The 285,404-nt window shown below is 51.0% G+C and overlaps 5 protein-coding genes and 1 long non-coding RNA gene across 14 annotated transcripts; 2 read left to right on the forward strand and 4 right to left on the reverse strand.

Moving 5' to 3' along the window:
* Positions 1 to 1,871: 1,871 nt before the first annotated feature.
* On the reverse strand, positions 1,872 to 4,925 carry LOC125631108 (cyclin-dependent kinase 5 activator 1-like). Its single transcript, XM_048837310.2, has one exon. The coding sequence runs from the start codon at positions 3,779 to 3,781 to the stop codon at positions 2,846 to 2,848; it is 936 nt and encodes a 311-aa protein (XP_048693267.1). The 5' UTR covers positions 3,782 to 4,925; the 3' UTR covers positions 1,872 to 2,845.
* A 14,761-nt stretch (positions 4,926 to 19,686) lies between these two features.
* On the forward strand, positions 19,687 to 63,168 carry PTPN23 (protein tyrosine phosphatase non-receptor type 23). The gene is made up of 25 exons (XM_048837309.2): positions 19,687 to 19,866; positions 34,519 to 34,593; positions 38,160 to 38,287; positions 40,071 to 40,147; positions 41,823 to 41,872; positions 42,794 to 42,925; positions 44,493 to 44,573; positions 45,968 to 46,099; positions 46,398 to 46,445; positions 47,339 to 47,395; positions 48,867 to 48,925; positions 49,429 to 49,508; positions 49,976 to 50,090; positions 50,692 to 50,757; positions 51,541 to 51,686; positions 52,021 to 52,329; positions 53,629 to 53,783; positions 54,206 to 54,357; positions 55,013 to 55,192; positions 55,742 to 58,118; positions 58,746 to 58,930; positions 59,381 to 59,485; positions 59,938 to 60,076; positions 60,230 to 60,343; positions 60,564 to 63,168. The coding sequence occupies exons 1-25, from the start codon at positions 19,783 to 19,785 to the stop codon at positions 61,116 to 61,118; spliced, it is 5,601 nt and encodes a 1,866-aa protein (XP_048693266.2). The 5' UTR covers positions 19,687 to 19,782; the 3' UTR covers positions 61,119 to 63,168.
* Positions 63,169 to 65,109: 1,941 nt separating this feature from the next.
* On the reverse strand, positions 65,110 to 174,232 carry SCAP (SREBF chaperone). Of its 8 annotated transcripts, none has more exons than XM_075126084.1 (25): positions 174,135 to 174,231; positions 173,246 to 173,523; positions 171,019 to 171,159; positions 145,225 to 145,451; positions 109,519 to 109,648; positions 107,308 to 107,465; positions 102,544 to 102,764; positions 101,214 to 101,319; positions 100,024 to 100,196; positions 99,190 to 99,316; positions 91,996 to 92,108; positions 90,919 to 91,013; positions 81,998 to 82,096; positions 81,338 to 81,556; positions 80,111 to 80,547; positions 79,113 to 79,307; positions 77,712 to 77,913; positions 76,664 to 76,779; positions 74,805 to 75,375; positions 73,710 to 73,795; positions 72,792 to 72,874; positions 71,785 to 71,951; positions 70,490 to 70,570; positions 69,338 to 69,544; positions 65,110 to 68,398 (listed from the first exon to the last, which is right to left on the reverse strand). In XM_075126084.1, exons 4-25 carry the CDS (start codon positions 145,344 to 145,346, stop codon positions 68,153 to 68,155), a joined length of 3,954 nt encoding a protein of 1,317 aa, XP_074982185.1. In that variant the 5' UTR covers positions 145,347 to 145,451; positions 171,019 to 171,159; positions 173,246 to 173,523; positions 174,135 to 174,231; the 3' UTR covers positions 65,110 to 68,152. The 8 variants fall into 8 exon arrangements, with proteins under 8 accessions (XP_074982185.1, XP_048693256.2, XP_048693254.2 ...); XM_048837299.2 differs by having other exon boundaries at positions 173,235 to 173,523; XM_048837297.2 differs by lacking the exon at positions 171,019 to 171,159.
* On the forward strand, positions 112,850 to 142,001 carry LOC142071239 (uncharacterized). The gene is made up of 2 exons (XR_012667327.1): positions 112,850 to 113,134; positions 140,277 to 142,001. It is a non-coding gene; the product is annotated as an uncharacterized LOC142071239 (long non-coding RNA).
* Positions 174,233 to 175,537: 1,305 nt separating the features above from the next.
* ELP6 (elongator acetyltransferase complex subunit 6) lies at positions 175,538 to 221,827 on the reverse strand. Of its 2 annotated transcripts, XM_048837306.2 has the most exons (8): positions 221,641 to 221,823; positions 220,745 to 220,880; positions 213,023 to 213,101; positions 210,944 to 211,014; positions 187,615 to 187,742; positions 185,594 to 185,786; positions 182,940 to 183,086; positions 175,538 to 181,969 (listed from the first exon to the last, which is right to left on the reverse strand). In XM_048837306.2, the coding sequence occupies exons 2-8, from the start codon at positions 220,787 to 220,789 to the stop codon at positions 181,841 to 181,843; spliced, it is 792 nt and encodes a 263-aa protein (XP_048693263.2). In that variant the 5' UTR covers positions 220,790 to 220,880; positions 221,641 to 221,823; the 3' UTR covers positions 175,538 to 181,840. The 2 variants fall into 2 exon arrangements, with proteins under 2 accessions (XP_048693263.2, XP_048693262.2); XM_048837305.2 differs by lacking the exon at positions 220,745 to 220,880 and having other exon boundaries at positions 221,641 to 221,827.
* A 22,559-nt stretch (positions 221,828 to 244,386) lies between these two features.
* CSPG5 (chondroitin sulfate proteoglycan 5) lies at positions 244,387 to 280,010 on the reverse strand. Its single transcript, XM_048837296.2, has 5 exons — positions 279,822 to 280,010; positions 276,474 to 278,139; positions 260,295 to 260,483; positions 251,818 to 251,890; positions 244,387 to 244,908 (listed from the first exon to the last, which is right to left on the reverse strand). The coding sequence occupies exons 1-5, from the start codon at positions 279,919 to 279,921 to the stop codon at positions 244,747 to 244,749; spliced, it is 2,190 nt and encodes a 729-aa protein (XP_048693253.2). The 5' UTR covers positions 279,922 to 280,010; the 3' UTR covers positions 244,387 to 244,746.
* Between the last annotated feature and the right edge of the window lie 5,394 nt (positions 280,011 to 285,404).

A 285,404-nucleotide genomic window follows, 5' to 3' on the forward strand; every position in this document is an offset into this window, starting at 1 on the left:
ACCAGGCTGTGACCCAGCTGAGCCCTGGTCGGTCCTAGCACAGGGCACCCAGGAAAGGTTTCCGATGAGCCATAGTAGAAGAACTAGGTGCAGTCTCCCCGCGGGCTTATCGCTGCACCGAGAACTCCCCAGCCAGGCTGGTTATAAAACCTGACCGTGGCTGCAGCTACCATGGTGCTGAGCCCGGTGCCTGGGCATCAATTAACCAATCGGCACCGCCCCAGGCACTGATATACCACGGCAAAGCCACCTGTGCGCACCTGCAGGCCCCCGAGCTCCCGCGAGAGAGCACCATGGCCTCCCCACCCAACGCGAGGCTGGGTGGGATGAGCCACCGGACCTCTGGAGGCGCCTGACAGTTTTCACCAGCAGGGCAGCGCCTCCACGGGAAATCCTGATGCGCGTGGTCTGGTAGCACCCCCGCGGTTTCCCTGCCCACTCTCTGCTCTGCGTGCGTTTGTCAGCTACCTCGTTCCGTGTCCTGAGCACGGCCTCCAGCCTGGCACCAGCTCTTGTGCCCTCCCAACCACCCGCTCGTGGAGGAGAGACGTGAACGCTCGTCCCTTGGGAATCTCTCGTGGCTTCAGGCGCCAATAGGAGCCAAGCCGCGGGCAGGTAAAGCTGCAACCTCAGGTGCTGGAGATGGAGGAGACCTATCAGACCTCCCAGCCTGCGCCCTGCCACGCAGGATTGTCCCCCGCACTCCAGTCCAGCTCCAAGTGACCCAAGTAACGGCTGCCTGGTCGCTGCAGTATCGGAGTGCCTAGCCTCAGGCCAGGCCTGGAGGTCAGTCCTCTGCCTGCAGGATGAAAAGCCTCCCAGTTCTGACAGTAATTCCCTCCGTGGCCTCAGGCAAGTGGCTTGCCTGCTCCCTGCCTCAGTTTCCCAATCTATAAAGTGGGGTGGTAATACTGCCCTACTTCCTGGGCAGGGAGGGGCTGGGAATAGTCATGGGTGCTGGTACAGCATGCGAAGTGCGAATTTTGTAATGGTGACCCACAATCCACCGTGCCTTGCAGGAAGAGTGTCCCCAATGGGAGGAGGGATAGCTCAGTGGTTTGAGCATTGGCCTGCTAAACCCAGGGTTGTGAGCTCAATCCTTGAGGGGGCCATTTAGGGATCCAGGGCAAAAATTGGGGATTGGTCCTGCTTTGAGCAGGGGGTTGGACTAGATGACCCCCTGAGGTCCCTTCCAACCCTGATAGTCTATGATTCTATGAATATCCATGCCCCTCCGCAGCCCATTCCAGTTACACCCCCCTGCTTATGGGGACACTCTCCTCTGGAACAGCCCAGAGCCATCAATCCTCCAGCCATTCTACTCCCCCAGCATCATCCCTGCGGCAGATCCTGCGCACCCCCTCCCTAGATCCTAGCTGCAAACCCTCTTCAGAGTGGGTACGCGGCAAGGGCGCTGCGAGGTAGGGCTGAATTAGCCAGGCTGGGGGCAAAGGAAGGGGCTGGACCCAAGGCTGGTGAAGCACCAGACAGCAAGAGAGTGGGTTAGCACATCCCCCAATCCTGCAGCCAGACTAGCAAAGGGACAGGCAAGCAAAGAGAGACACCAGGTGCCGAACCCACCCCTCATGCTTGGTGGGGTACAGGAGACTTTTCAAATGAGATTTAGTCAACGTAACGCTGGGGAGCAACACTCACAGGGACCCAGCGGGGATCAGGGAGTAAAGGAGTCCAGGGCTCACTCTCACCCTGCCAGATGAAGGGGGCAGGGAACTCACAAACGAAACCAGTAATGAGCAGGCTTGCAGCACCTCCGCTGGTCAGCCCTGCCCCTCTCCCCGCAGCCCGCCAGCCAGCCCTGCCCCTCCCTCCGTCCCCTCCCAGCCAGCCAGCCAGCCCTGCCCCTCCCGCCCTCTCTCAGCTCCTCCATCCTCTCCCTTCCCCTGCTTACACCACACAACACCTAGGGGACCTGGCTACTTTAAAAGACACCGGCCTGTTCGAACCCTTCTAGCCATGGCTCCTCGGTTCCCAAGGCCACGCCCAGGCCAATCAAAGCATGCAGAGGCCAGTCATGCTATTGCTACCCTCCATCTACAGCCTGGGCCCAATTCCTCCACCCCCCCACGCACCTGGAAAGTCCTTAGGAGGGGACATCAGCTACTTGTCCTCATCCTGGGACAGAGGCCCCAGCCAGCGCCAAGTCCAGGCTGCAGAGATCAGACAGGTACAAAAAGGAAGGATCCGGCGGGACTGGTACTATCAGACAGTGCAACGCACCAGCTGGCCCAGTGTCTGGCAAGGAGGGGGCGGGAGGTTTTCTAAGCAAGACAGAGCTAGTTCGAAGGGAAGAACACACCTGTACAAATACATCACCGACCGAAGCTAAAGCGCGTGTCCGAGCGTCTGTGTATATTTGAGATCCTCCCCATCGCTTTGGAATGCATCCCAAGCAGACCCGAAAGAAGAAGACATTAACAAGCCACAAACATGGCACTGGGGGGGGGGGGGGAGAGCGGGGGGCAGGGAGGGGGAGGAGGGAACCTACAGGCACTTATTGGCCTATGAAAAGGGAATCAAACTATTGGCCTTTGGCTGCTCCTCTTCTGTCTCTGACACAGACACCGGAGCTGAAGGCTGCCTCCCCCACGCTGTACACAGACACCCCTTGTTGTTGGCTCATGGGGCGGGGGGACAGCCAAGCCAGATTCCTTGTAAGTGGTTGGAGGCGTCTGGCCTGGCCTGGGGGAGAGCTGGCCCAGGCGAGTCAGAGGAAAATCCCTGGCTCGCTGCAAGCTGGTTTTCAAAGGTCACAGCAGGGAGAGGGCTGCGCTGCACACGAGGTTGGCGGGGAGGGGCGCAGCTGGTCCTTGGGGCGCCGAGCCAGTCACCGGTCCAGGACGCGAGCGAAGTCCTCGCGGGCGCTGCCTTCGTTTTTGAGGTCGGCGAAGACCTGGGTGAAGTAGTGGGGGTCGGCGTTGATCCGGAGCATCTTGCCGCTCAGGGCGTCGATGATGCGCAGGCACCGGTCCCAGAAGGCGTCCTTCGCCGCCTCCACCAGGAAGGGCTTGAGCGGGTAGGAGATCTCGTTGCCCATGTAGGAGTAGGACAGATAGAGGCAGGTGAGCAGCGCCGCCTGCAGGCCGTGCTCGCTGGAGACCGAGTCCCCGTCGATCACCTCCCGGCACAGCAGGTAGACGAAGACCACGTTGACCGGGGTGATGAAGGCCTGGTCCTGCCAGCCCTGCAGCAGCAGCGAGCGGTCCACGCTGCGCAGCCACAGGATGGGCTCCGTGGGCGACAGGTGCTTGAGGCGGTAACACCGGCGGCAGAGGAATTCGCCCAGGCACTTGAGCAGCTCGCTGGTGGAGGCCTGGACGACCACGCGCCGCGGGGAGGCCGAGCTGCCCCCGCCCGGGCAGGCGCCCGGCTTGAGGGAGGAGACGGAGGTGGTGGAGATGCGCTGGGCGCTGAGCGGCGCCCCGCCCCCCTCGTAGCTGGCGAGGTTGGCGCAGGACAGCGACTTCTTGACGTTCTCGTGGTTGAGCAGGGCCACGTCCTTGGCGTGGGGCGGGGGGTGGTTGTGATTGTGGGCGGGCCCCTTCCCCCCGCCCCGGGAGCCTTTCCTCTTGGTGGAGGCCACCAGCCGCTTCCAGGTCAAGGCCGGGATGAACATGGAGTGGCGCTTGAGGGGCTTGTCCCCCTTCTGCCCCCCGCCCTTGGCGCTCGGCAGGGCCGGGTAGTGCGCCGGCGAGCCGGAGGAGCCCTCTTCGTACAGGCTGGCCTTCCGGGAGCCCGGCGAGACGGACAGCACGGTGCCCATGCTGGGGGAGGCAGGCGGAGGGATGAGCCAACAGGGCGGGAGCCAGGCAGCGAAAGCAAGGGGGCTGCGAGTGCAAATCCCCGCATGCAGCTAATTAGCAAGCCGGCAGGGCTGCAAGCGACGCGCCGTCCGGCAGGGAGGCCATTCCCCAGCAGCCTGGCCGGGCAGCGGGCTGCCTGCGATGTGGCAGCGGCGGACGCAGCGTTAATTAGCAGCGTTGCATGGCGGTCCTGTCCTGTGCCTGCAATTAACAGCCTGGCACGCGTGCACGTAACTAGCCGTCTTGCGGAGCGCTTCCGTGCAGGCAATTAAGGCTCAGTCTTGCGTGGCCAGCCCGGGCAGGCGAGGCAGCAGCAGGCTCGAGCCCAGCCGGCAGGAGGATGCTGCCAGCCGCGCCGAGCTCCATCTAATCCAATCGCCGGCCAGGCCCGCTGGCGGGGGGCGGGCTCCTGCGCAGGTTCGCGTCCCGCCGCCGGGAGCCAGGCAGGGAGCCGGGCGAGCCCCTGGGCCGGGGGGCTCAGGGCTGCTCCCGGATCGCCGGCGGCTGCAGCCCCCGGGCCATGGGCTGGGACGAGGACAGATCCGGGCTGGCACCGGCCGCAGGGAGCCGGCGGCTGCTGCTGGCGATGGCGCTTCCTCGCCTGGCTACCTGGGCGGCAGCCGCGCCCCCCACCCCGGGATCTAGAGGCTCCGGGCGGGGCCCCCCCTCTCTGCACTCAGAGCCCCCCCGCGGCGGAGATGGCTGGAGGGGGGGGCGGGCGGCGGCCCCCCTCCCGCCGCGATCTCGGGTCCCCCCTACGGGGAGATGCTGGGGAGCCGGCCCAGGGAAGATGCGCCAGCGGATCTCCTGCCGTGGGGGGGTCACGGGTCCGCCCGGAGCAGCGGCCCCCGGCCGGGCGCCGCAGCAAAGCCCGATCCCGGGGCGGGGTGAATCCGGCCCGCTCGGCTCTCCCGGGGGTCCAGCAGCAAACCTCTTCCTGCCCCCCCAGGCGCGGCTCTCTGCGGGGCCCGGCCCGGTGCGGCGCTGCCTGGGGAGACCTGCCGCATCTGAGCCGCCGGGATCGCAGGAGCAGGAGGAGGAGGGACCGAGGGATGGTCCTTAGCAGCCACGTCCCCCCGCAGGCATCCTCGCCCCGTGGGGCAGGCAGGGAGCCGGGCTGTGTGGGGCTCGTGCTCCCCCTATGGCTGGGCCGCTGGAATAGACTTCACCGGGCGGACAGACAGACAGGCAGGGGCCCCTCTCCCCCCGACACGCCAAGGCCCCCGCCCCAGGAGATGGGCTGAGCTGAATCCAGGCTGGGTAGAATGGCTTCTGGCAGGGGCAATTAGGGTACCCGCCAATATGCCCCCCTTGCCAGCAGCCCTAGGCAATCTCCCCCTTTCCCAGGCTGCACCCCCAAGCGGGCTCTACCAGGCACGGGGGGGAGGGTGCGAATACCTGCAGCCTGGGGGCGGGGGGCAAGTGGCAATGGAGTGAGGGGGCCATGGGGGTGGCGTTCCCCACAGGGTTTGACGGGCTGCCGGATCTGCGGGCACCTGCTCGATGGGGGATGCTGCTGCTGGCAGCAAGGGGATATCAGGTCTGCAGGGCATGAGGGGGTGAGGCCGGGACCGGGCCAGGAGTGAGGGGTGCAAATGAGCAGGCAGGGCCCGGTGTTGAGCCACTGCCCCTTGTGTGTCCTCTCAACCCCCCGACCCCCCCCCCCCCAGGCTTGGAGGGGACCAGCGCTGCCAGCGTCACAGGAGAGGGGGGTCTTTTGCCTTCCCTGCTTGGCCAGATTGCCCCCCACACACAAAGTTTTGGAGGAATGCAGCTTTCCCTGGGCTGGGCTAACCCAGCCCCCTGTGCCCTGGGAAGTGGTTGGGGTGGGGAAGGAGCTTAAAGGCCAGAGGATTAGCCATCGCAGATTGGGCAAGCTAGGCCCGGGATCCTGTCTCTGTCCAAGGGTCGGAGGATTGGCCGCCGCGAGTGCTTCTTGGGGGAGGGACGCACCCCTGCAGCGAACGGACACTCTGAGTCATGAGCCCCAGTTGCTGCTTCCAAGGAGCCAAGAGGAGTTTTAGGGGAGGGGAAGAGGAAGCAGAAAGAGTCCAGAAGCTCACAGCAACTCTGCTCCCTCTGCCCGTCCTGTGAGAGATGGTCTGTCTGCTCCTCCCCACCTTCCTCCATCCCTGCAAGGCCAGGCCTGGGAAGGGAGAGGGGAGTGAAGAACCCTGAGAGATGCTGGAGGAGCAGGAGCACATGGAGGGGGAGGGCAGAGGGCAGATTGGGGGGCTGGGAATGCATAATTAGTTGCTGGGCTCTGGGGGCACAGATGTGGGGTAGAACTGGTGTGGGGCTTGCAGGTTGGGACAAAGTAGGAATGTTCTTAATGTTTTCTCTGAACACTGTGTGCACCTCAGTTTAGCTGTGTATTACTCAAGTATCTAGGCAGTGTATCTAGGCAGTGGGATAAGGGTGGCTGATTCTTGCAGAGGAGGGGGCCCGGCCATCAGTTGCCAGGCTACAGAGTGTTGGTGGTTCTCTGCAGCCAGTCAGCAATCACACCTGCCCTCTAGGGGTCACTGCAACAATCACACACCTTTATCCCACCACCTAGATACTTGAGTACCACACAGGGGAAACTGAGGCATACACAGTATGCAGAGAAAACATTAACAACATTCCCACTTCGTCACATGGGTGCATAATGAATTGATTGGCTGTGGGGTGGGCAGATGGGGCACAAATAAATTAATTAGAAGGGGGGAGGACTCTGCAACATCAGGCATTCCCTGAGAGAGCGAATGCTGAGTGGGGCCAGAACTGCCCTGCTCTGTATGTGTGGGAGTGTTGGCAGCCCTGGTGGCTTCCTGCCCCCAGCAATGCACCATGGTGTGTGGGTAGTTCCAAAATCAAGAGATCAAAAAACAGCACCATGATCTTTAAACAGCTCTCTTCATTGGGGGGCCAGGCTCCTGAGTTCTGGGTCTGACTCCTGATATTTGAATTGTGAAGTGGGCCTTAATACACTCTATGGTTAATAGCATCGAAGGGAATCTCAGTTTCTCCCCCGCCCTCACCCCAAGCACTGATCCATGTGTGAGCTTCCTTCTCAATCAGGCAGGAGGGCTTTGCATCTTCTTCACGGTAGAGGAGGTGAGGGAGATTCCCACACCTGAGCCGTTCTATTTAGGTGACAAATCTGATTATTGTCCCCGACTGAGGTGTCAACAGAGAAGGTTTTGGAACAAATTGAGAAATTAAACAATAATAAGTCCCCAGGACCAGCTGGTATTCACCCGAGTTCTGAAGGAATTCAAATGTGAAATTGCCAAACTACTAACTCTGTACCAGATGATTGGCGGGTAGCTAATGTGACGCCAATTTTTTTAAAAGGTTCTAGAGGCGATCCTGGCAATTACAGGCTGGTAAACCTAACTTCAGTGCCAGGCAAACTGGTTGAAACTACAGTAAAGAACAGAATTATCAGACACATAGGTGAACGTGATTTGTTGGGGAAGAGTCAACACATCTTTTGTAAAGGGAACTCACGCCTCACCAATCTATTAGAATTCTTTTAGGGTGTCAACAAACATGTAGACAAGGGTGATCCAGATGATACAGTGTACTTGAACTTTCAAAAAGCCTTTGACAAGTCCCTCACCAAAGGCTCTTAGGCAAAGTAAGCAGTCATCGAATAAGAGGGAAGGTCCTCTCCTGGATCAGTAACTGGTTAAAAGTCAGGGAACAAAGGGCAGGAGTAAATGGTCAGTTTTCACAGAAGAGAGCGATAAATAGCAGGTTCCCCCAGGGGTCTGTGCTGGAACCAGGGCTGTTCAACATAGTCATAAATGGTCCGGGAAAAGGGGTAAACAGTGAGGTGGCAAAGTTTGCAGATAACATAAAATTATTCAAGATAGTTAAGTCCAAAGCAGGCTGCAGAGAGTCAGAAAAGGTTCTCAAAAGACTGGGAGACTAGGCAAGAAAATGGCAGATGAAAATCAATGTTGATAAAGGCAAAGTAATGCACCCTGGAAAACATAATCCCAACTCTACATATAAAATGATGGGGCCTAAATTAGCTGTTACCACACAAGAAAGAGAACTTGGAGTCATTGTGCGTAGTTCTCTGAAAACATCTATTCAGTGTGCTGTGGTAGTCAAAACAGAGAACAGAATGTTAGGAACCATTAGGACAGGGATAGATAATAAGACAGTAAATATCATAATGCCTCTATATAAATGCATGGTACACCCACAGCTTGAATACAGCGTGCAGTTCTGGTCACCCCATCTCAGAAAAGATCTATTGGATTTGGAAAAAGTACAGAGAAAGGCAGCAAAAATGCTTAAAGGTATAGAACAGCTTCTGTATGAGGAGAGACTGAAAAGAGTGGGACTGTTCTGCTTAGAAAGGAGCCGACTAAGAGGGGATCTGACAGAGGTCTATGCAGTCATGACTGATGCAGAGACAGTTAATAAAGAAGTTTCAGAGTAGCAGCCGTGTTAGTCTGTATTTGCAAAAAGAAAAGGAGTACTTATGGCACCTTAGAGACTAACAAATTTATTTGAGCATAAGCTTTCGTGAGCTACAGCTCACTTCATTGGATCCAGTGAAGTGAGCAGTAGCTCACGAAAGCTCATGCTCAAATAAATTTGTTAGTCTCTAAGGTGCCACAAGTCCTCCTTTTCTTTTTGTGAATAAGGAAGTGTTATTTACCCGTTCACATAACACAAGAACCAGGAGTCACCCAATGAATGAATAGGGAGCAGGTTTAAAACAACATAAGGAAGTATTTCTTCACACAATGCACAGTCACCCTGTGGATCTCGTCACCAGGGCATGTTGTGAAGGCCAAGACTACAACAGGGTTAAAAAAAGAATTAGGTAAGTTCACACAGAGGACAGGTCCATCAATGGCTATTAGCTAAGATGGTCACGGACTGCTAGAAGCTGGAACTGGATGACAGGGGATAGATCACTCAATAAATTGCCGTGTTCTGTTCATTCCCTCTGAAGCCCCTGACACTGGCCACTGTCAGAGATAGGGCATTGGGGCTAGAGGAACCACTGGTCTGACCCAGTCTGGCTGTTCTTATGTGGCTCACTGAGCAAACTGATCCAGTGTGGGACCTGCCAAGCTCACTGCTGGAGCCAGTATCCCCGCAGGGCCGCTTTCCCACTCTGCCCCCACCCCCAAAAGCAGGGAGCCGGGGAAACTGCCTAGCGGGGGCGCTGAGCAGGGGACCCATTGTGGAGTGCTGGGGTCCCTCAACGAAAGCTGCTGCTGGAAGATGATCGTCCTTAGGGCAGGAGCAGCCAGGTGGACTGTGGGCGGGGCTAGGGTGGAATGCTGGAAAAGGGGTGTGGCCTGAAACTGCCTGGTCCCTGCCCCCAGGTTTGGGGCCTCTGTTAAGATCCAGTGTGAAGATGAGTACAGGGCATTCTGCTCAGGTTACTCCCTGCAGCTCCCTCTCGGGTAGGGGCCCATCCACCGGTGTACAGCAGGGGTGCCCTGTCAAGGGCCACGTCCACACCGTGCCAGAAGCCTGCGCCCGGTTTGCATGAAATGGGGCAGGTCGTGGCCTCCAGCCCCAGGACACCCCTGTGCACGCCATGCTGCCATGTGAGCCTCGCATCTGGTGAACTTCAGTGGGAGAGTCCCTTGCGTCAGGGCAGAGTCAGCTCTGAGTCAGATTTGCCGAAGCAGGAGCGCTTCACCAAGGCAGCTCTAGGTGGGCACCGCTGATTCATCCACACAACGCCCTTTAACCTGCTGCTGTCTGTTGGTGCTGGACACACACTTCACTGGTCAGTTCCAGAGGCCGCCAGACTCGGGGCTGGAGGGACAAGCCACTGGGGAGGGGCTAAAGGGTGGGGGGGTTGATGGGGAAAAAAACAAGCAATTAACATTTTTGTCTCAACCTCAGTAAGAATAGGCTCCTGCCTGCTGCTGGCTTTCTATTCTGGGGCAGCCTTTGTGGAAATGAAGGAGAGGAGGGGAGGCTGCCGGCACAAACACCAGAATAAACTTCTTACAGAGCACAGAAATAGATCCCCGAGCAAAACGGGGGGACGGAACCCGGGGCTTAGCGCTCGGAGTGAGCGGTACCTGGTATCTAGTGAGAGCCATGCAAGGAGGAGAAGTGGAGGGGGCTAATTCTTTATTCTCTGACCCCCAGGGTTGCATCTGGGACTCCCATGAAGTCAATGGTGGGATGCGGATGTATCAGAATGGAGAATCGGGCCCCGACGCAGCAGCCCATTCTGCACTGATCAGCAGGGCTACCATCCTCTTTTCAGACCTGCCACCAGGGGAGGACATACTCCCTGACACTTGAGCAGTGGGTCTGATCCTATCCAGCAGGGGGCAGCGGTAGACGCACACACGTATGTTGTACAGGTGGTACGCTACACGCAGCCCCACGCAGCTCCGGCTGGAACAAGAAACCCCAGGCTGGAGGGTGCAGTTCTAACTTGTGCTGACTTCATGGGGGTGACTCGCCGACTTACAGACAGACAGGTTCAGCCTCGTCAGAGCCAGCCAGCCGGTGGCACTGCACAATCAATTCCCAAGGGCTGGGGTGTGCACCAATAACCCTGCCTCGAGCAGTGAACACTCATTACCCAATGGGAGGCAAGCAGTGGTGACATACTAGGGCCCAGCACCCAGGCTCACCATGTGTGCCAGTCACTAATCCATGAAATACCAGAGGGGATTTGGCCTAGTGGATAGAGCACTGACATGGGACTTGGGAGACCTGGGTTCTATGCCCTGCTCTGCCCTGGGCCTGCTGCAAGTGACAGTTCCGCTCTCTGCCTCAGTTTCCCTATCTGTAAAGAGAGGCTAACAATGCTTCTCTTCTCAGTCACCCAACCTGCCTCACGCTCTGCAGTGTCCAGGCCAAGCCCCCACAGTCCTGCCTGGCTGTAGGGTTTCTCTGTACATGTGCTCCATGGAAACAGGGTGGTTTCTTGCCCCTCATTTGCACGGTGGGGCAGGGTTCAGAATGGTCCAAGTTTGGCTGGGTTGGGGAATGGATCGGTCCTGAGCTGCAGAACCCTCCCAGCTCCCATCAGCACAGAGAAGCCTGGATCTGAGCCCTGGAGAACCATGGTCCAAACTGTGCAGCTCGGGGTCTGGTCCCTTCCCCCTCCCCGTGTTAGCTGGTCAGGGGTGGCTGGCCCAGGCTTGGCTTGGCTCACTGGAAGCTGATGGCTGGTAAGAGGAGAGAGCCGGCTTTGCCTCCCTGTGTGGAAACAAGCCCTGAGGACCTCCCTCTCCTCTCAAAGATGGCGGGCCCTGTTCTGTTCCCTCCCATGCGGGTGCGTGGAGATCAAGGCGCAGAGGCGCCCACCGGCGGCGTGACTGGCCAAGGGCATGTGCTAGGCGGAGATGGCCCCGTGCAGATGGGTGCGCGCTCGGGGCACCCTCGTGCAGCAAGGAGGTGGCACAGCTGGAGCCGCAGGCCGGCTGGCTGGAGCGATGAGCTGTGGGGGGAGAAGCCTCCTTGGGGAGGGGAGAAGGGGCAGCCACCGACTGGGGGAAATCTCAGGCCATAGCAGCACCTTCCAGAGGAATAAGGGAAATTCCAGTGCTGGGGGAGCAGCCCAGGAACAAAGAGAGACAGAGCAGGGATCGTGCAGAATCCCGGGAGAAAATCTCTGCTTCGGAGATGGGTTAACAACAACCACGGGACCGGCCCAGCTGGGCCGGGCAAGTCTCTGGCTTGCTCTTTGCTTCACCCTCTGGCGCCTCTCACTGAGCACGTTGCCAGCTCCCCTCGGGGACGGGCAAATGCTTTGGCAAAGAGGGTGGGGCGTGAAGGTGACACGGTCACCCGGTGGGTGAGGCAATATCAGTAACAGATGTTGGGCCAATAAAAGCTAGGAGCTCACCCCGCGTATGTGTCTAATATCCTGGGACTGGCTACACCAACGCTGCCTGGTGACATCGGGGGTCGGGGTCCCAGAGTCCCTGCCTTGGGCTCTGCCATTCAGCCCTGGCCCCTGGGCACGGGACAGCCAAGCAGAGCTGAAGGGCTGGGTCCCCGACAGAGTGGCGCTCCCCGAGGTTGCACGACCCTGACAGCAGAGCCAGGGGATGGAGGCGAACAGCTCCGAGATCCAGGGCGTTGGTCCGGCCGTGACTGGGGAGTCAGCGGTGGTTGCAGACTGCGAGCCCTGGTATAATGCGCTCTCGGCGGCTCATCCCAACCACGGAGACTCGTCCCTCCTCTGCGCCCTTCCCGGTACCAGAGGCCAGCCAGCACAGGGGCCCAGCGTGGCCCCACGGGAGGTGAGTCCTTGCAAGCAGTGTCACTCCCAGCAGCTCTTCCTGCAGCCTCCTCAAGGCTGGGAGGCAGCTGGGAGACATGAGGCTGCAAGAAGGGGGTGGCCCTAGGAGGCCCTGAGGAAGGAGAAGCCTGCCTGGGCAACAATCGGAGCCTGGAGCCAAGGGGAAAAGGGGAATTTGGGGTGGTTGATACTCCTCAGGCTGGGGACGACGCCAGTGTCTCCCAGGGAGAACGTGCCCCTTCCAAGGGTGGGAGATTGATAAACCCACCAGAACTAGGAGAACAAGAGAATCCTGCCTGCTCCCATCAGGCCTGCCCAGGAGAGACACACACACACACACACCCCGCACCGTCACTCCCTCCCGGGACATCTAGCAGGAGTGACCGGCCCCTCTAGTGCAAATTTGTCCGGAGGCTGGCTTGGTGTCCCCTCGATCGCAGCTTTTTGTCCCTCTCTTCCTTCTGCTCTGAGCTCCAGGCTGCTGCTTCCAGGCCTGGGGGGGCTGAGCACAAGGAGAGAGCGTCATGGCAGGAGCACCCAAGTCATGGAGCACCCCATAATGCCTGCTGCTGCCAAGAGAGATGCTCCTACCCCCCCATGGCCATCCCAGTGATGCTGTTGGCTGGGGCCCCATGGGACGGCATCCTGAACTTGGGGCCTCTGTGCTACACACTCACCCCCAGCCCCCAGGGCAAAGCACAGCTGGCGGGTGTTTGCTCATAGCCTAGGGTAAGGCTGTTTGTGGTGCTGGGTGCCATAAAAAACAGTCCTCCTCCCACCCCCCAAAAAAACACCCCTGCCCTGTGCAATGTGTCTGAGCAGGGCTGGAGCCAAAAATCTTGGCGCCACCTGCTGATCACTTGAGTTTAGTGCATAGCAGACCGCCGAACTCATAAAAGCCATTTGCAAATGGGGCACGATAGGGGGCGCTGCGGCTACTTCTCGTGTAGGTTGTCGGGATGGGGTGGGGGAGTCGGCTTGTGTTCACATGTAAAGTATCTGCTTCCCTGTGGTGACTGAGGAACGATCAGGATCTATAGGAAGCTGAAACCCCGAGGAAGGGATTGTGAGTCAAAGCTCTGGCGTTGGGTTGGTTTTTGGTGCCCATTTAATTCAAACACCCAACAACCGCTTGGGAGAGAAGTCCTCTTTGTGAAAGATGGCCCCTCGCTGAGCCGGACCCAGTTGAGGCTTGCAGTTCTCTAAGGAGTCCTCCAGCAGAAACAGATGCAAAGGCCTCAGAGCTCTACTAGCTGTGGGGTTAAAAGAAAAAAATATGTTTTTTGAGAGGCCCCCAGAGGCACAAATCTTTATGGTTTGGGTTTCCCTTTGCAGGTCACTTTAGAGATGAGCAGAGTTAGGAACCTTTATGCACCCAGATAAATCCCCATCCCTGCCCCCCATAAATCAGGGCATCGGGTCACACAGGGCTAGTGAGCATAAGCCACCAGACACACACACGCAAATGCGGGCACACATAGGCATGCACACATGTTGCATACAGGCTGCCACACCCCCATGTGTATACAGGGATACGGACAGGAATGCCCCACAAACTGAGATCTGCCTTTCCAGCTGTGCTTGTGGCCACATGCAAGCACATCTGCGAGGGGTGAAGGCACACAACTGCAAGCACACTTACACACACATACACAACTACAGAGTCACACACATGTACGTGCATGCACACCATGCTCCTAAGCACCAACAGGCCTCCTGCCACAGTGAGGTGAGTGCCGAAACCCACCCATGGGCCTGCACAAACTCACACGAGTGGCTGGAACAGAGAAAGAGGCCTGGTTTCCCACCTGCAAACGCTTCAATGCTTTGGTTCCTCCACTCTCCCTCTCTCCTCTTGGATTCCACTTTCTTATTCTCCATCTCCAACCCTTCCCTCTACTCCCCTGCCCTTTCCCTGTTCTGTTCATCTCTCATCTCCTCTTCCTTCCCTCCTCCTCCACTACACTCCAGTCTCTTTCCTCAGGCCTGGTCCCTTGTCACAGGGAAATCAAGGCTGATCTACAGCACATTGGGCTAATGTAGGCGGTGGTACTCTGCCAAGCTCCTCCCACCATCAAAGCTCCTCCCACTTGACACCAACATGCTCCAATACTATGGCAATGGGCAGATGCCATCATGGGCACAGGGTAACCCCCCATCGCCGAGTGACCCCAGATCTCAGAGAGGGCATCACCCAGGTGCCAACCCCAGCCTAAGCCAGGAGAGAGAGACTATGATTAAAACCATTCTCTGCCCTCTCCATTTCTGTCCCCAACCATCCTCTGAGACTCTCGTCCTTCTCACACTCCCCTCCCACCATCTCCCAGCCATCCTCTTGGGACTGGGGTTGGAGCATACAGCCCCTCTGGCTGCAGGTGATCAGTGCCCACCTGGGCAGATGGAGAAGTGAATCATGTCCAGGTGTTACCCTCCAAACACGGCTGAGCTGACACCCCCACCCCTCCTTGCCCCCCCCCCCACTCCCAGTCTCTATCTTCTATCCGGGGCCACCACTGCCATGCTTGGGTTCATCTCCAATGGGACAGGGTCCTTGGGCGTCCAGAAGAAGTGGGATCCATAATGGAATCATGGTTGGGCTTGGAAAACCCAGATCCCAACCAATCCTACCTCTGGATGGTGCTATGTCCCTCACCCCCCCCCCCTTCCTTCAGGCTCATGTCCATCTACTCAAGCACCTATCCCCAGCTCCCTAAGTCAGATGTGCCCGGCACCCTGGCCTCAGTCCCTGTAGAGATGAAAGGGTTAATCTCAGGAGGGACTTCCCAAGCTGCTCCTCTTCCTAGGCAGGGTACCCTCTCCTCCGCCTCCTCTTTGGTTGCCATGGAAACAGAGTGGGGAGCCAGGCGGCGGGGGGGGGCGGCACTGAGTTCTGTCCTCCCCCGGCATGTTCATGTTCCGCAGCGAGGAGATCAATAATTCACAAACGCCGCTGCGCCAGGGAAGCCTCAGATACCTCCGGCCTCCACATCTGGCCCCCAGCTCTGGGAGCCCATTGTCTGAGGGTAGAGAGCAAAGGAGAAAGGGAGCGGAGGGGAGGGGGCTGACAGATGCAGGGGGCATGGGATCAAGCCCGCAGGGGGTCGGATGGGCCAGGGGACAGGCATGGGTTGCAGATCTCCCCAGCACTGGCTCAGAACCATGCTAGGTCCGAGGTGACTGGAAATTAGGACTGGTTGATGGCTTCTGTGAAATGGGTCTTAGCCCATCGCCAGGGGACATGCTCACATGTGCAATGGATGAGCCCTCCTGTCAGCAGTCTTAGCAGGGAGGCCAAGGACTGAATGGGCTACCATGACTGACCTCTCCGACCACCCATCCAGATGGTCCCTGTGGGTCTGCAGTGAGGCAGGCACATTGTGGGAGCAGCCCTCTCCCCACCTATATCTCCTCTGAGGTCTCACACCCTTCCTGGGGTGGTGTCACGGCATCCCCGAGCGTTGCTCTGGAACTACTCCATATGAAACCAGTCAGGACTCTGGGGGAGCCTCCTCTCCAGGGCAAAAAGCTTACACAGCTTCCACCTTCCTGGGTCTGACCTCGGAGCATTCAGCATCCTCTTCTACCATGCGCTTCCCACAGCCAGTCCGCACAGGCGGGGCTCCTGGGGAAGCCAGAGGGTCCTGCACCCCAGTTCCACAGTCAGACATGACTCTCAGCCAGCCAGTAAAACAGAAGGTTTATTAGATGACAGCAACACAGTCTAAAACAGAGCTTGTAGGTACAGAGACCAGGACCCCTCCGTCAGGTCCATCTTCGGGGCGGGCAGGGAGGCCAGAGCCCCATCTGGCCCTCCCTCCATTTCCCCAGCCAGCTCCAAACTGAAACTCTCCAGCCCCTCCTCTCCCCTTTGTCTCTTTCCCAGGCCAGGAGGTCGCCTGATCTCTTTGTTCTCCAACACCTTCAGTCCGCACCTTTGCAGAGGAGGGGCCCAGGCCATCAGTTGCTAGGAGACAGAGTGTTGGCCATTCTCTGTGTAGACACCATCACACTGGCCCTCTTGGGCTCTGCAACAATTACACACCTTTATCCCCTGTGACGAAGTGGGACTGTTCTTAATGTTTCCTCTGAATCGTGTGGGGATGCCTCAGTTTCCCCTATGCAGTTCTTAAGTATCTAGGGGGTGGGATAAGGGTGTATGATCGTTGCAGAGCCCTAGAGGGCAGGTGTGTGCAGGGGTCTGGACACAGAGAATGGCCGACACCCTGTTTCCTGGCAACTGATGGCCTGGCCCTTCCCCCCTGCAAGGTGAGAGCTAAAGGGTTGGAGAACAAAGGACTCAGGTGACCACCTGGCCCGGGAAAGGAACAAAGCCCAGAGGAGGAGGGACTGGAGGGAGTTTCAGTTTGGGGCTGGCCGGGACATGGAGTGAAGAGCAGACGTGGTTGTCTGGCTCACTGCCCCCAAAATGGACCCAGCTGAGGGGTCCGGTTCTCTGCAACTACAAGCTCCGTTTTAGACCATGTTCCTGTCATCTAATAAACCTTCTGTGTTACTGGCTGGCTGAGAGTCACGTCTGACTGCGAAGTTGGGGTGCAGGACCCTCTGGCTTCCCCAGGAGCCCTGCCTGAGCAGACTCGCTGTGGGAAGCGCACGGAGGGGCAGAGGATGCTGAATGCTCCGAGGTCAGACCCAGGAAGGTGGAAGCTGTGTGCGTTGTGTGTCCTGAAGACAGGCTGCTCCCAGAGAGGAGACTTCCCCAGAGTCCTGACTGGCTTCATGGGGAGCAGTTCCAGAGCATCGCCCAGGGACTCTGTGACATCCCCCCCACCTAGATACTTAAGAAATGCAGAGGGGAAACTGAGGCACCCACACAGTATTCGGAGAAAGCATAAAGAACATTCCCACTTCATTCACAGGTGGGCTGACTCCAACTAATTGAGGGGATGCACTAGAGAGGTATCAAACAAGGCAGGATGCGGAGAGAGTAGGCCAGAAGCTGAACCTCAGCTGGTCAGACAGGACAGCTTGATCCTCTCCTGCTAGAAGCTCAAGGGGACACAAAGCAATCAATAGGTGTCACAGCTAAAGCTGGGATTAGCCACTGGAACTCATGGCCACAAGATATCATGGAGGTTAAGAGCATAGAAGCATTCCCAAAAGGCCTTTCTCTATATCATGGGCCCCGTGCTTCAGGGCACAAGTCTGGGGATAGGAAGAGATCTCCCCCAGGGGTATTTTACTGTATGTCTGTCCAAGCTGGGAGTTCCCAGCTCTTGCCTCCAGAGCAGCTGGTATCATTCACGGCCAGAGACTGGCTACTGGACCAGCTGGATCAGCATGGTGATTTCTACATTCCCCCTCTTCCACTGCTGCTCACATGTCTCTCTTCCTTTGCAGGGGCAGCTGCCCCAGGGCCTGCACATTTGGGACCCCCAGGCTAGATGATCCCCCTTAACCCCTCACTATCCAAGGGCATCCTCCCACACATATAGGGTCTCCCCTGCATTTGGGTTGGAGTCACACCTGTTCTGGTGTGGGAGGGAATTGAGGTGCGGAGACGGGATGCAGCCAGGAGTGGGGGGTGTCGGGAGAAGTTGTTTTTTTCACATGAGCCCCCCATGAAATCTAGGGTCAGCTCAGCCCTCTCTGGGTCTGGAGGATGTGGCCGCTACCAGTGTGTGCTGTCTGCAGGCTCCGGGCTGGGCCTGGCCTGGGAATGTTCACTAATGGATAAGACTCTCTGCTTGGAACAGAAGGGCAGAGCACACCGATTTACCGGCCAGCGGCTGAATGGAGCTGTCCCTCCAACCCTCTCCCACCTCTCCCGCTGCTCTCAGCCCCTGGCTTATTGGCAGCAGGCAAAGAAATGCTTTGGTTTAGCTAAGATCTTTTAGCTCAGTACAGGGGAGTCTGCAAGAAACTCTCTGGTCTCATCAGGTCCCAGTCCCAGCCCCAATGTTATCCAGCCATCTTTACCCAGGTGCTTCCTATGCACCCTCTCCATTAGGTGCTGGTGTGAGCCACGGGCGTGCCATGTCCTGCACTCAGTGGGTCAAGGGATCAGATGGGCCAGACCTCACCACAGCCACGTTTGCCAGTTGCATTTATTGGAAAGCAACAGATCCAGTATTTGAGCAGCAGTGTGATGGGTTTTTTCCCCACTCTGTCCTTCTTTGTCGGTTGCTTTTTACTGGAGGATTAATGGGGGCCTGGATTCCAATGCAGAATGTGTCTGTGAAATTATCATAAAGGTGATTCTTGTTGAGTGAATTTCGACGCTGGTTAAAAGAGACAGCTGGACAGTCCTGGAGTCTGACATCTGCCATTATCCACTGAGCTGCTACAGCACGGGCAGTAGTCGGGCGATCTTCCCATACCCCCTGAGCCCTGCCAGTGTGTCTCAGCTGGGCCCTGCAGCGCCTGCCTGCCTGGCCAACAGAGCCCCCTGTCTCCAGACGCATTCAGTCCGGGGCCTCCCAGTTGCAGTGGGTTTTGTTACATGGAGACCTGCCCGCTCGGATTGGGTGTGAGATCCGCTGCCCTTGTGTCACACGGGACACCTAATATGGCAGAGCTTCCGCTCACAGCTGATCTTGGCTGGGTCTGAGCCCAGGGTGGAAGGCTGCGGGGGTCTTTTCCGATCCCGGATCATTTCAGACCTCAGCGCTGAGAGGGGCTCCAGCCCATGCGCCACTGTGACGTGCTACAGTTTAACAGGGGAATGGCACTGGCTGAATGCCGGGCCCCAGAGCCTAGCTGGACCCACTGCAGGCGGCTCTTGGCCACAGCACTGAGGAATGCAGCAGTGCAAGGCGGGGAGCAAGGGACGGAGAATGTGGGGGTGGGGGGGGTTCTGTAGTGACACCCTTAGGGATGGAAGGAGCCCGTTTGTGTACCACCCACCCCACAGGAGCAGGGGAGGAGCCTGTGTCCTGAACCCCAGCAGTGAGGGAGCATCCCTAGGGGAGGAGCCTGTGCCCTGCCCCGCCCAGCAATGAGGGAGGGTCTCTAGGGGAGGAGCCTGTGCCCTGCCCCGCCCAGCAGTGAGGGCGGGGCCCTAGGGGAGGAGCCTGTGTCCTGCCCCGCCCAGCAATGAGGGAGGGTCCCTAGGGGAGGAGCCTGTGTCCTGCCCCGCCCAGCAATGAGGGAGGGTCCCTAGGGGAGGAGCCTGTGTCCTGTCCCGCCCAGCAGTGAGGGCGGGGCCCTAGGGGAGGAGCCTGTGCCCTGTCCCGCCCAGCAGTGAGGGTGGGGCCCTAGGGGAGGAGCCTGTGTCCTGCCCCACCCAGCAGTGAGGGAGGGTCCCTAGGGGAGGAGCCTGTGCCCTGCCCCGCCCAGCAATGAGGGAGGGTCCCTAGGGGAGGAGCCTGTGCCCTGTCCCGCCCAGCAGTGAGGGCGGGGCCCTAGGGGAGGAGCCTGTGCCCTGCCCCACCCAGCAATGAGGGAGGGTCCCTAGGGGAGGAGCCTGTGTCCTGCCCCACCCAGCAGTGAGGGCGGGGCCCTAGGGGAGGAGCCTGTGCCCTGTCCCGCCCAGCAGTGAGGGCGGGGCCCTAGGGGAGGAGCCTGTGCCCCGCCCGCCAGCAGCAGGGGAGAGGGGGAGTCCGCGTCAGGACTACATTTCCCATCAGGCGCCGCGGCGGCTTCCGGAGGGCGGTTTCCGGTGAGGCCGGTGAGGCCCCGCGGCGGGCCGGGGGCGGGGACTCGGGAGGCTCCGGGCCTGCTGCGTTCCGGGTGCGGAGCGGCGCCGGCGGAGCGGCCGGGATGGAGGCCGTGCCCCGCATGCCCATGATCTGGCTGGACCTCAAGGAGGCCGGGGAGTTCGGGTTCAACCCGGCCGTGAAGAAGGTGAGGGGGGGGAGCCCCCAGGGGCCAGACTGGGGAGGAGGGGCACGTGTGGGGAGGGGAAGCTGTGGGGGGGGGGCCGTTGGGGCGGGAGGGGAAGGTGTGGGGGGTGTTGGGGCGGGGGCGGGTGTGGGTGGCCGTTGGGTGTAGGGGGGGCCGTTGGGGCGGGAGGGGGCGGGTGTGGGGGGCCGTTGGGTGTGTCGGGGGGGTGTTGGGGCGGGAGGGTGTTGGGGCGGGGGAGGGCGAGACTTGTTGACGGGGAGGGCAGGGGGTTGTAGCTGGGGGGGCCTTGTTCCAGCGGATAATCCTGGGGGTGGTCACTGTGGGGTAAGTGTGGGGGGGCTGGGCCTGAGGCCCGAGTCTGCCCCTGCCATCCCCACAGTGACACATCGGTCCATATTCCCCACTCCTCCCCCCAGCCTGAAGATGCCCCCCATGCCCAGGGCGGCTGGCCTGGCCGTGTTAGCGAGTGCTCCGGGCCCACCGGCTCTCATTACCCCCTAGCCCCCCCCGTGACTGGAAGCTGCACCCCTTGCGAGCCCTGATGCAGCTCAGATGCTCCTGAGGAGGTGGCAGGTGGGGCTGCATTTGCTGGTACCCCCACCCCTCCATGCTCCAAGGCTGAGAGCTGGGAGAGTTTTAAAGGAGTGAAGTGTTTCGTGTCTCATTGAGCCACCCTTTGTCATGAGAGGGAGAGATTTAAAAATCTCTTGTTCTGAGTGAGCAAGACTTGGCCATGGCAAGTAATGTCCTTACCGTGACTTTCCTCGGACCCCACCCATCCCATCACCACATCCTCCCTCTTCTCTCTCCCTCCTCTGGCCTCTGCACCTCAGGATCCGTCCGGTGACACAGCGTACCCCATTGCTGCACATGCTGGGAGAGACAACAGTTGTGAGAGGAGGCCTGGGAAGCTGCCAAGTCCAGCTTGGAGTGGGCTCTGTTCTATGGCTTGTTATTTCTGGTGGGAGTAATTCTCACTGGCAGTGAGATAGCACCAGGGCCTTATGGGATGCTGGTAAATCTGGATCTAAAGCCCGGTTTGGTACCCCTGCTAGATTGAGTGTCTGTCTTGGGTATTTGCTTCCCCTGGGTTTTAAAATGAGGAAGAGACAGTTTCCATCATTCCCATGTGTCTGGACCCAGTGACTTTCTAAGAGAGCAGTATTAATTTAACCCATTTGTAAGTTGCTTTTCATTGGGATAGCTCCGCCCTGTTCAATAAAGCCAAAGTACCAGATATCAATGGTCAAGAGCCCCAACCAGATCAAATGTACTGTCAGAGAGAGACAAATGGGAGACATAATGACCTTCAAGGGGAACTGCTCCACCAGCAAATGGGATAAAGTCCCAGGTGATGCAAAGAGATGATTCTAAAGGAGGTAGGAGGGGCAGAAATCCCCTAGGAGGGAGCCCCAAATGGTTATGGAAAAGCCTGTCAAAACAGGGTCGCTCCTGCTGTGTGCCCTAAAGGGGCTCGAGCAGACCTCCTGTGGGAGGATTTCATAACACGGACCCTCGATTGCTAGAGTTCGATGCCCAGTTCGTCCAAACTATAGGTGTGTCTACATAGCCTGTGTCAGCATAGCCCTTTAGGGTGTAGACAGACTACACCAACGGGAGTTTTTCTGCCAGTGTAGGAACATCACCATTCCAAACGACATTAGCTACCTCGACAAAGCCCTCTTCTTTTGGCATAGTTGCATCTACACTGCAGGTTTTGTTGGCAGAGCTATGTCACGGGGGTGTGTTTTCATATCCCTGACTGACACAGCTATGACAACATAACTTTGAAGTGTAGACAAGTGGGAGCCATCCTGCCCCATGTCACTGTAATCAATAATGTATTTAATCTAGGCATTTTGAGATTGTCTCAATAATGTTTATTTAATAAGGACACAATCCAGTGTCTGTTAAAGCCAGTGATAACCACAGTGGGAGGCTTCCATTGGCTTTAAGGGAGTTTGAATCAGGTCCTAAGAAAGTAGATAAAAGAGCAAAGGGGCAGCTGTACTCTCAATCTCACATCTTTAGAAACTAGAAGCTTAACTGAGAACTCTTTGCTGCTGTAAAATACTGTGCTATGATAAAGGAGAGGCAGTGTTATAAAGCAGGGACTTGCAGATAGGAGACTTGATCACTGAATTCCTCTGTGTTAGGTCACAGAGAAAGAGACCAGCTTAAATATTGCTCTTCTGTCTGGGGATGTTTTACTTACCATTGTTACCAACAATGCCTAAAATTTCTAGAATTGAAAGATTGGTCTCTGTGACTTTGACAGCAGTTTGTTCAGGGTCAGTTTCATTGTTTCCCTGATAGTGCGGGTCAATTTCTCTGTTGACCTTTCACACAGCAAAAAGGGCGGGTGGGGGAAGTGATTGTAAAACAAAAATTGGCCCTGGGGAGTCGGGGCAAGGGTAGTGTCTGAAACTGTCTTAACTTGTTCTTAAATTAACTAGATTTCAAGTGGGCTGTGTCCCTGGGACCCCTCTGTATCTCTATCAATGAGTATGATACTTGCCCATTTTGTATTAACTTTTGTAAAAGAAAATACTTGCCCATCTTTGAGATTTGTTTGAGAAATGTTCGGTTAGTATTAATTCATATTATTTTTGTACAATGTGCAAAAATTCTTGTTGCTTTTTGGGGAGGAAGGGCACCTGTCCTTCTATACAGCTTTCAGAGTAGCAGCCGTGTTAGTCTGTATTCGCAAAAAGAAAAGGAGTACTTGTGGCACCTTAGAGACTAACCAATTTATTTGAGCATAAGCTTTCGTGAGCTACAGCTCACTTCATCGGATGCAACGATGTAGCTCACGAAAGCTTATGCTCAAATAAATTTGTTAGTCTCTAAGGTGCCACAAGTCCTCCTTTTCTTTTTATGGGATCTTTGATGACCATAAGTAGTTGGGCCTTCCTCAGCTTTTTCTAATGCAGTCCAGAGAGCTGAGTCATGCTTTGCAGGGTGCTGACATGGTAGTGATAGTAAGTTAGAAACAGTCCTTGCCATTCCAGTTTGTCTGCTAGTGCTGGAAAGGAGACTAGCCATCAGTATAACTTCTGCTGCAGTGGATGGAGTGATAGGTGCCTACCTAGAGGAGGGTGGCCTCCAAAACAAGGCATTTTAAAATCACATGGCTGTCTGGCAGGCGTGGCTGCATGTGAGGGGATGCTCTTACCACTTGGTCAGAGCAAGTGCTGTCTCTTTCAGCATGTTTAAACCTTGAGTTTATTCTTTATTTAAAAAAGCAAATCCTGAAAACCTGATATTAATAGAAATACTTTTGTGCAACTCTTCTCTTTAGATGTAAAGATTTCCCTGCAGTGTTCACAACCCAGATTTCTCTGCATTTTGCTGGTTGGTACATTAAACAGGAAGTGAAACCAACTAGAAATCAGACAAACTGACTCATCCAATTTTATTACTGAGCGGAGAGATGCAGAAGTGGTGAAAAGTACATTTTTTTTTAAGTGCCTTCAGTTTTAATAATCTAGGCAATAGTGAGGTATAGCATATTATTTTTAAAACAAATCTGATATTTTTTAATCTGACAAACTTCAGAGTGTTTACCTTCAGCACTTCTCTTCTTCCCTGTATTTACCTAGAGTGGTGAAGCAGATTGGACTTGCAGTGTATCATCTGGGATCTCAGATTCCTCCCCCTTTTCTGGTTGTGGTTGGGAGGTTGGATAACAGGTCTCAGTTTAAACTCCTGGAGGTTTAGGAGACGCTGCTGGTGAGCGCAGTGGTAGCATCTGTCTGATATCAGTAAGTTCTAAGCCTGGCAAAAGCACTTTTAAAAATCCAACGGTCTCCAAGCCCTTGATGAACACGTGTTCATTTAGTCCTGTTCCCCCCACATACACACACATACGTGCACCCTGTGAGGTAGGGGAAACTAAGTAATGGACAAGCTCAGTGGCCTGCTGAGGGCCCCCCTGTGGCTGAGTAGCAGAGTCAGGACTCTTGAGTTCTAGTCCTTGCTCTGCTGCCAAATTGCTGTGCGACCTTGGGGAGTTCTTTGTCTCCCCTTCTGCACCTGGGAAATGGGGATAATACCCACTTACATGGGGCTGAGAGGCTTAGCTGAGTATTGTGACATGCTAGAGCAGAGATGAGCAAACTATGGCCTGTGGGACCATCCTGCCCGGCCCCTGACCTGCTGGAGCCCCTGGCCCCTCTCCCACTTCCTCCCCTCCCTCGCAGCGCAGCTTGGCCCCGCCCACCTCACAGCCTGTCCTGCTGCTCTGAGCGGCCTGGTAAGGGCAGGGGGAGGAGAGGGTTGGATAAGGGGCAGGAGGTCCCTGGGGGCAGTCAGGGGACAGGGGGTGGTTGGATGGGGCGGAGGCAGTCAGAAGACAGGGAGCGGGGAGGGGTGGGGTTGGATAGGGGGTGGGGTCTCGGGGGGTTGGGGGGGTCCTGAGGGGGATGACAGGGAGCGAGGGGGTTGGATAGGGGGTGGAGTCCTGGGAGGGGGGACAGTTAAGGAGGGGACGGTCAGGGGACAAGGAGCAGGGGGTTTTGGATGGGTGGGGGGGGGTCTAAGGGGGGCAGTCAGGGGGTGGGAAGTGGGAGGGGTCGGATGGGGGTGGGGGCCAGGCTGTTTGGGGAGGCACAGTCTTCCCTACCTGGCCCTCCATACCGTTTTGCAACCCCGATGTGGCCCTCCTGCCAAAAAGTTTGCCCACCCTTGTGCTCGAGCCTCAGATGGGAAATGCTAGGGAAGTTGATTAATCAGTGAGTACCTGCTTTCCAGCCCCGGGTCCAGTTCTTCTCTACACTGGCTTGCTACTACTTAGAGCCCCACGTAGGCTGGAGGAGCTGGGCTTGTGCAGTTAACAGAGGAGATCCCATTTAATTTTCCTTTTATATTAGTCCCTGGGATTATAAACCTCCTGGTTGGGTGGGTGCCAGCTACGTATTCAGTCTCTTTTAGTCAGCAATTTGTTTGGATTAAGGACAAGCTTGACACTCATTGGCAGAAGCCATCAGTTCAGAGAGTGACCTTTTTTGGCTTGTGCTCAAACCGGCTCTTCCACATTAGCTTGTAACCCTTCAGGTCCAGGTGGCTGGGTGCTCTGGCTGCTGTGGGTGTTCTTGAGCACGGCTTTATTGGAAGATCATAGGGCAGGTCCTCACTGCAGAATTAACTCCACTTCTAACAAGAGTGTTGCCCCTAATTCCAACCCCATCCCCACACATGAATCCTGGCCTTTGATGTGGCGATGCTTTTAACTCCAGTTGGGTGGCCTCAGGGGGACATACACTAAAACGTGAGTGAGCGCAAGTCGTCACTGCTAACACGAGTATGGATACAGGTGTAGCCCCACTTGCGTGCCATTAGTCCTCCAGTGCCTTCCCACAGTTCCACCCCTTGTGCCCAGAAAGGACAGACAAGTTCTCCCATAGTTCACTGGGAAAATGCAAAGCGAGGCTTGGCTTGCTGCAGTGCTAAGAATGCTGGGATGTGCTCCCAGAAGCCTTAGCGCCACACGAAGCGAGCACAGCTCCCATGTGGCATGGCGATCTGAGTGTTGTATTGCCACATGGCCACTCTACTGGCCGCCAGCACTGCCTGGCCACTCCTGCACTAGAACGTCAGTCTCCATGGCCTTCTGCTGCACCTGTTATGAGGGGGCTGCTTGTGGTGGGGACAGCTCTTGAGGTGGATTGATTTATATCAAGGTGGTGATGGCACAGACTGGTGGGACCGCATAGTGTTGCAGGTATGGGATGATTCACAGTGGCTGCAAAACTTTTGCATACATAAGGCCACTTTCCTTGAACTTTGAGTTGCTTTCCCCCGCCCTGAAGTGCAGGAATACCAAGATGAGAGCTGCCCTGACAGTTGAAAAGTGAGTGGCGGTAGCCCTGTGGAAACTTGCAATGCCTGACTGCTACTGGTCAGTTGGGAATCAGTTTGGAGCGGCAAGTCTACTGTGGGGGCTGCTGTGATCCAAGTAACCAATGCAATCACTAATGTTCTGCTATCAAGGGTAGTGACTCTGGGAAATGTGTAGGTCATATTGGATGACTTTGTGGAATGGGGTTTCCTAACTGGTGGGGCGATAGACAGAACATACATCCTTATCTTGGCACCGGACCACCTTGCCAACCAGTACGTAAACCGCAAGGAGGACTTCTCAATGGTGCTGCAAGCACTGGTGGATCACAAGGGATGTTTCACTGACATAAACGTGGGATGGCCGAGAAAGGTGCATGACGCTCGCATCTTTAGGGCTGTTTGAGCAGTTGCAAGAAGGGACTTACTTCCCAGACCAGAAAATTACCATTGGGGATGTTGAAATGCCAATAGTTATCCTTGGGGACCCAGCCTACTCCCATGGCTCAGGAAGCCGTACACAGGCAGCCTGGATAGTAATAAGGAGCAGTTCAGCTACAGGCTGAGCAAGTGCAGACTGGTGGTAGAATGTGCCTTTGGACGTTTAAAAGCTCGCTGGCACTGTTTGCTGACTAGGTCAGACCTCAGCGCAACCAACATTCCCATTGTTATTGCTGCTTGCTGTGTGCTCTATAATATCTGTGAGAGTAAGGGGGAGACATTTATGGTGGGGTGGGAGGTTGAGGCAAATCACCTGGTGGCCGATTTTGAACAGCCAGACACCAAGGCGGTTAGAAGAGCACAGCAAGGTGTGCTGCACATCAGAGAGGCTTTGAAAACCAGTTTCATGACTGGCCAAGCTACGGTGTGACAGTTGTGTGTGTTTCTACTAGCTGCAAACCTGTCCCGTTTGTTGATTTTAATTCCGTGTAAGCCAACCACCCTCCCCCCTTCGATCACAGCTGGCAAAGGAAATAAAGTCACTATTATTTTGAAACCATGCATTCCTTCTTTATTAATTTTAAAAAAAAAAGAGATAACTGACAGGGTAACCTGGGGGCGGGAGGAGGGAAGGACAAGGCCACATTGCTTATCGTAGCCACACTACAAATCAAACTGTTTGAATGACAGCCTTCTGTTGCTTGGGCCATCCTCTGGAGTGGAGTGGCTGGGTGCCCGGAGCCTCCCCCCGCCCACGTTCTTGGGCGTCTGGGTGAGGAGGCTATGGAACTTGGGGAGGAGGGCAGGCGATTATACAGTGGATGCAGTGGGGGTCTGTGCTCTTGTTGGCTTTCCTGCAGCTCCAACAGACGCTTCATCATGTCCGCTTGCTCCCCCATTAGCCTCAGCATTGCCTCCTGCCTCTGCTCTTCGCGCTCACTTAATGCTTTCCTGGCCTCTGCCACTGAATGGCTCCATGCATTAAGTTGTGCCCTATCAGTGCGGGAAGACGGCATGAGCTCGGAAAACATGTCATCGCGAGTGCGTTTTTTTCCGCCTTCTAATCTGCGATAACCTCAGGGACGGAGATGATGGGGGAGCATAGAAACATTTGCACCTGGGGGGAGATAAAAAGGGAGAGTAAAATTTAAGCTGCTATGTTTCTGAGAACAAAAGGGAGACTCTTTCACAGTGAATCAAGCAATTCACAGCAGACAGCACGTGTGCTTTAGGTACGAGGTCACATTTTGCCTTTTATATTGAGCGCCTGCCGGTATGGTGGCACATCACAAACCACTGGGCAACAGAATTTGGTTTTTAGGCAGCCATGGTAAGCCTTTTGGTATGTGGGGTTGGCTTCTTCCGCCTTCATAACATGCGGGAATGGTTTCAAACTGCAGCGCCCTCCTTTCCCAGAGCAAGCAATGCTGGTTGGGCTTCACATTTAAAAGGAGAGGCTACGGTTTTTGGGTGGATGTGCAGCACACACCTCCCCCCACCCCACTGCGTGGCTATTCTCTGGGATGATCCCTTCACCCCTTCCCCTGTGGTGTGGCTATTCTCTGGAATGATCCCTTTTAGCCAAGCGCAAACAACCCAGCATGAACGGGGTCCTTTTACTGTTCCCTTACAAAAATTCCCCTATTTCAACCAGGTGACCATGAATGATATCACTCTCCTGAGGCTAAGATATAAAGATACAGAAAGATACAACCAAATGTTGCTTGAATGCGACCAAAACCCAGGACCATTCGCTGCCATGCTTTGTGCTGCAATGATTCCAGACTACTTGCTACTGGCTTGGCATGGTAAAGTGTCCTACCATGGAGGATGAAATAAGGCAGCCCTCCCCAGAAACCTTCTGCAAAGGCTTTCAGAGTACCTTCAGGAGAGCTTCATGGAGATGTCCCTGGAGGATTCCTGCTCCATCCACGGACACATTAACAGACTTTTCCAGTAGCTGTACTGTCCGTGAATGCATCCCAATTCTACAGGGGAAATCAAACATTAAACACTGTTGTGTTTAAACCCTGTACCGTAGTTACAAATGTGTACTCACCAGAGCTGCCTTCTCTGGCTTCAGGGTCGGGGATCCCGACTTGGGAGGGTATTGGCTCCAGGGTGATGAAAAGGTCCTGGCTGCCGGGGAGAACGGATTCACTGCTTGCCTGCTGCGCATTCTGCTCCTCCTCCTCTTCCTCTTCCTCATCCACAAAATCCTCCTCCCTGTTGCGTGAGACTCCCCCCTTGCAGGTGTCCACAGACAGTGGTGGGGTAGTGGTAGGGTCCCCCCCCTAGAATGCCATGCAGCTGATCATAGAAGTGGGATGTATGGGGCTCTGACCCGGAGCGACCATTTGCCTCCTTTGTCTTTTGGTAGGCTTGCCTGAGCTCCTTGACTTTCACGCGGCGCAGCTGTGTGTCCCTGTTGTAGCCTCTCTCCACCATGCCCTGTGCGATTTTGGCATATATATTTACATTTCTTCTTTTTGATCGGAGTTCGGCCTGCTCAGATTCTTCTCCCCATACAGCAATCAGATCCAGCGTCTCCTGTTCACTCCATGCTGGAGCTCGTTTGCGATTCTGGGGGGACTGCATGGTCAGCTGTGCTGCTGAGCTCCCCATGCTGACCAAACAGAAAATGAAATTCAAAATTTCCTGGGGCTTTTCCTGCGTACCTGGCTAGTGCATCGGAGTTCAAAGTGGTGTCCAGAGCAGTCACATTGGAGCACTCTGGGATAGCTCCCGGAGGCCAATACCGTAGATTTGCGTCTGCGCTACCCCAAATTCGACCCAGCAAGGTTGATTTTAGCGCTACTCCCCTCACCGGGGAGGAGTACAGAAGTCGATTTTAAGAGCCCTTTATGTCGACGGAACGGGGTTGGTTGGATAGACACATTCATTTTAAAATCGACCTAATGCGGCTAAATTCAACCTAACCCCAGGGCTTAAAACTGACCTAATGCAGCTTAAATTCGACCTAACCCCTGGTGTAGACCAGGGCTAAGTCTCTGGAAAATGAGTCTCCTAAATTACTTAGGCTGACCTGTTCTGCTATATTTATAAAGTCTACCTCAAAGTTTTTCCCCTGGTTCTTCTTCTTCTAGAAAAGCAGCCTTTAACTCAGTTTTTGACAGAGGCTCATGGATTCAGCATAATTATTTTTTTTTATTTAAATGTATTGAGATTATAATTTTAGGCCTTCACATGTTTTTTATTAGATTCAGATTCATTTTAAGCAGGTGTACTTTAAGAGGTGTACACTCTCACAAGTCTTGGGAGACAGGCCAGTCCTTGCCTACAGACAGCCCCGCAACCTGAAGCAAATACTCACCAACAACCACATACCACACAACAGAACCACTAACCCAGGAACTTATCCTTGCAACAAAGCCCGTTGCCAATTGTGCCCACATATCTATTCAGGGGACACCATCACAGGGCCTAATAACATCAGCCACACTATCAGAGGCTCGTTCACCTGCACATCCACCAATGTGATATATGCCATCATGTGCCAGCAATGCCCCTCTGCCATGTACATTGGTCAAACTGGACAGTCTCTACGTAAAAGAATAAATGGACACAAATCAGATGTCAAGAATTATAACATTCATAAACCAGTCGGAGAACACTTCAATCTCTCTGGTCACGCAATCACAGACATGAAGGTCGCTATCTTAAAACAAAAAAACTTCAAATCCAGACTCCAGCGAGAAACTGCTGAATTGGAATTCATTTGCAAATTGGATACTATTAATTTAGGCTTAAATAGAGACTGGGAGTGGCTAAGTCATTATGCAGGGTAGCCTGTTTCCTCTTGATTTTTCCTACCCCCCCCCCCCCCCAGATGTTCTGGTTTAACTTGGATTTAAACTTGGAGAGTGGTCAGTTTAGATGAGCTATTACCAGCAGGAGAGTGAGTTTGTGTGTGTATGGGGGTGGGGGGGATGTGAGAAAACCTGGATTTGTGCAGGAAATAGCCCGACTTGATTATGTAAAGAGTTGTCACTTTGGATGGGCTAGCACCAGCAGGAGAGTGAATTTGTGTGTGTGTGGGGGGGTGGAGGGTGAGAAAACCTGGATTTGTGCTGGAAATGGCCCACCTGTTGATCACTTTAGATAAGCTATTACCAGCAGGACAGTGGGGTGGGAGGAGGTATTGTTTCATATTCTCTGTGTATATATAAAGTCTGCTGCAGTTTCCACGGTATGCATCTGATGAAGTGAGCTGTAGCTCACGAAAGCTCATGCTCAAATAAATTGGTTAGTCTCTAAGGTGCCACAAGTACTCCTTTTCTTTTTGCGAATACAGACTAACACGGCTGTTACTCTGAAACCTGTCTTTAAAAAGAAAAATGAATGATAATTTAAATAACAAAATCAAAATATCCAATTTAAATCAAAATCCCATATTTAAAAATTGTTTTGTTTTCAAATAAATTGTTTTGTTTTTATCCACCCTTAAGAAAAGAACTGAAGCCACCAACTCATGACATCCCTGTCAGTGAGCAGTTGGGGATAATGATAGCTGTGAGTCATGGCTTGGCTGGGCTGGGCTAGATTTGAACGCAGTGACCTAGAGGACAGGTTTCTCTCACTCTGACTAGATCTACCCATAAACTCTGCTCTGCCCGTGGGTGGGGACGGCCTGCAGTCTGGGGTTAGTTGCTTTCCTCTTCATCCTGCTGACCTTGTGGCACATACTTAGGAGCCTTTGCTGTGACTCATCCCACCAGATGTCACAGGAAGCAGTGTAATATAATGGTTATAGTAGGGCCACTGGGCATTGGACTCCTGCTGTCTATTCCTGCCTCTGTTGTGTGGCTTTGGGGCAAGCTGCTCATCCTTTGGGTCTGTGCAATGTGATTGACTTGCCCACCCTGGGAGGGTGTGCAGCTTAGGTGTTTGTGAAAGCCCTCTGGGATCCTAGGGGCTGGGTAAGTGTGCAGGGTATTGCCAGGTACATTGTGTTCCACGCTGGTTTTTCAGGCTGTTCTGTCTCTCTCAGAAATCCTTTCTCCCCTCCAGAGTCTGGGAAGGCTGCCGAATCTTCAGTTCCCCTCCAGAGAGCTATTGACCTCTCTCAGTTAGTGCCCCTGTGTGTTATTCATTCGGACCCTAGGTTTGCCAAGACAGTTGGACCCCCACAGATCTCTAGCTGGTGTCAGTCCCTTCCCCCAAACCACAGCAGGCAGCTTGATTTCTTGCCAGTGTGGAGCTATGTCCCTTCAGTCAAGGGTAGTACGTGTCTGCAATCACCAGCCTCAGTCTCTCTAACACTGGACAAGGACAGTCTTTCTCCAGCTGGTTTGCTGCCAGCTGGGCATGGCTGGGTCCTCTTCCCTTGAGCGTTACTCTCACAATCCTTTGCCCTCCTGTAGCACTGGCTGGGGATCTCTGAGAGCTCAGAGCCTTCATTAAGCACCACGACCCTGCTACCCCCTCTGCGTGCTGAGCCTCCCTATGTAACAGGGGACTGGCTTGCCCAAAGCCCCATGACACGTCAGTGCCAGAGCCCCAAATTAGACTCCCTGTGCCCTGGCTTCTAGTCCCCTATGCTGGGCACTAGACTGGACTCCAGTGGAGTCCTCGCTCTACCCAGGCCAGGCAGCTGTGTGCTCGTAGCTCCGAAGGGTCTAGCTCGCTGCTCTAGTCACAGTCTGCGTGACGCAGTCAGCATCGCTACGTTCTGTGGGGCCCGGACGGCCAGCCCCGTCCTGTGCGTGAGCCACGCTGGTCCTTAAGCAGCTGCTCCAGCTGCGGGAGTGCAATGCACGCCCCTAATGGGAGCATGCCGCGTCCAGCACCTGAGGGCACCCAAGAAATGGACGATCCCTCAGGCGCTCTGCACAGTGAACAGCGGATCGGTTACCCGCTGCAGGCATCTCTCGTGGAGAAGTCACCTGCAGTGCCCAGGACCCACGTGGCGCTGCGCAGACAAGCTAAGTGAGGTTGGAGAGGGTCGGGGGGGAATCTCCAAGGTTCTACGGGCGATGCCTCGATGGCTCTCCTCACTCTCGAGTCAGGACCGCTTCCGCACCTCGGCGGGGTCGTGGGGGCACTGTGCTGCAGGAGGCACCATCTTTCCCGTCAGACGCAGAACCATCGTGCTGGCCTCGTGTGGTCCCTCGAGATCCCAGGGGCTGTATTACCTCCAGTGTTTTGGATGGATTTCAGTCCTGAGGACTACCTTTGTCATAAAAATAAAGGGAAGGGTAACCACCTGTCTGTATACAGTGCTATAAAATCCCTCCTAGCCAGAGGCAAAACCCTTTCACCTGTAAAGTGTTAAGAAGCTAAGATAACCTCACTGACACCTGACCAAAATGACCAATGAGGAGACAAGATACTTTCAAAGCTGGAAGGGGGGGAAGCAAAGGGTCGGTCTGTCTGTCTGTGTGATGCTTTTGCCGGGAATAGATCAGGAATGCAGTCTCAGAACTTCAGTCAGTTAGTAAGTAATCTAACTAGAAATGCGTTCGATTTCCATCTGTTTAATGGTTGGTAAAATAAGCTGTGTTGAATGGAATGTATATTCCTACTTTTGTGTCTTTTTGTAACATAAGGTTTTGCCTAGAGGGATTCTCTGTTTTGAATGTTTACCCTGTAAGATATTTACTATCCTGATTTTACGGAGGTGATTCTTTTACCTTTTCTTTAATTAAAATTCTCCTTATAAGAACCTGATTGATTTTTCATTGTTCTTAAGATCCAAGGGTTTGGGTCTATGTTCATCTGTACAAATTGGTGAGGATTTTTCTCAAGCCTTCCCCAGGAAAGGAGGTGTAGGGCTTGGGGGGATATTTTGGGGGAAGACGTCTCCAAGTGGGCTCTTTCCCTGTTCTTTGTTAACACGCTTGGTGGTGGCAGCATGTGGTTCAAGGACAAGGCAAAGTTTGTACTTTGGGGAAGTTTTTAACCTAAGATGGTAAGAATAAGCTTAGAGGGTCTTTCATGCAAGTCCCCACATCTGTACCTCAGAGTGGGGAAGGAACCTTGACAACCTTTGTCTCCCGAATCTTCCCTGCAGATTCTCTTTGAATCTGGATTCTCATGTTGCTGTGTGCTGGTAAACAGCTGCTGGGTTTCATCCCAGAGGTAGCTGCATTTCAGAGCTGAGCGGTGTTGGGGCTGAAAGCTGAGGAAAGGCATTCGTTATTTAAGCTTGGGCTGGGTAAAGCACTGGAGGCTGCACAGGAAGGAACAATCCAAGCCTGGCTGCTCAGGGGGAAATCAGAGAATGAGTGCCATCAGACATGGGCGGTGGGGATGCTTTACTGGGCCCCGTGGAGAAGAGAGCCAGGATCGGTTTTGATTTGCACAGTGCATGGTACTTTACAGGCACATCGGAGACAAGGTCCCAGCCCTGAGGATCTTGCCATCTGACCTAGACTGATGCCTCCAGAGGCTCTACCATGGTGGGGAGGGGAGAAGGGGAATGTGACGGGAAAGCTGAGTCGTAGAAGGGAGCTGGAGGAGCATGCAAAGGTTGATAGTTACATGTGGGCCTGTCTTACATACAGGACACTTAACAGGGTATCTGGGAGCCTGGCTCAAGCGTGCAGCTTCCAGTAGCCATGGCAAATCTGTGCGATGAAAGGTTGGCAGCCCACTGGACAAGAAGCTGTGCCGAAACCTTTCCCCTGTCCAGCCCCTTGCTGGACAAGTGAAGATGCGGCATGTGTTGCTGCTTGAGCAGGCCTGTCACCTGGGCAGTGGTGGCCGATTGCTGCAGATTCACGTTGGCAGCATGCTCTTCTTGGCTGCTCATGCTGAATATGGCTGCTTAAGTCAAAGATCAGCCATGGTCCCTGTTAAGCCTTTGCCACAGGAGGGAACAAGTCTGCAGGCTGGGTCCGAAATTCCATTGACTTCTGTGGGCTGAGGGGTGTCTGACCAGGGCTGGGGGTGGCCAGCTGAGCTCAGGCTGCGGAGCTCCTTCTGCAAAAGGCCTGGCTCTGGCTTGTAGACTGCGGGGAAATAGGGGCACCTGCTGTCTGAGGAAATACATGGGCTCCTTCAAAGTGGAGGTGGCTGCCATGTGCTGTTGGCTGACTGGCTGTGTGGGGGCAGCACAGGGAACTGGTGACACGTTCCTGGCCTTGCAGGGGGGCTTTCATTCTCCTGCTCTGAGCTCCTCTCCCTCAGCAAAGACAGAAAGAGCCTGGCCTGTGCAACACCCCGAAAGCCCAACCCCGAGTGTCCCTGCCACCCTTCGTGCAGAGCTCTTTCTTGGGGCTTCTGCCGCCCCTCTTGCTGCCTGGCTTCTCCAGCAATGCCCGGGCAGCTCTGCTCCGGGGAGTGGTGTTTGATTTCTCCTCTACGCACCAGTCCTAGACACAAGCTCTGATTAGTTTTTTCTCCCTCCAGTTTGTTCTGAAGAACTATGGCGAGAATCCCGAGAGCTACAATGAAGAGCTGAAGAAACTTGAACTGCTCCGGCAGGTAAGTGTGCCCTGGCGCTGTGTAACGGCGCTGCGAGGCGGGGCAGTCACGTGGGGAGACAGTCCCTGCCCAGAGCGCACCGTCAAGCTGGGGCTGACAAAGGTTGGCAGGGAAAGTGACTTGCCCAAGGGCAGGCCAGTGGCTGAGCCAGGAACTCCTGATCTCCTGGCCACAGTCCACGAGATAGAGCCCCTGGTTCTCTTGTGTGTGTGCTGGTATCTGCTCCCCCACCCGGGACCCTCCAGGGGAAGCTTTCTGTATGTGAAACCTCCACTGCCTTGCTGGGAGGGGACCCAGGCACAGTGTGAACTGAATACAGGTGAGGGAGCCCCAGCCCTGGACCCCTCCGGTGGGGAAGGCGTTTGAGGCCCCCCTAGAGCTACTTACACCGCAGCTCTTTCGACAGCCCCTGCAGTTACTGTGGTTGGGCCCTGGCAGCACAAAGATCAGCGCTAGGGGTCTCACGAGATTGGGGGGAGAGGAGGTTCCTTAGTGGGGGCAGGGAGGCTGGTTCCTTCTGCAAGGGCAAGTGGCCTTATAGAGGAGATCTCGGGGGGAGGGGCAGTGGGGGGGGGCTACCCCTGCAGTGGGGAATTGCAACAAGGCCCCTCCGTGCCCCCACCCTCATGATGCCCCTGTCAGGCACATCGTAGGCAGGGCTGAAGGAGAGGCAGGTAAATGATGGTGGGAACAGGAGGGCTGGGCAGGGCTCCTGGCTGGCAGAGTAGAGATGCTCCCACCCTCTGTGGCCCTGGGGTTTGCAGGGCCGCCCGGCACAGCCAACAGTGGTCACTGCTGGCCCCCTCTGGAGTCGAACCAGGGACCTAGGGGAAGGAGCTGCCTGCCGTGGTGGCTGTGATGTGAATCCCCGAGCTGAGCTGTTGTGGGTGGCTGACGCGAGTTCCCAGAGACGGGAAGGTCAGCGCCACTCACAACAGCTGAGCTCATCAGCGGGAGAAGGACCCTGGGGCGGGGGGGGCGTTTCCAGCCAAGCCGGACACTGCAGCTCGTGCACCTGCTTCAGCTGAGCCTGAAACGCAGGCAGCCAACGCCGGAGCGGGCTGTCTGGCCCGGGGGATTGGTAATAGGGCGTTCCCATCTCGAGGGCCAGGTCAGCTCCCAGCCAGTCTTCTCCATCACGTGGCGAAGTGACATTGCCCCCAGCTGGTAAGTGTCTGTGTGATCAGCGGCGCTTCCCGCAGACGGGCCCGGGGCTGAATGGGCCATGGAAACCCAACTGCCCCGTAGGGAGGCAGCGCAGGGGAGGCGACCCACTCGTTGCCGTGGATAAACGGAGACTCTCGTTGCAAGGCACCTTTCAGCGTAACCACGCAGCACTGCCGTCGTGCCCGCTTTCCGCAGCAGCAGTGTGGTGACCCCAGCCGGGGTGACCGGAGTTACCTGAGCCATAATGACCAGCCTGAAAACCCAGAGGGAGAAACGTCAGGGTTGTGCCATTGGCTTTCTCCTGTTCTGTGTGCGCGGAGCCCTGAGGTGGGGCCTGCTTATGGAGGGGTATTAAGGAGCAGCTTGGCCTGGCGCAGAAATAAACTTCTGCATCCAGCCAGGCCAAGCCAAGCGTGTCACTAAGGTGCAGCACCACTGGATCCTAGCACCTGGCTGCCCAGATGATGGAGCACTGCAGTTAGCACTCACTGGGAGAGGTTTGCTCTCTTCCGTTCTTGTGGCCATGCTGCGAAGGAGAGAGTGCCAGCCGTTTCCCACAAGGCTGTGGCTGAGCTCTGACGCTGTTGAGTGATTGCTTCGGCACTCCACCGGGGAGTGATGAGTGAGCACATTCCTCTCTGCTGGAAAAAGTTACGCTTTTCCTGCCCAGCTCCCAGGACAGGGTCTCTGCTTTCCCAAAGTCACTCCCTTACTGGGAGGGGAATCTCTCATTCATTTGTGCTCCAGTGGTGCTTTGAGGCTCAGCTGAGATCGGAGTCCCACTGTTCTGGGCACTGTTCAGAGAGAGATGGTCCCTGCCCTGAAGGGCTGGCAGCCGAAATGGATCAGACTGAGAGGGTGGAAGGGGTCACAGAGGCACAAAGGGGGAAAGTGACTTGCCTGTGGTCACCCAGCAGGTCAGTGGCAGAGCCAGGAAGAGCCCCCAGCTTTCCTGAGTCCCAGTCCAGTGCTCTGTCCACTACACCGCACTGTCTCTAAAATTCTATAGTAAAAGATCCGTGACAAAACCGCTCCTGAGGGAGTGTGGCCTAGTGGTTGGAGCTGGGACACGTGCAATCCAGAGCTCTGTGATATCTTAGGAAAGTCCCTTCACATCTGTTTCTTCCTAATCTGTAAAACGCAGTTCATCACCTTACCTCCCGTGACACAGGAACATAGGAGCGGCCAGGCTGGATCAGACCCACAGTCCGTCTAGTCCGCTAGCGCCTCTCTGGCAGGAGCCAGCACTAGCTGTGTTGGTGGAAGGATCCCACACCTGCTTACTGTGGGTTGTCTGGTCTCCTGATCTCTGACAGAGATCGGCTTAAGCCCTGAAGCCTGGTTTTTAAAACCCCTTCCAGAATTCTGCTGTTAATGCTGAGAGCACTAAGTGATCCAGCTGGCCATATGTAGCGAGTGACCCAGCTCCGTTAGCTCTCTCCGAAGCTCCTTGCAGCCCTCCCTGGTTCCCACTAACCTGACTGTCATTTGTCAGCTTTGTAACTCTCAACTCATGCGCCCCCCAACCCCCCCTTCCAGATCACGAATTAATCCATTAGACAACACGGGACTTCGTGAGGAACCTGCAGCGCTTGCTGTTAACCGTTCGCTGTGCTGAAATTGACCATTGAATCCTACTTTTCCTGTCTCCGCCCATTTCTGGTCCATGATAACACTTTGCCTCTTCCCCATGATGACTTAGCGTCTTTGACAGCCTTTTGTGTGGGACCTCGTCAGAGGCCTTTTGGCTGTCTAAGCATATCATCGCTGGTTCTCCTGTCTCCCGCCCTTTCCTGACGTGCTCAGAAAATTCCAGGAGATCAGCAAGTCCGTTTTCCTTTGCAGAATCGGTGCTGGTTAGTCCTCCTCAGTCATGAACGGCCAGGTGGTTTGTTTTTAGTGATCGTTTCACCCAGTATGCCCAGGACGGATGTCAGCCTGACACCTGGCGTTTAATGGAGCAAAGTACTTTGAAAGCCTTGGGCTGAAGGCGTTGTGGGGCGGTGGGTGCCTCCTGAGTTTGTGACATACTTGGCTGCCTTCAGCTCCGGAACTGAGAGGCCCGAGGCCTCTCCCGAGCCTCGCGTAAGAAGCACTTTGTTGCAGTTGTACCACTGGATTGGCAAACTGCCTGCCCCATGTGTGTGAAAGGAGTGGGGAGTCTACAGCAGCTCCCCACTCCAGCCCAACCCAGAGGACTCTCTCTGAGAGTGGCTAATACCCTGGCTTCTGTGACTGGGCCCCGGAAAGTCCCTCTGAGGAGTTATTTCAGGGTGATCTCCTGCCCATGATCAGGTAAGTGGATTTTGCTGCCAGCCAAATACAGCCCAGGCCTCTGTCTGTAAGCGTGGCACTGCCTGTTGCCTTGAAGCGCTGCTCCTTCCTCTCTCCTCCTCCAGAACGCCGTGAGCGTGCCCAGGGACTTCGAGGGCTGCAGCATCCTGCGGAAGTACTTCGGCCAGCTTCACTACCTGCAGAGCCGCGTCCCCATGGGCCCGGAGCACGAGGCGGCTGTCCCCATCACGTGGTAAGCTCAGCAGTTTGGTGGCGTTTGTGTGGTGGCAGGGGAGGGAGCAGGTTTCTCCACATCCAGCTATCTGCCCCTGCTAGGGCACCCTCGGCTGACGCTGGGGGCTTGGCTATGATCCATTGGGAGATTCTTTGAGCAACAGGAGGAGAGGAGCTGAAGCTGGGGCTCGCCTGTGGACTCACTGTACTACCTGGCTTCGTCTCTTGCCTCAATTTCCCCATCCAGGTGGGTAGCTTCCTTGGCCCTGGTAATCTGCTGCCTAGACTCCTGTGATGTCCTATTCTTGTAAGCCACCAGCTGTGCTATTCTGGATGGACTGAAGGCATATCCCCCTTCCTCTGCCATGACCCAGTTCCCTCCACTGGCTCACATACTGCTGAGCTCTACCCCACCTACATCTCCCCTCCTGTCCCTGTGCTCCGCCAGTGCCCCTCCCTGCAGCCCCCTCTCTAGGTATCTCCTCCTTGATCCTGCATCCAGCCACCAATGACTGACTCCCTCCCTCTGCCAGCCTTCCCAATGATCTGTACAATGGAACAAACCCAGACCAAGCTCCGCCAGCCTCACTGTGTCCTTCCCCTGCACCCAGTGTGATCTCGCCCAGCAGCGTGCCTCTGTTCTGAGCCTGCCTGGAACGCCCTGCGGGCAGAGCCACGTCTCTAGTCTCTCCACCAAAGGCCATGCGCATCTGACTCTGGAGAGAGATCTAATACTGTAAGCTGGGGAGAAGAGTATTTCCCTACCCGGGGACGTGAGGATTAGTGGAGGTTTGTGGAGTACTGGGAGAGCCTGGGATGGAAGAAGCTATTAGAAGTGCAGTGTAGTAACTGAGAGTTTTTTATAGCACCTTTCAGCCAGCGATTGCACTTCCTGCCGCAGCTGGGATTTCAGTGCGTTAGGGTGCAGCGATGGCCCTAGGGGGCACAGGACTGACCAAGAGGGATGGTTTTACGCCGCCTGGTGGCAGTGGTGGAGGCTGGGCTTTGGGGCTTGTGGCTCGAGAGTGAATTTCAGCCCCTGGGGCTGCTTGCTGGCTGCTCTCCGTTGATGTGTAGAAACACACCTTCCTGGACAGAGCAGCACGTGTTCTCTGTCCCTGCCTGGTGTTCAAAGGCATGGCCAAGCCAGGGGAGGGAGATCGGTCGCTCGTCTCTGCCAAGGGACACCCCAGTTAGTAGAGCCCCTCAGGTTAAAATCCAGTCTGCGGCTTTGGCGTGTGAAACTGAAAACACGTTCAAACAGCACGAACTCGCTTTTGGTGCGTGTAAGATCAGGCTGTCCCCTCCCGGAGTGCCATGGCAAATCTAATGCCCACAGGTGGGCAGGACTGAAACATGACAGAGCCATCGGTCAAGTGCCCCCTCGCAGGGAGGAGTGCTGCGTACTGAACAAGTGACACCTTTCCCAGCTGTGCTCCTTGGAGGTCTCCCACCCATGTGCCTGACCCTGCTTTGGATGAGATCTGATGCCAGCCCCTCCTCCTAACCACTAGATAACACTTCCCTAGTAGGCTAAGAAGACTGGTCCTGGCACCACTCAAACATTATAGGGGCTTGCTGGTTTATGTACCTAGCAGCTTCCCATCTCCCACTCGGTTTGGAGTGGACCATATGCCAGCTAGATAAGAAAGTGAGTCTAAATCATTTGGATCACCCCTGCCTGCTCTGAGCCATTAGTTGTGAGCCATCTGCCTTCCCTGGAAATGTGGCTGTGGGCTGTGCATCTGGCCATCTCGCTAGCTCACTAGTGTAGGGGCTAACCCTGGGCTTCTCGTTCACAGGACGGAGATCTTCTCTGGCAAGGCAGTTACCCATGAGGACATCAAGTATGAGCAGGCGTGTATCCTCTATAACCTCGGTAAGGCCCTGGAGCCCACCTGCTGGCTTGGCTTGGCAATGTGTGTTGCCCAGAGTGCCCTGGGGTTTGCTTAGCACCAGAGAATGCCCTCCTCCCTGGCTAGCCCTCATTCCCTTCTCCACAGGGTCCATCGTCCAGCCTGGTCCTGCTGTTCAATTGGGGGAGGGGTGTCAGCTGCAGGGGCATTCAGCCGATCTGCCCGCAGCCAGTGGTGACGGTCGGCATGAAGCTGCCCACAGCTGGAAGTGCTGGCCCTTGGGAGAGAAGACCCATGACATCTTGAAGTGTTACTGTGGTCACTGAGGACAATTGAGCCACTGTTTCCTTGGCTCTGGCGGATTCTGCTGGCCATGAGGACACCAGCCAGATCTGAACCCTGGCTGTGTTGTGTGTGCCAGGCACGAGACCCTCAAGTGAGGCTTCAGTCCGGGCATCTGCGGTGCGGGTGAGGCTGATATTCAGGGTCAGCTCCGAAGGGCTCTTCCCGTCATTCTGATCGATGAACGACAAGCCAGAGCATTACTATGCATCACCCTCCCCCGCAGGCCAATCAGGCCTTGTCTAGGAGAAAAGTTGCATCCGTTTAATTAAATCAATTTGAAATTGATCCAATTCAGCTGGTGCAAACCCAGCTGGTTGTACTTAAACCGGTTTATCCCTCATGTAAATAGGTGTAGTTTAGTTCAGTGAGCTGTCAACAATCAAAATGAGCAAGGATTAAAATGGTGTAGGTCAGCATTTCTCAAACTGGGCTCCGCAGACCCCCGGGGGTCCCCCTCCCTCCCAGTGCCTCCTGCACACTGGGGGAACAGCTGTTTAGCAGCATGTGGGAGGTAGAGGGAGGAGCAGGGACAGGGCATGCTTGGGGAGGGGGTGGAAAGAGGCAGGGAAGAGGAGGGGCAGGAGGTAGGGCCTGGGGGGATGGGGTGAAGTGGGGGCGGGGCCTGGGGCTGAGCAGGGGGCTTGGGTGTCTGCAAAAAAAGTAAATCAAAATGGGGGTTCTCGGATTGCTAAAGTTTGAGAACGGCTGGTGTAGATGCATCGATAAAGGGGTCTGTACTAGTGGATAGATCGGCCCTTTAAAGTTGCTAGACTTGCACTAGCTTAAACCAGGGTTGAGTCTGGCCCCTTAGGCTTTGAGCCAGAGCCTCAGCTTGGAGCTCAAAGAGAGGCTGAGCCAGAGAAGATGGAGAATGGAGTCACGTGCTGGGCACTCTTTCCTCTGAGTCAGTGCGGATCCAATGCTCCAGGGTGGCGCTTGGGGTGCTGCTAATTTTACCATGAGACATGCAATAGAGATCCGGATCACTGGGTTTTAGAGCCCTGGTACAAGAGTAAGAAAGGTAGTCCCAAGTGTTTGTGACAAAGCCCAGCTCCAGGTGGATGTTCCTGCTTCCCCAAATTGCCATAGCCCTTGTAACTGCAGGGGGAAATCTTCATTTCTTGTTCTGAACTGTTTTACGGTGCTGTGCATGGTTGCAGCGCTCCACCCCAGAAGTGGCTGCCTCTCGGTAGCTGAACTGATCAGTATTATTTGTATGTTTTATGTGGCTCGGGAGCCTTTGGAACAAAATGTGCAGTGTAAATGTAGCTGTGTCAGTCGTAGACTGGCAGAGGGGCTTTAATGCTGCAGGAATGCGCCAATGGCCTGATCTGAGCTTCCTGTTCCCAACAGGGGCGTTGCATTCCATGCTGGGCGCCATGGACAAGAGAGTCTCCGAGGAGGTAAAGATGCTAAACACCTCGTGGTTCCCCCCTTTATCATGGGTGGTCTCTTTCAAACCGATGAGAGCACAAAGGTCGGCGATAGCTAATCTCTGGTGGGGACTTGTCACATTTACTGAAGTCTGAAGATTTTTGTGTCGCTCATGCCAGGTGCTGGGATTCCCGGGACTGGGGGAGAGGAATGAATACAGGATTTTTTTTCACGTTGTGTATAGTTATAGAAACCCTGTAGCAGTGTCTGTGGCAAGCTCTGGGCACCCTGACATAATTTAACACCCCAATGTAACCCCACATGCAGTCTTCCCTCCAGCCAATAACAGAACCTCCCCCACTCTCCAAGCAGATGCTCGGAAAAGACGGGCCTGACCACGTGCCCTGATGGCAAGGACCCCTCCTGGAGAGTCCTGCCAGCCACTCCCTCCTCTCCCAACCTGGGGAGCTCCCAGCTGACCTGGCTCATGGAAGCATCACCTGGGAAGAGAGTCCCTCTGCTGACCAGCTCCCAAGCCATGTAGGAATTCACAGCTGAAAATTAGCACCAGCCCCGTCTGGGAACCCGACGGCAGCCAGAGCAAGGGGGTAACTTGCTTCTGGCAGTAATAAGCAGTAGGTGCTTTTGGCAACCTCTCGGGTCTGAGTGGTCTCATGGGGTCACCCCATGTAGAGCATCATGGTTATCCAGTCTCCAGGTGATGAAAGCCTGGATAACTGGGGCAGGAGAAGGTTTAACTCCCCTTAAGATGGTAACATTTGGGGTTTCGTGAAGGCAAAAGGTAATTAAAAGAAATCCTGCTGCATCTCTCGGCTGTTGGTAAATTTCGGTAATCAAGGCAGGATGGCGTCTGTGCAGCGCCCTCTGCTTTGGCTTGGGTGCATTAGAGCCTTACGTGTTTCTTCTCCCTCTGCGGCGGCCCTGGCCAGGGCATGAAGGTTTCCTGCACCCATTTCCAGTGTGCGGCCGGGGCTTTCACCTACCTGCGGGATCACTTCCCTCACTCATACAGCGTGGACATGAGTCACCAGATCCTTAACCTCAACATCAACCTCATGCTGGTAAGGGTGGGTGCTGGCTTTGCTGCTCACCATTCGTGCTGGGATCCAGTGGCTGGGCTCGTTAGATGCAGTTCATTTAAAGGGATCTCACCAAAGCTGACGAGGCGAGGGGAGAAGGAGACGTGCTCAGTATTGGACCTGGCATTGTCTCATTTTTCAAAGGCCAGATGGAGTGGGAGCCACCCTTGGACAGAGCTGGATAAAGATGGAGTTGTCCCAGTACTTTGGAACGTACAGATTGTAAGCCTGCTGTCTGCTTAGAGGGAAATTGTCTGCAAAAAGTAGCCAAGAGAGGCTTCCGGTGTCTGTCCTTCTTTAGGAGAGATCTCAGAGTGCTGACGTAGGGGAGGAATTGCAAGTCCGGCTCCAGAACATCAGCTGATTCTCTTCCCCCACCCCCCTTCTTCCCCCCCCCCACAGGAACAAGAGGAATATTTTCCTCTCCATCTGCAGGGTTGCATGGGTGGCTGCATGCGTTGTGGGTCTGCTCACTTTCTGAGGAAAGTGGCCAGTCCCCAGTCTGTCAGGCTGGGATACTGAGCTCTCGAGCCTAATGGCCTGAACAGCAAAGGGAGTTTTAAATGTCAAATCGGGGAGAATAAAAGTGGTAAGGAAACAAGTTGGTTCCCGTTTCCAAGGGGTCGGGGGTGGGGCTATTGACAGAGCAGGTGGAAATACCTTGACGTTGTTGTCCTCGCTGTAGAGGAGAAAGGTAGAAGTGGGTGCGAAGGAAGCTGACCTGGCTTACTGCGTCAGTGGATCCCATTATAACGGCACCTGCCTCTTGCATGCTCTTTGCTTTATTCATTCTCGTGTGCAGCTCTGGGAGGCGTCAGACTGATAGCCATTGTCTGGTCAGCACTTTGGCCTTGAAAGGGAGGAAGGGTTTGGATTTTGACTCTCCAAATGAGGTGGCTTTATTGGCTCAGCCGCACTGCCGCTGTACTGGAGCTAAGCTGAGCGTAGGTGAAGTCCAGCCTCCGTGGCCAGCTCACTTTAGCTAGGAGAAAGAAGTGGTGGAAGTGTTTGACTTGATTGACAGCCCTAGGGATTGAGCAGACAGAGCCCTGCGCTGGCAGGGGCTGACCTGTGTTTTTCAGCTCTGATCTCCAGAGCCAGTGCAGCCCTGTCCCCTAAATGGGCCCACCAATGTACCTCAGTCCTAGGGTCGCCCCTGGAAGTTAGAGGGGAGATCGGTCTCCAAGGCCATTCAGTCCGTGCTTGGCCTCGCACCTGAGCCCTCCAACGCGGCGGTGGGGTGAATCTGTACGCTCACTTCACAGTGATTTAGGGTTCCCATGGATGGGCTGGCTTTGAAGTGGCAATGGAGGGGAGAGGCTTTCTATGCGTGGCTAGTCCCATGAGCTGTTCTGGCTCCTTCGGCTTTGTTCTGCATTGTAGCTGGTCGGTGTCGGCATCTCTAGCATGGTAGACTGGAGCCACTGCTGAGTGACTCTTTTGGGGCAGGGGAGAGGGGGCTGGCTGAGTTTGGTTGGGGTGACTTTGAGGAGCCCTGGAATGCGGAGCCCTGGGGAGAGCTGAGTGTCTCCATTGCTTTTCCTGGAAGGGTCAAGCTCAGGAGTGTCTCCTGGAGAAGTCGATGCTGGACAACAGGAAGAGTTTCCTCGTGGCCAGGATCAGCGCCCAGGTGAGTTACCTGGGGAGCTCTGCTGCTCCAGCGCCTTTCCCTCTGCTGCGCTACGCTCTGTGGGCACCTGAACCGTGATTGAGACGGATCCCCTCCTGCTGCCCTGCCATGTACAAGAACAACTCCACGGGAATCTCTGAAACCCGGGAACCAGCTGAGGTGGTTTGCAAGCAGAGAAGGAAATCCTATACACAGTCACTGCTGTGCGGGCGGCAGGGTGGGGGACATTCGCTCTCTGCTAGAGCGTGAGGGCCAGCGAGTAATGGTTTAAAGACCAAGCCTTTTAAAGTCAAATCATTTGAGTTAGTCAGTGTCTGAACTTGACACGATCTAGTCCGAATCAGGACGCTGGCTCAGGCATTCCTGCGGCCGAGGGAGAGCCCTGTAAGCTGCAATACCTGGGCGCTGTGTGGCAGCCAGAACTCCAGCCTGCCGTTACTTCCCTGCAAAGGAATGCACATTGGAAAACATCCCAAATATACATATAAAGTGATGGGGTCTAAATGAGCTGTTACCACTCGAGAGAGAGACCTTGGAGTCATTGTGGATAGTTCTCTGAAAACATCCACTCAATGTGCAGCGGCAGTCAAAAAAGCAAACAGAATGTTGCAAATCATTAAGAAAGGGACAGATAATCAGACGGAAAAATATCCTATTGCCTCTATATAAATCCATGGTATGCCCTGATGGTGAATACTGCTTGCAGATGTCGTTGCCCCATATCAAAAAGGATATATTAGGATTGGAAAAGGTTCAGAAAAGGCAACAAAAATGATTAGAGGTATGGAACAGCTTCTGTATTAGGAGAGAGTAATAAGACTGGGACTTTTCATCTTGGAAAAAAGGGGAGATATGATAGAGATCTATAAAATCATGACTGATATGGAGAAAGTAAATAAGAAAGTGTTATTTACTTCTTCTCATAACAAGAACTAGGGGGTCACGAAATGAAGAGGCAGCAGGTTTAAAACAAACAAACAGGAAGTATTTTTTCACACAACGTACAGTCAACCTGTGGAACTCCTTGCCAGAGGATGTCATGAAGGCCAAGACCATAACAGGGTTCAAAAAAGAACTAGATAAGTTAATGGAGGATAGGTCCATCAATGGCTATTAGCCAGGCTGGGCAGGGATGGTGTCCCTAGCCTGTGTTTGCCAGAAGCTGGGAATGAGTGTCAGGGGATGGATCACTTGATGATTCCCTGTTCTGTTCACTCCCTCCGCGGCACCTGGCACTGGCCACTGTCGGCAGACAGGACACTGGGCTAGGTGGACCCTTGGCCTGACCCAGTCTGGCCTCTTTTATGTTCTTAACTGGCGCTAGGGCTTTCTTTTGGGATTCTGATGCTGTGAATCCACCCTGAGATGCCTCTTGACCAGCTCTCTCCATGTAGGTGGTGGACTACTACAAGGAGGCCTGCCGGGCTTTGGAGGACTCGGGCACAGCCTCGCTGCTGGGGAAGATTCAGAAGGGCTGGAAGAAGCTGGTGCAGATGAAGATCTACTACTTTGCTGCCGTCGCCCATGTGAGTGGGAAGAATGAGGCTGCGCCCCGGGGGAGACCCACCCTGGCCACCCCAGAGCAGCAGCAGCAGCCCCCCTTGCATCCCTCCGCTTGCGGGTGGCTGTGGCTGCGTAAACCCGCCGGGGGGAGGTGGTGGTGTGGTCCCCATGGGCGTGGAGTTCCTGAGTGTACCTGGAGACTGGCGAAATGCAGTCTCCTGTAGAGCGTCCCCTGGCTGGCTTTGTAGGGCTTCAGTCAGTTCCTCTTGAGCCCGTCCCTGAATGAGGGCCCCTGCCATCAGCGGCTGTGTTTCCTTGCAGTTGCATATGGGGAAACAGGCTGAGGAGCAGCAGAAGTTTGGAGAACGAGTAAGTAAAACTTTTTCTGCTTTGGGTTGGTTAATCCTCCTGCAGTCCAGCTGTAAACCAAGTCCCATCTTGTGTGGGCTTGGCCTTTACCCTTTGAAGAGGTTGGGCTACACGGGGGGAACTCAACTATCCATGATACGGTGGACACATTGAAAGCTTTGGTGTCTATTAAACTGTAACTTGGAAGCCCCTGCTGCTTCTGCACCAATCCATGAGGCAAATAGCGGATCGGCCTCCCGTACTCCACATGAACTCGGGCACCATCTTTCTTGTTACTGTGTACATTTCCAGCGAGGCTTGTTCTTTTGTTCTAAAACTCCACGCAGGTGTGCTGCCCACGGAGGGAGCTGTCCCCCAGCAGGGGTAGAGTTAAGGCTGAAAGCTTGCGTATGCCGGTGGATGTGACTTTCCGACCCTGTTCTCAGAAGAGAATCCACACTTGCATGATTGCCATTTTCCATGTGATTCCCATTGGGTGCAGTGCAGGCACCTCCAGAGATCTCCAACGCAGGATGAGAGACTCGTCTACTCGTGGGAACACCCGCTCTGGAACCTGGCCTGGAGGGACAGCAGCGTGTGATGGCAATAGCTGGATTGCTGACGTGGCTGTGTGGGGCACTGCATTTCTCACGTACCGTCCTTCTCTAGAAAATGGCCCCTGGGTGTCTCACGGGCAGAGTACCTTCATCTGGGTTGCTTGATTGTGCTATTAATTTGTTCCTTCTTCTTAGAAGTCCCCACTGTATTTAATGGCGTTGGATTGTCCTAGGTATCTTTACACAGGGTTCGCTGGCCTGTTTGGCTGCATGTGGCACAGCAAGTGTGTGTGCTCTTGTGACTCCTTCCCAGCTTGCAGAGGAGTTTGGCAGAACTTATCTCTGCTTTCTCTGCAGGTTGTCTACTTCCAGAGCGCTCTGGATAAACTCAATGAAGCTATCAAACTGGCAAAGGTAAGCAGCTTTCTTGTCCATGGTACCGATGGTCTTTAAAAAACCCTCTGGGATCAGTGCTCAACATACAGGTTTTGAGAGTGCTGGTAGTGAGCAACCAGCTGTGCACTTTCTCCAAAGATTGTAGCAGCCTCGCGCACTTTCAGAAGGAGACATCTGCTCGGTGCCATCGGAGCAGGGCTGGCTAGCTTTCAGATGGTGCAAAACGTTGGTTTCCAGCAGCTCTCAAGGAAACTTTCCAAGCACCAGCTCTGTGGAAGAACTTCCCAAGGGAGGTGGTGGAAGCCCCGTTGCTTGACGATAGGGAGCAGTTGTGCACTGTTAGGGAGAAAGACCTCTTGGTACCAGGTTCCACGTAGCCTATCTCTTGGCACCAAGAAGACTGGTCACTAGAATAGGTGACAATTTGTGGGGGCGGTGGTAATCAGAATGATGTGACTTTTAAAGCCGGCCTTACAGTCATCCAGGGTTTGAAATGAATCCTCTGCCATTGGAAAACTCAAGGTCCTGCTTTTCCAGTACACTAGGGGGTCTGTCTCCTGCCCTGGGGATTTGTGAATGCTGAGACCTAAGACTGGTGCCTCCTGGTTTCTAGGTCTAATGGGAGTTTTGGCTCTTGCACTAAGACTGAGTAAAGCCCATTCTGGATCTTCAACAAGGTGTCCTCTCCTTCCCTGGCCCCTAGGAGCCTACGTGCCTCTCACATGTTGGACCATGGGGGGAGCGTGGGGCTTAACTGACATCCTCCATTGCAAAGAAGGAACTTGCTGGTTTAACACAGCCCTGGTCCATATGGTAAAGCCCTAAGTTTTTACTGGAGGCTGCGTCTGACCCCCACTCACTGTAGTACTGACTCCAGATGTGTTCTACAGCTCGGGGGGGGCCGGACTCCTTCATGATTTTACTACAGTGTCTTGAACCCGCTGCCCAGCTGGTGAATTTGGCCCATTTACATCACGTGATGCAGACAAGAAGTAGGTGGTGTTTCTGTTGCACGGAGACCTGGAGAGGCTGTTGAAAGCTCTTGGCATTGGCCTGTCTCTGCCCCCACCGAAGTCGGGGGTAAAACTCCCTTTGGGGCATGGGATGCAAGTTTGGCACAGGATCGACCCGCCTTGTGTTTGTGGTGCTCCGAATCCCAGCTGTCCGTTGTGAATAACAAGTCAGCCCGCAGAATGCGACCAGAATGCACCCAAGGGCTGGTGCCTGCCAGAGTCTGCAGGGAGCCTGCAACTGCAGCTCTGAGCTGTTCACTGCTCCTTTCGTCTCCGCCGGCTGCTCATTCTGGAAGTAGGAAGGGGGAAATGGGGGGGCAGTGAGGGGCTGCCAGGCTGCTTCTGCCTTCAGATCATGGCTTGGTGTGTGGAGGGCAGCAGGATGCAGCATTCAGAAGGGCGGCTCAGCGTGTTACATAGACTGCAGTGATGTGGCAGGACTGCCTGTGTTAACTCATGTTTTTTGCCTCTTCTAGGGTCAGCCTGAAACGGTGCAGGAAGCCCTGCGATTCACCCTGGATGTGATTGGGGGAAAGTGAGTCTGCAGCCAGAATTGCTTCTGGGACTGGAGTCTGTCTCTAGGCTCTCTGGGGTCAAACCTCTTTGCTGAATCTCCCTCCCCGCCCCCGCCACTCACTGTGGGGAGCTTTGGCACATGCTTTTCTCTGTGTAGGGTCTCCGTATCTAGGGCCAAATTCACATGTGCTGCTGGTGAGTGTAGATCTGTACAGGGTCTTCTCACGCTGTCCGCACCGTAGCATCTCAGTGCTGTGAGCAGCTTGTTAAGTGACTAGCTAATGTCTGTCACATGTGGTCCATCCTCTCCCCAGAGGGAACTGGGTGGGGTTGTACCCACTGAATGGCAGGTGAGGATCAGCCTGTAGAATAGAGATGGCAGATAGTGTCTTCTGGGGGCGTCAGGTGGGCAGCAAAACACCCCTCGTGAGGCTCCTGCCCACCTAACCCAGCAAGCTCACTCCTTGAGTCCCAGCTGGTCCACCTTTCCCCTCCCTGGACTTACACTTCAACTGTTTGTAGGTACAATTCGGCCAAGAAGGACAATGACTTCATCTATCATGAAGCTGTCCCTGCGCTGGACACCCTGCAGTCAGTGAAAGGTAAGGCAGGCCAGACCCGGGCACGTCCATCCCTCTGCTGCTGCCCGCAGCTCTGCAAAACCATGCCGTGGTTGGTGCATAAAGCTTCAGCCCTGCGCAATCCGGGCTCCGGGCTGGAGTGAGGGGGTGGTGGTCCGAGTGGGGAAGAAGCCTCTCCGAAAGGGAAGCACTTCGCGCTTTGCTCAGGTATCTTGGTAATGGGCAGCGATGAGAACACGCTGCCCCAGCAGCACAGGGGGGGTTGGTACCGGTCTCCAACCCCTTGGCACCACTGATGGCACTCACGCCAGGGACTTCCTGCTCCCAGGGTCTCCACAGCACCTGCTGGAGGCGAACAGCTGTTGGCCGCTTTGATCTGCGTTTGGTGGCAGGCGCAGCCCGAAAAACAGCTTTGGGCACGAAGGGAAATCCTGTGTCCTTGAATCATTCGCAGGCATCGGTGTCAGGCTGTTCTCTTCTATACTCAGGTGCCACCCTGGTGAAGGCCCTTCCCGTCAACCCCACCGACCCAGCTGTCACGGGCCCGGATATCTTTGCCAAGCTGGTGCCAATGGCCGCCCATGAGGCATCTTCGCTGTACAGGTGAGTGGAGAGGATCTCCATAGCAAGTACTTCCTGAGGCAGCCCCGGGGCATCTGTGTGCTCAGTAACGGGAGGGTATGGATCCTGCCTCGGGGGCCAGGAAGCTGGGTCCAGTGATTCCCTGCCAGAAATGTGGCGATCTCTCTCGAGCAGGGGCTTGTGGCTCTGGTGAGGACGTGTCCGGCACTCAGCACGCCGAGGTGAATGGGAACTGCAGGAGGCTGAACTCACCAGAGACCTCCCCAAACAAATCAGAACCCCCCCACCCCCTCCCCACCAGGGGCTGGGTCCCCAGCACCTTGTAGGGGAGCAGCCGAAACTGGACACTCGGCTGTGCCTGCCTGAAAGGGCCCTTCCAGTGTCTCCAGTCCTGAGCGTTTCTCCCTCGGCTCTCACCTGCTCGCTTCTTCCAGCCTGGCTCTCCGGGAGCTGCTGGAACAGGGCAGTGCTAGCCCCTGGCTAGCCATAGGGCCGGCTCAGCCTGCTCCTGGAGTGCCTGAGGAAGGTTCGAGTCCTGAACAGGGTACCCAGCATAGGGCCCAGTGATTGTAAGTACCTTGGTTGGTCTGGGTGCTGAGGGGTTTTCTCTCGTCTGTCCTAGTGAGGAGAAGGCCAAGCTGCTGAGAGAAGTGATGGCGAAGATCGAGGCCAAGAATGAAGTCCTGGAGTATGTGCGCTCTGAGACTGCGCTAGCGTGTGGGGTTTTCCTCGCTGGTGTGGATGGAGTTGGTCCCTGGCCAGTGCACACCCGACAGTGCGGGGGTCCCCCATTGCCTCGCTGTTCTGCGTTTCCCCATCCCAGCTGATGGGAAGTGAGCTCTGCTCCCTTCAGCCATGGCCCAGTGCGAGGTCACCTCTCAGCAATAGTGCCTCCCCCTGACCTGGCGTGGTGGGATGGCAGGTCTCCAAGGGTGACCCAAGGCACTGAAGGAAATGGGGCAGGCAATTCGGTACATGCTGCCCTTTCCTGAGTCAGTACTGAGCCAGTGCCCTAGAGGGCGCTGTGCTGCTGGAGCTCTCCTTTGGGAAGATCTGGAAACCAAGGCACTGGTGGACCCCACAGTTCCCATGGCCCATTCCCAATAGCTGGGGTATTAACCCTGGGTTCAGGCCCGGTTCCAATTTGGGTTATTACATTTTGTCTCCCTGGATTCACCCTGAAGTTTTGTTTGTCTGTGTGGTGCTCACCTTCCCTTCCTGTCCTGCACTGTGTCATGCAGTGTGTGCTGTCGTGCTCCTCCCCAGAGGTGGCTGTGTTTCCGTGCTGGCGGAGGTGACCATGGGTGTGCGTTCTGTAAAGCCCTTTGGGATCCTTCCAGTTTCTCATTTCTGAGACCCATGATCCCACTGCCAAGAAACTGGCTGCAGCGTCTGCAAATGCTCCCATCCCCAGGGCTGTGTCTGGGAAGGGTTCTCCTGCTGCTCAGAGGGCTCTGTTTTCTGTCTACAGCCAGTTCATGGACTCCATGCAGCTGGACCCTGAGACGGTGGATAACCTGGAAATGTACAACCACATTCCCCCCATCCTGATGGAGAAATGCGCCGCACTCAGTGTGCGGCCAGACACAGTGAAGAACCTGGTTCAGTCCATGCAGGGTAAGATCCGATGGCATGTGTCTAGGGGAATCCCCACGGAGGAAAGGCCAGTGAGTCATGGCAAAGGGGTCTTCCTGGAGGCTGGGGATCTGACTCCTGGGCTCTATTCTCTGCCCTGATTGACCAGCCACCTCCTGTCTCTGCCTCTGCCACCCCCGGTATGCTGGTGAAGCTCGCTAATTTCACTGGGACAAACGAGACCATTCGCTGCACCTGTCCTAGCACTGGGCCCTAGGTGGAGCCGGCTCAGTCTCCAGTCGTGCTCCGGGGCCTTGCCCAGCCTCGCTGGAAACACCTCCAGTGTCCTAATGCCTCTGGGTCTCTGCTCCTCCAGTGCTTTCGGGAGTCTTCACCGACGTGGAGGCCTCTCTGAAGGAGATCAGGGACCTCCTGGATGATGATGAGCTGCAGGACCAGAAGCTGCAGGAGTTGCTTGGCAAGCCGGGTTCTCCTCCTAGCCCTTCCCCGGGGCTGGCTGAGGTCAGCAAAGAGTGGGCCAAGTACATGGAGGTGCACGAGAAGGCCAGTTTCACCAACACGGAGCTGCACAAAGCCATGAACCTGCACATCAGCAACCTGCGACTGCTGAGCGGGCCCTTGGAGCAGGTGCGGACTGCCTTGCCTGCGCCGGCCTTGACGGAAGGTGAGCAACCAGCGCCATGGCACCCTGAACCTCGCTCCTCCCTTGGAGAGCTCTGGCTGGGGCTGAGCTGTGCCGGCTCGCTGGCCTGGAGGCATTAATGCTGAGATCCAGGCTATTCTCCTTCCTTGGTCTTCCCTGTCTCTCGCTGCCCCAGAAGAATGAATCTGCTCCTGCTGTGGGCCCCAAGCTAGTGCCTTCCCTCTTGGCCTTGTCCCTCCCATGCTTTGGGCTCCAGCTGGGTCCCTCTGCAGTGCTCTGCTGGTTCCCAGCCTGTGGGGTCAGATAAAGTATCATAGAATCATAGAATATCAGGGTTGGAAGGGACCCCAGAAGGTCATCTAGTCCAACCCCCTGCTCAAAGCAGGACCAATTCCCAGTTAAATCATCCCAGCCAGGGCTTTGTCAAGCCTGACCTTAAAAACCTCTAAGGAAGGAGATTCTACCACCTCCCTAGGTAACGCATTCCAGTGTTTCACCACCCTCTTAGTGAAAAAGTTTTTCCTAATATCCAATCTAAACCTCCCCCACTGCAACTTGAGCTAGTGATGGGGACACAGGCTGGATCAGGAGGCAGGTTGGGTCTAGACTCCAGGTGAAATTTCTGACCTACCGAGGCTCCGAGCTCTGGAACATAGACAGACAGATGCACCCCAGCTCCCAGGTGGTTAGAGAGACAGCTGAGACTTGCAGTGCTGCGAGAACCTCCAGGCAACTCGGTTAAATGGTTGCAGGGGCCGAATATTAACTGGCCAATCAGCACTGCTGAGCATGCTGCCTGCTGCATGGCTTAGATTAATAGTGACAGGGCAGAGGATCAGATCTGTGGGTGATGGGTGGAGTGTAAAGGGCAGAATGCCTCCAGCTAATGTCACACCCTTGCTCTGGCTGAGACCCCGGAGCTGCTCCCCAGGGCGGAGTCTGATCTGACACCAGCAGCTTGCTCATCCTGTCTTGCTTCAGGGCTGGGTGAGCAGGCTAGGTTCGGTGGTGCCTCTCCATCGCCAGTCCTCTGAATGTCAGCTGGAGACTTCCTGGGGGGGCTGTAGGAGGCAGGAGGCCTGCTTGGCTTCTGGACCCACAGCGTGTCTTGAGCAAGGGCCAAATTTAGCCCTGGAGCAGGGGGTCAGGTTCCACTGGCACCAACAGGAGCGGTACCTGCCTGTCCGAGGGATCGTTTTCCCGGGGGGTGGCTGTAGCTAGGTGAGCTGGGTGACCACAGTATGGAACCTGTACAGAGCAGGCTCCTCAGTGGCTTGCGGAGCGCCCCCAGTGGTGATGGCTTTCTCCTTCCTCCCTCAGACGACAAGCAGGTGCTGCAGAACTTGAAGCGGATCCTGTCCAAAGTGCAGGAGATGAAGGACCAGCGGATGTCCTTGGAGCAGCAGCTCCGTGAGATGATCCAGAAGGACGACATCACCACCTCCTTAGTGACGACCGACCACTCGGAGATGAGGGTGAGGCCCGGGGCAGAGTGCCGAGCTGCTGCCTCGCCTGGGACTGAGCTGAGCCTGTTACGTTCCACACAGACTGCCCCCCCCCCCCCCCGCTGTTCCTCCCTGTCCCTGCCTGCCGGCCGTGGTCACATCCCCTTTGGAGAGGAGTGATCTCCTGGGCCATTTCCGCTGCTCTCCGCACTCCTAGTGCACTAGTATCTCTGGTCAGAGCTGATGATGGCGCCTGCGGTCCCCCCAGTCATACAAAGGGCCTTGCTCCGCCCTGCTAGGTATCATGCTCCTATCGCGGCCTCTTCCTGCCACTCTCAGTTGGCCCCAGCCCTCCCCGCACTCAGCTTGTGGGGTTCCCCGCTGAGCTCCCCAGCCTCGCACTCAGCCCGGCTCTCCCGCTGACCCTAGCTTGCTCCTCTCGCCCCTGACAGAAGCTCTTCGACGAGCAGCTGAAGAAGTACGACCAGATCAAGGTGTATCTGGAGCAGAACCTGGCGGCCCAGGAGAACGTCCTGAAGGCCTTGACGGACGCCAATGTCAAGTATGCGGCAGTGCGGAAGGTCCTGGCTGAGGTGGAGCACAAGTGAGTGGGTGGGAAGCATGGCGTCGCCCGCAGGGGGCAGTGGCGGTCGCTGCAGCAGAGTCCGCTCCTCGCATGCAGCGCTGGCCCTGTGCTGTGTAAAATGAGCCCAGGCCTCGGCCAGGGTCTGCCATCTCCCGTTCTCCGGTGGGGAATGCCCCCCCGCGAGCCCGAAGCCAGCCGCTCGCTCTGTGTGCCCCAGCACCTCTTGGCTGGCGCGGCCAGAGGGGTGGGGTCTGCGGGCCTCGCCAGCCCCTCCGCTCTTCTTGTGCAGAGATCCACATCCCAGCTGGGCCCGTGGTGGTTGCTGCTGACTTTGCCTGCCGTGCCCCATGGCGCTAACCCCAAGGCACCCATAGGCTGCCCCCCTGCAGGCCCTAGTGTTTGACTGCTTTGAGGCTGGTTCAGCTATAAACCAGAGGAGTGGTCCCCCGGGGCTGTCAGTGGAGGAGAGGAAACCTGGGCCCCCCACGGGCCGGGTCCCTGATTTGGAATGTGCTGGTGCCATGGCTGGGGTGTAAACAAACCAACTCCAGGGGTGGGGCGCATAGAGGCCAGTGAGCCTTGCTCTCAACCCCCACCCCCACAATCACCCAGGTTTCCAGGACTGCTCTGTTAATATCGCCCCCCACTGCATGCCCTGCATTGACTCTCCCAGGTGGAACACCACGCTGCAGACACTGGTGGCCTCCTATGAAGCTTATGAAGACCTGATGAAGAAGTCTCAGGAAGGGAAAGATTTCTATGCGGATCTGGAGAGCAAAGCAGCCAAGCTCCTGGAGAAGGCCCGAGTGGCCTGCCAAGCATCTGAAGCAAGCCGGCAGCAGGTCCTGGAAAGGTAGGTCACTGCCCCACATCCGGCCCACCTTGCGGGGTGGGTTCTGCTACTCCTTGCGTCTGCAGTGGTCAGCTCGTTCACCATGTTCATGTTTCTCTGTGTGGGGGCTGGGCATGCCGTAGCGCTGAGAACCCGAACGTTGGGGTGTTTCAGGCTCCCCCAAGTCCCCTAGCGTGGGAGGGTGACTAGGAGCGGTGCAGAGACCGAGTGGCACAAGAGAGCCCCTAACAGCGACACGACGGCGCCTGGGGATGAAATGGGACGTGCAGGATGGAAGCCTCAGCCCATTCCTTAGGGCCGCAGCTGGGTGTCAAGGGCGCAGAATCCACCACTGCTGTTGGCTGACTCAGCAATAGAGCCCAAACCCCTCTCCCCTCCCCGCTCCCACGGGGGGTCCCTGCAGGAGAGGCTGGAGGTACCTTCTGCCAGCGCCCATGACGCCGGCCCTTAGAGCTGGGCTGGTGGGTCAGGGAGCGCAAAGCCTCTCCGTTCAAGGCACCGGCGCCAGGGAGCTGGGTTTTCCTCACGTGCCTGCTCTTGCTTTGGCAGAGAAATGAAGAAGAAGCCGCCTCCAAGGCCCACTGCTCCCAAACCGGCCCTGCAGAAGAAGGCCTCTGAGCGGGACCTGGACCTCGCGGCCGGTCTGGACGGGGCAGACCTGCAGCAGCTGGGCTCCCTCTCGCTGGCCGACCTGCCGGAAGAGCTCCGGAGCTTGCCCCCCGACGTGCTGGCAGCGCATCTCACCAGGCTGCCTGCGGACGCCATGGCTGCCTTCTCCATCAACCCGGCCTTCAGCAGTGGTGGCGTGAGGCCCCCAGGCCCGGAGGCTTTCCCGGCCGGCGCCCGGACAGCCAACGCTCCGCTACAGCGGCCAATGGCAGCCCAGCCTGGCATTCCCTTTAACCCTGCTCAGTTCAGTGCTTTGGCACCTCTGCCGGGACACTACTTCCCCGGCAGGCTGGCGACCCCCCCGCAAGGTGCCCCTGGGAGCCCTCTGCAAGGCCCCTTCCCCCCACAGACCTACAGCGGGCCCCCTGTGCTGCCATCCCAGGCGATGCAGCCCCACAGACCTCCAAGTTCTGCCCCGTCGCCTAGCCCTCAGCTTTACCCGGCTGGCACCCTGAGGAGAGGCCCTGGGCACCCCAGCCCCGCCCCTGCCCCCATTCAGCCCGGCTACGCAGGCCCCCAGGTGCCTCCCCAGAGATCCTCCCCCCAGCATGTGCCCATGCCTGGCTCTGCTCCAGCTCCTATTGCCCCCAATGCCACCTACAGGATGGGGCAGCCTGTCTCCTCCTCTGGGGCTCTGCCAGGCGGCCTCCCCACAGCCATGGGCCCACCCCAGCCCCCCCGGTTCAGTGGCCAGGCCCCAGGAGGCAGCGATGGCCCTCCTCACCCCCTTGTGGTCCGCCCGGCCACCACAACTGTCGACAGCATCCAGGCGCCCATTTCCAGCTACACTGCGCCCAGGGCCGTGGGCGGGCCCATGCCCCCGCGGCTCACCAACCAGCCGCCAGGGCTCCCTCCTCAGGGCGGCTTCCTCGGCCTGCCCGCCCAGTTCCCCTACACCCAAGGCGGCGTCCAGCCATTCGGCCAGCAGCCCCAGTCCCCATTCCCAGCGGGGCCGCCCCCTCCGAGCTTCCAACAGCAGCAGTACCTGCCTCAGGCCCAGGTCCAGCCCCTGCCCATGTACCAGCCGCAGGCCCAGTTCCCGGCCCAGTTCCCTGGCCAGCATTCGGGGCTGGTGCACGTTTCTCCCCAGCCTCCCAGCCCTGCCCAGATCCATGGCCAGCTGAGAACACAGCTCTATCCGCTTCCTTCTCAGGACAACCCCCCTCACTCCTTCCCTGCAGCTATGCCCCGCGGGCCTCCCCCACGGGCTCAAAGCCTCCCAGCCGCTATGCTGGCCCCGGCTCAGCAGCTCCACCCTCACCCCTCGCTGGCAGGCATGCAGCCCATGCCAGCCGGCTCCTCAGCTCAAGTGGTCTCTGCAATGCCCTACTGTCCTGCCCCTTCTGCCTGCCATCCAGGGCCCCCTACAAACCAGATGCCGCCTGGCTCCGCCATGCCACTGGCTGGTCCCCAGCCCCCGTCTTCGAGTCAGTCCGGCCCTCACCATGTCCCATCTTCACCCAGTCCTGTTCTGAGCCAGATGCAAGGCGGCGTTATTGTCCCGGGTCCTGCCATCCCTTCACCGGCGCCATCCCCCCAGCCATCCCTAGCTATCCAGCCTCCAGCCATCTTGCCTTCCTCTGTGCCTGGCGCCCCTTCCCTGCCACAGCGACCCCCCCCATCACTCACCCCCGGCGCGGCCCCGCTGGCACAGGGCCCTGCTGAGGTCCAGTTCCACCGGCAGAGCTCTTCCACAGATGATCTCCTGTCTTCAAGCCCCGAGAGCCAGCACGGGGGCTCCAAGACGGCGGTGAACCAGCCGCTGCTGCAGCCCACCAAGGCAGATGCCAAGGAGGGGCAGAAACCCAAGGCCGTTCAGCTAATCGAGAACGACCCGTACGAGAAGCCTGAGCATATCATGAGGCTGCTTTCCGAGCTGGATCGGTTCCGGGGCGTGGTGGCCAGTCTGGAGAGGCCTGTCCCTGGGAGCGTCCCCGAGCTGGATGGCATCTGGAAGGAGCTCCAGGATGCCCAGGAGAGGGATGCCCGGCAGCTGTCCATCGCCATCGCCCGCTGCTACTCCATGAAAAACCGCCACCAGGACATCATGCCCTACGACAAGAACCGCATCGTTCTGCAGTCGGGCAAGGACGACTACATCAATGCCAGCAAGGTGGAGGACCTGTCCTCCTACTGCCCCACCATCATCGCCACCCAGGCCCCATTGGTGGGGACGGCCTCTGACTTTTGGCTGATGATCTACGAACAGAAGGTCTCCCTCCTAGTCATGCTGGTCTCTGAGCAGGAACTAGAGAAGGTAGGATCTCCAGGAGCTCCTCAGGGCAGGACATTCTCACCTGGCAGCTTCCATGAAGGGAGGCAGGGGGGTAAAGTGGACGGTGATCAATAGTTCTCTGTGCCCACTTGCTTGAGACAAGGGAGCTGTAGGCTGGGTCTTAAGGAAAGCTTTTGAATGAACAGGGTCGTTACGCTCTGGATCAGGCTTCCCAGGGAGGTGGTGGGTCCCCGGCAGGGATGGTCCAGGTTTACTTGGTCCTGCCTCAGCATGGTGGGGTGGGCTTGATGACTTCTGGAGGTCCTTCCGGCCAGCCAGGGTGCCAGCCAAGGTAGGGACGGTCTCACTTGAAAGCTGAGCTCCTGGCCAGTTCTGGCTGGGTGTTGGCATGGAGCCTGCTGGTGGGCCCTCTGCGTTGCCAGGTCCTCTGAGCAATTTGTTGGTCTGTGCCCCGGAGCCTGGGGCAGGAGTTGTGTTCTGGGCTGGGGCCGGGGGGGCAGGGCCAGTGGCTCAGGCCCTGGCGTTGTGTTCTGGGCTGGGGCCAGGAGGTGGGGCGGTGGCTCTGGGCTGGGGGACAGGGCTCCACTCCTTGTGTTGTGCTCCTGGGCTCTGTTCGCCGCGTGTTGAGCCCGGTCTCTCGCCCCGCAGCAGAAGGTGGTGCGGTACTTCCCGCTGGAGCGGGGCCAGCCCATGGTGCAGGGCCCCATCACCTTGATCCTCACCAGCCTGAAGGTCGCCCCGACGCACGTGGAGAGGATGATCACCCTCCAGTTCCGCGACCAGAGCCTGAAGCGCACTGTCATCCACCTGCAGTTCACGGCCTGGCCAGAGCTGTATGTGCCACGGGGCGGGGGACCTGTCTGGGGGGCTGGAGAAGGGGGTCAGGGCCCTGGGGGCTCCTGGTACACTTGTGCCGGGGGAAGAACCCAGCCGACTGGATCAGAACTTCCCACCCCGGGGGGCTGGGCTGGGCTGCAGGCGCTCTCTTAGGGCAGAGCTTCTGTTCCCTCCCAGCCTGGCTGTGGAGCCCTGGGAGCCCAGCTGGTGCCCCCCAGGGCCCTGTGTGGTGGCACTGAGGGGAGATCTCCTCACTAGCAGCACTGTATGCCCTACCAGGCCCCTAGGGGGGAGGGGAAATCAGGCCCTGTGCCACTGGGAGGAGCGTGGCACCTCCCAGGATGGGGGTGGAAGCCCTCCCCCGCATGGCTTGGCGGGCCAGGTTCTGGCACTGGGCACGGCAGGTCCTTGCCCACTCGCCAGCAGCTCCTCCCTTCCTCCTGCAGGGGCCTGCCCGACAGCAAGGGGAACCTGCTGCGGTTCATCCAGGACGTACACGGGCACTACCTACACCAGCGCCCCCTGCACACCCCCATCGTGGTCCACTGCAGGTAAGGCAGCCCTCCCGGGGCCGGGTTCGCCGCTCAGCCCCAGCTAGCGAGTCAGTCGCTGCAGCTGCCTGGGCCCAGCGTAAGGCCCAAAGCAGCGACCCACGCGGGCATCAGGTCTCCCCCAACAGGCGGCTCCCCTCCTGCCGGGGCATGGGAGCAGGGCGGGCGCCCTGCTCATTTGGAGCAAGCCTCCCTCCCGGGCCAGAGGAAGAGCCCAGCGTAGAAAGCTAGCGCGTTGCTGGGAGACCGCAGGGCTGGCCCTTTCCCCAGGAGTTCCCAAGCCAGACTGCAGCCCTGCTGTGCGGGGCAGAGGACTCCCAGAGCCCCTGGCCCCTGGGGAGAGGGACCATCTACCCACGATGCAGTGCTGGGTAAGGGGCCAGGGACTTCCGGCTTGCCCGGGCTTCGGCAGGGTCCCCGGTCATGGCCCCTGGGCACTCTCTTCCCACCAGCTCTGGGGTGGGGCGCACCGGCGCCTTCTGCCTGATGTACGCGGCCGTGCAGGAGGTGGAGGCCGGGAACAGCATCCCCGACCTGGCCCGGCTGGTGAAGAGGATGCGCCAGCAGAGGAAGCATATGCTGCAGGAGAAGGTAACGAGCTGGGAGGGCGGGGGGGGGGCCAGGCAGCGGGCACGGCAGTGCCCTGACGCACTTCGAAGGGCAGAGTCGGCTCTGGCCGTTCCTGGCGCCTGGGCCTTCGTCAGCTTTTGGCTCAAGGGCCCTCACCGGCTGCTTCTCTTCCAGCTGCATCTCAAGTTCTGCTATGAAGCTGTCCTCAAGCACGCCGAGCAGGTGCTGCAGAGACACGGGGTCACCACGCCGGCCCCCAGCAAAGCCCCCAGCAGTGCCGCCCAGAAGGTGGGTACCCGCGCTCCCAGGCGGTGGCAGAGCGGGGCTCTGGAGACACCCCCCCCGCAGGCTCCGCTTGTCTGGCGCCAGGCTCAGCAGCCTCTGCTATGGCTCCGGGGCTGGCTCTGGCGGCTGATCCACGCTGAGAGGAGTGGGGCAGGGGCGGCGGGCGGCGGGCTGGGCCTGTCTGAAGGAAGTGCCTGGGCCCACCTTCTCACTTCTCTTCCAGCTGTACCTGCATCAGGACCCGCAGGACCTGGTGCTGGGCGGGGACATGCCCATCAGCTCCATCCAGGCCACTATCGCCAAGCTGAGCATCAAGCCCCCTGGTGGCAGCCCGGAGCCTCCCCCAAACTGGCAGCTGCCCGAGCCGGCAGCAGCGCCCGAAGCTGCGAGCCCAGGGGCGGTTCCTGCAGCACCCGACAGTGTCGCCCAGCCCAGCCTGACGGAGCCCGTACCCCCAACCAGTGCTGAGCTGCCCCCTGCCCACTCCGCCCCCACCATGCCTGTGCCACTCCCTGAAGCCGAAAGCAGCAACCATGTAGAGGAGAGACCCAGCAGGGAGCCTTCAGCCACAAGCCTGGCTCCTTCCTCTTCCTCGCTGGAGCTCCTGGCGTCGCTGACCCCTGAGGCCTTCTCCTTGGACAGCTCCCTGAAGGGCAAGCCACGGATGAGCAAGCAGAGCTTCCTGCAGCCCCAGAATGGGGAGGGGCTGCGGGGGCCCCGGCCTAGCGACGACCCCCTCAGCATGCTGGACCCACTGTGGACACTCAATAAAACCTGAGCCAGGGGGCCGGGCCTGGCCTGGCTCTGGGGACATGGCACGCACAGCCCCTCCCTGGCCATGCCAGCATGCCCCTTCTGTTGCCCCAAGAGGACTGGGGGGGAGCCCCCGCAGTGTGGTGGCTGGAATCTGGGGTGTTGGACCACAGCCCTTGTCCCCACTCAGTCCTGGGCTTCTGGGAGGGCTGCGAAATGCGCACACAGCACTACAAGCCTGCGCCACACTCAGTGCCTGGGCCCCCCGGCAGCTAGCCCAGGGTGACCCCCGCAGCATGGAGAGCCAGCCTTCCCTTCCCTTCCGCTACAGCCCCTCCAGCCCAGCTGTTCTGCGGGCTAAGCCAGGGCTGCTGCTTGTCCCCAAGCACCTCCTGGCAGAGACCTGGCCTTGGTCCAGCAGAGAGAGAAGGCCCCCCTGCTGCTGCTCCTGCCTGGGGGTTTGGGGGGGCCCTGCAATACCCCCGGCTCTTCCGTTCACAGCCCCCAGGGGAAGGAGCCTCCGCCCCTGCGGCGTGGAGAACGCTGGCCGCTCTCCAGGCAGGACCCCTCAGCTCGCAGCCCTTGGAAGCTCCTGCAGGAGACCCCATGGAGGGCTGCTGGCTGAGAGCCCCCCGGGAAGCCCCCACCCCCGCGGGTCCTGGGGCAGCCTTTGGCAGGGAGGGCAAGTGCTGAGGGGTGGCCGTGGTGAAGCCCTAAATCTGTCCCAGGCGCCTGCCTGGAGACACACCTGGCTCGCTGGCTGCAGCGTGGCTCCCTGCCCCTCACGGGGCCCAATTGCCCCCCTCCCTTCTTGCTCTGGCGCTGGGGAAGAGTGAGCAATTCCAGCCCCCCTTGGCCTCAGTCGTTCTCTCCTCCCCCCCCCCCCCCCACATGTGGCAGCAGTTTACATGAGGGTTTTAGTGTCTGGGGGGCCTTGAAACCCCCTGGACCAGCCTAAAGCCTTAATGCCCCTGCCCAGCACCGCACGGCTGGGGGCAGCTGCTGGCGGATGTGCTTACGGCACTGCGTGTGCCCAGCTGGCCCCGGGCACCGCGGCCAGCCCTGCCCGAACCATGCGGTGACCCCTCCCTCAGTGCTTCTCCTGGGACTGGGTGCCTCGGGTGCCCCCTCGGCCTGAGCCGAGCTGGGGCCTGTCGCCTGGCCTGGTCGGACAGCTGTGAGGGGCAGGGGGTTGGTACAGCGAGAGCAGGGGCTGGGCCTTGCGCTCTCAGCCCAGGGTAACCTGCAGGCCGAGGGCACCTAGAGCCGGGTAACCCCAGCCAGGGGTGGCACAAGCCCTGGGCTTGGGGTGGGCGGCTGAGGCAGGCTTACTCAGCAGGGCCCTGTGTTCCAGGGGGCTTGATTTGCTGGCAGCAGGGCCGGGGAGGGTGAAAAGCCCCAAGGCCCCTGTCCCAGGGGGAGGAGGGAGTACGCGGCGCACGACAGTAGAGCGGTGATGGGTCGTTCCTTGTGTCTGTAGTCGCTTTGATTCTCTGCACCTTGCCCCGAGCTCTCCAGCCGCTGGGCGCGGAGGGGCGCAGGCCGCGCATGGAAGTGGAGTCGGTGTCCACCCCCTGGGGCTGTCCTACAGAGCCAGCGACTGTCTCGGGGGGGCAGGCAACATCCCAGCCGCTGGGTTGGCCTCTCCTGGGCCTAGGAGCGGGTGGCCCGCTGCTGCCTGGGGAGAAGGGCTTGTTCTGTGTTAAGCTGTGGGGCTGACAGAAGCAGACCTGGTCAGCCATATCCTTAGCAAGCCCTGGGAGCACCCATTGCTGCGGGGGTTGGGCTGGGACCTCGATTGCTTCGGTAACTAGTTTCCCCCTGGGTCTGGCCTGCATCTCATACTGTACAGCCCCCCCCGGGCTTCAGCGCTGGGCCCTGGCTGGGTGCTGCTGCGTCTGCCTCCGGCGGCCTGGGCAGAAATGGCCACGGCGCACGGCCCCCGCTGGCGCGCTCGGTTCCTCTGCTTTTGTACAAATGTAACATTGTCCGTCTCCATGTTCTGATCTGACTCTGTAATTAGAACTGACTTTTTCAGCTCTTTGCTACTCCAATAAATGGATGATTTGCTCTGGGCCGCAGGGGCGTTGTGGACCTGACTTAAACCCTGCTGGAGATGGGGGGTGGGGGAATCCTGTGCCATGGCCAAGCTGGGAAATGGCTGTGGCATGGAACCCCTCCCCCCTGTCCTGTTGGACTGCCTGCGTGGGCTTTTCTAGCCCAATGGGGCTGGAGTCTGAGCTCACCTTTCCCGGGCCTTCCCCCAGGGACCTGGCAGGGAAGCTGCCACAGCGTGTGCTGGGCTTGTTCTGGGAGCAGCCTGCTGGGGGGCTGGCAGGCTTTCGGAAGTGCTAAATCACCCGCTCCCCAGAGCCCAGCTGCAGACGGACTGAAGCAATGGGTCTAGTCCATGTGCAGTGCAGTCCTGCAGCTGGGTCTTGGGTCTCCCAGAGCTGCCGTGCTGAGGGGAGAGCCTCTGGGGATTGGAATCCCAGCGCCTTTATTTCCTGCTCATGGTTCACGCGAGGTACTTAGCCCCCATCCAGCCCCACTTGCCCAGCTAGACGTGGTGGGAACTAGGTAAAGCATCTGGTTGGGGTGCACCAGAGCCCTCCGGCTCACGCCAGCGTGACTGTGTTTTCTGCAGGGCTAGCAGGTGTGTGGTAAATAGCAGGGGCTCGTCAGCGTATTCAACAAGAACTGGAAAAGGGGGGCGCCCAGTGAGGTGGCAAAATTTGCAGTGGATACAAGATTATTCAAGCTAAAGTCCAAAGCTGGCGGGAGCGGTACAAAGAGCTGGCATGGGCTTGGGTGACAAAATGGCAGCTGAAATTCCACGCTGATAGAGGCAAAGTAGTGCACATCGGCAAACAGTCCCAACGATGGCTGGAACAGATGGGCTCTAAATCAGCCGTTACCGCTCCAGAAAAGGCCGGTGGTGTCAGCAGGGATCGTTCTTGGAGAACAATGTGGAAAGAGCTAATAAAGCCAGACAATATACTACCCCACTATAACTCCGTGGTACGCCCACCCCTTGAATACTGGGTGCCGCGCTGGTTGCCACAGCTCAGATCCCGTAGCATTCAAAAGGGGCCAGCGCAACAAAGCTGACTAGGGGCATGGACCAGCTCCCTTAGCAGGTGCGATTACAAAACCTGGGCTCGGTCCGCTTATAGACGTGCCCCCTAAGGAGAGACATGACAGAGGTCTATAAAGTCATGATGGGTGTGGAGAAAGTGGTTAGGGACGTGTTATTTACCCCTTCACGTAAATCAAGCAGCAGGGGGGTCCCCCAATTAAATTAATAGGCAGCAGGTTTAAAACAAACAAAAGGAAGAACTTCATGCAACAGGCAGGGAACCTGTGGAACTCCTTGCCAGGGGATGGTGTGAAGGCCAAAACAACACTAATGCTTAAGAAAGAATGAGCAGGCCATGGAGGCTAGGTCCATTGACGGCTATGAACCACAGTGATCAGGGATACAAGCCCAGGGTCTGGGTGTTCTAAGGCTCTGCCTGCCAGAAGTAGCTGGCCCCTTGGGCTGCCCCAGGATGACTGTTCTTTTGAGTAAAAGCCTATGTCAAAAGGGACTCTGTTAATCTGTAGTGATGGGGCCGTTGTCTGGTCACCTGGGAGGTGCCATCACAGCAGGGGCGGTGGGGGGGGCCATGCAGCAGCACAGGGCACAAGGCCAGGCACTCATCCAGCACCCCCGGGTCCTACCCCAGTCTCTCTGCCGTGTTGGCAGGGTGGTGGCACTGAGCTAGTGCAATGCAGGAACTCATGGGACCCATTGCAGTGGCGATTCCCTGCGTGTTGGGCTGCCCATGGCGTGGGCTGGTGCCTCAGAGCCAGCCTCTGGCCATGCTTTGCGCACGGGCAAAGCTGTAGCTACGTTTCACCAGCAGAGAGCGGCTCCCTACCAGGCCCCAGGCAGCATGGTGCTGCGTGTGCCCCGGCACAGTGCAGAAGCCGGCGCTGCCAGCTGGCCGCAGGGAGCAGGCAGAGCCACAGGGTTTTGGTTAGTTCGGTTTAATGTGTCTTTGTACAGGTTATAAAACACAATCTGGTACAAAAAAGCTTCCACTGTACAGTACAAAGCGTACAGCAGGGCTAAGGCCACCCGAGGCAGGACAGACACAGCCAGGGCATCAGCAAGTGAGCACACGCCCCAGGGGCAGGACACCCCCACCCCACAAGCTGCTTGCAGCAGTGGCTGGACTTTCAGGGGCCAGCCCACTCCCATACTGCAGGTCCCACCAGAGCCACAGCCTTGTCTGGGCCCTCAGCTCACCTGCCCCACTGCTGAGGCAGGCGAGAGATTAGTTCTCAGCAGGACTCAGCCTTGGGGCTCATAAGGTCTGGGCCATCCAGTGGGTTTCTGCAGGCACAGAATTACATCACACATGAACAGGCACTCGAGCAGCACGTCCTGCTGTCAGTGAAACATACAGATTGAAATAAACCCTTTGGGCTCCTCACCTCTAGGGCTTCCCCCAGCTACTGGCCAATGGCCTCACAAGGACTGGCCACATGGCTTGCCAAGCCTGGTTCCCCCCCCCCCACAGCTTCCCATTCCCTTCCTCCAGCGCAAGGTGTTCACACACTGTGGTCACCACAGGCCAGGCTTTCACCAGAGCAGACGCTAGGCTGGCGAGCAAGTCAGGAGACGGCCCTGGGGAACCCCTCTGCCACCCCAACACTGGTATTGAGGATGGAAGTGGTGCCTGTTCCCCTGCACTTGGCTCCGTGGCCTGGGCAGGTGCCTTCTCCCATGCCCAGGGAAACCAGCTCGGGTGCTGGAGACTCCTATATTCATGCCTGAGGTAGGTTCAGGCTCCCTGGGGCTGGTGCTTTTTCCAGGGCTCGAGGTGCGCGCGGGGGGGGATGGGAACACGGACGACGACAATACAGACCTCAGCTTGTGCCATAGGCTCATTTCCTCAATGACATGATCAGGCCAGAGCTGGGCTCCCAGCACCACGGGTCCCATGCGGGAAACTGCCCCAACAGCAGCGATGGAAAAGCCCTGCTTGGTCCCACTGCACATGCTGGCTGTTGGACCTGCAGCCATGCTCCCGGTGTCATCTTCCCTGGAGAGGGCTTCACAGCCCGTCTGGTGTCTGCATGGAGGGGCCCTGCCTGTGGGGTCAGGAAATCTCAATGGCTGGCCCCCAAGCAGGTGGCAATGGTGCAGCCTCCCTCCTCCAACAAAGCCAACCACTTACTTGGGGGGTGAGTGGGGGCAGAGGGTTCCAAGAGCCAGTTCCCAGCCTCTGTGTGCATATCCTGCCCTACGTACACTCCTTTATTGTGCCAGCAGCCAGAGGGTTCAGCTGCCCCCCTGCTCATGCCGGGGCTCTGCTCTGGGCTGCCCTGGAACCAGGCTCCTGGTGCCCCAGAGCAGCAGGGAGCTGCCGGCATTTGCTGCAGTTGAGGCAGCACTGGCCACGGGCTACAGGCTGCCCGCAGCTCATCCACCATAATAAATAAGTATATACAGCATAGCAATAAATAGGGCACGTGATGTGGGCGTACAGGGCTCTCTGGGGCAGGGCTGAGGGCAGATCCGAATACACCCTTCTCGTTCTGAGGCAGGGAGACGGAGCCCAGTGCTAACGCAGGGGGGCTGGTGGTCAGCTTCTGCTTTCGCCCGCTGCCCCAGCCCCCCTTCTGTGACCAAGTGAGGGCAGGAGCTGGTTAATGGTGCCTGACTGAGCTACAGCAACCAGTAAATTAACACACACACCCCTCCTGCCCACAGCCGGTTCTGCACGCTGTCACAGCCCAAGCCAGCTGAGCAGGGGATCCCCCCAGGGGATCCCCCCAGCGAGCCCCTGCCCACGGATGGTGGCTCTGGCCCAAGCCCCCCTCCCTGGGCAGGACCTGCACCTGCAAGCAGAGCTGGAGAAGCACAAGGGCGGTGGGCATTGAATGCCAGCCAGGACACAAGGGGTGGGCTGAGGCTCATCCCCTCTAGGATCTAGGCTGCCCTTATTCACTGCAGGGAAATGCCTGTTGGCCATGGGCAGGATTTCATTTGAACGAGGGCCCGCCTTACGGGGACACGCTGTAACAGACGCGGCCCCTGCCCTGCCCTTCATGGCACAGGCCTTGCCGGTAGAGGGGAACCAGGGCCTGGCACCTGTCTCTGTACAGCACCTCGCACAGTGGGGCTGTGGCCACCCTAATAGCAATGCCGGCACGGACTCCCTCTCCTCACACTGGAGGGCCTGGGCAACGCCCCCCACCAAGCACTGGGCTACACTCTCCAGGCTTTCCAGTCTCCAGGGGGCAGGGCAGGGTTAACCTGCTTCACAGCTACAGAAACATCCCACAGAGAGCCCCAGGCCCCTGCTGGAGGCAGCAGCCAAGCCAGGTGTTGGACGCAGCAGGGCCAGGCTCCCCGTCCTGCAATCAGACCACTAGGCTCCCCCCCCCAGCCCGCAGCCCCCTCCCCAGCTGTAGCAGGAGTTCCCCTCTCTACCGTCTCAGCCCCATGGGTACTGGGCCCCCATGCTCCCCAAGCCCATAGCACTGCACGTACCAGGCTCTGTTAAGCCCCATCCCACAGACTGCTCCTCGGTTTTCTGGCCACCTGCAGTGCAACGCAGCCAAGGATGTGCCGGGGCTGCCGGCACTCAGCACCGAGCACCAGACACACATTCCCCATTGCGGCAGCTGGTAGCTCCCCCAGGGTATCCCTCCAGCTGGTGACAGCACCAGCTTCCTGCCCCACGGGGGACTGCAGATCCATGAGCTGGGTCCCATCCCCACTGAGCTCAGCCGCAGCCCCAAGGGAAGAACTGACCTGCTGAGCAAGAGCAGGGCAGGAGGATGCCTCGGGTGGGGGGACACAGGCAGAGCAGGGCTCTGCCCCACCCAGGCAGCTGCAGGGGGGAGCGCCTGGGATCCAAGGAGCTGGGGAGGGGGAGGAAGGGATGGAGAAGCAGGCTCTCTCCTGGGAACCACCCTGGAGCTCCTGCCCTGTCCTCCCACCCTAGGCGCCAACCAATCAGAACTCAGATACGGTGGCCCGCAGGGCTCAGCTCCACCCCCTCAGTCCAGTTTCTCCAGCACCGAGGGCACGTAGACCAGGCTGAGTTCGCTGCCGAAGTTGCAGACGATGGCGGCGTTCTCCAGCACCAGGATCTGCCGGGCCGGCTGTGACTCGTTGCTCTTCCCCAAGTAGACGGTCTGCAGCAGGTCGCCGTAGCCGATGTCCCAGAAGGAGACGCAGCCCTGGCCTCCCGTCACCAGCAGGTTATCGGAGATCACCCCCAGGCTAGCCCCGCACCCCAGGTCCTGTGCCGGGAACAGAGGGGAGAGCCTCAGAGACAGCGCCTGGCAGCCAGGGACAGCTGGTCTCAGCGTGGGAAAGGTGCTGGATTGAGCCCTGGGGCCACGGGTCCAGGACAGGCCCAGCTAGCCCCATCAGTGCGTCCCCCTGCGCTGGAGGGGCCACCTCCAGGGATGAGTGTCCACGTGCCCATGGCCTCTCGGCTGCCACTGCCGGACACATCTTTGTCAGTCCCAGGGCTGGGCCCAGCTGTCCCGTCCTACAGGCTAAGTGCTGGAGCAGTAGGGGGCGCTGCAGGCAGGGCTGAAGGGCAGTGGGGGAGCTGGGGGAGCCTGGTCTGGAATTCAGCAACTGGCCTGAGACCCGACCTCAGTGTTCTGCCCTGCTGGCCTCCCCATGGAGCCTTGAGCAGGTCCCTTGGTCTAGCTCCACAAGGTTGATTTCCATCTGTTCATCCCAGTCTGGTCTTAGATCTCCTCTGCCCGATGGGGGGAACTGCCCTGCCTCGGGGGGGGGGGGGGGGAGGGGGGCAACGGGGGAGGGGATATGACTCATTTCAGCACCTGGGATTCTGCTGCCGACGGCAGGGTCCAAGCTCTCCATAGCCGACTCCATGCACCTCCACTCCCCGCCTTGGGGCAGGTCCTGCCCTGCCCTGCCCTGCCCGCACAGCTCCTCAGCCCCTACCTCCCGCACCCTGCTGGCTGGCAAACGCTGTCGGAGCTGGGGCAGTGAGGGGCCTGAGCCAGGCTAGGCAGGCGCGGCTGGCCTGGATACTCCCAGCTCCTGTCAGAGCTTGCGCACCCTCTGCCCTTGGAACAAGGAAGCCCCCACAGCGATCTGACCACGGAACTAACCCCGCCCCCAGCAGACACACGCCCCACAAAGCTCCCCACGGATCGGGGTGTCTGCAGCTCCCGGCTGGGCCTGGGCCCTGCACCTGCCTGCTGAATGGAATAGAGTTTGATCCCGGAGCTTCGGTCCCAGATGCTGATCACGTCATCCAAGCCACTGCTGATCACGCAGGAGGTGGTGCAGGTCAGCGAGGTGACATCCCCGCGGTGGGCGTACATGTGACTGACCCTGCTTCCTGTCAGCACATCCCAAAGGCAGATAGCGCCATCCTGGCCCCCGCTCGCTAGCCCCATTGTCTGCAAGGACATGGGCCAAGAGACTGAGCAGTGATCCCTGCGGTGGCCCTCCCCTTCGTCTGTCCCCTGGAAGGGCGCACTGCAGCACGGCTCGCACACAGGCCTACCCGGAACAATGGGGTTCCCATCCAAGCGCCTCCCAGTGCTCAGAGCAACACCCTCCCCTAGGCTTTAAAGAGCCATGGTCTCTGTGGCTAGGCCCGTAACGCATACTGCTGGGGCAAGGCTGGCGTCTGGCACATTCCCCTTACTGCCTACAGGTCAGAGGAGGACCGGTCCAGCAGAGGGGGACAGAGGGGCTCCTGTTTGTTACTGTGGGGTTGCAAAGCACACAGTCTGTTGTTAAAGCCAGGTTTGCAGCAAGTCACCGTGCCAGGCCTCCAGCAAACAGCTCCGGCCCGGACAGGCTGCAGAGGGCCTGGCACGGTGTCCAGCCTGTGCCCATCCCCACACACGGCAGCCCTGGGGGTGCTCCCAGGGAGATGAGCCCAGCTAAACAGTCTGCCCCCTTTGGTGAAGGCCAACTCCCGTCGGGGCGGAACTTCCCGCAGCGGGGTAGAAAAGGCACCACTGGGCCAAACTCATCTTGATGTGACTCTCTGATGTCAGAGCCGCTGCCTTTGTTAGCGTTACGCCAGGGATTTGGTCCCCCGCCCAGGACCCCCTCAGAGCTGCACCCCCATCACACCTGCCAGCCTGCCAGGGCCAAGCCAGCTCCCAACGGGAAGGGCAAACAACCGAGAAAGTGCCACCTGTAGGAACAGGGATCCCCTGCCTGAAGCAAGCAGTGCTCTGGCTGGGAGGGTGAGCCTGACCCTCATCTCCTAGCGCGCCAGCTGGCTGCTTGCCGTAACGTAGCCCACTGAGGGGAGGCCCTGAACCCTGCCCATGCCCCGAGCTAGGCGCACAGCACTGGTCTCCCCATTCAAGGCCTCAGGGTCGTACCTGGTCTATATACACAGCTGTAATTGCTCCTGAGTGACCCTGCAGTGTAAACAAGCAGCACGAATCTTCCAGCCGATACACCTGCAGGGGAGTGAGAACACAGCCTGAGCCCTATTGCTCTAGTGGGGTGGGTGGTTCAGAGACATGTATGGGGAGTGTACGTGTGCGGGCAGTGCACCGATCAAGTTGGCTTGGCAGAATGAGTCCAATCCACTGCCCTCCAGATTCCGCAGGTGGACGCTGGCATTGCCCTTCTGCCCATGGCCCCGGTCCAGGGGGGTTTGCAGGCCAGAGCACCTCGCTGACCCCCTGGGTCATGGCTCCTGCTGCGTCTATCTAGAAATGTGGCCTGGGCCATGAGAGCTGCCAGCTGCGGCTCTGCCTCTGGCCTCCCCTGGCACCCAGGTGCTGCCTGGAGAACGCTCTGCCCTTGGGGGTCACTGAGGGCGAGGGGGGACGCCAGGCTGACATCACCGCCAGACCCTGGAGCTCCCTCCGCTGGGCGATCTCCGTGAAGACACTAGTGCACCAAGGGAGTAAGCCAAACCGGCGTGTTAACACCACGCTGCCGGTGAAACAGAGGGGGGAGATGGGGAAGGGACCTGGTGGTGAGGAAGGGGCTCCACACACGGACATGCCCTGTACACATGTACTCCATTCAGACACGCCCCCTACACGTGTACTCTGCTATGCAGACATGCCCCTAACATGTGTACTCCGCTCCGCACACAGACATGCCCCATACACATGTATGCCACTCTGCACATGGACACGCCTCGTGCACCTGCACTCCACTCCGCACACAGACATGCCCTGTATGTGTGTACTCTGCTACTGACATGCCCCCATACACATGTACTCCCCTCCGCACATGAACACACCCTGTACACGTGTACTCCGCTCCACACAGAAACGTCCCCCTGCACGTGTACGCCGATCTGCACATGAATATGCCTTGTACACGTGTACTCCACTCCGCACAGACACGACCCATACATGTGTACTCTGCTCCACAAATGGACACGCCCCCCCCATGTGTACTCTGTGTCACACATGGACATGCCCCCTCATGTGTACTGTGCTCCGCACACTGACACACCCTTATGTGTACTCCTCTCCACACAAGGACATGCCCCCACATGTGTACTCCTCTCCACACACGTGTGCCTACCAACCCATCACCCCCATGACAGACGCCCATGTGCTAACAGCCCCGCCCCATACTAACAGCCTACCCACACCTGCCCCGCCAGCCCATGGCCTGCTGGGGAGAGCCACGGCAGTGGGGCACTTACTTTCAGAGTATGGTCCTGGCTGCCTGTCACCAGCCGCCCGGCCGCAGCCTTCAGTGCCGTGATTGGCTTCTGATGGGCGCAGGGCACTGTGTGGGTCAGCTGGCAGATGATGAGGTCATTGCTGCTGCACATGGGGGAGGATGGGATGCTGCTCCTGCTCGGGGTTCCTGGGGGAACACACACACAGCGGGGGTGGTGGGCACTGCGGCCTTCCATGCATGGACCAGCACGCCCAAGAGTGGCCACGGAGGGTGGCTGCCCCCATTTTGGAGGCCCAACCTGAGACGCCTGGTGTCTGATTTTCAGCACAGCCGGGCACCCATTGCTCCAGTGGTGGCCATTGGAAGCTGCAGTGCTCAGCACCTCAGAAAGGTAGGCCTGGAGAGCTCCAGGTGGGCCCCCAAATCAGTGGCCACTTCTGAGTAAATCTGCTGCTGGAGACCAGTGCCCTGGGATTACCCAGCAGGCAGGTCCAGCACAGGGACCTGCCTGCGGGAAGGAAGGGCTGTGCCCATGACCTGTTCAGATCTTCACCTCTCTGCACGGACTGTGCAGTATCCAGCCCCCAACGGCTACGGTTCAGAGGCCATCCACCCCACCACAGCTCCCCTCCCCACCAGCCCACTCCCAAGTGAAGGGAACTATCGTGCACTGGCAGGGGGCTGGGCTGGCTCGTCATCCCAGAGCAGTGACACCTCCAGGCTCCAGCTGAGATCAGGGCCCCTGAACAAACTCCCAGGGACAGACAGGCTCTAGTCCGAAAAGCTCACAGTCTAACTGGACAAGACAGACAAAGGGTCGGAAGGGCCACAGAGGCACATGGCAGAGCTGGGAGCAGAACTCGTGTCTCTCGAGTCCCGCTCCAGTGCTCTGTCTGTTGGATCAGTGCCACAGACCCAGATCCTTGAAGGTACTGAGGTATCTCAGTGCCATTGAAATCAGTGGGAGTTTGGCACCTGAATTCTTTTACAGATCTGGGCCGTTTTCCCTCCCAGGCGCTCGCTCACCTCGGAACTGCAGGTGGTTGTAGGATGAATGGGTTTCTAAAGAGAAGAAATCCAAGGAGCCGTTCAGCCTGGCAGCTACAATCCTGGGAGAGAGAAATAGACAGAGGTGAGGAGAGGCCTCTTCTCTGTCCCCACAGGTGCTGGGGTGGCAGCCCTGGAGGCTGGACGACTCCAGCTGCAGATAAGGACAACACCCAGATTTCCCTGGCTCCCAGCACTCATGTGACCCAGCCACCACTTGAAGAGGGGCAGTGGGGGAGTCAGTCTCCAGGCCCCAGTCTGCCAGCATGGGGACATAGTCCTGGGTGGTGGCTTTTGTGATGAGGACACTTGTCCCCTGGAAACCAGACTGAGACCAGGCCACCGAACAGCTGACAGATGGGAACAGCTCGACTGGCACCCGGCTGGGCTGGATGGGAGCTGGGGACCTGGGGAAAGGCTCTTTATACCTGTCTCCTGAACCATTCAGCACCCGGTGGAGAGGTTAAATAAGTGGTGGAGAAGAGGCTACTGGGCACATGGGTACCAAGAGCTTTAGGATTGCCAACACTGCATTTCAAAAAGAAGGGAGTGTTTTCTTAGCACCCCGCGCTACCCCATCTCCTGCTATTATTAACACCACTAAGCAGGACTCAGCTGCATTCGCCAGGGGTATTTCTTGCTGCTTTTTGCAGCACTCAGCTGCTCCCGATCTTGTTGTATGGAGGCATCCATACAATAAGACCCTGTTGGCAACCCACCGCTCTCAGCTAGAGCTTCAGGGGTACAGGCCAGAAAGGGGAGCTCACAGCTCTGTCCACCACGACCTGGAGCTGCCTGCATCACCTCCCCTGGACCCAGACAGCTGGGCTCCTGCCTTCCCAGCCTCCTCCCGGGTGAGATCCCTGGGGAGGGAGCGTCAGAGGCTCAGTCCGTTACCTGTTGTTCAGAAAGACAAGTGCTGTGATTCCGGACTGACCCTCCTCGTTACTGAACCGTAAGGTCCCCTCGATGGCATCCCACACCTGGAAGAGAGGCGGAGTTACAGGGAGCCGAGGCAGAGCAGCTGGCCAGGGAGAATTTAAGCGGTTTGGAATTTAAAATGATAGTAACAATAATGCTGGCTGTGGCCAGGCCCCCTGAGAGCTGGGCCCGTGAAATCACAATAGTTGGATCCCCCAACCCATCTCAGTCCTGCCCTGCAGCACTCCCTGCTAGTCCAGTCCTGGGGCCCGGCCCCACTGCTGTTCCTGTTCGCAGCAGAGACTGATTTGTACCAGATTTTGAAGCAATCTTGTGAGGCGGCCCGGAGACAAGGTTTAGAAGTGAGTTCAGGGCACGGCTGTGCTATGCAGACTACACCAGCCCGACTACGGAGTGCAGCTGAGCTGCCGTCACCCTGCAGCATAGTTGCAGGCATGCCGATGAGCGGGTTCTTCTGTCGCTGTGGGAACACCGCCTCCCGGAGCGATGGCAGCTGCACTGACGACCGACCCGCGGCTCCACGGGGGCCAGGGCGGCCCAGCTCTGCCAGTCCGTGGTGGGGATTTTTCACACCCCGAGCGATGTAGCTTTTTGACCTAACTTTAAGGGGAGGCCCGGCTGCAGTCAGTCCTTCCCAGCTCCAGTGTGGCAGAGTGGCCTGAGCTCAGAAGCATGGACGGGAAATGGAAACTCATGTAATGAGCTGTCTAGTGTGTCTGTCACCAGCCCCGCCCTGCTGCCCTCGGCTGCCAGTGCGTGTCCTAGGCCCTGTGCGGGTGACAGCAGTCCCTCCAGGAGCCCCGTAGCTGCGGCCCTGGTGCTGGCGCCAGAAGAGTTGGGCACGCAGATGGCGTACCTGACTGCAGATCTGTTACCACCTGGCTCTGCAGGAGTTCTAGGGACACCCCAGTACAGCTGCCTTGTGCTCTCACTCGCAGGGGCGGCACGGCAGGACCAGCGCTCCGGGACCACCAACGGGTGAATGTGGAGTGCACCCTGCTATGGCTTTCTCAGTGCCCATTCCAGGGGCAGCGAGCTCCCCACTCTTACCTCCAGCTTCCCATTGCTCCGGCCAGCCACAATGAGGTTGCCCCGCAGGTCCAGGCTCCAGACAGAGCTTTCCAAGTCACCGGCCCAGGCAGAGACTGGGGAGGACTTTTCAAATCCGGCCAAAGGCTCGTCCCCTAGGCTCTTCCTGCGGGCGCTGTACCCTCCCTCCCCGGTCCCGCAGCTCAGGGCCCTGGCGCTGCCTGTCCTAGTGCAGGAAGCAGCCTGCCCATGGGGGGTCGGGAAGCCGGTGAAGTTCATGCAGTTCGAAGCGCTTTGCTCCTCGTAGACCTTCTCTACCAGTCTGTCGAAGTCGTAGCCAGTGTCCTTGTGCCGGCTGCAGACTGCGCGGTGCCTGGGCTCTGGCTCCACCACCTTGGCCTGCTCCGAGAAGTTGGTGTCGATGAGTGAGGTGAGGTCCGGCTGGTCGCAGAACAGAGGGGGCTGCGGGGGGCTCAGCATCCTCTTGAGCTGGTGGCTGTTGTCGAAGGGATCCTCCAGCCCGTTCTTGAGGTCTGGGCTCTGATCCCAGCTCTCCTGGTAATCAAAGATGCCGCTGCTGTCTCTACGCAACCTGAAATGCAACAGCTGCAGGTTAGTGCTCCCTTCCGTACAGGCTGGAAACAACAGGCAACAGGTGAACTGTGACTGTGGAGGGGTGAAAATCACCCCTTTCCTAACAGCTGGGGCAGTGGGGTGTCCTACCAAAAACCATGAGAGTTAATTTCTTCCACCATGCGTTTACGTGGGTTAGTGAGCAGTGATCGTATAAGGACGGGGGAGTGTTTACATGAGGTAGTGAGCACTGATTGTGTAAATAAGGTGTGTGTTTCCACAGGTTAGTGAACACTGATTTGTAAGTACAGGGGTATGTTTGCAAGGTTTAGTGAGCAGTCATTGTGTAAGAACTGGGGTGTGCTTGCACGGGTTAGCAAGCAGAGACTATTTAAGGACAGGGCATATTTGCACAGGTCAGTGAGGAGTGAGAGTGTAAAAACAGGGGTGTGCTTGCATGGGTTAGTGATCAGTGTCTGTGTAAGGACAGGGATGTGTTTGCACGAATCAGTGAGCAGTGGCCATGTAAGAAGAGGGGTGTGTTTGCACAGGTTAGTGATCAGTGTCTGTGTAAAGACAGGGCATGTTTGCACAGGTTAGTGATCAGTGTCTGTGTAAAGACAGGGCATGCTTGCACAGGTTAGTGAACAGTGATTGTTTAAGAACAAGGGTGTGTTTTCACGGGTTAGTGAGCAGTTACTGTACAAGGACAGGGGCGTCTGCACAGGTTAGCGAGCGGTGACTGTGTAAGGACAGGGGCGTTTGCATGAGTTAGCGAGCGGTGACTGTGTAAGGATAGGGGCGTTTGCAGGGTTAGCGAGCAGTGATTGTATAAGGTCAGGGGTATTTACACAGGTTAGCGAGCAGTGACTGTATAAGGACAGGGGTGTTTTCACGGGTTAGCGAGCGGTGACTGTGTAAGGACAGGGGTGTTTTCACGGGTTAGCGAGCGGTGACTGTGTAAGGACAGGGGAGTTTTCACGGGTTAGCGAGCGGTGACTGTGTAAGGACAGGGGTGTTTGCACGGGTTAGCGAGTGGCAACTGTGTAAGGACAGGGACGTTTGCACGGGTTAGCAAGCAGCGATTGTATAAAGAGGGGTATTTGCACAGGTCAGTGAGCAGTGACTATGTAAGGACAGGGGTGTTTTCACGGGTTAGCGAGCAGTTACTGTGTAAGGACAGGGGTGTTAGCACGGGTTAGCGAGCCGTGAATGTATAAGAACAAGGGTGTGTTTGCATGGGTTTGCGAGCAGCGATTGTATAAGGACAGGGCGTGCTTGTGCTACTCACACAGTAGAGAACATACCCTTGTTTGGGGATGACAGTGAGGCAGTCTCCAGTCTGAGCATCCCACACTCGGATCTGACCCACCAGGCAGCAGCTGACGAGCAGCATCCCGTCGCTGGCCAGGCACTCAATGTCCTGAGGGGGGAAGAGCAGCCTAGGCTGAGTCCATGGAACCAGCAAACCCCAGAATACCTGGGAGTGCCCTGCACCCTCCCTCTGCCCTGGCAGAAGCCCCTAGCCAATGAAGCTCAGGTAGAACCAATTCGCTGGCTCAGGATCCCGAGAGCAATAGGCTCGGAGCCCAAGGACTGCGGCAGACACCAGCTGCCTTCACTTTGAATGCAGAGGTGTGGCCTGAGGAGACAACAAGCCCCAGCATGCAATGCGGGCTGGCTGCTTGGCTCAAGACAGAGCACTGCATGCTGGGACTTGTAGTCTCAGCTCCGTACTCAAGATGAAGGCAGCTGCAGGGTAAAACTCTGGAGTCTGTGTGTAGAGGGGGGGAGGCTGTAGTCTCCATGGGCCCCATCTGGCACCCAGGCCACATGCTGGCCTGCTGTGCTCTATGGGGCATGGCTTCCCGTGGGAAAGGTATGGAGGAAGGAGCCCTGCCGGGCTGTCCCAGCCTGGAAGTCAGCGTGCTGGGAATCTAGCACATTTCTATGAAGCCCATCTGGAACATACCCACCTCCTCATACTACTGAGAACAAACCAGGACGCACTCTGCAAGCTACTGCCAGGGGAGAGGGGCTGAACAGCCCGGCTAGTGAAGGGTGCCAGCTGTGTCAGTAAGTAGTGGAGCAGCAGCAGCCGAGGGCCCAGAGCATATCACAGACCGTGGGGGCCAAAGACATGGGGGCACATCATGCTCCATCACCCCATGGGCGGCCTGCACCGTGCCCCTGGCCCCCGTTAGCCCCACTGAGCCACATGGCTCCGTGCTACATTACATGCCCACCAGTTCTGATGTCTGCGACTTCAAGGTGGCAAAGGGGGTAAGAGGTGGGTTGTGTGGGCCCCCTGCAGTGAGGTGCACTGGACACTGCATATGCCCCAGGCCAACCTACCATGAGGTGACCCCTGAGGACCAGGGGGACGATCTCGGTCTCAGGTGGGGAATAGCCGTAGTCGTCACAGGGCAGGTCCCCTCTCTTCCTCCGGCTGTGCGAGAGCCCGTTCTGCCCGTAGTTTTTGGGGCAGAACACTCTGTACAGGCAGAAGAGCAGAAGAACCAGAAGGATGCCAGAGGCCAGGCCCAGAGCAGCTACCCTGATGGGAGAGAGGGATGTTAGCTGTGCCACACCACCACCTCTGGCACACAATACTCCCAACACAGCGCTTCAGTGTGCCTCCGAGGAAGCAGCTGGTCTGACCTGGACTGTTGCTTACACAGGGAGCCGGTTTAGGGCTCCCAATTTAGCTTCTTAACAAAGAGGAGAACTTCAGTGAGTCCAGCCACCTGCGGGTAGTCAGCTGGGGCAGCCGAGGGCGAAAAGCACCTGCAGCTTTTAGGAGCCGCTGCACATGCGGTCTGGGAGGCCTTTTACACACCTGTTTACAATGTTAAAAAGGCAGACGGAATGGGGGGGGAGGGTTAAAAAAAAATCTTTCTCTATTGATCAAATTGTTTTAAATCCAATCAAGTGACATCCCCGAGCCTGAAAGCGTCAAGCAAATGGCTGGTATCAGTTGGTCGACTGAAATTTCTCCAAGACAAAATAGGAGGTTTGCCTGAAATTGACATTTTTCCTGGGGGGAAAGTCAGTGTTGGCAGCATTTTTCAATGGGAAAATTCAGAGTGAAAAGTTTCAATCGAAAACATTAAAAAACACGTCTTTTCAACAGTTCTGAATGGAAATCTTTCAGAAACTTTACACAAAATTGTTTGCTATTCTGACCTTTTGTCCATTTTGGAATGAAAACAAACGTCGAAGCGTAAGAATTCCCTGCAGGATCCAAATTCCGATTTCCAGACAGACACGTTCTGGCCCTCCTGCCCCGAGCTGCTGCACCATATTGGACCTTGTGGCTTCATCATTCTGACAGCTGCCCCGCCAGCCATAGCTCTGAACGAGCAAAGCTGGCTCTTCAAAGTGCCTGGCTAACTGCACGTGATTATCTCACGCACATGCAGTGAACGCTTACGCACGCATGGAGTTTTACCGTCAGCCCCTCAGGTGTCTATGACAAGCAGCCCCACTTTTCTTGGGGCTCAGCGCACTAGCTAACAGCTTAGGCTGCTCACTGAATCTCCCACTTGGAAGCCCTCAGCCTCTGAAGACCACAATATGGGGCATGATTAAAGTAACACTGCCCTAGCAGAATGGAAGCACCAGGGACTTTGCAGGGCTCTTTTTGGGCCCTGACCGTAGTCTCTCCCCAAGGAGACTCTGAGCCCCCAGGCAACTAGCTGGGTGACAGAGGCAGGGCCAAAGGGGTGGATCACGGGGGACTGTCGGCTCTCTTACTTGTAGAGTGTGACGTCCCGGTGCCCTTGCAGTTTGGGCAAGGCCTCGCCAGGCTGATCCACCGCCTCCAATTTCCCAAGGCTCGAAGGGAAGAAAGAGTGGTAGCGATCAGCCTCCTGAGGGTGGCGCACTTCTAAGGCTTCTCGTGGATTCAGGTACAAGGTGACAGGGATGGCTGGGAGGATGCTGATGTACCTGGGGAGAGTGGGGAAAGACGAGGGACCGGCTTAGGAACGGCAGGATGCAGAGATGGCAAAATCCCATAAGATCATCTAAGTCATCCCTCCCATGGGGCCACGCCAGGGCAGGGCCACTCCGAGTATTCTCTAGGGCTTCATCCAGGCCAGATTTAGCTATCCCAACCCCCGGGGCTTTGTTACGTGCCTGGAAGAGCATTCCAAAGTCTAATGGGGCTCAGCTTCCTCCCTGAGCTCCCCGAAGAGGGGGACAAACAGCCAGCACTGGAGCTGCTCACTGGGGACTGCCTGGATTTCAGGGATTTTAAGGCCAGAAGGGACCAATGTGATGATCTAGTGACTGTCTGTATGGCTCAGGTCAGAGAACCTCACCCCGGGAGCCTTGCACGGAGCCCAGTGAGCTGGCTGCACTGCAGCATGTCTGTCATTCACCCTTAATTTGGCCTTTAATTCCAGATGGCCACAAGCGGCTCTCCGAACGTGTGCATATGGCCCCACTGCAGAGCAGCCACCTCTGGGGTGGAGGGAAGTCACCAGGCACACAGCACGCCCAACACCAGTGGGAAGGAAAGGGCATGTTTTGGACAAAGACAAAGCCCCATGCCACGTGCTCAGTGATGTCAGCATCCATGCAAGGCAGACTCAGCCTGTTTGAAAGGGCTGCCCAGAAGACCCACCCGAAGTGAGCTGCGTGGAGTTTGGTTTATCTGCTCCAAGGGCGAACGGCTGAGCCAAACCTGATGGGATTCTGTTCTGTGTGGACTCCAAGGGCTCTGGGCACCTGGTCTGCGACCCACTTGCCTTTTGGCCAGGGTGATGTTGTAGTAGCTGAAGAGGGATGGCCAGTGTCGGAAGGAGAGCTTCCTCCAGATCTCCTCATCCTCCACTCCCCACGTCACCTCCGCCTTGGTGCCAGGCTCCGGCTGCCCATTGCCGTGGCTCTCCGCTCCCTGCGCCCACGGCTGCTGATTTGCCTCCAGCCCATTCCGGGACTCTAGCCCTTCCTTCTGCTCGCGCTGCTGCTGCGTCTGGTTCTCTGACAGCTGCACGGGCTCCGAGGGGAAGACCGAGAGGGCGAGCTTGGCATCCCCAGCCGGAAGGACCCCTCCAGGAACTGGCATGGGAGGCAGTCCCGCTTCTCCCAGCGGGCTCTGCTCTGCGACCTGCGACGTGAGGTAGGTGCGGAGGCCAGCTGGATCCGTGTACACCAGGATTCCAATCCAAATCACCGTTCCAGCCTGCACCGTACAAGCGAAGAGACAAGGCTGTTTAGTACACGGCACCCTCCCCCCACCACCATAACTGTGCAGACACCAGGGCATCGGTATGGCCAAACTTCAGCCACATCCCGCAAAGGGTACACCCCACCCTGAGATACAGCCCTGCTTCCTGGGACTGATGCCCATAGGCCTGGGCAGAGACTCACCCTTCAAAGAGGGACTGCAAAGATCTGCAAACCACCCACAAAAACCAGACACTTGGGCTCCACCTAACACCCCCCCACCCATACATGCACAAGTGCACTCTGGGAAACCGGCTCCGTACTGACAACAGGGCCCCCATGACGTGCTGCAGAAAATACTTTAACTGCTAACGTAGTAAAATGCTGCTGTGCCAGCTTCCACGCTGCCCCCAGGACCTGAACTCTCCTTGGCTGGTCTGCCAGGGTTTCCGCCCTCCCCTCGCCCAACCATGACTGAAGAGCCACCTCTGCAGAGCACCCCTCAGGTTGCAGGGTAAGTGGGAATTGTCAGTCACTATCCATGTGCTATTTAGACAAACAAGAGACCACACGGCAGCTGGTCACTCCATTAAGCAGAGCCCGAGAGCAGACATGTGCAGGTCGAACATTTTCCTGGAAGATCAATTCTCTGACAGCAGCCACCCCTCTCAGGGGAGTGCAAGGACTGCCGAGAAACGAGGAGGCATGAGCATCTTTTGGGTGTCTGCTCCGTGGTTGTACAGCCAGGGCAGGGCATGCACGGCCAGAGGGGAGGTGAATCAGACAACAAACAGCACAGGGTGTACCATAATGAGCCGCTGGGCCAGCCGGGTCCTGGCAAAAAAGTAGATGACCCGCAGCCTCTTGGGCAGGCGCAGATTCCTGAAGGACGACGGCTGCAGGGTGATGGTGTGGGGGGTGGCTGGTTGCATGGCAGGCTGGCGCTCGTACCTCTGGGAGCGGCTCACTGGCTTTGCCGGGGGCATGCAGGCTTCTGCCGGCAGCCGTTTGTTCAGGTCAGCGAGCTGCCAACAGGAGAGCACATGGAGTAGAGCCGCAGAGACTAGGCCCTTCCTCGAGAGAAACTAACACAATTAGCTGCACACACATCCGAGCCCAGGCACCGGCTGTTCTCACACACAGCTGTGCGGTCCACAGGTGCATGCCTTCATCTGAGCGCACAGTCTCACAGATACACCCATGACCACGCCTGTCCTTGGTCTCGCTATACTCATGTGATTGGAGCTGCTTACTTTCACACCCAACCGCCCTTGCTGCTGTTCCCCTGCCCTACCCACTCACCCCCACATCCGGATGCCTGGCATGCACTCCTGTCCATCCAAACCAGCCTGCTCACGCTCAGTCACGCCATGAAAAGCACAGGAATAAGCTGTCCTGGTCTCGCTGCCTGGCACAGCCGCAGAAAGGTCAAGCGTGAAAACCTACCTCCCGTGCCCGTCACCTACCTCCATCCGGCGAATGTCAATGGACAACACGGTGGTGAAGAAAAACATCTGTAGGAAGAAGTCAGACACTAGGCCAACCACAGCAAAGAGGCAAAACTCCTGCAGGACACAACATGTCCATGGGTCAGCAGAGGGCTCTCTGAGCTCACGGCAAGTCTTCTAACCCCAGAGTAAGCAGCACAGCAAAGGCCTGTCTATGGCACAGCCATGAGTGTATTCTACTGGCAATCCCTGTTATCAGTACTCTGGTTACCTTGGTGTGTGTGATGTTCGTTCTGGCGGAAGGTGCCCAGCTGATAACTCTGGAGACTGTGCAGTCATGGGACAGGCCTAACATTCTTTGCACTGATCATCCAAAAGTCTCGAAGTACTTTGGGTAAACTGAGGCAAAATTATTTGAGTCCACAGAGCAAGGCAGTGGCAGAGCTGGGACCTAAACTCATGACCCCCGATTCCCAGTCACGTGAACTAACCACTAGATCACAATGCCCCCCAGTCAGCAGCAGTGCCAGCTTTCTTGGCACCACTCCATCAATTAGCCTCACCCCTGACCTGAAGGTACCTCCTAGAGCAGTGATACTCAGACCTCAGTGCTTCAGGAGCCAAATTAGCCATCATCGTTCCCCAAAACAGCCACCTGAGTGTGACTCATTGTCTCATTTACTCTAGCACTCTGTATTCAGTCACACCATGATTTAATATCACATGCTGCAAAGAGCTGCAGGAGACACATTAAAGAGCTGCTTGCCGCTCCCGAGCCTCAGTCTGAGGATCGGTGTCCTACAGGGATGCAGGGAGTTCTGAGGCTAGTCAATTACTTCTACAACCAGGCCAGTTTATGCCAGCAGTGCTGGTGGTTTTGTGAGGTGACCTGGCCTTAGACCTCCAACAATCATTTCACACTGTCCACCAAACACACAATTTGCCGTCCCCAAACTCTTTCCATGGAGGTGGATGGATTCCATGAGCTAACAGGTCTTTTCAATTTCTAACCACTATGAACCTGTCAGGATAGTGATGAAGCTGGTTTCTCAGACCCCATGCAATGCTCAGCTCTCACCAGCAGGTGTCACTGCAGGCACAAGGATTACACAAAAATTCCAACCTTTCTGATGAACGGGAAATGAACTGAGCCCTAAACCACAACAAAACAAATGTAATCAGTCACCCCAAACCCAGCACCAAGTGTCCCGCAAAGGGCTCCAAACCAAACTTTCTCCCCATAGGAAGGCATTTCGGTGGGTGACTCTTCTACCATCTGAGAACCAGACTCCTGTCAGCGTTTTCTACCACTGACAAGGGCCAGGGGACAAGGCAGGAGCGTGAGTTATAGATAAAAGCCCCTGGAGACGCAGCAGAAATCCCTTGTAGAGCCTGCTGACCGCAGCCCCTGGGAACTGCAATTTCACCCATTGCGAAGCCAGTCAGGCTGCAGCCACTCAAATGGGGGTCACCAAGAGCCACTCGTTATGGGTCCTCGGCCTGATTGGCCTCCCCGCCTCACATGCAGTGCTGGTCACGCACTGCCTCAGTCCAGGCACATTGGGACGGAAAGCGCCTAGTGGTAACAGGGAGAGACCGGCTCCTCCAGGCCGTCCAATCTAACCGAGAGGCTTCCCCAGCCTGCCAGGGCTGTTCTCAAACCCAAGCAACACAAACAACTGCTTGGAGCCACAGGTGGAATTGGCAATTTACAGGCCTAGCAGGCCATATGGGGGGGCGTAATTCATCACTGGATCAGCTGCCCCCTCGGACAACAAAGCCACAAGGAAAGGCATCTCCTGGCTAGATATTTCCTTCTGCTCCTTCCCCAGCAGCTGGGCTGGAGATTTTGGGAGGGGCGGGACACAGGAGCACAAGGCCAAATCCACCCTCTAGACAAGGGTCCAGAAGGGAACAAAAGCCCGCCACAACCAGGGACTCCACAAAGGCTGGGCCAGCTCTGCTCTGTACAGAATTCCACATGGCACTTGGGAGCCAAGACACACCTGATCCTGGGAATGCCAGTAGTGAAAGGCTACGAACCAGGCAGACCCAGATCCTGTTCCGTCTGCAGCAAAGCTCTCGTGGATTTCAGTGAGAGCAAGACTGGGCCCTCAGTCTGTGACTGTCAGATGTTTCACATGAGCAAGATAGGCAGGGCATTGGCAGGAGCAGGAGGACACGGGACTACTCCCCAAAGCACCAAGGTGCATACAATGTCTCAGGGCCTGGGGTTTCTCCACAAGGCCTTCATTGGGCCGCCAGCCCCGGAGAATGGGCGTCCTGTACGTCTGCAATTCCTGGGAAGAGGCTCCCATCATTATAACTTGTACCAGAGTGCTTGCAAAATGGCTCCCTGCTTTAGGCATGGGGAGAGCAGCAGCTGGGGGGGCAAATTCTCCTCCCCCAACTCGGATGGGCTGCCTGGGTGTGATTGAGAGGAGGCGGCCTGTCCAAATGTTTGGAGCTGATCCCAGGCCTTGGACAGTGGGAATTCCTCTTCCCTCTGCTGCTCCTCTCTGTACCATGCGGTGCCTAGATGACTTCAGCACTGCACTGCTCCCTTGGGCAACCATGAGCAAAGGTCCCTGCCAGATTTATGCAGCCCAGCTCCCTATTGCCAGGGCTCCTTGGACTCTGTGACACAAGGGCAGCATGTTATCTCCGCTGTGTCCTTCGCTCCCAGAGACAAAGATAAGGGAGACACACACACCAGACTCCCGCAGAGCAGCAGCCACTCTTAGACAGCATCGCTGTGGGGCTCTGCCTAGGGAAGCCAGAGTATGCAAGTCTGCACCCCAAGAAAGACAAAACCATGTACAAAGCACAGAATGAGTGTGACCACATACCTCGTGCCCCAACCTGGCACAAGCAAAAGCCATGCTGGCAACCTGCTGGCCAAGGACACACATGGGTGTGGGGCATAGTGGTACCTTCTTCCACAACCCCACTGACATGCCCCATCTCCCACTCGTCCCATTCGTCTCTTCTTTCCTTCTGTACAGAATTCCCTTGGATTCACCAAGGGAAGGTCATGCCTGACTAATCTAATCGCCTTTTATGATGAGATTACTGGTTCTGTGGATGAAGGGAAAGCAGTGGATGTATTGTTTCTTGACTTTAGCAAAGCTTTTGACACGGTCTCCCACAGTATTCTTGTCAGCAAGTTAAGGAAGTATGGGCTGGAAGAATGCACTATAAGGTGGGTAGAAAGCTGGCTAGATTGTCGGGCTCAACGGGTAGTGATCAATGGTTCCATGTCTAGTTGGCAGCCGGTATCAAGTGGAGTGCCCCAAGGGTCGGTCCTGGGGCCGGTTTTGTTCAATATCTTCATAAATGATCTGGAGGATGGTGTGGATTGCACTCTCAGCAAATTTGCGGATGATACTAAACTGGGAGGAGTGGTAGATACGTTGGAGGGGAGGGATAGGATACAGAAGGACCTAGACAAATTGGAGGATTGGGCCAAAAGAAATCTGATGAGGTTCAATAAGGATAAGTGCAGGGTCCTGCACTTAGGACGGAAGAACCCAATGCACAGCTACAGACTAGGGACCGAATGGCTAGGCAGCAGTTCTGCGGAAAAGGACCTAGGGGTGACAGTGGACGAGAAGCTGGATATGAGTCAGCAGTGTGCCCTTGTTGCCAAGAAGGCCAATGGCATTTTGGGATGTATAAGTAGGGGCATAGCGAGCAGATCGAGGGACGTGATCGTTCCCCTCTATTCGACATTGGTGAGGCCTCATCTGGAGTACTGTGTCCAGTTTTGGGCCCCACACTTCAAGAAGGATGTGGATAAATTGGAGAGAGTCCAGCGAAGGGCAACAAAAATGATTAGGGGTCTGGAACACATGAGTTATGAGGAGAGGCTGAGGGAGCTGGGATTGTTTAGCCTGCAGAAGAGAAGAATGAGGGGGGATTTGATAGCTGCTTTCAACTACCTGAAAGGGGGTTCCAAAGAGGATGGCTCTAGACTGTTCTCAATGGTAGCAGATGACAGAACGAGGAGTAATGGTCTCAAGTTGCAGTGGGGGAGGTTTAGATTGGATATTAGGAAAAAAATTTTCACTAAGAGGGTGGTGAAACACTGGAATGCGTTACCTAGGGAGGTGGTAGAATCTCCTTCCTTAGAGGTTTTTAAGATCAGGCTTGACAAAGCCCTGGCTGGGATGATTTAACTGGGATTTGGTCCTGCTTCGAGCAGGGGGTTGGACTAGATGACCTTCTGGGGTCCCTTCCAACCCTGATATTCTATGATTCTATTGTAAGAGGAGAGAAGAATGAGACGAGTGGGAGTCTAAGTGAGTCACTGGATGCTGCTAGATGGGCATGATGGGAAGAGATGACTTGGAGTCTAGATGGCATTCGCTCAAGCCAGAAATGTTGGAATTCGATTCACTGTCTCGCTGCAGCTCAGCAACCACCAGCCCTAAGCGGACCACCTGTCACGTCAAACCAAGCAAACACCCACCTGCTGAATGCGTCAAAGGCCCCAAATGAGAAGCAGGTCCGACAACAAGTCCATGACTAATGGCATCAGTTCTATCGGAGGAATGCCACTCAACAACACAGAGAGCCGTTCACAGCCACAGCGTTAGACAAAATTCTGAGTGATACTAGGATTGGCATTGCTGCTGGCTATGACAACATATCGCTAGAGTTTCTGAAGCACCTTAGGATTTGTGCTCATCAGTGGCTAGTGCAGTTCTTCATGCGAGTAGTCAACATAGAGTGATTTCAGAAGACCTGGCCAATGTCAAACACCATTTGCTCTACTGCAACCAGGGAAAGAGCCACATAATGTTGCAAGCTATCCAACATCGGGGGAGGGATAGCTCAGTGAAACTCAGGGTTGTGAGTTCAATCCTTGAGGGGGCCATTTAGGGATCTGGGGCAAAAATTGAGGATTGGCCCTGCTTTGAGCAGGAGGTTGGACAAGATGACCTCCTGAGGTCCCTTCGAACCCTGATTCTCTATGATATCCCTGTTGGTCTGTGCCTTTCAAAGTGCGGGGGCATCTCGTTCTCCAGTGTATCTCCCCAGAAGTGGAGTCAATATTCAGCATCGAGCAAACAGGCTTTCAGAGAGGTTGAAGCACCTGTCATCAAGTGCTAGCTTTGACAACATTAATCAAAGACAGTTTTTAGAAGAACCTGAACACAGGAGCATTTCTGGACGTGACAACAGCATATATGATATGGTCTGGCACACGGGGCTCCTAGTCAAACTGTTGAGAGCACTCCCAGCATGGATAGTCAATGTCGTTGACCTCCTCCTCCACAACAAACATTTCTGAGTACACATGGGAGAGGGCGTTAGCACGTGAAAAAGACAAACCACTGGTCTACCCCAAGGCTCTGTGCTGCCATTGACACTTTTCAATCTGTACACAAATGACCTTCTTGACCAGTTCTGCAAGTTCACATACACAGATGAGATTTGCTCAGGCATCCAAGCATAGTCATTCCCAGTACTCGAAAGCACCCAAAACACTGACTTGACTAAGATGGCTGAATACTGTAATCAGTGGCATTTACAACTATTTGTGACCATGACAGTTTCAAGTGTGTTCCAAATCTTCACAACGCCAGAGCCCTCAAGAACTGAATATCTTTCTCAATGGTCATTACTTGAACTATGAATCTCACCCACACTACTTAGAGTAACCCTAGAGAGAGCTCTCACGTTTTAACCAGCTGAGGAAAACTGCAGCTACAGTGAGGTCACATAATGTTCTAAGCAAATTGGCTGGGACTTCATGAAGAGCAAATGCTCAAACTCCACGCTCATCCAGTCTAGCCCTCTGTTACTCTGCAGCAGAATACTGTGCTCCGGTCTGGCTCCATCCGTCTCATGTCAAGTTAGTAGACACACAGCTACACTCAATCATGTGCATTGTCACTAGGATGGTTCGACTGACACCAGCACCGTGCTCCCTGTGTTAAGCCACATCATTCCTCCACACGTCCGTTGGGAGGAAGCTACAGTCAGAATGGTTGAGAAGATCCAGGCAAACCTGAGCCTACCACGACACACAGACCTCTTCAACCACCCAAGAACGTGCTTGTTGTGGAGGTGCCTGTTGTGCGCCCATATTTCTCTGCAATGTCAATATGGAGTGAAATATGGTCTGTAGCTGATGTCAGAAACTAGTCTCATAACTGACCCCACTATGCGTGCACCCAACTTTGCTTTGCCATGCCACTCATAAGCCCTTCAAATTTCAAATGGGCCAGGGTCAATGTGCAACCAGCCTTCACAGCTGGGCCAATGAGAAGATCCCACGTGCGGCTGGGGCCAAAGACAGACAGCGCCACACATCCCTGATGACTGCCCTCTGCCCAGACTGGATGGTGGTCAGAGGGCTCTGCATTTCACTGATGAAGCTGGCACAAACTGGTTTGACAAACTCCGCATTCAATAATAACAAGAACACCAGAGAAACAAAGGCAGGATAAATGGAACTCCAATCGTCCCTCTGGGTTCTGTTTCCATCACTTAATCATAGTCATGTGATGTTTTCATACCGTGATCATGAGGGACCAGGTTCTCACTGCATATGCTGTGCTGTGATCTGGTCAGCTCTCTTTGAGAAGACTTGGTCTGGGCTTGCATGACAGGGCTGGAGCATGGCCAGGACCCTGCAAGACCCTCTACCTCTTGAAAAAAGTGATTCGGGGACTTATATACCATGAATGCTCTACATCAGTGGTTCTCAAACTTATTTCATCAGGCCCCCCTTTTTTGTGTCTGCACTCATTTACGGCTCCCCACCCCCAAACAAGTACATATACCACTACCCAGCTCTGAAGGCAGAGCAGAGAGCAGCGGCTGCTGGCCAGGCACCCAGCTCTGACGGCAGAGCGGAGAGCAGAGGCTGCTGGCCAGGCACCCAGCTCTGACGGCAGAGCGGAGAGCAGCGGCTGCTGGCCAGGCACCCAGCTCTGACGGCAGAGCGGAGAGCAGCGGCTGCTGGCCAGGCACCCAGCTCTGACGGCAGAGCGGAGAGCAGCGGCTGCTGGCCAGGCACCCAGCTCTGACGGCAGAGCGGAGAGCAGCGGCTGCTGGCCAGGCACCCAGCTCTGACGGCAGAGCGGAGAGCAGCGGCTGCTGGCCAGGCACCCAGCTCTGACGGCAGAGCGGAGAGCAGAGGCTGCTGGCCAGGCACCCACCTCTGACGGCAGAGCGGAGAGCAGCGGCTGCTGGCCAGGCACCCAGCTCTGACGGCAGAGCGGAGAGCAGCGGCTGCTGGCCAGGCACCCAGCTCTGACGGCAGAGCGGAGAGCAGCGGCTGCTGGCCAGGCACCCAGCTCTGACGGCAGAGCGGAGAGCAGCGGCTGCTGGCCAGGCACCCAGCTCTGACGGCAGAGCGGAGAGCAGCGGCTGCTGGCCAGGCACCCAGCTCTGACGGCAGAGCGGAGAGCAGAGGCTGCTGGCCAGGCACCCACCTCTGACGGCAGAGCGGAGAGCAGCGGCTGCTGGCCAGGCACCCAGCTCTGACGGCAGAGCGGAGAGCAGCGGCTGCTGGCCAGGCACCCAGCTCTGACGGCAGAGCGGAGAGCAGCGGCTGCTGGCCAGGCACCCAGCTCTGACGGCAGAGCGGAGAGCAGCGGCTGCTGGCCAGGCACCCAGCTCTGACGGCAGAGCGGAGAGCAGCGGCTGCTGGCCAGGCACCCAGCTCTGACGGCAGAGCGGAGAGCAGAGGCTGCTGGCCAGGCACCCAGCTCTGACGGCAGAGCGGAGAGCAGAGGCTGCTGGCCAGGCACCCAGCTCTGGCGGCAGAGCGGAGAGCAGCACTGCACCAGCAGCAGCACAGAAGTGAGGGCGGCAATGTGAAAAGTGGTATTTGTCTCTCTCTCTTCTCAGCAGACTTAGCGCCCCACTGCCACCCTTACTTCCACACCGCTGCCACCCCGGGGCTGACAGCTGCCTCCCAGGGAGGGATTGAGGGCAGAGGAAGGAGAGCCCATGCCCAGGCTGCCTCCCAGTGAGGGACTGGGGTGGGGAAGGACCGCCCGAGCCTGGGTTGCCTCCTGGTGAGAGATGAGGTGGGGGGAGAAGAGCCTGAGCCTGGGTGCCAGGACTCCGGCTGTCCCCTTTATCCCTGCCTCCTGGGTGGGCACGGTCTTCTGCATGAGTCCCAGCCATCCAGGGCTGACAGCCAGAGCTCTTAAATAAAAAAACAGAACCACACAGCTCGTGCCTCCCTTGACACATTCCTGTGCCTCCCTTGTGAGGCCCACCTCATAGTTTGAGAACTGCTGCTCTAGATCTTTGTTTTCCATCTCATCTGAAAGACAGCTCCATCCACCAGTGCAGAGACCCCCAACATCACACTGCGGCACGGGTTCAATACGGATTTCAATAGCCAACGGAAGTCTTACTGCTTCACTCTGGTAATACAATTCTGCCTCCTCAAAAGGGAGGCAGCATTACCTAGGGGTTAGAACAAACAACTGGGGGCCTGCGTTCTATATCTAGTGCTGTCACTACATTGTTGTACAACATCAGGCATGTCACTTCACCACTCCCTGCCTCAGTTTCCCCAACAGTTAAATGAGGATGTTACATACCCCAAAGTGGCACTGTGAAATTTGATGTTTGTAAAGTGCTTTGAGAAGGCACTGGAGAAGGGCAAAACACTATACATTCTCCTGTAGTTGCAAACGGAGATAGGACTCTTCATTTCCTGTCCTAAAGTGTGGCGTGGTGCAGCTGTACACTGTAAAACTGCTGTTGGGTTTAACCCCAGAGGTGGCTGCATTTCAATAGGGAGTGACGTGATCCTTGTGTATTGAATGCATAAAGCCCCTTGAGATCCTCTGGGAGGTGCCAAGCTTGTTACTGAAAATCAGCTACTGCCATTGTGCTTGTAGCTGAGGTTACACACCTCTTCTCCACAAAATCCTTAACCGTTCATATTGATCAACCACACACACCTGGATGGCCGGGACGAGCGTGAAATAACCAATCAGGATGATCCCAAGCTCTGTGGCCATGTTCTTCATAATAGACCAGCTCTCATTGCTCAAGCCTAGAAAACAAAACATGCTAGTGATTAGAACAGGGGACTGGTGCTCAGGACTCCTGGGTTCTAGTCTGCCTCTGCGAGTGAACTTAGAAAAGGCTCTGTCCCTCAGATTCCCTACCTGTAAAAGGGGGATAATACTCTGAGATCGTGACAGAAGGCAGCAAAGCCTTATTATTATTACCGGAGACAGGAAGTTTCTGAGATTAGAAAAAATTAATTTCCTTTACTCAGCTACCCAGAGAGACCAACCCTTGTAGTCTAGGGAACAGCCAATCCACCAAAATATGGACGAGCCCCTTGTTTTTGTCCATCCCTCTATAAAGGGAGCACAACACTTTGAATAATGTGCAAGGGATCATGCTAAATTCTTCACATGGTTTTTGGCTGGTAACATGCTCAACCGTGAGTCATTCTGACTGCCTGCCAGGAGCCCAACAGCCAGCCTGAACATGTATGGAGCAGCCAGCACAGACTTTTGGACTATCTCAGCATGCAATGCTCCACCTTGAGCTAAGCAGCCTGCATGAGTGGACTGCATGATGAGCTATGCCACCCCCAGGGGGCGTAGCACCATAGTAAAGACATGACCCTGTCCCCCGTGGGGCTGCATGCAGCCTGTAGGCAGCACTTTGGCCATTCGTGCTCTGAGAAGACATGGCACCAAAGGTCCATACTAGGGGATGTTGCAGCCATCCCTGTGCCAGTGATTATTTCACAGCAGGTTATGTAGCATGGAGGAACCACGGCTGTGTTCCAGGCTCCCAGTGACTAGGGGACCCCTTGATGGGCTTACAGGAACTCCTGGGCTTGACAAGCAACAAGCTGAAATGGACATTAGACCCAGAGTGCAGAACACACAGCTCCCACATAACAGCATCTCGGTCCAAGGCTGTTTCACGCCCTCTCGCAGGCCAAGAATTACAATCACTCCCCTTTGGGGCTGGAGCGAATAGGAATTTCCCCCTTGCCAGAGCCAGACGGGTACCTTGTGCAATCCTCAGTTTTACTTCCAGGTCAACGGGCGTGGAGACGACCGATTTGGTGAGAACCAGCACATTCTCCAGGCCAATCACCACCACCAGGTACGGAAAAATCTCCCTAGGAAAACAAAGCCAAGCGTGAGAACCAAGGGAGCAGCCAGGCGCCCTTCAGCTTAGTCCGGGGCAGGGCTGGTTACAAGCTCTCATTTGCTACTTCAGCAAGCTGCAGTAAGGGGCCCTCTCGCACCGTGCTATTCTGCGACCAGGCGAGAGGTTGTGCAGTGTCTGGTTCAGACAAGAGGTAACATTTCAGCAATGCTGACTGTGTTACTACAGACTGGCCATCACGTGCCATCCTTACGTTAGATTTAAGCTTGCCAGGGCAGGGACAGTGCCCTTCTGGGTGTCTGTACACGCTAGCACAGGGGGCCCTCGGCCAGGGTCCAAGCTTTGAGCACTGCAGCAAAAGCTAACCATAAACAGCCAGTAAACGAAAACTAGCAAGTTGGGGAGGAGTCAGAGCCAGGCGCCAACACAAACTCCACTGATGAACCCCAGGCAATCCTTACACTATCCAAACCAAACCACTGCAGAGAGAGTCAGGGGATGTGTGTGTGTATGGGGGGGGGAGGGAGGGAGGATGGAGAAGGGGCAGGCGCCCATGGGTAGCGGGTTCCTCACCGTACAGCTGCTACTACAAAGACTCAGCTCTGCTACAATCGTAGACACTGGGGGGGAACTCCCCCAAAGGATGCCTGATGCCTGGAGCAAGCCTGTGCTGAGAGCGCAGGGGGAAGCCTTGTCTGTGCAGGACACTGCAATGCAGATGGAGGCCAACGGAAAAGGACAGCTGCCTGGCCTTTTGTACAGTAGGGAGGGTCAAAGGAGGGGCGTGCCAGCTGGACGGGCACTGAAGGCCCAGCAGTGGGGTTTCCTAACACTGACCTTCCTGCCACTGAAACGAAATCCCTTCTGCCTGTCTGAGGTCAGGCTGCAGTGATCAGCAAGTGCTGCTGACTCCTGTGGCCCTGGAGACTGAAGCCCTCTGATCACAGACCAGCTGGAACCTGCGCTGCCCCGACTTGCTCTGCCCTGCCCCTGCACTGGAGGGGTCATGTCATACCTGGGCCTCCTGAGCCCGTCAGCTAGCCCGATGGGGGGATAGGTTTGCAGTGACATGGACACCCAGAGCTCCCCACTCCTTCCCCACAGTGAGTGCTGGCCTTTGGTCACCGGCCAGGTGTGGAACTAGTCACCTGGATTGAAAAGCTCCATGGCCCATGAGCCCATCAGTCCCTTGCAGCCTTTCTAAAGGCCAGTAACATCATGAAACTCCAGTGCCCTGACCCAGCTCCAGCGTGAGCCATTACAATCTGCCTGTCTAGTGAGGAGAGACATCAGCCTCTGGGAAGATTTCCCTCTTCCCCTCCGCGTCAGGGTACCTAAACAGCTACCACCGTGGGCTGGGATCAGATGAGGCAGCGCAAGGAACCAGTGAGACAAGACTGATCACCATGAGTGTTGCTACACAACTGCAGCCTATCCACTCTCAAGTCGCATCCTGGCAGAGGAGAGTTCTGAGGCCTGGCTTGAAGGAGGACAATGAGTTCGTTTTTCCAAAACAACAAGACTTTCCCTGGCCCCTGCTGGGGCTCCCATCACCCCTCCCTCCTACTGCCACTATTCTCTGGGCTGCTCACAGCAGCCGGGCTGGCTCTGTTCAGGGGAAGCAAACAGCTGCTCCAAGCATAGGGCCAGTACCCAGGATTTGCTGAGCATGGCAGGTTCCAGCTACCTCTCTGCCACCACCAGCCAGAGTCATTCACAGACATCGACCTCTCCCGTGGGGGCGCCGAAATCCGTGCCCCAAAGGTGACCACTGCACTACAAGCACTGGGCTTGTGTGGCACGGAAAGGGGTGGGCAGGAGAGGGAGCCAAGACGGAAACTCTTCTCCGTGGCGATGCAGCAGCAGGCAGGATGGCTAAGCGATGGGGCTGGAGGCAAAGCAATCCGGGTGGCTGCCTTTGCTGCTGCCTGTGTTGAGCCCTAAGGACCAAGCGCTGCCCTCGGTTACCCGCAAGCAGCTGCCACTGGCTTCAGCAGGAGCCACACACGTGTAACTGAGGGCAGAACAGCTTTCTCCTGTCCTCATCCTCTCCCCTGCAAGGTCAAACGCTGCGTTTAGGGAACCGACGAGTCTGGCACCAACGGCAGCTCTGCTTTCTCACCCGAACTGATCCATTAAACAAACATGGCAAGATGAAGCCGCACTGGCTCCTTTTCCAAACAAGAGCAAAGCCACAACCCTCTCCCCGGGCTGCCGGCGGCGCTAGCTGCTCTCGCTCAAGCTGCCAGCGAATGGGAGTGGGCAAGTGTGGCGACTGAGCTCCCAAGTAGCAGTGGCGTGATCCAAAAGGCCCCAGCCCACTGGCCAATGTGTTCTGCCAGGGGAGGGGGACATTGCACTCACACCAGATCAGCTGAGAGAGCCGCAGGGGCATGTCTGTAGCGTGAAGGTCACGCTGTGGGAATCACACAGGCACTGGCTAATGCCCTCTCAATGGTTGCATAAGAAAGTGATGCAAGTACTAAATGGGGGGGAGGGGGAGGGAGAAGGGTGCAGGGTTCTCTAGAACCCGCTATCTATTGTGACATAGCTACCTAGAGAGAGAGAGAGAGAGAGAGTGGGGCGGGGTGATTGTATAACACATTTCCTCTAGTGCGTTCTCCCCTCCCCCTTTGTCCACACCCTCAATGCAGAACCACAGCCCCCACTGCAAGCTGCACCTCCATTCTGCAGCCATGCCCCCTTGATTCCTTGACTTTAGCAAAGCTTTTGACACGGTCTTCCACAGTATTCTTGTCAGCAAGTTAAAGAAGTATGGGCTGGATGAATGGACTACAAGGTGGACAGAAAGTTGGCTAGATTGTCGGGCTCAATGGGCAGTGATCAATGGCTCCATGTCTAGTTGGCAGCCGGCATCAAGTGGAGTGCCCCAAGGGTCGGTCCTGGGGCCAATTTTGTTCAATATCTTCATAAATGATCTGGAGGATGGTGTGGATTGCACCCTCAGCAAGTTTGCACAGGACACTAAACTGGGAGGAGTGGTAGATACGCTGGAGGGGAGGGATAGGATACAGAGGGACCTAGACAAATTAGAGGATTGGGCCAAAAGAAACCTGATGAGGTTCAACAAGGAATCCCATGCACCGCTACAGACTAGGGACCGAATGGCTCGGCAGCAGTTCTGCGGAAAAGGACCTGGGGTTACAGTGGACGAGAAGCTGGATATGAGTCAACAGTGTGCCCTTGTTGCCAAGAAGGCCAATGGCATTTTGAGATGTATAAGTAGGGGCATTGCCAGCAGATCGAGGGACGTGATCGTTCCCCTCTATTCGACATTGGTGAGGCCTCATCTGGAGTACTGTGTCCAGTTTGGGCCCCACGCTACAAGAAGGATGTGGAAAAATTGGAAAGTGTCCAGTGGAGGGCAACAAAAATGATTAGGGGACTGGAACACATGACTTATAAGGAGAGGCTGAGGGAACTGGGATTGTTTAGTCTGCCGAAGAGAAGAATGAGGGGGGATTTGATAGCTGCTTTCAACTACCTGAAAGGGGGTTCCAAAGAGGATGGCTCTAGACTGTTCTCAGTGGTCACTGATGACAGAACAAGGAGTAATGGTCTCAAGTTGCAGTGAGGGAGATTTAGGTTGGATATTAAGAAAAACTTTTTCACTAGGAGGGTGGTGAAACACTGGAATGCGTTACCTAGGGAGGTGGTGGAATCTCCTTCCTTAGAAGTTTTTAAGGTCAGGCTTGACAAAGCCCTGGCTGGGATGATTTAAGTGGGGATCGGTTCTGCTTTGAGCAGGGGTTTGGACTAGATGACCTCCTGAGGTCCCTTCCAACCCTGATCTCCTATGATTCTGTGGCACCCCAGGCTGGAAACTGGGGGGTAGCTCCCTTTGAAACAGGAAAGTGCAGGTTTTATTGCATTCTTTAGGAAAGCGGAGTAGGCACTCAACTCCTGCGTTATTGAGCTCCCAGGGAATCCCATTCACTCTATGCTGGCCCCACTTTTGCCATTTCTCAGTGTGCTGCCGCATTTTGCATCATCACCAAGTAACTCCGTCACAGAAGCTACCAAGGGGAAGCAGAAGGTTGTAGCAGTTGAGTAGGGATAGCTGGGACTTCGCCCACCTGGAAAGCCTTGGGAAGCAGTATAGTATGATGGGAGAAACACATCAGCTGGGTGTTTCTGCTAAAAGGATCAGCAGTCAAACAGCAAACACTGGCAATATTTAACAGTTACCATCTTTCAGCATGTCAGAGTCAACAACGAATTGAAATGAACTGGGCACTTCACAGCTCTCAGAGCCTTGTTCCAGGCTGCCTGCAGATTTCCCTGCCTCAGTTCAATTCAGGTCATGCTTTTCTGGTTATCTTCACACCATGAGGGCTAGAACTATCTTTTGTTTAATCAAAGCTCTGATTCTAGAGCAGACACTGTGGCTGGAGGTGGATTCTGGGGCAAATTCCATGTCTGAAGAATCACAAACTATAAGGGAGAGGGAAAAGGGCAGGAAAACAGCTGTGTTATCACCTTCTCTGTTAATGTTTGTAACATGACCAGGGGAAAAGTTAATCTGAATTGTCACAGATCCCTAAAACATCTCCTCAAGCCTGCTATATAGCCTCCTCTGGATGCCCTGGGAGGCTAGAGACGGCTGTCTCTTTAGAAGTCTGCAGTCACACCACCTCGGGCTGTGGTCTTGACAGATCTCACAAGCTAAGGTGGGCCAGTACTGGGACAGGAGACTTCCCAGGAGGACACCGACTGGAAATGCTGCTGGGGATTCAGTAGGGGGCGCTCATTCCTCAGACGCTGGACTAGACAGTTACCCCAGCCTGTTGTTACTGATACTGGTTTCAGATAAGCCCCAGGCCCTCGCCATTCATGGTTTGTCTTAAAGATCTCAGAGCATTATTTTTCTTTCCAACAAACACGTTAGCCCTGGTACCCTGGCCTAATGCAAACTCAAGCAATTCTATTTCGCCTGCCTGCAGTCCCTTTGTCATTTCAGCTGGACATAGTACTCTCTTCACTTTCTGGCCACAACTGCCATGTAGAAACTGCATTTCACTGGGGAAACAAATACACATACCCAGAGATCACTTCTGGGCAACTTCCTGTTGAAAGAGACCACCTCAAGAATCCTCCAGTCCAGCAAGTACGGCTCGGCTCCATCTTTATTAAAAGACCCTGCTATTAACCAACCAAATTTTGTCAGTCTCTGGCACTGGCCACTGTCGGAAGACAGGATACTGGGCTAGATGGACCTTTGGTCTGACTCAGTATGGCCGTTCTTATGTAATCCTAGGATCTACGTACTGCCCTCCAAACAGCATGCTTAATGATGGTACCGTACAAAACCAAAGCGCGAGAGACCTGACATAAGAAAAGGCTCTACTAAAACCCTCCCCTCCAGTAACCTTGCTGCAGAAACAGGTCAAATGAAAGCTTGAGCAAACAGACAGGGCTGACATGGCATCCTAAAGCTGGCCAAACACAAGCTCCGGCACACTGCCAGAGGGTGCAGGTTCCATCGAGGACACCTCGCCACCAGGCCTGGAAAGCTACCCCTCATAATCGGCAGGAAGAGAACCCCAGCAGATGGTAAGGTTGCAAAGGGACACAGGGAGAGAGGTGATCTCTCAGGTAGCTGGCTCTCAACCCTCCCCTGGCCTATCAGCACCACTTCCATCTCACCCAGACCAAGCTACCTGGCTCCCACCACGTCCCCACCTCTGACAGGTGCTGGGAAAGGAGAGACCAGAGTGTCAGCGTTTGATGAAAGGAAGAGAGATCCTACTGCCTTTCAAATACTGAAGGGTCTAAATGCCTCACGATCTCCCCTTGCAGCCCTATGCACATGGGAGACAAGATGCATCCCCGTGGGACCCCTCCCTGTGAGAGCCTTTATAGAGAGAGGGAGCTGCCACCAGACCTAACAAAATGGGTTACATGTGTCCCACACAGGAAGACCCCATCCTCCATCCCTCGCAGTCAGGTCTCTGTGGTAAGCCTACCTATGAAACCAGACTGTGGGGGCCAGGGGTAGGCAGGGAGTCAAGAGGTGCCGGCAGCTGCTCCAGCATGAAGAGAGGATTCGAGAATGGACCACAACGTACCAGGTTGCTCTCATCACGAGCGAAGCAAAAGAAATGAGTTCTAAGTGCAGTGAAACCTGTGAGCCTTCTTAGCGCTTGTGGGAGGGAATTCCCCAGGCTAGAGCTGGCTCCTGAGACAGTTCTGGCTCCTGCGCTCACCAGCCTCCCCCGTTGGCTGGTAGCATCGCTGTCCCAGGGGAACGTAGATAGCAAGGGGGGTGGCTGTGCTGTAGGGAGAGGCAATCTCTCAAGTGGGCTTCGACAGAGATCTTGACCTGGGCGCTGTATTCAGTGGGAAGCCTACGGAGAGCAAGCACCAGGGTGATGTGCTCACAGGGCCCCGTGTTACTTAGCAGGAAGGCTGCTGAGCTTTGTGCCTGGTAGAGCCTTTCCAGAGCATGCAGTTTCCCACCTCGGTACAGCCAAGTGCAGTAACCCAACCTGGAGGTCACCCAATGCATGGATCGCAATACACATGGACACCGCCGCCCAAGGGAAGAGTCAATAATCCCCACCAGTAACAGCCCCAAAGCCTCCCTGCTAGTCCCCATCAGCCCTGAGCACCAGGTTCGTCCAACCTCACTGAGCAAAACACAGAGAACCTCGGCCAGGAAAGGCAAAGACACACAACCTCCTGCCCTGGACATCGGTCTGATTCAGAGCAGGCTTCCTGCCACTGGCATGCCAGCCATGGTGACTGGAACAGGAAGAGGCTGTCTACGTGCCAAGCTGCTGATGTTTAGGGAGAAAAGATGGACACAATATTTCATTAATCTGTCAGCAGCCAAGTGTGACAGATGTGCAGCAAAATGTCCCCAGGAGGCCAGGAGCCGTCCAGTCCATCAGTATCCTGGGGAAGGAGGGCCAGGCAATGTGGAAAGTGATCAGGCAATGAAAGTGGGTATGGTTAGAAAATCCTCAATCCTGGACACAAAGGGGTAAGTAGCCGGCATCAGACAGGTTAGCACCCACCCTCCCTTTGTCCCTTCTTTTAGCAGGAGACTCTTATTTCTGGAAACCTACCCTCCGTTGAGAGTAGGCGTCAGGCCAAACAGCGTACACAGACCCACCGACATGAGCAGAGAACTGAGCACCGTCACAACTGCTGCCAGGGCCAAGCCCCATTTCGACTTCACCATGTCAATCTTCCCTGTGAGAGAGAACACGAAGCCCACATCACTGGGGGAAAGCCAGTGCCAACTCCCCCATCATGGGGAGCAGGATCCGCGTGCTCATTCACTTCGAGAGGCAGCGCGCTAGCCAGGGATGGTAGTGCTGGGTTCAAGGCCTCGGGCGCCTAGCTGGTGTTGACATAGCAACACAGTACCAGAGAGGCATGCTCCAGCCAAAGGACACAGCAGAAGAGAGCAACTCAGGGATGGGCCACAGACTCTCATTCCAGCTACAGGATGGTCCAGGGCACGTGTGAAAGGAGCATACGTAACCTCAGATCAGTGGCAGGTCCTGACGGCACAAACACAGACTATTTGTGGGATCTTTCTGGCTGTGGGCTGGTCCCCCAGGAGAAGCGGGACATGTGCCATCATGTGGGGCATTTAGAACTGAATAGGTCAGAGCCCTGTAGGATATACCACAGGGAACAACCCTGCACTGGCTCAGGGAACGGAACAGCTGAAACTAATAGGGCCTCTTCCCCTCTAAATCCTAGTTCTATGTCCCAGTGGAAATTTAGCTTCACCTGGCTGCGGGAGTGATAGGAGACTCAAGCACTGAAGATAGGTGCTTTACCCCCCCTACACGTGGGGCAGGGTGTACTGTGCCATCAGGCCCCTGTGCCCCCTCTGCTGTGAAGCCCATGGGTGGGGCACTCGCCCTCCCTGCTGCCCACAAACCTACGTGTGGAGAAGTAGATGTAAGCGAAGAGGATGATGTACGTGGTGACGAGGGGGATCAGCTCAGCAATGCCAATCTCTTCCTTGAAGTGGACGTGAATGATGTGCTCCTCCCGCAGGGTGCAGTTGGGGCTAGGGTGCAGCAGCTTCAGCCGGGAGCGGAGGCTGGTGAGGAACCTGACACGTGAGAAAGGCAGAAGGACGTGACCCTGGTGCTATGACGTACACCTAACACATCCCTCAGAGGAGGGCCCCAGGGCTGCAGCCAGCTGGGAACATGGCTCTATAGATTTATGCAATACTTGGCAACCAAGAGCAAGGTCAGCTCTGCCTGTCTAGGTTTTGCACCTCATTCGTCACCAGGTACCACCAAGTTCCCCTGAAATCTACAGCGTTCCTGCGGAGGATTCAAAGAGGGGAGCTGCAAGACCTCAATAAAGGTGTTTAGAGAAGGGTGTTGGGGTTTACCAAGAACTCTGACTCTGGGGGATGGCGTGTGCTCTCGGTTCAAACACGTTTACTGTTGCCAGTGTTTGGTAAGTAGTGCTGATGAATGATGCTAATAGACAGTCCTGGAGACAGGAGGCTTCTCTCCCCAATGCACAGCATGGTCAGCAGCAGGGCAAACTTCCACCGGCCAGCCTGCCAGGCTGCCTTGAAGGCACCACCCGGAGGAGGGAGAGGAGCATTCATTCTCCAGTCCCATTCAGTCTGTGCCCTCTCTGCTGAGACGGCCAACAAGAGAGCCAGTTAGTGCCAACCAGCATGGCGCTCACTGGGATGTAGAAGCCCATCCACCAGGAGCTGGACTGAAGCCAACTCCCTGGACCAACCAGCTGCCACCAGGAGGGCCACGACTCCACTCACTACAAATATGAGCTGAAAAGAGGACTGTGATTGTGGGCAGGGGCAGCCATCAGCAGAGGAATGCTGGGGTGGCTCCTGGGTGTGCTGGTTTCTTTTTAAAGCGACAGTGCTATGCGTCCAGTGGTGGCAGACAGCTTTATATTGACGATGATAATACTCTGTGCTTCTATAGTGCCTTCCCTCTGAGGATCTGACCGTGTTCTGCACGGCTCTATCCAGAACAGCGAAAGGACAAATAAAGAGAACCAACAAGCTTCCCAGGAGACAAAGAAGGGAGCCCAACAGGCAGGTGATCTGACATGGGAGCAGCAGAGCCAAAGCACTTACCTGGAATCATATCGCTGGAGAGCTAGTGTGACAGTGTAGGACACCACCCGCTTCCTGTTGTACAGGTTCACGCCGCTGTACTTCCCCGGGACTCCAAACAAGAGATCTGCAAACACAATGGGAGCCTAACACCATGAGCCTGGCCAGAGGTCACTGAGGGACAATGCATGAGTGTTCATCACCAGATGGGAAAGGATGCTGGACAACCACGGCCCACCTTATTGCAAGGGCTGCCAAGTCCCCACAGAGCAGCAGGGCCTTTGCCTTCCAGGGCTCCCCCAACCCCATGTCCCCACCGCCACACACAGTAAAATGGAACTTCAGTCACCTGCCTTTGGAGAGAGCAACGACTGAGTGAGGTTTTCAGCTGTGGTTTCAAGAAGACATGGTGTTTTGAGGTTTTGCTCAGACTGTTAAGCCCGGCCTCCTCTACTTAATCTCACTAGTACAATGCTGACCCCATGCCATTTCTGTGCACACTTATACATCCACACGCTACATCAGCACATTCTCTGAGAGTGAGTGTTTGTGTGTGTATTCGTTTTCTGCTTGGGAGAAGGTAAGGTCCCCGGAGATGTAGCCCTGTCTTCCTTTGGGGTGGTATAGTGCTGAACACATTCTGGGTACTGAACTGGGAAACTTTTTAATCAATAAGTCTTAAGGCTCCAATGCACCTCTTTAGGCAGAAGGGATTACAGGGGTCCTGACCTCAACTGGATCCCCTTATACAGAAAGAAGTGAACAATCCTCTAACTCGGTGGAACCAGGGAACAGCATGACTTCAGACGTGGCCAGATTGCTTATTCTAATTAATGCAAGAGACTTTCAGTGGCACCAGTAGCCCACTTGAGGACAAACCCCGTGGGTCACTCCAGGCAACGATCAATAAAAGGACAAGAGGGAGCACTATGAACATTCACTCCTCACCTATGGCAATCTGCCCCACCTTTGGGCAGCGCACTCAGTGCTGTTCTCAGAGCAACCGGAAATAGACAGGGTGGGAGAAAGCAGCATGGTTAGAATAATTCAGATCAAAAGGCATGGGGCGGGTGGGGGGTTGTTGGCTATACACAGATGTTCTCTCTATACCCACAGGCAGCAGGCTGATGGGGTTAGAACACCCACTTTTCACCTCTGGAGGGCTGGGTCAAAATCCAACTTAAAACCCTAGGTGGAATGAGTCCAGTGACCTCATCCCAGACTCTGCGCAAGGTAAAAACCACTGCCCGATTTGGCACTGCTGGCAATCGGCTCACGAGAGACCTGGGACTGGAACAGCAGAGCAGGGATAAGGCACTTCTCCCAGCACCTGTACCACTCAGCCTCCTACCTTTGAGGGTAGCTGATGTCTGCAGTGTCTTTGGTTCGTGCTGGTGGATGGTTTTGATGATATTAGGGTCGGAGTTAAAGCGCTCTCGGTCATTCTGCCAGAAGTTCCCTGGAGACAGCAGGAGGCAGCCATGTTCAGGTAGCAGGTCTCGCAGCTTCTTTAAGCTGGGCAGGAGGTCTGTCACCTGAAGGCAGACTTCCTCCAAACTTCTGATCCCAGAACTGAAAGACAGGTAGAGACCAGAAGCTTCAGCGTGTTAGGGTATTCACAGGCAGCTCATCTCAGAAAGGCAACACATCCATGCACTCCTGAGCTCTAATTCTCACTCACTACTTGGCTTGTGACCACACAATTTCAAAAGCCTCCACCAATTCTGGGGGCCTCAGTTCTCAGCACCCAATTTAAGACTCTCAGGGCCTCATTGTCAGAAGCACTGGGCACCTGTAGCTAACTAGCTTTAGCTGGAGTTATGCATCTTCAGCGTTTCTAAAATCAGACCCAAGGAGTGGGAACTTTTGAAAACTTGGGCCGTAACCTCTCTGCCTCCTTCTTTCCCCATTTGCTAATGTGGGATGATAATACAAACCTCCCTCAGTATTTCTGGCATGGATTAGTTAGGGGTCACACGGCTCTGAAGTGCGTGAAAGATATAGCAGGAGTAAAACTGCTCAGCACAAGCAACTCAGCAAAATCTTCTCCAAACTCCTCTGCGGTGCACAACGAAGGGAATGCCCCAAGCCAGGTGAACTCATGGGGCTGCAGCACCACCCTGCAAGTCATATATGGCTTGGATGGGTTGGCATTTCCAAACGGTAGGCACAAGCCTGCAGCCCTTGCTCAGGGACTCTCCTCACATGAGTACAGACTGCAAGATCAGGCCTCCATTTCAGAGCACCTGTCACAGCACTGCAAAGTGATGCTTTCCCAGTGGGTAAAGCTGTGTGAACTCGTGTTAACGTTGGGCTTACACTAACATTCACAATAAAGTGATCTTGTTATAAAAGTTCAAGCCTTGCTTTATATGCTTACACAATCCTTACATACCCACTAACAAATCAGATACGCATCCGACTTGACCCAGCCTGGGTCTACACTAGCACTTGTCCGAGTGTGCAAGGCTCAGTGGCAGACTGGCTGCCAGGGCCAGGGTTGGCTAGCATTGCTCAAAAAGAGAGCAGTACTTCCTTGTGAGTGGGCACAGCCAAGGCAACTGGCAGGATCTACCCTAAAATCCATGTCCAGCCACAGAGCCACCCAGCAAAATCGAGGCTTTCACTTCAGAAAAAACAACATTTCTAGTCCTCCTGGAGGCAAAGACAACCTTCTGCATGGGAACTGACGTAGTGAGGCCTGCCTGAGTCTGCAGAGAGCTTGGAACAGCTCTGGAAGATGTCAGAACTCTGCTCTGTCCCCTCAGTCAGGCAGTGACTCTGAAACCTAATGGTGACAAAGTTCTTGTCAACAGTATTCACTATGACATCCCGGATCAGTTTAGCAGGTATATATGGCTCATGCACTTCTCCCTAATGCCGGATGCAGTGACAGAGACTGGGACAGGATGCAATGGAATGGCTAGCTGCCCTCAAGGCTGCTGGGATCTGGAATTAGGTGTTCAAACCACTCCAAAAATTTCAGGTCATCCCTGTCCCTGCCAGAAGGGACAACTGCCCAAAGCCTTAACTGTCTCCAGGGCAAAAAATGCAAACTGCCTCCCATATCATTTGGCTGGAAAAAGCCCTGGCTGTCCCGTACCCAGACGCCCAACCCCCCACTGACAGCTTCAACATGCGGATATGCTTTTTCCTATACAGTTTTTTTGCAGCACTTTAACAATTGTGGAGCAGACTAAAATAAAAGGAATTTGACGTCAAAATGAGTCTCAAGCCCCAGGAATATGCCACTGACTGTGTTACTAATTTCAGATTTAATTCAAGAACATCCGGTTTGGAAATTATTTCTCTGCCACAGAAATGGGAGGCTTGTCCCAGAGCTGAGGTCTAGCTGGGCACAGAGCACATGGAGCCTTGTTTCATTTCCATGCAGAGTGGCTACCCATCAAGGACACTGTCACAGTGATCTGAGACACCGTGCACACCAGGAGGAGAGGGCTTATAACTTGCCACTGACGAATGTGCGGCATCACCAGATAGCGATCCACACATATGTGATAAAACGGCAGCTGAACTGAAGACAAACACTGTGTAGCAAGGACTTAGCCCAAAGTTGTGACTAGAAGGGTATCGAAAGCTCTTTCTGAACACAGCACAGGCAGCTTCTCTGGCACATAAGAATATAAGAACAGCCATACTGGGTCAGATCCAAGATCCATCTAGTCCAGTATCCTGTCTTCTGATAGTGACCAATGCCAGGTGCCCCAGAGAGAATGAAAGAACAGGTATCAAGATCATCAAGTGATCCACTTCCTGTCGCCCATTCCCAGCTTCCAGCAAACAGAGGCTACGGACACCATCCCTGCCCATCCCAGCTAATAGCCATTGATGGACCTATCCTCCATGAATTTATCTAGTTCTTTTTCGAACCCTGTTATAGTCTTGGCCTTCAAAACATCCTCTGGCAAGGAGTTCCACAGGTTGACTGTGCGTTGTGTGAAGAAATACTTCCTTTTCTTTGTTTTAAATCTGCTGCCTATTAATTTCATTTGGTGGCCCCTAGTTCGTATGTTATGAGAAGGAGTAAATAACACTCCTTATTTACTTTCTCCATATCAGTCATGATTTTATAGACCTCTATCATATCCCCCCTTAGTCGTCTCTTTTCCAAGCTGAAAAGTCCCTGTCTCATTAACCTTTCCTCATATGGAAGCTGTTCCAGACCCCTAATCATTTTTGTGGCCCTTTTCTGTACCTTTTCCAATTCCAATATATCTTTTTTGAGATGGGGTGATCACATCTGCACACAATATTCAAGATGTGGGTGTACCATGGATTTATATAGAAGCAATATGGTATTTTCTGTCTAATTATCTATCCCTTTCTTAATGATTCCCAACATTCTGTTTGCTTTTTTGCTTCATATTAAGTGGATGTTTTCAGAGAACTATCCACAATGACTCCAAGATCTCTTTCTTGAGTGGTAACTCCTAATTTAGACCTCATCATTTTATATGTAGAGTTGGGATTATGTTTTCCAATGTGCATTACTTTGCATTTATCAACATTGAATTTCATCTGCCATTTTGTTGCCCAGTTACTCAGTTTTGTGAGATTCCTTTGTAACTCTTCGCAATCTGCTTTGAAATTAACTATCTTGAGTAGTTTTGTATCATCTGCAAATTTTGCCACCTCGCTGTTTATCCCTTTTTCCAGATCACTTATGAATATGTTGAACAGCCCTGGTCCCAGCACAGACTTCTGGGGGACACCACTATTTGCCTCTCTGTATTCTGAAAACTGACCATTTATTCCTATCATTTGTTTTCTGTCAATTAACCAGTTACTGATCCTTGAGAGGACCTTCCCTCCTATCCCACAACTGCTTGCTTTGCCTAAAAGCCTTTGGTGAAGGATCTTGTCAAAGGCTTTCTGAACATCCAAGTACACTATATCCACTGGATCACTCATGTCCACGTGTTTGCTGACTCCCCTCAAAGAATTCCAATACATTGGTGAGGCGTGATTTCCCTTTACAAAAACCATGTTGACTCTTCCCCAACAAATCATGTTCATTTATGTGTCTGATAATTCTGTTCTTCACTATAGTTTCAACCAGTTTGCCTGGTACTGAAGTCAGGCTTACCAGCCTGTAATTGCCGGGATCACCTCTGGAGCCTTTTTAAAAAATTGGCATCACGTTAGCTACCCTCCAGTCATCTGGTACAGAAGCTGATGTAAATGATAGGTTACATACCACAGTTAGTAGTTCTGCAATTTCACATTTGAGTTCCTTCAGAACTCTTGGGTAAGTACCATCTGGTTCTGGTGGCTTATTAGTGTATCAGTTTGTTCCAAAACCTTCTCTAATGACACCTCAATCTGGGACAGTTCCTCAGATTTGTCACCTAAAAAGAATGGCTCAAGTTTGGGAATCTCCCTCCCATCCTCAGCTGTGAAGAGCAATGCAAAGAATAAATTTAGCTTCTCTGCAATGGCCTTATCGTCCTTGAGTGCTCCTTTAGCATCTCTATCATCTAGTGGCCCCACTGGTTGTTCAGCAGGCTTCCTGCTTCTGATATACTTAAAAATTTTTTTTTGCTATTACTTTTGGAGTAATATGAGCTTATCTACACCGGGGTGTGGAAAGGATGTGACACCATTTGCCACAAAGCCCACCTAGTTTCTTGCTTTCCTTATTTCCAGGAGTCTAAGGATTTCAATCTTGATGGCTAGACCTAGAGAGCACTAGGTCAGAAGGGGGGTCAGTGTGACACTGGCAGGCCCAGTTCCGTATCCCTGCTCTCTAGAGTCTCTAATCCAGGGGTAGGCAACCTAGGGCACGCGTGCCAAAGGCGGCACGCGAGCTGAGTTTCAGTGGCACACACACTGCCCGGGTCCTGGCCACCGGTCTGGGGGGCTCTGCATTTTAATTTAACTTTAAATGAAGCTTCTTAAACATTTTAAAAACCTTATTTACTTTACATGCAACAATAGTTTAGTTATATATTATAGACTTATAGAAAGAGACTTTCTAAAAACGTTAAAAATGTATTACTGGCACACAAAACCTTAAATTAGATTGAATAAATGAAGACTTGGCACACCGCTTCTGAAAGTTTGCCGACCCCTGCTCTAATCAATGGGAGTTTACCTGTCTCTCAGGGCGTGGTTTCTGATCTCCTCCACTAGCTGGAAGACGCGGGAGAGCGGTGAGCGGAACACGTCCACAGCGAGGAAGTTCTTGTGCCATGGCGAGACAGTAGCTTTCACCAAGATCTGCTGGACGTAGGCCACAGGAGCGCCCAGGTACTGGGGGAAAATGGGGGTAGAGAGAAAGGTGACCTTCTGGAGACAGTGAGTTGGCAAGCCTGCAGAGTGAGCGTGGATCTCTCCTGCAAATCGTACAGCATCAACTCCTAACCCTTCCTTCTTGCAGTCCCCTCTCTTGTGATGGATGGGTGCCCCCTCCCCCCCACATGCCCCCTTGTGCCACACCCAACCATGGCCTGTTTTCCTCCTCTGATTTTCTGGTTTCTTTCTAGCTTCATAGTTTTTTTTCCCTCGTGTTTCCCCTCATTTGGTAGCTCTCCCATTCCTTCCCAGGTGGCTGCATGCTGCTTTGGAGTAGGTGTGGCCTCTGGTGGCCACACCCTTCATGCTCTAGCAGCTGACCTGAGTGCCATGGCTGAAGAGAAGCTTTCCTCAGCCAGCTGCAGCCTGAGCCTTCAGCCCTGCACACCCGAGCTGCTTCTGGGGCTGGCTGTACTGGAGCGACTGCAGGAGCCTGGAGGAAGGCAAGTGTCTTCAGCCACAGTCAGAAGAGCCCGGGGAGACCTCGATTTACCAAAAATGTTCATGCCTTGGAAGCCTCTGCTGAAGAGAGGCCTCAGAATGTAAAAGCAGGGGGCTTGCAGGTCAGGCTTGAGGTGCCCTGACAGAGCTGTGATGCACCAAGAACTAGGATACCCAGGGATCCCGCAGATCAGGAAGGAAGGGCATTGACAGAGCTATGCTGAGCAGGGGGGGAGGTTTTGAATTGTCCCCAGCCTCCAGGAGAAGGGCTGCGGATACAGGCTGCTCATGCCAAAGAAAAGTCAAACTCTTATCCGGTACATTCGGACACAAGCAGCATTGATTTGCATGATCCTCCCCAATACAAGAAACCTTTGGCTTCTACCCACGTCAGTGTTAACCCTTTGTTCATGCCTCTACTGCCAGAGCACAATGGGCTCAATACGCTGGGACAGTCACCCAGCTCGGAGTGTGGCTGCTTAACCTCAAAGGGAAAACACTTGGTTTTGCCCTTAAGAAGCAGGCGTAAATGTTGGAGATGAGACTCGAACTGGCAGCAAATGGCTCCTAGTTACCGCGGACACTTCAGGCAGCTAGCCAAGCCAAAGGAGCGAACACACACGACGTACTGAAGAGCTCAAGGCACAGGGATCCACAGCCTTTCATCTCCAGGCCAGCAGTCTGATCCCAGCTCAGCTTGGCAGTGATGGACCAGTCATTCTGTTCTGATGGCTGGTCAGTGGAGTAGGAGTTGTGAGCTAGTTGGTAGGTCAGAGACCAAATCTCCACAGACAGGGGTACAGCAGTAAGTGACCCCCGGATTGGTAGCATCTCTATGGATGATAGCAGCAATATGGACTGGCTGAGCTCTATTCTCACCCTTATGGGGGGGGAGTGTCCCATGGCAGGGTTGAGCCATGCCAGCAGAGTGGTGACGGGGAGCTTGCCCTGTTGCTGCCCGTGTTGTCCCTGTTGGAGGGGAAGAACTGAGACCTTTTGTCTCCTGGGCTGTCAGTCCAGCCCTGGGGGCATGGATCAACGTTCATGTCATGCTCCCCGTCAGTCCCCGGCCCAGGCTGGGGAAGCGAAGGATGCAACCAGTGGACCAAATTCGGTGCTGAATCCTGGTCATGTGCCACCCGTGGCACATTGCACACAGGCTAAGAAGAATCCAGCATCTACCACTAGCACTAAATTGACTTAAAACAACTGAATAACAATTGTGAAAAAATGCAGCAAACAAAATGCAATACTTGACTCAGGATACAGTTCTCTGTCTCCCCTTGGACAGCAGGCTCCTGCTGAACAGCGTTTGAAAGCTTTTACCCACCCACTCTGAAGGCCCAGAATTGGGTCTCCTGACAGCATTCAAGTCTGACGACAGGAGCACATTAGCTCGAATTTAACAGCCAGGCGAGGTGCAGAAATTACAAGGCACTTCTTCAGTTCACTACATTAAGGTGCAAATAACACCAGAGTGAACTCCCCCCTGCTCTCTCTCTCGGGTGCACACACACACACACACACTAGTCAGCAGGGGGCAGCACACACACACATGCAAAAGACCTACCCAATCAGGTCGCTCACTAGGATCTCCTTGCTGGTGGCCTGGCTCTGAAGAAGGTGGCGAGTAATCCTTCACGGGGGTGCTGTACTCCACAGGGCCTGTTCCAGGTAAGGGGAGTTTAAGCAGCGGGTAGCTAAGATTAAGACACAAGCAGGAAGAATTATACATTTAAACAAGCCCACGTTTTACTGCATGTCACATGCTGAAATGCGCTGGGCCCATCAGCCAACCTTGCAAGGACTGGGAGCTGTATGGGGAACTTTTTCCAGGTTACCAGTCTGAATCTGACCCAGCACAGTAATATCCCAAAGCTGACACCCTCTGTTGGCCTCTCTCTCTGTGTCTACATGGGGATAACAAATATGCAGCTGGCTCACAGGTCTTGAGCTCTGGGGCTGAAAATTACTGTGTAGACACTCGGGCAGGGTCCCAGAGGTTGGGCTCCAGCCCAAGCCTGAATAGCCATTTTTAGTCCTGCAAGCCTGACGCAGCTGACCTGGGCCGGCCATGCCGTGGGGCTTTTATCCCCATGTAGACATACCCTCCGAGTTGGTGGCTTCACTAGAGTTCCTGTCAGACGGATTTATGCATCACAGCCAGCCCTTTAGTTGGCAGCCTTGGGGAGAACTCAAAGAATGAACGAGCCATGCAGTTCAACCACCCTCTGAGCCACCACGCCATCTCCCCCCAGGCGGGTGGGACAGCTAGAACATAGTGACAGGTTTCAGAGTAGCAGCCGTGTTAGTCTGTATTCGCAAAAAGAAAAGGAGGACTTGTGGCACCTTAGAGACTAACAAATTTATTTCAGCATAAGATTTTGTGAGCTACAGCTCACTTCATCGGATGCATCTGATGAAGTGAGCTGTAGTTCACGAAAGCTTATGCTCAAATAAATTTGTTAGTCTCCAAGGTGCCACAAGTACTCCTTTTCTTTTTTCTAGAACATAGTGAGGATGTGGAGCTAGTGGAAGCAGATTTGTGTTTTTCCTTGAGGGAACGGTTAGTCACGTGTGCTGCAGTTTTGCAGTTTGGGAGAGGACCGTTGAGCAGCTCAGCATAGAGACAGCAGAAAAACTAAATTGCTTTTAAAGTCCTGAAAGTTAGCAGTGTCAGAGACAGATTAGGGTGCTCAGGCAGCCGGCTCTGGCTGGCTACTCCACAGTCTGTGAACTCTGAAAGCAGACACCTCTCACAGAGTTAGGCTCCACCAAACACACTCTGCATGGGCCACATTCTTGAATAACCAAGAGATGGTAACTACTTTTGATCACTCCTGATCCAAGCTGGATTTGAAAGGCCCCAGGTCTTTCCAAATCCTTGACATCCAGCACCACCCCTATAATTTTCCAGGACTGGCACTCAAAGGCCTGTCTCCAGTGTGTTTTGAACCATTTCTGACACTTGCCACAAATTTCACTGGCCTTGAAGGCACTGTTAATGGTGGGTTCTGAGACACCAGACCATAAAGTCATGTCATTCTTATTACCTTCTTGCCCCCTTGCAGCTGCAATTTCAGTGCGATTGTAGCAGCTGGTAACCTATTAACCGTTCATATTAGAGATTAATGCTTTATAACACTTGAAAGCTGAGAGGCCCAGCTTTCAGACAGTAGCAGAGCATTTTCTTTTTTAGCTCTAGACATCCTTTTGGTTCTAAAATCATGTTAGACTTGAACTGGGGGGAAACAATTCAGCCAATGTCATTAAGCCAACCCACCAATGCTAGAACTATTAAGACAGGATTCCTGGTTTTCCAGCAGCATACAGCGTAGCTCTGTAGCCTTGTTGGTTCACAATATATCAGATCTGGAATTTGTCACTGGTCCTTCAACCTCGCAAAGCTTTTTATGGCCGTGATCCCAAGCAAACTATAAAGGTCCTGGACCAATGCCATTTTCAATACCTGAAACGATTAGTGACACCGTAATAAATGCACTACCCACTTGGTTTATCCGTGGATCTGTTAAAGAGTCTGGCAACACAGGAGATTTCTAAGGCTTAAAGTTTCAGAGGGCAGGGTGCAGACAAGCAACAGATAGAAGATGAGGTTTGAAAAAAGCCAGCAAATCAGAAGAGGACAAAGAGTGATGTGACTGGTTAAAGAGGGTCACTTTTCTGTTTTAATATTCCATACATTTTCACTTGACAAAACCCACTGGCCAGGCCATGAAAAGATTTGACCCAGACGATGGCAAGTGGATCGGGGAGGAAGATGACAGTGCATCGGGATGAGAACCCCCAGTACGGGCCACAATCTTGGAGGCACAGTTGCAGCAACTGTTTTTTTCTGGGCTGTGATTACCTGCTTTTGTCCTTTTTCTACATAATTCAGTGGTCCCCAAACTTTTTACCTCGTGCCTCCCTTACCCCTGTTCCCCCCCCCGCCACCCCCCAGAGCTGGGGTCGGGAGCAGGACTGTGACTCCAGGAGGCGGGGATACGCACGGGGTAAGGGGGCTGAGGCAGGGGCCACAGCTAGAGGTGGGGTGGAGCTGGAAGTGGAGCCCAGGGCATGGGCTGCCAGCCGGGACCCCGGGCACAGGGCCGGCAGCTGAGCTGGGTGGCACTCCCTCCCCACCCCCTATGGGGGCTGGCCTGGGCCCCAGCCATGCCCCCTCCCTGAATGTTCCTCCGCACCCCGCGGCCCACAGTTTGGGGACCTCTGACATAACGTCTAATAACTTGAACATTAAACCACCTGCACAGCACACAAGATCTGGTGAAATCACAGCCCAAGGGGGTATGGTTTTATTTCACAGAGTAACCTGGTTGGCTCTGAAATGGGTGTGACATTGCACCCCATAATGCTTTATGGAAATATGCTTATGAAAGTAAATATGACATAACTGGAATATGTTTTATGCTAGATATGCCATGTAACGTATCTCTGTAAAGGTTATGATCTACTGGATATATTCATCCTATTTGTATGCATGTATCATTTTTGTATTCGAAGTTATGAATATTGCCTAGGTACTTGTTTAATTTTAAGCAGCCTCAGTGAAGCAGTTGGTCAGCTTCCTGAGAAAGGACTATTCTCAGTAATCACAGGTTTCAGAGTAACAGCCGTGTTAGTCTGTATTTGCAAAAAGAAAAGGAGGACTTGTGGCACCTTAGAGACTAACCAATTTATTTGAGCATAAGCTTTCGTGAGCTACAGCTCACTTCAGCTGTAGCTCATGAAAGCTTATGCTCAAATAAATTGGTTAGTCTCTAAGGTGCCACAAGTACTCCTTTTCTATTCTCAGTAAGTGCCCAATCAAGAAACACTTAAATTAACAATTAACTTGGAGACGCCAATCCACATCTGAGCTTTCCCAGGAATGTGGCCTGGCTGGTAAGGAACTCAGTCATGCATGGACATGTGACTTGACCATGTGACTCCAAAACTCTGGCTAGGAGGGAGGAGGGGATCTCCACCGACAAGAGAAGTCTATATAAGCCCCTCGGAAACCCCTTCATTTTGTCTTCAGCTGGCTCAAGAGATAGCCTCTCCACCCCCAAAGAATACCTGAAAGAAACTGGAACAAAGGACAGTAACCACAGGGGTGTCAGTGATTGCTGGACCAAGACTAGAAGGAGGTTAGTCTGTAAAAGAGGCTTATTGGAACATCTCTGAGGGTGAGATTTCATCTGTAATCACTTTCTTACTGTATTAGGTTTAGACTTGCATGTTTTATTTTATTTTGCTTGCTAATTCACTTTGTTCTGTCTGTTACTACTTGGAACCACTTAAATCCTACTTTTTGTATTTAATAAAATCATTTTTTACTTATTAATTAACCCAGAATATGTATTAATACCTGGGGGGGTGGGGGGAACAGCTGTGCATATCTCTCTCTCAGTGTTACAGAGGGCGAACAATTAATGAATTTATCCTGTATATGCTTTATACAGGGTAAAACGGATTTATTTGGGGTTTGGACCCCATTGGGAGCTGGGCATCTGAGTGTTGGAGACAGGAACACTTCTTAAGCTGTTTTCAGTTAAGCCTGCAGCTTTTAGGGGATGCGGTTCAGACCTGCATCTGTGTTTGCAGCAGGCAAGCGTGTCTGGCTCAAACAAGGCAGTAGCCCACCTACAGGGGCACCTCCCCACGTAGCCACCTGGGAAGTTTAAAAGCCAGATATATGTTCATTCATATATCTTAGCTCATTTAAAATTAGGTGCACTGAACGCAGAAAGCGAGTGTGTTAATGAGAAGGACATTGCTTATGACTGATGAACAGCTGTTCAGCAGTGCACACTTTGAAGCCCATCTCATCCCTTCCCTGGTTAAAACTCTACTGCCCAGGACTGTGATCTTAACAGATAAAGCTAAGCAAGGTCCAGGCCGGCCAGTGCTTGGATAGGAGATACAAGTGCCACAGGAAATGATGATGGTGATTCACGGGGTGACTTTCCTAAAGAGTCCATAGCACTGTGCCCTGACTCAGGGTGTTTACCCCTGCTGTCTCGGACAAATGCCTGGTTAGGGCATTGATTCCATAGATAAATCTTACCCCGCTGCTGCTTCTGCTGGTCAGAAGGTTCTTCCTCACTTCCTGTCCTACAGCACTGTGGGCAGTTCCCTAGACAGTGAAAGAAGTTCCTACATTCCAAGTTGTGGGGTGAATTCTGTACAGTGTGTAAAACACTTTGGGAGTCTTGGCCATGAGAAGTAGCGCTATCATTATAAATATACAAATAAGGACATGTACAGTCCACACAGGTTGGTTGGTTTTATCCTCTCCCCTTCAGTACCGCAAGACGCAGCTCCTCCTCCACCCCCTGCACATGACCCCCATCTCCCAGAATCCTTTGAGCTACTGCTTTTAGTCCTTCAAGAGATTCCTAGTGGAGCTCTTGATTGTGGCATATGTGGAGAGGATGCTTCACTCTCCCTGCTCCCTTAGGACCTGTTTGGAAGGAGACCTTCTCCTTCCCTCATTGCTAGGGAGGGGCAGGCTCCGCTCTCACTGGCCAGAGGAGAGCACTAGTGTTGTTCAGTGCCTCCCCACTACTGGATGTTTTGCCATACCAGGTCAGACCATGGTCCATCTTGCCCAGTAGCCTGTCTACAACAGTGGCCAATACCAGAGCTTCAGGTGGAGGGTACAGAACAGAGCAATTATGGAGCGATCCACCCGCCTTCCACTCCCAGCTTCTGGTAGTCACAGGTTTAAGGTCACTTCAAGCATGGGGTGCTGTCCCTGAGCATCATGATTAACAGCCATGGATGGACCTATCCCCCATGAACTTATCCCGTTCTTTTTTTAACCCAGTTATAGTTTTGGCCATCACAACATCCCATGACAATGAATTCCAGAGGTTGACTGTGCGTTGTGTGAAAAAGTACTTCCTCTTGTTTGAATTAAACCTGCTGCCTATTAATTTCATCGGGTGACTCCTGGTTTTTGTATTGTGGGAAAGTGTAAAATAACACTTTTCTATTCACTTTCTCCACACTAATGATTTAATAGATCTCTTAGTTGTCTCTTTTCTAAGCTGAACTTCTCTGATTATTTTACTCTCTCCTGGATCAGAAACTGTGATACCCATATCCTAGAATCACAGGACTGGAAGGGACCTTGTGAGGTCATCTAGTCCAGTCCCATGCACTCAAGGCAGGACTAAGTATTATCTTCTAGACCATTCCTGAGAGGTGTTTGTCTAATATAATTGTTAAAATCTTCAATGACAGAGATCCCACAACCTCCCCAGGAAATTTATTCCAGTGCTTAACTACCCTGACAGTTAGGAAGTTTTTCCTAATATCCAACCTAAACCACCCCTGCTGCAATTTAAGCCCATTTCTTCTGGTCCTATCCTCAGTTAACAAGGACAATTTTTCTTCCTCCGCCTTGTAACAACACTTTATGTACTTGAAAACTATCATCATGTTCCCTCTCAGTCTTCTCTTCACCAGACTTAACAAACCCAGTTTTTTCAATCATCCCTCACAGGTCATGTTTTCTAGACCTTTAATAATTTTTGTTGCTCTTCTCTGGACTTTCTCCAATTCGTCCACATCTTTCCTGAAACGTGGTGCCCAGAACTGGATACAATACTCCAGCTGAGGCCTTATCAGTCCGTGTCTTGCTTACAACACTCCTGTTAACACATCCCAAAATGTTTGCAAAAAAAAAAAAAAAGCAATGGTGTTACACTGTTGAATCATATTTAGCTTCTGATCCACTATACCCCCAAATCCCTTTCTACAGTATTCTTTCCTAGGCAGTCATTTCCCCTTTTGTATGTGCACAGCTGACTCTTACTTCCTCAGTGGATCATCTTTGTTGTCCTTCTCTGAAGCTATGACATGGAGGAACTAGGACATGCACAGTATGCAAGGTGCAGTAGTAGCAGATTTTCTGTCTTATGTTCTGTCCCTTTCCTAATAGCTCCTAAAATACAGTTAGCCTTTTTGACCACTGCTGCACCTGAGGCAGAAATTTCGGAGAACTATCCACTGTGAGTTTAAGCTCTCTTACTTGGGTGGTAACAGCTAATTTAGAACCTACCACTGTATATGTATAGTTGAGATTATTTTTTTCCAATATGCATTATTGTACTTATCAACACTGAATTTCATTTGCCATTTTGCTGCCCAGTCACCCAGTTTTGTGAGATCCCTTTGTAAATCCTCACAGTCTTCTTTGGACTTAACTATCTTGAATAATTTTGTATCATCTGCAATCTTTGCCTCATCTCTGTTCACCACCTCTTTCAGCTTATTAATGATTATATTTGAACAGTACTAGTCCATCTTTTAACCAGTTAGTGATCCATAAGAGGACCTGCCCTCCTATCCCATGGCTACTTTGTTTGCTTAAGAGCCTTTGGTGAGGAACCTTGTCAAAGGTTTTTTGAAAATCCAACTACACTATCAACTGGATCATCCTTACCCACCTTGTGTTGACTCCCTCAGAGAATTCTAGTAGATTGGTGATGCATGACTTCCCTTTACAAAAGCCCTGTTTACTCTTCCCTACCAAATAATGTTTATCTAGATATCTGAGTCTATTCTTTACTATAAAAAGAAAAGGAGTACTTGTGGCACCTTGGTTACACAGACACTGACACATTGTAAGGAGAGCGATCACTTTGATAAGCTATTACCAGCAGGAGAGTGGGGTGGGGGAAGGTATTTTTTCATGCTTTGTGTGTATAAAAAGATCTTCTACACTTTCCACAGTATGCATCCGATGAAGTGAGCTGTATGTAGCTCACGAAAGCTTATGCTCAAATAAATTAGAGACTAACCAAGGTGCCACAAGTACTCCTTTTCTTTTTGCGAATACAGACTAACACAGCTGTTACTCTGAAACCATTCTTCTTTACTATAGTTTCTTCAAATTTGCCAGGTATCAAAGTTAGGCACGCCAGTCTGTAATTACCAGGATCTTCTCCAGAACACTTTTAAAAACTGGCACTATATTACCTATCCTCCAGTCATCTGCTACAGAGTCTGATTTCTGAGATAGATTACATACTCCAGTTAGCAGTTCTGTAGTTTTATATCTGAATTCCTGAAGAACTCCTGTGTGGATGCCAACTGGTCCTAGTGACTTATTACTGCGATGAGAGTTAAAACCCTTTAATTAGGTGCTTAAATATGGATTTGGGGTGCTTCCTGTAAGCACTTTTGAAAGTGTTTGCTTCAGATTTTATTTTAAAAGCAGAGAGGAAGATAAACTATGCTTAAGTCTAGAAGAAAGAAATAGGACAGTAGATATAGCATTACAATGTGCAGTGATATTAAAACTAGCTTTCCTGGGCATTTTATCCATTTGACAGCATGTCATTAGAGAAGCAGTTACAGGCCCTACTCAGGGTCAGGGTTTATTGTGTTGTACAAACACAGTAAGAGACAGTACCCATCTCAAAGAGCTTACCCGCTAAGTAAACAAGACAGGCAAGCAACAGTGCATGGATACAACATGCAAGCTGTAACCAGGCACAGGGAACCCTTCTCCAGACAGCAATGTGAAATGCAGCCAACCTCAGAACTAACCAATGTTAGCAATCCCTCAGGCAGCTGCTCAGGGTCAATGTAAGGTGATAACTTCTGAACATGTGACCAGTCTGTAGGCCTAAGAGCTGGCGGATGGCTGCCCTTAACACCTTCTGGCATAACTACCTCCCGCATCTCCGTTCTGCCCAGAATCCCAAGGGAGTTTAACATGCTGACATATGAGGGATTTCTCTCTCCTTGGCCTTACACTGTTCAGGGAGGTGGTGTGACTGCATCCATGTACCAGCGTGGCAGCATCAGTGGGAGACAAATTTAGCTCTGGATGAATGCAAAACTACCCCAAAACAAGTTGACATCAATCAACATAATTTTGCAGCATAGCCCAAACCACAAAGAAAAGAACTCATTTAACAAATTACCAATTATACAAACTGACCTATTTGCATCTCTTCCTGAACTTGTGGGGGCCAGGAGGGTGGCACATAAGGAGCTTAAGGGGATGGGGGGGGGGAGAGAAGGGTGCAATGAGCCCCTGATGTGTGCAGTGAGCTTGGCCTTCAAAAGCTACAAAGTGTGTGTCCTTCTAGACACAGGTAGGCCAAGACAGGAGTAGTCACAAGGGAAACAGGGGCACAGAGAGCCCCTGGCATAGGGCGGGGAAGGGGGGGCACACAGAGCCCCTGGCATAGGGCAGAGAAGGGGAAGCGGGGGCACACAGAGCCCCTGGAATGGGGAGGAAAATAGGGGACCCCAGAATGTAGGACACAGAGTCCTTATCATGAGGGAGCGCATGTGCGGGATAGGGGTTGTGAGACCTTGAACTAGAGGGGGATGGGAGGGTGGCACACAGGGAGATTTTGGGGGGAATGGAGGGATGCAAAGAGCTGCATTGTGTGCAGTGAGCTCAGCCTACAGTAGCTATGAACTATGTGACCCTCTAGTTATTTTTTCCCATAGGACCCCTGCCTCATTCACTGAATGCACAGTTATTCAACTTCTTTTTATCTCCCTCATTCAGTGTGTAACCCTAGCCTTTATTTAACACTCAGCAGAGATCTCAACCACTTGAGCTAACAAAGTAACTGGCAGCAGTAGTGGGTTGTTACCCTCTAAGGGAACCAGCCCCTAGAAGGTGGTAATACACACAATGACACACTCATTATGTCACCTTGGTCAAGTCACTTAGTTTCTCTCGGTCTTATTTTCCTGAGCTGTAGAAAAGGGATCCTGGTACACAAAATCGTGGGGAACATCTACTGCTGTCTCCAGGTACATTAGCACAATGATTGTAACCTGGAACAGTTGAGTATGCCCCCTTCAGGAGTTTGATTTGTCTTGTGTACTCCCAAGTTTCACCTCACTTAAAAACTACTTGCTTACAAAACCAGCACACTATAACTGAAAAATTGCTGACTTTCCGATTTTTACCATATAATTATAAAATCAATCAACTGGAATATAAATATTGTGCTTACATTTCAGTGTATAGTATACAGAGCAGTATAAACAAGTAATTGTCTGTATGAAATTTTAGTTTGTACTGACTTTGCTAATGATTTTTATGTAGCCTGTTGTAAAACTAGGCAAATATCTAGATGAGTTGATGTACCCCCTGGAAGATCTCTGCATACCTCTGTACATTTTCCCCTGGTTGAGAACCACTGCACTAACACAAAGGGTGCACGGGGAGGGTGGAGTTAACTCAACAGAGCTCTGAAGAAGAGGGGCTAAGGATCAATATTATTACAAGACATACCAAAGAAAGAAAGGGGCTGGGCTTGCTGTACACAGATGAGACATTGCTTACCACCTGCAGAAGATGCCTAGGACAGGACAGGACACCAAAATTTAGTTTTAATTAAAAATTATACAGCCAATAGGGAAGTGAGGGTTTTTATGGCAGTGGTGCGGGAGCTTGTGATAGGATTTGAACACTCCTTCTAAGTCAACAGGACGCTAGAGAAGGGGAGCTAGGCTAAAAGTGTGTCACCCAAGGGAGAGGCAAGCATGCACATGGCTTTCCACACCTATCATTTCAGCTTCATGCTCACCCTCTGGCAAAATTAACACAGCCCAAGGAAGTGTTGCTAAGGAACAGGTATCTCCCAGATCAGATCCACCTTAGCGGTGCAAGATGCAGGCTCCAGAGCCAATCCCCAGCTCTTGGTTGTTTTATAACACTGTTCTGAAGTGATAGCTGCATTTTGATCATACATGGAAAAAGGACTTTGTAGGCTAATAAATATGGATACACTTTTACCAGGAAGGTGACCAATTCGTGCTTCTAGGTGGTGGGAAAAGGCAGATACTAATGCCAGCCCAACAGAGTAGGCAGATAGACCCCGCACCAGATTGCAAATCAGATGAATTGTATTTCAACTGCCTTCAGCCATGGCTAGTGCCTCTGTTACCCCAGAATCTGACATTCCTGCATACACCCAAGAATTTGACAATTCTGCAGCCAACAATTTTGTATGTTCAGCCACTGCTAGCTGAAAACCAAACATCACATAGCTAGGAAAATCTTAGGCGTTTGTGAAGCAAGACGACTTCAGGCTTGCAGTTTCTTAATCGGAAGGGGAAGATAGGACAGAAAGTTAACAAGTATGAATGAGAGTGAGTTGATAGGGGCATTTGAAACCAAGGTCACTAATACATTATTGGTATACCCTAGAAATGTTTTTATAAATAAGTAGTTTATAAATGTTTTTATAATAAGTAGTTTTATTGAAATTAGGAAAATGAGTGACACATTAGGAGTCACAACAGGTTATGTTTTGTTTAAAGTTACCTATATAAAATTAGGCAAAAGAATGTGCTTTGGAACAATGTGATTGGGCAAGGATCCAGCCTCTAAGCTCTCCAGCAGTCAGACAGGAGGCAGGGCCCCACTCAAACCTGGCTGCTGATTCCTTAAAACCATTTCTTGACCTTAGGTAAATGTAAGTGTTTTAAAATTCTGTAACCCTACTGTGATGGCATGTTTGCGTGTGTGCTTGAAATCTAATGAAAACATAATTTTAGGTGAAAGCAGTCTGCTTTGTATCAATTATTTATCAGACAGAAGCACAGTGTTCCCACTGATTAATTCTTGACACGGCCCAAAGAGAAACAATGAAGGCAGTGGTTCTCAACCAGGGGCACATGTACATCTGGGGGGTACGCAGAGGTTTTCCAGGGGGTACATCAACTCATCGAGAGATTTGCCTAGTTTTTCAACAGGATACATAATAAGCACTAGCAAAGTCAGCACAAATTAAGATTTCATACAATGACTTGTATATACTGCTCTACATAGGACACACTGAAAGTAAGTATATTTATATTGCAATTGATTTTTTTTATAATTATATGGTAAAAATGAGACAGTCAGCAACCTTTCAGTAATAGTGTGCTGGAACTCTTGTATCTTTGTCTGATTTTGTAAGCAAATAGTTTAAGTGAGGTAAAACTTGGGGGTACGCAAGACAAAGACTCCTGAAAAGGGTACTGTAATCTGGAAAGGTTGAAAGCCACTGAGTTAAGTTACCATTGCTTTGAGTTCTGAGAAACCCCACTAACACCCAAGCAGAAGTCACCAATAGCAACCGTGGAGAACGTAAAGGTCTTTAGCGTATAGGATTGTAAGAGTAGTTGTCATGTTGGAGCAGTTCAAAAAACAAGCCAAGAATTTCTTTGGGGATGGGGGGGGAGAATTTTATTTTTCAGTCTTTTCTCACTCCATGGTTGAGCTGATTTTACTCAAACTTACACACAGAGACCGAGCATGGAAAATTTCAGCATGAAAAAGTAAAGGTTTTAAACAGCTATGAGCAACCGGGCAAAAAAAAAAAAAGGGGGGGGGGAGGGGGGGTTAGAAGTGAAATAGTTCTGGATTCTTAACAAGAGAAGGAGCTACGGTCTTTGCTCTCCTATAACACTTTGCCCTGTCACAGCATACAGGAGATGATCTCAAAGCACTTTACATATATCATGAATGAAGCTTCACGCTAGTCATATCAGGGCGCGTAAAAGTGAGGTACTGAGAAATTAAGGACATCTTTAAGATTAGCTACTACTTGTGTATCTCAATTGCTAGAGGCCTACTCTGACACAGTGTGCCTGATTTCCATTGGTAATACACACCTACCACTCAAACTGAAATAAGCCCATAGGAGGCTTTCTTCCGGCAACTTGCAGATCATCCCAGCCAGGGCTTTGTCAAGCCTGACCTTAAAAACTTCTAAGGAAGGAGATTCCACCACCTCCCTAGGTAACACATTCCAGTGTTTCACCACCCTCCTAGTGAAAAAGTTTTTCCTAATATCCAACCTAAACCTCCCTCACTGCAACTTGAGACCATTACTCCTTGTTCTGTCATCAGTGACCACTGAGAACAGTCTAGAGCCATCCTCTTTGGAACCCCCTCTCAGGTAGTTGAAAGCAGCTATCAAATCCCCCCTCATTCTTCTCTTCCGCAGACTAAACAATCCCAGTTCCCTCAGCCTCTCCTCATAAGTCATGTGTTCCAGTCCCCTAAGCATTTTTGTTGCCCTCCGCTGGACTCTTTCCAATTTTTCCACATCCTTCTTGTAGCATGGGGCCCAAAACTGGACACAGTACTCCAGATGAGGCCTCACCAATGTCGAATAGAGGGGAACGATCACGTACCTCGATCTGCTGGCGATGCCCCTACTTATACAGCCCAAAATGCCATTGGCTTTCTTGGCAACAACGGCACACTGTTGACTCATATCCAGCTTCTCATCCACTGTAACCCCAGGTCCTTTTCTGCCGAACTGCTGCCTAGCCATTCGGTCCCTAGTCTGTAGCGGTGCATTGGATTCTTCCGTCTCAAGTGCAGGACTCTGCACTTGTCCTTGTTGAACCTCATCAGATTTCTTTTGGCCCAATCCTCTAATTTGTCTAGGTCCCTCTCTATCCTATCCCTACCTTCTAGCGTATTTACCTCTCCTCCCAGTGTAGTGTCCTCTGCAAACTTGCTGAGGGTACAATCCACACCATCCTCCAGATCATTTATGAAGATACTGAATAAAAACAGCCCGAGGACCGACCCTTGGGGCACTCCACTTGATACCGGCTGCCAACTAGACATGGAGCCATTGATCACTACCCATTGAGCCCGACAATTAGCCAACTTTCTATCTTCCTTTAGTCCATTCATCCAGCCCATACTTCTTTAACTTGCTGGCAAGAATACTGTGGGAGACAGTGTCAAAAGCTTTGCTAAAGTCAAGGAACAACACATGCACTGCTTTCCCCTCATCCACAGAGCCAGTAATCTCATCATAGAAGGCAATTAGATTAGTCAGGCATGACTTGCCCTTGGTGAATCCATGCTGACTGTTCCTGATCACTTTCCTCTCCTCTAAGTGCTTCAGAATTGATTCCTTAAGGACCTGCTCCATGATTTTTCCAGGGACTGAAGTGAAGCTGATTGGCCTGTAGTTCCCAGGATCCTCCTCCTTCCCTTTTTTAAAGATGGGCACTACATTAGCCTGTTTCCAGTCGTCCGGGACTTCCCCCGATTGCCATGAGTTTTCAAAGATAATGGCCAATGGCTCTGCAATCACAGCCGCCAACTCCTTTAGCACTCTCGGATGCAGCGCATCTGGCCCCATGGACTTGTGCTTGTCCAGCTTTTCTAAGTAGTCCCGAACCACTTTTTTCCTCCACAGAGGGCTGGTCACCTCCTCCCCATGCTGAGCTGCCCAGTGTAGTAGTCTGGGAGCTGACCTTGTTTGTGAAGACAGAGGCAAAAAAAGCATTGAGTACATTAGCTTTTTCCACATCCTCTGTCACTAGGTTGCCTCCCTCATTCAGTAAGGGAGCCACACTTTCCTTGACTTTCTTCTTGTTGCTAACATACCTGGAGAAACCCTTCTTGCTACTCTTAACATCTCTTGCTAGCTACAACTCCAGGTGTGATTTGGCCTTCCTGATTTCACTCCTGCATGCCCGAGCAATATTTTTATACTCTTCCCTGGTCATTTGTCCAGTCTTCCACTTCTTGTAAGTTTCTTTTTTGTGTTTAAGATCAGCAAGGATTTCACTGTTAAGCCAAGCTGGTCGCCTGCCATATTTACTATTCTCTCCACACATCAGGATCGTTTGTCCCTGTAACCTCAATAAGGATTCTTTAAAATACAGCCAGCTCTCCTGGACTCCTTTCCCCCTCATGTTATTCTCCCAGGGGATCCTGCCCATCAATTCCCTGAGGGAGTCAAAGTCTACTTTTCTGAAGTCCAGGGTCCGTATTCTGCTGCTCTCCTTTCTTCCCTGTGTCAGGATCCTGAACTCGACCATCTCATGGTCACTGCCTCCCAGGTTCCCATCCACTTTTGCTTCCCCTACTAATTCTTCCCGGTTTGTGAGCAGTAGGTCAAGAGCTCTGTCCCTAGTTGGTTCCTTCAGCACTTGCACCAGGAAATTGTCCCCTACACTTTCCAAAAACTTCCTGGATTGTCTGTGCACTGCTGTATTGCTCTCCCAGCAGATATCAGGGTGACTGAAGTCTCCCATGAGAACTAGGGCCTGCGAACAGGGGGTTGGACTAGATGACCTCCTGAGGTCCCTTCCAACCCTGATATTCTATGATTCTATTCAGGGGACAGAGGACAAAATGTGATACAGCAAATGCAGACTGTCTGATCTGGCCCAAGAGAAATACCTACGGAAGTTAGAGGTCTGTGTTTGCACTACACGTTGAGTGCCTTCACACGGGGACACTACCTAGGAAAAGAAAGGTGCTGCTTTACTACGTATTAAAGCAGAGTGCTCCCCATTTTACAGGGCACCAAGAGCAAATTAGAACTGAGGCAATCCCAAGGAACATAGGCCCAGATTCTCAAAGGTATTTAGGCTCCTAAGTTGCACTGAAATCACTGGTCACTAGGAGCCTAAATCCATTTGAGGATCTGGGCCCTACATCTAACAATTTGAGCCCGCAAGTACTGCGGAATCTACAGTCTCTGCTGGATCTTTATGAGACTGTCTGCTCAACTGCTGCAGGTTTAGAGAAAGACACACTTTGGAGAAGTGACCTGAAAACAAAAGATCACCCCCTTTAAATGAGGACACACGTCAGTCATCCCCACAACTTACACACACGCACCCCCACCCACTACGCAAACACAGCTGGGTTTTCAGGATTAATTAGGGTGTGCTGGCACCCTTCTCAATCCTCTCCTAGAACGTAAGTCACAGAAATACCTTCACCTGCAATTCCATGTGCTCCATATAGTATATGCCCATTGCCATGGATTCTGATGGCCAACAGCGGGAGAGAAAGGTAATGCAGTATTGAGAACAGGAAAATGGGAGTCAGGGACTCCTGGGGTCTATTCCCAGCTGTGACAGTAACTCACTCCACAGGCCATGTCCAGGGCCCAGCCTCTATTTGTTTCTTCTGTACAGTGAGCTAATGTTGACCTACCTCCGAGAGATGCTAAGAGAATCTGTGTCACAATTTCAAGCACAGTGAAGTGCGCTAACATTAATACACAGCAGCATGAATCTTAAAATGCACAAGGAAGGAGAGATGCTCTCTCCTGCTGTTCTGCATGTCATACCAGGCTATCACCATTAATCCTTTCAGTGCTTCAGAGCTTGGGGGAGAGGACTTCACAGGGCAGCTAACATACCAGAGATCTATTGGGGGGGCAAAAGAGAGAATTTTATGAAAAACAAATCAACTCTTGGTATCTCTCAGCGTCCCCACAACTGCCCAGCCAGTGGCAGATTTACATCTGAATAAGACTGTTCGCTCCTGCTGCCAGATCCAAGGGGTGGGTGTGTGTGTGTGTGGGGGGAAACGACTGACACGACTTATTTCTGTTTAGTGACAAATTCCCTCTCCCGTTCATATCTGCATTTCAGGGCAGCACAGACTGTTGCTATGGAAGCAGCTGCAGTATCACACGCCCTGCAATATGCAGTGGTGGTGCAGCCAGTGTCAGTCCCAGGACAGGAGAGAGACAAGGTGGCTTTGATAATAGCTTTTATTGGACCAACGTCTATGATAATTACCTCACCCACCTTGTCTCTCTGAAGTCCTGCAATGTGACTTCGTTCCAGGACAAGCAAGGAGGCAGCTGCTAAAAAGCACAAATATGGCATGGGAGAAGAGAGAGGAAGTGGATTTAAAATTTTAAGTGTAAAGAATGACAGAAGTGTTCCTTGCTGTGGGTGGATGCAGCAATAAGCTGCTGCCACTCACGATACCTACCTACTACACAGGCCCATTAATGGTCATCAAGAACCTGTCTACATGGGAAGTTTAAACTGAATTAAATTGAGTTAGTCTGGTTTCAAAAATCTTGCATACACAACGTAATTCATTGTAGTACACTGACTCTTCATTCATCAGGAACTCTGCAGTCTCTTTCAGAGTGAACTAGCTTTGCTGAAAATCAAATTAGTCTGGTCTATTGTTTGCACGCATACAATGCTACTGCAAACTACTTTAGCTGCTATCCCAACACCGCTTTGCAGATGACTGTTACTGACTCGTCTGTTTACCTGTGTACTTCTGCTGCTCGGAGGCCAAGATGACCGGATATCCCCAGCCCTGTTTATAGGCTGCCGCAGTGCCAGATTTTGCTCATTTGCTCCTAGAGATGAGTATATCCACATTGCTGCGATAATACTCCAGAAACCCCAAGTGCCTCAAGCAACCACTTTGAGCCATGCGGACACCCTGGATCTCATCGTCATCTGGGGAAAGGGCAGGAAAGTGCTTTGGTGCAGGAAACTAGTCAGCCAGTCACCAAAATAAGGATCCGGTTGAGGACACTGCGAAGAGGATGCATGGGAGAGGCTACCACCAGAATAGAAACAGCGTCATACAAAGAGCAAGCAGCTTCCGAGGACCTATATTAAAATGAGGGATGACAGGGGAAAAAAATCTGGCAGGGGACATGTAACCTGTACATATTTGAGGAGCTGGACAGGATTTTCCAAGGTTACACAACCACCCAACCGAGGAAAGCAGTGGAGCCTGCTGCCTGTTTCCTTCTCCCCCGACCCCTTTATTAACAGCTGAGTGGCTGGCGAGCCTGAGGGGCAGAAAACGAACGCTGAAATGTTCAGACATTATTACAGAGTCATCCCCCTGCCCCCGTAACAACCACAAAAAAAAAAAAAAAAAAAAAAAAAGAAAGTCAAGTCACAGAGAGATGGAGGTAATACTGGAGGACAGAGAGGGAAACAAAGAGCTGCAGTGGCCAGGGACAGCATTGCCATGGCCAAAAACTATATGGAAAGACAGGGAGATGCAAAGGCAATTCCTGGAGGCAATATAACACCAAAGGGCCCTGTTGCAGCATGTTACTTTTAGGACAGCAAGCAACGCAGTACTGCAAACCACCACCCAGACTCGGGAGGCAGACCCTGGACAATGATGTGATGGAGTGGGAATTTTCTATAAATGTTTTGTAGGAGTACCGAGGTGTGCCTCGGTTTCCCCATATACTGCATTGTCCCCTAGGAAGCGGAGGAGGGTTGCTGACTCTCTGCGGAGGCCTAGAGGTACAGGTGTGACTGACACCTAGCTGTCTCGGGTTTGGGGCACAGGTCAGTGGAGAGTCCCTGAAAACAACAGCAAATCTAGTCACGGAGACATTTTGTTTTAACCCCGTCACATCTCTGGGGCTTCGATTTCCAAGGTGAGGCAGGGATGCAGGGTGCTCCTGCACACTGGCAGGCGCCCCCTGGAGTCGGGTCCCAACCAGAGAGCTGTGCACACGCCAGGAACCTATCTCCCCTCATGGGGTCAACCTATTGCCCTCACCCCCAGGACAGAGTCCTCTCTCAGCCCCTTCTCCTGGGGGCTGTGTTTTGCACCTCTTGGTGGGCCCACCATGCCCATGGCCACCTTCTGAGCAGGTGTCTCTGTAACCAGCAATCACTTTCCAGCTGCTTTCCCTTTCTCTCCCCCTTAAAAAAGGCAAGCATAGTTTGGCAGTCGTCCTTCCTTGCTGGCCTTCCCACCCTGCTCAGCTCTGCCTTTGCTTTCCCAGTGATGGCAGGGCAAGAGCTTGCTGCCTTAGGCACAGCATCAGAGTCAGTGAGACTCACATCTCCCCTTAGAGATAGGCGGGGACCATCCTTCTGCCCACTCAGCTACAGACAGAAAGATATCTTGAGCTTAGCAGCTCTTCCTTTGTGTTACCAAAGGGAAAAACCCCTCCTCCCTGCCAGACACGCTATGTGCTGTTCACTGACACCTTCACTCCCGCTTGGCACGATTCAAATCTTTGGTTGTTACAAAAGCAGGGACTGGAACCTGAAGAAGAGCTCTGTGTGGCTGGAAAGCTTGCCTCTCTCACCAACAGAAGTTGGTCCAATAGAAGATATCACCTCCCTCACCTGGTCTCTCTAACATCCTGGGCCCAACATGGCTACACTACACCACATTAAAGCGATAGTCACTTCCCAAAAGGACATCAACACTGATATCCTGGAGAACCCCAACCACCCCAATCCTTCCAGTGGCTGCACAGGGATCTGAGCCATAGGTAGGGGAAATGGCTTCACATGTGAGACTTTCACCCAGGTTATGCAGCTTTTCAACATTTTATGGGGTTATACAGACTACTGGGAACAACTCCTCCTCCTTCACTGTACCACTGCAGCCATTCCTTTCACAGACCCAAGCTCAGGGCTCTGAGCACAGCAGCCCCCTGGGAACCCAGTGCTTTTGAGCCCTCTGTCATGCCTGGGAACTTGGAGTCTTGGCACTGCACGCCAACAGGCCCAGGAACAAAAGGCAGAGCCAAGACAAATGCTTGCCTGTGACTTTAAGCCCCCCAAGCCTGTGTTGTGCCCTGCACTGCACTCTTGCCAGATGCAGTTTTGTTTCACTCCTGTGTTAATGAAACGGCGCTTTGAGGACGGATTCTTCCGAAACAGTCTATTTTTTCATTTCATTAATTCATTCATTCCTAATTAATCATAGTTACATTAAGGTTCATTTCTGTTTGTAACAGACTGTTGAATAATCAAAACCTTGAAAGCGTCATTCACAGGACTTACCAGCTCATTTTACAGAGAAAATCATTACGTTTGCACTAATTCATAAGGTTGTAAAAACCATGTAGGCAAAGACAAGGTCAAACAGCGATTGCTACAATGGTGCACTTCCACCGCCCATCAGCAACACTAACCCCCTCAAAAAACCGCTCCGCCTCCCACGGGTTAACAGCTGGATGTACAGCTGCATGATTTCAGGACTGAGATTCTCACGAAAAGCAATAGGCATGCCCAGGGCTGGATTAAACTTTTGTGGGCCCGGCACCAAACATATTTGTGGGGCCCTATGGGGGCAATGGAGCATGGTGCGGGGAGGTCAGTCCCCAGAGCGAGGGGCCAGCCAGGGGCAATGGGGCATGGCATGGCAGGAGTGGCCCCGCTCCACCCAGCCCAATGCGAAGGCACTACTTACAAACCAGCAGTTGCCAGACACACAGTGACCCGCCTCAGGGGTAGGCCCATGCCGTACCACACAGCCCTCCCACCCAACCACCCACCCACCTCCCGGCTCCCTATGGCCAGAGCCCCTCTGGATCCACTATGCCCAGTGCCCACCCCCCTCCCCTCCACAAATGCACAGCACCAGGCACACCACCACCCCTACCCAGTACCCCCCTGCCCACAGCCCCACCGCAACTACCCAGCACCCCCACAGAACCCCTACTCCTTAGTGCTCCAACACACACATCTTCCCTGCCCCCCTCACAGTCCAGCACCCCAGGCCTCCCAGAGACCCACTCCCCCACTCCCTGCCTCACACACCAACCCTTCTGGGAGGCAACTGCGTTTGCCAGGCTGAGCCGGTAGTGCAGCCAGGGCTGATCCCACAGCCGAGAATTGCTCCAGCCCCTCAGGAGTGGTGTGATCAGCCAGGCCAGGGTCTGCCCCAGCCAAGCTCCCTCAGGACCCACCTGCCTGGAGGGGCTCAGCCACTTCTCCTCACCTGCCCAAACCCCAACTGGCCGAGACTGGCCAGGCTTCTGCACCAGTCCCAGGAGGCTCAGCTCTGGGGAGACAGGTGGGGCCCCACAGATGGTGGGAAGCAGACACTGCCTGGAGCCAGAGGTGCACTGGGGTCCGGCCGGGGGGCAGAAAGGAGCAGGGGAGTGGAAGCAGGGAATAGAGAGGAGCAAGTAGTGGGCGGGGAGAGCCAACGGGGTCTCGGGGCGCAGTGCAAGCAGAGCAGGCCGGGGCCCTTTCTGAGCATGGGCCCGGCTCCATGGAGCCGCTGGCACCATTGTAAACCCAGCACTGACAATATCACCCTGGCTGTTTGCATTTTGCACTGAACATCTCACTGGCTTCTCAAACTGCCGAGCAAATCCCTGCACCTCAGCCTCGCACCCACGGCTAAGGCCTTCTCCTTTCCTCTCACAAATACTGTGCAAAATACATCTTTGGGACTTTTTTCCTGCTGCTTCCAACCTATTCCACAACCAGCACTACCTTCTTTACAAAGGACCAAATGCACCCTCTGCTGCCATTCTGCAATGACTGAGGCAACAGTTCCATAGTTCCTTCCTTCCGTCCAAGCGGCCTGGGAACGGCTTCCTTAGCCAGGAAAGCAGAGAATAAGCAACATCCGCACCACTAATGTCCATCACGTTCCTGGGGGCACAGTCCTTTCTCCACTAAGGTACATACAGCAGAGTTCCAAGACCTTATCACCATGGATGCTTTCAGCCTTTACGTCTAAATCTGCCACAGGGGTCAAAGAGCCCTTGGAGCACCCTGAAGGAACACCCCTTCAGTTCATGAATTCTGAGCTTTGCTGCGGGGCACAAATAATCGGGATATGGATCCCATCAATTACCCCAATTATGTTTGGGAACCCCCGCACTAACCTCCTGAGCACAACCGAGCTTTAGAACCTGGTGCAACAGTACCTTTGCCATGGAATCACACACCTGCATGACAATGGCCCCAGTGGCTGATCACCCCACACCAAAAGAGGTCACTACAGACCGGCAACATTCAGGGGCAGCCAGCTTCCAGATGGCAATGGTGACCCTCTTCTCCACTGGTATAGGTTGTCTCATGTTGGCACACTGCAGTTCTGGAGTTAGTTCAGCACGTATCTCCAGAAAGTTTGCATTCCCCCGTCCTGAAATTCTCTTACCATTGCTCGTCACTCCATGTCTGCAGAATGATCCTTTCCCACCAATCCGAGCTGGTTTCCCAAGCTTAGAGCAGCATTGAATGCTATGAAGCTGCTGCAAGAATCAGTCCTGTAATATCGCTTGCTCGGTGTCTTCCTCATCCCGGTTCCCCCACTGCTGAAGACCCTCCTGCTGTTGCCGCCACATTGTCTGCTCAGTGGGATGGCACTCAGATGGCCCTGCTCCAAAAGCACAAGCCCTTACAACTAGAGCTTTTAGAGTTTAATTTTATCTTGCTCCTTCCCTGGAGGTGCATCCAAGCCCTACTAATATTGCCTCAAATTGGGTCAGTGCTGCATATTGCCTTGGAGAAACTATCAAGAATTAGTTAGGGAAGTGGATTGGACTGAAGAACTTACAGATCTAAAGGGAGAGGAGGCCTGGGATTACTTCAAGTCAAAGCTGCAGAAGCTATCGGAAGCCTGCATCCCAAGAAAGGGGAAAAAATTCATAGGCAGGAGTTGTAGACTGTAATCATCTCAGAGAGGTGATTAAGAAAAAGCAGAAAGCATACAGGGAGTGAAAGATGGGAGGGATCAGCAAGGAAAGCTAGCTTATTGAGGTCAGAACATGTAGGGGTAAAGTGAGAAAGGCTAAAAGTCAAGTAGAGTTGGACCTTGCAAAGGGAATTAAAACCAACAGTAAAAGGTTCTATAGCCATATAAATAAGAAGAAAACATAGAAAGAAGAAGTGGGACCGCTAAACACTGAGGATGGAGTGGAGGTTAAGGATAATCTAGGCATGGCCCAATATCTAAACAAATACTTTGCCTCAGTCTTTAATGAGGCTAACAAGGAGCTTAGGGATAATGGTTGCATGACAAATGGGAATGAGGATATGGAGGTAGATATTACCATATCTGAGGTAGAAACGAAACTCAAACAGCTTAATGGGACTAAATCGGGGGGTCCCAGATGGAATGGGACCAGGATGAATAATCTTCACCCAAGAATATTAAAGAAATTGGCACATGAAATTGCAAGCCCATTAGCAAGAATTTTTAATGAATCTGTAAACTCAGGGGTTGTACCGTATGACTGGAGAATTGCTAACATAGTTCCTATTTTTAAGAAAGGAAAAAAAAGTGATTTGGGTAACTACAGGCCTGTTAGTTTGACATCTGTAGTATGCAAGGTCTTGGAAAAAATATTGAAGGAGAAAGTAGTTAAGGACATTGAGGTCAATGGTAAATGGGACAAAATACAACATGGTTTTACAAAAGGTAGATCGTGCCAAACTAACCTGATCTCCTCCTTTGAGAAGTAACAAATTTTTTAGACAAAGGGAACGCAGTGGATCTAATTTACCTAGATTTTCAGTAAGGCATTTGATACGGTGTCACTTGGGGAATTATTAGTTAAATTGGAAAAGATGGGGATCAATATGAAAACTGAAAGGTGGATAAGGAATTGGTTAAAGGGGAGACTACAGCGGGTCACACTGAAAGGTGAACTGTCAGATTGGAGGGAAGTTACCAGTGAAGTTCCTCAGGGATCGATTTGGGGACCAATCTTTTTATTACTGACCTCAGCACAAAAAGTGGGAGTGTGCTAATAAAGTTTGCAGAGGATACAAAGCTGGGAGGTATTGCCAATTTAGAGAAGGACAGGGATATCATACAGGAGGATCTGGATGACCTTGTAAACTGGAATAATAGTAATAGGATGAAATTTAATTATGAGAAGTGTAAGGTCATGCATTTAGGGATTAACAACAAGAATTTTAGTTATAAGCTGGGGACGCATCAATTAGAAGTAACAGAGGAGGAGAAGGACCTTGGAGTATTGGTTGACCACAGGTTGACTATGAGCCAGTGATATGGCTGTGAAAAAAGCTAATGTGGTCTTGGGATGCCTCAAGCGAGGTATTTCCAGTAGAGATAAGGAGGTGTTAGTACCGTTATACAAGGCACTAGTGAGACCTCACCTAGAATACTGTGTGCAGTTCTGGTCTCCCATGTTTAAGAAGGACAAATTCAAACTGGAAGAGGTGCAGAGAAGGGCTACTAGGATGATCCGAGGAATGGAAAACCTGTCTTATGAAAGAAAAGGAGTACTTGTGGCACCTTAAAGACTAACCAATTTATTTGAGCATGAGCTTTCGTGAGCTACAGCTCACTTCATCGGATGCATGTGAGCTGTAGCTCACGAAAGCTCATGCTCAAATAAATTGGTTAGTCTCTAAGGTGCCACAAGTACTCTTTTTCTTTTTGCGAATACAGACTAACACGGCTGTTACTCTGAAACCTGTCTTATGAAAGGAGACTCAAGGAACTTGGCTTGTTTAGCCTAACCAAAAGAAGGTTGAGGGGAGATATGATTGGTATTTATCCCTCTGATATATTTAGAGAGAGCAGAGAGGGAGAGGAATTATTTAAACTCAGTGCCAATGTGGACACAAGAACAAATGGATATAAACTGACCATCGGGAAGTTTAGACTTGAAATTAGATGAAGGTTTCTAACCACCAGAGTGAAGTTCTGGAATAGTCTTCCAAGGGAAGCAGTGGGGGCAAAAGACCTATCTGGCTTCAAGATTAAACTCTATATCCCATCATTCCATCTCCTCCATAAACTTAAAGATCAATTAATTGCCAAAATCATGTTAACTATTCATGGTAAATAGGCCCAATGGCCAGTGGTGGGATGTTAGATGGGGTGGGATCTGAGTTACTACAGAGAATTCTTTCCTGGGTATCTGGCTGGTGAATCTTGCCCACATGCTCTGGGTTCAGCTGATTGCCATATTTGGAGTTGGGAAGGAATTTTCCTCCAGGGCAGATTGGAAGAGGCCCTGGGGCTTTTTCGCCTTCCTCTGTAGCATGGGGCACGGGTCACTTGCTGGAGGATTCTCTGCACCTTGAAGTCTTTAATCTATGATTTGAGGACTTCAGTAGCTCAGACATAGGTGAAAGGTTTATTGCAGGAGTCAGTGGGTGAGATTCTGTGGCCTGCATTGTGCAGGAGGTCAGACTAGATGATCATACTGGTCCCTTCTAACCTTCATATCTACGAGTCTATGAGAAGAAAGAAGCCAAGGCATTCAGGTGGCTCTCTCTCATTGATTTCAATGGGAGTTAGATACCTAAATACCTCGGAGGATCTGGCCCCAGGTTACTTCAGTGTGGGCACAGGTTAATTTGTCTGGAAACCGGTATTGTTTTCTACCTTACAGCAGGACCAGCCTGAGTTTGATTTTCTCTTGGGGGTGGGAGGAGGGAAGAGAAGGAACAGCCACCCTAAAAAGAGAGGACAAACATAAGTGAAACATTCACTCTCTCCCAAAACATTACTGAATATTCTAGCACCCTGAAGTTTGGTTCCCTCATTTTACGGTCAATGGTTTTTGCCCAGTGTTTTAAATCCAAATGCAAGTTAAAAAACCATTTACAAAATATTTACAAAATGGCACCTTGGTGGAGCAATGGAAGATAAAAGGATTGGGGATCAGGGATGGGAGAGAAAAATCTAAGATTCCGTACACAGGTTTGCCAAAGGTGTTACGACAGCCACAGCAGGAACGTAACCAAGACAACAAGGAGTCCCCTACGCCCCACTATCCTCTTCACCTTCGCACTAACTCCCCACACATCAAAATCTACATCACAGTTTTAAATTCCTTTCCAATCCTATTGCTAGGTCATAAATACAGAAGAGGTAAGTGCAGCATGATAGATCCTATGTCCCCCAGCCACACACTGCAAGCTTTCACTGTGTTAGATGAGGAAGAAGAGAGGCGGCATCTACCGGCACTTGGTCATTAGATGACCTGCCTCTCTCTTTCTCATGGTGGTGCAAATTCATTGATAGTTGTAGCCAGGAAAACCAAATCTTTCTGGAAGCTGTCCCTTCAATCTGCTCATGCTTCCAAGGCTGCTAATTCAGCACCTGCAATCATGCCAAGCACATCTGTGAGTTTCTCTGATTTTCCCCAGACACTTAAAAATAAAGAAAGATTTAACACCGAAGACCCAGGTCATTTTTTCTGACAATGTCATCAGACAACGAACAGTGTTAGATTTCAATCTCCGAGGTTGTCAGTCTTGTTCATAAAGCCAGTACAGCAGTACAAACATCCCCCAAACTGCCCTACCCACTCAGTTCTTTGCTGACCTGAAGAGGCCCCTTCAGGAGTGAGAAGTCCAGGCTCTGGACCCATTCACCTTTTGGCCTTTGCAAAGACTGCAAATATTTGTATTACCATAGATCCTAAAAGTCCTAGTGGTAAAGCAGGACCTGAATGCCCTAGGCGCTGTACAAACAGAACAAAAAGAAGACCCTTACCCCCATAGAGCTTATAATCGAAGTATAAGACAGTAGACGGGAGAAGTATAAGGAAACAATGACAGTATTGATCACCATGACAAGGACTGGTCTAAGCGCACCAGCAGCCCAATGACTGTCAGTTTTTTGTACGCATCACAGCAAAGGAGAGCTCTGAGGAAGGTTTGGAAGGAGGATAATGTGGTAGTTTTGTGGATGTTCATGAAGAGTTCCTCCCAGGCATGAGGGGCAGCACAGGAGAAAGCATGAAGAAGGTGCATGTTAGAAAATCAGGGGAAAGGTAGGTAACTGGTGGGTGGATATTATGTTGATATTTGCCCACTGGGTACAGAGCCAAGACCCAGGTACTTCTCTGCCACAGGGCAGAGAACCTTTAGATGGTAACCACTTTTGGTTACTACAAACCTGTTCAGATTTCACCAGCAGCCTGCAGGTGACAGGCTCCATATCCCACCACCACCCCATGCAGGACATCATCTTTTACAGACCATGGTGTACAGCAGTTTGTGGGCAGACTTCCATTTTTAAAGCAAACGGCATGCGACCACCTCACTGAGGTGCAGCACTGCACCAACACAACAGGTGCTATCCTCCCTAACTCAGACTGGCTTTTTACTGTAGTCATTCACCTCATGGCTGTCTGTTCATTATCTGCTGAGACTGTAAGCCCTGCTAGGCAAGGACCTTTGGCTCCCTTACCTAGAGAGCGCCCTGCACATGTTTATATATATTTCGCAGTAATGGACAGCCCCAGTGACAGCGTTCCAAAGAGAGCTCAGCTGGAAAAGGAAGGTTTGTTTTCAGAGAGCAAGGGTACCCGCGTACCCTGAGCGGGAGAAAGGGAGCGCACCAAGGCTACGTGCCCGTTGCCGAGCCTATGCAAGTACAGCTGTGCCCATACAGCCCCCCATGGACGCAGCGTACGCCAACAGAAGGTTTTCTGCCACGGTCGGGACACCACCTCCTGAGATGATGTTAGCTATGCCAACACAAGCATTCTTGTCTCAGCGTAGCTGTCTCTACGCCAGGCGTTTTGTAAGCATAGCCTTGTCGCTAGGGGTTGTGGTGTTTCCACAGCCCGGACTGACATAGCTCTGCCAGTCTACATTTTAAATGCAGATTCGCTTGGTGCCTCCCCATACTGGGGGGCACAAGCTAAAGGGGAGGACACATGAAGGCTCCACGTGTCTCCCCTGCCCAGTGACCCCTCCTGCCCTGCACCCAGCCCGGGGCAGAGATCTCCCCACACCACTTACCTGCATGGGGGAGGGGGCTCCTTCTCTCTGTCCTTCCTTCTCTCCCTGCGCCTCCCCCTGCCCCACGTTTGGCTACTCTCCCTGGCAACTGGGTGGGGAGCAGGACGGAGCCGTTTCCACCTGAGAGAGTCTAACACGCCTGTGTCAGTGACATGCGCCTGAAAAGGGGTCAGTGGAGGGGTGTAGAGGAGGAGAGAGAGATTTCCCTGCATCATCCCCTAGCAACTTCCAGTTTAGAACCAGCTCTGCCTCCCAGCCAGGCTTTCTCATGCAGAAGCAGCTCCGTCCAGCTCCCTGCCCAGCTGCACCAAAATCATTGGTGGCAAAGCACAACAGATAGGCACCAAAGCCCAGACTCAGGTGACAAGGCAAAGTGCCTCATACTTCCAATATTGGTTTTAGTGGACCCAACAGCTTCAAAGTGATGCAGAAGAAGAGATGAAGCAGCAACTGATAGGGATGCAGCTACTACAGGGAGTTCTGCTGCTAACTGACTGGAAGGCTTCAAAGGCTGTAGTTAAGCTGTGCAGGTGGCCCACAACAGCCAGTGGTGATCCTGGCTCTTGCTCCACCTGTCCCTAAGGAGTTCTACCAGTCTCATGCTCGGGGGCTGACACCCAAAAGATGATGGTATCTTTAAGGAGAAAATGCACAGTATAATGCAACCAGATAATGGTTAGGCAGGTGGAGAGCTGCAATGGTTACAAAGTTGCACATCCTATTATATATTTATTATCCTGTCTCTTCCATCCCACCCGGGACATCTCGTCTATCTCACCCATCTGTTGTGTTATCTTTTCGTTGTAAAACTTTTGGGGAAAGTTTAATCCTTATTATGTATCTTCACAGCATCAAGCACAACACGAGGGATGCGAGCAGCAGCAGCAACAAACCAAACCATTACAGTGAGTCAGATGCAGAGCAGGGATTAGAATGCAGGAATGGCTCCTCTTCTAGTGTTTAGTCCACTAGACCACACTACCCCCTGCCTAGCTAGATGACACATCTAAAACCATATGCTGATATGTATAGCTGGATAATTGCCTAGGCCAGGGTTCTCAAACACGTGGAGCTATTTCCTGCAGGCCGCCATAGACGCCGTCTCTCCCACTCCCGTCCCTCCCTCCTCCCAGCGTGCAGCGTCCCCACTCCTCCGCCTACCTCCCAGCGCTTCCTGCCGCCAAACAGTTGTTTGGCAGTGCTTCGGACTTTCTAGGAGGGAGGAGCGGGGACACGGCGCACTCAGGGGAGGAGGCGGAGAAGAGGCAGGGCTGGGACAGGGATTTGGGGATGGGGTTGGAATAGGGGCAGGGAAGGGGAGCATGAGCCGTATGCTATTCTAGTTTAATGCATCATCAACAGAACTTTTGACTATGAGTCTAATCCTACCCCCATTGAAGTCAATGACATTCTTTCCATTGGATTTCAATGGGAGTTAGACAAGATCCTAAATTCCAGCTGCAGAATAAAGTATTGGTGAAGAAGCATAAGTGAGAAAGAACATTGCTGGACTAAAGTTACAAGGTACATTTGCAGACCTGTGTAAAGGGGTCCACTCACCGCAGGAGCACCTTCTTGTGGGTTCTCCACCATTTTAGGCCTCTTGTAAGAATCCCTAACCCAGGACAGAACCATGGGGTTTACTCTCCTCCTGCCCTCCTCCTTGTCTCTAGCCAACTCCCCTTCCCTCTAGCGAGTGGCTGCAGACCTCCACCCTGCAGCCTCCTTCCTACTGTCACTTCCTGGCTTTATCATCCTAGCCCAGGTCTTCCCCCTGCTGGGCTTCATCTTCCATTAGTTCTTATCAATCCCTGGCTTCCCTCCAGGTGCAACATATAAGGTTAATTGGCCCTTTCTGGCCCACATTTACCCATTCAGAGCTTGTGTGGGATGGATACCCTATCACAGGCTGACAGAAAAATTTTTTAACTCATACAATTAACACTGCCACCTAAGTGTCCAAAAATGAAATGACTTGTCAAAATTAGCACTGACTTTTCGCATTACAGTTTAAAAAAAGTTAATACATTGATTTTTAATAGCATACTATATTATTCTCATTTTTACTATACTTTTGTATCGTTGTACGGAAAAAGTTTCAGTGATGCGGCCCTCAGGCCAATGTACTGGTCCTCATGTGGCCCTCGTGGTGATTTGAGTTTGAGACTCCCGGCCTAGGCAGATTATGGCCCTGCAGTTATCTGAACTGAATATTCATGCATTCAATTCAAACAACCACAGCTATTTAAATTTTAATGTGTAACCATAACAATCTCCACATTTGCTCAAGCCTTGCCCATAGGAACAAGCTGCTACCTTATTGGTACCTTGTGTGCATTCAGAAACCGCCTTGGAGAATGGACTGCTGCAAAAAACCGTTCAGGGTTACACTTGCCTTAGACTAACAAAGTGTAAAAGGAAAAGAGCATTCTCTAGCAGGCAAAGCTGGGGAATGGGAGTTAGACTCCTGGATTCTATTCCCAGCCCTGCCTCAGACTCTCTGATCTTGGGGTGGTTGCAACTTGCATCAGTTTCCAGGGGAGATAATACTTACCTATATCACAGGGGTATTGTGAGGATTAAAGGCTGTGAGATCAGACAAAAGCCATAGAATCTGAGTGTTCTTTTATGGCCCTGTTCAAGGCTACCCCAATAACAGGCATCAAAGAAGATGCTAACAAGACTAGGTGGGTTTCAGCATTAATATGGACAGGCCTAATACAGAAACAGCTCTGGTGACTGCCGATAGCAGAAGTAAGTTGGCAGCGGGAAGAGAAGAAAGGAATTGGGAGACAGCAGGGCAGTGACACTGAGAAATTCACCAGAGCTACTACTTCAGAAGCAAACAGAGCGCCTATGGAAACAAAAGAGGTGTTTAAAATAAACCAAAGCGCTGCAGCGGAGATGCCCAAGGGATTCCAGCTTTCCCCAAGTGGCCAGGCACAGTGAGAACTCGGAAACCTAACGAGACGAGCTCATTGTTAAGATGGTGTGCACCACACGACTCCAAATGGCTCTAAAAGGAGTGAGAAGAGATGGCAGGAAATGGATCTCCGGTGAGAAGGAAAGACTGAGGAAAACAAAGCTGAAACGTAGAGAGCAATAAGGTTCCAGTGCATTCCTGAATACTAGCTGCAAGGCAGGAATGGAAAGGATGACGGTGGGGAGGAAGAGAGTAGGGTTCTGAATCAATGACAACTCTAGAAAACAGGAAGCTCTAAGAAGCAGCCATGGTTCTGAGAAAGGTCCTTTCTAGACACCGAGTGCCCAAAACACAGCTTGCGGGCTTTCTGTAACCACAGCACAGAGACAAGCCATCGTCAACTGCAGGCAGGGCCAGCTCTAGGCACCAGCAAAACAAGCAGGTGCTTGGGGTGGCACATTTCTTGGGGCGGCATTCCAGTGCCGGCCATGCCACCCCTAGAACAGTACCCCCGCCGCCCCAGCTCGCCTCCACCTGCTCCCCTGAGCACGCCGCCACTGCTCCACTTCTCCCCCCTCCCCCTTGCCATGTGAAAACTCACCTGTTTCACATGGCAAGCCTGGGAGGGAGGGAGAAGCTGAGTGGTGGCATGCTCGGGGGAGGTGGTGGAGCGGAGGCGAGCTGTGGCAGGGAGCGGTTCTTCTACCCCCCCTTACTTCCTGTGCTCCCCCCCACCCTCACTCCCCTCCGCTACACCTGCTCCCCTGAATGCGCTGCCTCTCCCTCACCTGAAGGGGGGGGGGAGAAGTAGAGCAGTGGCATGGTCAGGGGAGCAGGCGGAGCAGAGGTAAGCTAGGGTGGGGGTTTGTGGGGGGTGGCGGGGGGAGCCGCAGAAAGCAATGTGGGGGTGGAAAATGCAGCACGCCCTGGGGAGGAGGCTGGGCTGGGGATTTGGGGAAGGGGTTGCAAAGGGGGGCACAAAAAAAAAAAGCAGGGGCAGCCAAAAATTTTTTTGCTTGGGGCGTCAAAAATCCTAGAGCCGGCCCTGACTGCAGGTTTCTATTACTGTTGAACTTAAGTAATTAAGATACAGCATGATGCAGTCCAACCAAATATATTTATGCCCCATTTGCTTTTACATCTTTTCAACACAGCATAAAGAGGAAGGCTGGAGAACCGCCAGCTGAGCTAAGAGCAGCTGAGGAGCCAGCAGAACTGCCAACCCCACTGTTGCAAGCCTTCTTCAAAACACTGAATCAGAAGAGCCTCCACCATCTACTCCTGAGGTTTCCTCAACCCAGCAGCACCACCTCCACATTATCCCAGAGGGACCCTCTGCTAATGAACCAGCCAAACAAGGATGGAGAACTGCCAGCCCTTACAGGAGGGAACCTACCAACCACCACCACCCTGTGCATCACACAGGTACCAGGATAATATATGCTTTAGAAGAGCTCTCATCCAATCCTCAGTGTGGCTGAGACAGGGAAAATAGCGCAACCTCACCACCTGGGTCCAGTGAGATTCCACTGGCTGAACTGTTCTTGGTGCCTGTCACCCAAGAGGAACAAGGCTGAGGGACCCTCTACATTCAATTCATTCCCACTTGTGGTTCTAAAAGAGCTTGACAAGATTTAGGGAGCAGCACAAGATGTATGTGATCTATTTGGTTTTCGGTTAACCAGGTTTTCATTTTCTAGGCCAGTAATGATCCGTGGGCAGGGGTGGCAATGGCAAGGGATGGTCTGGTTCACAGCCAGCTGCTGGCAACAGTGGCTCACTGTTTAACTCTGGTAAATGCACAAACCTAAGCTAATAATGGAGAGATGCCAGTTTCTGAACGATGAATGAGTACTGTCTGCATTCCACTGAGGACTGCTCTCAGGACTCCCAAAAAACAAATGTGCATCGTGGGGCAAAGATTTTCATATTTTTATCTTCGTGCCACCAGTTTGGTTTATTTTGGAAACAGACTGGGGAAGTCCCATTCCGCAGCATATTTGCTTCTGATTTTATCAGTCACTTCCCCAAGAGACTGCAGTCCCTTTGGGTATTGGGAACATAAAGTAGTTTAGTTCCAAGGGTTAAAAACATCTGAAGTCAGATTAGCAATTGAGTAAAATACAAAAATTTCTCAATTCACCTGAAAACGTTCTCTTTTCTAGCGGGAAAGTCCACAGATCCATTACAATGGGTCTTAACCTTGCTTTGGAGTTCCGTGGAGGCAGAACCGGACCTACCAATCAATTCAGGCTAGAAACAGCTACAACCTATGAAGCCCCAGCCAGTTCAAGATACTTCCAAACTTTTTTCATAGAGCTAATTCCCTTAAACTTTAGTCCTTGTGCCAAATTGGGTTTGGTTTGCAGACTTTCCCACTAGAAGAAAGGATATTTTCAGGCCAGTTAAGGAATTTTGCGATTCTTTGCAGGGAAAGTCTCCAGATCCACCAGACTGGCATGTCCAACAGCAAATGTCTCACCAGAGAGGGAAACAAAAGATTACAAACCCTCCAAAACTACATCTATCTATATATCAGTTACTGGGTGAGAATAGTAGGCAGAGCCCTCCTCCACAGCAGGGACTGAGGAGGCGTGCACGTTTAATTTGTAACATTTGGTGAAGATGTGGAAACATGTTTCCATGATTAGATGGCCACCCTACATCTCTTTATATGTTTCATATGGTCCTTCAGGACAGGAGGCTTCCATGGCTCTGCACAAACGTTTGAGGAGAAAGATGGCTTCAACCTTGGAAAGCTTCTTGAAAGCAACAATTTAGCCATCTAATAACTGAAGCCTTGGTAGCTTTGTTTAGTTTATGATGGGTGTTCTAGACCAACAAAGCTAGAGACTGATTAAATTTAGTTCTGCATTCAATGTTTTGGTTTGTTTTTTTGTTTTGTTTTTTTTTAAAGAGCTGACACAGAGCATGCCAGAGGGGTGCTCATTCTTGTTTGGTTGTTTAAATTTATTAAGTTTTTTGTGTGTAAGTCAAGAAGGCTGGAAGAAAACACTTTATTGTAACCAGGTTTATTTGGGGAATGAAGGCTGTGTTAACTCTTAGCAAAATTTGTCTTCATGAGATATGCAGGATTGCAGCTCCCCATAGACCTTAAGTTTAAAAAACAAAAACAAAAAACACCACACCTTGCCCAATAGATTGCAGTCAGGATGACCACCTTTGAAGCTAGAAAATCTAATGGCACTTCTTATAAGGGATCAAAGGGTTCCCTAGTCAGGATATTTGATACAAGATTTAGTTCCCAGAAGAGAATTTTCCTCACTGATGTAGAGCTGAGAAGTAAGGCAGCTCTAAAAAATTATGTCTGAGTGAGAGGACAATCCCATGCCCCTTTGCAGTCTCTAGTGAGCTGGCAATGCCTACCAAATGGCCTTGAGTATGAGGTCTTAGGACTATATTAAAAAACTTTACTGTAAGAATTCCAAAAAGATATGCTTTGCCCTTGCCTTGAGTAGATTGATCCATGCTAATGACTTAGCACTATGTCTTCCCCATAGACCAGGCCCTTAAAGATGCCCAGTTTATGGCATACTTTCTCAAGGCTAAAGGTATGATAAAATAGGTTATTTGGATGTGTTTGTAACTGGTACCTCTTAAATATCCTGTAGCTACATTACTCTGGGCTTGGCTGTGGAATTTGGATTTTGAGACTAGATCCTTCTTGAAGAGAAAGCATATCTGAGCAGTGTTTGCCATCCAAATTGGAGGCGAGAACCTAGACACTCCTAGACAATATGGGGCCAACTCAGCTCACTTTGGTTAAACTGTCCCGGAAAACATTATGAACAGAAATTTACTCATGATTTTGCCCACAGAAGAAATGCGTGATCATAGCTGCAGCCTGTTGATCTCCATCTGGAATAAGTCTCCAGGATCTTTGCTGGATCCTGGATGCACATAGGTCCATTGATGGGGATGCAACACTCAAAGATCTTGGGATGTAGACTCCACTCTCCTGGATTTACCCTATTCCTGCTTAACCAGATGCTTTGATGTTTATATGTAGTGCTTGAAAATGCAGAAGACTTTTTTCTCCTTCCCTGCCCCCCACTACTTCTTCCCTTCACCCAGAACGGAGAATATTAGAGACACACCAGGGCTAAGGATGCGTTACTCCTTTCTTGTTGATGAAAGCCACTGAAAAAGTGTTGTAAGACATCACCAGTACGTCTTGGCTGACTAGGACTGAGTTACAGCTCTTACATCAGACTCAGAGCACTTAGGCTGTAAGTGGTAGTGTGAGAGAGGCCCGTTCTTTCATTAACCTTGGATGACACTGCTACCTAAATGAGCATCCCTGCTACTGAAGCTGGTTGGTGGAGAAAATTAATCCCATCTCCAATTCTGACATACTGTGCCCTTCCGGGTACCTTTCGACAATGGGACAAGGGAAGGGGTGATGATGGCTTCTGTAGGCTGAAGAAGTTAGGAAATTTCTGGAGAGGACCCAGAGGGAATCTCACTCTCAATAGTACATTGGTGTAAGATATCATCGTTCTGATTTGAGACTTAAGAGCCCTGACAGATATGACTAGAAAACAAATATCTTTGTGCCTTGTGGCCACCAGTTTCTGAGTCCTATCCTCTGATAGAAATACATTTCTGTAGCAGTTGATATCTATGACTCCCATAAGTAATATTTACTGCACAGAGTCATTCAACTCTCAGTGTCGACAAATCTATGTTACTCTACAATATAATCTTGGCTCTGTGATGGCTGCTCCATGGGTCTTTCCCAGGCTAGGTGCTCAGGTGAGCAGGTAGTTTTAAAATGGACCCCTTTTTACCCGAGGAAATTATGTTAAGGGTGCTGTTTAAAGCACAAATCAGAGAGGAAAGTAGGCCAAAAGGTGAAGCATTGTACTGGTAATGCCTATTGCTCGTGAAGTGGAGATATCCAGTATGGGATACTCAGATGGATGTTCAGCTCAACTGACAACAGAGAAACAAATCCCTTTTGGAAATTGCTACTATGGTGGAATTTACAGTCAACTCTATTCAGATCCACAAGATATGAGGCAACTTCCTCTTCTTCCAGAGCATGCCTCAGTGCTATTAAGAGTAATTCTGTGTTCTCAAATGGAGACCCAGACCTATTAGTAATGGATACATCAGTAACATCCATTAGGAGGTTTTTAATCCTAGGACCAACATTCCCATGCCTGGGGACACTGCAAAACACGGATAAAGGCCCCTTTTATTCCACACTCTTCAGCAGCTGTCCAATGCATTTTTGGAAATTTCTCTTTAAAAAAGAAGGTATCAGGAACTACAGAAATAGTTATTAACAATCACTTCCTTGTAGTGTTATGGATATGGAGGAAGCTGCCCTACAGCAAGTAGAAAACGAGCTCTCAAGGGGAATTTCTTTATCATCTATTTTAACACAGATTGAAGGCCCCCTAAAAGAAGGGATTTGGAGAGGAGGAGAGACAGGTCAACAGATCAACTTCCACTCTTCAGTTAATGTTGATCATTTTAGGCAGATACTTCGAGTGCAAGCTCTTCAAAGCAGAAACTATTCATGTGTTTGCACAGTGATTAGCACAACTGGGTCCCCAGTCTCAACTGCCATAGTCCCCAAGAGCCCAGTCTAAATAATAATGGCCTCTTACGAACCAGCCCAACATCCCTGATTATCCAACAATAGTAAGTGCACCCTACACCCCATCTGAGTTCCTATTTTCAGAGAAGAACCAAGCAGTCAGGAGTTACAAGAACAAGAACTGGGCAGATGAGCTAGGGTTGAGCTGGATAAGGATAAGACGATGAAGTTCCAGGAACAGTAGTTTAGGCTGAATATTGTGTGGGTAGGTAGGTGGGGGAAGACCATCATTTCCCCTTCCCCACCTCCTATTTCTGGTTCCAGAGTTGACCATTAGTTGGTCTGCTTTTACACATCAAGGTATTTTGTCCCTGGCTTTCCATTTTGCTCCTCAGCATGACAATGACTGGAAGCTCCCAAACACTTCAGGGACAGCACGTACCGAAGTGCTCATGCTCAGAGAAAGAACCTCACAGACCAGTAGCAAGGAACCGAGCAATGACCTGTGCAGACAAGTATTTTGCAGCACTTACCAGCAGGCCAGGATGCAGAGGCCAGTGAAGAGGATGATAGGAATGGGGTATGAAGCACACAGCAGCCCGTGGTTGTAGAATGCCCGCGATATCTTCTCGCGCAGCTTTTCAGTCAGGGTCATCCTCAGCTGTCGTCACCTAGCTGCCATCCCGGAATGTGTCCTGCGGGTTTCTCAGGTTCACCATGTGCAGCACTTCAGCAAAGGCACCGTATGCAGGATAGGAAGCTGGAAAGGGGAAAGAGAGTGAATCAGAGGAGCAACAGGAGCATTGTCAGCTTGGCTTCACAGCCATCCAGCTGCACATCTCCTCGGGAGCAAGCTGGAAAAACAACTTGTCCTGGGCTTCTGAGCAATAAGTTGTGCCATCAGTCTCCCTGACCACCAGACGAAGACAACAGGAGAGGAGGAGAGCAGGTTGCGTGTCATTAGGCACAGCAAGTGAGCAGCCAGTCCTAGGGGCAGAGCGGGAACAGAACCAAGAGAATGTAGGTGCCTCAGGGGCAGAGAGAGATGGGGATGAACAGAGAACAGAATAAAGTTGTCAGTCAGAAGAGGGGGAGCAGAAGGCGAGATGAGATACCAGCTAGAGGGGAAGATATACAGAAGGGCTGAGTGGGAATGGAACTGGGGTGCCTGATGGGTAGGGAGAAGAAGGGGCTGGGCAGAGCAACATAACTGAGCTACCACTCAAAAGAGGTGGCAGAATGCCCTATGCTGGCATGTCACTTAGAGGAAGGGTTTGGGCCTAGTTGTCAGCAATACAAATACTGTCTTAGGAGAAGGGGGACCACAGAGAAGCACACTGCTGAGCGTACTTGAGGTTGAGCCTCAGTATGAGCATCCTGGCAGTTAGCGATCCAATTGTGGTGATGGGGGGAGGCAGAGGAAGAGATTGGGCCTAGACTTTACAGCTACAGACAGACAATTTCAAGGCACTTACTTTTGCTGGGGAAAGCAAGCAATGGTTCAATTTGCCAATCAAGCCAGAGTAGACTGTGCAGTAAAATAAAACACAGCTTGAGTGCTTGCTATTGGCAAAAGACATTTTGCCTTGATTGTAGGACAGGACCTAATGCTTTGTTACTGCCTCACAAATGCAGACCTAGAAGCTGCTCCAGAATCAGGCAGTTCAAACTGTTCTATAAAAATCTACTAGTATACGCAGACATTCAGGAGAATTTAAAAAAATATTTGAAAGGGACACAAACCAGCCTTTTGGAAAGAAATTGAGTTTTTAAAAAGACTTAGTTTGAATCAGCAAGGGATAATAATGAAGACAAGCCAACAAACAGAAGCAGGAAACAGTGGAGGTTAGAGAGGGAGTGTGAGAGGAAAAAACATCTAACAAACATTCTAAATTTAGTCCAATAATATCCCCATAACCTAACCAAACCAAACCACACCACCCACGCAAGAGAAAAAATAACACAGGCAAAGTCCAGCAGCAGAGAGGGCGGAATCCAGTTTATTGCACTGAATGCAGCATGACCGGTTACCTGTCTTGTGGGCAGGTGGTGAATGTGTGCATTCAGTGCAAGCAGCTCATGGTCCTCAGAGACATAGTATGGGCTCTTGAGACCAGAGTGGCTGAACTAGAAGAGCTAAGGGAGACAGAGAAGTACATAGAGAAAACTTTCAGGGATACAGAAGAGCAGTTCCACCCTAGTCTGACAGCCTCTGTGCTGTTAAGGAGAATTAGTGTTTTGGGGAAGAAGATAATCAAGCTAGAGAAGAGAGAAACAATCCCATAGTTGGGACCCTTCTTCCAGATGATGTCATGGTATCCTCTCACACTGAGGATACTCTCCAGGGGAGGGGAACCCAGTTATTAGCTTGAGAAAGGTAACAGAGATTCGATTATTAGAAACAGAGTTGGGTTTGTAATGACTGGGTTTGGAAGAACTGCACGGTGAACTGCCTGCCAGGTGCCAAAGTTGCAGATCTCACAAGACATCTAGACCGATTTATGTGCAGTGCTGGGGAGAAGCCGGTGGTTGTGGTACATGTAGGCACCAATGACATAGGGAGGGATACGAGAGAGGTCCTGGAAGCCAAATTTAGGCTGCTAGGTAAGAGATCAAAGACTATGACCTCCATGGTAGCATTCTCTAAAATGCTTCCAGTTCCAGGTGTAGGGCCAGGAAGACAGGCAGAACTGCAGGGTCTCAATGAATACATGAGGCAATAGTGTAGGGAGGAGGGCTTTAGATTTATTAGGAACTGGGGCACCTTTAGAGAAAGGAGAAGCACATGCAGGAAGGATGGGCTCCACCTAAAACAAAACGGAACCAGGCTACTGGCATGTAAAATTAAAAAACTCCTCTACGGCCGTTTTAAACTCAGGTCTGGAGGAAAGCCAATAGGAGCTCATGGTTCGGAGGAGACATCCCTTAGGGATGACTTTATTAAAGGGGGAACTCTATATCCTAATAAAGAGGATACCAAAGCAGTGGTAAATTACAGGTAGGAGATAGTGATGAACAGTCAGATGTAAAGGAGTACTTTTAAATATTACTAGAGCCCTACCAAATTCACAGCTGTGAAAAATATGTCAAAGACCATGAAATCTGGTCTCCACCGAGAATTTAAACACACCAAAACACAGGCTCAAACTAAATGCTATTTTTGATTTGGAATTAGGGCTGTCAACTAATCACAGTTAACTCATGCAATTAACTCAAAAAAATTACTTACGATTAAAAAAATTAATCGCGATTAATCGCACTGTTAAACAATACGAATTGAAATTTATTAATTTTGGGATGTTTCTCTTCATTTTCAGATATATCGATTTCAATGACAGTGCAGAATACAAAATGTATAATGCTCACTTTATATTATTTTTATTACAAATATTTGCACTGTAAAACTGATAAAAGAAATAGCATTTTCAATTCACCTCATACGAGTACTGCAATGCAATCTCTATCATGAAAATGCAACTTTCAAATGTAGATTTTTTGTGTTACATAACTGCACTCAAAAACAAAACAGTGTAAAACTTTAGAGCCTACAAGTCCACTCAATCCTACTTCTTGTTCAGCCAATCATTAAGAGAAACAAGTTTGTTAACATTTATGGAAGATAATGCTGCCCATTTCTTAATTACAGTGTTACGTGAAAGTGAGAACAGGCATTTGCATGGCACTGTGGTAGCCAGCGTCGCAAGATATTTACGTGCCAGATGCGCTAAAAATTCATATGCCTCTTCAAGCTTCAGTCATAGTTCCGGAGGATATGTTTCCATGCTGATGACGCTCATTAAAAAAAATGCATTAATTAAATTTGTGACTGGACTCCTTGGAAGAGAATGGTACATCTCCTGCTCTGTTTTTCCCACATTCTCCCATATATCTCATGTTATAGCAGTCTCAGATGACGACCCAGCATATGTTGTTCGTTTTAAGAATACTTCCCCTGCAAATCTGACAAAATGCAAAGAAGATAGCAATGTGAAATTTCTAAAGATAGCTACAGCACTCGACCCAAGATCTAAGAATCTGAAGTGCCTTCCCAAATCTGAGAGGGATGAGGTGCGGAGCATGCTTTCAGAAGTCTTAAAAGAGCAACACTGATGCAGAAACTACAGAACCCAAATCACCAAAAAAGAAAAATCAACCTTCTGCTGGTGGCATCTGACTCAGATTATGAAAATGAACATGTGTCGGACCGCACTGCTTTGGATCATTATCATGCAGAAACTGTTGTCAGCATGGATGCACGACCACTGGAATGATAGCTGAAGTATCAAGGGACATGAGGATCTTTAGCATAAGAATCTTTAGTGCATCTGGCATGTAAATATCTTGCAATGCCAGTTACAACAGTGCCACGCAAATGTCTGTTCTCACTTTCAGGTGAGATTATAAACAAGAAGCAGGCAGCATCATCTTCTGCAAATGTAAACAAATTTGTTTGTCTGAGCGACTGGCTGAACAAGAAGTAGGACTGATTGGATTTGTAGGCTCTAAACGAAAGTTTTAGATTGTTTTATTTTTGAATGCAGGGTATTTTTTTACATAATTCTATATCTGTAAATTCAACTTTCATGATAAAGAGATTGCACAACAGTACTTGTATTAGGTGAACTGAAAAACACTTTTACAGTGCAAATATTTGTAATAAAAAATAAAGTGAGCACTGAACACTGTATTCTGTGTTGTAATTGAAATCAATATATCTGAAAATGTAGAAAACATCCACAAATATTTAAATAAATGGTATTCAATTATTTAACAGCGCGGTTTATTTTTTTAAAAATCGCTTGACAACCCTATTTAGACTATACAAGACCAAAAAATGCCACCATGGCTAAAAACAGAGTAAACGAGGCAGTTAGAGGGAAAAGGGCATCCTTTAAAAATTGGAAGTCAAATCCTACTGAGGAAAATAGAAAGGAGCATAAACTCTGGCAAGACAAGTGTAAAAGTATAAGAAGGCAGACAAGAAAGTATTTGAAGAGCAGCTAACTAAAGACAAAAACTAACAGCAAAACAATGTAGTACTTCAGAAGCAGGAAGCCTGCCAAACAATCAGTGGGGCCCCTGGACAATCGAGGTGCTAAAACAACGAGGAGTCCTTGTGGCACCTTAGAGACTAACAAATTTATTTGGGCATAAGCTTTCATGGGCTAAAACCCACTTCATCAGATGCATGGAGTGAAAAATAAGGGAGGATATGATAGAGATCTAGAAGATCATGAATGGTACAGAGAAAATGAATGAGGAAGTGTTATTTACCCCTTTGCATAACAAAGAACCAAAGAAATTCACAGGCAGCAGGTTTAAAACAAAAGGAAGTACTTCTTCATACAATGCACATTCAACTTTTGGAACCAGAAGATGTTACGAAGGCCAAAAGTACAACTGGGTTAAAAAAAAAAATTAAGAGAAATGCATGGAGGATAGGCCCATCAGTGGTTATTAGCCAAGATTGTCAGGGATGCAAACCCATGCTCCAGGTGTGCCTAAACCACTGACTACCAGAAGCTGGGACTGGAGGACAGGGGATGGATCACTCAATGTTGCCCTGTTCTGTTTATTCCTTCTGAATGAGCATCTCGCACAGGCCACTGGGCTAGATTCACCATTGCTCTGACCCAGTATGGCCATTCTTATATTCCAAGACCCTGAGCAAAACCAGCGTAAAGCACATGGTATAGAACAGAGGTGGGCAAACTATAGCCCGTGGGCTGCATCCGGCCCACCAGCCGTTTTAATCCGGTCCTCAAGCTCCCGCTGGGGAGCAAGATCTGGGGCTTGTCCCGCTCCAGCCAGGGAGCAGAGTCAGGGCCTGCTCCGTGCGGCTCCCAGTAGCAGCAGCATGTCCCCCCTCTGGCTCCTTCGCATGGGGCAGCCAGGGAGCTCCACTTCGCATGCTGCCCCCATCGCAAGCACCGCCCCTGTAGCTCCCATTGGCTGGGAACTGCAGGGGTGGGAACTGCAGACAGGGCAGTGCACAGCAGAGCCACCTGGCCGTGCCTCTGCTTAGGAGCCGGAGAAGGGACATACCACTGCTTCTGGGAGCCGCTTGAGGTAAGCGCAGCCCAAGCCTGCACCCGAGTCACGCCCCTGATCCCACTACTGCCCTCCAAACCCCTCAGTCCCAGCCCAGAGCACCCTCCTACACCACAAACCCACATCCACAGCTGGCCCCACCCGGGAGCCCGCACCCCCAGCCACAGCCCTTACCCCCTCCCACACACCAATCCCAATTTCATGAGCATTCATGGCCAACCACACAATTTCCATATTCATATGTGGCCCAAGGGCCACAAAGTTTGCCCACCCCAGTAGAGAACAATAAGATACAAAATGAGACACTTAGATGTAAATACTTTCCACAATTCACAGAAAGCAAAGGTTACCCACAAGTTGTGTGTTGGAAAGATGAAATGTGTAATTTGCAGAAAGCATGAGATGTTTCCTTGATAAGGGCAATCTTCTTGTAAACGGGAAAAAATTCCTTTATTCAGGACTATACTGCTGCTCATGTCAAATTCAGGGAAGCAGAAAGTGTGTCACTTTGTCCACAAGAAGTGCCCATTATTGGCTGCTCTATCAAGTCCACCTGGAGGTGACCCAAAGTTGACCACCCTGTTTTAAACCAGTTACAGAGCTGTTAAATTGGACTTCATCTTGAGATTTTGAAACACTCTGCAACCTGCACGACAAATACGGCCTTAATCTCAAACTATTTAATACCCACAGAGGGAAACTTTACAGAGGTAATTGCAGAGTCAGGAAAGTTTCTCAAAAATGCATATGAAATCTTGGTTTGATGAGTCTTTGTTAACAGATCCACTTTTACTGGTCTATAGCTCAGCCGTGAGACTGTATGTCAGGTTTGTGCAAGATGGTTAACCTTTCATTCTCTTTGCTGACACAGTAGGCTGGAATCTGGAGGGAATAAGGGAAGAGCTAACAGTTGTGGGGGATTCTCTCAGCAGAGAGTTTTCAAAACTGATTTGCCTGAGTTTAGTGCAGCAGTAAATACAGGCTGCTCAAATATTGAGCAAGCCAAGTGTAAACCTCATGATACTGTGCTCTGAAGCCAGCACAACCTTCAGCTTGCTATTTGAGATCTCAAAAAAACCTCTAAACGTTTGAATTGAGAATAGTGAATTTCAAGATCTCAAAAGGCAACAGCATCTTCAAGCCCTCATTAATACACTGGAGTGAACGGTGAGCTTATTTAGAAATAGCCAACATGTATGCTGGGTGTTTAGTCAGGCCAGATCACTGAAAACAATTATTAAAAACCATCAGTTGGAACATAGGCCAGAAACTGAATCAGAACTGATGCAGCCTGAGTTAGGGAAATTGTTTAGTACATTAAGACAGGCAAGTTTGTGGACACATTATATCCCACAATGGACTTAATCACAGTTGAGACTCTCACTTTTCAAGGAGAGGTTCTCTTGATGGCTGAGGATTTGCAAGAACTAGAAAGCACTATGTTGGAATTCACAAGAATGAAAGATATCCCTGACATAAAACTTACTTTTATGGATGACAAAATTGAAAAGAGAAATATTTCTGGATCTTTAAAGGCAAAGCTGCAGAAAAAAGTGAAATCTATACCCTTGAGGCTGCCAGTGACCCTTCTGCAACAAACATTTACCCAGTGTCAATGGTGACTCCACAAAATGGTCTAATTATAAAAAGATTTGACTGCATGACCCAGGTCTCTCCTGGGTTCAGGAGAACCCGCTGTCTGAGTCCTTGGTTGGGTGTACAGAAACAAAAAGGTGATTTTATTTGGCTGGCAGCTGCTTGTTCCCAACCAAAGGCAAGTCACCAGCAGCAAATCAAGAGAATGACGGTCCCAGCCTACCTTCCCCTCAGGGAGGCTCTGACAGGCAGCTGACACTTAGAATATGTTTACATTACAAAATTAGGTTGAATTTATAGAAGTCGATTTTTAGAAAGCGATTTTATATAATTCTGGGTGCAGGAACAGCTCTCAGGGTGAGAGCTGGAAGTCTGGTCTCCTTCCCTTGATGAAAATGAGCTCTGCTCTTTCCTTTTAATCCCTCCCTCCAAGCCTGACACCTACTGCAGGTGTATAGGTGGGCCCTGACTGAGCCCACTGTAGGTCACTGACCCTTTCCTGGCCAGTATGAGATATGCATACCCTATCGAAGACTCAGATTCATTATGGCAAGGTATAAGTCACTCTGATAAGCCAGTTAAGCAGATACAGCGTGATGAGAAAGGAATATGCCCCATGACAGTGATTGCCTTAATCAGATATAAATCCCATCACATTCCTAACAAGAGACAGGGAACATGGATATTTAACAAAAGCTTTTAACCACCGTAAATAAATTCCATATTGCTTGGCTAAAAGGCTACTCAGGTAATAACTGCCTACAAGTTTTTGAAAGGCAAACAGCAAAGAGGGAAAGTAGTTGTTTAGGCTTGTTCAAGGTGGTCTAACTAGGAGTAATGTGATAAAATCCAGCACTGGACAGTATAGTCTCAAGAGGAGGGAAAAGCTTCCTGACAGTAAGACCTAAGGTCACCTCTGCCTTTCTGCTCTTAGATGCACTCTGGCTAAACCTGCCATCTGTGATAGGAATATGCAGTTTTAACTGCTTTGAGAACCCAACGCAGTACAACAACACAGCTGTGAGATGTGAGCCGAGCCCACATTACAGCAAACACGCATCAACTTACTCAGCATTGGAGCAGTCTGATTTTGGTAGCTTCTTTTTTCTGACAAGGTGACAATTGAGAATCCACTGTCATTACGGTATTGACCCTGAGAAACCAAGCACAGTCAAAGCAATATGCAAACCTGTTTAAGTTACAGTTGTCAGTTTAAAACTGAGCTCCCGATACTAACCTTCCTACAAAAGAGACCAAATGTCATTGTCCCAAACAGGGAGTCCACTAGGTCATTTACCCACTATACCTGTACACCCACTATTGCCTGTTTGTTTTGGCAAATCTGTGCAAACAGAAGCCAAGTTTACTGAAGAACAGTTGCAATCTCACCCTTTGAGAAGAGCTGCCACTTAAAATTTCCCTTTGGCTTCTCAGCCTGCTGCTTTCTGGGGACAGCTGGCATTTTTGGCATGTTAATCAGACATCTAGAACTAGTCTCCTAGTACTTGATGCAGGAAAAGAAACAGTTTATTTCCCAAAGCTCAAGCATCTGCTGCTTTCCTTACATTCTATTAAGCCAGAGATGTAGAATCAGTCATTGTATCTGATGGGCACGGAATTTCTAACGGGCACTGGCTCGCTGTATCACTGACCTGTTGAATCCCACATGGCTTAGAACAAACACCTCAGTGTTTTTCAGCCAAGAGAGGAGCAACTTAGGAGCACTGAGTATATCCTACTTAAGTTATAGAACATCTTGCTCACAGAAGTTACTTTTTTTGGGACTAAAATTAACTTATATCAGTAACTTTTGTTACTAACATTAATAGTATTTTGTTGGGAGGGAGCATTTTCTAAACAGTAGAGCACCGGCTGGTGGTCAGAAGATCTGGGCTTTACTTTCACCTCCACCAGATTCACTTCATGACCTTGAGTAAGTCATGTAATTTCACTGTGCCTTTGCTTTCTCTGCTTGTTAAATTCAGGTAATACTGTCCTCACAGAAAGAAACTTACATTTGTTAATTCTTGAAAATTTGAAGTCTTCAGACAGTAGGGGCTAGAGAAGTTCTTTACAGTAAACACCAGCCCAGCAACCAGTAGTCTGTCTTGAAAAATTTACAGGACACTAGCTAAAGATAGAGGGGAGGGGGCTTTTTTTTTTTTTTGGTCAGTTTCACTCTGCTCCAATTCTTGAAAGTGTTAGGAGCACATGCATTAGAACGGTCAGTGTGCAGACTCAAGATACTGTTGCATCAGTTCACATTCACAAACTATAATGGCTAGACTTCTTTAAAAGACCCCCACAAGCTTTGAGTCTGAAATTATTGTTGACTTAGAACCCACTTATTCAGAGAACGTTTCCTACTCTCCACTAACAAAAGGATTTGTCAAGTCTTGCATAACCAACCCAACAAAAATGAAAGGTTACATGGAAATAGAAAGGCCATTAAAGAATTCTTTCATAAGCTCATAAAACAGTATTTTGCATTTCTGGAGCACTTTACATCCAAAGATCTCACTGCACTTTCCAGACATGTAATGAAACTACCACCACCCCCATGTGAGGTACCCCTTCCATTTTACTAATGGTAAAAAATGGAGGTGCACTGAAGTTAGACAACGTGCCCTAGAATAGGGGATCCCACTCTGTGGTATGTGAACCACCATACATAAGCTTCATGCTCCATCCATTCACTTCACAGCAGTTTGGTGTGGTGTTTTTGTTTTGTTTTTTTTTTAAATCAATGACTGGGACCCACAGCCCTAGCACACACAAAGCATGTAACAGAGCCAGGAACAGAAGCCAGGTTTGGGCTTTTTAAGCACCTCGAGATCTTCAGATAAAAAGGTGCTTAAACAATAATTCTGTACATCTTTTATCCATTCCTGTCTTAAGTGCAGAGCATTATTACTGTTAGAGGATTACAAAAATTCCAGTATCTGCCTCAAGTGTGATTTAAATTAAGATGCTTTTCTCTCGGTAAAAGGAAAAGGAGTACTTGTGGCACGTTAGAGACGAACAAATTTATTTGAGCATAAGCTTTCATGAGCTACAGCTCACTTATAGATTCATAGATTCATAGATATTTAGGCCAGAAGGGACCATTATGATCATCTAGTCTGACCTCCTGCACAATGCAGGCCACAGAATTTCACCCACCACTCCTAAAAAAGACCTCACATCTATATCTGTGCTATTGAAGTCCCCAAATTGTAGTTTGAAGACCTCAAGGAGCAGAGAATCCTCCAGCAAGTGACCCGTGCCCCATGCTACAGAGGAAGGCGAAAAACCTCCAGGGCCTTCCAATCTGCCCTGGAGGAAAATTCCTTCCCGACCCCAAATATGGCGATCAGCTAAACCCTGAGCATATGGGCAAGATTGGATGCATGCAGTGGAAAATACAGTAGGGGGATTTTATATACACAGAGAACATGAAACAATGGGTGTTACCATACACACTGTAGGAGAGTGATCAGGTAAGATGAGCTATTACCAGCAGGAGAGAAAAATACCTTTTGTAGTGATAATCGAGGTAGGCCAATTCTCGGTGCAATTACAATGCTTTATTAACTACCAATCCTTACACCCAGCAAACAATAGTTAATGTAACTACTTAAGAGCCCTGAGGGTGGGATGAAGCTTATCAATACCTGTAAGCTGCCTAAGGACAGCACCGCATTATATTTTCACCAGCTAACACGGCTGTTACTCTGAAACCTGTCATTAAGAAATGATGGCACAACACAACATTACTCCACTATTGCTTGAGAAACATTTCTCAAAGCAGTCTTGCTACACAGTCTATCAAAGACATTGTGCGGCATCCGCAGCCTCACCACAAAGTGCCAGTCCAATGCTGCAACAGCTTCACAGAAGAGGAGAATTCAGGTTATAACCAGTTCATGCTACAAATAGGATAGAAGAAGATTCAAACAAGCTGGAGCCAGAAACTACATTGTTACCTCAGCCTGGTCTCCCCTCTCCCAGGTACAGTAAGAGATGGCAATAGCACTTCTGAACCACTGCAGAGAAATACAGCACAGCAAGCCACATCACCTGAAGGGAAGCAAAGCTTGACTGCAAATATGTAAGTAAGTTTTACACTGGTGAACTGCACTCTTTGGACAGCTGTGGAGATATGAGTCTTCCATTCACCAACAGGCAGCAGCGGGGCTAGCTTCCCCACTAGTGTGCCTCACTCGTAAGGATGGACCTTCCCTCGGGAAGAGAGCTGAACCTCTGTGGGACATTCTGCTACTGGTTTCTCTAGGGAGAGCACCTTTCAATCAGCTCTGCCATCTAGACAGTCCAGGAGACTTCAGTAGGCGTACAAGGGAACACAGTTCACTAATGTAAGATTTACTTTACCACAAAGGTTTGAGATGGAAGGTGATGGTCCCTATCCCACAACTTTTCATCCCTTCCTTCCATATGCAGGAAGTGAAATATGGCCAGAGCCAATGGGATGGAGAGCTATTTGGATAGTTGGTCTTGTGCGGGTTGCTGGAGACCCGATGACATCACAATGCCTAAGCGTGAAGTCATTACACATCATAAATGCTTACAAGATTATATTAAAAAGGAGTTTTCCCGCTGGCTGACAAGCAGTATCTAACACAACAGAGTACCTCAAGACAGACGAGGTCACAGAAGTCTCATGTGGATGCAGTGAAATCATTTCTTGCTGTTCTTCCATAATGCAACAGCCAGCACTCACACTCCATTCACCCCAGGGCCCAACCAGGGCCCAACCTCTCTTCCAGCGGATCATGACCTGTTCTTACACTTCTGTGGTCAGGTAATCACCCCATTAAGTCACATTCTACTGTATTCTGCTACTAGTAACCAAAAGAACTTTGTCAGTATATACCAGCTGCCTAAGGACAGCCCTTTCATTACATGTCCCCCACTCCCTTCCCTGTGCCCTTTTCCATACTGGAGCAGTACACCAGACACTATTTCCTCATTCATCTCTCTTCTAAAAACACCACGGCTTGCCCTGACTATCCAGCTGGCAGTAGCTCGTTCTCTTGCGTTATCCATCTATCAGGAACTCTCACTCAGACAAGAGTCACTTTCCTCTCTTTAAAGCCCTTTTACAGGAGTTTAATGTTATAAAGTATTTTGAGAAACAATGGACCAAATTCAGTATGCAATGGAATTGGAGCTGAACCTGGTCCATTTGACTGAAGACAACCTATCCAGATCAGTTGTATGCTACCATACTGTGTGTTAGGGGATCTGGTAATGTCACTGTGAAATAAATGCTACAACAGCATAATTGAGTTATGCAAAAATATCTGTGGGAAACTGATGGCTTTCATCTCCAGCCAATTAATTCAAACTCAGACTAAGTCAGCAGTGGCCAAAATAGCTCCTATATGTGAAAGCATCTCTGTGTTGGTATGAACGGTCTATGGAGAGAACAGAGAGAGATCAGGGAATTGGTAATGGGACCTTGACCCCCTAGGTCACCAGCGACAAATATTTCACACGTCCATTGGCTGTTCAGGGACCAATATGAAATGAATCTTGGGATTTCAGATCAATTCCTCGTAGATATGTCCACACCACAAAAATCTACCATCAGAGCTGACACCTTCATTTTGGCAGTAGACTTATCACTCGAGGTTGGTCCGTCTGTGGTGGGGTTGAGACTTGGGATGGAAAAGCTTGCACTGCCACTGCATGCATTGTACACGTTCTGAAGGCACAGGCTACAGCCTAGAGGGATGCCACTTTGTCAAACTGATAAAAATCACCAGACATGGCAATACCCTGCAATATTCTTGGGAGACCTAACTGAATTCAGATTAAGAATCTTTGGGGTCAATTGTATTAAATGAATGGTTTATGTATTGTTGTGGGCTGGAATTGTATGTACTCTCTCAATGGGGGGAGATTTGACAAATACAAGGCTTGGAGTTACAAGGACTATACTGAACAATCTGCCAGAAAAGAATGGACTTTCGGAACAAAAAATGTTAAATGGTTTTTCTGGGGAATAACTTTGAGGAGGTGAATGCAAATTCCCCACCTCCATTTATGCAGAAACCCAGTCTTTGGAAACTATGCTCTGAGGATAGGGCCATTGTCAGCTGACATTATGAGACCAAGACCAAACTCAAGCTGGATAAAGGAAAGACGGAACTATTCATGGTTGGTCTGGTTCTGCATCTGAGACAGTAAAGAATTTGTAACCCAGCTGTAGGTTGTGAAGGATCGACAACTACCAGAGCCTGAGGGGGAATTGGGGTGACCTTGGATAAGCTTTTTAGCATGCATATGGGTTCTTTTCTTGATTCTAATATGATCTCTCTGTAATGCATTCACCTTAAGAAGAATTGTGCTTGCTTTGAAAGAGGGGTATAGTAACTTGTAACTGCAGGCAATACACTGTTCATAACTTCTGGAGAGAAAGCAAAGCGCAGATGCTGGCCTTTTGGGAAGTCTGGCCTGCTGGACATATCATAACATAGGCAGGAGAACTGTGCAGTCTAGACAAACCCCAGTCAGGAACATAAGAGCAGCCATACTGGGTCAGACCAAAGGTTCATCTAGGCCAGTATCCTGTCCTCTGACAGTGGCCAATGCCAGGTGCCCCAGAGGGAATGAACAGAACAGGTAATCATCAAGTCATCCATTCCCTGTCGCCCATTCCCAGCTTTGGGCAAACAGGCTAGGGACACCATTCCTGCCCATCCAGGCCAACAGTCATTGATGGACCTATCCTCCATGAACTTACCTAGTTTTTTTGAACCCCGTTTTAGTATTGGCCTTGACAACATCCTCTGGCAAAGAGTTCCACAGAGTGAGGGAGAGAGTCAAGAGTCTCTGCTCAAGAGAGAGATGAGAGCTGGGAGCCAGAAATCTTCAATCGGGTGCCCCTGGTGGACCACGGGGGGGGGGGGGGGGGGGTTGGGGGGGAGAGGCGGGGAGGAGAGAAAATACTGGTGCAGTTGCCCTGAACTGTGACAATCAATAGTTAAAAATAAGCCTAACTGAAGCTAGCTGTAGCGTACAAAGTTTAATGAAGAGTATGTAACAGTGACAGACCCATCATACTGAATAAGGTTGTCTATACTTAGACCGCTTAGCAGCACAGCTGCAGTGCTTCAGTGTAGACACTTACTACACTCTCATCACTGCAGTTAATCCAACTCCCCAAGAGGTGGTAGCAAAGCTAATGGAGAAATTCTTCCGTTGATCTAGTATTGTCTACACTGGAGGGCTGGTCAACTTAACTATGTCGCTCAGGGGTGTGGACTTTTCACACCCCTGAGCAATGTAACTGAGCCAACCTAACTTTTTAGTGTAGACCTGGCCCAAGTCTTGCACTGTAAAATACCTTTCTCCCATTTCCACATACTTTATGTAAACCATCAGGCTTGCCACACTTCCCAAGCACAGAAGAGGAACAGGCTACTTCTTTTGGCCATAAACCCACCCAACTGAGAAAAGCCATGACTAGACAGACCAACACCGAAGCGTGGCTCAGCAGGCAAAGGAGTACACCCTGTTACCCTGCAGCATTTCAGATTTCTGATGTGGCTTGTACACTCTGGTTTGGCTAGCTTACTCTCGGGATTATCAAGACAGTGGCTGAAAGTTTCCAAGTGCTTGTAATGTCAGATTGACCAGGGCGGGAAGTGAGCAATTCCAAGATTACCCAAAGGATTTCTCCTTGAGGGAGGTAACAGTTGCTGGATGACTCTTCTGCACACATATACCACTCCTCCTCACTGCGCAGCAGCATTATATATTCTGCACTTCTTCCTTTCACCCTGAAAATCATTTTACAGACTCCACATATAAAAGACATCCCTTCACCACTGAAATGCAGCCGCCCTAAGCATGTGCAGTAAGGTACACTGGTGCACCACAAACTCAGTAGTAGAGGTGGAGGGTAGATTTTACTAAAGACATGGGGGGGAAAAAAACACCGTGATTTTTTTTTTAAACCAATAGTTTTAAGGTCCCACATAAAAGAGCCACACGCAGCAAGTGTCACAGAACTCTGATTATCTATGTCAGAAGGAAGACAAGGTGAATCAACCCTGCTGGGATTTGATCCCAAGGATTCCAGACAGCCTACGCATTTCAAACCTGATGCTTTGGTCACTAAACCTTCCCCTCTGAACAAATCCTTGAACACAAGGTTGAGCCAGTTTAGCAGGACACTAACAGATTAAAAAAAAAAAGTTTCAAAAAATTTCATTGTAACTAGCTTTTCCATAATGTCACAAAAAATTGAAGAATAGTTTAAGTATCCCTCTGCAGTCTTAGCAACACATACCAGAACACTGGGCTAGTAGGACAGTGAAAATAAGTACTATATATTCATTGTTCAAGCTTCGAGAAAAGCAGTTAATAAGCAGCACTGATTTTTTTAAAGAAGTAATTTCACTTAATCTTACTTTTTTAGAAACATAGCTAAATGATTCTGCCTCAAATAGGATTTTTAACTTGCCAACATTTATTTAAAGCACCTAGTATGGAGATATGAGATTGGGGATGGAGTGCATCCAACAGTGGTGAATAGACACATTATGCTACACTGCTGACTATTAGAATCCCCACTGGAGTGTAAAATGTATCCTAAATATATTCACAGTCTGCACATACTGTAGAGCAAGTAGACAGAGACCGGACATCCCCCTTCTCCTTCGCATGAGGGAAACACATGTTTTCATTAGGACCAGCCCTCAGCTTAGAAGCAGCATATGCTGGGACCTTTGTTGGCGTAGCTGCGTATGTAAGCTCTGGCTGCATACTATTTCAGAAGAAGGAGGGACTCACCAAAAAAATGCAGATCTGTACAGGTTGTTCCACTTCTCTCCCCCTTTGCCCAATATGAAGCAAAAAAAGCTGGCTAGCATTCCCTTACAACGCAGCTCTGAAGGTTAAACAGGGCACATGGACTGTCCGAGGGAATTCACCTTCCTAATGCTACGTTCGCTTGCAGTGTATTTACCAGACCGATAACCTTCCCAGCAGCGTCCATCCCCAGAGATCAGCAGGGAATTGACTACAGAATAACTTCTACTTTCAAAGTCATTTCAAAACAAGAGACGATAACAGGACTGATCCTGTTTGGGGCTGGATGAAACATTCTATTCCAAAACTGTGCTGTCACATGGGAATCACAGGTTCAGTAACAGGTGCCGAAAGCTCAGTTTCCAGCCAAAGCAGGCTAGGTAAACAGACAGCCATTACAGGACAGAGGGCACTCCTTACTTGGCAGAATTTGACATGCATCTCTACATACTGTACAGACACAAACTTGCTGTCATGATGAGATTGCATAGGAGGACACCACAGTCCTGTGCTGTGCCCCCAGAGACACACAGCATCTGCAAGTGGCACCTCTAGCACCAGGGTCTATAATCTGACCTCTCTGTCTTCACTGAGCAGCCAAGGGTCTCTGAAGTCTCTTGCCAGCACTCTCTGCAGAGGTGGCTGCTGTACAAGTTACCTGAAACTCAGAACATCAAAGAGTTCACAATGAAGATACAGATGAAAATGAATTCCACCACCGTCTGCTACCAACTACAAGAGACACAGGAGGTCTCTGGGCCCTAGATCAGGTATACACCAGGGAGCAGGCGTCTCAGGCCCAAGGCCAGCATTCTATACAAGCAGCCACTGCACAAGTTGCTCAGCTGATCCATAACCTGGAGCTGCTAGACATTATAGCCTCTCTTCCCCCCTTACCAAAGCAGATCCATGGAGGAGTACTGACAGCAGCTGCAGTAGGAGCTCTCCTCTCCCAGCCTGAAAGATGCTCCAATAGCAGCAATAATAAGAGAGAGGGGAAATGAAAGAGGAACCCATAGAACCCAACCTTCCAATCACCCAATAAAAAAGGTCTCCTGACTGAACTGACATTTTGACATCTGCTCCAACGCGGGCTGGTGGGTGGGAATTGGAGCCATTTCTCTAAAGAGAGGTTCAGAGATGAAAAATCAAGTATGTGCGGAGGACATTAATCTCCCTTTATGAGCCTGCTAGACAGCCAGCTTCATAACACCACACTGCTGTTCTCTGCTTCTATTCCCATGGCGAGAACAGCGTGCTTTGTGCAGTGCAGACACACAAAGGCCAAGTGAAACAGAACATTTCCTGTGGGAAAATCACAACCCAAGCACTGACCCTTTGGGGGCTGGTGTCTTGTGTGGGTGAATACTGACTCAGCTCTTTGGACATTTTGGAGCCTTGCTTCTGAATCTGTTCTGTGCAGAGAATCTAAAATTCATTTCAGGTTCCATTCCCACCTACCCCCAGAAAACAACATCAGCCAAGTGATCAACTCAGTAACTAGGTTTGAACTGGGCCCCTTCCCATGCTCTCATCACATGAGATACACATCACAGCTACCGGAACCAGATCACATCTTTCCAATCCAAAACATATCACTATCTGTGACCACACTGTCAACCAAGCCAGGTCTCTGGCCCCCTATCGCACTGCACATCAAATTAAGGCTCTAACTGTTAGAGTCTTGAAGATAAGAACAGCAAGCTGCCCCTACCTATATATCTGACCTGATCTTCTTTCATGTGGTTCACCAACAAACAGCAACCATTTTCAACAAACATCAGCTACTTCTTGCTTATCCTTTTCCCCAACGTGTCTCTACAGCTTTTCCCACCATGCCTCTTGGGCTTCAAATTGCTCCCCAAGCCACTTCCCTCAGCTCATTCAAATCCCTCTAAAACAAAAAAAAATATTCACACCTTCATGGCAGAAGTGAGTTTAACAAAAAATTAAGGGACTATACCATTAAGATGTATACATGTCTCAGTGCGTAGTCACTCTTGGTGCCACCCTTTCCTATCCTCTCCCCTCAGCTATAACACTCAGTCAAGTCTTCGGATGTATTAGACTGCAAGCTGTTTGAAGTATGGACCATGGCTTTGCTTGTTTTGCAAGGCACCTACCACATCTTGGGGTGCTGAGAAATAATGACCAGTATCAAAATAGCCAGCATTTGAGAACACAAGCAAGAAAAGTAAGCTGGCCTCACAAAGGCTTTAAAAAAAGAACGGAGCTGCTGAAACAAGCAACCCTTGATCTTACAAAGAGGCTGAATGATCTCAGTAACAACCTAAAGTGCTGATTCCTTTAGTAGCACAAGACAAGCACCAGCCCTCACTTTTGGGACATCCCGTGGTCCTCTACTCCACAAGAGAAGAGCATTAAATTGAAATTTGTCCAGGACAAATGAGTTAAGTATAGTAATTACATTGGTTCTCATTTGCCAGAATGTCCCTCTGTACTTTCAGTTGGACTAGGTATTCTTTGCTTCTTGTCATAAAATGGCATATAATGCTGCTTTGACTGGTATGGATGACATGAACACACATTCGGGCATGCCCTGAAATCCAGCTATTCTGGATGAAAGACAGTAAAGAAATGGAAGGATCAGTTGAAAGAGACATCTACGTTGTTTAGAAATTTACTTCCCATTTTTGATTTAGCCGAAGGGAGGTTAATAGAACCTCTATCCACATCATATGAAATAGAAGACTTATTTTTCCAACATAGTTCCCTTTTCTACAAAGCTACTACTTTAGACCACTTCTGAGCAAACGCTTGTCCAGGTTAGCAGCCCTCTGTTCTTCCTATAACCATATTTAACAGGAATAAAAAATGACGATGCAGCATGGAAACCTTTCTTACTGGAGATAATTTTTTCCAGCATGTCTTGCAGGAGTCATAGCCATTTACAACACTGTCAAATTTTTATTACTGAATGTCCTGTACAGCAAGTACAGATATGGGAGTGCAAGCTGGAATTTATCCTGCCTCATACATAAAATTATCAGCTAAATTCTAACTACAAAATCTTAGTTATGTAAAGCAAAACCCAGTATGATTTAGAGAAATCTTGACTTTTAAGCAGGATTAAGCCAGGTGTTGAAATCACAGCAAGAGAAGAAATGGGGAGCCCCAAAGCGTCGCGCTTCAGATGACGACAGCTGCCCAGAAAGCAAAGTGAACATGGAGAGAAGTTCAATGGCTTGGTATAGAGAAGAGATGCAGACCATCACATTTCCTGAAGGACTCAACAGAAAGAGCTATGTATCAGTTTAGTGTAGAACCTGCCCTCTGCACAGTCTCACAAGGACATGCCTCTCCAATAAGTGTGTTAAGTGGTTCTCAATGTCATCAAGCCTTTCAGAAAACAAACTCTGTTTGGTCAAGGGATTTTTTTCATCAAACAGGATTTCCACTGAGCCGTTCTGTAGTAGTTTGCCAACATTCATTTTATCAGTCCACACCAGATTGACAGCCTCTTCCACCGTTCATGTCCTAAAGCTAGCCATGCTTGGTAGTATAGGCTACTAAGAGGCAGTTTTAGCCAAGTCCATTTCTCTCCACTACCACCACCGCAGAAGTAGAACTTGCCTGGGACTGCCATAGCTAATAGCCTTACTCTGAAATTTAAGGTTTATTGACACAAATATCAGCTCTAGTTACCGATCCCGACTGGCCTATCGCCATTATCACAACACTGGGTCTCATTTCCTTCATTAGGGGGCACCATCTGCATGGGCAGACCTGGACATTACTTGAAGGAACTCTGTACTTAGACGCCATGCAGAAGGTAAAACATGGGGAACTGGTTTTGTTCACGGATTCTGCAGTTATGAAGTTATGGGGAGATCTTCACCAACCACCTAATGGAAGCTGTATAATGTCTGATCATGTCACCACTCATGGAATAATCAGCCTCCTCTTGTTTATCAATGTGGCTGCTTCACAGCAAATGGCTAGGGAATGCACCTGCCCTATAAGAATCAAAAGGATGATGCAACCACCACATGCAATTACATCCTCTGCACTCTGAAATGCAGCATACTGAAAACCTACAAGCGATAAGGAGCAAGGTCTACCACTGCCCTCTGCAACTGATCATGGAGGGGAACAGACCCCCACGATACTCAGCAGGTACCTGCTCGGTACTACAGAGGAAAGCACAAAAAAACACCAAGAATCCCATTAACATGCTCTTATGGGCATGGAGGGAAAGTTTTTTCCAAATTCCAGCTATGGTAGTCAAGTCATGCAAAAACTGTCTCCTGGATACAAGGAAACACCACCATAGTTTAAGCATACAGCTCCAATTACACCCCAAAATGCCAGAGCAATACATACTATCTTGCAAATGTATTTTTTTCCAGTTTAAAAAATTTAAAATATATCTCAATGAAAAATAATCTGTAGGGATTAGAAGTGCCAAGTATTATTATTGTTATTTATCCTGTTGTAGGCCTTAACTAAACTCCACCCCTCAATTTTCACCACCACTTTGTAGGTTTCTATCCCCCTCTTGGATATAGTTTCACCAAGTTATACCATTTAGCTCTTTCCACAGTCAATCAATCCCTCCAGTGCCCGGATCATTGGTTGCTCCTCTCAGTAATTTAGAGTTTACAAATAACGTACACTTACCGAAGCTAAATTTCATCATCTTGCTCATGTTCCCTCTCACCCCATGACTTCAAGTTAACACTTCAGTTGTAAGCTTCTGGGCATATCTTTCTATTTGTACCGTGAAGCACTTAACATACTTTTGAGCATTATTAAATAAGACAGTAACTCTCTTCAGTTTGCCAAGACGTTTGATAAATGAGACCAATGAAGGAAGACCAACATGTATGTCTGACTGAGAAGTACTTTTAGGCTGGGGATGCATCGGTCAGCTAACACTTCCACCATCACATCCTGGTGGGTTTTTTGGTTTCTTTGTTTTTTAATATCTCTCTCTCACTCTCTCACACACACACACACACACACACGATTCACTAAAGGCAGGAAGTACAATTTAGCACATCCACCACAACAGATGTGAGAGAATTACAGAACCACCCAAAACCAGTACACACTTTTGCACACCAATTATTATGCTGAAACAGAGCACAACATCTTCTCCCTCTAGTTTTAAAAAGTGTCTTATGTCCCTTCCCAACACGGTCTTCAACAAACAGGAGAAATGATAGGCTGTAATAGAGTGGCATCCATATCATTTATTGTATGCATTGCACTAGTGCCTAGGGGCCCTGGTCCATGTTTGGGGCCCCTATCATGTTAGGTGCCATGCAAACACACACACACACAAAAGACAGTCTTTGCCTTAAAGAGCTTACAATCCAAGTATAAGACAAGAGACAATAGGTGGATAGAGAGACAAGGGAGCATAAGGAAACAATGAGACATCTCTGTTCTTAGAGGACCTGCATATTATTGCCCCACTAGCCAGAGCAGCATTATAATCTAGTGGTTAAAGCACAAGATCTGAGCTTTTATTCTTTGCTCTGACACTGCCTCACTCTGACCTTCAGCAAGTCATTTCCCTACCTGTATGCACAGGGATAATATTTACCTTCCCACTCCTTTCTGAAATCTTTGGATAACACTGTCAGCGTAAAGGCGGTTTTTATTGTAAAAAATATAAATACACATCAGTTATGTCTTATATGCACAGTGTACCCAGAAAAGATTCACTTGTCTCGTAAGTAAGCAATTCCCCAACTGCACTGTCATCTGTTTACTCCTACATCCAGTTTCGGGTAAAAGTTTGGCACTGCCTCTGTATCTTTATCCTGAGCACATGGTTCCTTTCATTATGAAGGACGAATCCCTGATGCAGGAAGAGCAAGATAAAATTGAATAAACTGTGGTCTTTATTGCCCTCTACTTCAAAAAAAAAAAAAAAAAACCCACAACAAAACGAAAAACAGAGTGGAGAAAATCTGTGGGCCAAGAATCATTTCTTCATGTCATGCTCCTTCCTAGAAGTGGCCTTGGGTACACTTTTGAACAAAATATTTTCTATTGTTGCAGCCTTGTTAAGGGGGATTTCACCACGACAGAAGAGAACATCCATATTTCATTTTTTTTTTCCCCATTTTTCAAGGGCAATTTTTTTTTTGGTGGAGAAAGGGAAAGAGGGTTTATGCAACACTCAAATGTATTCTACTGGAGGGGGAAGTGATGATGCAGGAAATTGCTATCCCACTTGTCGTCTCTAGATCAGTAGCTCAATCTGGGGCTACATAGATACTGCAGTGAATTTTCAAAGCACTTCTCAGCTAAACTAGATCTCTCAGCAAATTCCTTACCACACCTCTCAGTTTTCTCCCTCCCGTCATAATAGGAAGCTCCTCTTGATTTTGCTTAGAAGTGGTGGGTTGGAGAGGTTTTCTACATCCAGTAGTGGCTTTCTGAGGATCAGGTGGACTATTCTATTTTTCAAAGAAGTTGGCATGTTAATTTTTCTGGAGGAAACTGTCATTTCTGTTAGTGGCAAGCACAATTCTCCATGGTCTTTTATCAGCCAGGAGTGACACCTATTTCACAAGTACCAGCTCAAATATTTACAACAGCTATTACAGTGAGACAGGAGCTAACCCTTTTGGGGTGATCAAGTGATTAATTTGGGCTGATCCATTTCTGAATTTTATGCCTTGACCAATTCCTCTTGTATTCAGAAGAGATTTTCTTCAGAGTAGGATGAAAGCTAGTCACAGCAGCCAGTGCTTGGATCCAATGACTGATTTAGGCCATCTGGATTAATTAATTGGTTCGCCATGCAGAACAACTCTGCTGGCCATTATTTTATTGTTTTGATGGAGGAGGGATAGAAGAGCAGGAGAGCCCTACAGGAAGTCTTTGTGCTTCTGGCAAGTAGACTTGGATCAGGTTTTGTGCCACCAACAATTTTGTTTTCTGCCTCAGCACACCATTTCACTTAATTCACTAGTCAACTTTGGTGATGTTCCGAGTTGGTACTGAGTGGACTATCCTATGAGCTTATTCATACCTTAGCCTTTCAGTTGTGTGGTTTGTCTTGTAGAATATGCTGGAAACGTTAAATGATTCAATTATTTTTTGTGAGTAAGCCAGCCGAAGTTGGTGGTTTTTAGAACAAGAACATGCACACACTCAGACACCAGGTATTACTACTAAACCCACTTTCAGTTCTTCAGATGAAAGGTGCTGTGGAAGTGAATGCTTTACCAACACTAACCAAGCCTCAGCTTCATAGATGGGAACCTGGAAAGAGATTGTGATTTGCTCAAGGTCCACATCAAGCCTAGCAGAGTTAAAACCAAGAGCCAGTCCTCTGGCTCTGGCTATTAGAGTATACGACCCCTTCAACCAACCGTTCTATACATTTTGCCTTATATTTTTCAGAGCTATGCAATATCATGGTTCTGAATCTGAAGAACCTTCTGAAATTCTAACAAGTTTATAGGAAAAGCACCTAGGGTTTCTAAAATCCCTGTATCATGCAATGCAGGAAAAAAAGCACCTTTTCCTGTCTTAAGTAACATATTTCCATTAGCTGGACCCAGGACAACTCATGTACTTCAGCCTGAGGTACATGTAAAAGTTTTGGTAGCATAGCTATTTTGGTTAGGAGTGTAGAAAAATAAAGCCATTCCCCTGACAGAGCCATACCAGCAATAGCCCTAGTGTACAGATGCAGTTCTATCAACAAGAAAGTCCTTTTGCCAGTATAGCTTACTCTTTGGAGAACTGGCATGTAATGAGTTCTTTTTGCTCATATAGCTTATTTGCCAGTATGAGTTGTGTCTCCACTAGGGGAGTTTACTGATAATAGCTCTACTGACAAATCCTTTTAAGTGTACACAAGGCATTAGACTTGCAAAGTTATTTCAGTCACATACATTTCTTCACTCTTGTAAATTTCAGCTCTGACATAACTAACAGGTGCTCTCCCCAGAGAAAGAGCTATGTGCTGTGGTAGAATGAAAAGAGAAGCTGAGCGTACATCTGACCTTTTACCCCACAAAGTAAAAAGTTAGCCTTCAGCATTGATTTCCCTGTAATATTACCTTAAGCCACCTGGCATTCAAACACTAAAACTTCTTTTAAAATGTATAACAATGAACTTTCATTTAAACAGCATTTTTCAACAAAAAGGAATTTCAATGCACTCTACAAACTTACTAAGCAATTGTACAGACATATTGAGTTATTTCACACTCCACTGAAATGCAGGTATCTGTGAGGTGACTCACAATAGCAACAGATTACTTTCAAAAAGACTCTAGATTACAAAAATACCTTTTCACAGGCCTGAATACACAAGGTGCTAGAAGCTCAGAACTCCCGCTGAAGCCAACACCTTGCAGGAGCAGATGATCCTCTATTTTAATTCTGAACAATACAATAATCATATAAAAAGAATTACAGATTAGACATTTGATTTTTGAGAGCAGCAAGCGACTATTCAAGTCTCTCCATCCACTGGTGAAACACCGCCTAAAGCGATTTGTTACGTAACTAGTCTGACTTTGAGACTGTTGCTGTTGAGAACAGGGTATCTATTATTCCCCAGGCACCTTTGTCACAAAGATCCATGCAAGATTAATTTAACCACTGCCAAAGAAGAAATGCAACTCCTCTCCCCTTCCCACACTCAGAGGCTGTCTGCTCCCTCACAATGAAACCCCCGGTCCCAGAAACAGGACTCTTGTTGCTCCTTGTCAAGACACACTGATTATGCAACGACTAGCAAGAGTTATGTAAATGGAGCAGGTGCCCCAACCTCAGGGCTGGCATCAAAGAATCACTGAGCACTCAACACAGTACACAGTCCCATTCTGTTGCTTTTTCTTCTTTGATTTGGACTCTTCAGATGAGCAGGAATCACTGCAGATTCTGAGCTAGACGGATCATAAGCCACAGAGCTGCATTACTGAAGAATCCCCCACAGCTGCCCCCTCAGAGACCCTGCACCAGATCTAACCACTTATTTTCTTTGCTTTCCATGAGGAGATGAAAGGGTGGTTACTTGCATGGACTGGGTAGAATGAAAAGAGAACATGATGGCAGATGGAGGACAAGTTGGGTAGGTAGTGGTTTAAAGACAAAGAAGGAGCTTGAATGTGAGACAGATGGGAGGAAGACAGTGATGGGGTTTGGAAAGGGGTTGGACACCATGAAAGCAGCAGGCAAGGAATAGGATTTTCACAGCCATGTGTTGGTCAGGATAGAAGAGTGAAAAGGCAGCAAAGGCCAGCGATTTCACTGTAAAAAGGTTTCTGAATATTCAACCTGAGTTTTCCTTTGGTCACCCTATTCACAATTTCTTTGAGCTGCACCCCCTTATGCTGTAATTAATTTGCATGTCTATAATATGCAGATATTTAATGCAACACACTAAATAGATTAAAAACTGGCTAACTGATAGGTCTCAACATGTAATTGTAAATGTGGAACCATCACTGAGTAGATGTGTTTTCCAGTGGGGTCCCTCAAGGATCAGCTCTTGGCCCTATGCTATTTACTATTTTTATCAATGAAGAAAAGGTCATCACTGATAACATTTGCAGGTAACACAAAAATTGGGGGAGTGGTACATAATGAAGAGGACAGGTCACTGGTTCTGAGTGATCTGGATCACTTGGTAAACTGGATGTAAGCAACCAATATATGTTTTTAATATGGCTAAATGTAAATGTATATATCTATGAACAAAGAATGCCAGCCATCCTTACAGGATGGGGGACACTATCCTGCAAAGCAGTGACTCTGGAAAAAGATTTGGGGGTTGTGGCGGATAATCAGCTGAAAATGAGCTCCCAAAGAGTTCATGCAATTCTGAGATGCTTCAACGGGGAGCAGTGAGCTTATTTTACCTCTATTTGGTGTTGGTGCCACTGCTGCAGGAATCTGAGTCCGGTTCTGGTGTCCGCAATTCAAGAGGGGTTCTCTTGTCACTGTAGCCAGTCCATCTCCCTGACAGGCAGTAGCTGGCTCGACAGAATTCTTCCGTTGACCTAGCATGGTCAACACTGAGAGTCACATCGGCATACCCATATCTCTCAAGGGTGTGGATTTTTCACACTCTGAGACATACCCATGCCAATAGTTTTCAGTGTACCACACCCCTTAGACAAGCTACACATCTTTAGCTCATACCAAAAGCTGTCACTCTTCTCCAGCTCTTTGATCAAGTCATTTTTTCTCTCTCTGCAGGTTCATTAAAAGTTTGAAACTAGGCATGTCCAGCAACCCTTTTAGTTCAATAAAAGGAACATTTAAAAATTCTTCCAACAGTTGTCTACAGTAAAGATTTAATTTGACCAGATGCATTGACTATGAATATCAGGACACACTTTCACGTTTCTAAAGCCAAACTGATTGTATTTTGCCCTTCTATAATTTTAGTGCATCAGATTACTGAAGCCACTTATTTGAAAAGGTAAAAAATAAGCATCCTGCTAGACTAAAACTTTGTAGTTCAAGATACGAAGCAGAGTTAATATCAGCCATTCCAATTAACCACTGAAAGCTAAGTATTCTTGTGAGCGAAGTCAGAGACTAACAGCAAGACTTTCAGCATGGTTTATATCTAACAATACAAATAAACTCAAACAATGTTCCCTTTTTAAAAGAATACACCAACTGACCCACCTGCTGCATCACACACTAGTTCCTGTAACCCTAATCTTATTGTATTCATGTGTTGCTACGGAAGTCATTGGTTTCTCAAAGGACTTATCATAATAAAGTGCAAAGAGGAAGTTCCTTTGTATTTTAAAACCCTCTAGAAATAAATGGAAGTTGCATCCAGAGATTTTGGGAAAAGGCATCAAGTGGTGCAGCTTCTCCTCCCAAAGTCCAACACCCAGCAAAGGCCCAACTATTTTTACTCACCACGCACAGAGAGACACAACCACATCACCTCAGAGCTTTTCTTCAAGTTCAGCACTGCAGCTGTGTCACTGTAGCACTTCAGTGAAGACACTACTACACCAACAGGAGAGCTTCTCCTGTTGCCATAGTTAATCCACCTCCCCAAGAGGCTGTGGGGACATCAACAGGAAAAGCTCTCCTGTCGACATAGCACACAGGGGGTTAGGTCTGTATAACTAGGTCGGTCAGGGGGTGTGGATTTTTCACAATCCTGGTGATGAAGTTATACCGCGATAGGCCTGTAGTGCAGACCTGGCCAGTCTTCAAACAGCTTCTCTGCCTCCCCATTCCTTCCAGAAGCCACCCTCCTTCTCTTTCGCAGAGCTTGAAACAGTTTCTCTAACCCAGTGGTTTTCAACCTTTTTTCATTTGGAGACCCCTAAAAAATTTCAAATGAAGGTGCGGCCCCTTTTGGAAATCTTAGGCATAGTTTGTGGACCCCCAGTGGTCCACAGACCACCTGTTGAAAATCACTAATCTAACACTTACAAGCTGAAAGGCTAGACCTACTAGAGCTGAAGGTGAGAGTGAAATAGCCCTGTGCCATCACACCCCCTCATCCATGGAGTGTACAGTTTTGCTCTCTTAAAGTGATAATCAAATACTTCTCACTTGTCAATCAAGTCTACTTAATAACTGAGTAACTTACTTCATGTCTGACTTTATTAGACCTTCTTTCCCTTCTTAACTGCCTGTTACTTTCTCCCTTTTCTTTCCTTTCATTGATCAGATTGCATCTTCTTCTTGGTTTTCAGCGTCTGTAATTAACTTCTCTTCCCCTCCATCCTCCTATTTCCACTCCCAGACCACCGTGTGGTCTCTTCCTACCTTCTCTGTGTTTTCTCTCTCTCACAGGTCCTTGCTTAGAGAGTCTATTTATCCCCCATGCCTTCCCCACCCACGCCTCCTGCAAAAGGAGGAATGGCTCAGGGTCACCACTCCCTGCTCACCTCTAGAGGAACGAACAGTGGGCTGCTCTGTTCCCCACGCTCCCTTCCCATCCCCTGTTCTGCAGGCAGACACAGCAGTGGCTCCTCAGCATACCCCAAACGTCCATTTGACTCAGGTGATGGAGTTCCCCGCCCCCCCCAGCCTTACTTTGTAGAAACCTCTGTAAGCTAACCCAGGTGGCGGAACCGCTTCACTCTCCCCATACCTACTACTTGCCTCTTCTCTCTTCAGCATCCGGCTACTGTGGGCAAGTGAGCCTTTTCCTCGGCCATTCTTAAGGTCCAGAGAAGCCGTCTGATCGCTCTCCACCACAGGCCAGGTTAGCGGGAGGCTTCTCTGTTCTCTCTTCCCTGGGCTGCTTCATGCCCCCTCCCCGCTTTGCTGGTTATTTAACCCCTGCACAGGGCAGGCCTTTTGGCGACGCTCTGCACAACTCTCCAGGCAGTGTCTCCTCTCCTGTAGTGGGAGACCGAGGCCCCAGGACCAGAAACAACCTGAAGCAAGAGTCCGACTCAAAAATCTCTCCGGCACCAGCCCGCTCCGCCTGAGCCGAAGGACCCCGGGCCGAGGGAGAGAGGGAAGGGGGGAGCTCGGTCTCCTCCCACTGGTTGCAGGGCATCCCAAACACACACACACACGCCCTGCCGGGCGGGGGGGGGGGTGGCCATGGCCGGCCGGGCCCGCGGTGCAGCAGACAGCCCCGGCCGGCGGGGGTCTCGCTGCACGCCCCGTTGGCTTTACCCGGCGCGCGTCACAGGCCGGTGTGTCCCGCCCGCCGGCGGCTCCCCACGCGAGGCGGCTGCACGCGCGGGGACACGGGGCGGCGGCGCCCCCCACCCAGGCAGGGAACGGGGGACTGGCGGGCGCGGCCCGACCTGCCCCCCCCCCGCTAGCGCTGGCCCCTTTTAACGGGCCCCCCCTACGGCGCGGGGGCTCCCCCGGCTCCTCCGGGCCCCACGTGTCCGAGCCCCGGCGCAGGGGCAGAGCCCGGGGGTGGGCGGTCACCGCCCCCGCTGGGGGGGGGGGGGGACGACGACGACGCAGAGCGCTCGTGCCACGGCCTGAAAAGGGGGGGGTGGGGGAGAGAAGCGCGCGTGTCTCTCACCTCACGGGGGTGGGCGGGTCTCGCGCCGCTCGGCTCCCAGCCCGAGCCAGCGCCTCACCTCTGACCTTTCCCCTCTCACCCTTACGCCGAGCCGCGCCCACGCGCGCTGGGATGGGTGGCTGGGCCCCGCCTCCTGCCACGGCCGCGCCCCTCAGGCCATAACCACGCCCCTCCCTCCCTCCCTCCCTCCCTCTGCGCTGGGGGCTCCGCCCCTGCGTGGGGTGCCCGGAGCGGCGCCGCCCTGGGCCCGTTGAGGGGGAAAGGCGGGGTCTCGGCGCCCCAGTCAGTGCCCTGGGGGCAGGGTGGGGTCGTGGGCCAAGACAGGGTCAGGCCATGGGGGGGGCTGTGAGCCAAGACAGGGTCAGGCCATGGGGGGGGCGGCTGTGGGCCAAGACAGGGTCAGGCCATGGGGGGTGGGGTCGTGGGCCAAGACAGGGTCAGGCCATGATGGGGGGGCGGCTGTGGGCCAAGACAGGGTCAGGCAATGGGGGGGGCTGTGGGCCAAGACAGAGCCCCGAGTCTGCTCTCCCCCCCCCCCCCCACAGCTGGCCAAGGCCAAGGCTAAGGCCGGGCCCGGCTCCCCCCCCCCCCCCCGCCCCCAGGCTGGGCACTGCATAGCATGGGGTTGTGTGGAGGCAATAGGGCCAGGCTCGAACCCCGCCTGGGGCCTGGATGCTGCTGTTGCCAGGGTTAGGAACAGGCAAGGGGCAACCTCTGGCTGCTGACAGAGACGGGATGCCGCGTGGCACAGGGGCCAGATGCCCCTCCACACCAGGCTCGGGGGTACCTTGCAGCCTGAAGGACAGGACACCACACAGCGCCCGGGATAGGACAGCCCGTGGCAGCAGGGGCAGGGGCCAGATGGCACTGGGGTCCGCTACACGTTGGGATGCGGGCTGGCACCAGGAACAGGGATGGGCTGAGATGGCACTGCAGTCAGGGATGGGATACCATGTGGCCCTGGGAGCTGGAAACTGTGCAGTGGCAGGATCAGGAAGGTAAGCCACGCAGCACCAGGGCTGAGTTACTTGCGTTGCCACATGGTGCTGTACAAGTCTGATGTCACAAATCAGGTGAGGATGTGGTGCAGTACCACATCATGACAGGTACAGAGACCAGGTCAGGACAGCTCATCATGCCATGCTGCAGCAGCTGGTTGAAGTCTAAAGATCCATGCCAGGCCGGCTTAGGTCAACACATAGTAATACTCCATATACTGTCAGGGACTAGGTCAGTGCCTAACCTCAAGCTGTTCTAAGTGTCACAGGATGGCCTCCAGGCTCTCAGTCTTTGCAAGTAGTGCTGCAGCCATGGGTGTGGGCACAAAGGGGAGGCTAAATACAATCTAGGAGGAACAGAACCATTCCCACTAGCAGCAATGATAAATAATAAGGTCACATATATTACTTAGGGGAATATTACTTTCCTAATTTTTATATATATGTATATATATATATACATACATACACACACATTTCAGTGTTCCCCCACTGCTGTCAGAGAAATCAGAGAGCGGCCCGGGTCAGCACCAAGAGAAATATGAGGGTTTTCAATTTGCTGTTATTGTCAGCTATGGGCAGGTAAGGTATAGTGTAGGCAAGGGTGGTACTTTGTGATGCTACAGTGTCCGTGTTAGTTTCTGCAGAATTTAAACTACCATTACAAAAAGAGAAAAAGTTTCCAGAGCCTCAAGGGTGTAAAGACAGACTTCCCACTATGACTTGCTATGGGGCTGTAGGCCCAAGGATACCTCCAGGAAATGCCCCATCCAGCTTCAGGGGATGTAGGCCCTGACCCCTACTGCTACTCCATGGAGGGAAGCTAGTTTCATGCAAGGAAGGCAGCAAGATGGAACGAAGGGACTCTCTCAGGGCATGGCTACACTTGCAGATGTAGAGTGCTGTGATTTAAACCCGCCTTTGGAGAGTGCAGTAGGGAAAGCGCTGCAGTCTGTCCACACTGACATCTGACAGCGCACTGGCATGGCCACATTTGCAGCGGCGTTGGGAACAGTGCATTATGGGCAGCTATCCCAGCATGCAAGTGACTGCAATGTGCTTTTCAAATGGGGGGGTGGGGTGGAGTGTGACAGGGAGTGTGTTGTATGTATGTGGGGAGGAGAGAGTGAGTGGGTTTTTGGGGTGCTGAGTGTGTCAGCATGCTGTCTTGTAAACTCAGACCCTCCCACCCACCCCCCCGGCCTCTCACTCAAAGCAAACAGTAAATGTTGGCTTTTTCTCAGAGCTGATAAGCAGCCGGCTTCTCCTAAACAGAGCTTTGAAAGGGCATTTCCACATTCCTGCAGAACGACAAGAGTGGCCACTTCACTTAAGGGGATTATGTTTCCGGAGGCTGATCAGAGTGCAGTAAAGCAACACCTTGTTCACACTGGCGCAGCAAACATTCCACTCATGGAGGTGGCTGTAGCCACGGAGTCAGAGCGCTCTACGTGCCTTGCCAGTGTGGACGGGAAGTGAGCTAGTGAGCCCAGGGCTCCTTTATTGCGCTGTACCTCACAAGTGTAGCCAAGCCCTCAGACCCCGATCTTGTGTTTTTAAATGTATGCAGGAGTAGGGCCTTAACTGGAACTCATCTAACGGAGGCAGGGTCTGACTTTTCCTCTCACACTGTGGAGGTCATTCTGGGAGATGAGGTTACAGTTGTGAGAGACAAGCTGAACTAATAAGGCATTATGAGAACATTGCAGGAGGTCACACTCGCACATGGTGCCTGCAAGGAACCAGCTCATAGCTCAGGTCTGCTGTAGCACAATGCAACTATGTCACTGTGACCTCCCAGGCCTCTGTGCAGGAGGTCATTGCAAAGTGCGGCTGCCCAATGATCTGTCAGGAAATAGTGCCAGCTTCTTGCAATTTAGCTGTCTTTGAACCTGTTATTAAAAGTAAGACATCTTTTCTGTACAAATTTGGTGCCACTGGAGTGAGAGTAGGGTTGGAGTTCAGCCAACATCAGATAACTTAGGTCATGCAGGTCCCATAAGAACATCTCACAGAGGCAGCAGCAGAAGCCCTATATAAGCCACACATGGAAAACAAAGGAATTCCTGTGCCCTACCTGCACAAGACAATGAACAGAGACAATGAAAGGATGGTGTTAGACACGGGGAAGAGAAAGAAGGCCAAGGACTGGTGGAGGAGAGAGAAGCAGAGGAAAGAAGATTGAAGCAAAGAAGGACAAATTGGAGGGAAAGATGGAATCGAAAAGGTACCATGTACCTCTCCAATGCTCTTTTGAGGCACATTTTTTCCCATCTCGTCAGCTGAGGCTAAAATATTCCACATTACACACAGCACTAACCTCTATATCCTGCAGTTTCCCGTGGCTTAAATTATTTTATGCCTTCGCTCAGGGAGTTCCCCTAATCCAGGGATGTGGCATCTTTTATAACATTGCTACAGGTTTGCCACTGCTAACAAGTGCTTTAAATAGTGTCTTGTTTTAAATACTTGTCATTTTTGTAGACATACTTCAAATGTCATTATCCAATTGAAATTCTGGGGGGGGACGTAGAGAGGCAGAATGCAATTACCCTGACCGAAGTTAACATGTGGCCAAGACTGGGGTTAATTAATACTCCTATTGTTGCAAAAAGTTACATGGGATCTTTAACCACCACATGTGGTCAGGACTTGAAAGACAACACTTCCAGCAGCGCACACAGGACCCCAGTGCTGCGACTAGGCAGGCTATTTGTCCAGTTTTTAAATGATTTCCCTCTCTCCAGTACTGAGGCAAAACTGCATGTGCTTTCGTCTGCTATCATGGGCAGGGGACACCATTGTGAAGAGCATGACACCCAATCCCCACCAGAGCAACCTCGTACGCACCATGCGTGTGAGGTCACACCGATGGAGCTGGGGTCACACAAGTGGGGGCAGGCTCATGCTGCTCCCAGAAGTACTGGAGTGTCCAATGTTCTGGGGATGTGGGAGTGGCCACCCTCGCTGCAACACTGGTTTAGGGCTGATTCAGAAGAGTGCCACCTACTGAATCAACACTACCTGCATTTCCCTAGAGGTTTCCCATCCAAATACTGACCTAGCCCAGCCTTTCAAAATCAAGGCCTGAGGAGGCCTGGCTGCAAGCACTATGGCTTCCAGTTAATGGGAACATTTCCAGTGAAAAACAAATTCTGAGATATGGCTCCTTTAAGGACATGGGAACTCATTGTTCTGTGGGTTCATAGTCCTATCCATTGAGATTTAGAACATTCCCTGACCATTTGGAATTGATTGGACACAGTGTTCAAAAGGTTATTGTGTTACATCCAAACAGAAAACCTAGAAATGCCATCAAGCTGAGTGCAGGGCCTCGCAAACTCAGCCAATTAAGGAGGCTGGAGATAAAGGTCAAACTGAACAGCAAAATACCATAATTTAGTATTCAATGGAGAACATTCCCAATATCTTGATGGGCCCACTTGGGCACGGAGCACAACATTTTTACCTGCCCTAAAGAAAACTCTGCACAGCTAAAATCTAACACCAAGACAAGAATTCCTACGCCCCTGCTCAGGTACAAGACATGCTTTGGGTTTTTTACATGCCTGCTTGACGGTTTTTAAACTCATATCCTAGCCCTATAATTTACGTATGTTGGGTGTGATATGATTTTGGCTATGAACTGCATTGGTGCATGGCTCACCATGAGATGGTATACTGTGGCATGCTGTACCAGTACCTCTCTGGTGACCACATCAATCTTTGCAGGTTTCAAGATTTTATTTAAAAATAAAATTCCAATTCTGGCCCATCTGGCTGGAAACAAAATCTTCCGATTGTGACCCATTGCAGTGATCTACCTAAGGCAGCAGAGGGCTTGGCCACTGGGCCCCACAATGCAGTCTACAGGGGCCTGAACTGCAGTACACACTTCAATCTCTCTGGTCACGCAATCACAGACATGAAGGTCGCTATCTTAAAACAAAAAAACTTCAAATCCAGACTCCAGCGGGAAACTGCTGAATTGGAATTCATTTGCAAATTGGATACTATTAATTTAGGCTTAAATAGAGACTGGGAGTGGCTAAGTCATTATGCAAGGTAGCCTGTTTCCTCTTGTTTTTTCCTACCCCCCCCTCCCACCAGATATTCTGGTTTAACTTGGATTTAAACTTGGAGAGTGGTCAGTTTAGATGAGCTATTACCAGCAGGAGAGTGAGTTTGTGTGTGTATGGGGGTGGGGGGGAAGTGAGAAAACCTGGATCTATGCAGGAAATAGCCCGACTTGATTATGTAAAGAGTTGTCACTTTGGATGGGCTAGCACCAGCAGGAGAGTGAATTTGTGTGGGGGGGTGGAGGGTGAGAAAACCTGGATTTGTGCTGGAAATGGCCCACCTGTTGATCACTTTAGATAAGCTATTACCAGCAGGACAGTGGGGTGGGAGGAGGTATTGTTTCATATTCTCTGTGTGTATATAAAGTCTGCTGCAGTTTCCACGGTACACATCTGATGAAGTGAGCTGTGGCTCACGAAAGCTCATGCTCAAATAAATTGGTTAGTCTCTAAGGTGCCACAAGTACTCCTTTTCTTTTTGCCAGTACACGCTAAAGCATTGCACTGTAACTGCCCTGCGTAGATCCTGCCAGTGAGAACTAAAAGGTACCTAATTTGCACCTTAATTAATGTGAACTAGGCCACGTAGACAAGACTCAGACACAACAGCACTGAAAGCCTGAAGTTGAGAGATTTAGCCAGAAGTGTGACCCTTCTCTCCTCCCTCCTTTCATCTCAGTGCAATAGTAACTCTGAAGCCCAATGAAGAAGATTTAAACTACCACAAAGTTAACTGTTTCACTTCTGGTCATTTAGCAGAAACATCCAGGTAATCTAAAGAAATTTGGCCAGAGCCTGATGAGAGTGCCAACATTTCTCCCTCTCACCCTGAAGCTTCTTATTTAAGCTCCTTCCCATTGCCACAAAGATGGAAGTCTCCAGAAAAAGTTCAGCTGAGTAATGATACTTGTCACTTAATGCATGTAATTTTTTTTAAAATTAAACTCTGATTATGATCTCTCAATAGGGTTTTCTCAGACACACAGATTAGAAGCTGCTAGTATATCACAATTGTCAGTAATGGATTGTATTCCATGCGTCAGCTGGGACTGCACATCCATTGTGCTAGGCTCTGTACATAATACACAGCAAGAGAGATGTCCTCCAGAGGTTGCACTCTAAATAGACAAGACAAACAAAGAGTGGGATCTGTATTTCTAGAATAAAGAAGAAGAAAAAAACCATAATAAAGCCCTGTCAGGCCTTCTACAGACACACAGTCAGAAGAGGAGCACCGGGCTATTTTTTCCCTGTGCAGATCACCTGTAGCTGCTGTCTCATTTGGTATGTTTCAGTGATTAAACCAACTCTTAACCCAGTTTAAAATAAGTTATAGAATTTTTAAACTTTGATTGCCAGGCCTTTCCAATGCTAGCACTGATTCCTTCACTCCTACCTTCTGTCTTGTCTAATTGGACTAATTAAGAAAAGGATAGATAATAAGACAGAAAATATCATATTGCCTCTATATAAATCCATGGTGTGCTCACATCTTGAATACTGCGTGCAGATGTGGTCTCCCCGTCTCTAAAAAGATATAGAAATCTGAAAAGATTCAAAAAGGGCAACAAAAATTATTAGGGGTATGGAATGGCTTCTGTGTGAGGAGAGATTAATAAGATTGGGACTTTTCAGCTTGGAAAAGAGACAACTGAGGGGAGATATGACAGAGGTCTATAAACTCATGACTGATACGGAGAAAGTAAATAGGGAAGTGTTATTTACCCCTCATGACACAAGAACTAGGGGTCACTAAATGAAATTAATAGGCAGCAGGCTTAAACCAAACAAAAGGAAGTATTTCTTCGCACAATGCACAATTAATCTGTGGAACTCTTTGCCAGAGGATGTTGTGAAGGCTAAGACTATAACAGGGTTCAAGAAAGAACTAGATACATTCAAGGAGGATAGGTTCATTAATGGCTTTTAGCCAGGCTGGGCAGGGATGATGTCCCTAGCCTCTGTTTACCAGAAGCTGGGAATAGACAACAGGGGATGGATCACTTGATGATGACCTGTTCTGTTCATTCCCTCTGGGGCACCTGGCATTGGCCACTATCAGAAGACAGGATACTGGCCTAGATGGATCTTTGGTCTGACCCAGTATGGCCGCTCTTATGTTTTTAAGCATTTCAGGGCAGGTAGTGTCTCTCACTATTTATATAGTGCCTAGCACAACGGAACTGCAATCTTGATGGACTAGGCCTACTATTTTTTTAAATAAATGAACAATAATAAGCTGTATCAGACTATCGAGATGGCAGCTGCCTGTTTGTTAGTTATATTTAAAATTCATTATATTTTGCTCTTCTTTGCAATTCGAACCCTTTGTATACTACAGTGGAATGCTGCTGGACAGTAAAGGGAGGGGAACTGATTCAGGCCCCGAACCTGCAATAAGCTCAGCTCAGGCAGATCCCTCCACCTGCACAGAGTTCCCTGCAGGACTGGGTTTTAAATGCTACTTAGTGCCAATGCAAATCCTGCTCACACCACATTTACTGGATTGGCCCTGGAAACTGCTGAAAAAATACCCAGGCTGTATTGCTGGCATCTCCTGTTTTTTTCCAGGTATCAAGCACCACTTTCCCCTTGGCCTCAAGTCCTGCACTGAATTGTGCCTTGGAATTCACAACACAGCTACTGACATTCCCCTGGCAAAAAATGTGACATTCTTGTCCTGAATTTTATACTGGTAGATTCGGAAGAGATTCCTCTCTGCTTTCAGCTCGGATGACCCCTTCTGAATGATCTTTAACTGCAAAGGAAAGGGAAAGAGTGAGAAGCTGCTTCCTTGTGGCTGCAATCACAGCATCCTCCCTCCAAGGGAAAGGCCTGAGCAGGTGATGTGGTATTTGTGTTAAAATACCTTTAACATCCAGAACTGACCTGGCTGGAGGATTCGACACTGCCGTTTTGGAAAGCCCTGTGCAGCCATCTTAACAAGCACTAAACCTCCTTCTTGGTGGCAGGCTTGGCAGAGAGGCGAGGCAGCAAATGGGCCCTCAAGACTGAAGTGCTCTCTCCCCCGCAGCGGGGATCCAGCCAGGTCATGGATGAGACTGACTGAATGGGAGTCTGGAGAAGCTTCTCCATATTTATAGCACACCCATCACCTTAGTGTCAGGGCACAAGCTTGCACTAGTGCAGCCTGTGTTGCAGCTGTTCTATGTAAAGAACTTCAGTCTCCAGGGCTGTCTGTCCAGCCCCTTTCATCAGCACTAGATGCACAAAAACATGGACTTCACTTCATACTTCTGCCATTTGCAAAGTCCACAGGCCAGATCCTAACCCTGCTCTGGCTGCTTTACGCCACTCTGCAGTGCTTTGTACCACTACACTGATTCCCCCAACATAGGGAGAAGCCCCAGGTGACCGAGAGCAGGTGCAGTGTCTCTCTGTCATCCCCACTGGAAGCCCCCAGGAGGTGCGGCTGAGAAAAGGGAATGTAATTACAATGCCACAGTGCTCTAGCATCCTTGACTGCTGGGGGCAGCAGGGAATAAGTTAGCCCTAAGGTTGCTCTGAATTATGCTGGGGTCAGACTGGTGCTTGCATCAGGAGCTACAAAGGGGGCTTAAAATCCCATTTGCACCTCACCCCCTGAACTGCATGAAACATACCCTGGCTGCACCTGAGGCTCTAGCCAGGCATTATTGGTGAATATAATAAGTTACCATGTCTCAGGACAGCAACGGGAGCAGGGAAAATGCTTCCGCAAGATTTACCTGTCCATGAACATCTTTACAGAAGCCAGTAGCCAGCCCCTCTGCCCAAAGGATCAAGTTGCTCTGGTGACAGAGGGAATTCACGACCAGTTCATTCTCCTCATCTTCTGAATCATCACTGCTGTGCACTAGCACCACTATGTTCCCCTGGAACAGAAAGTGTCACGCGGGAATTAATGACTCATTGACAATCAATTCTGGATTATGAGAGGAGATCAGAGACGTGGATTCACACGAACACATTGCGAACTAAGCTACTTCGCCGCTTAGCTTCATGGTATCTGCGTCAATCTGGGTTCTCAATCAGAGCCAAGTGGGAGAATAACCAAGCTTATATATAACTCTCCAGTCTAAAAATACGTCAAACCTTTGTTACAAAACAGCCAATGTTAGTTAAACTGATCTGTCTGGCCAAGCAGACATCTACTCTGTGAGCTATACCTTAAAGAACCATCTAATAGAGAACTAGCTGAAGGGGGCATTGCCTGGGGGATTATGTCCAATGTTTGATTTGGTGAAAGAAAAGAAACAAGTTTTATAAAATCCAAAACTAGTTCCATTAAAAATATATCATGAGAGTCTTTGTCTCAGCCCACTGAATATTTAAAGTCAAGTCAAATTCTGGCCCAAATTTAAAGTTTTCCAAAAGAAAAAAAACTACCTTGTACAGAAATAAAAATATTTCTATTATTTATTTATTTTTAAATTACTTTGCAAACAGTATTCCAAACAAGCAGACATTCACTGGCACCATTTTCATCCCAAACATTGTAGCATTAGCAGCCAGCAAGAGAATAAAAAGGTGATGCTGACTAGTCTATTTTTGTGATCCAAGCTATAGGAAATCAGGGGAGAAGGGGAAAGCACTGCATAGGCAGTAAAAGGTGGATTTGGTATTTTAAGATTCTTTCAGCAGCAATACTCTCAGGAGTTACTTGTACACAAATAAGGAGAACTTCTGAAGTTGATTATATTCACACACACTCAAAAAACAGCATGCATGACTTGGGGTAACATTTCAGAACTGTGCAAGTGGTTGTTCCATTCCCATCCCAATCAATGGGAGTTATCCTGGAATTGACAGTGACAATTGTCCGTGATCTGGCACTTGCCCTGCAATTAAAAAGCCCTGCTAAACTGAGGGAGCAGTGGTGGATCTGAAGTCCAATAGACCCCACTAATAACCAGAACTAAAAATTAAGTCTGTTCTGAAAAGTCACTCAATATCAGACCATTAAAATCTCCTTGTTCTGATTAATATCTTGCTTTCTCCCCCCACCACTTGAATTTTGCAGTGAACTGAGGAGCTATTTGCTCAAGAAACACTAGCTCTGGGAATCAATCTTTATACCCTTGATACCCAGTTTGAAAGTAATGTAGATACAGAAAATTCCATGCTGGCTAACAGCATGTGAGAGACCAGTTGTTGAAATTATATCTGAAGGGATCAGCACAGACGCTTTCAGGACTAGCCAAAGAATGGCTCTGGAGCAGTGATCAAAGATCCTGAATGTTCTGGTCCCTGGGAATACACTGTTAAAACTCTGCATTTTCCTTTGATGATACACTGGGTGTGTATATAAAAGGAGAGAAATTTGGACTATGCTCCAACTGCCTTTGGTGTTATAACTTCATTCTTAAACTATTAAATTCCTGATTGCAAGCTGTACATATTTTTTTCCCCAATTAAAGTGAAACAGTTTACTCCAGGGAAGGTGAGCCAGCTGTAACAGAACCAGCCCTTCTCCTTAGTGGGCACAGGGGGCAACGGTGCCGTTCGGTGATTACAAAGTTGACTTGTTTAAAAAGCAGTGGGTGTGGGTTTTTCTTTCCCCCAACCTCAATCCTCAAGTTTTCCTCTTTCACATTCTGCTCTCAACTGGCCCTTTCGCCTAGTGAATCCATTCTTTCCATCAGAAGACTACTATCCCTTTAAAAATCAGATGTATAGGAGTTTTTCCCCCTCCTCCCACTGTCTGGTCAGTGACAAAGCAGGGCTTCGTTTACTTGAGGGTCCTGCTGTGTCAAAAAACACCAAGGAGCTTCAGCACAGGACACCTCACTCCTGTCATAAGAGCCAGATTACCAAATGAAGAGAATAGAAACTTCTCCTCCTTCCATCCAAGTAACTCAAAGCACTTTACAGCTGTTAATTTGTTACGCCTCAATATCCCTAGGAGGAAGAAGGGTTACTCATCACTTTACTGACTGACTACTGAAATGCAAACACCTCTGGGGTGGGACAAGGCAAATGTTTAACAGCACACAGCAACACTACACCGCACTTTAGGACAGGATATGAACACTGTATCACATAGCTGCATCCTGGCACTTAAATACTACGGAGACAGGCACTCTGAAATATCTTTGTCTAGACTGAATTGAAACGGCGGAGGGAATTTGGGTAGATAGCAAGTAACTACTTGAGTTAGAATCTGGTCAGGATCCTAAAGGGGAAGGCCCCACCCACACAGGGAGCACCACAGGATCTTTAATGGCCACAAGAAGTCAGGAACTCTGCCCATCCCCACAGAGCACGGTGCCTGGTCACCCCTGCTCAGCAGCACTGACTCAGAGGGAAGAGCACCACCTAGCGAGCCAGGCCATAAAGGCACTGAACTTTGAGAACACTACAAGGAGAGACGCAGCAGTACCTGTAACTGGGAACACACTGCAACTCTGCAGTAATGGATGAAATCCAAAACATCAACCGGCCTCACACCCAGGCTGAGCAGGACGCTGAGATCATCCACCAGCAACACGGGGCATTTCCAGGAATCGCTACCAGAGGCCATCAGGGATGTCCGGACAAACTCATACATGGTTTTCAGGTTGGAGCCATCTTCGCTGGAAAGAGGAACAGGAGATTCTCACTTGGCCTGGTCTCAACATGGTTTTTGTACTGCATTAGCTATAGCACAGAATCGCCGCAATGTAGGGCTAGAAGGGACCCTCCAGAGGTCATCAAATCTAGGCCCCTGCACTGAGGCAGGACCAAGTAAAGCTAGACCATCCTGTTCTTAAAAACCTCTAAGGGTGGGGATATTGGTCTAGAAGCAGATATGGGATATGTCAACAGTGGAGCTGGAATTTCCATCTCAGGTAGACACACCCACAATAAAAACCACCAGTGATGCTGCAGCTGAATGGGTGGTGAGACGGGCTAGCCACCCTGAGTACATGCCCAGAATTTCAGATGGGATTGTACTTGGGGTGGATAGCCCATCCCGCTGCCAGTGCAACCTCCGCTCCACTACTTTTAGCGTGCTCGCTCAGTCACAGCTAGTGCGGGTCGGTCTACCTGTGCTGGAAGTTACATCTCCAGCTCCGCTGTAGACACGGCCACAGTTACAGCAGTTCAGCCTATCTAATGTGGATGCAGTTATACCTGCATAAATGTGCTTTGCACTGATAAATGCACCTTTATACAGCTATAACTAGGGCCCTACTAAATTCAAGGCTGTGAAAAATGCGTCATGGACCGTGAAATCTGGTCTCCCCCTGTGAAATCGGGTCTTTTGTGTACTTTTACCCTATACTATACAGATTTCACACGGGGAGACCAGCATTTCTCAAACTGGGGTCCCGACCCAACAAGGGTTGGGGGGGGTTCACAGTATTGCCACCCGTACCTCTGCACTGCCTTCAGAGCTGGGTGGCCGGAGTGCAGTGCCTGCTGGCCCGGCGCCCAGCTCTGAAGGCAGCGCCCCACAGGTAGCAGGGCAGCAATAGCCTACCATGCCACCCTTACTTCTGCACTGCTGCCTTCAGAGTTGGGTCAGGACTCTACAGTCACAACACCATGACATTTCAGATTCCAATATCATGACATTTATGATTTTTAAAATCCTCTGACCCTGAAATTGGCCAAAATGGACTGTGAATTTGGTAGGGCCCTAGCTATAACTGTACCCACGCTAGTCGGGGGTCCCACTGCCGTAATTTTGTCTGCTTCTAAATTAATATAATGGGACAAATGCAGTGTGTAGTCAAGTGTCTACAGAAACCGACCTTTGGAGTTATACATCAGAAACTGTAATAGCAGATCCCTACTGCAAGGCTCTGTCCTTAGCTGCCCTGGTGGCTTATACAGCTGAGCTTCAGATAGTAGGAAGATTCCCCACTAATTAGCTCGTTAGTCTCAGTAATTCACTATGCACCTTTACAGCTCACTGACAGACTAGAGAGTGCAAGGAAGGCAGGAACAGAGGAGAGGATGCCCTCCCTTAGTCCTCAGTGGAGGGAGGGATGGAGCACAGTCCCTCTCTCAGCAGCCAGAAGAGAGGGGGGAAGGGATAATCTTAGCAGTGTGGGTATTTCAGGGTTTGGATTTATTTCCATTTGCAAGTGTGAATTTAATGCCAGTGAGAATTGCTGGACTGGCAGCCCATGAGACTAACTCATTCTATTTAGCCACACACCAGGTACGGCCTGGTCAGCTGCAGGGCAAATTTAACACACCCACTGCCCAGCTACTGTTGTCTCTGCCCTGGCGGGGGGGTTCAGTCCCAATCCTTCACCTCACTGCTGCAGGGTGAGGCCAGTTAGTGCTAGTTTGTGATGCAGACAGCGGCATACCAGGAACTAGACTGAGAGTTCAGCATCACAAGAGGTGGCAACATTTCTAATCCCAAGAGTTACTGGCTGTACCTCTTCCAAAGCACCAGAGCATTACCTTATAAACTGAAGGGGATTGGGCTGCCCCACACGCTGCTCCTCACCAAACAAGACGTCAAAGCAGGATTTCAGGCCTTCCAAGAACACAAGCTGTCCCCGCTCTTTTGCTGCGGTCAGACTGACTCCCTGGAGGAGGGGGAAATATCATCTTACACAAGTAAACAGCTGCAGAAGAATGATGCCAGCGGAGTCCCAAGTGGATCTGTGGCCTACTTTGATAAAGTCTCATCTAAACATGCTAATAAAGCCAATACCCAGCTGGATCTTGCACAGCCACTCAGTCAGACAATTCTGTTTCACACACCGCTGGACATTTAGCTTCCCATGTTTTCAGCAAACAGTCCCAAAGAACAGTCAGGAATAGCAACACCCAGACACTGAACCCTTCTGTGGCTTTTCAAGTTCACAGACCCTTAAAAACACACTAATTAAATGGGTCCTCACATCACCCCAGGGAACAAGGTGGTATCATTGTTATCTTACAGCTGGGGACGCCAGAGAAGTGAAATGACTTGCCCAAAGCTAGAGCGTGTGTGTAAAAGCCCAGATTAGAATCTAGGCATGTCTGGCTCCCCATCCTGTGGTGAGACAGGCTCTCCTTCTGGACTGTCTACTGCTTCACATATAAGAACACTTGCTCTTTGTACCTCTCCTTTGGCAACAGAAGGATCAGGGCATTTTAGCACTAGCTCTCTGTGAACCCAGCCTGACTAGATCTTGTGTCAAGCAGTCTCTGAACTTCCCAAGGCAGAGTCTGGGATGGGAAGAAAGGAGGAATGACTGAGAAGGTCACAGAACTCTCCTCTACACCCAGCGCTCAGTAACTGTCCACTCAGCCAGATGTGCACCACGCAAACCCTCCACTCAGTCAGGGCTCCAGAGACAAGCCAGTAAACCTTGAAGGGAGGCAGCCATTGTATGCAGTAACAAGGTTATGGAATGTCGATCTTTTGGGCTATCTCAGGGCTTCTACAGCACCCAGCAGCATGGTATCCAAGAGCTGATATTGTACTTTTCCACGTTTGAGCTAACCATTTCCCCCAGGTGCTCTGCTGTGAACAGTTCACTCATCTGGCCTCCAAGGACAGTGGAGGACTTATGATTGCCACTTTCTTAAAAAAAAATTTTAGCCATCACTGTGGCAACAACAGTCACTTGGCAACATTAATTCGTCCAATGTAGCTACCGCCCACAAGCAAGGTGTGCCTGCAGTTACGGAGAGCACTGTAACCAGGCCAACCCAGTAGCTGGGCAATTTATAGGAAGTTAAAATACCTCAGAGATTACTCTGCTGTTCCCTGCCCTGGCAGGGTTCCTACCCAGTCCTGTGCTTTACCACCCAACCCCTGCCTCAAACACTTTGGGATTCTTGGCAGCCGCTAAGAGGAATTATTATTACAATTAAGTCTCCATTACATGGGTTCCCAGGTACAACACTTTACGTTACTTCAGTTGTAATATTTCTTCTCCAGCACCTTCCAAGAATCTCAAAGTGCTTGGCAAACATTGATTATTTGGCATCACAACAACCTGTGTTAAATATATCCCCATTTTACCATGAGGAAACTGAGGCAGCAGAGACCAAACTGACCTCAGGTGTAACTCTATTGGTTTCATGGGACTTCTATATCAGAAGTGAATTTGGTCCAGACCCTGATTTTCAGGTGTGCAGAGCACCTGCGGTTCCCACGGACATCAACTGGGGTTACAAAAAGCCCCGCACTTTTCAAAGTCAGGCCTCAGGTGACTTGCCCACGAAGTCAAAGTCAACACCAGAGCCAGGACAAAGGTCCCAGTCTCCTGAGTCCCAGTCCATTGTTTAACCACTAGAACATCCCCCTTCCCTTTATCAATATGGCTCTCTTTTGTTGAGTACATTGTAGCTGCCTGGCATATTCATCTCTGGTTCACTCTGTTTTGGGGGGAAATCCAGCACTTGTTACATTCATAATCAACCAAAGCTACTGCAGTAACACATGTTCTTCTATCATCTTGTTTCAGGAGCACCTGTTCTAGCCATAAGATTTTTAAGCACTGATCTGACTATACTTTTGAAATGAAGGTTGCTCCACGAGGGAGGGAGAGGAAAATTAGTGCAGACAGTTTTTCAGTGTTTTGGCTCATTAGAAATTGGGTTGCTAATCAGTACAATAGGCAGCTAGAGGAGAGAGGATAAGATAGAAAGTTTACCGAAGGGTGCAGCAAGCCTTGTTTCAATATGGTATTGCTCAATACTCACAACTGGCAAGCCAGGCTTGGATTGGTTCATTCTTGAATGCTAGGAGAGAGATACACCAGTAGGTCTGGCATATGTTGACAGTAACAATGGTAACTGTAACGTAGTGAGAAAGATTGCTTCTTTTCTTAGATGAGTTGCCAAGTGTGTATATCTGCCTGAGAGAATTGCTGAAATCCTCTGAGGCAGGATTCCCAGGAGAGATGGGATCCAGAGACAGACATTAATTTGTGAAGTTTCTAGTGTGCACAGTAGGGAGAAGGGTAAAAATAGCTATGTTCCTACACCCTTAGTTAACTGCTTAATAAGCATTATACATCATCTGAACCTCACAACACTCCTAGGAAGCTATCCTCATTTAACACATGGGGAAACAGAGAGACGCAGTGATTTGCCCAAGGTTATGCAGCAAGGTCAGTGGCCGAGCCAGGGATAGTCTCCTGATTTCTAGCACCATGCTACATCTACACCCTCCCTTATTAGGTCATCAAAATTTAGGCAGCAACATGGTAGATTTCAGCTTTTTTCGCTTTCTTATTTGGAAAAGCTAATGTGAGTGTCTGGTCTGTAAGAGATGTTCACTACAAGTGACTAGTTCCAGCTGTTTTGGAAGCTTGGCATTTTCCCAAAAGACCTTATCACAGATGGCAGCGGTGGGAGAGAATAGACAAGGTTTCGCCAGATAAGGAGGAGGTCATTTCCAGGAAGGGTAACCTCGCATTCTCTTCTTTGTGGATGCACTCCTTCAGAGCTTATCAGCTGCCACATGTCCACTGCTAGTAATATGAGAGACAGATCTGCACAGCTTCCTTTCCCAGCTGAAATGCTGGGGAGAGAATGTCATTCATCAACGCTGATGCCAGACAAGGACTGTACAAGGCAGTATAGAAAATGTGGCTTTGGTGCAACATTTTCCATCACTGCCAGTTGACAGGGTTGGAAATTTTGACAAATACCTTAATCTAGTGAAGGCTACTGGGGGTGTCTGATAAGTAGCAGATTCAGATTAATGTTTTTCCTTGCATTAAATCAACCCTGACTCTGCCATTCATTAAGACAAGCTAATCTTCCTGTGCAAATTTCTGGAAAGAAATCATTCAAACCCATGGCTAGAATCTAGGCTGTGATTTTGCAATCAGTCGAAGGGAAGGGGCTCTTTGTTTAAAGAACAGGATTGTTCTTTTCAGCGTGGCCCTTTCATTTTCAGCACAGCCACACTGTGAAGGGTTGACCAACAAAATGTTTCCGTTTGTATCATAAGAATGGCCATACTGGGTCAGACCAATGTTCCATCTAGACCAGTATCCTGTCTTCCAATAGAGGCCATCTCACACATGCTTCATCTAAGCCTCACTGTCCTCTCACTTTTCACATTCTCCCAGGAGAGACAGATCACAGCAACTCTCATTAGTAGCACACACACACAGGCTGGCACACAGCTGCAGATTTCCTCATTTTGGCTGGAAATCACTCCTTGTCACACCCACCACAGGGCCTGCAGTTTCCACCAGAGGCTGATTTGGACTCAAAAAGTGTGGAAATCGAGCTTGCAGGTGATAGTTACCGACTAGAATCCTGCCAAGAAAACAGGGTGGGAATAGAAATCTTACTGAAGCCTATTATGCACCTACGAAGTCACATCAGGGAAAAACCAATTTCCAGGCGAAAAACCCCCCAAACATTCTATTACATGACAGATAGAAACAACCAAAAAACCTACGTTAAACGTAGTTAGTTGCCACCCATTCGATAAATTGCTGAGCTGTGTTAAAAAAACCCTGAGTGATCATATGCTGATTAGTCCAATGTCAATCCTGGGTAAAAGAATGGAATGGTTAATTTGGGATGCTATCGACAAAGAATTGGAGGGCGGAGGCTAAAAATACAATTAATGCCAGTCAGCTTGGTTTCATGGAAGGTAGGTCTTATTAAACAAACATAGGGGAGAGGGGAGTGACAGGTCTGGTTGATAGAAGCAACAGTGTGGATATAGTATGCTTGGATTTTGCCAAGGCTTGATTTAGTTACCACATGACACATTTTGATTTTAAAAAAAGTAGGGCCCATATTACGTATCAAATGGATTTAAGAACTGGGTCACTGACAGATCTCAAAATGTACTTGCTATCTGGAGATATCAATGACCAGAACTGTTTTTAGCAGGGTCTCCAGAGATCGGCTCATGGGCCAATACTATTTAATATTTTTACCAATGATTAGACAGTGTTATCAAATCTTTACTGGTAAAGTTTGCAGATGACACAGATTGTTAGGGTAGCAAATAACGAGGAGGACAGGTTTACTGTTACAGAGTGATCCAAATTGCCTAGTTAAGAGGTCACAATCCAACAAAATGCATTTTAATACAGCCAAATACAAAGTAGTACACCTGAGAACAAAGACTGCAGGTTCTATCTACAGGAAGGGAGACTCTGTCCAGGTCTACACTACAAATTGTGATCAATGCAAGTATTGTCAGGATACAGCCGCCACAGTTAGTATATTGCTCAAACATGTACATACTTGGCTCCTTGCATCAACACAGCACATACTCACCAGGAGTGCCTGTGTCAATGTACATGCTGGTGCACCGTGGGTAGGTATCCCATGTGCAATTCGTTATCATGTGCCGCACTGTCTTTTGGGATATTTTTGCAATGCACCATGCAGCAGAAACGAGTTGCACAGGGATGACTGGGAGCTAGGGGTCAAGCTCTCACCATGCAACTTTCTCCACCCCATATTACTATTCATATCCCATAATTTTAGTGCCTTTTTTCTCAAGTCCCACAGACCCACGCGGAACCTCTTGCTGTCTGTCATCTCTGACAGAAGCATGGTGCCTACACAGCTCTATCCCGTTGTCACGAGCATTGCAAACACAGTTGAATGATCTTCCGGTATTTGCAGAGCTGCAAGAACTGCAGCCACAGGGAAAGTGACAATTTTTTTGGAGGACAGATTGCTGTAAGACATAGCAAAAACCAATTCAAGATTGCTGGAGGCATTCACAGAGCAGCTGCACAGAGTGGAGTGCCACTTTTGGGCCCGAGAAACGAGTACTCACTGGTGGGATTGCATCATAATGCAGGCTTGGGATGTCAAGCAGTTGCTGCAGAACTTTCAGATGCGCAAGGCCACATTTCTGGACCTGCATGCTGAGCTTGCCCCAGCCCTCCAGTGCAGGGAGACCAGAATGAGAACTGCGCTGACAGTGGAGAAGCAAGTGGCAATCACACTGTGGAAGGTAGCAAAGCCAGATTGCTACCAGTCAGTGGGAAATCATTTGGAAGTTGGAAAATCCACCATGGGGGCCATTGTCATAGAAGTGTGTGGGCCAGTCATCATCTCCTGCTATGCAGGACTGACTCCTGGCAACATGCAGGACATAGTGGATGGATCTGCAGCAATGGCGTTCCCGAACTGCAGTGGCATACTAGGTGGCATGTAGATGCCTATTTTGGCACCAGCACATCTTGCCCACAGAGTACACCAACAGAAAGGCCTGCTTTTCTCTGGTTATGCAACTGCTGGTGGATCACCAGGGAGCTTCACTGACATCAAAGTTGGCTGGTCAGGGGAGGTGCATGATGCTCTCATTTTTAAAAGTATATGACTGTTCAGAAAGATGCAAGCAGGGACATTCATTCCCAAGCAGCAGATTTCCATTAGCGATGTTGAAATGCCAGTAGTGATACGGGGGGACTCAGCCTACCCCTTGCTCCCCTGGCTCATAAAGCCATACACCGGCCACCTCGACAGCACCAAGGAAAGATTCAACTACCAGTTCAGCAGGTGCAGAATGATGGGTGAATGTGTTTTTCCTCGATAGAAGGGATGCTGGTGTTGTTTACTCACAAGATTGGATCTCAGTGAAAAAAAAAAATCCCATTGTTTACAGCTGTCTGCTGTGTCCTACATAATATCTGTGAGACAAAGGGGAAAAGCTGCCACCAGCATGGAGGTGGAGTGGCTGTCTGCTGAGTTTGAACAGCCAGACACAAGGACTATTAGAAGGACTAATAGTGCCAAGGTGGAGCTATGCAGCTGAGGGAAGCCTTGAAATACCACTTCAACAGTCAGCCACAGTAATGTGGTGTGCTAGACAATGCTCAACCTGGCCCTGAAATTTTGGGGCCTGTTAGGGACTGTGTGCACTGAGCACCCCATCTATGAATATAACACTGTCACTGCACCTATTCATTGTGCACTGCTTGCTGTACATTTATCATTATTACACTGTGTATGTCACAGATCCTATGAGTTCTATCACACTGGACAACAACAACTGTGTGCTTTCACTTCTGCTCGGCATCCTACAGTTTATGTTATGAAGTAATAAAGATGAGTTATTTTTCAAAAAATATAATTTTATTGAATAATGAAACCAGTGCAAAAAACATCTGTGTAATTAAAAGCAAATAAAAAATGTTTGAAACAAATTAACAGGACAGAATTTAACAAGAGGAAAGAACATTCATGTCCATTTCAGACCATTTTGGCAACACATATAGCACCCATGGCTCTCACAGGTCAGTTTATGTGAAGCTGTCCTTATGGTCCCCGTGTGGCGTGGAACGGATGCCGCCCCTGATGTCATGAAGAAATTTCGGGGGGCTGGGGGGGGGCGGAAAAGGAAATGCTACAATTGAGTTTTCCATTGACTGCAAAGAGAAGTGAGCCCCTGCTTTCTGAACCACCTGCTGGTCAACAAGAGTCTGCAGCATCTGTGTTTACTGCTGAAGAAGCCCTATCATGTCCAGGTACATCTCCCTCTCCTTTTCCTTCTGGGGCTTTCTCCCGTCAACTTTCTTTCTTTCTCCATAGTGTCTATAACATTCATCCTCCGTGCCATGTGCTCACGGTCTGATGCAGCACTTGCTTGCAGGATCTTACTGAACATCTCCCAAGTCCTCTTCTTTCTCCTCCTTGTCATGGTCAGGCATTCCACGGCTGTGGAGGTGGCACCCCCTCACGGCCACAACGTCAGCAGCTATAGATAAAGCAGGCAGAAGAATCATATTTATAGTCACAGCAGAAAGCGAAAGTTAAGTTTCTGAACTCCCTTGCCTTGCTCCCCTAAAGTTTTAAACGAGACATGCTTATTGACACTACAGCTTTGGAGTACCTCAGCACAGCACTGTGATTTTAGTCAATTTCTCCTTCCTGAGGGTAACAAAGGCTCAGAGAACACAGCTGCTGATGGTGTCCTGAAGCCCCCCAGGCCCATAGGCCACTAGCCTGCTTACTGCAACGGTGCTTGCTGAAGTCTTCACGGAGTGGCGTGGGAAAGTGTCCTACCACAGCGGAAGAAACAAGGCTGCCATCCCTTTGGGAGAGGAGCAGAATACCTCCATAAAAGTTTCATTGCGATCTCTCAGGAGGATTCAAGGGACATCCCTGTGCTCATAAACAAACTGTTCCACATGTCCTTCCCCCGGCCTAACACTGCTGGGCAACCAAATGCAGAAAATTCTTCTTCTATTTGTTGTACTGCTACCTCTTTAACTAGGAACAAATTAAATAAAAGTTGAACCCTGTGTTCTAGTAAGTTGGGGTCAGGAGCCAACTGTACATTTAAACACTGTAATGGACAATGCATTCACACACTTACCCAAGGTTCCTTCCCTTGCATCGGGCTCGCCCGCTGGGACTGGCTAGACTGTGGTGGAGTCTCAAACAGATCCTGGCTCACAGCATAGTTGGATCTCCTGGTCACATGTTCCCCCATCCTCTTCCTCCTCCTCGCTGTTCACAGCAGGGCTCTGCCTGTCAGGCTCCTCAGAGGAATCCATGGCGCTCTGCGGGGTGTTGGTGGGGTCTGCACCAAGTATGGCATGCAACTCGTCAGAAAACCAGGAGGTCTGTGGCTCAGCACCAGATCGACTGTTGGCTTCCCTGACTTCCTGGTCAGCCGCGTAGCAAGCTGGAGAGAACGGGGAGCGATCCAAAAAAAGGCACCACTTGCTGCGACGCTTTTACTCACCCGGCGGCGCTCCGGCAGCCGGCCCTCACTCACTCCGGGTGTCTTCGGCGGCACTGACGGTCCTGCCGCCGAGGTGCCGCCGAAGACCCGGAGCGCCGCCTGGTGAGTAAAAGCGCCTCAGCGGCTGCCGCCTTTTCTTTTGATCGCTCCCCCTGTTCCCTCAACAGGGGAAAATTTAAAAGGCGCCAAGACATTGACAAGGCGCCACTTGTGCTCAGTGGGGGAGCAGCCACTGCCCCCCTAGCTATGCTACTGCTCCTGGTACGCCTGCTGCAGTTCCTTTGCTTTCACATGGCACTGCTGCTGAGCCCTGTCATACCCCTTCACCTGCCTCCCCCATGCAATCTGCTCATAGATGTCCATGTTTCTACAAAAAGAAAAGGAGGACTTGTGGCACCTTAGAGACTAACCAATTTATTTGAGCATAAGCTTTCGTGAGCTACAGCTCACTTCATCGGATGTAGCTCACGAAAGCTCATGCTCAAATAAATTGGCTAGTCTCTAAGGTGCCATAAGTCCTCCTGTTCTTTTTGCGAATACAGACTAACACGGCTGCTACTCTGAAACATGTTTCTACAACTGCTCCATACTCGCACCTGCACAGCCTCTTCTCCTCACATGCCTAGGAGATCCCACACCTCCTGTCTTCTCCAGACCGGAGCATGGCTACAGCCTGTAACCGGCATGGCTGGCCGGGCAATTGCACACAAACAAGGAAGAGCTGCTAGCTGTGCTCACCAAGCTGGGCAATCAGAAAAAGGCATTTCAAAAATTCACAGAGTTTTTAAATGGGAAGAGAGAGGGCTCCTGGTGTCCGTGACCTCTGGGCCGTGGAGTTCACAATTGTGACCAGAGCAGTCACTGTCTGACATTGTGGAACAGCTGTGAGAGGACCGTTATGGTCGACATAGGTCATGAAGTGTCTACACTCCCACTGCGTCGACCATAGCTCTGTGCCATTCAGGGAGGTGGTTTTACTGGGCACTTACGCTGACAGGAGACAAATTTGAGTCGATGCAAGGCGACATGTCGACCTAACTTTGTAGTGTGGACTACGCCTCTCTCTTGGGAAGCAGTGACTTCAAGAAGGACTTAGGGATTATCATAGATAATCACCTCAACATGAATTCTCTGTGCAAGGCTGGGGCAAAAAGGACTAATGCAATCCCTGGATGTGTAAGAAGGAAAATATCAAGTAGAGGAAGAGACATGATCTTGACTCTGTACACTACATTAGTAAGACTGCTACTAGGATACTGTGTCAAGTTCTGGTGTCCACGCTTCAAGAACGAGGGCCACAAAAATTATCCGGGGACTGGAAAACAAGCCCTACAGTGTAAGGCTTAAGGAGCTCAACTTATTCAGCTTATCAAAGAGAAGGCTGAGAGGTGACATGATCACTGTGTACAGGTACTGACACATGGACAAGAGTGCTGACGGTGGGGGGCTTTCCAACCTTGCTAAAGAAGGCATAGCAAGGTCCAGTGTCTGAACGTTGACGTTGGACAAATTCAACCTTGTAATAAGATGCAGTTTCCTAGCAGGGAGGGTGATTAGACACTGAAACAGCTTACCAGGGGAGGTGGTGGAGTCCCCATTGCTTGGAGCCTTTAAGGCAAGATTAGAAATCTTTCTAAAAGATACTCTTTACTCTAGCTTCTTGGAGAAATTCTAAGTGGGGAGGGAGGCCCTCAAGCTGAATGGTCATGAGGGTTCCTTCTGGCTTTGGAATCTATGAATCCTCCTGTTCACTGCCTTCCTTCATGGGCCACAGGGAGAACAGAATTGCCTGCATTGCCCTTAACATGCTCATAATGTTTGCAGCTCTGCTTAAAGACCATGGCTTCATCCTGCAGGGATCAGGAAAGAAGGTTTTTTCCTGAAGCACAATTAGCCAGCTGTATTCTGGGTTTGTTTCTCTTCACCTTCCTCAGAAGCATGAGAGATTGGCCAGAGCTGGAGATGGGAGACCGGACAGGGTTGACCAGAGCTCTGATTTGGTACAGAGAATCCTCTGTCTAGATGCCTAGCTGGCATGTCGTTATCACATGTTTAGGGTCAAACCAATGCCTTCCCGAATCCAAATCTGTCCATTTACCCCCAGGTCAGACTGGCAGATACTTGGGGGGAGTGGGGGTCACCTTCCTCTATAGCATGGGCCAAAGATTGCCAGCTGGGATAACCAGGCAGATCACACCTAAATCAATTCCCTCCCACTGCAGAGGCCTCAAGCATTTGGTGGCACCTTGATCTCTCCTGTTCTCTGCCTGTCTCCCAGGGTCTGAAACACTTTAGTAGAACTAAAATCTTTGGGCTCAACATAGAGGTATCTGGGTAAAAAGAATGGCATGCGATATTTAATGGTCTCTTGTGGTCTGAAAATCCAGGGTCCCATTGTGTGAGGTACTACGTCACATACAAAACCGCAATCCCTGCCCCCAAAGAGCTTACAAAACCATACTGATTTCAATGACACTGCTCCTCTGGATGTATTCAGAATCTCGTCTGCAACTTTAAATGACCAGAACAAGTTTCCATCGCTTTTGTCTCTGGTAAAAAGCTGATGCTGGTCAAGGAGAGGGCGCAGGTCTCTACTGTGACTTGTGCAATGGCAGTGGAACTGTTAAAGTTCTGACGGCAGGTCATCACCAGCAGAGCAGGCGCTAGGAACCCAGCTTTGACTTGGCAGTGCTGGCACTTACAAGAAAACTAAACATCTTTTATCTTGTAAATTGAGCAAACTTTGTTCTAGAGCCAATGAGACAAGAAACAGGGAAACATGCCATGCTCTCTTCGGAGAGTCACTTCAGAGTAAGCAGCAGTTCTGCAGAAAAGGACCTGGGGATTACAGTGGATGAGAAGCTGGATCTGAGTCAGCAGTGTGCCCTTGTTGCCAAGAAGGCCAACGGCATATTGGGCTGCATTAGTTGGAGCATTGCCAGCAGATGGAGGGACGTGATCATTCCCCTCTATTCGGCACTGGTGAAGCCACACCTGGAGTATTGCGTCCAGTTCTGTAGTGGGGGGACCAAAAGAGATGTGGACAAATAGGAGAGAGTCCAGCAGAGGGCAATGAAAATGATTAGGGGGCTGGGGCACATGACTTACGAGGAGAGGCTGAGGGAACTGGGGTTATTTAGTCTGCAGAAGAGAAGAGTGAGGGGGGATTTGATCGGAACTCTTCAAGTAGTTGAAGGCTGCTAAGAGGATGGAGCTCGGCTGTTCTCAGTGGTGGCAGATGACAGAACAAGAAACAAAGGTCTCAAATTGCAGTGGGGGAGGTCTAGGTTGGATATTAGGAAACACTATTTCACTAGGAGGGTGGTGAAGCACTGGAATGGGTTACCTAGGGAGGTGGTGAAATCTCCATCCTTAGAGGTTTTTAAGGCCCAGCTTGACAAAGCCTTGGCTGGGATGATTTAGTTGGTGTTGGTCCTGCTTTGAGCAGGGGATTGGACTAGATGACCTCCTGAGCTCTCTTCCAACCCTAATATTCTATGATTCTGTGATCACCGCACTAAGGCTGTAATAAAAGAGATTGTGGGCCAAGTTTTCCACTGGTGTAACCTGATTCTTAAGTACAATTAATAATCCTGTGCTGAGCTACCAGATACTGCTTTTTATAATAGCCCCTCCCCAACAAAAGGGCCTTCCTTGCCTATACTGGAGATTTCAGCCAGAGTTGCAAAACCCTAATACAGACAAGCAAAAATACTATACATGCTATTATTTGAACTGGTGAGTGAAATCAGAGTAAGCTGCACCCATGCAGATTGCGGTTTCGCCTGCCTCCAGTAGGGGTTTGCGCTACTGCAGCTACACTGGTAGTTGTAATTGGGGAAAATCCCCATTGTAAACAAGGCCCACGTCTAATAGTGAAACTATCCATCCAAGGAACACCTGTATCAAGATTGACAGTGGGTTAATTTAGACAGAAGTTGATGTAACCTCTGCGTCAGATCCAAGATCTTATTGCAAATCCAGGAGGGTTAAATAATCTATGGCACAACCTTCAATGTCAAAGAGCCTCCGAGGAATTCAAGGACGACCATCCACACAGAGAATCCTGAAGTTATATTATAAGATTAACTCAGAGAACTGAGCCCAAAGTCAGGAGGTCAGCTGACAGCTATCAATAGATTTAACTCTCTCTTGGAATTCCCCATGGAAGAACTGGATTGTTCCTTTCAGCACATCCCTTTAAGGACAAAAAGAAAAGGAGTACTTGTGGCACCTTAGAGACTAACCAATTTATTTGAGCATGAGCTTTCGTGAGCTACAGCTCACTTCATCAGATGCATACTGTGGAAACTGCAGCAGACTTTATATATACACAGAGAATATGAAACAATACCTCCTCCCACCCCACTGTCCTGCTGGTAATAGCTTATCTAAAGTGATCATCAGGTGGGCCATTTCCAGCACAAATCCAGGTTTTCTCACCCTCCACCCCCCCACACAAATTCACTCTCCTGCTGGTGCTAGCCCATCCAAAGTGACAACTCTTTACATAATCAAGTCGGGCTATTTCCTGCATAAATCCAGGTTTTCTCACATCCCCCCCACCCCCATACACACACAAACTCACTCTCTTGCTGGTAATAGCTCATCTAAACTGACCACTCTCCAAGTTTAAATCCAAGTTAAACCAGAACATCTGGGGGGGGGGAGAGGGGTAGGAAAAAACAAGAGGAAACAGGCTACCTTGCATAATGACTTAACCACTCCCAGTCTCTATTTAAGCCTAAATTAATAGTATCCAATTTGCAAATGAATTCCAATTCAGCAGTTTCTCGCTGGAGTCTGGATTTGAAGTTTTTTTGTTTTAAGATAGCGACCTTCATGTCTGTGATTGCGTGACCAGAGAGATTGAAGTGTTCTCCGACTGGTTTACAGATCCTCCACCCCCCCCCCCCAGATGTTCTGGTTTAACTTGGATTTAAACTTGGAGAGTGGTCAGTTTAGATGAGCTATTACCAGCAAGAGAGTGAGTTTGTGTGTGTATGGGGGTGGGGGGGATGTGAGAAAACCTGGATTTATGCAGGAAATAGCCCGACTTGATTATGTAAAGAGTTGTCACTTTGGATGGGCTAGCACCAGCAGGAGAGTGAATTTGGGGGGGGGGGTGGAGGGTGAGAAAACCTGGATTTGTGCTGGAAATGACCCACCTGATGATCACTTTAGATAAGCTATTACCAGCAGGACAGTGGGGTGGGAGGAGGTATTGTTTCATATTCTCTGTGTATATATAAAGTCTGCTGCAGTTTCCACGGTATGCATCTGATGAAGTGAGCTGTAGCTCAGGAAAGCTCATGCTCAAATAAATTGGTTAGTCTCTAAGGTGCCACAAGTACTCCTTTTCTTTTTGCGAATACAGACTAACACGGCTGTTACTCTGAAACCTTTAAGGACAATAACATTGTTCAGAGCAGTGAGGAACAAAACATTTCAATTTGCATCACACACATGCTCCAACTAATCCTCATTGTTCTCTCACTTTTTCAGAGTTTCTCAGGAGAGAGAGATGACAGCAACACCTATTAATAACAAACACACAGGCCTTGTCTGCACTGGGAAATTGCATCAGGTTAGAAATCATATTAACCAACATGATTTTCCCCTTAATGTAAACAAGGACGCTCACCGCTGGACATGGTTATCCCTAGGGCACTGTCTCTGTCTACCATAGCTGCTAACTGAGGTTTAACATCATGTTAATTAACACAGTTTCTAACATGATGCATTTTCCCCAAGGTAAACAGAGTTGCCAGCTTGGCTGCAAATCTCCCCACTCCAGCTGCCTCAGCCGTGGTGAGAACTGCTCCCTGTCACAGCAGCCACAGAACCAGCAGAGTCCATCAGAGGCTGATTTGGGCTGAAGTGTGGAAATCTAATTTGTAGGTGCTATTTTCTTACTAAAATCGTCCTAAGAATGTGTGAATGGGAGGAGAAAATAAAACTTTACATGAAACCTCATCATCTTACCAAGGAAAACTCATTCCACTCACATTAGGTCTGAGCTCTCAGCCTGTTTATCTCCTATTACAAGGGAATAATTGGGCACTAACTTTTGTCTCTTGCCTTATACTTTGATTGTAGGCCTCTTGGGACAGGGGCCATCTTTTTGTTCTGTGTTCGTACAGTGCCCAGCACTGTGGGTCCTGGTCTGTGATTAAGGCCCCTGTGTGCACTGGGAATACAAAACAAATAAATAAATGAAATAAGCAAACTGCAATTGCTTTATAAAGCACCAAACCCAACCCACTGGCCACGGCACAGAACACATCAGCTTTACAAGCATCTTTCCCACCCTTGTGAGTGACTAATTACTAGAGCAGCCTGGGCGGGGGAGATCTCAGGAGCTGATTATCCAGTTAACTACGAGAGTGGAAAAGGAGCACAGGAAGGAAGTGCAGGGGCTAGGCGGGGCCAAAGGAAGGTCTCTGGGTGGAGAGATCCCTTCCCTCTCTTATGACTATATGACACTGTAAAGAGAATTGCTGCATGGAACTGAAAGAGGGTAGCGGCTGATAAAACTAAAACAAACACGAAGTACACAGTGGTGGTTACAGAGCAGAGGTGTCAGAGCCACTTACAGAAGACGGGAGCAGAGGGCCGTGCTCTGTCACAAGAGTGGGCTTGTCCAGGATCTACCTTATTCATGCTGACAGGGCAGCTGGTGCAGAGGCTCACCAGTCGAGGCAATGGAAGACATTGCAATGGCTTTGAGAACAGCAGGAGGAGATGCAGAAGACCCTGCAAGCCTTCCAGCACACCCACCACCTGGACAGACAATCCCTGTTGCAGGGCAGGCTGAGCAACAGAAAAGCCCACAGGATTTTATTCAAGAACAAACCCCAACACAGCAGCAGATACTCTAAGGTGTGATGAGTCCTGCTGCAGAGTACGACGACCAGACACAGGTGGTAGGCCTCTGTAAGACAAGCCCTGCGGATGACCCTGACAGATTCTTGGTCACTTTTGAAAGAGTAGCTATGGGTGCAGGTTTGGAAAAGGGAACCTGGGCCCTACAGCTAGCACCCTACTTGACAGGGGAAGCTCAGGAAGCCTGCATGGTAGTGACCAGGGGACTATGATATGGTTCAGGCAGCCATGGTAGAAGAGACGGGCTTATCCTCTGAAAAGTACCAGCCAAAGTTTTGGGCCACTAGATGGACTGAGGTGTGTCTGCAAGAGACTGGTGTACTGGGAACCAAGAGGGATGTGGAAATTTTCCAAAAAGGGCCTTATTTTTGGAGTTTAATTTACTCACCATACACAAACCCACATCATATATCACTTAGAATCATAGAATCATAGAATATCAGGGTTGGAAGGGACCCCTGAAGGTCATCTAGTCCAACCCCCTGCTCGAAGCAGGACCAATTCCCAGTTAAATCATCCCAGCCAGGGCTTTGTCAAGCCTGACCTTAAAAACCTCTAAGGAAGGAGATTCTACCACCTCCCTAGGTAACGCATTCCAGTGTTTCACCAGCCTCTTAGTGAAAAAGTTTTTCCTAATATCCAATCTAAACCTCCCCCACTGCAACTTGAGACCATTACTCCTCGTTCTGTCATCTGCTACCATTGAGAACAGTCTAGAGCCATCCTCTTTGGAACCCCTTCTTAGGTAGTTGAAAGCAGCTATCAAATCCCCCCTCATTCTTCTCTTCTGCAGGCTAAACAATCCCAGCTCCCTCAGCCTCTCCTCATAAGTCATGTGTTCTAGACCCCTAATCATTTTTGTTGCCCTTCGCTGAACTCTCTCCAATTTATCCACATCCTTCTTGTAGTGTGGGGCCCAAAACTGGACACAGTACTCCAGATGAGGCCTCACCAATGTCGAATAGAGGGGAACGATCACGTCCCTCAATCTGCTCGCTATGCCCCTACTTATACATCCCAAAATGCCATTGGCCTTCTTGGCAACAAGGGCACACTGCTGACTCATATCCAGCTTCTCGTCCACTGTCACCCCTAGGTCCTTTTCCGCAGAACTGCTGCCTAGCCATTCGGTCCCTAGTCTGTAGCGGTGCATTGGGTTCTTCCGTCCTAAGTGCAGGACCCTGCACTTATCCTTATTGAACCTCATCAGATTTCTTTTGGCCCAATCCTCCAATTTGTCTAGGTCCTTCTGTATCCTATCCCTCCCCTCCAGCGTATCTACCACTCCTCCCAGTTTAGTATCATCCGCAAATTTGCTGAGAGTGCAATCCACACCATCCTCCAGATCATTTATGAAGATATTGAACAAAACCGGCCCCAGGACCGACCCTTGGGGCACTCCACTTGATACCGGCTGCCAACTAGACATGGAGCCATTGATCACTACCCGTTGAGCCCGACTATCTAGCCAGCTTTCTACCCACCTTATAGTGCATTCATCCAGCCCATACTTCCTTAACTTGCTGACAAGAATACTGTGGGAGACCGTGTCAAAAGCTTTGCTAAAGTCAAGAAACAATACATCCACTGCTTTCCCTTCATCCACAGAACCAGTAATCTCATCGTAAAAGGCGATTAGATTAGGCAGGCATGACCTTCCCTTGGTGAATCCATGCACACTTGATAGTGTATTTTATGTATGTTTACATGGGGTATGATGTGGAGCTATCAAGTAGTGCCATAAGCCTGTAGATGAGGTGAAACAATAGTACCCAAAATGAGAGAGCCATTTTTTTCCATAGTTCCAGAAATATTGCAACATGACTATAGCTCCAGTTTTTACTGTTTAAGTTAATATCAACACCTTAATGTGGTTTTTACTGGTCAGAGCTCGCAAACCACAATGTATTAACATATTTTGAATGGTTTTGCATGGGCAAGTATTTTTTTCTTCAGAAATGAAGAAGCTGTTTAGCATGTGGCAAAAAACAGCAAATATCAACGTTTTGAAATATACCAACATGTAGTGTTTTCACATCAGATATTCTACTTAGGGGGACTAGATGACCTCCTGAGGTTCCTTCCAACCCTGATATTCTATGAGTCTATGATCCTTAATTGTCAAAGTATTCACAAGTGATTGTAATAGTTTTGTGTGTTTCCAGTTGAAATGTGCTGGCCAGATCAGTCTCACACTGAAGGTTGTGCCCCACGAGCAGTAGCTTGCGTGTCCACAGTTTGTACTGTACAGGGGTAGATACAATGTAAATGAATTCCTAGTGTAATGCTTCCTCTCCATTTGCAAGCTTTTATACATACAACGTAGCATCTAGTTTACATGGTAGAAGGTTTTAATTTGTAATTACCTATACATGCAGTAGTAACCATTTGAAATATTCTAGAAACTTGCCTTTTAATTCAGTGACACTTACGCACAGGTCAGTATTAGCGTTAGAGATGACAATACACAGCTTCATATTACAAATATGTAAAGGCTAGGAGAGAAAGAAATAGCCTAATAAGAAGTACTTAAGACAAAGTCTACAAACAAGTCCTTGCCTCTGCATTGAAAAGGGGTGAAGATCATGTTACAGCTCTTTCCAACCATGTCATCAACAATATAACAAACCCATTTCATCCTAAATCACATCCAGAGGTGCTTACCAGCATATCTACTGCATGTAACATGAGATGTGCAAGAGTCTCTACTGAAACAGGTGTTGGTGAAGAACAAATGGAGAGATTTATGAAAGGTGCACTTGATTCTGATGGGACACACAGCTTCTTCAGCCCAGTCAAGAAATCTGGTATCAGAACATTTAGTGACTTGGTCAAGATGACCAAATTAAAGCTTGGCAAAGGAGGAATAGTCACAAGAGCTCTCTGTCCAGAAATTGTTTTCCATAGAGCCACGTCCTTCGCAAGATGCAGAGATGATGTTTCAATGGCAACTGTTCTCAGTCACCCAACAGGACCTGTGCCTATGTCCCTTTTCCATGGTGAGGGAACAACTATAAGAACAGACAAAGCTGAATGAAGGCATCAGCTGGAAGTTCAAGAGGAAAGAATCCATGCAAACAAAAATCGGAGCATACACGGCTATCACACAAATGATGTCTGGAAACGAATTCCACACATTCCATGAACTGGCTGCTGAGTCGTTGAGGCAGATCCTAAAAGGATTTGACAAAGCTAATTCTGTAATCTAAGTCTTTGACAGATATGGCAACAGTAACTCTGTGAAAACTGCAGAAAGTCAGCACCGGACAGGATCTACGGTTGGGTGCAAGAAATATCAGGTGATTGGTGAACAACCTGTGCCTCCATGGAAAAAGTTTCTAAACATGGCATTCAACAAGCAGTCACTTGCAAAATTCGTGTGTAAATATATGGTGCAAACCCAATACATACCTTCCTTCTTGCAGGAAGCTTTTCTAATGATGAAGTAGCAAAGTCTGTCATGAGTAGAGGTGCTGAAGAAACCCAAGATTTGTCCAGTACTCAAGAGGAAGCAGATACAAGGATCCTCCTGCATGCAGTATGTGCCATCATGGCTTTTGGGTCTTAGTGTCCTGATACCGACATTTTGGTCTTTGCTGTTTAGTACTTTCCAAAAATAGCGCATACATAACATGTGGTTTGAAATAGGCATCATTACCAGCACAGCTGACAAGCTGTTGCTTCATACCTGAGCATGCGATTTATGATGCACTTATTCCTGACTTCTGCTGTACATGCATTAACAGGATGCGACTCTGTGTCATCCCTATATGGTTCTGGGGGGAAAATATATGTTTAATGTTGTCAAAACAAAGAGAGCTTACCACTTGCAGCGATCTTGCCAAATTGGTAGAAGGTGACAGACAAGCCGCAATTTCTGCAGCAAGTAAGTTGGTAGCAGGGCTGTATGACCAGAGCGGGAAAGAAAAGGAGACCCACAGAGCTCTGAATTACTTGTGCCTCACATCAAAAAGGACCAGTCACTGGCCAAATTCCCACCATATGAGGATAGTTTTGAAGAGCATGTCAAAAGAGCATCTTGGCAAACAAAGATTGTATGTTTCAGAGTAGCAGCCGTGTTAGTCTGTATCCGCGAAAAGAAAAGGAGTACTTGTGGCACCTTAGAGACTAACCAATTTATTTGAGCATAAGCTTTCGTGAGCTACAGCTACATGCATCTGATGAATACATTCGTTAGTCTCTAAGGTGCCACAAGTCCGCCTTTTCTTTTTAAAGACTGTATGTCTTCACACATAGGTAAACCAGATATTGGATCACCATTGCCACACGGATGGAAAAATGTGGATGATGAACTATTTCCTGGATTCGTCAAGGGCCCAGTGGCATCTGAGCTTCTACAAGGCCTTATCGGTGCCTGCAGCAGTAGAGATTGGTGCACAACAAACTGTATCTGCAGTCAGAACAATCGTCACTTCACCCAACTGTGGACATGCCAAGAAATGAGGACTGTGGTCACCCCCACTCTCAGAGACCATAAACAAAATGATGATAATGATGTTGACCAGAAATGTCCCCAGCTCTATTACCTTTCAGCGATACCCGTACAAATTATTAGATTTTATTTCACCCTTCAGATTGTTGTGTTGCTCTGAAGTCACAAAGAAATCCAATTTTATTTCTTGAAATAATACATAACCATGAAGCTAACAAACAAATGCAACTATTTCAAAATGGTCATTTTAATGTGTTGATGTGTCACTGTTTATCCCCATTTCCATCGTAGCAGCATCACATCATACCTCATCTTAAAGTAGACATAATAAGTTTCCAATGATGTGCTTTTATGTAGAGAGGGTACATTAAGTTGACCAAATTGGTCGTGTCTGCTACTTGCCTGTTCTATATCCAATTCTACGGCTGACCTTGGGGAAGTCACTTACCCTCTCCATGCCTCACCTTTCCCATCTATAAAATGGGCACAATACTTGCCTGTTTCACTGGGCTTTGAAAGACAATTCTGTAATGCTCGCAAAGTGCTTGGAGAGCCAAAGATAGAAGCTCCTAGAGAAGCGCCATCTTACTGTATATCACAGCTCCACACAATCAGTGCTATGCCCCAACTTTGGAACAGTCTGTGATAGCTTCACGGCGTCTTTAGACTGGACTCTGGGCCTTCAGCACCCCGGCTTCACCCATGAGCTCTGTTCAGTGAGTCCAACTGAGACAGACTCCTGGAGACTTGTACACTCTGCAGGGATTAATGCACCTCGCCCAGCATTTGCAGTGACACTCACACAGCATTGTCAAAACAGGCGGGTTTATTCATTAACTGGAACACAGCATAGGAAGTCCTGTGGGTACCATAGTGAACTGAAGGTTAAAGCACAGTCCATTCTGGTTAGCCCTGAGCCCAGCCAAACTGTAGTGAACCTCGTTGTTCAAGCTCTGTCTCTCCCTCTGACCTCTTTGGTCATACTCCAGGTGAGAGCCCTGACTCCTGCTAGCAGCCAGCTCTTATTCCCCGCCCCCACAACGTCACACCTTCCCAGTCCTTTGTTCTCCAGGTGGAGAATGTTGCTCAGTCTTCCTGCAGAGAGGTGGGAAAATCCAAATCCCGCTGGGTTGTTGGTTGGTTGATGTCAATGGGTGGGCAACTGCATTTGCCACCATCTTTTCAAATGTTCCTCTGATATGGGGGCCAAGGCCCAGACAGCTAGGCAACAATCACACCTCTCTCTCTTAGCCTGCCCTGAGAGCAAACAGATGTTTTCCACTTCCACTGCGTAATAGTTCAGCATATAGGAGAAACTGAGGCACAATCTCATAAAAATATTATAAAATATCGCCCCTTCATCCCATTATGTTATTCGGAAATTGTAAGGTGTTCTAACTCATTGTTAAAAACCAAGAATCACCTAGAACCAATTTGGTACATCACAATGTAAGGTGTGTCTATACCACAATCAGACATGTGAGTGCAACACATGTAGACATGCCAGCTAGCTAGCAGTGAAACCATGACAGCATGGGCTAGCCTCTTAAGTACATACCCAGGGTTCTGGGCGAGCTTGAACAGCCCCTGCTGCCACAGCTTTATTGCTGTTGTTATTCAAGCAAGCTAGCTCGGGTATGTCTACATGTGCTGCACTCATGCCGCTGACAGCAATGTAGACACAGATCCATAGACTTGGGACAGCAGACAGAAAACTAGATAGATATGGGCTTTCAATGTAATCAAAGGGGGCATGGATCAGCGTTCATCTCGGACTCCCAGTCAGTACCCAGCCCAAGCCAGGGAAGCTAATGATCCAACCAGCGGACTAAATTCGGTGATGAATCCTGGTCACCTGAAGCATGTTGCGCATACACTAAGAAGAATGCTATCAAATAAGCCCATGAAATCTTGAATTGCATACAAAGGCATCATGTTACACAGTGAGGCAGCAGTGTTCCTCACTATAGCACTAATGAAACTGCACCAACCAGGCTAGATTTAGTTTCGTTTAATGCTGCCAGAGGTGAGGGAAGGAATTCAGGGAAGAGTAACAAAAATGATTAAGTTGATGGAGGGACTCAGATTTATGAAGGAAGACTGAGAGAGCTAAATATATGCAGTTTGGCTAAGCATTGACTAAGGGGGAAACGGTAACTGCACACAAGGTGTAAACACCAAAGAGGCAGAGGAATGTCTTTAGGTGGTACAAGGTTTACCTGCAAGTAACTGGATGAAGTTCAGCAAAGGATGATGTTTAGAATGAATGTTAAGGACTTCCTAATTGAAATCTCTCTGAGATTGTTCAGTTTCTCCAGACATTTCTAGTGCTCCTCCCCCACCTTCCCAATCACCTGTGTAACTAAGCTTCCCCAAGAAGAAATCCCATACTTGAGTTACCTAGGCCTGAAGCACACACTGCAGAGAGTAACCCTGCACTGGCTGCTCAGGGATGGATGTGATGGTTGAACTGATCTTTTTCTACAATAACAATGGCTTTCCAGCCCACTCTGCAGGAGCATGTCAGTGACTTTGATTGCTCCATCTCAGGGATTCTGAACCTTTTTCATCACACGGACTACACCTTAATAAAGATATTGTTTCATGGACCAATCTCCCCACCAATTTGCAATCGCATAACATCCCTGCAGCAACTACACCAATTGCTTGCCTGAACTGCATTTAATGTATTTTTAGCTTCTTTTAATATTATGTAGCAGACGCTAACGCTCCTCCTTGTTTCTACCGCATGACCAGCCAGCTCTCCCAAGGCCACAAGTAGATGCTCCACAGATTTCATATACACAGCCAGTGCTCTGCCTTATTTTGGGCCTAACACACAAACCACTGAGTAGGTAGAATGCTATGTTATCCATTCCGTTCCATTGCCATATTCACTCAGCACAGCCCTAAGCTTAGGTCTAACCCAGCTGCAGCACATTGCAGGGATATATATAAGAGGAGATTGGCCACATGTGGATTTGATTACCTGTCCCCCTCTCCATATAACAAATATGGGGACCACTGAGCCCAGTATCAAAGTTCTCAAGGATTCCTAACCTTGGACAGCTGGTAACAATCTGCCAGACCTGAAAAATGCTTTCAATCCCAGTATTTAGGGCCAAATTGAACCTGGGAGTAAGTATATTAAATGCCCATTGAGGTCAGTGGAGCTGCACCCACTTACACCTAAGCTTACTTTGGTTCTTAGATACAGTCTCTTACTATACTTAACAGAATTAATCAGTGTTTTAAGTCTGCCCCAGTTGAATCAAAAGCTTTCCTCTGAGAAATGTCTGCTAGTTCCCTGCACATTTAAAACATCCTTCTCACAAAAATGATCGTGCTTAGAAAAGATAACAATGTACATCAAAGAGTTAACCCCATAACAGGAGCCACGTGCTAAATATCTATTTTCAATGGAGGGAAAAGCAAGCCCTGAATTCAGGCTCAATCCTGAACATCCACAACTTCCATCGATTTCAAAATGAATTGAGTATGCTCAGTGCTTCATGGGATCAGACCCATGCATTGTAAAAGATTCAGATTTGGGGGGATGAACATGCAAGTTATGTATAGAAAATCCTGTTTGTGTCTACCACTGCTTTCTACTGGACAAAAACTGAGTTGTGTTACTGACCAGAATCAGACCTTCATGGAACAGAAATGGCATTGCCCTCAAGTGGCAGTAGCTTCCAAAAGCTACAAGCCGTAACCACACTACTCAAGCGTGAATGGTACTTATGATCATATTCCAAGAGACTTACCAGCTTCTGTGCTATGATGTTATAGTGACTGAAGGACTGGAGCAGGGCCACAAAACAGACTTTACAGCCAGCTGGGAAATAAGACAAGACACATTATCCCTTCAGTGTTGTAAGCTCCCACTCTCAAGGCATTTGAAATGAAGAAGAGTCAGACAACCAAAAGCCGATCAAAAAGAGCCCAAGGGGAGAAGACTCTCACCCCCCGATGGAATTGCTGGCTCATATTTAATGTAAGTTTATTTTAAACCTTTAAACCGATGATCTCTCCCCCATTTAAAGAAAACTTTTTTTTTTTTTTTTTTACTGAACAATTAAAATATCGCTAAAAAAAGCCTATAAATTAGAAAGCCTCTTATGTCTCCCCTCCCTGCTGCCATGGGAGCCCCAAGCATTCTCTACCACTGGAGAGTCTTTAAAATAAGGACTATGGGCCACACCAAGACATGGTCTTGTCTGCTGAATTAACATCTCTTGGAGTGGCAAAAGACCCTTTCATTTGGCTATCATGGGGCACGCACATGGTTTAGTCCTTGTCTTGACAGATTCACAAGCTTGGACATAATGATAAATGAGAAGTTTCAACAAAGAAGTCTCTTTAAGAGACTTCTTAAACATACGGGTTTTGGAAAATAAAGGCCCTGGCTGTCTGAGGAACATAAAACCCAGTATCCATCAGAAACACGGTCTTTGAGATTTGGGGCACATGGAATTAATTCGATGCAATTGCTTCTCCCCATTGGAGACAGTGACTTGGTAAAATGAGTTGAGCTGGGTCATTTTAGCCAACAGTGAATGTTCAATGATGTCAGAAAGCCACCAACCAGTTGGGCAGTTTCTGCTAGACAGTGACATTATACTCAAACAATACGGATGTGCTACCAATCAGGATTGAGGATCACTGGCAGAGTTGCAGTGAAACAGGGGGTGTTGCAAGGCTGGACTGAGGTTCATTAGCAAAGCTTCTCTAGCAGTGGGTGCTATAGGAACACCCAGATAAAGTAGAGGAGCAAGCATGGTAGCTTTGGGTGGGTCTCAGGACTAAGAGGACAGGATTGTGGCACATGGATGGAACACTGTGAGGGATTCCAGGACCGCAAAGGGTGTTTGCTGCTCAGAAATGCAGTGCACTGACAGAGCTGGGCCAGGACACAGAACTAGATTATAAGGGAGTGCTGAGGATCAGAACTGAAGTCCATTAGAAACCCAGGATGGGAAGCCTGCACGGTGCATAGGTCAATATGCAGCTGTATACATCCTTCACTTTCAAAAGCGCTCAATATTTTACATTCAGTTCAAATGAAGGAAAAGTTTGGCAAAATTCTTCCCTCAGGGACACCCATGCAACCTCACTGAGTGCAACAGGATACGCAGGCATAACGGAGGACAGCATTTGATGTACCAGCACCTATGTGCTAAACATCAATGCAGGTTCAGAAGGCTGGTTCCTGAGAGCCACATTATGTCACAATCCAAACCGATTTATCCAGAACTGCAGCTTTGCCATGAGAGGTTTGGAAAAGTCCAGGGCTCCTCACAATAGTATTTAAAACAATTCAACTAGACAGGCCTGCTCTGCTGTAGCAGGTGAATCATTAGCACGAGAGACACTATTACTCAACTTGCCATTTGGGCTGGGTTCTTGTTTGTTCTTTTTTAAACACAGTCATGTACCAGAAAGTTTGCTGACATTTGTTACATAATATTCCTTTTACATTTCAAAATGTGTGGGTAGTGAATAAGCTTATGTTATATAGCAACTTCCAGCCCTAACAAGCCAGAGCATTTTACAACATTCATTTAATTTCACAACATCCCTACGTCCAAGTATGCTATGCATTTTGCAGATGGTAAAGCTGAACCACAGAGAGATTAAATGACTTGTCCAAGGTCACAGAGAAAGCCCAAAGACAAGTTAGGAATAGAGGTCCGACTCCCAGTGTCCTGCTCTAATCAAAAGAGGGCACAGTCTCCCTAAAACCAAGCTCTATCCCATCAGACATAGTTCATGTGTCGGCTGGATGATTCTACCAGGGCCAAGCAAGTCACATCTTCTTTGCAGAGCTCCACGTTCTCACATACCTTTGAGATAAAAGGAGAGGAAGTGATGCACCAGGAAGCTGCCATCTGTCTTGGTGTCACGCAGCAATGTGAGCTTCCCCTGGAAAACAATGAGCAGAGAACCTTAAAGAAAGGAGAGAGGTGAGGGGGGATTTGATAGCAGCCTTCAACTACCTGAAGGGGGGTTCCAAAGAGGATGGAGCTCGGCTGTTCTCAGTGGTAGCAGATGACAGAACAAGGAGCCTTGATCTCAAGTTGCCGTGGGGGAGGTCTAGGTTGGATATTAGGAAATACTATTTCACTAGGAGGGTGGTGAAGCACTGGAATGGGTTATCTAGGGAGGTGGTAGACTCTCCATCCTTACAGGTTAAGGCCTGGCTTGACAAAACCCAGGCTGGGATGATTTAGTTGTGGTTGGTCCTGTTTTGAGCAGGGGGTTTGACTAGATGACCTCCTGAGGTCTCTTCCAGCCCTAATCTTCTATGATTCTAGGTGGCAAAATTAAAATGCTGATCTCCCTCCCCCCACCACAGCTACAAAGCGGCAGAATCTATGTTGATTGAGGCACACAGCTATGAGGGGGTCTCCACTACTATTTGTGACTGGTTATAGGGAAGAGTCCTACACAGTACAGACTGGTCCTCAAGCTGCCTCTATAGATTCGTCCCTTACAATTAGCAACAAAACCCTTAGATTCAGGAAGAGACTCAGGTCCCATTTACTTCTATAAATTCTACCACATTAGGAGAGCTATGATTGGCTCCCAGCATGGATTGGTCTTGAAATATGAACAGGACCAAATGGTCGTAAGTGTGCCCAGATTGTGCTACTGCCCTGCCAAGTCCAAAGCTGTAGCCGGGTACAGAAATATTGTTCAAACACGGTGCAGCTCTGTCTGAAATTCATTTTAAGGTTTTCTTCTGGCCCAGCGCAGATGTAGCAGGCTGATTTCAGTTGGAAAACTAACAGCCTGTTCCTGCTGGCATTGGGCTCAGGATAAACACGTTTGTCACCACGGAGTTCTAGTCAGCTACCTTCATCAGTGTACACTACAAAAGCATAGTGACTGGATGCTGTGGCTATGTCTACCCTAGCCTTTTGCCCTCCAGAATTTCCTACTGTTGTTACTGCTGGTGTAGCTCTACTGTTAGTAGCAATAGCAGGCACATTAGTGTAAGTAAGAGGCAGGTGGCTGCTGAAGTTTTGACCACTGTGTGTAGTCTAACTATATTCAGAGCAGGTCTAGACAACATGACGGTAAAACACTAAATACCAGTCTGCCACTGGTGGCAGCAGTAGTGAGAAATTGGAGGCGGGGGAGGCGCGCGAATTGTAGCATAAATTGCCAATACTGGGACAAGAAGGAGTATCAACCGAGTGGGAGGAGCCATTGGACCCAGGCCACAACTCAATGCAGGGGACAACAAATGAAAACGCAGGAACAGGCATAAAGTCAAAGGTTGAAAATTAGGGCTCCAGAGGAGAACACCAAGCAGAGAACCCCAGATAGCGCCCACTGCTCCTCAAAGGTGTTAGTCAGTGGACACCGTCCAGAGGAACTCTGCCTAGAGGCGTGATCGGGTAAGTAGGGCCCTTCCAATTTCACAGCATGAAAAATGCGTCAGGGACCGTGAAATACGCCCTTCCCCGTGAAACCCGACCAAACCAACCTCCGGGTGCCTCCCCCTGCTGCAGGACGCTCTCTGGGACTGGGCAAGCAGCCTGAGGTTCCTGCAGCTGCAGGAGGCTTGTGGAGTTGTGTCCAATCTTCCCTGTGCTGCTGAGAGCATCCCAGCAGGGGGCTCCTAGCTGCTACTCCAGGCAGGGCTGGGGCATGACAGGACTTGCTCTTTCCCTGCAGCACTGCTCTTGGATATCTCTCCTGGCTGCAGATAGCTCTACACCTCCTTCTCCTCACTCACTTCCTATCCCTCTCCCTTTGCAGCTGCCTGGGGAGGGGACATTGTACAGGGAACTGCCCCCCCTTTCAGGGGCAATTATTAGCTTATTTCAATAATAACAGAAAGAAAGGTGAGGCACTTGACAGAATTTTTTGATTGACACTTAACAGCAGCAAATCATACTCAGGGCTCAACTCACTGATTGGTAGATATGGACATTGGGGAGGTTTTGTAGTGTTGTGATGTCAATTGCCTGCCTACCAGAAGACACATGCAATTACTATAAAATGAGTGTCCAAAGTAAATCAAAACCCTCAAAAATGATTACTGCAGCAGATTTGGCTTCCAAATTCTACACGCCGATGAGGACAAACAATTTTATACAAGTTGCAATGTTTTATTGGATCACACACATCGGAAAATGGTTCAGCGCCACAGACTTGGAAACCCATCAAAGCAGAAAGAGGGCTGCAGAGAGTGCATTGCTGGTAAACGAAAAGTTCCAAAAACAATTTCTTCTCTTTCTAAGAAGATGACAGAGAGCTCTGAGACCCTCATTTAGCTAGAATGGAACTTGTGGATGCATTTGCAAGTGCTAATATACCATTGGACAAACTTGATCACCCAAAGCTGTATGAGTTCATTCAACGGAATGTAGAAAATGCCAGTTGCTTACCAAGTGCAAATCAGCTACGACAGGACTACCTTCCAAAGGTTTTTGCTACACATTTTGAGGAGATAAAGGCTCACATTAACTCATGTGTCTTTTGCAATCATTTTGGATGAGTCCACAGATGAACAAGACAACCATGTACTGCGTGTTCTGTTTGATTTTATGTCTGGCAAGGCTGAAGACGTACGGGCAGGAAAGCTAACAATAGTGCTCACCAACTGCATTTATTTGGATGCTGTTAACTACACTACAGTTTCTCAAGTGAAAATTAAAACCATTTCAAAGTACAGTGCGAACTTTGACAAAAGTATCTGCTTTCATAAGTGACAATGCAACTTACTTGACGAAATCTTTCAAATCGGTTCTCCAAGGTCTAAGGCCAAATGCTGTCTGTATACATGTAATGGACATATAATTTCTCTTGTCGGTGATCTGTGATGCCCTGATAACATAACAACTGTAGAAATGAGCTAACCCGGGGGAAGACACAGAGCAACATGCACTCAGTGTGGCTAGAATGGTTCCAGATAAATTCCCCGACTACAATGAAGGAAACAGGACTAGATCTCAGATTAAACAACTGGTTTTGTAGCCTGTCTTTCGGCATGCTGTGCAATATACCACAGGTCTGTTCCCACTAATAATAAACACTTAGGCTATGTCTACCCTGGCAGAGTTTTTTTGCTGAGAGCTTAATCGCTGATGAAAAAGCGCTTAAAGAAAACCATTGTTGTGTTTCACATTGTCTTCCACTGGAGGCATAGCGTGTTCACACTTGCAGCACTTGCATCACCAATGAGAGCAGTGCACTGTGGGTAACTATCCCACAGTGCAGCTCTCCCCCTTCTGCCTCTAGATCTTGTGGGAAGGCGGAGGGGATTGCATCGCATCATGGGTCCGGGCTTAATGCCCTATGATGCACGGCTTTCCGTCCCAGCATTCCATGTGCTTCCATCTTCAGTTTGCAGCATTTTTCAATGTCCTTTGTTTTCTACTTTCCCTGACACATCTATCTGCAGGAATGGATCCCACACGGCTCTCCACTGTTCTGATAACTCTCACTAGCACATCATGAGTGGCAGTGGCGTTGATCTTGAAGCTACAAAGGCAACGGCAGTCACAGTTGCTTAACATGGTGTCCTGACATGGAAAGCAGCAACATTAGATTGCTTTTGGCATTCATGGAGGAGCTGAACACAGTGGAATGTCGCTTTTGGACTCGGGAAACTAGCACAAAGTGGTGGGATCCCATCATTATGCAAGTCTGGGGCGACAAGCAGTGGCTGCAGAACGTTCGGATGTGGAAAGCCACCTTGCTGGAACTGTTTGCTAAGCTTGCTCCAGCCCTGCGGTGCAAGAACACCAGAATAAGAGCTGCCCTCTCGGTGGAGAAGCACGTGGCGATCACAGCGTGGAAGCTGGCAACTCCAGACTGCTACTGTTCAGTTGTGAACCAGTTGGGAGTGCGGAAGTCGACCATTGGGACTGTGTTAATGCATGTGTGCAAGGCCATTAATTGCATCTTGCTGCGAAAGACCATGACCTCTTGGCAACATGTGTGAAATTGTGGATGGCGTTCCCTAACTGCGATAGATGGTACGCATATTCCAATTCTGGCCACCGGACCACCTTGTGACCAAGTACATCAATCGGAAGGGGTACTTCTCCATGGTTTTGCAAGCACTTGTGGATCACTGTGGGCATTTCACTGACATTAACGTGGGGTGGTCTGGAAAGGTGCATGACGCACAGATCTTTAGGAATACTGGCCTGTATAGAAAGTTACAAGCAGGGACTTTCTTTCCAGACCAGAAGATCACCATAGGGAAAGTTGAAATGCTCATAGTGATCCTGGGAGACCCAGCGTACCCCTTAATGCCATGGCTCGTGAAGCCGTACACGGGAAACCTAGATAGCAGTAAGGAGCAGTTCAACAACAGGCTAAGTAGGTGCAGAATGACCCTTGAATGTGCGTTTGGCCGATTAAAGGCACACTAGTAATGCCTATATGGTAGGTTAGACCTGAATGAGGAAAATATTCCCATGGTTATAGCCACGTGTTGTATGTTGCATAATATTTGTGAAGGGAAGGGCGAATAGTTTACTCAGGGGTGGACTGCCAAGGCAGAACACCTGGCTGCTGATTTTGAGCAGCCAGACACCAGGGCTATTAGAGGGGCGCAACGTGGAGCAATAAGAATCAGGATGCCTTGAGGCAACTCTTCGAAGATGAAAACCAGTAATATTTCTTGCTATGCTTGGGACTACAATGGTTAATTACATTTGGTATGCTAGGAAGCAGTTGTGATTGTTAAGGCCTAGGATTCAATGTAAGGAACTAATAAAAGTGCCTGTTGATTTGCAGGTGCTATGAGGTATCATACCTTGCGTGGAAACAAATAAAGAGTACTTATAATTCAAAAATCTTTGCTTTTATTGCCAAATAAACCACAACAATTCAGCCTCAGGCGGACACCTGGCATGGACAATTTCAGCCTGAATGGTAGAAGTTTAGCAAAGTTATAAACAACTGAAAACAGAGTCTTATAATGGTAAGTGTCAGGCAACCTTAACTATAGGCAGCTACCAGCTCTACCTATAGTAGGACAAAATGAAGTCAACAGGAGCCCACATGTACAAAGGGTTTGCGCACAAGAATCTGATTGCAGGATGGGGGCCTAAATCAAGACAAACCAAAGTCTCACTGGGGATTAAAGGGGTGGGGGAAGGGTGGGGAGTTAAAGTGACCTGAATGAAAGTAAGGAGAGGGTTCATTAGGGTGTATTATGGAAACCTGAAAGGTTTTTTGTCAAAAAAGGATTGCTCCACTCCCCACTTTTTAAAAAAAAACCTTATTTATTATTTGTGTTACAGGAGCACCTGGAGGTTCCAATCTAGATCAAGGCCCCATTGTGCTAGACACTATGCAAACACATAGGAAGATACTACAGTCCCCCACTACCTCAAAGAGCTTACAACGTGCGGGCCTGATCCTAAAGACTTACACATATGGGTAACATAACGGGACTACTCACTTGAATAAAGATATACATACGCATAAGTCTTTGCAGGAGTGACAGGACATACAAAGGCAAATGACATGCAAAGCATTGGGAGAAGGGGAACAGACATTATACAGATACACATTTTTGTGAGTATTATTATAACTAAATAAAGCAGAAATCAGCTATCTACATTGCTACCCCAACCTGGCCATCATTAATTGGTTGGTTTTTTAGAAGGGTCCCAGCAGAAGTGGGTCTTGAGGGATTTGGAGGAGAATAGTGGCAGAAGGCATGGAGAGGTTTGCATAAGAAGCTGATAAATGAGCAAATGAAATTGAGATGGAGATACAGTGAGACACAAGAAGAGAGGGGCAAGTTGTTAAGGGCCTTGCAAGTAAAGACAAAAAAATTAAACTTAGGGCTTGTGTATAGTAAGCAAATGTGCACAAGTATGATTACATTAATGTAGTAAGTTACTGAATGAAGCTGCAAGGATGTAGTATGTCTACATTAGGGGTTTGGACCAATATAACTACATCAAAATAGTTACACCAGTGCAAATTTTCTGACAAGCTCAGGGTCTGGTGAAAGAAAGGGAGCCACTGACATGATTTACTGGGAGTAGTGATGTCTCAGAACTAGCAAAGAAGATGATCTTGCAGCATTCTGTACTGATGGGAAGACGGCGATGTAGGGATTAGGGAGGCTGGAGGGGAAGTAGTCAAAGAAATATCAGAACCGTAATGCCTGGTCTTCCCTGCATGGCAGAAGGGGGAATCCAGAGAAGTGGAGGGGGAGATATCTCAACTCATAACCATAAGGACAGGGATGCTGGATGTTCAATTCTCCAAACTGGAGTGACACAGGGGCTAAGAGAATTGCACAGCAGAACATGATAAGAACATAGGACTGGAAGAGGCCTCCTGGGGCAATAAGTCAAGTGCCCACTATCGCAGGCAGCTCCATCATATATTCAAACAATTTGAACATAAGAACGGCCATGTTGGGTCAGAACAACGGTCCATCCAGCCTAGTATCCTGTCAGTCAGCAAGTTTAAAACAAATAAAAGGAAGTAATTGATCACTTGATCATTACCCTCTGGGGCACTTGGCATTGGCCACTGTCGGTAGACAGGATACTGGGCTGGATGGACCTTTGGTCTGACCCAGTATGACAATTCTTATTTTCTTATGTTAAGTATTTCTTCACACAACACACAGTCAACCTGTGGAACTTCTTGCCAAAGGATGTTGTGAAGGCCAAGACCATAAAAGGGTTCAAAAAAGAACTAGATAAATTCATGGAGGATAGGTCCATCAATGGCTAATAGCCAGGACAGGCAGGAATGGTGTTCCTAGACTCTGTTTGCCAGAAGCTGTGAATGAGCAACAGGGGATGGATCACTTGATGATTACCTGTTCTGTTCATTCCCTCTGGGGCACCTGGCACTGGCCACTGTCAGAAGACAGGATACTGTGCTAGATGGACCCTTGGTCTGACCCAGTAGGGCAATTCTTATGTTCTTAAGTTCTTCCAACAGTGGTCAATGCCAAATCCTTCAGAGGGAATGAACAGAACAGGTAACAGGCAAGTGATCCATCTCCTGTTACCCATTCCTGCCTTCTGGCAAACAGAGGCTAGGGACACTTCAGAACATGGTTTGGACACGGGTCACAGCCCCTCTCAGAGAACCTCATGCCACAGGCTGGGGGAACTCTGGAGAAACAGGAAAGGACACTGGGCCCCGCTTATTGCCTTTCCAAGATGCAAGATTAGACCGGACCTGCAGTCACAGGGAAACACATGGGGGATGCAGCTCCAGGGGAAGCAAAGCAGGGGGGTCATCCAGCCAGCCAGGGATCCCACAGCCCCAGGGATGAGGCAGCACAACTAAGGGGGGCATCCAGCAGCCCAAAGGGGGTGTCAGAATCATCTGGGGCGGGGGTTCCCAAACTGTGGGCCACAACACAGTCCCAGGTGGTCTGCCATGGGCGGAGTTGGGAGAGGCATGGGGTCCCTCCAACCCTCACCCCAACTGTGTACATTGGCAGAGTAGCAGCCAGTGATGGCCCCCACCCAGGGCTGGTGGAGCCCAGCACCCGCAGTGGGCAGCAGAGGGAAAAGTGGAGCCGCCGAGTGGTGGGTGAGGAAAAGGGGCCAAACCTGACAGGCGGCAGCTCCCAGGGCAGCTGGAGGATTCGTGGCCATTCCCCACAAACCGTGGCTGGCAGGCCCCCTGTAGCATCGGTCCAGTGGCCCCCCCAGGGACCGGGGCTCAGCAGTGCCGCTCTGTTTCTGCCTGGACAAAGCCATGAGTTGGACCGTCAAGATAACGGGCAGGTCTGGCCCCAGCGCCTGCCTCTGCCTAGCTCTGGCTGCCCCGAGCCCTTACCTCGTTCCTGGGCAGCGGGTGCCTGTGAGGCGTGCTAGGGTGCTGGGTGGGCGACGGGGGCAGGGCTGCCAGGAGGCACTCGGGGGGCTGCTGAGGCAGAGGGTGTCGGCGGGGGCTGCCTGTGGCACCTGCCTGGCCCCTTCAGCCTCTCGCCGGCCCTGGTCCCAGCACGCCCCATTGCACGCTCCTAGTGGGCCACAGAGCCTATTGCAGCTGCACGGGTGGGCCTCAGGGGGGAAAGTCTGGGAACCCCTGGGACCTGCAGCCCCAAGGGGAGGCGGAGCTGGGGGTCGTCCGCCTGTCTGGCCAGGGGCCCTGGGGAAGGAGGCAGAGCCACCACCAAGCCCGCACAGGGACCCCTCGAGGCAGCTAGCGCCCCGCAGGCTCAACGCCCCCCTTTGGCCCGCGTGGGCAGGGCAGGTCTCGCGGGGACTACAGTTCCCAGCACCCAACGCTCCCCGAGCAGGCAGAGCGGCCCCACACAGACTACAGCTCCCGGCATGCAACGCTCCTTCCTGAGCCGAGGGGCAGGACGGGACTACAGCTCCCAGCAGGCGCTGCTCGTCCGTGACCGAGCGGTGCATCCTGGGAGTCGTAGGCCCGATCGGGTCCCCCACATCCTATCAGGACGGTGGCGGGCGGCAGCCAGGACCGAGCCCCTCCTCACCTGCTCGGGCCTCTCCGGGGAGGCGTTCAGCAGCTCGTTCAGCTCAACGAACATCCTGCCCCAGGCGTTCTGCTCTGCCTCTCCCTTCGCCACAGCCCGTACGGTGCCCGCCGAGGGACCGCGAGAGCCGTTCGGAAGCCGCGCGGCGGCTCGTGGCCCTGACCCTGTGGAATGTAATACGCATGCGCCTCTCTCGCGCCCCGCCCTCTCGAACTCCGAGCTGTGCTGCCCCAGACTCTGTGACCGCCTCACGTGGGGTGACAATTCCCCTCACGGCCCCCAGCGACCCCCCGTGTGGGGTGACAATTCCCCTCACGGCCCCCAGCGACCCCCCGTGTGGGGTGACAATTCCCCTCACGGCCCCCAGCGACCCCCCGTGTGGGGCGACAATTCTCCTCACGGCCCCCAGCAACCCCCCCCGTGTGGGGTGACAATTCTCCTCACGGCCCCCAGCAACCCCCCCCGTGTGGGTGACAATTCCCCTCACGACCCCCAGGAACCCCCCCCGTGTGGGGTGACAATTCCCCTCACGGCCCCCAGCGACCCCCCATGTGGGTGACAATTCCCCTCACGACCCCCAGGAACCCCCCCCGTGTGGGGTGACAATTCCCCTCACGGCCCCCAGCAACCCCCCCGTGTGGGGTGACAATTCCTCTCACGGCCCCCAGCAACCTCCCCCCCCATGTGGGGTGACAATTCCCCTCACAGCCCCCAGCGACCGCCCCACGTATGGGTGACAATTCCCCTCACGGCCCTCCACGAGAGCCCCGCGTGTGGGGTGATAATTCTCCCGGCCCCCAGCAACCCCCCCATGTGGGTGACAATTCCCCTCACGACCCCCAGGAACCCCCCCCGTGTGGGGTGACAATTCCCCTCATGGCCCCCAGCGACCCCCCATGTGGGTGACAATTCCCCTCACAACCCCCAGGAACCCCCCCCGTGTGGGGTGACAATTCCCCTCACGACCCCCAGCGACCCCCCATGTGGGTGACAATTCCCCTCACGACCCCCAGGAACCCCCCCCGTGTGGGGTGACAATTCCCCTCACGGCCCCCAGCAACCCCCCCGTGTGGGGTGACAATTCCTCTCACGGCCCCCAGCGACCCCCCATGTGGGGTGACAATTCCCCTCACGACCCCCAGCAACCCCCCCCCATGTGGGGTGACAATTCCCCTCACAGCCCCCAGCGACCGCCCCACGTATGGGTGACAATTCCCCTCACGGCCCTCCACGAGAGCCCCGCGTGTGGGGTGATAATTCTCCCGGCCCCCAGCAACCCTCCCATGTGGGTGACAATTCCCCTCACGACCCCCAGGAACCCCCCCCGTGTGGGGTGACAATTCCCCTCACGGCCCCCAGCGACCCCCCATGTGGGGTGACAATTCTCCTCACGGCCCCCAGCAACCCCCCCTGTGTGGGTGACGATTCCCCTCATGGCCCCCAGCGACCCCCCATGTGGGGTGACAATTCCCCTCACAGCCCCCAGCGACCGCCCCACGTGTGGGTGACAATTCCCCTCACGGCCCTCCACGAGAGCCCCGCGTGTGGGGTGATAATTCTCACGGCCCCCAGCAACCCCCCCATGTGGGTGACAATTCCCCTCACGGCCCCCAGCAACCCCCCCTCGTGTGAGGTGACAATTCCCCTCACGGCCCCCAGCGACCCCCCCGTGTGGGGTGACAATTCCCCTCACGACCCCCAGCAACTGCCTCATGTGGGGTGACAATTCCCCTCACGACCCCCAGGAACCCCCCCCCCGTGTGGGGTGACAATTCCCCTCACGACCCCCAGCAACTGCCTCATGTGGGGTGACAATTCCCCCTCGTGACCCCCAGCAACTACCCCCCTGTGTGGGGCGACAATTCCTGTCACAGCCCCCAGTAACTGGGTGAGGTCTCTAGCTGCATGGCAATAAGAATAACAACAATGGGGTGTTCATAACTCAGCACAGAGCTGAAGAGGGCCCAACACAGGTCACTCCAAATTGAGCTTTGCAAAGTCTGGGTGTGCTAGTAAATGTTTCCATTTCTGGCTCCCATCTCCGCTCCCTTCTTCCTCCTGCCAGGACCCTTCTTCAGGACTAATCCCAGCTATCATGAGGCATCCTTGTCCCTACAGAGTCCCAGGTGCCACCCCGCTCTGGAGAGCACTCTTGTACCTGGTTTCAGAGTAGCAGCTGTGTTAGTCTGTATTCGCAAAAAGAAAAGGAGTACTTGTGGCATCTTAGAGACTAACCAATTTATTTGAGCATGAGCTTTCGTGAGCTACAGCTCACTTCATCGGATGCATACTGTGGAAAAAACAGAAGATGTTCTTATACATACAAACCATGAAAAAATGGGTATTTACCACTACAAAAGGTTTCTCTCTCCCCACCCCACTCTCCTGCTGGTAATAGCTTATCTAAAGTGATCACTCTCCTTACAAGTTTATGCTCAAATAAATTGGTTAGTCTCTAAGGTGCCACAAGTACTCCTTTTCTTTTTGCGAATACAGACTAACACGGCTGTTACTCTGAAACCTCTCCTTACAATGTGTATGATAATCAAGGTGGGCCATTTCCAGCACAAATCCAGGTTTTCTCCCCCCCACCCCTTATTTCCCACACACACAAACCCACTCTCCTGTTGGTAATAGCTTATCTAAAGTTATCCCTCTCCTTACAATATGTATGATAATCAAGGTGGGCCATTTCCAGCACAAATCCAGGGTTTAACAAGAAGGTCTGAGGAACCGAGGGGGGCGGGGGGGAATAAGAAAAAACAAGGGGAAATAGGTTACCTTGCATAATGACTTAGCCACTCCCAGTCTCTATTCAAGCCTAAGTTAATTGTATCCAATTTGCAAATGAATTCCAATTCAACAGTCTCTCACTGGAGTCTGGTTTTGAAGTTTTTCTGTTGTAATATCGCAACTTTCATGTCTGTAATCGCTTGACCGGAGAGATTGAAGTGTTCTCCGACTGGTTTATGAATGTTATAATTCTTGACATCTGATTTGTGTCCATTTGTTCTTTTGCGTAGAGACTGTCCAGTTTGACCAATGTCCATGGCAGAGGGGCATTGCTGGCACATGATGGCATATATCACATTGGTAGATGTGCAGGTGAATGAGCCTCTGGTAGTGTGGCTGATGTTATTAGGCCCTGTGATGGTGTCCCCTGAATAGATATGTGGGCACAGTTGGCAACGGGCTTTGTTGCAAGGATAGGTTCCTGGGTTAGTGGTTCTGTTGTGTGGTATGTGGTTGCTGGTGAGTATTTGCTTCAGGTTGGGGGGCTGTCTGTAGGCAAGGACTGGCCTGTCTCCCAAGATTTGTGAGAGTGTTGGGTCATCCTTCAGGATAGGTTGTAGATCCTTAATAATGCATTGGACCTATTGTACCTATTGCCTTTCTTAATAGATTCCCTCCTCACATTTTGGGGTTTGTCACTGTGCTAAACCAATGAAAATACAACTATTAAAACGGTTGCCCCAAGCCCTCCTTCCACTTCCAGCTTATTTGTTATACTTACAACCCATCAAACCTTATAAGTATCAAAAGTGGAGACATACGGAATCCATAGGGTCATGATGCGGCATATAATCAAGTTGCTATCTTGAAAACAAAGCAATGAATAAATGCAATGCATGACAGTACTAAGCAGTTTGATCTCATGGCTTTCAGTATAATTCCCAAGAGTGTGGCAGGGAATCTGAACTAAAAGCGTGGGTTTCCTTCAAGTCTTGTACATGTAGGAGGGCTAAGCAGACATATGTAGATTACCTAGATTACCTCCCTGGATTTCCCAGCTCAGGGAATTGAGATGCCTGACTGACATATTCCAGTCTCCTAGGATATTAACAAATCCAAAATATGTCATTGCAAACAGAGCAGACCCCTTCACATCCCAAATACAGGGGTTTTCTCGTACTAGATAACTCAAAAAGAACAGGAGTACTTGTGGCACCTTAGAGACTAACAAATTTATTAGAGCATAAGCTTTCATGGGCTACAGCCCACTTCATCGGCTGCATAGAATGGAACATATAGTAAGATAGATATATATATATACATACAGATAATTTGGAAGTTACTGTACAAATTGTGAGAGGCTAATTAGTTAAGATGAGCTATTATCAGCAGGAAAAAAAAACTTTTGTAGTGATAATCAAGATGGCCCATTTAGATAGTTGACAAGAAGGTGTGAGGATACTTAACTTAAGGAAATAGATTCAATATGTGTAATGACCCAGTCACTCCCAGTCTCTATTCAAACCCAAGTTAATGGTATCTAGTTTGCAAATTAATTCAAGCTCAGCAGTTTCTCACAGAACGCCACTAGCGGTCACCTTCAGCCCCCAACTAAAACCCCTCCAACGCATTATTAAGGATCTACAACCTATCCTAAAGGATGACCCAACACTCTCACAAGTCTTGGGAGACAGGCCAGTCCTTGCCTACAGACAGCCCCGCAACCTGAAGCAAATACTCACCAGCAACCACATACCACACAACAGAACCACTAACCCAGGAACTTATCCTTGCAACAAAGCCCGTTGCCAATTGTGCCCACATATCTATTCAGGGGACACCATCACAGGGCCTAATAACATCAGCCACACTATCAGAGGCTCGTTCACCTGCACATCCACCAATGTGATATATGCCATCATGTGCCAGCAATGCCCCTCTGCCATGTACATTGGTCAAACTGGACAGTCTCTACGTAAAAGAATAAATGGACACAAATCAGATGTCAAGAATTATAACATTCATAAACCAGTCGGAGAACACTTCAATCTCTCTGGTCACGCAATCACAGACATGAAGGTCGCTATCTTAAAACAAAAAAACTTCAAATCCAGACTCCAGCGAGAAACTGCTGAATTGGAATTCATTTGCAAATTGGATACTATTAATTTAGGCTTAAATAGAGACTGGGAGTGGCTAAGTCATTATGCAGGGTAGCCTGTTTCCTCTTGATTTTTCCTACCCCCCCCCCCCCAGATGTTCTGGTTTAACTTGGATTTAAACTTGGAGAGTGGTCAGTTTAGATGAGCTATTACCAGCAGGAGAGTGAGTTTGTGTGTGTATGGGGGTGGGGGGGATGTGAGAAGATGTGAGAAAACCTGGATCTATGCAGGAAATAGCCCGACTTGATTATGTAAAGAGTTGTCACTTTGGATGGGCTAGCACCAGCAGGAGAGTGAATTTGTGTGGGGGGGTGGAGGGTGAGAAAACCTGGATTTGTGCTGGAAATGGCCCACCTGTTGATCACTTTAGATAAGCTATTACCAGCAGGACAGTGGGGTGGGAGGAGGTATTGTTTCATATTCTCTGTGTGTATATAAAGTCTGCTGCAGTTTCCACGGTACACATCTGATGAAGTGAGCTGTAGCTCACGAAAGCTCATGCTCAAATAAATTGGTTAGTCTCTAAGGTGCCACAAGTACTCCTTTTCTTTTCACTGGAGTCTGTTTTTGAAGCTTTTCTGTTGCAAAATTGCCATGCTTAAATCTTTTACTGACTGGCCAGAGAGGTTGAACTGTTCTCCTACCGGTTTTTGAATGTTATGATTCCTGATGTCAGATTTGTGTGCATTTATTCTTTGGCATAGAGACTGTCCGGTTTGGCCAATGTACATGGCAGAGGGGCATTGCTGGCACATGATGGCATATATCACATTGGTAGATGTGCAGGTGAACGAGCCCCTGATGGCGTGGCTAATGTGATTAGGTCCTATGATGGTGTCACTTGAATAAATATGTGGACAGAGTTGGCACTGGGTTTTGTTGCAAGGATAGGTTCCTGGGTTATTGTTTTTGTTATGTGGTGTGTGGTTGCTGGTGAGTATTTGCTTCAGGTTGGGGGGGCTGTCTGTAAGAGAGGACTGGTCTGTCTCCCAAGATCTGTGAGAGTGAGGGATCATTTTTCAGGATAGGTTGTAAATCTTTGATGATGCACTGGAGTGGTTTTAGTTGGGGGCTGAAGGTGACAGCTAGTGGTGTTCTGTTATTTTCTTTGTTGGGCCTGTCCTGTAGTAGGTGATTTCTGGGTACTTTTCTGGCTCTGTCAATCTGTTTTTTCACTTCAGCAGGTGGGTACTGTAGTTTTAAGAGTGCTTGATAGAGATCTTGTAGGTGTTTGTCTCTGTCTGAGGGGTTGGAGCAAATGTGGTTGTATCTTAGAGCTTGGCTGTAGACAAGGGATCATGTGGTGTGTCCCGGATGGAAGCTGGAGGCATGAAGGTAAGTATAGCAGTCAGTAGGTTTCCAGTATAAGGTGGTGTTTATGTGACCATCGCTTATTAGCACAGTAGTGTTACTACTCTGTCGTTGCTGATCAGTCCTCCAGGCTGCTATGTAAAGCCACATTAAAGCCATAGGAGGTTATGGGTGTTGTGAGGCTAAGAAATTTTAACAAGGGACCAGTTCAGAGCAGGTTGGATAGCAAGTGCTGAGGATAAGAAAAGAAACAGGCAAATTAACACTTTAACTCAGCTCATGTTGTGGGGATAAATTAAATAAATTTAATACTTGAGCAGCACTGTGACATGAGAAAGAAGCAGCTGGAGGGAATAATGGAAGGGAGCCTGCTTGCCAGGTGCTGAAGTTCACTGAAGCAATGTGGGAACAAGACACAACAGAATTTCCAACCACGTGGGTCTCTCTGTGTGACAGCAGATGGGGAAGAGGAAGCTGCACTACTTAGAGAGAAAATAGTGCAATGCCATTGTCAGTGAGCCTGCTTCTGCCTGCTTCTGTCAGTGTCTCTATTACTCACACTGTTCTTTCCTCTGACCATGGCATAACCTCTGGCAATGTCCCTTTGGTGTCAACAGAGCCAGCTCTTTTCTATAGGCAAAGCAAACAATTTCCTAGGGAAGCAGAACAGCTGGTTTCTTCTGTTTGTTGTCTGAATGTCAGCTGGGTGGGGTGGACATTTGCCCTATTGCCCTGTTTGTCTCTAATTTGCCTATGGCAAATGAGCAAAAGTACCTGACCTGGTTACAGATACCAATGGTGCCGCTATCGATAAGAGCCACTCTCACAGATATCACTTGGGCCCACTGCTAGTCGTTTTGATAGTACCCACTGGGACCCTCACAGTCACCGTCACCTCCCTTTCTTTCCATCCTCCGTGGTTAATGGCACTGTTCCCTCCATCAGAGGTCACAAGACCCATGCTAACCTAAACACAGACACTCCTGCTCAGCCACCCAGCAGGCTCAGGAAGGATTGGGAACATCCCTTACAATCCTGACTGCTCTGTCTTAGCGAGGGTTGGGAATACCATGGCTGATGAAACCGAGTCTCTCAAGCACCCGCAGATCCCCAGTTCTCTCCTCAATAGCTCACAGTGAGTCCACCTATTTTGCTGCGTCAGGGAACAGAAAAGGAAAGCCCCTGCTGAAGTGTCTGAGAGAAACATGAAAATGCCCTAGAACCCAGCAGGAGGCTGAGTGGACTTCAGGACTCCTCGCCAGGAGAGTCCTTTGTTGATGGAGCATTGTCTGTGTTATCTAACACCCTGCTAGTAATGGTAACTTAAGAGTCGTTCTTTAAAAGTGACATTCAAAGGGGAAAAAATGGAGTGTGCAGCCTTTTCCACTTCTTTATGATGGCTAAAGAAGGCCTGAAGTTATTTTTAAAGGGGTTTTCCTTTCTGGTTTTTTACATTTGAAATTTTGGTCCTGTCTACCCTGTTTTTCCTGGAAGATTCTATGAAGACCTAGTAGTACTGTGACATCGGAGATACAACATAAATACAGCTGATTAACTGAGAAGAACATTGGTTTGTATTCAGTCATTTTCAGACTCTTTGCTTTTTGTTTGTATAACTCCTATTTAATTCAAATATGAGATTAACAAAGATATATTTTACCTGTGTGTTTATGATTCAGCATCCCATCTGCCTCCAATGAAGGGCTGACAAAGCTCATAAACTTCATTTCTGAGACTTCCAATAAATCCTCCAGCAAAATCAGGAAAGGCAAAAACTTGACACTTTTGATAAAAAAAGGAGAAAACCTTTTGGACTTTCATCATAAAGTAGAAAAAAATACCACAAATCCAATGTTCCTGCCTCCTTCTTCTTGTCACCTTTAAAATTAGTTTTCGAGGTTGGAAGCTGAGATGCCTGCCAATGTGCCACCAGGGGGCACCATGCCATCTTCCAGGGTAGATTGAAAAATTCCTGTGGAAGTGAGAAAGTGTGCTAAAAAGAGCAGGAGACAGAAAGGAAGAGTCATCAGAGTGGGGGTTTCTGAGGATGGGAGAGACTCTGAGGACCATTGTAGATAAAAGGGACTCAACATACACAGAAAGAAACTGTCTCCTCCTTGTTCCCTGTCACAGAAGTTTCTCATCTGCTCTCCTCCTCTAACACGTCCACTTCCCGCAGTGAGTGACCCCATCATCACATATCCTGGTCTCCCTTGTGCCCACTCTCATCCCCTCCTTTATTCTCCCCTTAATCTCTCAGTCTTTCCTGGAGCTTTCTGCTCACAATACAAACATACTGTAGCTGCTCCCATCTTAAACCACCCTTTGACTCCATCAATTAAACCTCTCCAGCGCATCATCAAAGATTTACAATCTATCCTGAAGGACAACCCATCACTCTCACAGATCTTGGGAGACTGGCCAGTCCTTGCTTACAGACAGCCCCCCAACCTGAAGCAAATACTCACCAGCAACCACACACCACACAACCAAAACACTAACCCAGGAACCTATCCTTGCAACAAAGCCCGTTGCCCACTCTGTCCACATATCTAATAGGGACAGAGTGGGCAACGGGACACCATCATAGGACCTAATCACATCAGCCACACTATCAGAGTCTCGTTCACCTGCACATCTACCAATGTGATATATGCCATCATGTGCCAGCAGTGCCCCTCTGCCATGTACATTGGCCAAACCGGACAGTCCTACACAAAAGAATAAATGGACACAAATCAGATGTCAAGAATTATAACATTCAAAAACCAGTCGGAGAACACTTCAACCTCCCTGGACACTCAATTACAGACCTAAAAGTTGCAATTATTCAACAAAATACTTCAAAAACAGACTCCAATTAGAAACAGCAGAACTGGAATTAATCTGCAAACTGGACACCATTAAATTAGGCTTGAATAAAGACTGGGAGTGGATGAGTCATTACACTAACTAAAAACTATTTCCCCATGCTAATTTTCCCCCTACTGTTACTCATACCTTAGAATCATAGAATCATAGAATATCAGGGTTGGAAGGGACCCCAGAAGGTCATCTAGTCCAACCCCCTGCTCGAAGCAGGACCAATTCCCAGTTAAATCATCCCAGCCAGGGCTTTGTCAAGCCTGACCTTAAAAACCTCTAAGGAAGGAGATTCTACCACCTCCCTAGGTAACGCATTCCAGTGTTTCACCACCCTCTTAGTGAAAAAGTTTTTCCTAATATCCAATCTAAACCTCCCCCACTGCAACTTGAGACCATTACTCCTCGTTCTGTCATCTGCTACCATTGAGAACAGTCTAGAGCCATCCTCTTTGGAACCCCCTTTCAGGTAGTTGAAAGCAGCTATCAAATCCCCCCTCATTCTTCTCTTCTGCAGGCTAAACAATCCCAGCTCCCTCAGCCTCTCCTCATAAGTCATGTGTTTTAGACCCCTAATCATTTTTGTTGCCCTTCGCTGGACTCTCTCCAATTTATCCACATCCTTCTTGAAGTGTGGGGCCCAAAACTGGACACAGTACTCCAGATGAGGCCTCACCAATGTCGAATAGAGGGGAACGATCACGTCCCTCAATCTGCTCGCTATGCCCCTACTTATACATCCCAAAATGCCATTGGCCTTCTTGGCAACAAGGGCACACTGCTGACTCATATCCAGCTTCTCGTCCACTGTCACCCCTAGGTCCTTTTCCGCAGAACTGCTGCCTAGCCATTCGGTCCCTAGTCTGTAGCTGTGCATTGGGTTCTTCCGTCCTAAGTGCAGGACCCTGCACTTATCCTTATTGAACCTCATCAGATTTCTTTTGGCCCAATCCTCCAATTTGTCTAGGTCCTTCTGTATCCTATCCCTCCCCTCCAGCGTATCTACCACTCCTCCCAGTTTAGTATCATCCGCAAATTTGCTGAGAGTGCAATCCACACCATCCTCCAGATCATTTATGAAGATATTGAACAAAACCGGCCCCAGGACCGACCCTTGGGGCACTCCTCTTGATACCGGCTGCCAACTAGACATGGAGCCATTGATCACTACCCGTTGAGCTCGACAATCTAGCCAGCTTTCTACCCACCTTATAGTGCATTCATCCAGCCCATACTTCCTTAACTTGCTGACAAGAATACTGTGGGAGACCGTGTCAAAAGCTTTGCTAAAGTCAAGAAACAATACATCCACTGCTTTCCCTTCATCCACAGAACCAGTAATCTCATCATAAAAGGCGATTAGATTAGTCAGGCATGACCTTCCCTTGGTAAATCCATGCTGGCTGTTCCTGATCACTTTCCTCTCATGCAAGTGCTTCAGGATTGATTCTTTGAGGACCTGCTCCATGATTTTTCCAGGGACTGAGGTGAGGCTGACTGGCCTGTAGTTCCCAGGATCCTCCTTCTTCCCTTTTTTAAAGATTGGCACTACATTAGCCTTTTTCCAGTCATCCGGGACTTCCCCCGTTCGCCATGAGTTTTCAAAGATAATGGCCAATGGCTCTGCAATCACAGCCGCCAATTCCTTCAGCACTCTCGGATGCAACTCGTCCGGCCCCATGGACTTGTGCACGTCCAGCTTTTCTAAATAGTCCCTAACCACCTCTATCTCCACAGAGGGCTGGCCATCTCTTCCCCATTTTGTGATGCCCAGCGCAGCAGTCTGGGAGCTGACCTTGTTAGTGAAAACAGAGGCAAAAAAAGCATTGAGTACATTAGCTTTTTCCACATCCTCTGTCACTAGGTTGCCTCCCTCATTCAGTAAGGGGCCCACACTTTCCTTGGCTTTCTTCTTGTTGCCAACATACCTGAAGAAACCCTTCTTGTTACTCTTAACATCTCTGGCTAGCTGCAGCTCCAGGTGCGATTTGGCCCTCCTGATATCATTCCTACATGCCCGAGCAATATTTTTATACTCTTCCCTGGTCATATGTCCAACCTTCCACTTCTTGTAAGCTTCTTTTTTATGTTTAAGATCCGCTAGGATTTCACCATTAAGCCAAGCTGGTCGCCTGCCATATTTACTATTCTTTCGACTCATTGGGATGGTTTGTCCCTGTAACCTCAACAGGGATTCCTTGAAATACAGCCAGCTCTCCTGGACTCCTTTCCCCTTCAAGTTAGTCCCCCAGGGGATCCTGGCCATCCGTTCCCTGAGGGAGTCGAAGTCTGCTTTCCTGAAGTCCAGGGTCCGTATCCTGCTGCTTACCTTTCTTCCCTGCGTCAGGATCCTGAACTCAACCAACTCATGGTCACTGCCTCCCAGATTCCCATCCACTTTTGCTTCCCCCACTAATTCTATCCGGTTTGTGAGCAGCAGGTCAAGAAAAGCGCCCCCCCTAGTTGGCTCCTCTAGCACTTACGCCAGGAAATTGTCCCCTACGCTTTCCAAAAACTTCCTGGATTGTCTATGCACCGCTGTATTGCTCTCCCAGCAGATATCAGGAAAATTAAAGTCACCCATGAGAATCAGGGCATGCGATATAGTAGCTTCCGTGAGCTGCCGGAAGAAAGCCTCATCTACCTCATCCCCCTGGTCCGGTGGTCTATAGCAGACTCCCACCACTACATCACTCTTGTTGCACACACTTCTAAACTTAATCCAGAGACACTCAGGTTTTTCTGCAGTTTCGTACCGGAGCTCTGAGCAGTCATACTGCTCCCTTACATACAGTGCTACTCCCCCACCTTTTCTGCCCTGCCTGTCCTTCCTGAACAGTTTATAACCATCCAGGTCAACCAACCTTCTTGTCAACTGTTTGAAATGGGCCATCCTGATTATCACTACAAAAGATTTTTTTTCTCCTGCTGATAATAGCCCACTTTAATCCACTGGTCTCGTTAAGAATTGATAAGGCAACCCCCATTTTTTCATGTTCTCTGTATATATATATATCTTCCTACTGTATTTTCCACTGCATGTATCTGATGAAGTGGGCTTTAGCCCACGAAAAGCTTATGCTCAAATAAATTTGTTTGTCTCTAAGGTGCCACAAGTACTCCTCGTTCTTTCTACCCCTCTTTTTGCATCCCTCCACTAGCTCCCTCTTCTTTATTGCATCAAACATAAGCTACTTAGCTTCACTTTCAAGGCCCTTCAGCACCTATCCACCAGCACTCATTCACTACCAAATGTCAACTCCCGCCTCTGATCGGCCATGTCAGCCTCCATCAAATTTTCAAATAAGCACCTTTGTGCTTTCTCTCATGCTGCCCCTCACACTTGTGATGGCCTCCCTGTAAATATCCGCAAAGCTACCTCATTATCCTCCTGCAAATTCTGCCTTAAAACTCTCCTTTGCCATGATGCCTACAAAAAACTTGACAATGGTTAGGCTACAGGTGTGCTGAAAACACTGCCCTACCGTACTGACCAATATTGTCTCACTGTTTCTTTGTATTCTCCTGTCTCCATCTGTTGTCTCTTGTCTCATGCTTAGATTGTCAGCTCTTTGGGGCAGGGAACACCTTTTTGTTCTGTCTGTGGAGTGCCTAGCACAATGGGTTCTGGCTCATGCATATAAGAAAGAAAGGAAGAAAGGAAGAAAGAAAGAATCTGAGCAATATGCCAGAGTCCAGGCATTTCAGGGGAAAGGCAGAAGTAAAGGAAAGAGCTTTATCATCAGGATAGGCCAGAGCCACCTACGCTCCAGCCTCACTTCTGTCAGGGCTTGTTCACACTTGGAAGATGCATCATGTTAGAAGATGTGTTAACTAACAATGATGTAAAATAGCATAGACAAGACCTGTCATGCTTAAAATCCTCTTGGCTGGTTCCAAGGCTTAACCACAACCATCAAGCACAGTGTTAAAAGAGCATCGCTCACCCTGTCTACCTGGAGAGTTTTCCAGTTTGGGAGGGTTTGAATGAGGGATTTGCTCTAGGCCCATCTTTAGATTCAGGTGAGTATCACTTTACTATCTGAGACATCCCCTGCCAGGGGGAGGACAGAGCATCCTGATCTAATTGGTATTTCCCATCTCTAACTCTTATGATCCTAACATGCTGTCTGACTGTTTGTGCACCAGAGGGCAAAGGTTATTATACTAATGAGAGGCAAATATTTCCCTTAGAGTCATACACGCCCAAAGGGCAACCCAGCAATGACAGAAAAATGTCATGCTCACAACGGTTCCCTCTCATTGCACTACAGGGAGTGGACTCCTCCAGACAGAGGCTGATCTTTCAATGCTGCATCTCCTTTAAGTCACAATGCCAGGGCAGGAAAGTAACGCTGATGTACAGTGAAATGCACTATCCTCCTCTTGCTCTGCCAGCCCTGCAGTAGTGCTAGACAGAGCAGCTCCCAGTGGTGACCCAAATAGATCAGAAGAAATCAGAATTAGTCCCACAGCCCTGACCCTTCTTCATCCATCCCTGGGTCCTGGGAAGTAGTAATGCTGAAAGAGAGATGGGGGTGATAACGGAGAACAGTGAGGCCTGATTCTGTGAGGTGCTGAACATGGAACCTGAAGGCAGCAGGGCTAGATATGAGTTTTCGGTGCAATGTGGCAGTGAAAAAGGCTGACAGCTTGGTGCTGCATACATAGTGGCACCATGCCCCACGTCTGGACAGGAACGGTCCCTCTCTAAACAGCTCTGGGGTGTCTGCAGTAATGGGTTTATTTCTAGGAATCTCAATACCTGAAAGACAAACTGGACGAAGCTGAGAGCAAGACAGACAATCAGAGCTCAGGGATTGATGTGGAAGGAGAGATTACACTGAGACCTGGTCTACTCTATAAAATTAGGTCAAATCAGTTACGTTTGTCAGGGTTGTGTCAGTGACGTAATTAAGCCAACCTAACCCCCGCCTAGACAGCACTAAGTTGATGGAAGAATTCTTCCTTCAACCTAGCTACTGCCTCTTGGGGAGGTGAATTACCTGCGCCTATGGGAGAATTCCTCCCGTCACGGAAGGGAATGTCTACACTGAAGCTCTCCAGCAGTGCAGCTGTGCAACTGTAGCATTGCAAGGGTAGGCAAACCGAGAGTACTAAGGGGAGAGGGAGAGGAACATGATCATGATAACAGTAGAGGAAGGTAGAGCAGATCTAGCAGCCACCCTTAAAGAAGATGCTAGACGTCCTTGTGGCCTCCCTCCTAATTAGCTACCATCACATAGACGGATACCTGAGCCTGTTGCCGGGAGGGTTGTGTAGGCAGGAGGGTTGCGGAGCCTGTTGCACAGTCACAGCAGGAGGCCCTTGCGATTTTGCAGACTCAAAACGAAAGCTGTCACCACCCCACCCCAGCAAAGGAGCGAAGCTAGAAAGGTCACAGGATCCGTTCTGTTCATACAGTGTAGAAAGATTACCCTTGTGTTGGTTGCCAGCTCTATCTATCAAATCATTGTCAGTTCTAAACAGTGGGGGAAAAAATCCTGCAGCAGATCTGGGAGGGACAGAGGTAAATTTGGGTCTGAAATGATTAACACTCCCTTGCAATGGAGGGGGCGGGCACCGTTAATGGGGGAAGGGGTATACCAAAACGCCAGCAGTGCCCACCATGGAGGGAAGAGACGCTGCTCCCTTGACCCCTTTTCCTCTCCTTTATTATTTCCCCCTGTCCCTTGCTCTGGGCCTTTAGTTGATGAATCAGAACTCAGTGCTATTTTGTTCTGAGCAAGCGGAGCTAGTCAAAGAGAAGAAAGGCTCCTTGTCTGGAGGTTCATGGCTCTAATCCACTTATGTGTTCAAGACAGAAAAGAGCGAGACAGAGTGAGAAGGACAGACCTGGTTTATATGCCAGTTCCCTCTCTTTTATACCCTCTCTCCTATGCCAACCATTGCCCTGTCACAAAAGACAGTCTCCCCTCCTGGCCAACTAACCAAGCAGCTAAATTGAATAGCTGACTGCAGCCTCTCAAATTAAAAGTGATTAAACATCTTATTAAAGCATATGTGTTATTCTGCTGAATGGGAGGCACATTCCTTTGCCGTGAATGTGAAATCAATTCAAGTGACCAATTTAACACAGTGTGGCACCTCTTACCCATTCCCTGCTTCAGTGTCCCACTGTATTGTAGTGAGGCCCTGGATGGGAACCAGACCCCTCAAATGTACCTGCTTACCCAGGGTGTCACTCCTGTCCTTTTGAGGACTAGCTTTACCTCCATTCCCTACAAGATCCGCTGTTATCTCACTTTTTCCCTCCATTATTGATAGCAGATACACTGGATCATTAAACCTGAGGCTATAGAAAACTTTGTAGGTAACAATCAGCAGAGCACTTTATAAACATTAGCCCTCGCATCAACTAGGAAAGTTTCATCAACCTCATTATACATGTGGGGAAACCAAGGCACAGAACGGCAAAGTGACTTGCCCAAAGCCCCAGAGGGAATGTGTGCAAAAGATGGGATTGGAACTCCTAGCTCCCAGTCATGTATTACCACACCTTTGGGTCTAGGCAAATACAAGGAGTATGCTAGCAAAAGAAGATTGTCTCTCTTATGGGAAAACAATTGAACTCCATGTATCTGGATGGAATAGGAAACTTAGTGGCTCAGATACTACGGTGATGAGGGCAGCATAAGAACTGAGATAGAAAAGAACTGAACAGCATAGACTAGAATTGTCCAGGGGAACCTGAGCTGAAGTAATTTACATCTTCTGGCTCTCTTAACACGTTGGTTACATGAACATGGACTCCCTTAGATTTACTCATATACTCCAGCCTGACTCCTGTCCTCAGTTACACCCACATAACCCACTGAAGTCCATGGGCACGCATGGGTGTAACAATGGACAGAATTTGGCTCTTGGGTTCCCTAACATTTATACCCCCTTACTCATATCCTCTGCATTGAATCTCTGGAATGTACTGGAATCAGCGTGGGTTCAGAGGCGGTCACCAGTGCACTCAAACAGGTGGTGAGGCATGGGTTTTTTTGGATGTTTGGTTTTTGCTATCTGCTCTATTTTCTGTGCTTGTTATAGCCTGAGCTGCTTTCTGAGCAGCCAGATAGCAGCTAGAGGACAAGGAATAAAAAATGGGTCATGCAGTCTCCAATGTGAAGGTCAATTACAGTTGAAAACATTTCATTTCCCACCAGAAGCCCTGGAAGTCTCACAAAGGTGCTGAGAGCAGCGGCTGTCTGGGAGGAGCGCAATGGCTCAGACCACGATTAATGAGGGCTGAGCCAGTGGGCTGCTGGAAGGCTGACCAACCACTAAACAAACAAATTCAAAAAGCGAAGGCAGAAATGCTAATTTCCCTTCTTTCTCAGAGCCAAACAGTGATGGCAGCCCAGCTACCAAGTGGGAAATTTCCAGTGCTTAATTTGTCATGACAGAGGTGCCAGGGCTCATGCAAATTTTTTACTTTCATAACTGATGTGGCAAGCCCAGAGGTGCCAGGGCTATGAAATGCCAAGCCTAGAGGTGCCAGGGTTCAGCCCTTGCAAGCCCTGGCACAAATCAAGCACTGGAAATCTGCTTAGGGCTTCCCAGGGAAGCAGGGACAGAGTGGGTCCCTCTGGCTACTGGGGCTCTTTATACTCACTGGTTTTTCCCTGCAAAGGAAGGTTTTCCCTCTCCTGCAAAACTGAATCATATGGGTAGCCAAATCCACAGCACCTAGCTCTGATAACTCCTCTAAATGTGGGTGGCAGCAAAGTGGGTGGACTGTGTTTCTGAAAGACCCTCATTGCAGGTGCTCAAATACTATGGTGATGTGCCTGGCGTAAGAACTAGCATAGAAGAGATCGCAGAGAGATAAGGACAGGATAAGTCAGCTGTGAATAACACTGGACCTACCTGGTATATACTCTTACAAAAGCTTATGCCAAAATAAATTTGTTAGTCTCTAAGGTGCCACAAGGACTCCTCGTTGTTTTTACTCTTACAAATGCGCTCTAGAGGGACTTGCACACTTAACATATATATACAGCCAGATGGTGGATTCTTTCACACACACTCAGGGGACAGTTAGCATTGTACCTGCTGTACACCTTGTCAACCCCTTAAGTGCATGAAAGGCAAATGGGAGAGTTCTTTGGAAGTTCCCGCCTAGCCAGGTACTGGTTTGAGATCACAGGAAAGTGCAGTCAAGTTTAGCTGGAGAGGGAGCATGGTGAACTATATACTGTGCACAGGGCTAGGGGCCAGGAAATCCTGGTGGCCAAACCCAGCTCTTCCACTGACTTGATGTGCAGGCTCAGGTAAGTCATGCAACGTCTCTGTCAGCCGGTCTGTAACCTGGCTTAGCACTACACTAACCTCCTGGCGTGGTTTGCTGATGGATTAACTAGTGGCAGTTGTAAAGTCAGAAGGGGCCATTGTGATCATCTAATCTGACTTCCTGCATAACACAGGCCGGAGAACTTTCGTGAACTCATTCCTGTTTGAATTAAAGCAGGTCTTTAAGAAAAATATCCCATTCTTATTTAAAAATTGCCAGTGATGGAGATTCCACCACAACCCTTGGTCAATTGTTCCAAGGGTTAATTACCCTCACCATGAAATCTTTCTAGCTTCTACTTCCAGCCATTGGATCTTGTTAGATCTTTGTTTGCTCGACTGAAGAGCCCACTAGCAACTATTTGTGCCCCATGTGGGTACTTACAGACTGTGATCAAGTCACCCCTTAATCTTCTCTGTTAAACTGAATAGATTGAGCTCCTTGAATCTATCACTATAAGGCAGGGGTTCTAATCCGTTACCCATTCTCATGGCTCTGCTCTGAACACTCTGCAATTTATCAACATACTTCTTGAATTGTGGACACCAAAACAGGACACACTATTCTGGCAGAAATAGCACCAGTGCCAAATACAGAGGTAAGATAACCTCTCTGATTTGACTCAAGACTCCCCTGTTTATGTTCCCAGGGACGATTCTAAGTTTTATGGTGAAATATTGTTTTACTTCTTTTATGTGACTTGGAGGGATTGGCTTGCAGGCTTTCATCCTTAACAGATGACATTTTTCTAATGGTGTGCTAATTGCTTATTTTTCGCTCTCTGAATGATACATTAGGCTTAGCTTGAGGATGAATTCCTCCTCCAGGGAAAACCAAGAGATCTGGGCACTCACTTGGAGAACGGTACTGAGTAATAGGCATAGTTTCGCTTTCCCTACAGCTCGGAGAAAGATCTTTGTAAATGTTGCACTTGATCATGCCATCCCTGCTCACACAGAAAGCCAGATTCTGATGTCGATAACTCTAGCACAAATCTGGAATAATGCTATTGAAACCAATGGAGTTAGTCTTGATTTATACCCATGTAAGTGAGAACAGAATCTGGTGCAAAGTCACTGAAGTTAATAGGAGGTCTGCTTGAGCAAAATGGCAGGATTGGGACCGTCTTTTATTCAGCTCCTACAAAAAAACCCACCTGTGTGAACTTTGATTTAGGGTTGTTACATTGCATATCGCCCCAATGCAAACCATACAAAGCAAGGAATAATGCCAATTGCAACTGTCCTCTGAAGAGTCATTATGCCCAGTTTGGAAGTCGAAGTTCAACCATTAAGGTGTGTCACCCTCTGATTTTAGTGCTGATTTAAGTGCAAATCTCAATGTGACCTGAACTACAGAAGTGTGACCAACGCAACCACAATACATCAGACAACAATGTCTGATTGAAAAAGTATTGGGTGAAATCCTGCTTTCGCTTACACTGTGTTAGTCCAGAGTAACGCCTGTGACTTCGCCCCTGTAACTGAGAGCAGAAGTTGGCTTGGAAGGTTTGTTTATAGGGGGGGTCACATACTGAAATGCTGAAGGGTAGCCTCACTGTCTCGGTAAGCACCACCGACCAGGTCAATATATTGTTACTCCTTAATTGCATTACAGTAGCACTTAAGAGAATCAAAGAACAGAGCCCCCTCAGCCCCATTGTGCTGGATGCTGTACAGTCAGCAGTAAAAAGGTATTCTCTGCCCCAGTGAGCTCAGCAACGAGGTTAGGACAATATATAACGGGTGCCGGAAACAAACGAAGGAGCAGGAGAGGATGAGGCGAACTAAGTCAGTCACTGTACGCTAAACAGTGGTCTCTGCTCACCGTGGGCCTGATCCAAAGCCCAATGGATTCAATGGAAAGACTTGTAGCACCTTAGAGACTAACCAATTTATTTGAGCATGAGCTTTCGTGAGCTACAGCTCACTTCATCAGATGAAGTGAGCTGTAGCTCACGAAAGCTCATGCTCAATAAATTGGTTAGTCTCTAAGGTGCTACAAGTACTCCTTTTCTTTTTGCGAATACAGACTAACACGGCTGTTCCTCTGAAACCAATGGAAAGACTGCCGCTGATTTCAGTGGATCCGGCCCCACCTGCCTGTCTATGATAAGCATTGCAGGTAACATGGCAGGACTGAGGCCACAGGTGGGATTGGAAGGAGAAGGCTTTAGAAGTGTGGCTGATTTTTGCAAGCAGTTTTCCCACTCATGCAAGAAATCCCTAGTCCGTTGGAGAGCGAAGTGACCCACAGACAGTGACAGCTGGGGATGTTGGCAGAGAGAAAGTGAGTGATTGATGTGGGGAGGCATTAACAGAGTAGCTAGGCAGGTCAAGGGAAGTCGGAAAGGGATTTACAGGCAAGAAGCTTGAGGCAGTGGAAATATTCTCTTTTTGTCCCCCATTGCTGAGTCTGGTTTCTACGTCCTGTTGTGATCACCAACAGCAGCTTTCTTCTCCCCTTCGTACTATGGCCTGTCAGTCTTCTGGTCACATCCTGTCTAATGTAGCCTGCACGCTCTTGTCTTCCTTATTTGTGCACCTAAGGGACATTATGTACATCACCATTTCTCAACACCAGGCAACATGGTTCCGGTTCATTATCCTGCTCAAGTGATTGAATTCCTTCAGCATCAACAGGGTGAAAAATCCAGGAGCAAACCTTTGCCTTATGCCCTGGACTTAATCTGGGGGAGGAAACTAGGACATTAATAATTGAAATGTAATGATGAGGCACTCAGCAGTACCAATTCCAGTTATTAAAAAAAATTTCTTTTTACGTAACAGTTTGGCAACGTTAGAAGATTGTGAGCTGCTGTCTGGAAACACTCCTGTCACTGGAATAGACAGTGACATTGACCGAACTAGTGGGCTTGGGGCAAATAGTTATGAACTTTTTCTCTCTCTCCCTCCCCCTCTCTCTGAAGATTAGTTTGAGAGAAAAGTATTTGGGAATAATAATAATTTATTATAATAGTTTGAAAAATTTAAAAAATCTAGTAACAGGGCATCTTCACTGTACATAGTACTTCACAAAAAACCAAAAGCTTACCTAGTGCTCATCTGAATTAGTAAGGGCGTCACATTCAGTATTCTAATTATGCTTGGCATTTACAGAAAGCAGCCTCTGATGTTAGATGACCACCTTGAGACATCTTCAAAGGTATTGAGGTGTCTCGTTACCTTGTTAGGCACCTAAGTCCCCCATTTAGGCATTCAGCAGTCTTCTAACCCCGTAGGCACCTAAGTCCTGTAGGTGTCTTAAGTTTCCGCTGGTCAGCAGCCATAAAAGAGCCTAAATCCTGACACCACCCCACAACTAACGAGCCGCTGAGCCTCCTAGCATATGCGAAGACCCCTCCACCAAATTCTCAAATTAGTCGGAGGAATATCTATCTTGCCAGAGAGTCTGATTCTTTAGGCATGCGCTGAGCACACCTAACAGCTACTGGACCCCCGCAGCATAGCTTCAGATTCCAAGGCCTGAAGGGATCATTGTGATCATCTAGTCTGACCACCTATACAACTCAGGCCAGAGAACTGCCTCAAAATAAGACAGAGGGCTGGCTGCAGGCCTCCAGTAGGTAAGGGGGCAGCACAGCATCCGCACAAAAGACAAATGGGGGCCCAGGAATATATGGGGTGAGCATGAGAGAGGTACTGAGTGTGGCAGGAGCGAGAGAGAAACCGTTTTGATGGCTACAGCATGGGCTACCTAAGCGTCTACCTTCCATTGACTGCAAAGAGAGTTCTGGGCGCTCAGCACTTCTGAAATCAATCCCTGTGGGTGTCTGAAGTTGGGCATCCAAAGGCTGAGACATATAAAATGTGCCAGTTTGTCCTGACACTTCACCCCTCACTGTGCTTAAGAATGGCCTTGCGCCTGGGCATGAAGTTTCCTTGCATCCGATGAAGCGAGCTGTAGCTTACGAAAGCTTATGCTCAAACAAACTGGTTAGTCTCTAAGGTGCCACAAGTCCTCCTTTTCTTTTTGCGAATACAGACTAACACGCTTGTTACTCTGAAACCTCTCCTACCTTGATAGCACTGGTGGGGCTTTTTTGGACCAGCCGGGTGTAGCCTCTACGCCCAATTACCTGCAACAGCAGGAGGAAGGAGAAGGGGTTATTGCTGGAGCTAGGGCTTTGGAGTGATCGTCTGTGTGACTGACTCCACTGTGGAAGGGGCAAGAGAACTGACTAGGCTCAGGGCTCTCTGTGTCATTTGAATTTCCCTTCCCATTGCTTCTCTTCAGCTGCACCTGGTGTGCCCAAGACCATAGCGCGCAGTGAAGTGCAGCACTGATTGCCTTCCTGGCAGTGTTTCATCAGCACCGGACTGGTAACTTTTTTCATCCAGCCTTCTCTCCCCTCCCCACCCCAGCAGCTGACGACAGCGGCAAATATGGGAAATGGCTTGACATGGCAATGTTAGTATGAGAGCGTGCGTTTCTCCTCCGCATGCCTTATCCGGAAGACTTTATGAAGGGCAAAGCTCGCAATGCCATCACAAACACACTCTCAACCTGTGCCAAGATGAAAGGTGTGAAGGTGCAGTAGGGCCCCCACCTTGCAATGGAGTGAATTGAGGCTCTGACTCAGTTTCACCCTGGCACTACTAGGCAAACCAAGCAAGCCCAACAGGCCAAATCCCATTGAAGCCAACAAGAGCTTTTCCTGAGTAAGGACCTCAGGAAATTACCCCTCTTCTAAAAACATTTCTCCTGGATCCTCGCCAGTTGTGGGGAGCCCCCCACAGGTGCCGTGAGGAAGTTGCGTTGGGAATTCTGCACTGGGGGCTGCTCCGTGTGAATCAGCAATCAGCACCCCAGCAGGGTGTCAGACAGTACCATTCGGCTGGACATTAGCTGCTATTTGTTATTCTGTTTAACATGCTTCAGTCTGCCAGTAAGGGGCAGAAACAATATAATGTGACTTAACTGGGTTAGCACAGCCCATGACTACTGGATAGCAACTAGATGCAGTGAACAGCTTGCTGCCAATCCATGCACTAACGTTTTTTCAAATCAGGTGCAATTCAAGATCAATGCACCACTACTTTGAGGACTTCAGTGCTGCCCAGACTTTCTGCTGGATCTATGGATGGGTGCGGGTTATCACCCATAATCCATTTGGCGAATACTTACAAATATATTCAGAGCTATCACGGTCGATATGCAAATAGCACCAAGGGCTACATTTACAATGGTTGCTTGTGATGAGCAATCGAAACGTGCTGAGCGCTGAAATGGGCAGCCCCTTGGAAACAGGAGCCGATCTTGGCCTATCAATGACCTATCTGACCTTTTCTATCTCTGCACCAGGAATTACAATCTGGTGCGCCCACACAACAGCAAGAGGCAACCACGTGGTTTAACTTTAAAAAAATGTTTTATTTCAAGATCTTTCTTTTTTTTGTTTTTAACTCGTATTTCAAAAAAAGTTGGGTAAAAGTACAAAAAATGTCAGTTGAGTAACAGCAAAGGTTTAGAAATCACAGCCGTGGAACTAACCCCAGCAATATACAGACAGGCCACATACCAGACAACCCAATGGACACAATTCATCAGAAGAGCATTTTGATTCTTCTTTTGTATTATTTTTTCTCTGTACAAAATACACCACAGCATGCCAGGGAGCCAGGGGAAAAAAATATGACAAACAGTTACTAGAAATGAGAGTTGTACAACAGGAAATGGAGTGTGCTCTCTCTCTCCTCCTTTCAGTTTCCTTCATGTCAAGTTGTTCTGCAGACAGTTCACACCAGACTCATCCTGTTCGCCCTTCCCATTATCATGCTTGGGTGACATGGAGTTCTGAATATTAAATGATTCCTCTTCTTTCATGCAGGATTTCAGAGAGTCCTGCGGTTTGTGGGGAGCATTGGGGTCATCCTAGAAAAGAAGGAGGGGAAAATAGAAGGGAGAAGGGAGGTTACAGAGGGGGCTCTGATGGAGGCCAGAGAAACCCTGCCCCTCTTTAGTAGCAGAGCACTGAGAAAGCAGGGGGTGATCACACAGGAGTAACACCGCCACAAGTTGGAGCAGAGGGGCTCCCTCGCTGTGAATTACTGTAGAAGGCTCTCAGCCGGCCTGTCACCCAAGCTCATCCCGCCTGCCATCCTCTCGGACGTGTAGTACCACGAGACCCCGTGACTCAGCTTTGAAACAAACCCACAATGACTTAAATCTGCTCTCAATGAATTACGACATGGCTTTGCTCTCAGCGCTGAAAGCCACGGAGCATATACAAAGGACCCTGCCTGCCTTAGGGGCCCGCTGCCGTCATGCATCCTGTCACAGCAATGGAGACTGCCTGAGCTGGGTTCAGTTTCGAGAAGGTGAGAGGCAGGGCTGGGGAATTGTGTCCCCCTCGACACACACACACACACACACACACACTCACTCATCCTTCGGGGGGAGGTAAGATTTAGGATGCTGCAGCCCCGAATGAACAATCATACTGAGCCCTTTCCACCTGCAAATGTCAAAGCCCTTTACGAAGTGCGGAGAGGGACTAACAATGAACGTATCTGCCCCTGCACGAATTGGTACTGCTAGGTAAGCCACAGGAATTAAATCTCTGATGAGACAGGTCGCCAGTGTCATCACCTTAATCTTTTACAGATGAGGACACTGAGGCAGAGTCACTCGGCAGGTCAGTGGCAGAACCAGGAATAGAACCTGGAAGCCTTGATTCCCAGACCCGGCATTGTACACCATCCTTCACCCCCTTCTTATACTGGAATTGGGAAAGGTTCAGAAAAGGGCAACATAAATGATTAGGGGTATGGAACAGCTTCTGTTTGAGGAGAGATTAATAATACTGGGACTTTTCATCTTGGAAAAGAGACGACTAAGGGGGGATATGATAGAGGTCTATGAAATCATGACTCGTGTGGAGAAAGTAAATAAGTATTATTTACTCCTTCTTGTAACACACGAACTAGGGGTCACCCAATGATATTCCTAGGCAGCAAATTTAAAAGAAACAAAAGGAAGTATTTTTTCACACAACGCAGTCAAGCTGTGGAACTCCTTGCCAGAGGATGTTGTGAAGGCCAAGACTATAACAGCGTTAAAAAAAACTAGATGAGTTCATGGAGGATAGGTCCATCAATGGCTAGTAGCCAGGATGGGCAGGGATGGTGTCCCTAGCCTCTGTCTGGCAGAAGCTGGGAACGAGCGGCAGGGGATGGATCACTTGATTGGCTGTTCTGTTCATTCCCTCTGGGGCACCTGGCCCTGGCCACTGTCAGAAGACAAGGTACTGGGCTAGACGGACCTTTGGTCTGACCCAGTCTGGCCGTTCTTATGTTCTTCAAAAAAAATAATCACTGCTGAGAAATACTCCAATGCCACACCCTCATTGGAGCCGGCCAGGGTTCCTCACCAGCCCCTTGGTCTTGGGGGAGCTTCTTCGGCTTGGCCCCAGCATTGTGGATGGTGCAGGCAAGGCTTCTGGCGGGCTGTGAGCCGGGTGTTCGGGAGGGAGCTGCTGTTTCGGAGGGAGCATGAAGAGCTCCTGGGGATCTTTCTGGGTGCCCCAAACAGCAGAGCCTAACCATCTTGCTCAAGCCCCTTCAGATGCCCTTTGCATATTGCTGCCACACCGGGAGTCCCTCTGGGCTGTAAAATCTACATTATTACATGAATGTTGTAGAGGGCTTCCCCTGGGGCCTGGCATAGCCTCCAGCAGCTCTGGGCTAGCTCGTACCTCTGCCCATGCGCCTCGCTCCTAACCGGCAGCCCTTCTGCTCTTCCACTTCTGGGTCCTTCCCCAGCTCTGCCGAGGCTCCTCACTCCTGACCCACAGCACCACCTGCTGTGCCAGTCCTGCCTCCCACAGCCTTTCAGCCCCACTCTGCCCCGCTCCCTCCACTCCCATTTGCAACAGCCTCTGCTTTTCCACCCCCTGCCTCCCTTGGATACAGAGATTTTAACGGCTGACCCTGCCGCGCTGACATGTTACCATCCTGCCTCTCTGCTGTGCTGCCCAACCATTGCACCATCATTTCCCTCGGGGATTTGGGGGATTAGTCTACACTCCATATAATAATAATTCTACAGACAATGAATCAAGTCCATTGACGGAAAGGTTGCTACCTCTACATGAGCATGGTGCCCTGAATCACTCCAGAAATCAGGAGGAATCTGCCTCTAGTAAGGCATGAGCTGGTAGCTTTGGATCGAAAGGCATTCTGGACTGCTCACTTGAACTAAAGGGAGAAGGCCATTAGTAGCAACTAACATCGCTTCCAGACCTCCAGCCACTAGAGGCTGACATGAGTCCAGCCCTGTGAAAGGTCAATACCGTATTTGCAGCACTGCCCTTTACTGGATGGAATCAGTACTGCTTTGCTGTGTGTCATAGGTGCTATACTTCTAGCAGGTAAAGGAGATTCTCCTTGGAGCCTATGCTTTTGGAGGAGGAGGAGCTCTGTCCCCAGTGCTGCTGCGAAGTTCTGTGTGGCCATGACAGGCAGCTCAATGAAGGTGTAGGCAGTTGCAGGCTCCTTGCAGTATTTTAGTATCCAACATATTGCAGATGAAAAAAACAAATAATGAATTCGTATCTATTAGCGGGTGCTACGCTGAGAAACTGGCTGCGTGCCAAGACCCCAGAGAAGGGTTAGCTAATCACGTGACACACTCAAAGTAGCACGTTCAACCAGCAGGCTTAATTAAATTCCATCCCAATCATTGATGCTTTGCACATTGAGTAACTGTGTTTATGTAGCTGTGCGACGAGAGGCGAAGAGATACAAATTCTGAGACTCCAAGTGCTCCAACCTGATCAGATCTGTCCAGTGGTAGCTCCCATGTCACAAAATACTCATCTTTAGGCCAGTTTCTCCTTACCAATTTCTCCCCCATTTAGCTGAGCGTGGTAATATCCCTGGAGACTGAACTCCCCTCTGTGTGCACAGGACAAGTACAGCCTGGACAGCTTCAGTGGAAGAGTCATACATTTTAAGGTTGAGGGGACCACTGTGATAATCTGGTCTGTCCTCCTATATAACACAGGCCAGAGACTCTCACCCAGCAAGCCCCCTAACCTCTCACACACCTCACTTTGCCAGTCTGCCTGCCTCAGCCTCACTCTGGGCCAGTTCAAACCTATGGTGAGCTGTGGTGGTGATTCTGAGATGGGGAAACCCAAACACCCCCCAGCCTGCTTCCCACAGGCCATTAGACCGGATTCAAAGCCAGGCCCTAGAAGGGGAAGGTGCCATCATCTGGAACCAGTCCTTGAAGCCATCCAGTCTGCCGTTGCTGCAAGACTTTGTTTGTGTTGGTGAGAAGGGAAAGAAAGCAAATGAACAGCTCAAAGCCAGAGCAGGGAGTTTGGAAAAGACACCTGGGAGGTGCTGGAACAGGTCTGATCCTTGCACTCCTTCCTCTCCGCTGAGCCAAACTCCCATCACACAGGAGCAAGCCCATGGGATGTAACAGTGACCAGGAAGGATGCTGATCTGCAGAGCAGTCAGGAGAAGGGGGCCATCTCCCATTCACAGCTCCTTACCCAGCCAACTTAGGCAGCTGATGGAGCTGGGAAGCAATGGGTCCAGCCAGGGGAGGTGGGGAAGACAGAAGACTTGATTATACTGATGGTTGATAGTCCCCCAGCCTCACAAATCCAGATGCCAAATGGCCCATATATTAGTGCTGCTAAGTTTCTCTCATATTTCTCAAGATGTGGCCAATGTCTTCCACCCTGGAGTGGGGAAATGAATGGCTCCTTCATTTCTCTAAGGGAGCCCTCAGGACCTCTCCTCCCTGCCCCCTGTGAACCACTCAGCTCAGCGGGTTAGTACATAGCCCTAATGACAGGGAGATTAATGGCTATGGACCCAGGAAGGCCAGTTGTGGTTGAGAGGGGTGAGAGATAAGGAGAGTTGGGTTCTTGTCCCAACCCTGATACTGGCCTCCCGTCATGACCTTGGGCAAGTCACTTGGCTTCTCTCTGTTTCTGATTTTCCCCCTCTGAAACATAAGGCAATATCATTCCAACTGTGGGGAAGTGCTTTTGAGCTCTGGAGGTTAAGTGCAAACCCCCATGGACTGAAATCTAGCAGTGCTGTTCCAATATCAGCCAGAGGGGTCACTGCACTTTCTAGTCTCAAATAGCTGCACTGCACAGTGTTACTGTGCACTGTCAATCAAGTGCCGGGATCCACCCCAGAAAGGGCTGCATTTCAGTGGTGGGTAAAGTGATCCATGTATATCCATCCCCTTCTTCTCAGGGGTGGTTTGGGAGTGTGTGCCAAGTGCTTTGAGATCCCCAGTGAAGGGAGCTATAGAAGAGTGAGCATCATTCTCTGTCCTACCCAAAGCTTCAGATCGTTAGAAGAGCTAGATTAATCGCAGTAAACGCTGCAGCTCACCCTTGTCCTCCTCTCCTATTGTCACCCGCTCTCTGCGGCGGTCTCTCACTGAGTCTTGTCTAAAGCACGGTGCACGCTCTGGCACTGTGGCTGCCCCTGCGATCCGTGCTGCCCAGGGCTCCAGAGACTTTGGCTTGTGTCTCAATGCTCACTTTCAGGTGTGAGTCAGGGGATGGGAAGAGGAGACCTACAGATAACAGGTTAGTTTTAGCCCCCAATGGTGGCATTCTCCGCACCCATGTCCTAACCTTACAACACCTTCCTACCGAGAGGCAAAGGGGAAGCTCTGGGTGAGCATCTGTCCTGTACTTGCCCTTAGCTGAGCATGCTCTGCAGCTTGCTTCTTTGGCTCCCTTTTTGATAGGGAGTAAGGAGCTCGGTGGTGCCCCTGGTCAGGCACAGAGAGGAAGCACAGCCTCTGGAGGATACAGCAGGGTGCAAACCCATTGGGCCCAGGTGGACAGGCCAAGAGTGGCCTCCTGAAGTAAGACACCTTTACTGGGAAATTGGAGGGGGGCATGCAGGAGCTCTCAGGCACCCTGCCCTTGGCTGTGTCCTGTCTGGCTGCCTCCTGCTCTCATGCTGCTGCGTCAGCACCACTCACTCCCCAAGGCATCCTGCTTGCTCTGAGCGGGGGGCACCGGGGAAATGGGAGAGAGAGGGAGGGAACCAGAGGGAGGGCAGAGAAAGGGCGTGGGGGCAAAATGCTCCCTGGATTTCAGGGATCAGTGACCCACATCATCCCAGATATGGAGGGGCAGGACCCTGCAATGTCCCACCCATGGTGACACAGGGTCCCTCAATATCTCGCACTCAGAGGGTCCCACAAAGTCCTACGGTTGGGGGCACAGTGTCCCACACACAGAGGGTCCCACAATGCCTTGCAGTTCAGGGCATGGTTCCCACAATGCCCCACAGTTGGGGGTGCTGGGTCCCACAGCATCTCCCGTGTCATGAGTCAGCTCAGCCTCTCCCATTTCAGGGCTTTGTGTTGCCCATTTGAGGGCTTGAGACCCTGTTTCCATGTACAACACCCAAGGCTCAGAGTCCCCCCCGCCCATGCCTTGGGGACTTTGTCCCTTTCTCAGGGTCCACCCCCCATGACACAGCCAGCGAGGTCCCGAGACATGGGATAGGGTTTGCCCCAGACAGAGCCTCAGACCCTCACAGGCTCCACTGCACTTTGCTGGAGAGAGTGACACACACAGACACACAGAGACGCACACAGACGAGCCATGTCGTCCTGCCACCCAGGCCAGCACAGCCCTCCCACGTGAGCATGGACACGACAGAGGGAGGGCAGGGGAAGAAGCCGAAGTGAGCAACAGGGGGAGACGCTGACTGGACTGGCTGACTGGACAGGCTGCTTCAGAGTGCGAGGCGCAGGCCGAGCAGGGGGTCCCGCTCCAGCAGGGCGAGCTCCCAGAGCCTGTGCAGATCAGGGGCCTCGCTCAGTGTCAGGGAACAGGGGTGGGGAAATGGGGATTTCTCCCCACTCCCTCCATCGCTGTGCTGGGTTTTGCCCCAGGAGAGGGGCCAGTGAGAAGGCGGGAGGGAGAGCAGGACGTTCCACCTGGCGGCTTCACTCGGGCTTACGGCTGCCACCTCTGAGGTACGAAGTACCGGGAGAGCTGGGATGGTCCCAAGCCCACAACACTGGCTGGCTGGCTGGCAGGCAGTGGGTGCTGAGCACCCTTCCACACTGCCCAGGGCAGTCCTGGGAAAACCTCAGCAGGTGGCAGCCCCACTCAGACCCATGTCTGTGTCAGGGTCCCCAGAGTGAGTCCATGGCCCCGGCCTGCTGGACAGCCCCCCTGGAGCCAGTAACCACCCTTGGCAAACCCTTTCCCCCCCCTCAGGGCTCTGAACTCTGCATTCCCTCCCCACGGCCACTCCATGTTGCTGGCTCCCTCCTTACTGCATGAACCTCGAACATCTTCAGCCCCTGCATGCCCTCTCCTCAAACCTGAAACTCCTCCTGGCTCCCACCCTCTGTCCTGCCTTGCAGGCTCCTGCCCGGGCTCCCAACACTCATGGGTGGGGTTACAGTCCATGCCATGTTGCCACGTCCTGCTGGGCAGCCTATCACAGGGGCCTGGGAGTCACCTACACCTCTGCTCCCCTCTGCACTGCTCCCAGGGCCAGGCCTGTGCAGATGGGCAAGGGGGTTTCATCACAGCCCCATCCAGTGCCAGCCTATTGGCACCACTAGCCGCAGGGCCCCCGATCTCTGTGCCATGGCTCTGCATGTGCGCTCTGAAGCAGCCCCTGGCCAGTGCAGGCTGTGGGGAGGGAGAGGCATGCAGAAGACGGAGACATGAAGAAGACGAGTTACCTGACAGATAACGTTATCATAGTAAGCCAATGCACGGGCATGAGGGGAGAGGTTACATGGGGTGTTGCAAAGTTTCCTTACATTTGGATGGGAGCCCTCGGCAATCGTGGACAGGGAAAAGTTATCATTGTGGAGCTCAGACGGCGTTCGGTACCTGCCAGCGGGGAGAGGAGACACAAACGGAGAGAGGTCAGCAGCCTGGTGATCAGTTGTACAGTCAATTGCTTGGCCACACTTCGGTTAGGAAATATACTCAAGAGACCAAATATCACACTGATTAGTATGGTACAGGGAAAAGGTTCTACGCGATACGGGCCCCGGAAGAGCCGTCCCATGCAGTGACGTTCCATTCACCTTACGGCGAAGGCAGGCTGCCCAAAGCCACGCCCTGAAGCCAGCCTTTCAGACCCTACTTGTTTACTAGGAAAAGGTACCGCATCCGTCATTCAGTTAGTCAGCTTTCGCCATGTTTGTGCTGGTAGCCTGGTGTGCCCCATGTATCCCAGGGGGGACGTACCTTTAGCTTTGTGTCGCATACATACATTACAGGTGCTATGGGGGATGAAAGCACCACCGTGGTCTGTGTGGGCAGCTTCTTTCCTGTTGTTCTGAAGACATAATCAGCTGTCCTGATACCGACAGTTTGCCTATCCAGTCAAGCCAAGGCCTACCTCAGCCAATGCAAAGAATTATGGGATTCTTAGCATCAATGTTCAGGATTATGACACAGGTGGCAGGCCAAATGGGCCTCCATAAGTACAATATGTATATTTAAATGCTTGGGATATAGATACTGTGGGAAGAATTATGAGGATAATACATATGTACATGCTAGCCAGTGGCTATTAGTCAACAGGCCCCACGAACACAGTCACGACACAGCGAGGAGCACATGCCAAGCCAATCAACCCTCCCCTCCGACGCCCAGCTCCCACATCCTCCTGCCCTGGCCCTCCACCCATCTCACCCCCAGCACCTTCCCAAAGGCCTTTGCTTCATGCACGCTAGCGAGGACTGAGTGACAGCACCGTCCAGCGAGGAGGCGCCTCACGCCAGGGACACGCCCCTCACAGCAGGGAGCGGGACAGGCAGCGCCGGAGATGGGGTCGTGTTAGTGACATCGCCTGGAGTCCCGTCCCCACACGCTGCCCACGCGGACCTTCGCCACGGTCACACTCACACATGCTGGCCTGTGCACACAGCTACACTGGTATACGAACAAATGCATGCACACTCTCACACACACACACACACACTCGTCTGCACCCTTACCTCTATTCCCATTTGCACACATTCATTCGCCTGGCACCCTCCCAAGCCAGCCTGCATGCCCGTATGCTCACCCCCCCCATCCTACGTTAATTTGAACGCATCGCTGCACTTGCATGCACACACTAGTGTCCCCACACACGCTATGCCCCATGCACAGCTCCACCGATTAGACCAGGCGTGCACCTGCGTGCACCTATACCTGCTCATGGGCACTGTAATGGGCACACTGGCCCTTTAAGCCTAGAAAGGCCCAGAAGAACCCGTTCCAGGAACAATAGAACGAACAATGGCTCAGGAAATGGCAGAAGCTGGAGGAGAGGAAGCAGCCCCGGGGAATTAGTAGTGGGATGGGAAAACCCAGGACACCCTCCTTTTCAGGGCCCAGGACAGGGTGGGGCAGGCCAGCTGGAAGAGATCTCGGCAGAAGGGCAGTAGATCTGCTGCCTGCCTTCTCCCTCAGAACAGCGGGTGGTGGGCAGCAGGAGAAGGCCGGAAGGCCGAGCTCCGGCTAGAAAGCGCTGGGAGGGGGGTCGCTTTGTGTGGAGCAGACTGGGGCAGAAGAGCCAGAGCTGAGTGTGACCCTTCGTGTTGTGGCCTGCAAATTGTTTTGAATAGTTTCGGGGGGGGGGGGGGGGGAGGGGAGCTATAAGCCATGAGAAAGACTGTGGAGATCTTTAGGGGAAACAGAGGCAGGCTGCTGCAAAACTGCCTCTGGCCACAAGGCGGGGTACTCAACAGGCAGCTGCCCTGATGTAGACATATGTCCCCCCACTGCACACTCTTCCATGGACACTGGTGTGCACCCCTCCCCCCCCCGGACAATAGCACACTCCTTCCACGCCTGCTGTGCCACCCCTCACAAGCGTGCACACACCCCTCTCTGGTGCATACCCCTCCATGCACGTCCACACAGGTAAGGCGAAGCAGCCAGGGTGAAGCTGCTGGACTGATGGCCAGCATCCCCTCCTCCCCCCCCCCCAGGTGACCTGAGGCCCAGGGGATGGTGACTGGTGGAATCTGTCCCTTCGGGTTCCCCCCAGAGGCTCCTGGCCCTGGGAACGGACAAAACACCATCTGCTGCTGCCAGGCTAAGAAGCCCCATGCAGAGCAGCAGCTGCTGAGGGCTTTGCAAAGCTCTTTCCCTCGCCTCCCCGGAGGAGGGGCGGAAGGGATGCCCGCTTTGTGGCTGTGCATTCAGGCAGGGCCCGGGGCCTGACTCATTTGCATTCGTGCTGGTGAATGAGAGAAACATGCTGCAAGCATGTGCTGACCCGCAGGCTGGCCTCATGACCCCCCAGTCATTCAGCGGGAGAGTCCAAGGCGTTCCCAGGCTGCCCAGGCATGGATCAGAGGGGCAGCAGCTAGGCACTGATCCCGGCAGCTGGGCTCCCTTAGAGCTTGGATTTAGATCTGAAAGGAGCAACTCCAATTTACAGAGCCTCTTTCATCCCAACGAGAATCCCAAGCCCTGAATGGGCACCAGTCAGCCAGCCAGCTCCCTGCAGTGGGGAGAGGGGATACCGTTCCCCAGGGTCACCCCCACTATGCCACCTCCACCCACCTTTGCAGCAGGACCTCATCCCAAAGGGTCGCAGAGGGTGGGTGCATATAAGCATGGAGCCGAGTGCAGGCTGGCAAGCACGTGTGAGCTCGTGCCTTTCGGATACTTTGTGGACAGTGTCAGAAACCCAGGGGCCTGGCCATCTCTGCTCATTAATAACCCTGGGTCTCATTGTGCAGGGGCTGGGGTGAGAACCCCGAATGTCCTGGCTAAATTCAAATGGAAGAAATGTATATCCCGCTCTTCTTAATCTCCTCTTGTGTTTCAAGCCGAGAGTCAGCATGGCTGAGGGGTTAGCTCACAAGACTATGGAGCTAGGAAATCGTGCGGATTAAACCTTGCTCTGAAAATGACCCTCTTCATAGCTTTAAGGTAAATCATGTCCCCTCAATGCCTCAGTTTCCCCATCTGTAAAATGGGAATAATCTTTAATGACCTCAGTGATGGGGGTTACAAAAATGGTTACTGCCTGTGAAGTGCTCTGAAGACGTGAAGAGTGCTAATGAACCGCCAAGGATTGTGATTCACTCGCTGCTGAATTCTTCACTGCCTGCGCTACACTGTTGTGCCATGTTGCTCTGCGCTGTTAACAGCTACTCGGCATCACTCCAGAGCTGGCTGCATTTCTGGGAGGGTTGAAGCAATTAACATGTCCTGTGCACTGCGGAGTTTGCTGGGCTCTTTGGGACGTAGAGCTAACGAAGTGTAGCCCTGGCGGAATGCACGAGAAGAGCCTGCATGATCCTGCAGGGTGCACCCACCACGGAGGGAGAGGGCCTAATGAACAGGCTGCAGGGGCTGTGGGGCACCAGCTGGAACAATGGGATGAAATTAAGAAAGGGAAAAAATGAGGCCGAGTGTTAGGAGAGAGGCGTGACTGGCGAGACTGGGCTGTGGAATAGGCTCCCGGGGGAAGTCAGGTGAGCCCCCCCCATTGCTTGGGACATTCAAACCAGGCAGTGCAAAGCACTTCCTAATAAAGACACTAGGCACTTTACAAACATTAATTAACCACTCCTTAGGGAGCCCTCCTGCCTGGCCCAGGGGGATGGGAATCTAGCTGAGCTCAGGTTTCAGAGTAGCAGCCTTGTTAGTCTGTATCCGCAAAAAGAAAAGGAGGACTTGTGGCACCTTAGAGACTAACAGATTTATTAGCGCATAAGCCTTCGCGAGCTACAGCTCACTTCACAAGTACTCCTGTTCTTTTTTCTAGCTGAGCTCGTCCATCACGGGCAGTGGGGATTCTATGAGCCTTTGCACTCCAGCACCGCGCTGCTTGGGGGTATAATCAGAGGTCGACAAAGCCAACAAATGGATGCTCACGGGATCAGGGGGTGACTCCAGCAGCTGGCTCAGTTTGTTCCTCTCCAGTCTCTTCAGGGCAGAGAGTAACATGCATCTACAGTCTGGGCATGCAAAGGCAAAGCTCAGTTGGGTCTCTCTTGAGGAGCTGGGATCATTTTTGGGGAGGCTGTTTTCCTGCGCTCCAGAACTCACTGGGGCTGGGGAAGTGGTAAGGCTGCCCCATCCCTTTACCCTGCTAACACATGCTGAGAGCCACCCCTAACAGATGTATGGCTTGGCACACAGCCCTTTGCCCAAGAGACAAGTAGCAAGCAGCAGTGTGGGCTACAAGTCTGAGCCCAACAATGGGAGTCAGGAACTCCTGGGTTCTAAGCCCAGTGATGACACAAACTGCTGCAGAAGTGTCTTTGCTGCCTTGTGCCTCAGTTTCTCCATCTTTAACATTGGGAATCATAGATCTTAAGGTCGGACGGGCTCATCTTTATCTCATCTCCTGCATAATTTAGACCAGAGAAGTTTAATAACTTCCAACTCCCATGGGGGCCATGAAGATTAATTAGTTAATGTTTATAAAGAATGTTAAATTATTAAAAATGTTGCAGGGTAACAGTGATGAATGAAGAAAGAAAAGGAGTACTTGTGGCACCTTAGAGACTAACCAATTTATTTGAGCATGAGCTTTTGTGAGCCACAGCTCACTTCATCTGATGAAGTGAGCTGTGGCTCACGAAAGCTCATGCTCAAATAAATTGGTTAGTCTCTAAGGTGCCACAAGTACTCCTTTTCTTTTTGCGAATACAGACTAACACGGCTGTTCCTCTGAAACCAGTGATGAATGACATTTCTATAAAGCCTTGCAGCTCAAGACTCCAAAGCGCCCACTCACTGAAATGCAGCCACCTCTGGGGTGAGCGGCATCAGCTGATGAACAGCACACAGCAACACTATCCAACAGCCTGGCACGAGACGTGAAGAATACTTTCTCCAGTTAACACTGCCAGAGGATTTAGAGAGGCAGAATCTAATTATCTAGACTGGACTCCGACTAGGACACTGGGGGGGTCACACCCCAACTCTTCCAAAAAATGCCAAGGGATCTTCAATAGTCACAAATTGTCAGCACCTGTTTCATGGCTGATTCAAAAGGCGGCACCTCCCGCAGCATAGCGCCCCCTAGCACCAGACAGGGCATTGCTTCAGTACTGACAGCGGTAAGTACATCACCTTTTGACCCACCCCCACCACTGGGGTTTTTCTGGGAGGTTTCCCACCCAGACTCTGTTTATTAGCAGAGACCTCAGCCTGCTGAGATGGTCACAAGCCCAAGCCAGAGGGAGTCAGAGACATCCCACGACGCCTCCTGCCTGATCCCAATGCCCTCCCTGCTGAGGCTGTTCACAGTGAGGGGGAAGAGCCTGCTCCTGGGGCTCGCTTACTGCTACGCAGGTCTGGGATTTCACCCGGGAAATTTACGAGCTGATGAGAATAACAGCAACGGACGAAACTGTTCCAGCTCACCGGCCACACAGCCCTCTGCCCAGCGCGCCGGCTCCCTGCATAAGTCACGGGCGCTGGCAGGGATTCTGCAGGGCTCTGGAGTGTGAAGCTGCGCCGGGCGGGAGCCCAATGCTGCATCTCATGGGGCTGTCCCATTACTCGGCACCACTACCAACCCAGCCACTGCCTCCTGCGCCCTGGGGAATGCCTTGGTGGGTGGATGAACGCATGTTGCATGGGGAAACAGTGCAAGGGCCTGCAGCTGGGACTGGGGTTCTGGGACGTTCCCTACACCCTGCTGTGTTTCCCGATAGACTCCTGATGGGATCAGAGCACTGGGGACCTCCCTACAACCTGCTGTGTGACACCATTCCCGATAGACTCCTGATGGGACTGGGGCTCTGGGGACCTCCCGACATCCTGCTGTGCGACACCATTCCTGAGACACCTGATGGGACTGGGGCTCTGGGACGCTCCCTACACCCTGCTGTGCAACACCATTCCCGATAGACTCCTGATGGGACTGGGGCGCTCCCTACACCCTGCTGTGTGACACCATTCCTGATAGACTCCTGATGGGACTGGGGCTCTGGGGACCTCCTGACACCCTGCTATGCGACACCATTCCCGATAGACTCCTGATGGGATCGGGACTCTGGGGACCACCCTACACCCTGCTGTGCGACACAATTCCCGATAGACTCCTGATGGGACTGGGGCACTGGGGACCTCCCTACACCCTGCTGTGCGACACCATTCCCGATAGACTCCTGATGGGACTGGGGCACTGGGACGTTCCCTACACCCTGCTGTGCGACACCATTCCCGATAGACTCCTGATCGGACTGGGGCTCTGGGGACGCTCCCTACACCCTGCTGTGCGACACCATTCCCGATAGACTCCTGATGGGACTGGGGCACTGGGACGTTCCCTACACCCTGCTGTGCGACACCATTCCCGATAGACTCCTGATCGGACTGGGGCTCTGGGGACGCTCCCTACACCCTGCTGTGCGACACCATTCCCGATAGACTCCTGATGGGACTGGGGCACTGAGACGCTCCCTACACCCTGCTGTGCGACGACACTTTGACCACAAGATTTAGTGAAGTTTAATTTACAATGTATTCTGCTGAATATAAAATACTGCTGTCTTCTCTGTGAGAGATTGTTTGTGTGAATGAGGAATGCATGCATCAGGAAAAGATAAGGTATGAAAGCCATTACAAATGTCCAGATGGTCAAGAAAAGTGAGAGACTTGGAAACACCAGGAGACAATCAGAAAACATCCATTGTATTCGATGCTAAACATGTTAGCAGCATTGACAACCTCAGAGGTGAGGCAGGCACCCCCGAAGGCAAGACAACAAATAGGAGATAACGATGGGAAGCCCGACAATAACCATCAAATGATAACAGCAGAAAACCCCAAGATTAACACCACTTAAGGACTAATGATTACAGTATGACATTGCAAAATGTGTGGACTCAAATGGGAATTTACAACTATAAAGATGGGGTGTTTTGCCATGGAACTCTGGGTTCAGTCCTGCCAAAACCTCGGAGTATCGGATCGCGACCGACAGAGCCCAGCTCCTCACTCATGTTCAATCTAACTGGCCATTAGATTGACTCGAGCTACAACAGACTGGTAACTATAAAAACATCAACTGGCAGGACTGTGTGCACGTTGTGTATGTGTGTGTGACTGAAAAAGCATAGGCTAACTGTTGTATTTTTAATAATTATGGCGTATTTGCCTTCTCTCTTATACAAGACCCCGTGTGCTTCTTATAACACAGATTAGGCTTTCCCAGCTCAAGCACCCCCTTAGCTGGGCTTAGTCAGCACACGCTGTGAAAGCCAGACGCAGGGCAGTGCCTTGCTCTCTGCTCACACTGATCCCTCACTAGGAAAGGGGTTCCCAGGAGCACGGAAAGTACCAACACCCCAAGAGTTTCCAATGCAGCCCAAACACTGGCTGGCTGCAGGCTGTTCTAGGGGAGTCAGCCACAGGGCTCTGGCCACATTCAAACCTCACATTTTGCCCCGGCCATTTCAACAGGACAGTGTCATTCCTGTCCTAATCTGCAGCACAGTATTGCTGTGCCCTGTCCAACCTCGCCTCCGGCTTGCCAGTTGTCCCCCTGTGGCACATGCGGCGTGTCCTTAGGGCTGCCATACTTTGGTGGTTGGGTTTAGTGTGCTGGTGCAGGGCGGTGCTGGTGGCCTGTGACATACCAGGGGTCGGATGAGATGATCCGGTGGTCCCTTCTGGCCTCAGACTCTATAACTGTTTCTATAACTGCTGTGTCCCACCCCAGAGGTGGCTGCACTTCAACAGCAGGTGCATGGCATGTGGGGACCTTGCTGGATGAAAGGCATGTATGCACACATGCCAGTCCTTTGCTCCACCGCTGTGGGTCAGGACGGACACTGGGGACAACTGGGCCAAAGGTGGGAGCAGAGATGGCCTAAAAACAGCCAGCTTTCTTGTTCCACAGTGTCACCTCCCAGCTGGCAGGGCCAGGGGACAGAAATGCCCCCTGGGGGTTGGCAGGCAGTCACTCCCCTTGGACAGCAGGTAGGTGCCCTTCCATTTTTCACTGGCATCCCATGGGCCGGTTGGCATGTGCTCAGGTACCCTCCCACTCCCCATGGGTTAGACAAGTGGATGCCCCTCTCCAGGTTAGCTGCATGTGCTCTCCCGACCAGCATACTCCCTCTAAGCTAGCAGACAGGTCAGCTCCTGTGGGGCCCCAGGTGGGCATGGTACAAGCTGATTAGCACATGGACCCTCTCCTGTGAGCTGCCAGCTGGGCTCCTTCCCACTACCTCCCGCATCCTGCCAGCCCTCTCCCCATGCGGCTCTCTCCCTGCCCTCCCCGCCAGGCACCCTGCCCGCTCCCCAGGCCGCTCACTTGGTCTTGCGCAGCTTGTTGTTCTCAGTCTTGAGTAGGTAGAGCTTCTTGGCGAAGAAGACGGTCATCATGAAGAGCAGCAGGACCACGAGTGCCGCCGAGCCCACGGCCACGCACATCACCTGGAAGTCGGTGATGATGGACTCGCAGCGAATCCCCTTGTGCCAGATGTAATCCTGGGTGTTGCACCTGCAACGGGACCCATGTCACCAGTTAGGGGCCAGCTCAGCAAAAGCCAGCAGGACATGCCGAGAGCTGGGTAGGAAAGGGATTTGCAGGATAAGAGAGAGGCAGTCAAAGCAAAGAGGGGCAGTCAAAGCCAAAACCGCAGGGGGCTCCCTAGGCACCAGGTCACCAAGCAGGAGGGAAGAGTCCATCAGCCCACAGCACCCAGGGAGACGGAGACAAGCAGCTGAAGGATTTACAGGCCAGACAACGTGGCTGGCTAGGCTAAGCACAGAGATTACAAGTGGCTGAAGGCTGTGAACACCAAGGAGGGCGAGGGATTCTTCGGGGTGCTCCGCGGGGGTCTCCCCAGGAGGAAATAGGATTACACCAAGAAAAGGGGGACGGCATCTGAGTATCAGGAAATGGTTCCTAACGGCGGGGCGGATGCCTGCAGAAGTGTTGCCTAGGGCAGGGGAGACGCCTTTTCATAGCCCCTAAGACCAGCTCAGAGGTGAGGCATGGTGGGAGGGAGTCATGTGCTCCCCCCCCCCCCGGATTTAACTGTTTGGCTTGTATTGAGCATGCTCACACAGACTGAGCATGCTCAGTAACATCTGCTGAAGCCACTGCCCTCACTGTGCCCTTACTTATGCCCCCTACACACACACACACTCTCTCTCTCTCTCCCTCCCCCCCCTCCCCCCGTAGGTGCAGGGCGTCTCTGGACCAGCTTGCTCCAACCCAGGTGTCTAAAGTCAGGCTTCTCCCTCCACAGTTCAGTCCCTGAACGAAAGCTGATCACTGGAGTTAATGGGGGCTCTGGTTGCCAAGCCCACGTGCCTGAGTCTGGATGAAAATGCCTCACATTACCAGGGTCTGAGAACCGTTGGCTGAAGTCTCCTGGAGTGGGAGCCTTTCCTTGTGAGTCACTGATGTGCTGCTCTTTTGTGGCACTCCAGACAACTAATAAACACAACGCTCAATGCAATAAACCTCAGCATGCAGCTCGACGGTTGTGGTACATTTAGGTACCAATGACATGGGGAAGGAGAGGAGAGAGGTCCTGGAGGCCAAATTTAGGCTGCTAGGTAAGAGATCAAAGACCAGGATCTCCATGGTAGCGTTCTCTGAAATGCTTCCAGTTTCACGTGCAGGGCCAGTTAGACAGGCAGAACTGCAGGGTCTCAATGCGTACATGAGGTGATGGTATTCGGCAGAGGGATTTAGGTTTATTAGGAACTGGGGAACCTTTTGGGAAAGGAGGAGTCTGTATAGGGAAAGTGGACTCCATCTAAATGGAACCAGACTGCTAGCATGTAAAATTAAAAAGGTCACAAAGGAATTTTTAAACTAAGGTCTGGGGAAAAGCCAACAGGTGTGGAGGAGCACATGGTTCGGACAGAGACATCCCTTAGGGGAGGATCTATTAATGGGGATTCCCTATATCCTAGTAAAGAGGAGAGGAAGGAAGTTGATAACGTGCAAGTGGCAACTGAAGAGAAACAGTCAACGAAAGAGAGTCCTATTCAAATACATCACAGGAAGGCAGCCCACAAAATATTGATAGTCTTCTATAAGCACTTATGAAGTGTAAGTGCTAAAATGGGCGAACTAGAGTGCCTGGCATTAAATGAAGATATTGATATAACAGGCATCACAGAAACTTGGTGGAATGATGATAATCAATGGGACATGGTAATACCAGGATACACAATATGTAGGAACTATGGCACTATGTGTTAAAGAAAGAATAGAGTAAAATATAGTAAAAATCTTAACTGAATTGAACTGTACCATAGAATCTCTATGGACAGAAATTCTATGCTTGAATAATAAGAGTATAGCACTAGGAATATACTACCAACCATCTGACTAGGATGGTGATTAGGAAATGCTCAGGGAGGTCAGAGAGGCTGCAAAAACAGAAATCTCAATAATAATGGGGGATTTCAACTGCACCCATATTGACTGGGTACATGTCACCTCAGGACGGGATGCAGAGATAAAATGTCTAGACACCATTAATGACTGCTTCTTGGAGCTAATTCTGGAACCCACAATGGGAGAGCCAATTCTTGATTTAGTCCTAAGTGGTGCACAGGATCTAATCCAAGGGGTGATGATAACTGAACCACTCAGTAACAGTGACCATAATATAATTAAAGTTAACATCCTTAAACGTTAAATCATCCTTAATTAAATTTCCCCTTATTTGGGAAAAATACCAAAGAACCCCACCACAGTAGCATTTAACTTCAAAAAGGGGAACTGCACAAAAATGAAGAAGCTAGTTAAATGAAAATTAAAAGGAACAGTCAAAAGAGTGAAATGCCTGCAAGCTGCATGGAAACGTTTTAAAAACACCATAATAGAGGCTCAAATGAAATGTGTACCCAAATTTAAAAGAAAAGGAGGAGGACCAAAAAAAATGCCACCATGGCTAAACAACACAGGAAAAGAGGTGCTCAGAGACAGAAACACACCCTTTAAAAATTGGATGCCAAATCCCAGTCAGGAAAATAGAAAAGAGCACAACTCTGGCAAGTCAAGTGTAAAAGTATAATTTGGCAGGGCAAAAAAAAAATTTATTTGAAGAGCAACTAACAGAAAACACAAAATCTAGCTGCAAAAAAAAAAAAAAAAAAAAAAGGATATCAGAAGCAGGAAGCCTGCCAGACGATCAGTGGTACCCCTGGACACTCAAGGTGCTGAAGGATCACTCAAGGAAGACAAGGCAGCTGTAGAGAAGCAAAATGAATTCTTTGCAACAGTCTTCACTGCAGAGGAGGTGAGGGAGATTCCCTCACCTGAGCCATTCTATTTAGGTGACAAATCTGAGGACTGTCCCAGATTGAGATGTCAGTAGAGGAGATTTTGGAACAAATTGATAAATTAAACAGTAATAAGTCACCAGGACCAGATGGTATTCACCCAAGGGTTCTGAAGGAACTCAACTATGAAATTGCAGAACTACTAACCGTGGTATGTAACCTATTGCTTAAATCAGCTTCTGTATTGGAGACTGGAGGATAGCTAATGTGATGCTGAGTTTTAAAACAAGCTCCAGAGGCGATCCTGGCAATTACAGGCTAATAAGCCTAACTTCAATACCAGACAAATTGACTGAAACTAGTATCAGACACATAGATGAACACGATACGTTGAGGAAGAGTCAGCATGGTTTTCATAAAGGGAAATCATGCCTCACTCATGGGTATTGGAATTTTTGGAGAGGGTCAACAAACATGTGAACAAGGGGGATCCAGTGGATATAGTGTACTTGACCTTTAGAAAGCCTTTGGCAAAGCCCCTCATCAAAGGCTCTTAAGCAAAGTAAGGAGTCATGGGGTAAGAGGGAAGGTCCTCTCATTAATAAATAACTAGTTAAAAGGTAGGAAACAAAGGGCAGGAATAAATGGTCAGTTATAAATGGAGAGAGGTAAATAGTGGTGTCCCCCAGTAGTCTATAGTGGGGTCAAGGCTGTTCAACATATTCATAAATGATCTGGAAAAAGGGGTAAAGAGTGAGGTGGCAAAATTTGGAGATGATACAAAATTACTCAAGATAGTTAAGTCCAAATCTGACTGCAAAGAATTACAAAGGGATCTCACAAAACTGGGTGATTTGGCAAGAAAATGGCAGATGAAATTGAATGTTGATAAATACAAAGTAATGCACATTGGAAAATATAATCCCAACTATACATATAAAATGATGGGGTCTGAATTAGCTGTTACCATTCAACAAAAAGATCTTGGAGTCATTGTGGATAGTTCTCTGAAAACATCTGTTCAGTGTGCTGCGGTAGTCAAAAAAAGCTAACAGAATGTTAGGAATCATTAGGACAGGGATAGATAATAAAACAGAAAATATAATGCCCCTATATAAATCCATGGTACACCCACACTTTGAATACTGCATACAGTTCTGGTTGCCCCATCTCAAAAAAGACCATATTAGAACTGGACAAAGGACAGAGAAGGGCAACAGAAATTATTAGCAAAAAGAAAAGGAGTACTTGTGGCACCTTAGAGACTAACCAATTTATTTGAGCATGAGCTTTCGTGAGCTACAGCTCACTCATCAGATTCATCTGATGAAGTGAGCTGTAGCTCACGAAAGCTCATGCTCAAATAAATTGGTTAGTCTCTAAGGTGCCACAAGTACTTCATCTGATGAAGTGAGCTGTAGCTCACGAAAGCTCATGCTCAAATAAATTGGTTAGTCTCTAAGGTGCCACAAGTACTCCTTTTCTTTTTGCGAATACAGACTAACACGGCTGTTACTCTGAAACCAGAAATTATTAGGGGTCTGTAACAGTTTACATTATAATGCCCCTATATAAATCCATGGTACACCCACACTTTGAATACTGCATACAGTTCTGGTTGCCCCATCTCAAAAAAGATCATATTAGAACTGGACAAAGGACAGAGAAGGGCAACAGAAATTATTAGGGGTCTGTAACAGTTTACATATGAAGAGAGATTAAAAGGACGGGGGCTGCTCACTGTAAGAAAAGAAACTAAGGGGGGATATGACAGAGATCTATAAAATCATGGCTGTTGTGAAGAAAGTGACTAAGGACTAAGTGACTAAGGAAGTATTATTTAACCCTTCACATAACACCAGAACCAGGGATCACCCAGTGAAACTAATAGATAGCAGCTTTAAAGCAAACAAAAGGAAGTCCTTCTTCACACAACGCACGGTCACCCTGTGGAACTTGTTGCCAGGGCATGTTGTGAAGGCCAAAAGTATAATAGGGTTCAAATAAGAATTAGGTAAGTTCACAGAGGACAGGTCCACCAATGGCTGTTAGCCAAGATGGTCAGGGACACAACTCCATGTTCTGGGCATCCCTAAACCTCTGACTGCCAGAAGCTGAGATTGGACAGCAGGGGATGGATCACTCAAAATTGCCCTATTCTGTTCATTCCCTCTGAAGTACCTAGCACTGGCCACTGTCAGAAAACTAGATGGACCTTTGGTCTGACCCAGGATGGCTGTTCTTATGTTCTTAAGTCCCATTGACTTCAATGGGGCTACTCGTGGACTAACTCCAAATCCAGTCATCTGCACGTGAACTGGTGGGGCTATTGAAATGGATACATTCATGAACAGGACCGTATGACTAGATGTCCTGTGAAAGCAAATAACTGGACTCAGAGACCCAGGAGATCCCGTCCAGTCCTATGCTCCAAAACAAACTACCACCCCGGCATCCACATACACACCCACTCTTTGATCACAACAGGGAAGACCCCTGCTAATGACGACATACTATAGGATCCTACAGTAATAGTCCTAGGCTCTGTGTGACCCTCCTTGCAAGCTGCAGTGTCTGGGGCCAGACCTGTAGGATCCTAGACCATTGTTCTAGACGAGAGAAGCCGCTCTGGTACATGAGCCTCCAGGTCGGTTCTGCTAAAATGATATCAGGAGGGCCAAATCGCACCTGGAGCTGCAGCTAGCAAGAGATGTCAAGAGTAACAAGAAGGGTTTCTTCAGGTATGTTGGCAACAAGAAGAAAGCCAAGGAAAGTGTGGGCCCCTTACTGAATGAGGGAGGCAACCTAGTGACAGAGGATGTGGAAAAAGCTAATGTACTCAATGCTTTTTTTGCCTCTGTTTTCACTAACAAGGTCAGCTCCCAGACTGCTGCGCTGGGCATCACAAAATGGGGAAGAGATGGCCAGCCCTCTGTGGAGATAGAGGTGGTTAGGGACTATTTAGAAAAGCTGGACGTGCACAAGTCCATGGGGCCGGACGAGTTGCATCCGAGAGTGCTGAAGGAATTGGCGGCTGTGATTGCAGAGCCATTGGCCATTATCTTTGAAAACTCATGGCGAACGGGGGAAGTCCCGGATGACTGGAAAAAGGCTAATGTAGTGCCAATCTTTAAAAAAGGGAAGAAGGAGGATCCTGGGAACTACAGGCCAGTCAGCCTCACCTCAGTCCCTGGAAAAATCATGGAGCAGGTCCTCAAAGAATCAATCCTGAAGCACTTGCATGAGAGGAAAGTGATCAGGAACAGCCAGCATGGATTTACCAAGGGAAGGTCATGCCTGACTAATCTAATCGCCTTTTATGATGAGATTACTGGTTCTGTGGATGAAGGGAAAGCAGTGGATGTATTGTTTCTTGACTTTAGCAAAGCTTTTGACACGGTCTCCCACAGTATTCTTGTCAGCAAGTTAAGGAAGTATGGGCTGGATGAATGCACTATAAGGTGGGTAGAAAGCTGGCTAGATTGTCGGGCTCAACGGGTAGTGATCAATGGCTCCATGTCTAGTTGGCAGCCGGTATCAAGTGGAGTGCCCCAAGGGTCGGTCCTGGGGCCGGTTTTGTTCAATATCTTCATAAATGATCTGGAAGATGGTGTGGATTGCACTCTCAGCAAATTTGCGGATGATACTAAACTGGGAGGAGTGGTAGATACGCTGGAGGGGAGGGATAGGATACAGAAGGACCTAGACAAATTGGAGGATTGGGCCAAAAGAAATCTGATGAGGTTCAATAAGGATAAGTGCAGGGTCCTGCACTTAGGATGGAAGAATCCAATGCACCGCTACAGACTAGGGAGCGAATGGCTAGGCAGCAGTTCTGCGGAAAAGGACCTAGGGGTGACAGTGGACGAGAAGCTGGATATGAGTCAGCAGTGTGCCCTTGTTGCCAAGAAGGCCAATGGCATTTTGGGATGTATAAGTAGGGGCATAGCCAGCAGATCGAGGGACGTGATCGTTCCCCTCTATTCGACATTGGTGAGGCCTCATCTGGAGTACTGTGTCCAGTTTTGGGCCCCACACTACAAGAAGGATGTGGATAAATTGGAGAGAGTCCAGCACAGGGCAACAAAAATTATTAGGGGTCTGGAACACATGACTTATGAGGAGAGGCTGAGGGAGCTGGGATTGTTTAGCCTGCAGAAGAGAAGAATGAGGGGGGATTTGATAGCTGCTTTCAACTCCCTGAAAGGGGGTTCCAAAGAGGATGGCTCTCGACTGTTCTCAATGGTAGCAGATGACAGAACGAGGAGTAATGGTCTCAAGTTGCAGTGGGGGAGGTTTAGATTGGATATTTGGAAAAACTTTTTCACTAAGAGGGTGGTGAAACACTGGAATGCGTTACCTAGGGAGGTGGTAGAATCTCCTTCCTTAGAGGTTTTTAAGGTCAGGCTTGACAAAGCCCTGGCTGGGATGATTTAACTGGGAATTGGTCCTGCTTCGAGCAGGGGGTTGGACTAGATGACCTTCTGGGGTCCCTTCCAACCCTGATATTCTATGATTCTATGATTCTATGCTATGGATCTGCAGCCGCTCTCCATCCCCTATGGAGTCTGGCCTTGGTCACGCGGTTTCTCCCCTTCGCTCTCACCTGGACCTGGAATCAGTTTGGCTCCTCTGCTTAAGCGAAACAAACCCCTCTGCACGGGCCCCTGAGCTCTTCCAGCTCATTTTCTGCTTAAGCCTGTGGGGCCCGCCATGTGCTCCAGCATGTACACGCACACCCCTGCAGAGGGCGCCAGTGAGCTCTCTGCTTGCGCTGTGCAGAAAAGGGATTTCTGCCCATTGCATTTACGGTGTGTCCCACCAATATGGAGAACACTGTTTGGGCTCAGAGTAGCTGGAGGGTTTTTTGCGTTAGTTCTGGAGTCAGTACATAGGACCCAGAGGCTGCTTCCCACACTGGATTCTAACGAATCTACAGGGGACGAGGGAGCTTGACTGAGATTTGGTGCCTTGTGTCTTCAATAAATCGAACAGAGCGTGGCTGAGCCATGTGCTGGTGTCAGGATCAGTCTGGAGGCCTTTTCGTTCCTCTACTGTAATAACCCCTCGTGTGCTCTCACAGGCTACAAGATCAGAGGTGCTCTATTATCGGCCTCAGCGCCGTGTTTCACACGGGGCAGCTTTTCTGTGAATTACTGCACTGATGCTAGGAAGGTTGACGGCAATTATATAGGTAAACAGCCAGGTTTGGGAACACAATGCAGTGGCTTTGGAGTTTGAGGTAGCAGGAGTTGTTTCTACCTGCAGTTATAACATGACACCACCCTGGGCTGAAAAAATGCATTGCCCAGCCAGGGTTGCCACAGATAGGGCTGGGCTATGCTGTGGGCACAGCCTGTGGCTGGAGCCTAGGCAACTTCCTCCTGCATTACATAGAATCATAGAATATCAGGGTTAGAATATCCGAGTTTAGAGACAAAAGCCAGCCCTGCAGATGGAGCCATGACTGAGCCCTGACCTTTGTGCCCATCTTGATTTTCGAGTCAACTGTGTGGGACCTGCTTATCTGAGAAACTCTCTCTTCCCAACTGTCCTGCAGAGAGGCTGAGCTGGGCAGGGCTCTTTCTGTCAGATCCTGCTGGGTCTAAACTCCCTAGGACAGGGACTGCATGTGCTCTGGCCGGTGGGCAAGATGGAGGTTCCCTGGCTGCCTCTGCCCAACTAGGGTGTTTATTGTTTATTTCGGAGTCCTCGTGAGACGTCCAGTGGTGGGCACCCCAGAGAAATTCCCTATTGGACCACCTTGAGCCCCTCTCTCTCTCTCCCCCAGACATGGGGAGCCTGAATCCACAATGGTGTTTGCATTGGGCTCTCTGGGTAGAAGCACGCTGGCCCCCTGGTGTCTCTGGATGTAGCAGATCATCTGTCATAATCCTGGGAAGAAATATGGAGGTGTCTTTGAGTGGTGGTGGGGGGGGTGATAAAGCCTCCTAGCCACAGGATTGGGGTGACCCAGGACCCCTGAGGGGCAGAGCCACATCCCAACCTCATGAACAGTATCACAGCCCGCTGCACTGCCCTGCTTGCTAGTTACCCCTCTTTGGGCATTTTGCTCACAGCCAGGCCAATCTCTGCCTTCAGAAGCGGGTTAGTTACAGCAGCTACCATGGGGCTGCAACAGCAGCAGGTGCTTAGTGGATGTGCCTGAGTGCAGGGGAAATTGGGTTTCTGTCCGGGCTTCGGGAATACCCAGGAGGAATTTGTATTGTGCCATGTAAGCCCTATCGGTCTGTCTGTCCGTCCGTCTGCCCAGCCCCTCCCACTCTGTCTGTCCTTTTTGTATTAGCACCAATCACTGTGTTATCTGAGCACCACAGATCTAGGGCAAAAGCTAATGAAGCTGTCAATAATAATCCTTAACAGCACTCATTTAGCTCCCTCTATCTCTGTCTCTTTCACTTTCCCCTCCCTTTCTGTCTCTTGCCCTCTTCCTTTCCTTTCTCCCCCTTCCCCCGTCTCAGAGCTTCCCTTTCAGGTCTGGTTTGAAGGGGAACAGCTATTATCTGCAGTCAGCAGCAGAACGACAATTAGTGTTTTCCGGGCGTACCCGTTGCAGACGTTCTGCAGCACCTGGCTGGGAGGAATTTCCTTTCCCTTCTCTGCTTGGCTCCTGGCCTTCCAGAGTCACCCATGTGGGCAGGAATCTCCCCGAGTCTCTCCGGGTGAGCCGCTGGAGGTCCGCCAGCCTGTGGCTTGGTGGGGCTGGCCAGCGAGCGGTGGTGCCGGAGGCAGCAGGGCTGTTCGGGGTGACATGCTACCTGCAGACAGCTCCTGACCTCTCAGAGCAGGGTGTGTGGCTGCTCCGGGTCCCCTCACATCCGATAACCACACGACTCCCTCTTTCCCCGACATCATGACTGCTGATATCCACCCAGGTCTGCTAGCCGGCTCCCGGGGGTTCCTTCTCCCTGTTCCCCACCCTATCTTTGCTTCTCCGTGGCCTCTGCAGTCCCATTCCTCCGGGGACCTGAGTGTATGGCCGGGGGATGGGGCAGAAGAAGGCTGCATCAGCTGGAAGGAGCAGCAATGGAAGGAGACACGCCTGCTGGCGACTGCCCTTTTCTGCCCCCTCAGGCTCCCCGCTCAGGCCCCAGGAACGACGCTCGCTTGGGGCTGAGCTGAACTCCGGGTGACGCCAGGGAGGAGCTGGCGAGTACCAAGCCCCAGAGTTCCTCTGCTCCCTTTACCGCTCCCACAGCAGCCCTCCAGGAGCGTGGATCCTGGCCCAGCCCCCTGTGGCTGGGGCAGCCGGGTCTGTTGTTGCCTGGGTGCCATTAGTAATCAAGAGGGCAGGCCAGATCCCTGAGTGCCGGCAGGGCAAGGATGGCGAGGGGAAAGGGTTTTCCCATTCCTCCCTGCCCCCACAGCGCTGCCTGGGCTTAACGGGGCAGGAATTAGGTCAGTGCTGCTCTGTTGAGACGCACACTGCGATGCTCCCGTGTCGCTAATCGGCACTGGCAGATTGTGCTGCAGGAAAGCCAGGGCTGGCTGTTAATGGGCCACTGCCATATTCCCTGTGTGCACAGGAGGAGACCATGCATGTAATATACGACATGTACCCCATGTGCACAGGGGGAGGCCACGTGTGTAATGTATGCCGTGTACCCCGTGTGCACAGGGGGCAGCCACACGTGTAATGTATGCCATATACTCCGTGTGCACAGGGGACGGCCATGCATGTAATGTATGCCATGTACCCCATGTGCACAGGGGGGCAGCCACGTGTGTAATGTATGCCATGTACCCCGTGTGCACAGGGGGCAGCCACACGTGTAATGTATGCCATGTGCCCCATGTGCACAGGGGGGCAGCCACGTGTGTAATGTATGCCATGTACCCCGTGTGCACAGGGGGCAGCCACACGTGTAATGTATGCCATATACTCCGTGTGCACAGGGGACGGCCATGCATGTAATGTATGCCATGTGCCCCATGTGCACAGGGGGAGGCCACGTGTGTAATGTATGCCATGTACCCCGTGTGCACAGGGGGCAGCCACACGTGTAATGTATGCCATATACTCCGTGTGCACAGGGGACGGCCACGCATGTAATGTATGCCATGTACCCCATGTGCACAGGGGGGCAGCCACGTGTGTAATGTATGCCATGTACCCCGTGTGCACAGGGGGCAGCCACACGTGTAATGTATGCCATATACTCCGTGTGCACAGGGGACGGCCACGCATGTAATGTATGCCATGTGCCCCATGTGCACAGGGGGAGGCCACGTGTGTAATGTATGCCATGTACACAGCCACATATGTAACGTATGGCATATGTCCCATGTGCTAAGGGGGAGACCATGTGTGTAACATTCAGTCTGTTCCCCATGTGCCCAAGGGAAGGCCACATATACAAATGGCACGTACCTCATGTGCACTAGGAGGAGGAGATGTGTGTAATGTACATGTACCTGGTGCACATGGGGAGGACAAGCGTGTGTTGTGTGATGCACACAATGTACGTGTGTCCTGTGTGCAGACGTGAGAGGCCCCATTGTATATGAATTTAGAGACAAAGAGAATGGAACCTTATCTGCTGAATGTGAGTGGACTCTGTCCTGGGCAGAAGTGCTGGGTCACTGCCCTGGGTGGACGTGATTGGACCCTGCCCCGGGCTCACGTGTCTGTCACTGCCCTGGGTGGACGTGGTTGGACCCCAGCCTGGGCTGGCGTGCTGGGTCACTGCCTGACTGCACATGCAGCCTCTGCCTTAGGGGTTTGTGATTTATCAGGGGTGGGCCTCGGGGAGAGGCCGGGCATGCCCTCATCCAGCATAGCGCTCTCCGAGGCGGAAGGACGGCCTAGTGGATTGGGAGCCAGACGGGGCCTGGGGGGCCAGGGTTCAATTCCTGATTCAGCCAGAGACTCCCTGCATGACCTTGGTCAAGTCACTTCCTGGGCCTCAGCTCCATGTGAAGTGGGGATGATGCTCCCCTCCTTCCTGAGGGGCTGTGAGGAAAAAATTCACTAACGAGCAAGAGGGGCTCGGATGCTACCAATGAGGGCCAGACGAGGCCCTGGACAGATAGCGCCATGTACCTGGGGCGTGGCAGGGGCATCCCTGCCGGGGAAAGCTTCACCCAGCACCAGATCAGCAGCGAGTCCAATTGGTCCCCGTGTGGCTGAGCGGGAAGAGGTTTGCCGCAGTGTGACCTGGGGCGTACAAGCACGGGGCCCAGCAGAGCTGATCTCCCAACAGCCACGGGGAGGTGTTTGACTGAGCCCTGCAGATGGAGCCATGACTGAGCTGGTGGTCGGTACGCAACCAGAGCCTGGGTGCTGTGTGCTGGCTGGGGGGCCACCGAGTGAGCAGGATGCCAGCTGAATTGTACTCTGGCTCCACTGTCCAGGTGGCTCTCAAGGGATAGACATGTAACCCTATTGATAGAACTAGGAGTCAATAAGGGGAGACGGGAATCAAAGGGAAATAAAAATCAGCTCACACCCAGCTGTGGAGGAGCCTCTGCAGGGGAGCAGGAGAAGCCCCATCACTCGAGTCCTTTCAGACAGGACAGGACATAACATGGGAGAAGAGAGTGGTGGGAATGGTCCTGTATTGGCACCAGGGAGTGGGGCTGGATGGTCTATTAATTGGGATCTTCCAGCAGCTATAACTGTACCATGCACTCTGCAACCTGGGCACAGCGCGCTGCAGTGCATCTCCTCAGCAGCCTGCGCTCCTGCGAGCACATCACACCCAGGCTAGGCTAGGCAAGTGGGATAGGGTGGTGGGCTTGGGGGAACATTGGTCGACCTTCTATTGGGAAAGGGGGCTGCATAGTTTGGAGGCCTCCCCACAATAGAAGGGGAACCAATCTCCTGGGGGACAGGCTGGCTTGAGTAGTCAGGAGAGGGTTAAACTCATAACAAAAGGGGAGGGGAAGAAGAGGGAAGATCTGGGCACTCAGCACAAAACGGAGATGTTGAGAACAAAATTAATCAAGGAGCAAAGAAGACAAAATTCCTGAATTGCCTGTACACCAATGCTAGGAGCCTGCTAACGAACACTAGGAATTGGAATTGCTCATTTATGAGCATCAGTTTGATCCAGTTGGTATCGCTGAAACCTGGTGGGAAGATTCACATGACTGGAATGTTAAAATCAATGGTTATACCCTATTTTGGAAGGATCGAGTGGGCAGAAGGGTAGGGAGAGTGGCACTCTATGTTAAAAACGGCATTACCGGTTTCCAAGTCACTGACAACTAGGAAGAAATTATCTTGAATGTTTATGGCTCAACATCCTAACAAATCACGCTCAAGGTGGGGTATTAGTGTCGGCTACAGACCATCAAATCACAGCAGGGAACAGGATGACCAGATCTGTAAACACCGGTCTATGTTGTCTAAAAGCTGTGTGATCAAGGGGGACTTCAATTTGAGTGCAACAGGCTGTGTTGAGTGCAAAACATCCTTGGAATGTCTTAATATTATAGATGACAATTCCCTAACTCAAAAAGAGTTGCGTCCAACACAGAGAAATTCGATATTAGACCTCATCTTGACAGATAAAGAGGAACAGATCACAGAACTAAAAATTCATGGTGGCTTAGGTACAAGTGATCACAACTTGATCACATTTATAATGCGCAAACAGAATAAAGTCCAAACCAGTGACATATACACACGTGGGGCTTCAAAAGGGCCAATGTCACAACGCCGAAAACAATCATGAGCCATATCAGCTGGGAGGAAGAATGTAATCAGCAAAGTGTGAACGATAATTGGGAATGGTTTGAGAACACTTTACGAGATCCCCAAAAATCCACAAGCCCACAACGGAGGACGAAAGCCATATTGGCTAAAAAGCCGACCTGACATAGAGGGGAAGTAAAAGCAGTTTTTAAATCAAGACCGGAGGGTTTTCTAAAGATCTGCTCTAGGAATTATTCTGGGGGAGTTCGCTGGCCTGTAGCATACAGGAGGTCAGACTCAATGATCACAGTAGTTCCTTTTGGCCTTGGAATGTATGAATCTATGAACCTGTCCCCCACACACCATACTGGCTCCCCACAGAACCTTGAGCCTAGATCAAAGTCTTGATCCTTATCTTCAAAGAGCTCCCTCGCCTGGGCCCAGCATATCTAAAAGAGCCTAAAGCACTGGGCTTTCGGGCCATGGTCAACAGCTCTGCTCCTCAGGCACCTAATGGGCTCAGATCATCTGTGTGAGAGACAGAGCTCATGCCAGGGCTGGGCCAAGCATGTGGAACCAACTAAGGGCCACCACAAACCTTCTCGCAGCAAGGTAAGCAGCCAGTCGCCGTGCTCTGACCAGTCCTTCTCTATATAAACCCAGAGCAGCGTGACACCACCCTGCCAAAACACTCCACGGCACACACAATTCTCTGCCGCAGGAGAGGATGAGAGAGAGCAAACCACGCAGGACAGGTTTCAGAGTAGCAGCCATGTTAGTCTGTATTCGCAAAAACTTGTGGCACCTAGAGACTAACCAATTTATTTAAGCATAAGCTTTCGTGAGCTACAGCTCACTTCATCGGACAGAGGTTGGTCACGTCGCTTACTGCCCCACTGGAAAGAGCTCAGACGCTATGGTGCTGAACGTGGAATAAGGAAGAGAAAAAAAGACACCTGAGACTTCCCTCAAAGGAAGCCCCGATCTAACACTACCAGTGAGCTGGGATAGCAGCCCCGCTAACTCATGACTCTGCCCACCCATGGACCCCCCGGACAACCCACTCCACGCAGAGCCCAATAGAAATGGAACACAAGAGCACTTCCACTGGGCTGTTCTATCACCTAAGCTCCCCTCCTGCAGGGAGCAGAACCATGCTAGCTGCTGCCCTGGGAGGGGCCTGTAATGGCAGCTCCCAGTGCATTCATCACCACCCAACGGGGCAGTACACAGCGCTTCACTGCATTGCACACATGAGATGGGAGGCACGGTGCATTCAGCAAGAACAAATCAAATGTAAAAACTCACTGGAAATTAAATAAATCATCTGCAACTTTGTCCCTGCAGGTCCCCTGCAATGGCTGCACCTCAAAGGACATCCACACCCCTGCCCTCCCCTCCTCTCACCGCAGTGATTACATCTCCCTTCTCTTTGCCCCCCTCTACCCTAATCTCCACACTCCAGCCTCAAAGGGTCAGAACTTCCATCACAATGGGAACATATCAACATACGCAGGCGGTGGGGTTCAGATCTCACAAGTTGCACTTGTGTGGTCAAAGGCAATGGAGTTACTCCAGATTTACGCGAGAGTCCCTAAGGGGAAGGATGGCCCAGTGGTTAGGACCCTAGTCTAAGACTTGAGAAACTGGCATTCCATTCCCTGCTCTGAAACAGCTTTCCAGTGTCTCCTTGGACAAGGCACTTAACCACTCTGTGTCTCAGTTTCCCATCTGTACAATGGGGGTAACAGCACGGCCCTACCTCGCAGGCTGTGAGACTGGGAGATGTTCAGGCACGCTGGTAATGGCTACCTTAGGTAGCGAGCAGAAGCAGGCTCAAGCATGCTCAGATAACAACAGGAATTAAAACCTTTCACGTATTTTCTCCCATCAAATGCCACCTGCCTTTCTATGCCATGGTCGCTACGTTCCTCGGAGAGAATATTAACTGGAGGGTGCCATGCTGGTCCCAATCAGGCCTCATTTTTGCTGGGGCCTCTTCTCTCTCTCAACTTTTGATCGACCTGTTTAAGCCAGGGCTGTGGGTTCAAGCCTCCCAACACGATCTACCTCTCTGAGATCGCAGGAGGGTAATGGCAATCGACGGGAGCTTGCTTCTGGGGGAAACACTTGCTATAATTTCATAAACCGGAGCTCTGCATACTTAAGATATAGTAGGGCGAAAACTGCCCATGCAGCTCCCAGTTTGGTCCAGCATGTCTTGAACTATGTCATGCATTTTGGTCCAAAATCTAGAGAATTGGAGACACCAATCTCTTCTCCTCTGCACACCTAGAACTGCCTCTTCCCATCTCTCCCCACCTCCCTTCAAATCTCAGCTGAAAACACTTCCATTCTCCCCGAGCTTGGTCTTTTAAACACACACCCTCCCCGATCATAACCTGACTGCACGATCTGCCGCTGCCCAAGCTGATTCTGGGGGGCATTCAAGGAACGCGGTTTGCGTGGGAGAGCCTCCCCAGGGAATACAGTTGCATGGCAAGTTTCGGACCTCCCGCCACACTAGCCCCTTTCAGGCCTGGCCCAGGCACCTCCTCACAGCCCAGGCCTGGTGCTTACCTGCAGAAAGCGCCCAGGCCCTCCACGAGGTAGCACTGGCCCCCGTTGTGGCAGTAGCTGGGGAAGATGTCGCACACTGACTTGCAGGAGTTGTTATGCCTGACATAGCCACTCCTGCACTCGGTGCCGTTCTCGCCACCGGGTCCCGCTGCCATGGCCGATTGGCTCAGGTCCCTGCTGGTCTCTGCCGGGCGAGGTCTGGAGGTGGCGCTACCCGCAGAGACAACGAAGGTCTGCAGTGGGGGGATGACATAGCGGCGGCTGGTGGACTCAGCCTCCTGCACCGTGGTCTGGATCTTGGGGGTGGCCGGGGTGGGCAGCTTGGAATTATTCTCATCCTCCAGGTCCCTGGCCAGCCCACCACCCCCATCCTCCTCCTCTTCCTCCTCGTCCAGCTCGTCATCTTCACCATCCTCATCCCCGTCCGTGTAGAAGGAGGTGGTGGGGTAGAAGTCCGACTCGTCGAAGGGTGTGAAGTCGTCGTAGAGCTCGTGAATGGCCCAGGACGTCGTCTTGTCATCCGGTTTCCTCTTGGGGGAGTCTGCTCCCCCGGGGCCCCTGGCAGGGAAATCCTCCAGGCCCCCACCCCTGCCTTGGCTCTCCCCTTCAAAGAGGTCGTAGTAGTCGATGTCAATGATCTCGGAGACCGACTGATCCGAGGGAGGCTCAGAGGTCTTGAGAGCGTCGACAGGGGGTGTGACGGCCAACTGCAGCCCCGGGGATACCTCGGTAGTAAGCCAGGTTAGATCGGTGTGGCCCAGAGCCCCCTGGGCTGGGGAGCTGCTGGATGACACTAGCCACAGCTCCAGAGGCTCCTCCTTCTGGGCAGAGTCCTGTGCTAGCCCTGTGCTGCTCAGAGTCTGGGTGCCCAGCTCAGGGGCACGGCCATCCGGGGTGGGGGGCTGCAGCACCATTTCCCTGAAGGCCTCCAGCAGCAGCTCCTTCTCGGCTGAGTCAGAGCTGAGGCCTGGTCCTGCCGACGAGCTGGCTGCACCCGCCATCTCCATGGGGACCTGGTCGGCGGACGGCGTGACCGTGAGCTCCACGAAAGCTCCCGGGTTCCACATGCCACCTGGAGAGGCCCTGGCAGGCTGGTCTCCGCTCCCGGCCTCCTCCTGGCTCTCAGGGACAGGGGCGGAGCTCTCCGGCGCTCCCTTTGTGTCACTTAATGCCAAAACAATGGCCTCCCCGTTAACAGACCAAGCCACACTAGTCACGGCTGACGAGGCTTCCATGGCCCCCTCATTGTCCTTAGCCAACAAAGGCTTCGGGGGCCAGGCACTCTGGCTGTCAACCCCCCCGGGGCATCCCAAACAGAGCGATGGTTCATTGTTCTCCTCGCTAATCCCGCCGGGATAATACCGTACAGAGATCCCTGCTCCAGCAAGGCTGCTGACTTGGTTGGCGGAAGCTGCAGCAGCTGTGCCTACGTCTTCTGCTGCCAGCCCTGGGAGATCAGCAGGTGTCTGTCTCCAGGATTCCTTCACTCTGGCTGCCTCCGAGGGCTCCACTGTGTAGCTATTTTCCCCTGCCGCAGTGACATTTCTCAGGAGCTCTCCGCTCTTGGGGTCCTGTTCCCTTCCATGGTCTGGGAGTGACGGGGGGCCCTCCCAGCCAGCCCCCGGCGCCTCCGTGGCGTTCTGGCGCTCTGGGTGCCTTTTGGACACTAGAGGTTACACAGGAAAGAAAAAATGTCAGTGCTTTAAAGCCGGGTCTGCAAATCACACGGAGGAACACGCCGCTCTGCGTGTGTTTGGGCTCCGCACCTCTGGACCAGCACCTCTGCATGCCCAAAGGGCGCCCACCAGCCACCCAGATAAATGTTCATGGCGTCATTCTGAAACAAACCATTGTTTTCATAACAACAGACACCCCGGTAAAAATAGTGTTTGCATTTGCTAAATTAAGCCCTCGTCTGCGCTCAGTCTCTCTCCTACACTCCCCACTCACACACACACTCTCTCTCTCTTTGATTCATGGTTCCCCCCCCACACACATTTCAAGCGTAGTAAAGCAGCATCAGCTGCAGGGAATAAAACGGGAAAGTTTGTCCCCATTTCCATCCCCTCCTGGCTCTGGCTTCATTATTCCATTCTTGTCTGGGCGTTCCCCCCCCGTCTAATCCAAATCCCTGCCGGTCTCCCTCTAACCTTGCTGAACGGGAGATCCTCTCTCTGCACATGCAGCTGATAGGAACTGGGGGAGTGGGTGTATGTTGGTGGGGTTACCCCAGCATGTGAACCTTTGCAGGACGGGTGAAAAAAGGCAGCAGTCTAATCTCTGCCAGCCTGGCTATTATCTAGTCCGTGGTCATCATAGGGACCATTCATGCCTTTTATGCAGCCACTACTGAAAAATATACAATTATGATGGTTTTCCTCACTTCGTTTTCACTTGGGGGGAGGGAACAGAAGGGGCTTTCTTATTATTTCCCAAGGCTGAAGCGCCCCTGCAACCGAATGGCCCTGGTCACGGAGACATGAGCTGTCTCACAGATTCTAAAGCCAGAAGGGACCACTTTGATCATCCAGCCCACCCCCCTGACCGCAACATAGTGCCGGCCACAGAACTTCCCCCAGATCAGTCCTAGAGCCCCTCTTCGAGGAAAAAAACATCCCATCGTGGGTGATGGAGGCTCCACCATGACCCTGGGGAAATGGCTCCGCTGGGATGGGGCTCTGATTGAGTGTCTTGCTGCGCTTAAAAAGAAAAAAAATATCCCTCCGAAATAAACCACAGCCCTGATTCTTTTCTTTTTTTTGGGGGGGGGGGCAGGGGGAGAAGGTAAGAGGGGCTTCAGGACATAAATGCATCCCAGTACAGACCCAATTTCCCTCCACCGCATTGCATTCCCCCCCCACACACACCACATCCTACAGGTCACACATACACCATGGCCGAGAGGGGGGAGCCCCCACATTCTTCCACACACAGGTATCATGCCAGAGAGGGGAGGGACCCCCCATCATGGCCAGGGGGGATGCCCCCCACATTCTTCCCCCCCCCACATCATGGCTAAGGGGGGAGGGACGCCCCACATTCTTACAAACACACACACGCATCATGGACGAGTGGGGAGGGACCCCCCCATCATGGCCAGGGGGGAAAGGGGATGCCCCCCCACATTCTTTCACCCCCCCATTTTTACAATACAAAACATTGACGTTTGCAATCTCGTCTCCATGTCTGGGGGCTCCCCACCGGCGGACCCCCCCCCCTGTTTTCAATCCCCCCCCCAGCTCGGCGTGGCTGTGTGGCATCCCTGCACGGAGCGAGGCTGAGGACGGGGAAGGGGGGGGATCCCCGCGAAAGGAAACGCACCCCCCCCAGCCCCCCCGGGGGACCTACCGGGAGCGACCCCCGGGCTGGCCGCGAGGAGCAGGGCGAGAGCCAGCAGCAGGGCAGGTCTCCGGCGGCGACCCCCGGCGGCACCGGCAGCGCTGCCCATTGTGGCATTGGCGAAATCGTCCCCCCGCCGCCGCCGCCGCCCGGCTCGCCGCTGCTCCGCCCGCCCCGACGGCGCCTGGCTCAGCCCCCGACGCGCTGCAGCCGCATGGCCCGGCGCTGGCTGGGGGCGTGGGGGCGGCCGGCGGCTCCCCGCCTTGCCCTGCTCCGGCGCCCGGCTGCACTGGCGGAGCCCAGCCCGCTGCGCCGCCCCGGGCTCCCGGCGCCCGCACGTAAATGCTGACGCCCGATGGGCTGCTGGCGGGGCGGGGAGAGGGGGATGCGGCCGGCACGGCCCCTGCCTCCCCCTTCCCCGCCCTGATCCATGCGGGCTGCAGATCCCCCGCCCCCCGGGCACTGGGGGGGTCTGTCTGCGTCAGTCTGTCTGTCTGCACCCGCCTCTGCTGTCCGCGGGTGAGGGGGGAGCTCTGCCCAGACACCCCACCGGGGGCGGGGGGAGAACCGGACCCGAAAGCTCCAGGCAGAGGGCACTGCCCAGCCTCCGCCAGGGGGGACAGGGCTCACCCTGCTTGGGGCGCATCGGACCCAGAGAGAGAACAAGGCCGGGGCACAAGCACGGGGAGGCAGAGGTGGGGGTGCTGGCTGGAAGGGGTTTCCATCATATTCAGGGTTCCCGGTTTGGTTCAAGGGCTCTGCGCATCCCCACTATATACATTGTCCCAGCGCCCCTGCCCAGAGGTTGGATGGATGGATGGGGGGTCTACCGGGATGGATGCAGAGGGTGTGTGGTGATTGGATAGATAGATTAGATTAGATGATGGTGTATGTGGATGGGTGGGTGGGTGGATGCAGGGGGTGGATGGAGATAGATAGAGAGCTGGTGTATGTGGATGGATGGGTGGATGGATGGATGCAGGCGGTGGATGGAGATACACCAGCTATCTCTCTATGTGGATGGATGGGTGGATGGATGCAGGGGGTGGATGGAGACAGAGAGATAGCTGGTGTATGTGGATGGATTGATGGATGGATGGATGCAGGGGGCGGATGGAGATAGAGAGAGAGCTGGTGTATGTGGATGGGTGGGTGGGTGGATGGATGCAGGGGGTGGATGGAGACAGAGATCTGGTGTATGTGGATGGGTGGGTGGGTGGATGGATGCAGGGGGTGGATGGAGACAGAGAGAGAGCTGGTGTATGTGGGTGGATGCAGGGGGTGGATGGAGACAGAGAGAGAGCTGGTGTATGTGGATGGGTGGGTGGGTTGATGCAGGGGGTGGATGGAGATAGAGAGAGAGCTGGTGTATGTGGATGGGTGGGTGGGTTGATCCAGGGGGTGGATGGAGATAGAGAGAGAGCTGGTGTATGTGGATGGATGCAGGGGGTGGCTGGAGACAGAGAGAGAGCTGGTGTATGTGGAAGGGTGGGTGGGTGGATGGATGCAGGGGGTGGATGGAGATAGAGAGATAGCTGGTGTATGTGGATGGATTGATGGATGGATGGATGCAGGGGGCGGATGGAGATAGAGAGCTGGTGTATGTGGATGGGTGGGTGGGTGGATGGATGCAGGGGGTGGATGGAGACAGAGAGAGCTGGTGTATGTGGATGGGTGGGTGGGTGGGTGGATGCAGGGGGTGGATGGAGATAGAGAGAGAGCTGGTGTATGTGGATGGGTGGGTGGGTGGGTGGATGCAGGGGGTGGATGGAGATAGAGAGAGAGCTGGTGTATGTGGATGGGTGGGTGGGTTGATGAAGGGGGTGGATGGAGATAGAGAGAGAGCTGGTGTATGTGGATGGATGCAGGGGGTGGATGGAGATAGAGAGCGAGCTGGAGTATGTGGATGGGTGGGTGGGTGGATGGATGCAGGGGGTGGATGGAGATAGAGAGATAGCTGGTGTATGTGGATGGATAGATGGATGGATGGATGCAGGGGGCGGATGGAGATAGAGAGAGAGCTGGTGTATGTGGATGGGTGGGTGGGTGGATGGATGCAGGGGGTGGATGGAGACAGAGAGAGAGCTGGTGTATGTGGATGGGTGGGTGAGTGGATGCAGGGGGTGGATGGAGATAGAGAGAGAGCTGGTGTATGTGGATGGGTGGATGGATGGATGCAGGGGGTGGATGGAGATAGAGAGAGAGCTGGTGTATGTGGATGGGTGGGTGGGTGGATGGATGCAGGGGGTGGATGGAGACAGAGAGATAGCTGGTGTATGTGGATGGGTTGGTGGGTTGATGCAGGGGGTGGATGGAGATAGAGAGAGAGCTGGTGTATGTGGATGGGTGGGTGGGGGGATGGATGCAGGGGGTGGATGGAGACAGAGAGATAGCTGGTGTATGTGGATGGGTGGGTGGGTGGATGCAGGGGGTGGATGGAGATAGAGAGAGAGCTGGTGTATGTGGATGGGTGGGTGGGTGGATGGATGCCGGGGGTGGATGGAGATAGAGAGAGAGCTGGTGTATGTAGATGGGTGGGGGGGTGGGTGGATGCAGGGGGTGGATGGAGATAGAGAGAGAGCTGGTGTATGTGGATGGGTGGGTGGGTGGATGCAGGGGGTGGATGGAGATAGAGAGAGAGCTGGTGTATGTGGATGGGTGGATGGATGGATGCAGGGGGTGGATGGACATAGAGAGAGAGCTGGTGTATGTGGATGGGTGGGTGGGTGGATGGAGATAGAGAGAGAGCTGGTGTATGTGGATGGATAGATGGATGGATGGATGCAGGGGGCGGATGGAGATAGAGAGAGAGCTGGTGTATGTGGATGGGTGGGTGGGTGGATGGATGCAGGGGGTGGATGGAGACAGAGAGAGAGCTGGTGTATGTGGATGGGTTGGTGGGTTGATGCAGGGGGTGGATGGAGATAGAGAGAGAGCTGGTGTATGTGGATGGGTGGGTGGGTGGATGCAGGGGGTGGATGGAGATAGAGAGAGAGCTGGTGTATGTGGATGGGTGGGTGGGTGGATGGATGCAGGGGGTGGATGGAGACAGAGAGAGAGCTGGTGTATGTGGATGGGTGGGTGGGTTGATGCAGGGGGTGGATGGAGATAGAGAGAGAGCTGGTGTATGTGGATGGGTGGGTGGGTGGATGGATGCAGGGGGTGGATGGAGACAGAGAGAGAGCTGGTGTATGTGGATGGGTTGGTGGGTTGATGCAGGGGGTGGATGGAGATAGAGAGAGAGCTGGTGTATGTGGATGGGTGGGTGGGTGGATGCAGGGGGTGGATGGAGATAGAGAGAGAGCTGGTGTATGTGGATGGGTGGGTGGGTTGATGCAGGGGGTGGATGGAGATAGAGAGAGAGCTGGTGTATGTGGATGGGTGGGTGGGTGGATGGATGCAGGGGGTGGATGGAGATAGAGAGAGAGTTGGTGTATGTAGATGGGTGGGGGGGTGGATGGATGCAGGGGGTGGATGGAGACAGAGAGAGAGCTGGTGTATGTGGATGGGTGGGTTGGTGGATGGATGCAGGGCGTGGATAGAGACAGAGAGAGAGAGCTGGTGTATGTGGGTGGGTGGATGGATGCAGGGGGTGGGTGGAGATAGAGAGAGAGCTGGTGTATGTGGATGGGTGGATGGATGCAGGGGGTGGATGGAGATAGAGAGAGAGCTGGTGTATGTGGATGGGTGGGTGGGTGGATGCAGGGGTGGACGGAGATAGAGAGAGAGCTGGTGTATGTGGATGGGTGGGTGGGTGGATGGATGCAGGGAGTGGATGGAGATAGAGAGAGAGCTGGTGTATGTGGATGGGTGGGGGGTGGATGGATGCAGGGGGTGGATGGAGATAGAGAGAGAGCTGGTGTATGTGGATGGGTGGGTGGGTGGATGCATGCAGGGCGTGGATGGAGACAGAGAGAGAGCTGGTGTATGTGGGGGGGGGTGGATGCAGGGGGTGGGTGGAGATAGAGAGAGAGCTGGTGTATGTGGATGGGTGGGTGGGTGGATGGATGCAGGGCGTGGATGGAGACAGAGAGAGAGCTGGTGTATGTGGGGGGGGTGGATGCAGGGGGTGGGTGGAGATAGAGAGAGAGCTGGTGTATGTGGATGGGTGGGGGGGGGTGGATGCCGGGGGTGGGTGGAGATAGAGAGAGAGCTGGTGTATGTGGATGGGTGGGTGGGTGGATGGATGCAGGGGGTGGATGGAGACAGAGAGAGAGCTGGTGTATGTGGGTGGGTGGGTGGATGCAGGGGGTGGATGGAGATAGAGAGAGAGCTGGTGTATGTGGATGGGTGGGTGGGTTGATGCAGGGGGTGGATGGAGATAGAGAGAGCTGGTGCATGTGGATGGGTGGGTGGGTGGATGGATGCAGGGGGTGGATGGAGATAGAGAGAGAGCTGGTGTATGTGGATGGGTGGGTGGGTGGATGCAGGGGGTGGATGGAGATAGAGAGATAGCTGGTGTATGTGGATGGATGCAGGGGGTGGATGGAGATAGAGAGAGAGCTGGTGTATGTAGATGTGGGGGGGGTGGGTGGATGCAGGGGGTGGATGGAGATAGAGAAAGAGCTGGTGTATGTGGATGGGTGGGGGGGGGATGGATGCAGGGGGTGGATGGAGACAGAGAGAGAGCTGGTGTATGTGGATGGGTGGGTTGGTGGATGGATGCAGGGCGTGGATAGAGACAGAGAGAGAGAGCTGGTGTATGTGGGTGGTTGGGTGGATGGATGCAGGGGGTGGGTGGAGATAGAGAGAGAGCTGGTGTATGTGGATGGGTGGATGGATGCAGGGGGTGGATGGAGATAGAGAGAGAGCTGGTGTATGTGGATGGGTGGGTGGGTGGATGGATGCAGGGAGTGGATGGAGATAGAGAGAGAGCTGGTGTATGTGGATGGGTGGGGGGTGGATGGATGCAGGGGGTGGATGGAGATAGAGAGAGAGCTGGTGTATGTGGATGGGTGGGTGGGTGGATGGATGCAGGGCGTGGATGGAGACAGAGAGAGAGCTGGTGTCTGTGGGGGGGGTGCATGCAGGGGGTGGGTGGAGATAGAGAGAGAGCTGGTGTATGTGGGGGGGGTGGATGCATGGGGTGGGTGGAGATAGAGAGAGAGCTGGTGTATGTGGATGGGTGGGTGGGTGGATGGATGCAGGGCGTGGATGGAGACAGAGAGAGAGCTGGTGTATGTGGGGGGGGTGCATGCAGGGGGTGGGTGGAGATAGAGAGAGAGCTGGTGTATGTGGATGGGTGGGTGGGTTGATGCAGGGGGTGGATGGAGATAGAGAGAGAGCTGGTGTATGTGGATGGATGCAGGGGGTGGCTGGAGACAGAGAGAGAGCTGGTGTATGTGGAAGGGTGGGTGGGTGGATGGATGCAGGGGGTGGATGGAGATAGAGAGATAGCTGGTGTATGTGGATGGATTGATGGATGGATGGATGCAGGGGGCGGATGGAGATAGAGAGCTGGTGTATGTGGATGGGTGGGTGGGTGGATGGATGCAGGGGGTGGATGGAGACAGAGAGAGCTGGTGTATGTGGATGGGTGGGTGGGTGGGTGGATGCAGGGGGTGGATGGAGATAGAGAGAGAGCTGGTGTAT

This window comes from Caretta caretta, chromosome 2 (assembly GCF_965140235.1).
Source record: "Caretta caretta isolate rCarCar2 chromosome 2, rCarCar1.hap1, whole genome shotgun sequence".
In the NCBI taxonomy this organism is placed as follows: domain Eukaryota; kingdom Metazoa; phylum Chordata; order Testudines; family Cheloniidae; genus Caretta; species Caretta caretta.

What these genes read in the sequence shown, in the direction of transcription:
- PTPN23 (XM_048837309.2), top strand. Translation starts at nt 19,783, where the DNA reads ATGGAGGCCGTGCCCCGCATGCCCATGATCTGGCTGGACCTCAAGGAG. An exon ending in CCGACCACTCGGAGATGAGG is followed by an intron (nt 53,784 to 54,205) that starts GTGAGGCCCGGG and finishes CGCCCCTGACAG; the next exon opens with AAGCTCTTCGACGAGCAGCT. An exon ending in CTGAGCAGGAACTAGAGAAG is followed by an intron (nt 58,119 to 58,745) that starts GTAGGATCTCCA and finishes CTCGCCCCGCAG; the next exon opens with CAGAAGGTGGTGCGGTACTT.
- ELP6 (XM_048837305.2), bottom strand. Translation starts at nt 221,694, where the DNA reads ATGTTCGTTGAGCTGAACGAGCTGCTGAACGCCTCCCCGGAGAGGCCC. An exon ending in ACATCATAGCACAGAAGCTG is followed by an intron (nt 187,743 to 210,943) that starts GTAAGTCTCTTG and finishes CCCCTCCTCCAG; the next exon opens with GGAGTCAGTCTGACCGCAGC. An exon ending in AATCCCCTTCAGTTTATAAG is followed by an intron (nt 185,787 to 187,614) that starts GTAATGCTCTGG and finishes TCCTCTTTCCAG; the next exon opens with CGAAGATGGCTCCAACCTGA.
- LOC125631108 (XM_048837310.2), bottom strand. Translation starts at nt 3,781, where the DNA reads ATGGGCACCGTGCTGTCCGTCTCGCCGGGCTCCCGGAAGGCCAGCCTG.
- SCAP (XM_048837301.2), bottom strand. Translation starts at nt 145,346, where the DNA reads ATGACCCTGACTGAAAAGCTGCGCGAGAAGATATCGCGGGCATTCTAC. An exon ending in TTACATCTACTTCTCCACAC is followed by an intron (nt 99,317 to 100,023) that starts GTAGGTTTGTGG and finishes TCTCTCTCACAG; the next exon opens with GGAAGATTGACATGGTGAAG. An exon ending in AACTCTATTCCATTCAGCAG is followed by an intron (nt 68,399 to 69,337) that starts GCAGGTGCAGGG and finishes TTCCCGGCACAG; the next exon opens with GACCTGGGGTGCGGGGCTAG.
- CSPG5 (XM_048837296.2), bottom strand. Translation starts at nt 279,921, where the DNA reads ATGGGCAGCGCTGCCGGTGCCGCCGGGGGTCGCCGCCGGAGACCTGCC. An exon ending in CAGCCCGGGGGTCGCTCCCG is followed by an intron (nt 278,140 to 279,821) that starts GTAGGTCCCCCG and finishes TGTAACCTCTAG; the next exon opens with TGTCCAAAAGGCACCCAGAG. An exon ending in CCGAGGGCTCCCATCCAAAT is followed by an intron (nt 244,909 to 251,817) that starts GTAAGGAAACTT and finishes CTTCTTTTCTAG; the next exon opens with GATGACCCCAATGCTCCCCA.